The sequence below is a fragment of the Euprymna scolopes genome, chromosome 46, assembly GCF_053919585.1.
Source record: "Euprymna scolopes isolate OS-2025 chromosome 46, ASM5391958v1, whole genome shotgun sequence".
NCBI lineage: Eukaryota > Metazoa > Mollusca > Cephalopoda > Sepiida > Sepiolidae > Euprymna > Euprymna scolopes.
The window spans coordinates 42,412,904-42,701,261 of record NC_136527.1 but is presented as its reverse complement, the minus strand read 5'-3'; the positions used below and the strand labels follow the sequence as shown (position 1 = coordinate 42,701,261).

Sequence of the window (288,358 nt, the reverse complement as noted above, 5' to 3'; positions counted from 1 at the left end):
CAATTCTTTACATCATCTACCCACCTCCCTCAATTCTTTACATCATCTACCTTCCTCCCTCAATTCTCTACATCATCTACCCACCTCCCTCAATTCTTTACATCATATACCCACCTCCCTCAATTCTTTACATCATCTACCCACCTCCCTCAATTCTTTACATCATCTACCCACCTCCCTCAATTCTTTACATAATCTACCCACCTCCCTCAATTCTTTACATGATCTACCCACCTCCCTCAATTCTTTACATAATCAATCAACCTCCCTCAATTCTTTACATCATCTACCCACCTCCCTCAATTCTTTACATCATCTACCCACCTCCCTCAATTCTTTACATAATCAATCCACCTCCCTCAATTCTTTACATCATCTACCCACCTCCCTCAATTCTTTACATAATCTACCCACCTCCCTCAATTCTTTACATAATCTACCCACCTCCCTCAATTCTTTACATCATCTACCCACCTCCCTCAATTCTTTACATCATCTACCCACCTCCCTCAATTCTTTACATAATCTACCACCCTCCCTCAATTCTTTACATAATCAATCCACCTCCCTCAATTCTTTACATCATCTACCCACCTCCCTCAATTCTTTACATAATCTACCCACCTCCCTCAATTCTCTACATCATCCACCAACCCCTCAATTCTTTACATTATCCACCCACCTCCCTCAATTCTCTACATCATCCACCCACCCATCAATTCTTTACATTATCAACCCACCTCCCTGAATTCTTTACATAATCTACGCACCTCCCTCAATTCTTTACATCATCTACCCACCTCCCTCAATTCTTTACATCATCTACCCACCTCCCTCAATTCTTTACATCATCTACCCACCTCCCTCAATTCTTTACATAATCTACCACCCTCCCTCAATTCTTTACATAATCAATCCACCTCCCTCAATTCTTTACATAATCTACCCAGCTCCCTCAATTCTTTACATAATCTACCAACCTCCCTCAATTCTTTACATCATCTACCCACCTCCCTCAATTCTTTACATCATCTACCCACCTCCCTCAATTCTTTACATAATCTACCCACCTCCCTCAATTCTTTACATAATCTACCCACCTCCCTCAATTCTTTACATAATCTACCCACCTCCCTCAATTCTTCTCATCATCTACCCACCTCCCTCAATTCTTTACATAATCTACCCACCTCCCTCAATTCTTTACATAATCTACCCACCTCCCTCAATTCTTTACATAATCTACCCAGCTCCCTCAATTCTTTACATAATCTACCCAGCTCCCTCAATTCTTAACATCATCTACCCACCTCCCTCAATTCTTTACATAATCTACCCACCTCCCTCAATTCTTTACATAATCTACCCACCTCCCTCAATTCTTTACATCATCTACCCACCTCCCTCAATTCTTTAAATCATCTACCCACATCCCTCAATTCTTTACATAATCTACCCACATCCCTCAATTCTTTACATCATCTACCCATCTCCCTCAATTCTTTACATAATCAACCCACCTCCCTCAATTCTTTACATAATCTACCCACCTCCCATCAATTCTTTACATAATCTACACACCTCCCTCAATTCTTTTCATAATCTACCCACCTCCCTCAATTCCTTACATCATCTACCAACCTCCCACAATTCTTTACATAATCTACCCACCTCCCTCAATTCTTTACATAATCTACCCACCTCCCTCAATTCTTTACATAATCTACCCACCTCCCTCAATTCTTTACATAATCAATCCACCTCCCTCAATTCTTTACATAATCAACCCACCTCCCTCAATTCTTTACATAATCTACCCACCCCTCAATTCTTTACATCATCTACTCACCTGCCTCAATTCTTTACATAATCTACCCACCTCCCTCAATTCTTTACATCATCTACCCACCTCCCTCAATTCTTTACATAATCAATCCACCTCCCTCAATTCTTTACATAATCAATCCACCTCCCTCAATTCTTTACATAATCAATCCACCTCCCTCAATTCTTTACATCATCTACCCACCTCCCTCAATTCTTTACATAATCTACCCACCTCCCTCAATTCTATGCATCATCTACCCACCTCCATCAATTCTTTACATCATCCACCCACCTCCCTCAATTCTTTACATCATCTACCCACCTCCCTCAATTCTTTACATCATCTACCTACCTCCCTCAATTCTTTACGTAATCTACCCACCTCCCTCAATTCTATGCATCATCTACCCACCTACCTCAATTCTTTACATCATCTACCCACCTCCCTCAATTCTTTACATCATCTACCCACCTCCCTCAATTCTTTACATCATCTACCCACCTCCCTCAATTCTTTACATCATCTACCCACCTCCCTCAATTCTCTCCATCATCTACCCACCTCCCTCAATTCTTTACATAATCTACCCACCTCCCTCAATTCTTACATAATCTACCCACCTCCCTCAATTCTTTACATAATCTACCCACCTCCCTCAATTGTTTACATAATCTACCCACCTCCCTCAATTCTTTACATAATCTACCCACCTCCATCAATTCTTTACATCATCTACCCACCTCCCTCAATTCTTTACATCATCTACCCACCTCCCTCAATTCTTTACATAATCTACCCACCTCCCTCAATTCTTTACATCATCTACCCACCTCCCTCAATTCTTTACATAATCTACCCACCTCCCTCAATTCTTTACATCATCTACCCACCTCCCTCAATTCTTTACATAATCTACCCACCTTCCTCAATTCTTTACATAATCTACCCACCTCCCTCAATTCTTTACATAATCTACCCACCTCCATCAATTCTTTACATCATCTACCCACCTCTATCAATTCTTTACATGATCTACCCACCTCCCTCAATTCTTTACATCATCTACCCACCTCCCTCAATTCTTTACATAATCTACCCACCTCCCTCAATTCTTTACATCATCTACCCACCTCCCTCAATTCTTTACATCATCTACCCACCTCCCTCAATTCTTTACATAATCTACCCACCTCCCTCAATTCTTTACATAATCTACCCACCTCCATCAATTCTTTACATCATCTACCCACTTCCATCAATTCTTTACATCATCTACCCACCTCCCTCAATTCTTTACATAATCTACCCACCGCCCTCAATTCTTTACATAATCTACCCACCTCCCTCAATTCTTTACATAATCTACCCACCTCCCTCAATTCTTTACATCATCTACCCACCACCCTCAATTCTTCACATCATCTACCCACCTCCCTCAATTCTTTACATCATCTACCCACCTCCCTCTGGTCTTTACATCATGTACCCACCTCCCTCAATTCTTTACATCATCTACCCACCTTCCTCAATTCTTTACATCATCTACCCACCTCCCTCAATTCTTTACATCATCCGCTTACCTCCCTCTATTCTTTACATCATCTACCCACCTCCCTCAAGTCTTTACATCATCTACCCACCCCCCTCAATTCTTTACATAATCTACCCACCTCCCTGAATTCTTTACATAATCTACCCACCTCCCTCAATTCTTTACATCATCTACCCACCTTCCTCAATTCCCTACATTATCCACCCACCTCCCGCAGCCACCGTCTTTTCTATTTAAAAATAGCTGCTTCTCCATTATAACAATGGCATACTACTGACGAAAAAACAAGATAACAATACAACTCAAAATAAATGTTTGTTATGAAAAATGAAAAAGTGAGCAAAATATTAAGTCTAAAAAGTTTTAAACAAAAAACTCCAAAATATGTGATTCTCCCTTTATTTACCATTATGCGTGAACACGTTGAAAAACTTTAATGAAAGATAAAAATTATTTCAGAATTTCATATAAAATGATTTCCCATTATTCAGTCAGATTTTCGGTTGTTCAAAGCTAAAAACACAATATTTAAAATTTTGACCGCTAGTCAAAGTTTTAAATATTTATAGTCTTGATAAGAAAATAACTCTAACTAAACATGAAAGAAATTTTTTTATCATCAGATTATCAATTACAAAAATCAATCTGGAATAAAAATCAACAACAAAACGTCCGTTTATAGTGGTTGCTACTGGTTATGATGCTATTACTAATACTACTGCCTACACTCAAAATTAAAACGATTTTTCCGGATATCATGTTTATATATTGCTATTTACTCCAATAGAAAAACACATATAATTATTATTTTAACAGATTAAAACAGGAAAAGATTATTTTATTTAACAGTGGTTGTTCAAATAAAACTTTTTAAAAAATTTCCCATACTCGTCATGTTGAAATCTTTTTTTAGACAACGGATAAACGGGTGCTCAAATCTATTTCAGACACCCGAAATTATTAAAAGTGATATCTTTTCTGTATAGATTCCAAATTTCATGAAAAATTCTTCATACAAACACGGTATGAGCATTTGAAAATCTTACCAAAAACACCATCTTATGATGTTAACATTTTTATAACTTTATTTGCTTAAAACTCTTAAAATATATAATGTACGTTATTACTTATAAATTTATTTGAAAGTGTATTACTTTCCTAACAAAACGTTGGTATTTTGAGAACTTATAATTCTTTGGTTTGTAAAATATGACTGTTTTATCAGAATCCCCTTGGGATCTGTGATTATCCAAAGCATTTCATCGTTCATGTGTATTGCTACTAATAAAAATACATGTCAAAATAAGTTGGAAAGTTTAAGAAAACAATACAACAGAGAGCTAGACACAATATAGTATTCAAGAGTGATTCGACTCTCCAGAAACATGTGCATGTCAAAAATCTTGACTAATAGATTTCATGTTAATGGGGAAAATTATACAAATGTGAATCATGTCATTAACTAACAGACATAAATGTTATTTAACACAAGAGACGTCACTCTAACAGAAAACGCAACGTTTGGAAAAGTATCAAGTATTTTTTACCCACATGTTTATATATTTTAAAAATAATTATTTGTTAAATCTGTTCACAAAATAAATAAATTTGATTTTTATTTTTAATTACATTTCATGTCTTTTTCTGCGAAAATTTACAAAATATAGAAAGGGGTTGTACAATTCGTACATGTGAACTCAAAAACAAATTCAGTCACATTTTCGGTTGTTCAAAGCAAAAAACCACAATATTTTTTAAAAATTTGATCACTAGTCAAAGTTTTTAAATATTCATATGCTTGATAACAAATCATGTAAGCAAATTTTTATAATCAGATTTACAATAAAAAATGGATCTGGAATAAAAATCAACAACAAATAAACGTCTGTTTACAGTTGCCGGGTTATCACTGCTGTAGGTGTATCAGAATTTTTGTAGGAATTTTTGACACCCCTAACACGAAACTGTGAATAAAATATAAAAAAACTCGTAATTTCTCTTTTAAAAGTGGGTTGTTTATTTTCTTTATGGATTATACTTCCAAAATAAACTATTAAAGTTGCTTTAAAAGTAATATAAATATATTTTTTATTAAAAAAAACAGTAATGAATTTTACGAACTCAATATTTTTCAATTTTTAAACTTTAAAAATCTATCAAAATTTTTCTATTGATTCTATTTTTACGATATTTTCAGGGTGAATGTGAATTTTTATGCTCTTTCCAATAAACCGAATATACTATTTTAGACAAACGTTTTTCTATAAATTCACCCCCCCCATTTTCAAGTGTCTATTAAGTAAATAATTAATTTACTCACCAAAGTTTTATACATCACAAATTGAAGAGAAAAGGTCAATAAATAATATATTCAAATTTAAAACAAAAAAAGTAGTCTTTTTCTATATAAATTTATCTGTAAAGTTCGTAGTGTAAAACCTTTTTTTAAACCATGTTGTTTGTTTTTTCTTTTTTTTTTTAATGAAACTTTAATTGAAAAAAAATAAAGCATGAATTACATTTTTCGAGTAGTTATAAGCTTGGTAAGACGGAGTCGAATAATTCACGCCTCCCATTTTTAAATGTCTATTAAAAAGTAAATAATTTATTTACTCACCAAAGTTTTATACATCACAAATTGAAGATAAAAGGTCAATAAATAATATATTCAAATTTGAAAAAAATAGTGTTTTTTAGAAATTTACCTCTAAAGTCCGCAGTTTAAAACCTTTAAAAAAAACACATTTTTTTTGTTTTTTGTTTTAATGAAACCTTGGTCCTTGCCCCTTTAATTGGAAAAAAAAGTCGGGCTTGAATTACATTTTTCTACGAGTATAAGCTTGGAAAGACTATTTTTCACGAAATTTCTGACACACCTATCGCTGCTGCTGGTTATGATGCTATTACTAATACTACATTATACACTCAAAATCAAAAAGATTTTTCTGGATATCATGTTTTATAATTGCTATTTACCACAAGAGAAAACCACATACAATTATTATTTTAACAGATTAAAACAGTAAAACGATTATTTTATTTAACGGTGGTTGTTCAAATGAAATAAAAAAATTCCATACTCGCCATGTGGAAATCTGTTTTTACACAACGGAAAAAACGATTACTCAAATCATTGAAAATGTCATTTTCTTGGCTAGATTCCAAATCTCATGCAAAAATTAAAATATATAATGTACATTATTATTTATAAATGTATTTGTTTAAAACTCTTAAAATATATAATGTACATTATTATTTATGAATTTATTTGTTTAAACCTCTTAAAATATATAATGTACATTATTACTAATAAATTTATTTGCTTAAAACTCTTAAAATATATACTGCACATTATTATTTATGTATTCGTTTGAAAAAACAAAACAGTGGTATATTGACGACTTAAAATGCTTTGGTTTGTAAAATATGACTATTTTATCAGAATCCCCTTGGAATGTGTGATTATCCAAAGCATTTTATCGTTCATGTGTATTGCTATTAATCAAAATAACTACTGATAAAAATACATATCAAAATAAGGTGGAAAGTTTAAGAAAACACTCCATCCAGGGCTCTACGGACGACTTTGATTTTAGTTGACCTTTGACAACTAAATCTCTTAATTTACTAGCCAAATAGAAAATTTACTAGCCAACCCAATGTAATGCAAAAATTTACTAGCTAATGTGATGCTATTTTACTGTTATGAAAAATCAATAATATTCGGTGATTTTTTTTTAATTTTCGAATTATGAGATAGACAAAATTAAATGGGGGAAATTCAGAAATTTTATTCAGTTTAAATTTTATCAAATAACTTGAATAAATAGCTTAAATCGTTTTTATTTTTAAATATTACTGCTCTGTTGATTTACAGTGTACATATATATATATGTGTGTATATATTTATATTGTGTATATATATTGTGTATATATATATTCTGTATATATATATTGTGTGTATATATATTGTGTGTATATATATTGTGTATATATATATATTTTATATATATTGTGTGTATGTTTATATATTGTGTATGTATATATATTATGTGTACATATATATTGTGTGTATATATATATATCGTGTATATATATATATATATTGTGTATATATATTGTATATATATATTGTATATATATATTGTGTATATACATATATTGTGTATACATATTGTGTATATACATATATTGTATATATATATATATATATATATATATATATATATATTATGTATGTATTGTATGTATATATTGTGTATATATGTATTGTATATATATATATATATATATATATATTTTGTGTATATATGTATTGTGTATATATGTATTGTATATATATATATTGTGTATATATGTATTGTATATATATATATTGTATATATATATATTGTATATATATTGTATATATATATTGTATATATATTATATATAGTATATATATATTGTATATATATATTATATATATTATATATATATTGAATATATATATATATATATATTGTGTATATATATTGTGTGTATATATATTGTATATATATAGTATATATATTGTGGCTATTTATATTGTGTATATATATTGTATATATATATTGTGTGTATATATATTGTGTAAATATATATTGTGTGTATATATATATATTGTATAAAATAGTGTATATGTATTGTGTATATATAGTGTATATTTGTTGTGTATGTATATTGTATATATATATTGTGTATATATGTATTGTGTATATATATTGTGTTTATGTCTATATATATATATATATATATATTGTGTATATAGTGCATATGTGTATATATATTGTACATATATATATATTGTGCATATGCATATATATTGTTTATATATATTGTGTATATGTGTATATATATTGTATATATATTGTATATGTATTGTGTGTATATATATATATATACATATATATATATATATTGTGTATATATATATTGTGTGTATATATATATTCTGGTTATATATATATGTGTATATTTTGTATATATATATATATTGTGTATATATTGTGTATATATATTTTGCATATATATATTGTGTCTATATATATAATATATATATATTCTGTATATATATTGTGTGTATATATAAAATCCTTTCTCATTTTTCACAGTTAAAAATGAAATGTCATCAAATGATTTCAAAAGTACAAAAGTTTTCAATAAAAATCGGTAAAAAAGATTTTGCAATGACTAATTAAGTTTTTTAAGAGTTTATAATATTCTAAAAATATTTTTTGAATTAAAACTTAAAAATTACATAATATATAATAAATAAATTCTATTTCCAAAAAAAAAAACTCTCTGTTGCTGTCACCCCTCTATGGCTGTTACTCGCGGCAGACCGCATCCCCACCCCCACTGCCTTAGCTACGCTAGTGGGTCAGCGCCTCTGAACCCTCTGACTATTTATGGCCAATTTACAGCTTTTGTTAAGGTACGATCGAGTGCACACCAAGGCTAATCATGTGCCATATGCACACACGTGTATTAAAGTGACTTATCACATAGGCGTAGTAATCTTTATCAGACGATTTAAAATTAGATGGAAATGAATTTTTAAAAAATTGCATATAATTTCGAAAAGACAATTGTTTTTGTTTTTTTGTTGGTGAATAATATTTGAACATTGACTTACTGCAGTGCGCAGTAGTAACTTAAATTAAAAATAACGCTGTATTTTAGAGATAGCAAAATAATTGTTTTTATTTTTTTAATTTTCTAAAGACCTTAACCGCAAACCACCACTTTGCATGCGTAGTTCTAATGTTATTCTAATGATATTCTTTTAAAAACTTTAAAAGAAGCCAATTACTGTCAAAGTTTTGCGAAATAATACCACGTGATCAATTTGATTTTAGAGATTTTATTTCCAAAGCCTTTGTTTAAAAGAAAAGTATATTGTGATATTACTGTTGTACTGTTTAAATGATTTGACTTTGCTCGTTTTATTTTAAGAAAACATAAGTTGAAAAACATATTTCATTCACTATTAGAAGAGTTGTTGGTAAAAAAACAGTCACCAAAAAGATAAGCATATTTTTATTTTTAGTCGCCAACTGGAAAAATCACTCGTAAATGTGATTTACTCGCAGTGTAGAACCCTGCCATCAGAGAGGTAAACATAATATAGTATTCAAGAGTGATTCGATTCTACAGGAAAAAATAATGACTACTAGATTCCATGTAAATGTGGAAAATTATACAAATGTGAGTCATGTCATTCACTAACAGTAAGGTTATAAAATCATTGAAAAGCTGTAATATGTGGGGAGATTGAAAAATCAGTTATGGCAGAAAATATATGGATGGAAAAGTTAAATCATTTACCATTATAGGATAAAGTAAAAATTATAAATAGAGAAGAACAATGAAGAGTAAGCTAAGTTATATATTATTTAACACGATAAAGGAACCATTAATAATAATAATAATAATAATATATTAATATGTAATAAAAACTATCTATACATCCATATATATATATAAATATATATATATACATATATATATATATGATATGAAATAATAAATACTAATATAACATCTAGAAACAAAATAGTTCTTAAAATGCATACTAGGATTGTCTGCTAGGACCCGTAATGCTAATATATGTTGGTATGTTTAGAGTACTTGGTAAAATTTAGTTCTAGGTTACATACTTAACACGAGAAGTTTTTATCCTCAGTTAGATTGAAAATAGAATAAAAAATTACTTAGAAATTTTTACCCAGTCATCGCTACCAGAGTGTGCTAATGTCATGTACTAAATAAAACGTTCCATTCAGAATTATGTAAAGATTTTTCAGTTCAAAAGAAAGGTTCTCAAGTTCGACAAAATACACCCAAATAAGATCGGAGGTAACATAGAAGGTTGTGAAAATAACATCCAAGTGGAGAACAGTATTGTGAAGAATCAAATAATATGAATAATCAATCCTTATCTCTAAAATAAAAACGTGATTAATTTCAGTTGGAAAAATAAAAACACATTAATTTTGTATAAAATCCTGTATTGAATAAAAATATACTCATTTTATTTTTTTAATTTCATTATTAATAGATGTTTGTATATTTTTTAATAAATACCAACATAACAAATAGAATTTTACAACATGAAATGTACTTTTTCAAATTTATTTTATACTTTCAGAATTTGCAACAATGAAAAGAAATTCATTAATGGATAAGAAGCACCTTTCTGCATTGTTGATTTAAAAATCGTTTAAAATAATTATAAATTTCTTCATACAAACTTTCGTAAGTTGAAATTGATTGGCGTGCCTATCATTATACACTTCATTACATTCCTACTTTTTGTGGAATCAGATGCAAGTAAACATGAGATACAAACAAAATTCTTGTGAAGTAGGTGGTTCTTCTTTTGCACGGAAGTCAAATTTATTGCATCATATGCTAAGTCATACAGGAGAGAAATCACATTCTTGTGAAGTATGTGGGTCTTCTTTTGCATGGAAGTCACATTTGTTGCGTCATATGAAAACACATACAGGCGAGAAACCATATTCTTGTGAAGTATGTGGTTCTTCTTTTGCATGGAAGTCAAGTTTGTTTTGTCATATGAAAACACATACAGGAGAGAAGCCACATTCTTGTGAAGTATGTGGTTCTTCTTTTGCACAGAGGTCACATTTATTGAATCATATGAAAACACATATGGGAGAGAAACCACACTCTTGTGAAGTATGTGGTTCTTCTTTTACATGGCAGTCAACTTTGTTGAGTCATATGAAAACACATACGGGAGAGAAACCACATTCTTGTAAAGTATGTGGTTCTTCTTTTGCACAGAAGTCACAATTGGTGTCGCATGTGAAAACACATACAAGTGAGAAATCACATTCTTGTGAAGTATGTGGTTCTTCTTTTGCACGGAGGTCATATTTATCGAGTCATATAAAAACACATACGGGAGATAAACCACATTCTTGTGAAATATGTGGTTCTTTATTTGCATTGAAGTCACATTTGTTGAGTCATATGAAAACACATACGGGAGAGAAGCCACATTCTTGTAAAGTATGTAGTTCTTCTTTTGCATGGAAGTCAAGTTTGTTGACTCATATGAAAACACATACTGGAGAGAAACCACATTCTTGTGAAGTATGTGGTTTTTCATTTGCACAGAGGTCACATTTATCGAGTCATATGAAAACACATACGGGAGAGAAACCACATTCTTGTGAAGTATGTTGTTCTTCTTTTGCATTGAAGCCAAATTTGTTTCGTCATATGAAAACACATACGGGAGAGAAACCACATTCTTGTGAAGTATGTGGTTCTTCTTTTGCATTGAAGTCAACTTTGTTTCGTCATATGAAAACACACACGGGAGAGAAACCACATTCTTGTAAAGTATGTGGTTCTTCTTTTGCACAGAAGTCAAATTTGTTGAGTCATATGAAAACACATATGGGAGAGAAACCACATTCTGAGATTAACAACTTTGTTTATTAACAGAAAATTATTAACATAATCTAAGAAAAACGATTAAAACAGATACTCAATTAGGACGAGTTAGAACAAGGCGTGCTACACACGTGTGTTAGCTAACTTGAAATAGTGTTGCGTTTTGAATTTGGAGGTTTACACTCGGCTAATAAACCAAGAACCACAGTCTATACAAAAACATGATATTAACGGATTCATACGCAAGAAAAAATATTCTGTTTTCACGTCCCAACTAATAACTGTGGCAATTTTCCTTGTGAGTAATTAGACCAGGGCATTATGTATTGAACGCCTGTCATAACATCAATTTTATATTTTTTGCGAACATTTAGGTGTACTTCTACTGAGCTACTTCTTTCTTTTCTTGGAGGAGCGAAAACGTGAAATAAAGTTAACAAAATGTTCGAATTGATTCTTTTATTAATTTAACTTTTGATTAAATATTTTATTCTGCATTTTTTTCCCATGTATTCACGTAATTTGGCATAAATATGTTTCTTCTTTCAAGATTTTTCCAGATTCAGATTGGAAACTCTTTTCTATCCTCAAACACATGACATACTTCTTTTCCATAGCATGTGACACATTTCTCATATGTTTATCTAGGGAAACTTTTAATCACGCCACCTGCAGCATATTTCTGGTTAACGACAGGTTATCATGAGTTGTACGACTGTAACTCTCACCAAAATAATACGAATTAACAAAATTGTTACAGGCGTATGTTTTCAATATATAAGATTAAAAGTGTTTTTCTAGTTAGAAACAATCGTCGACGGTTATGAATATTTTGAGTTAATAAATTCTTGTTAGAACTAGCATTTGAAAATGACGAAAGGAATTAATCACCACTACAAAGTATACATAAGTACTATGCTAAGTTGTTTGTTTTGAAATCCTCAAATATAATTATTGCTTATACCTTGAAATAACTTCCACCGTTAAATGAGGGGGGGCTTCACATGAATGTTTTTCAGGTTAGTGTGCTCTTCCATATGTTTTTTGCTGTCTCTTCAAATCCCTCTTTCCGAATCATGTATTTCATAAACAGTGTAAAGGAGGATAAGATGAAGAACTTCATTCAAGTTTTAGACGCAGTTTTTTTTTGCACAACCGGTTGAGAGCAACTGCAGTTTATGTCTTTAATCACACAAGACTTAGAGATGATGAAAAATCCGGTCACACCCGGTCAATATGCAAGCCTCCTAGACCTTTTTCTCTCAACTTCCCCTGAGCTATGTTCATGTTCCGTTCATTCTCCTCTAGGATCCTCCGACCACTCTGTTGTATCAGTTAAGATAAAAACGAAATGTAAGAAGCCCCCAGACGTACCCCTTCACCGTACTGTATACCGATACTCTATGGCTGACTGGGATAGCTTCCGTACATTCATATCTGATTTACCTCTGCACTCCATGTTTAAAAAGGAAGTGTCCTCTATAGTATCAGATATGACCGAATGGTTAATTGTAGGCATAAACCATTTCATACCATCTAAAAAATTCCAACAAAAACCTAACAGCCAGCCATGGTTCTCCCCACAATGTGCTGCTGCTATCGCGCACAGAAATCACTTTTTCCATAGCTACCAACGTAATAGATGCACTGAGACTTAAGCTGCTTTCAGGACTGCCAGCAACCACTGTAAAAGAGTAATAAAAATGCAAGAGAGCTATATGCCCAGTCTGTTAAATCCAAGGTAGCTTATCAGCGGCTTGGTTCCCACCAATTTTGGCAAATGACAAATAGGATCCTAAACAGAAGTGTGCGTTCTACCCCAACCATTATCAATGGACCAGACGTCATCTCGTCAGCATCAGACAAGGCCAAACTATTTGCAAAGAACTTTGCAGCTAATTCTACCCTATGCGACAAAAGCCATCAACTCCCCATATTTCCTCCTATAACACAGAACACGCGAGGTAACATACAAATATCCGTGCATGAGGTCGCCAAGCTAATCAAGAATCTTGAGTCCAGTAAAGCAACTGGCACTGACGGCATCCCAATTATAGTATTAAAAAAGCTTCAACCAGAACTTGCTCCCATACTTACGAAACTATTTAAGCGCTGCCTTAAGGAGAAGTGCTTTCCGACTCCCTGGAAGACATCATCAGTTTGTCCTGTATTTAAGAATTCAGGTGATAAGTCATCTCCCTCTCAGTACAGACAAATAAGTCTCATGTGTGTTATGAGTAAGTTGCTGTTATCCATATCAAATAGAGAAATAGTCAACCACCTCAGCAGAAACAACCTTCTTAGTGACACACAATATGGTTTCTGCTCTGCAAGATCTACCGCAGATGTGCTGACAGTTATATCTCACAGGATTAGTAAATCTTTTGACAAAGGCTTCCTTTCTAGGGCAATTGCTCTTGACATATCAAAGACCTTCGACAAGGTATGGCATATGGGTCTACTTCACAAGATTTCCAGCTACGGTATAACTGGAAATGTTTTCTCAATCATTAAATCATTTCTCTCCGATAGGCTCATAAGAGTAGTGGTAGATGGACAAAAATCAGAGGCCTGCAATATAAATGCTAAAGTCCCTCAGGGGTCAATCCTTGGCCCAACTCTCTTCCTGATCTACATCAATGATCTCCCTAAACACATACTTAAATCATTCGTTGACATCTATGCTGATGACACGACCATCTACGGCAACACATCAAAGGCTGTAAATGACAAAGTTCTCTCGGATTCTCTCTCTTCTGATCTCGAGCACGTGGTTCAGTGGGGGAAGATGTGGCTGGTTACCTTTAATGCATCTAAAACAAACCTCCTATCCTTATATCATCAACGCTCTGATCCCCATCTGGCATCAATTGGGATGGATGGCTCTCGTCTGGGAAAGGCACCGTGTTTTGACAAACTTCTGGGTTTGACCTTTACTGCTCATCTGGAATGGAACACATACATCAAGTCTGTTGCCAAGGTCGCTGGAAAAATGGTGGGATCCTTCTACCGCTCCAGAAGATATCTCACTACTGATGCAATTCTCTATCTATATAAAAGCGAAGTACGTCCAAGGATAGAATACTGCTGCCATATCTGGGCAGGAGCTGCTAAAAACAGCCTATCCTGCCTTGACAGAGTACAAAATAGACTTTGTGGTTTGTGGGGGATGCCTTTTTCTCTACCCTACAACCTCTCTCCCACAGAAGAGATGTTGCGAGCCTTTCCTTGTTTTATCATTATTTCCATGGCAGGTGCTCGTCTGAACTCCAATCTCTGGCCCCCCCTCGCCAATCTTTCACGAAAAACACCCGTCTAGCCGAATCCACTGTGAAAAATTTCCCGCACTCTATATCTGTGCCTAAACCAAAACGTGGATTCAACGAACAAAGCTTCTTTCTTAGAACTGCACGCCTGTGGAACTCTGTTCCGTCTGCCTGCTTCCCTCCCGACTACAACTTGGATGTGTTCAAGTCCAACGTTAACAAATTCCTAATGAACCGCCCCCTTAAGTAAACCCTGCATCAAATCTCCACACTAACGTAATGTACTTGCAATAATCCTTATCCCTGAGTGGCTTCCGGGCCTTGATAATGGTGACCACTGTATAAAAAAACATGTATCCGTGATTATCTAAAAGAATAAAGACAATCGAAATTGAAAGACAAATTCCATTAAAATCTAATAATGAATTCATATTTTGAATCCTAGTTAATTTTTTAGTTAGAAATGTTTCTTGTCTTAATACAATTACTTCTTTCGATTTTCTAATTATTATTTTTATAATCTTATCCAATTTATATTTCGATCTGCACATATGGGTATTGCCAATTTCACACAATTACGTTATCATAGCCTGGGTTGTACTCATGTCCTGGGTTGTACTCTCTGCACTCCCTTCAACTTAACAGTAATTAAGACGATAAAATGCAAACACACCCACTCTCCAAAATAATGATGCAATACCCGGAAGTAAAGACCATACGACATTATCTAATACAAGATGAAAACGGCCATTTTAAAAAATTAGTTAATTCTATTCAAAAACTTGTTAATAGAATAAAAGATAAAAATGAAAGTTTTCGGATGGCACAATAATTGTTTGAACGCTTGACAATGTCTCCATATGTTCAAACACAAGCATGTCCAGGTATAACAAAGAAATTACTCGGTGGCAATAAAAAATAAAAACGGTTCTGTCGACAGAACGAAGATCGGATTTTTTTACAAAGGTCTACCACACCAGCAATATTAGACACAACTTCAATTTATCTAAAAAAATTCAGCTTCACAAAACATTGCCTTCTAACCTGATTCCCCGAAAAGATATAATCTGTTCCAATTACGCAAATAACCTTAGCAGTTCTTCAAAACTACTAGTGATTAAGGTTAAAGGCAATATAAAATAGCTAGCCAGCTATCTTACAGCTGCTGCTGATTTTCTCATGAGTACTCTGTTACACTGCTCCAGAAAAAGTTTTACCTATTGACGTTTAATTTGAACTCAACCTCAGATCAAAAGTCTCAAACTCAAATCCAACTGTTCTCTTCTCTCTGCACTTTCTATGCTGACACACAAAATAAAGAAGACGGCTCTTTTATAAAGAGACCCAACCACATCTCATTTGCATACCCCCCCTCTCGTCACATCACGTGATTTTCAGTCCATAAATACCAGGGGTCGGCCATTTTTATTTTCTCTTTTTTTTTCTTTCCTAACACGAGCCGCACGATGCATGAGGTAAGGTTCTGTACTTTTAACCATACGCCCCCTTGATCTCTAAGATCAATAATTAGTATCATAGTCTGCCATCCACGCTGGGCGTCTTCGTTCACGGTGCGATCGTCGAAGAGGCTCTTCTACAGATACTTCAACATCAACATCAACATCCCCTTCCTCTGATGGCAAGGAGACTCTCCGTATATCTAAAATGTGACGAGACATTCCGTCAATTGCTACCTTGTTTTTGGAGAGTACTTCAGTCACTGTACCTTTTCCCCAGCGAGTCGTGCAACGAAAATTAGATGGTTTAACCCACACCTCTTCACCAACTGCGATATCCACGCAGGCCTGTTCTTCTCTCTGTGTTACAGCCAATGGATGTCGCCATTCATAAGAAAAAATAGACTAGTGCCGCACTGAATTTTCATCTTGACCAGCGTTCGGCGTCATATTGTACCAAAAAGCTGCTTCTTGGGGCGAAATCTGGCTTCTTGATGCCACAGCTTTTATAGTAAGATGGTGCCTCTCTATAATTCCATTTCCACTTGGACGGTGTGCAGCTCTAAAATATAGCTCCACATTCCACTTCGCACATAAGTCTCTCTTTTTTTTTACACAGTGATCACCACTTATCAAGGCCCGAAATCCACTCATGGATAAGGGTTATTGCAAGTACATTACGTTAGTGTGGAGATTTGATGAAGTGTTTACTTAAGGGGGCGGTTCATTAGGAATTTGTTAACATCGGACTTGAACACATCCAAGTTGTAGTCGGGAGGGAAGCAGGCAGACGGAACAGAGTTCCACAGGCGTGCAGTTCTAAGAAAGAAGCTTTGTTCGTGGAATCCACGTTTTGGTTTAGGCACAGATATAGAGTGGGGGACATTTTTCACAGTGGATTCAGCTAGACGGGTGTTTTTCGTGAAAGATTGGCGATGGGGTACCAGAGATTGGAGTTCAGACGAGCACCTGCCATTAAAATAACGATAAAACACGGATAGGCTCGCAACGTCTCTTCTGAACGTCTCTCCTGTGGGAGAGAGGTTGCAGGGTAGAGAAAAGGGCATCCCCCACTAAGCCACGAAGTCAATTTTGTACTCTGTCCAGGCATGATAGGCTGTTTTTGGCCGCTCCTGCCAAGATATGGCAACAGTATTCCATTCTTGGACGTATTTGGCTTTTATATAGATAGAGAATTGCATCAGTAGTGAGATATCTTCTGGAGCGGTAGAAGGATCCCACCATCTTTCCAGCGACCTTGGCAACAGACTTGATGTACGTGTTCCATTTCAGATCAGGAGTAAAGGTCAAACCCAGAAGCTTGTCTAAACACGGTGCCTCACCCAGACGAGAGCCATCCATCCCAATTGATGCCAGATGGGGATCAGAGCGTTGATGATATAAGGATAGGAGGTTTGTTTTAGATGCATTAAAGGTAACCAGCCACATCTTCCCCCACTGAACCACGTGCTCGAGATCAGAAGAGAGAGAATCCGAGAGAACTTTGTCATTTACAGCCTTTGATGTGTTGCCGTAGATGGTCGTGTCATCAGCATAGATGTCAACGAATGATTTAAGTATGTGTTTAGGGAGATCATTGATGTAGATCAGGAAGAGAGTTGGGCCAAGGATTGACCCCTGAGGGACTTTAGCATTTATATTGCAGGCCTCTGATTTTTGTCCATCTACCACTACTCTTATGAGCCTATCGGAGAGAAATGATTTAATGATTGAGAAAACATTTCCAGTTATACCGTAGCTGGAAATCTTGTGAAGTAGACCCATATGCCATACCTTGTCGAAGGCCTTTGATATGTCAAGAGCAATTGCCCTAGAAAGGAAGCCTTTGTCAAAAGATTTACTAATCCTGTGAGATATAACTGTCAGCACATCTGCGGTAGATCTTGCAGAGCAGAAACCATATTGTGTGTCACTAAGAAGGTTGTTTCTGCTGAGGTGGTTGACTATTTCTCTATTTGATATGGATAACAGCAACTTACTCATAACACACATGAGACTTATTTGTCTGTACTGAGAGGGAGATGACTTATCACCTGAATTCTTAAATACAGGACAAACTGATGATGTCTTCCAGGGAGTCGGAAAGCACTTCTCCTTAAGGCAGCGCTTAAATAGTTTCGTAAGTATGGGAGCAAGTTCTGGTTGAAGCTTTTTTAATACTATAATTGGGATGCCGTCAGTGCCAGTTGCTTTACTGGACTCAAGATTCTTGATTAGCTTGGCGACCTCATGCACGGATATTTGTATGTTACCTCGCGTGTTCTGTGTTATAGGAGGAAATATGGGGAGTTGATGGCTTTTGTCGCATAGGGTAGAATTAGCTGCAAAGTTCTTTGCAAATAGTTTGGCCTTGTCTGATGCTGACGAGATGACGTCTGGTCCATTGATAATGGTTGGGGTAGAACGCACACTTCTGTTTAGGATCCTATTTGTCATTTGCCAAAATTGGTGGGAACCAAGCCGCTGATAAGCTACCTTGGATTTAACAGACTGGGCATATAGCTCTCTTGCATTTTTATTACTCTTTTACAGTGGTTGCTGGCAGTCCTGAAAGCAGCTTAAGTCTCAGTGCATCTATTACGTTGGTAGCTATGGAAAAAGTGATTTCTGTGCGCGATAGCAGCAGCACATTGTGGGGAGAACCATGGCTGGCTGTTAGGTTTTTGTTGGAATTTTTTAGATGGTATGAAATGGTCTATGCCTACAATTAACCATTCGGTCAGATCTGATACTATAGAGGACACTTCCTTTTTAAACATGGAGTGCAGACGTAAATCAGATATGAATGTACGGAAGCTATCCCAGTCAGCCATAGAGTATCGGGCACACGGGTGGGTTCGCGAACAATCTGAGTGAGGTCATAAGCAATGGCAAAATCATGGCAAAACCTCCCCTCATCATCTGTCTTATTTGAATGGGTCAACTATTCCACGTTATGGACGTTGAAGTCACCACAGATGTGGATGTTAACCGAGGGATGTGCAGACAGGATGTGGTCTATTTTCTCAGATATGCTCTTAAAGATAGTAACTCCGCTGTTGTGGGGCCTATAGAGGGCAAATATAAATGCAGTGGTGTTAGCAAGTGCAATCCTGAAGCACATATATGGTATATTAGGATCTTCTCTAGAGATATCCCTGCCACACGGGAAGCCATCCTTAATATAGGCACATATTCCATGCCCATGGCGATCTTGGGTGTCAGATTTAGCTGTTAAATTGGAGTATCCGTTAATTATGAACTCATCTTGGGAAGTGGTCGGCCCTATTCCAGTTTCACTTAGAAATAATATGTCCGGTTTCGTCTCCTGTAATTGGGTTTCAACCTCTGGAATGTTGGAACGTAGACCCCTGATGTTGGAGAAGGAGACCTGGTAGTAGGGATTTACGTTGGAAGATGGGGTTCTTGGTTTATTCGAGTTTTTTCTGGAGATATTTCATGTTGAGGTTTTGGGATTTGTGGAAACAGGTTGGCATACTTGGTTAGAGCAGTACAGAAAGGGAAAGTAAGAGAGAAAAAGACAGGAAAATTTTTTTGTAGAACACGACAAGGAAAAGCCGTAACAATTACCCATTTGTATGACATCGAGAGGCCCCCACAGAAAAGCTCTCTCTTGGCTAGGTCAACCTTGGCTTCAGGGGTCTCATTTCCTCGCCCAAACATCAATTTCCCTGCCTTATTGTTCTGTAGTCGAAATCCCAAAGCCATTCCATTTTCCAGTAACTCAGGCGGTTTTGTCGTCAGTCCATATGCTTTGATATGCTCTCTCATCCTTTCTGCAGTCACCTCTGTTTCGTACACTAGTACATCGTCAATGTAAGAGCAGGTGCCTCTCTTCACTGCATCGTCTTTGGCCAGCACTGTCTTAAGAACTGCCGTCATTATCTTTGGTGCGGTGTTCAGACCAAATCCTAATCTGGTCAGACAATAAACTTGACCTTTGTACTCTACCAATTGATATTTCCACAATTTCTCATCCACATGAAGTTGGAGGTAGGCTGACTTCAGGTCTACAATTGTAGTTGCCTGCTTCATCCTCCTCCATTTCCTTACGACTTCTTCACACACGTCGATTCCGTCTTTTGTGTGACAAGTGACAAACTTGTTCAGCTCACAGAAATCCAACACTGACCTAACTACATAAATTCCTGCAACCAGTCTATCCAGCACGATCACTCTTAGTCGCAATGGCATATTACTTACTAAAATCCCCGCATCAGCCTCTCCACAGCATTCCACCTCTGCCGTCCACCGCTTTAACGTTGCTGGTTCCATTCCAAGAGTTGGCGACGCTCGTAGTAATAAGTGTTGTTGTACATCTAGTATCAACAAGAGCTCTAGCTCTCTTTCCATGATGGTGATCACTAAATGTGGCAACAAACTCTCATACGCCTGATCAGTATAAAAGGGGTGACTACTGGCGCAATAGCACCCCTTTACTCGTTTCCCGTAAACCAAAGGCAATTCTTGCTAATATATATATATATATATATATATATTGAACGCATATGTATATATATATGTATATATACACACACACATATATATATATATATATATATATATATATATATATATATTGAACGCAATAAAAAAATATTTGCAACCGTTTTATTATGTGCCCATTTTTAATTAAAAACTTTCTGACAATAAAACTTTCTAATAAATCATAAACCTTTTTTAAATAATAAAGAAGAGATGAATTGAATAGAGCAGGGTAATGAATAGATGTGAGAGGAGGGCGGGAGAGATGTTAAAGCGAGAATAATGCAATGATGTAACCGTAATAGAGTAGGGAAGGAATAATATAGAAAGAAAGGGGAGTGGGGTTAGAGTTAGTAAGAGTAAGATGGTGAGGAAGAGAGGAAGGAAAGTGAAGAGTAGAGAGGGTGGTTGGCAAGGGAGTGAGGGAGACAAAAAAATTAATAGAAATAAGAAGATAATATATATATATATATATATATATATATATATATATATATATATATATATATATATATATATATATATATACTGAGTAAAGGTTAGCGGAAGAGAGCGGGAAGATGAAAAAGAAGAAATTAAAAAGAAAAAGTATATATATATATATATATATATATATATATATATATATATATATATATATATATATATATATCCCTCTCTCTCACTCCCTCTCACCTAATTAATATACCTTATCGAACAGGGGAAAAAAGTAGTCAAAATTTTAAAATCCCCAAAATAAAACTCTTTCATCCCCCTTCTCTCATTACTCCCTCTCTTTTCTCTTTTGTCTTTAATATCCTCTCTCCTCTTTTCCTCCCTATATCCACATATCTCCACCCAAGCCTACCTGAATCTGCTACCCCCGCACACACAATACAACCTTATATACTTTTAAATTCATAACTGAAATATTGTCATAACCTGCGTTCCCCCTCTATTATGTCCTACCCCCCCACTTTTTTCCGTATTCCTCCTAAAACAATTCTTCCTAATGCTAACCAACCATTTCTGTAAGGTCGGACGAGGCTGTTAGATCGTAAACACAGTCTAACATCCGAGGTATATGTAACCAAACAGATAAAACGGTAATAAAAAAAATAAAACACATATTTGCTCTGCAATAGTATTGAGCACACTCTTCAGGTTTTTACTAATTACCAGTTTTACCATATATATATATATATATATATATATATATATATATATATATATATATATATATATATATATAATGAGTATATGGTAAATAAACCTGAAAAAGAGCTCAATACTAATGCAGAGCAAAATATATTTTTATTGCCGTTTTTTGTCTGCTTAGTTACCCATGTTCCACTACCAATCTCGAATGAACGTTCTGAGAGTTTAATCAGTTTACTTGGCAGATTGAATATTTATTATAACGCAGTAAAGATAAAAAGTAAAAAATACAGATGTAAATCGAAACAGTAGCGGCCAACAGTAAATTATAAAAAAGAGATGGATAACAAAGTTAGCGTATTATAATATAGACACACTTTCTGAACAGTTGAAACTGACTGATTTCTGTATAATTTTGATTGTCTATACTTCGCGTTAACTGGTGGGTGTGCAGCATGGTCTCTTTTAGGGCTAATAGGGAGTTTTGTTTCAAAATAATTAAAACCTTTTAAAAATTGCTAAAAATCATACATTTTGATTTTCTAAATTTAAAAAAAATACGGCTTTATCAATTTACATGATTTTTGGATTATGACTTTGTTCCATGAAGAGTATGTACATGAAGGATTTGTTTGTATTTTTTTAAATAATAAAATAAATAAATAAAAGCATTAACTCCCTCACACACCAACCTCCACCATATCCTTTAAGTACCCAGAATAAATCAGTAGGTCTGCTCGTTTTTCCTTTTTCGATAAGACCTCAAGAAGGAAGGGTCAGACTCTTCAGACCCCAAGCTAAGCTAAGTTAAACAATTTAAGTTAAACAATTTCTATAACTTTTGAAATCTATTTTGTCTTAATACAGATAACATTTGCAGTTTGACTTACACTCGGAACATCTTAACTTTCTCTTGTTTTTTTTGTTCTTAAATCTTTCTGTCAAATATGCCTAGTATTACTCTAACCCAGTTTTTAAATGAATTCCTCAAACCTAAATTAATACATAATAATCCGACTTCAGAAGTTTCATTACTGGATTTTAATTATAAGGTGAAGCTCGAACATTCTAACCCGAGGTAGATAAAGCAAAAAAACATCCACACATTAATATGGGAGGAGAGACTATCTTCAAACATCGTCCTAGATGGGTAATGGAACAAGGGACTTATATAACTAGATATTAATACGTCCCTCTTACCTTTTTTTAAATGGAGAGTAGATAATGCATAGTGGGTGTGTTATCGGAAGCTCCAGTAACTCTCGCTTCTCTTTTTTGTCCCTCAGTCTTCATTTCCAATGAGTGATGTTTCTGACAAAGGGTGAAGAAAAGTAGTCTGAGATGTTAGAAATTTTCTGTTTCTATGTCTATCCTTGTAGCCATGTCACTATTAAGGGTGCAGGGGGTAAATGTTTCATCTGGCCTGACACTATCCGCCTGATAGTCAGGGACCCGAACCTTGGATTAACCACCAAGGAGGCTGTCCTATCAACAAATGCAAAGTACTGGGGCTGCTTTATTGCCATTTGGTGAATGGATTCTGGACCAAGCAGTAGTCTCTAGTGGAACCTCTCGATGCCATACTAGTGGGTAATTTTTACGGCTTTACCTTATCATGTGCTACAAAAAATTTCCTGTCTTTTCTCTCTTACTTTCCCTCTTTGTCCTGCTCTAACCAAGTATGCCGACCTGTTCCACAAATTCCCAAACCCTCAACATGAAATATCTAAAAAAAAAAAAAACACGAATAAACCTAGAACCCCATCCTCCAATGTAGAATCCTACTACTATGTCTCATTCTCGAACATCAGGGGTCTACGTTCCAACCTTCCAGAGGTTGAAACCCAATTACAGGAGACGAAACCGGGCATATTCTTTCTAATCGAAACTGGAATAGGGCTGACCACTTCCTTAGACGAGTTTATAATTAAAGGATACTCTAACTTAACATCTAAATCTGACCCCCAAGATCGCAATGGACATGGAATATGTGCCTACATTAAAGATGTCTTCCCGTGTGACAGGGATATCTCCATAGAAGACCCTAACTTACCTTATGTGTGCTTCCGGGTTGCACTTGCTTACACCACCGCATTTATATTTGTCCTCTCTCACCCCCCACAACAGCGGAGTTACTATCTTTAAGAGTATATCTGAGAAAATTGACCACATCCTGTCTGCTCATTCCCCGGCTAACATTCACATTTGTGGTGATTCAATGTTCATAGCGTGGAGACAGATGATTAGGGGAGGTTCTTTCATGATTTTACCATTACCTATGACCCCAGTCAGATTGTTCGCGAGCCCACCCGTGTGCCCAATACTACCGGTCAGTATGCAAGCCTTCTAGACCTTTTTCTCTCAACTTCCCCTGAGCTATGTTCATGTTCCGTTCTATCTCCTCTGGGATCCTCAAACTACTCCGTTGTATCAGTTAAGATAAAATGAAATGTAATGAGTCTTCAGACGTACCTCTCCACCGTACTGTATACCGATACTCTATGGCTGACTGGGATAGCTTCCATACATTTATATCTGATCTACCTCTCCATCCCATGTTTGAAAAGGATGTGTCCTCAATAGTATCAGACCTGACCGAATGGTTAATTGTATTTTCTCACGCTAGGTAACGTACAAATATTTTCTCATGCTAGGTAACATACAAATATTTTCTCATGCTAGGTAACATACAAATATTTTCTCATGCTATGTAACGTACAAATATTTTCTCATGCTAGGTAACGTACAAATATTTTCTCATGCTAGGTAACGTACACATATTTTCTCATGCTAGGTAACGTACAAATATTTTCTCATGTTAGGTAACGTACAAATATTTTCTCATGCTAGGTAACGTACACATATTTTCTCATGCTAGGTAACGTACAGAAATTTTCTCATGATAGGTAACGTACAAATATCTATGCGTGAAGTCGTCAAGTCAATCAAAAACCTTGATTGCAGTAAAGCAACTGGTCCTGACGGCATTCCAATTATAGTGTTAAAAAAGCTTAAACCAGAAATTGTCCCCATACTTACGAAACTGTTTAAGAGTTGCCTTAAGGAGAAGTGCTTTCCAACACCCTGGAATACCTCATCAGTATGTCCTGTATTTAGGAATTCAGGTGATAAGTCATCTATCTCTCAATACAAACCAATAAGGCTCCTGTGTGTCATGAGTAAGCTGCTGGAATCCATATTAAATAGAGAAGTAGTCAACCACCTCAGCTGAAATAAGCTTCTTAGTGACACGCAATGTTTTCCGTTCTGCTAGATCTACAGCAGATGTGCTGACAGTTATATCTCATACGATTAGTCAATCTCTCGACAAAGGCTTCCTTTCTAGGGCAATTGCTCTTGACATACCAAAGGCCTTCAATAAGGTATGGCATCAAGGCCTACTTTACAAGATTTCCAGCTACGGTATAACTGGAAATGTTTTCTCAATCATTAAATCATTTCTCTCCGATAGGCTCATAAGAGTACTGGTTGATGGGCAGAAATCAGACGCCCGAAGTATTAATGTTGAAGTGCCTCAGGGGTCCATCCTGGGCCCAATTCTCTTCCTGATCTACATCAATGATCTCCCAAAACACATACTTAAATCATTCATTGATATCTATGCTCTATCACACGACCATCCATGGAAACACATCAAAGGCCGTAAGTGTCTCTTCTCTGATCTTGAGGCTAGTTACCTTTAATGCGTCTAAAACCAAGCTTTTATTTTTACATCATGAACGCTCGGATCCCCATCTGGCATCAATTGAAATGGATAGCTCAAGCCTAGGGGAGACTCCATGTTTTCATAAGCTTTTGGGTTTGACCTTTACTCCTATCTTTGTTTTATCGTTATTTCCATGGCAAGTGCTCGTTTTAGTTCCAATCTCTGATCCCGCCTCGCCAATCTTTCATGATAAACACCCGACTAGCTGAAACCACAGTTAATAATTTTGCCCACTCTTTATCTGTGCCTAAATCAAAACGTAGATTCCATGAATAAAGATTTTTTCTTAGAATTGCACGCATGTGGAACTCTCTACCGCTTGCCTGTTTCTCTGCTGACTTAAACTTGAATGTTTTCAAGTCCAGCATAACAAATTCCTGATAAACCGCACCCTTAAGTTATGACACTTTATCAAATCTCCAATACTAACGATTACTACAATACTCCATTGATTTCTGTACACACAATAACCCTTATCGCCGAGTGGCTTCTGGGCCTTGATGAATGTAAAAAGAAAACACAATCATATACATACACACATACAAATGAAAAATATAAGCGCATACATAAGAACCCATATATATATATATATATATATATATATATATATTTTGTGTACAGAAAGTTGTTAGTTGAGACAGGTCATTGGTACCGTCGGTTTCAAGCCCGATAATAAGGCCCGTTTAAGGTATCCTTATCGAGCTCTCTTCAGCCAATATTCGTCAAGTTAAGTATAAATTTGGATTTTCCTTTTAATTGAGCACTCTGCTGGAATTCTTTTTCCAAAAAAACTAATCATATATATATATATATATATATATATATATATATATATATATATATATATATATATATATATATATAGATATAGATATATATATATAAACGTATAGAGCCACAAACACAAAAATATACTAACAAATATACATATATATAAATATATATATATACGTACATATATACACAATGGACATATGCAAATGTATATACACACATATATAACAACGTTCGCAAACACACACACACACACACATATATATATATATATATATATATATATATATATATATATATATATATGTATACTTGTTTATTGTTATATAAACATGCTCACATCCCGCTGCTACAAACATCCACTTGTTTCAATCAAACAACAGCAGCGACTTGACTATTCAAATGTTCAATAAATAATGGATTTTTATTTTAGGTAGGAACTCTTTAAAGTTGGAGTTAAAAAACCTTAAAACACTGAACTTTAATTATAAGATGTAAAGAGGGAGGGGCAATCTAAATAAAGTTAAAAAATTATAATGGAGAGAGAATGATTAAGAGGAGAAAAAAGAAATAGAGAAAGAAAATAAATAGAGAAAGAAAATAGAGAAAAAAATATAATATGGAGAAGAAAAAGAAAAAAGATATAAAGGGTTATTATAAAGAAAACAAGGGCTAGAAGAGAGAAGAAAGAATGATGAAATATAGTTAAAGAGAGAAAGAGAGAAATGAAGAATTAATAGGAAGGGAAACTTATAATATTGAGAGGATATAGAAAAAGAAAAAAGATCTGCGTGTCAACCAATTTATGAACAATTATACATTTCAGTAACGAGACACGTTATTACAAAACAAACAGAAAATACAATCTTAGCGTTTGAAGTGTACATGTCAAAAGTGACAACGAATGTAACCAACCAACATATTTATCATCTCACATACGTCCACGAGTAATATCAACGCAGTTCAAACATACGTCTACAATTAATTAAGCCCTTTATACTAAATGATATAAGTTTAAAGTTTTCGCGTTTTTATTAAATAAATATATAAATAAAAAAATAATGATAAAACGATATTGAAATTATTAATAATAATAGTAATAATAAAAACATTAGTAATATTAATAATAATAATAATAATAGTAATAATAAAAATAATAGTAATAATAATAATAATAATAATAATAATAATAAAGAATAAAATTAATATTTATTATCTTTTTAATACAACATATTTAGCCATAAGAGGGGATTGAAGAAATTAAATAGGACTAGTAATTATAAAGAATAATCTACTAATATTTATGTATATAAAAAGAATACAATATATATATATATATATATATATATATATATATATATATATATACATATATATACATATATATATATATATATATATATATATATATACATGCATATAAGTAAAGGTGTGACTCTATACTATTAAGTTGAAAGTTTAAGCTAGTTAAGTATAAATATAAAGTCATATTAAATCACAAATTAACGCATTCAAGACAGTATTACTAAAAATATAGATACAAGTACACTTATATATAAATATATAAATATATTCAGGCAAAAGAAGTAATTAAATCAACAAAATACTCAAAAGTAGCAACACACAGGTAGATAGTAACAAAATTAAAAATAATAAAATACATATGTATATACCCACTGCCAATGAGGAAGTTGAATCGTTAGCTGAACCATTTCAAGCTTCTTTTGGATTTAAGAGAGGTGCGACGTTGAATGGAGGTTGTACGGCCACTCAGTGAAGGAAATACTTCAGAGGTCCTTATGAAAGACAGGAGGTCCCCAAATGTTGAACCAACCTTCAACCCTCATGGTCAGGAAGCCACTAGTATCCCAGAACCAACCACGCCCTTCAACTCAACAGCACATTCTTCCTTTTCAGTAGAACCTTTTAAAATCAAACTGAAAGGGCCACAATTCAGTGGAAAAGATTTTGAAAAAAAATAGAAGTTTTAAGGACTTTCTCACCAAGTTTGAGAATTGTGCTATGTCAATACGATCAGTAAAGGGAAAGCGATATTTTTTAGATGTTCTCTTGAGGGTAGAGCCCTTCAACTTATTGACTATATTTCAGTCTCTGAGGACAGCTATCCCGTGGCTCTAAAATTGCTGAAGGAACAATACTTAGATCAGGAAGAGATTCAGTTGAACAGGGTTGAGTTAGGTTGCCTATCGGAAGAACAAAAGGAATGCATTCGTCCTACAATAAATTTGTTTATGAACAATAAAAACCAAACTCCCCTAGTCTCTGTAGGAAGATTCTCCAACTTCAACAAGTTAATTAATGTAACGACTTTGATTTTTAAGCTTGTCAACAAAACGTTGAAGAGGAGTGAGGAAAATCGCGTTCTGGCAAAAGTTTATTTGATAAAATTAATGCAAAGGGAATATTTTGCCCCGGAGTTAAATATTTTGTTGGCTCGTGAATAAGAGTCAACCAAAACGAAAAACGTAAACCTATTCTTGGATCATTCGTTCAAGGGGAAGGATAAGTGGATCAGAATGGCATTCATATCAAGTGCTGTTACAAGATGAGATCTTGCCCTGATGCTAGAAACGGAAGTTTTTGTCATATCGAGTGCGGAGAAAAGGGGATTTTGAACATCTGCGGGGTAGTCTGGGCGGAACTTCTGGGAAAGAAAAAAGAAGAGAAATAGAAAAAAAGGCAACACGTGGCCGGACAGAAAAAAAAATCATAGCCGCTACGGGATCTTCCATTCACAAGTGAAAGGTATTTTATTGTGTGCTTTGGTGTTTATTTGATAGTTGCCGCATCACGCGTCATCTACACAACGTTACAATCAGACAAGCCACACCTATACCCCACGTCACGGAACAACCACGTCTTAACAGACGAGCCGGCTCTAAACCCTGCTCTCGCCTCTATCGACCCTTACAACTTAACAAGACTTTATCGTGACCATTATAGATGCTGATAAAGGATCCAAACAATACCTCATCTGATTCGCATTTTCTCGCCCACAATATATAGAAGATAACACATATTTAGACACACACACACACACACACACACACACACATATAAATACACGAAATTTTTAAGTGAAAAAAAATTTCGAAATCGAATAAATTAAAATTAGTTTACTTAGCAAAACAGCAGAGTTAAATTCCAAGATTAACTTTTAAACCGTCTTTTCAATTAATAAAACATATTTTTTTTTAATACAAACAAATTACAATCATTATAAATGCTGTTTTCTTTTTATAATAGTTGTCTATTTTCCATGCATTATGTCCCTTCAACAGTTATCTCCCTTGTCCGGACATTTTTCTTATAGAATCGACACCGGCAGATTGACCGGTGTTTTATTCCCTAATTGTAGTCCACATGTCTCTGTCTATTATCTTCTGTTGTCCTTCGCCGTTTTAAGTCATATCCGGTAAGAAACATTATATATCTCCTTCTTAAAGACACTTTTAAATAATTTTAACGGTTTTTTTGTTTTGTTATTTCATCTTAACTACAAACTTTGTTTATTTCCTTTACCGGCAGATTTGCCGTTTAGTTGTACAAATAGTCTCCAACCCCGTTATTAATAAAAGGGGACACATTGGGGCGTCATCGGTTTATATCAAGAAATTTGTTTACGTATAATTTTAACCATATTGTTCAACAAATAAAAGGATTAAACGTGTTTTATGTCATAATTTAAAATTTTTATTTTATAATTTAAACTTTAAAATATTAAACAATACAAATAATAAGTTGGTTAACACAAAAAAGAAATGAAAAATGAAGTTTTAAAATGATTAAATGTGTTTTATTTCATAATTTAAAATTTTTATTGTATAATTAAAAATTTAAAACATTAAGCAATACAAATAATACGTTGGTTAACACAAAACAGAAATGAAAAATAAATTTTTATAATTATTAAATGTGTTTTATTTCATAATTTAAAATTTTTATTGTATAATTAAAAATTTAAAACATTAAACAATAAACATAATAAGCTGGTTAACACAAAAAAGAAATAAAAAATAAAGTTTTAAAATTATTAAATGTGTTTTATTTCATAATTTTAAATTTTTATTGTATAATTAAAAATTTAAAACATTAAACAATAAACATAATAAGCTGGTTAACGCAAAAAAGAAATGAAAAATTAAGTTTTAAAATGATTAAATGTGTTTTATTTTATAACTTAACATTTTTCATTTTATAATTTAAAATTTTTATTTTGTAATTTAAAATTTAAAACATTGAACAATACAAATAAGATTTTGGTTTGATTTTACATTTTATATTGTTCTTGTATGCGTTACAACAAGAATTCAATATTTAACTTCATCTTTCATTATTTCTTTTCGAGAACAAAACTAACATTTTGTTTTTATTTTTAAATTATAAAATAAAACACATTTAATAATTTTTAAACTTAATCTTGCATTATTTCTCTCTTTTTATTATTTATAACAACATGGTTAATTTTTAATTAAATTTTAATCACAGGATTACATTTTCAATAATCACGGAAATATAAACAAACTTCTGTTTACTATATATACATCCACATTTTTACTTTTAGTTGTGTTATTTCCTTACGCATACGACTACCCATTTCAGCCTTTATAACTTTTCGCTTCTTATCTTTTCTCTTTGTGTTTTCAACAAAGTTTTTTTTTGTTTTGTTTTTGTTTTTTTGTTGTTTCTTTCAGTTTCTTTTTTTTCAATATACGTTAATTAAAAGGATAAAAATATAAACAATATACGTTAATTAAAAGGATAAAAATATAAACAATATACGTTAATTAAAAGGATAAAAATATAAACAATATACGCTAATTAAAAGGATAAAAATTAAAACAAATCGAACTTACTAGGGGAGATAATAACTTCCGGTGAATGCAGGAAAAAAAACCAGTAAATAAAACGTCGTTTAGTAAATCGTTATTTGTATTTTAAACTAAGTATTTTATCGTGGTTTATTTTTATTTATTTTTTTGTCATTTGATTTAACTTAATATGAAAATGGATAATAAACTTTAAAATATCAATTATTGAATGGATTGTATTATTTCCTTTTCTTTAAAAACTCAGTTTTATTTTTATGGATACATGTCTCCATTGACACCGATATGATGACTAAAATCGCAAATTATTGTTTGCTTTTTTTTAATATAAAAATAAAACATTGTAGATATTAATAATTAAAAATACTTTTAATATTTCAGGAACATTACGATAAGCAGTATTCATTCAATATTTTCACAAAAAATATTAAAAAATATTTAATGTGATTTTAATGATAAAAATTATCACAAACTTTTGCTTAAATGGTTTAATGAACCTTTTTCTCTCAGAAAATATTCACATTCATTTCAAGTCACGTGTGACACTCTTTTCATAAAAATCAGTAATCTTAACTCCATGCTATTCTCATGAGATCCTCATTTAACTAAGCCTGCATAATGAACACTCGTTACAAGAAAACATTTATGTTGGAACGATTCGAATTAATATTCCTAACACGTAAATAAATGTCATTTTATCCTAATATAGTGATTTCGCTGACTTCAAGAAATTCCCTAACCCTAACCCTAACCCTAAAAATTGATAGATCCCGATTATGAATGCGTGAACACAGAGTCACACACATAGAAGTTAGTGACTGGTGAAAGACAAGCGCCCCGCCCCCCGCTAGGTCTAAAATAAAATGGATTTTCTTACATTTTTTGCTCCTGTAGGACTTATGCGTGATGCGTTGTCTCTTGTTTCTATTGTGCAAAGCTAGATCTGTTACTAAACTCTCACTTTTGGGGGAGAGGCTAATAAAACAATCTTTTTTTTTAATTCAATATCTTAAGACTTTATTTTTCTAATTATCATTCCATTTAACTTAATATGAAAATGGATAATACACTTTTAAATATCAATTATTGATTGGGTTGTATTATTTCCTTTTCTTTAAAAACTCCATTTTATTTTTATGGATTTATGTGTCCAGTGACACCGATATGATGACTAAAATCGCAAATTATTGTCTTTTTAAATTAAAAAAAAACTCATGAATACCTGTTTGCTTTTTTTATATAAAAATAACACATTGTAGATGTTAACAATTAAAAATACTTTTAATATTTCAGGAATAAGCAGTATTCATTAAATATTTTCACAAAATATATTTTAAAATATTTAATGTGGTTTTAATGAAAAAATTATCACGAAAATTTGTTTACATGGTTTAATGACCGTTTTTCTCTCAGAAAATATTAACATTCATTTTAACCACGTGTCGTACTCTGTTCATAAAACTCAGTAATCTTAAACTTCATGCTATTCTCATGGGATCCTCATTTAACTAAGCCTGCATAATGAACACTCGTTACAAGAAAACATTTACATTGGAACGATTTGAATTAATATTTCTAACACAATATTTCCATTTTAATACAATGATTTTGATTTATGAATTAGTGATACTCTACTATTTTGACTTCAAGAAATTCCCTAACTCTAACCCTAACCCTAAAAATTGATAGATCCCGATTATGAATGGGTGAACACAGAGTCACACACATAGAAGTTAATGACTCCACGGTCAATTTTTACAAATTGGCACCACTTTCCTGAGTTCTATAGGATCAGAATTAAAAAAAAATCGTTATACATTTTGTACATTCATCTTAGTTTATTTTTAATCAGTTCATATGCGTGTTATATTTGTACAGTGGTAACGTCACCAGCTTTGAGTGTTACAGTTTTGCTTTTGGTTTCGCTTCTAGCTGATGACACCCAAATACGTTTTTTATTGCTTTTGACATCACGACTCTATAATCATATATGGACAAATTAAAATCTCATTTTTAAGAATATTTAATAACTGGTTAAAGACAGAGCCCTACCCCCGCTAGGTCTAAAATGAAATGGATTTTCTTACATTTTTTGGCTTCTGTAGGACTTATGCGTGACGTGTTGTCTCTTGTTTTTATTGTGCAAAGCTAGATCTGTTACTAAACTCTCACTTTTGTGGGAGAGGCTAATAAAACTATCTTTTTTTTAATCCAATATCTTAAGACTTTATGTTACTAATTATCTTTAAAGCCGATGTGAAAACATTTTTCATTATAAACTTCTTTCACGTATGATTTTTTCAATATAGAGATTAACTTTAGACTTTAATCTTTAAACCCCAATCAAGACATAATTAGAAATTTAAAAAAATATATAAGACGGCTTTCTAAACTATGTTACGCTATCAGTTTCCGCCATTAGATTGCACGTGCAACGAATTAGAGAATTAATAAAGATGAAACGTGTAATCTGTTCTCTCTCATGTAAATATTAAAATGTTAAATAAAATAATACTAATTTTATCCGTGATATTCACCAAATAGATCGGCTCTATTTCGCAATAACTTTTTGTCCTCTTTAATTTTGTTTTCTGCGAACTTGTTCTTCCGTTCGTCATCTTGAATGTTAAGTTGAGCTTGTAAAGTCAATCACATTTGAAAAACCTTTCCTTTATAAAAGCAGATAAAGTTAATCGAAAGCAGATTATAAAACAAAAACGTAAGTATTACTACATGAATTTAGTATCGATTTTTGCGCATTTGCAGAATACGTTAAAAATGTAAGGGAGATAACTACATTTACTAAGCGAATAATCCTAATGAAAATGTTGATGTATTGTTGAAAAATTTTCACTGTAGACAGTTTCTTGTTTTCAATAAACTTAAACGTAAAACACAACTTCTTTATTGTCTACCAAAGACAAAATAATTTTATAAATTTTAAATGATATTAACTGCTTCACAAGTTTAAAGTTTTTCAGGTGTGCTAAAAACGAATATATACTTCAAGAGTGACGCAGAGAATGATTTTTCATGATACAAGGAAATTACTTTTTCAAAAAGTTGGGATCAGTTTTCAATATAAATTTAATGTAAAATAAGCACCCACTTTCTGGCCACAAGGTGATAATTTTTTTAATTTGTTTTCTTTGACTGTCTGAAAGCCGTTTTGGTAAATTGTTATTTATTTTCCACGTTAACAATCATCTTTAACATTACAACTTCGATAGGTTTTCGGGTATACTGAAAACGAATATCACATTTAAATTTGCTGCAAACCAGTAGGTATCTGGATATTAAAGTATGTAATTAATTGTTATCAGTGGAGGCCAATTAAGTATGCACTTGCACATACAGAACTGATCACCACTGATCACATAAGGAATTACATTGCTTAATATTTGGAAAACTACTTGTTTGTGGCATATATGCGCACTTGCAGATAAAAAAATGGTCACCACTGATGACATAAGGAATGACAGATATCTGCAAATTTTCTGTAGGCATCATCACTTATCAAGGCCCAATGACCACTCGAGCATAAGGGTTAAAGAGTGTACAGTAGTCAATTGGACAATATAGTAATGTTAGTAATGGAAATTCGGTAAATTTGTTAACTTAAGTGGAACGGCTCATCAAAAACTTGTCTACGTTGGACTTGAAGACAACCATATTGTAGTAGCTAAAAAAGCAGGCAAACGGAAGACAGTTCAACAGGCGTGTAGTTCTAAGAAAGAAGCTTCGTTCATGGAATTTAGGTTTAGGAACAGATAAAGAGTGGGGGGATTGTTGATAGTGTTTTCAGCTAGACGAGTGTTTCTTGTGAAAGTTTGGTGATGGGGTCCATAGATTGAAGCTCAGTCGAGCACTTGCCATGAAAATAACGATAAAGCAGAGACAAACTGGCAACATCTCTTCTGTGAGAAAGAGGTTGCAGGGAAAAGAAAAGGACATCTCCTTCGATGCTACGAAGTTTATTTTGAACGCTATCAAGGCAGGATAAGTTCTTTCTAGCAGCTTCTACCCAGATGTGGCACAAGTACTCCATCCTTGGAGTATCTGGCTCTTATATAGCTAGAGAATTGCATCAGCAGGTAGATATCTACCAGATCGATAGAAGGATCCCAGCGTTTTTCCAGCAGCCTTGGCAACAGATTTGATGTGTTTCATTTCAGATAAAGCCTAGAAGCTTGTCAGAACATGAGGCCTCCCTAAGACGAGAGGTATTCATTTCAATTGATGCCAGATATGGATCAGAGCGTTGATGATGTAAAGATAAAAGCTTGGTTTTAGATGCATTAAAAGTAACTAGCCACCCCTTTCCCCCATTGTACCAGGTGCTCAAGCTCAGAGGAGAGAATCGGAGAAAGCTTAGTCATGTACGGTCTTTTATGTGCTACGATAGATAGTAGTGTCATCAGCATAAATGTCTATGAATGATGTAAGGATGTGATTCGGAAGATCATTAATGTAGATCAGGAAGTGAGTTTGACCCAGGATGGACCTCTGATGGACTCCAGCATTAATGCTGTGAGCTTCTGATTTCGGCCCATCAACTACTATCCTTATGAACCTATCAGAGAGAAATGACTTAATAATTGAGAATACATTTCCAGCTATATCATAGCTGGAGATCTTGTGAAGTAAACCTTTATTCCATATATCATCAAAGGCCTTTTATATGTCAAGAGCAATTGCCCTAGAAAGGTAGCCTCCGTCAAGAAATTCGCTAATCCTCTGAGATATAACTGTAAGCACATCTGATGTAGATCTAGCAGAATGGAAACCATATTGTGTGTCACTAAGAAGGTTATTTTTGCTTAGATGTTTGATTACTTCTGTATTTAACACAGGTTCCAGCAACTTACTCATAACGCACATGTGCCTTATTGGCCTGTACTGAGAGGGGGGGGTGAAGGATCACCTGAATTCTTAAATACAGGGCATACTGATGAGGTTTTCCAGGATGTTGGGAAGCAATTATCCTTAAGATAACGTTTAAACAGTCTTGTAAGTATGGGCGCTAGTTCTGGGTTAAGTTTTTTGAGTACTATGATTGGAATACCGTCAGGGCCGGTTGCTTTACTGAAATCAAGGTTTTAGATTAGCTTGGCAACATCACGTACATATATTTGTATATCACATAGCGTGTTTTCTGATACAGAAGGAAATATTGGGGTTTGGTGGTCTTGGTCGCAAAGGGTAGAAATAGCTGCAAAGTTCTTGGCAAAGAGTTTGGCTTTGTCTGATGCTGTCGAGATTACCTCAGGTCCATTGATGATAGTTGGGATAGAGCACACGCTTCTGTTCGGGATTCTGTTTGCTATTTGCCAAAACTGGTGGGAACCAAGCAACTGCTCAGCTACTTTTGACTGGATGAACATACAACCCTCACATGTTCTTTTTTACAATGGTTGTTGGCAGTTCGAAAAGCAGCAGATTATTCTTTATTTTTGTTCTTAAATATCCTTGTGTCTTTATGGAAAGAGGAAATCAGAAAAGAAACAAAAAATACTTTTGCCTCCCCCTCCAAAAAAAGCAAAAAATAACCCTTCCCTAGGTGGCAATAAAGTGGGTGCTCAATTTACGTTTAATTTATATTTCAATGTGATCCCTCACTTTTTGCAGAAGTATTTTTTTATATGGAAAATATTTCTCTGCACCATTTTTTAAGTATATATTCGTTTACAGCACCCTAAAAAAAACTTATAAAAGTCGTCATTGTAAAACGTTTATGGGGGGGTTGGAAAGATTTAGACCAAAACAACAAACCTTACAAATAGCTTTTACTTAATTATAAAAATAATCAGGATTCTTAAACAAATTATAATATTACGATTCTGAATTTTTTAGATGAGCAATGATTCTTTGTATTATTTAGATTATTAAGACTACTGTTCTAATCTTGAGTGCAAACATTGTAAAAATAACACTGCTTGACGGGAAAAGTAAAAGATTATCTGATGCCAGCATCACTGACATTTTTCTATTTCAACTGGTATGGTCACCCTTAAATACTGCTCTACATCATCCACTTTCCTGGAGCCACATTTCCTTCTATGTTTTCCTATTATTGATCTGATTATTATTATTATTATCATTATTATTATTATAGCAACGACAATATTTTTCTCTTATCGATCTTACTACTGAAAGTTACAAAAGTCGTCATTCTAAAGGGTTTTGGGGAGGTTTGGAAAGGTTCCAGACATTGACCAAAACAACAAACCTTACAAATAGTTTTGACTGAATTAAAAAATAATCATGATTCTTAAACAAATTACAATATTACAGTTCTAGATTTTTTAAATGAGAAATGCTTTGTATTATTTAGATTCTTAAGACTACTGTTCTCATCTTGAGTGTTATTTATTGTGCAAACATTGTAAAAATAACAATTAAGATGAGAACAATAGTCTAAATAATCCAAATGATAAAACAATGTTACCGACTATGTGCATTGGTTTTTCCTTTGTTTCATTTGACGAACATCGCATAAACAGTGCAACCCCGTTTTCTTGGATAGGCTTCTTGCAAAAGCTCTGTATAACACTGCTTGACGGGAAAAGTAAAAGATTCTACATCATCTTTTGACGCCACATTTTGTTCTACGTTTTTTTTATTATTGGTCTTATTACTGACCCTACTGCCTTTTTCAATTCTGATTTCAGTCCCTGCAAAAAATGTAAAAATACCTGCTCCATTATAACAATAGCTACTGACCAAAGAACAAGATTACAATACAACTCAACTGCACATGTCAAAAAGTTGATCTTTAATCAGTGACAATACCAATTCTGATAACCTGACCCCATCGTTCAGTGCATTTCCTACCAGCTGTCAATCCTCATCTCTACAATGAATGTATGTAAAGAATTTTAGTTAAATATTTGAAAGTAGAAGAAATAATTTTGTTAACAAACGAGTATTTATTAAAACTATAGTCATTATATTTTGAATTCAATTAATAATAAATTTATATTCATAAAAATTAACATAATAACTTCAATTTAACTAAATTAACGATATTTTTTTTAATTTATTTATATTTTCAGAATTTGCAACACTGAAAAGGAATACATAAATGAAGAAGGACCTTACATCATTGGTGACTTAAATAAGTTTATAATAATATAATTTCTTCGGATAAAATTTCTAAAGTCGAAATTTGCTGGCATATCTCATCATATTGTCCATTGCATATGTTTTTTTGTGGAATTAGATGCGAACAATCATGGGAGACAAACCTCATTCTTGTGAAGTATGTGGTTATTCATTTGCACGGAAGTCACATTTGTTTAGGCATATGAAAACACATACGGGAGAGAAACCACATTCTTGTGACGTATGTGGGTTTTCTTTTGCACAGAAGTCAACTTTGTTGAGTCATATGAACACACATACGGGAAAGAAACCTCATTCTTGTGAAGTATGTGGTTCTTCTTTTGCATGGAGGTCAAGTTTCTTGATTCATATGAGAACACATACGGGAGAGAAACCACATTCTTGTGAAGTATGTTTTTCTTCTTTTGCACAGAAGTCACACTTGTTATATCATATGAAAACACATACAGGAGAGAAACCACATTCTTGTGACGTATGTGGTTCTTCTTTTGCACGGAAGTCAAATTTATTGTCTCATATGAGAACACATACAGGAGAGAAACCACATTCTTGTGAAGTATGTTGTTCTTCTTTTGCACAGAAGTCACATTTGTTGAATCATATAAAAACACATACAGGAGAGAAACCACATTCTTGTGAAGTATGCGGTTCCTCTTTTGCAGTGAAGTCAAATTAATTGTATCATATGAGAAAACATACAGGAGAGAAACCATATTCTTGTGAAGTATGTGGCTCCTCTTTTGTACAGAATTCAGCTTTGTTGAGTCATATGAAAAAACATACAGGAGAGAAACCACATTCTTGTGACGTATGTGGTTCTTCTTTTGTGTGGAAGTCAAGTTTTTTGAGTCATATGAAAACACATACGGGAGAGAAACCACATTCTTGTGAAGTATGTGGTTCTTCTTTTGCTGAGAAGTCAAATTTGTTACGTCATATCAAAACACATACGGGAGACTGACATTGTTATATGGGACAAGAGGGAGAAAGTAACACCTCGACTGGAAGAAAGTATCTTTAATTAAGCTGGACTTAACAGAGCATAGAGGGAAAATAACAAAATACCAAGGATGTGTGTAGGACATGAAAAGAAACTGGAATCTTTAGTATTTATCAATCATACTAGTCAACATGGCTAATGAAAAATAATTTCAAAAACTATCTGGCGCATATACCTGGTGAACCAAGTGCCAAAAAATACAGATACTAGAACTAAAAGGGACGTGTAGAATCTTCAAAAGATTTCCTGGTTGGAGTAATTAAACTAATGAGAAAATGTTTTGCATCCCATAGGATGCCCCATCCCCAGGAAAAACAGTGATAAGAAAATCCAAAGAAAAGAGACCAACCACATACTTGTGAGGTACGTGGATCCTTTTGACAGAAGTCATATTTATTGCATCAATATCTGATCTTATGAAATCCATACCTCATTGTATACCAGCATCACGAAGCAAGAGCCAGTAGTACAACCTCTATCACATAGTCAAACAACTATTTTGCACAAGACCGTTTTGCAAATATGAAAGAATAAAAAAACAAGGCTGCTACGGGAATCACCAAAAACGAGTCTTTAAAAATACTCCAGAAGTTTCATTACAGAAAATTGGACAAAAGAGCCAAACAATAGCATGACAAATATTTTCTGGATTTATTTACCCAGGACATTATAAACATAGAAGTTTTTATAGACTGGCTTAAAAGAGGAAAGCAGCGCTATTATCAGGAAAATTATAATGACTGTTCACGATCAAAGTTTTATTCCCAATGCTTCTAATAAGATGATCTCAGCATGACAAGTTTAGTTTGTGCAACAAAGTTAGTTTTAGCCATTTGACATTTGCTAAAGGATGGCTACTATACAATGAAATACAATGGATTGTGTAAATATATCCACATTATCTGTAAAATGTTGAATATTGAATGCTGCAGCAAGTCCTGGGAACAACAGTTGGACATATACACCATCGACTATGACTCTACGATTGCTACAGGTACATTTACTTAGAAAACGGAGCAATTGAAGCTGACATAATAAAATGAAACAAGAAGGAAGAAGAATCAAATTTAGAAGTTAATATTTGGATAAACAGTGACAAAAATATAACGAAATACCAGATCCACATCATCTGTAAAATGTTGAATATTAAATGTTGCAGCAAGTCCTGGGAACAACGGTTGGACATATAACGAAATACCAGGGTTTGATGTACGACATAGAAAAGAAACTGTAATCTTTAGAAAATCTGTAATCTATTATTATAGTGGGAACTTAAATCAGACAAAGCTATTTTAAACCCTACCTCGCAAATATACCTGGTGAACCAAGTGCAAGAGAGATTCTAACAATTCTTCAAAAATAGACAAAAATTTTAGATTATTTGTTGGTTGAGATGTATGAGATGAAGTATGGATGCGCCATCAGCCCTTAAATAAAATAATTGAATAAAAAAAACAAATTTCATTCCTGTGAAGTATGTGATTGCTTGCATAGACGTAACATTTGCTGTGTAATGTGCACTCTGTTGCCAAACTGCAAAATCCAAACTTGACACTCTGTTGTCAAACCTTCTAACTATAAAATTTAACTTGAGGAACTTAAATCAGACAAAATAATTTTTTTAATACATGGCCAATATACCTGTGAACCAAGTGCAAGTAACATTTGCCTAGAACATTTATTGTGTCATATGCAAAAATACTGAATACAAAAGAACTTTAATAGAACATACAAATATCTATGTATCTCATATAGAGTTAAAGTGTGAGCCACAGGTAGGAAGCCCTTTGATTTCGGAGTACTTCGACTTATCAGGTTAATTTGACATTTTTAAAACTTCCAATTCAAACATTTAACATTCTGTTATCAAAACTTGCAACTCTAAAACTTTACACTTTGTTTTCAAAACTTTCAAATCCACGAGACACCCTTTTGTCAAACCTATTAACTTTACAACTCGAAATTCTGTTGTCAAAACGTCCAAGTCAAAAACTCAACACATTTCAAGTTTACTTACACATTTTCTTTTTACTCGTCCTCTATTCTGTACACGTCTTTTTTTATTCGCCTTTTTCTTTTTCATAGACATAACGATATTTTGCATCATGGTCATGACCGTTACTATTAAAATCAATTGGATGTAACCATTTTAAGCGTCTTTCTATATTTTTGTTACACATTCGACCCTTTGAAGCACGTACACATGCAAGCCAAGTCAGTTTTGATTTTCCCTTCAAAGTTTTTATGAAATCAGCTTTAGACAAACATGCGAACAATTGTACTCTTTTGAGATTTTGTGAATGTCTGGAATCTGGTAGTATATTCCTTTCACAAATGATAAAATTTAGAAAAAAATTAAAAACCATATTTTGGTATTCTTTTTATATGTGTGTGTTGGTATTTTTGTTATATGTGTGTGTTGGTATTATTGTGTTAAAAATTTGTGTTACTTTCTCATGCAAAAACGATATAAAATAATGCGATACTTTGATTATGTTAATAATTTACTTTTAAATACAAAGTTTTTATTCCCGTGTAAATCTTTAAAACCACCCAAAAAACATACAGCCTTTATGCCGAGTTCACGTTTTAACTTCATGTTTTTGTTTCTTTTGAATATAATACATCTTAATAAAACATTTTAACAGTATTTTTTATTTAACACATCTAATACATAAAAAGTTTTAACAGCTCTTTTATTTTTTTAATTAATACATCTCAATAAAACGTTTTATCAAATTTTAAAAAATTATGATTTAATACATATCAATAAAACATTTGAACAGTTTTTTAGTTTTTTTTTTAATTTAGTGCACATCAATAAAACGCTTTAACAGTTTGAAAATATATTTTAAACTGTAACACATCTCAATAAAACGTTTTAACAGAGTTTTGTATTTAAAAAATTTAATACATCCCAATAAAATTATTTTATATCAAGTATTCATGTCTAAATATCTACTTAAGGTTTTAGCCTTTTATCATTGTTGTTTTCATATATATGTTTATTGTGAATAATTTTTTAAATACAAGAAATCTTCAATAAGTAATGACCTTGACCCACTTTCGTTTGTCTGATCTAATAGAAATATTGCATATGCAATGATTTATATCTATTGGTCATGTGGCAAATTACAACTCTGAACTAATTATTGTTCCTGATTTGCAATGTTTTAAATTAGTTAAGTGTGAAATGGATCCTATCAAGTGTGATGCAGTGATCTGTTCTTTTATTTGAAATCACCACAGTAAACTTATGATGAAATTACAAGAAACAATGTCACATCATATTAATCTTGTAAAACGTTGTCATTGTGAAATCCAATATGTCATGAAATCTGTAGCAGCAGCACCTAGACTTGGTTGTCTTCCATCTGTCATTGATGAGGCAACTCTCAACTATGGGTAAACTACCTTTTTTGAAGATCCATGCTTGACTTCGCCAAATCACTAAAATGTCATGATTGCAGGATCTGTTGAAACTATGTAATGGATTCCTAGGTTTCTGACAACTTTCCAGAAGCAAAAACGCATTAAGTACCATACTGTACCGAAGCAAGATTCACTCTAGATATTTTAAACCGGCTTCCACACTTAAAAAAAGCTTATTATGCTTCAATTTTCAGGAAATTAATTTTTTCAAAATAAAGAGGTGGGGACTGATCAGCAAATATTCCCCGAGAAAAATATCATTCCGATCCACAACACAAAATGTGTGAGATCAGAAGCACAGAAAAGAAAAGCGTTTTCCAAATGATATATCTTGTTTTTTTCTAATTTCCGCATATTCTACAAAAACTGTCTCCAGAGATACATAAACCGATGCACGAAATACATAACTCTGTGTTGTTCTTATCTAAAAATAATAACTCAGTGTTGTTCATATCTAAAAAAAATAACTGTGTTGTTCTTATCTAAAAAACCTCTGTGTTATTATATAAAAAAATAACTCTGTGTTATTCTCATCTAAAAAAATAACTCTGTGTTGTTATCTAAAAAAATAACTCTGTGTTGTTCTTTTCTAAAAAAATAACTGTGTTGTTCTTTTCTAAAAAAATAACTGTGTTGTTCTTTTCTAAAAAAAATAACTGTGTTGTTCTTTTCTAAAAAAATAACTGTGTTGTTCTTTTCTAAAAAAATAACTGTGTTGTTCTTTTCTAAAAAAATAACTGTGTTGTTCTTCTCTAAAAAATAACTCTGTGTTGTTATTATCTGAATAAATAACTCTGTGTTCTTATTATCCGAATAAATAACTCTGTGTTGTTCTTATCTGAATAAATAACTCTGTGTTGTTCTTATCTGAATAAATAACTCTGTGTTGTTCTTATCTGAATAAATAACTCTGTGTTGTTCTTATCTAAATAAATAACTCTGTGTTGTTCTTATATAAAAAATAACTCATTGATGAGGGGGGAGAAGATTGTTAGCTTTCAAGGGTCGGGGTTATTAACTTACAGAATACAGTAAAGTTTCATTAGAATTTAGAGTTTCAAGTATTGTTTTAGCTTGGGAGAAAGGAATAAAATCTTCCCTTCTTTCCCCTATTGGTTGTCCTCCATCTGTCATCTTAAAACGTTGATATTGTGAATTCCAATATGTCATGAAATCTGTAGCAGCAGCAGCAGCAGCTAGACTTGGTTGTCCTCCATCTGTCATTGATGAGGAAACTCTCAGCCATGTTGAGGCTACTTTTCTTTTGAAGATCCATGCTTGACTATTCGCCAAGTCACCTAAAAGGTCAGGATTAGTGCAAGGTCTGTGGTGATTAGCTGATGGATTTCTAGGTTGCTGACAACTTCCCAGAAGCAAAAACGCGTCGATTACCATACTGTACCGAAGTAATATTCACTCTACGTGTGTTAAACCACTATCCACATTTACAGGAGTTTATTATGCTTCAGCTTTCATTAAATATATGTAAACTATAAAAACCAAGAAGTTGGGCCAAATCAGCAAATATCCCTGCAAAATATCACATCGATGCACAACACACATTGTTTGAGATCAGAAGCGCAGACATCTATGAAATCATCTGCCGTGCACTTGCTCTGCATCACCTTGCATCATCCGATTTTCATTATGATTAGATTCAGCTTTATTTTAAGCATCTCGTTGACGTCCGTGTTGTCTTCATCGATTCAGGTGTAGTAAGAAAGATAGTCGGGGCTGGAGTTTGGTCAACTAAGGAGATTGACACTGTGACCTCCATTTTTTTTTTAGCAAATCTATGTGGCTACTTTTGAGGAAAAAAACAGTCCGTAAATCAAGCAAATACGCGTGTGTACATTCATATTATAAGAACAGTAGTTTGAAATAAAATTGTTTGAAAGAAGCTTTAAATCCTCGCTCGATTTGATAATTTTGCTGAGTATTAAAGTACATGCCTGTCGCACGGAAAATCAGGAGTTGAGTTTGAACCTCTCCCGCGTATAGAATTTCATCGACATTTGTTAAACTGGAAAATTTGAAGACAAGATATTTTCTATCAGAACAGATTCTTCAACAACGAATAGAAAGGCACAACGACACACAGACGAAAGCATCTCATATTTAAATAATTATACACCATTTTCAGGATGACATCAGAAATTATGAAGATCTGAAATACATAGATTGGTAGAACTAAGTAAATTGAATAACATAACTTTACTGTGTGAACTGCCCTCTACCCGGAAATTAATATGACCCAACTGTTTGAACATAGTCTTTCAGCCATAGCGGTTTAATTTATTTCGATTCGAGCGCCTTGGTGTCACAATTGAGCTTCTGCCTGCTGTTGTTTGTGGTGTTCAAAGTTGACGGGATCATAGGTTGTGACGTCACTGCTATGTGCGATCACTTCTCTGAGTCTTGTTCGTCTCACACGGTATGTGCATCATTCACTGGTGTTGGCATGGTGGCAACAGACGCGTGCTGTTTATCATTAGGTAGAATAATATGTGGTTGTTTGGTTGTTGAAGTAGCGTGGTAACCAGACGTGGGTGTGACTCCTCAAAAAGGTAATGAAAGTTGTGAGGTGTTTATCTTCGTTGTGGATTGGCACACTGTGGTAACTATTCAAGACATGGAACAACGTCTTTTTCTTTACCATGGGGTACATACCTTGCTTGGTAGAATGGTAATTGTGTGTGGTGAATCTTTCTTACCGCATTAGCGTTGAGAGATTGGAAGTCAACAGTACGACGAGGTTTTCCATTCTTTTTTGCACAGATGACCATTCTATGGCACCACATTATCAAATCACTGGTTCCATGACTTGTAGTGTTATGTCTTGATCTAGACTTGCCTTTTCATCGTCTTGCAAGTGTGGTTAGATGGGAACAGGTGTGTGGTGGGCCATGGTGTAGCATCAAGGTCAATATTTGCTTTATGGTTTGGCACTACATGAGGAGGGGTGTGATACTCTTTCTTTGCTAGTACCACTGGCCGTCCTAGCCATCCCCCTAAGCATGGCCGGGAGGTGATTGGTCTCGTGCGGAGTGATACAGAGGGAAAAGTGAATAACAATGTATTTGGTTCCTCTCAACCTCTTTTCATTCTGACAGCCATGGGGTAAGAAGCATATTTTTGTCTCTCTGTAAAACAGCGTTCTAGTTTAGTACCTTACTTTGGGGTAATTGCACCAAGTCCGAGGTTACTAGCTAAAAGTGCTCTTTTGGCAAGCACGCATATAAAGAGCACTTTTTTTAGTTGGCACAATTACCCCCGGATTTGACACAATTGCCCCAAAGTACAGGTCATAAGTTAAAGGTTTAATTTAATAATTGTCGATTCTTTAATAAAACATTGTAATATAACTGTGAAATAAAATAGTTAAGATTCCTCATGTGTCACAATTGTGTTGCATGTCGTGTTATGTCTGCCTTAAATGTCGAAACGGTGTTTCTTGAATTGAAAGGAATTCCAGCTAGAGTTCAACCAGAATGAAAACATCATCGTGAGAGAGTGAAGGAGCCAGCCACGCCCAACATCCCAGATATAGTTTTACTCTTCTCTCAGAAAAAAGGCGTGTAACCGAGAGATACTATTGACTGGTCCATTGTCACAGTATGGTACCGTTTCTAGGACATTAATATAACTCGTGGTTCGATCACGCCATTGGTTGGCCAGTAGTGTTAGAGGGGAATGTTGGTGCTCGCATGTGTTGAATGTAATCGCACTGTATAGAAAACGTAAATACTCCTCCAGTCAGAGAACAATTGCACCAAGGATGTTGTTACCTTTGTTGTTGGTGACGTGCATCCGCATAATGACAGAAATGACGTCATGCTTTCTCAGTCGCAATCGATGGATCACCTTGATATTGGCCAGGAAACTTTGACAACCAATATCATTTATGGCAGCAACAACAGCGGTTTTAAGCTGAGAAAAGAGAGTTGGGCTAAAGCCTAGTTGTTCAAAATCCTCAAGAGTGATTTTTGTGTGATTGTTATACTGGTGGATGCGAAGGAGCTTAGAGGATGGTTCTGCGCTTAGGATCAGACCGAGTCAATCTTCATCATCGATAAGTATACATTATTTTGATATTATTTCAGGATGACATCACAATGATGAAGATCTGAAATACACAGATTAGAAGAACTAAGTAAACGGAATAATTACAGTCACATAACATAACAAGTATAGCTTTGGTACATATTTCTTTAGTTTTGACGAAACATAAACACACACACACACACACACACACACACACACACACACACACACATACACACTTTGTGTAAACAAATCGAGCTCAAGTATTTCGGACAATGTCAAAACATCGTTAATTCACTACTCGCACAAAAGCCGCCAATTAGCGTAATGGTTAGAAGCCTTGACTGTCGTACAGGCGGTCCTGGCTTGAGGTAGTTGCCTGTCTAGCCATACTGATGAGCTGTGGTACAGCGAAACAGTACTTATGTTGATGACTATATATATATATATATATATATATATATATATATATATATATATATATATATATATATATATTACTAGCAGTTCCGCCCAGCTTTGCTCGGATACTGCACTGTTCATAACTTTATGTATATATTTAAAAGTGTGAATAATTACGGTAATGCCAGTTTATATAACAGACTTCCTTATCTACCATAGAGAAACGTTGCTAGAGACCGCAGATTTCATTTTTTTTTAATTTGACCACAATTTTGACTCCTTAACATTTATTGTTTTGGGCTCAAATTTAATTAAAATGTTTGACTCATGTTCAAGTAACTCACATCTAATATGTCAAGTGTTTAGACTCAAAATTGGCCGAGGAGTTTGGTAGGGTCTACAATGGTCAACTCTGTAAACTTTAATTTTTTTTTTCGCCCAAAACTGATTAAAAAGCTTGCTGCATGCCTGAATACCCTTTATGTAAAATTTCAAATTTTAAACTCCAAATTGTCTTAATAGTTTGCGAAAGACCGCAGAGGTAAAAGCATCGGAACTTTGACCCTTTAAAGCAAACTTTTCAGCAAAAACAACGATTAAAACACTTGCGCTATGTCTGAATACACTTTATCTAAAATTTCAAAAGTTTAGGTAAAATATTGACTGAGTAATTTAGTGGAGACTGCAGATGTCAATTTTTTAAAACTTGGACCCCAAGTAAAACAACTTAACATTTTTTTTGTTTTGGGCTCAAGTCAAAGTATAAGTTTGGATCCATGTCCAAGTAAACTATATCTAAAATTTCAAGTGTTTAGACCACCAATTGGCGGAAGAGTTTGGTAGAGTTTTAATGATCAAATCATTAAACTTTGACTCCTTAACAGCAAAATTTCTGGGCGACAATCGATTAACAAGATTTTCCCAAATCTCAATACCCTTTATGTCAAATCTCGAGTCTGTAGACCGAAATTTATCGAGTTATTTGGCAGGAAAGTGTACACAGACAGACAGACAGACACACACACACACACACACACACACACACACACACACACACACACACACAGATATTTTCACTTTTATAGATATAGGCACCTCCAAATTTCACCACAGAATTACCCCCATTATATGTAAAACGATGTATCTTTATTATAAATTAATATTATCAATATAAATTTTGTAACATTAAAAAAAATAAGGGCAAAATCATGAAATTTTTCCATCGTATGAAAATAATGAAATTGCGAGACGAAAATCATGTTTACATAATTGGTCCTTTAAAATAACGTTCCCACGTAGTAAGCATTTCGAACGTGAAAACATACCCGTTTTTAATCAATCTAGCAAAAATTAACAAATGGTCAGATTTTCGTGAAATTTTCGATACTTATCCATTTTAGAGAGAAATTACCTATAAAATGCAGTTTTCGTAAAATATTCATATTTTTTAGCGTCATTTCGAGTTAAAAGTTTATTTACTGCACTGATCTGGCTGGACTAAAGAAAATCATGATTTAAATGTGTATGTCTCGTCTAAATAACTAACGAGTATTCTCTGATATGGCCGACAAGACGGGTGATCAAAAAGTCAGATCGAGCGTACCGGAAACCGAAATGAGATCAAATGAGGTCTCATTTCGTTAGTCTCATTTCGTTTTCCGGTACGCGGTACGCTCGATCTGATTTTTTGATCACCCGTCTTGTCGGCCATATTAGATATTAATCGTTAGTTATTTAGACGAGACATACACATTTAAATCATGATTTTCTCTAGTCCAGATGAGTGCAGTAAATAAATTTTTAACTCGAAATGACCCCTAATGTACTAATGTATAACGTAAGACACAGAAAAGAAACATTTATAATGCGTACACAGCTTTATTTTCTCATAGAACCACCGACCGACCGCTTTCAATGGATTTTACCTTGAAAATATTATTGCACAATATTAAACATTTTGTACCCCCGCATATTTTGTTTACAGTTTTACCGAATAAAATATGGAACATCGTAGGTAACAAAATGAACATTCAGTAAAACCGTATTTCATGCTTAATATACAAATGTTTTTAATATTATTAATCATAAAACTGTGTAAATCTTAAAAACCAACAAAATTATAACAAAGATTAATTATTAATTGCAGTTTGAAGAAGATAAACAAAGGTTTTAAAAATCATTAAGTCGCTTCTGCTTTTCCATAGTTCGTATAGTTAACACAAATCTGACGCCACGGAAACATGCCGTCCAATCTTCACAATCGTTTGGCAGTCCCTAATGAGCGTGACACTTGTGACTTAAAGAAAATAGTGGCAATCGCTACAACAGAACATCGACCACTCTAATTTGTGTATTTTAGGGGTAGCGAGGTCGCTAACAACGAATCTGATAATCAAACCCGTCACAAATTTACCGTTTGCATGGTATTAACCCCTGAACTCAGGGACTATTTTCCGCCATTTTACAGTTTCTGTTTACGCTATGCACAAGCGCGCGGTAACATAAACGATGACTGTTGAATTTACCTTCATGTACCAAACTGCCTTTTCACATGGCGTACAAATCTTTTATGAGGCATTTAAAATTATATGAAAAAGAAGAAAAGCACTCCAAGTTTGGGGGAGGGTCAGAAAGACATTTTTTTTTCAGAAAAGAATTTTCAATTTTTTTTTTTTTATCATCGGCGGATGATATAAAATTTGAAGAAAAACAAACAAAATTTTTAAAAATACATTATAGTACTTTTGGGGGTGAACTTTTTTTCTTATGTCGTTTTAAATGCGGTTGGCGAAAATATAAGCACCAAACATTTTTAAGTTTTTCGTTCTTTTTTTTTTTTGGAGGGGAGGGGATTCAATTATAGAATCTGTGTTGCTTAACAGGTGCTTCTGTAGCAGTGTCACAAACCGATCTTAAGAATGCGTGAAAAAAATTAAATAATTCGACCTCTTATCTTTACAAGCTTATAACTACTTGAAAAATGTTATTCAACCCCTATTTTTTTTCAATTAAAGGAGCAAAGACCAAATTAAAAAATAACAGGTCTAATAGCAAATTATGTAATATTTGTTTTTTTTTAAATCGGTTTTCTTTTTAAAATATTTGAAGAAAATCAACGAAATTCTAATTGTTTCGAGGATAAAAAATCGATATGAATTCCAAAAAATCACTTACCTATAAAAAAACAATTCAATGTGTAAATTCATTTTTCATTATAAAGAATTTATCCACATTTATATTTTAAATTCCATTTATTTTTAAATAAAAGAAATTTTAAACGACGGAGTGTTTCTCCTTGTTTTGAACTACGGATGAACAAAAGGACGTAAAAACCACACGTTCGCGTGAAGAAATTTATGCCTCCATAGCTGAAAACTAGTGATATTTTTCTTATAAGTTTTTGCCTTTAAAATAACATCAAACAATTTTTTTTTCTTTTCTCAAAGAAAAACATGTGTTGCGGGGCCAGTCGTCCAGGGACAATCGACCCAACAACTAACAAGGGAGACACAGGCAAACGGTAAACAGCAAAAAGGCAAAGAAGAATGACAGACACGGGTTGTTTGTTTAAAGGCAAGGGTTCGCCTTTTATTTTTTTCTAAAGGAAGCAAAAAAAATAATCGTTGCATCTGGATGCTACTCGCCTGCAAGGCTGCACGTCACTGGAGGCTAAGGTTGGGAACAGGTACTCTAGACGTAGCGTGGTTCAGGGTTGCTCACTGGGTCTTGAACAATCAGCTGGACGTCATGGCGGTCTGGAACGAAAAGTGGACACTGAGAACGGAGGGGTCGGTGTTAAGGAACGTGTGACACTGAGAACGGAGGAATCAGTGTTAAGGAACGGATGACACAGAGAACAGAGGGATCAGTGTTAAGGAACGGACGACCCTGAGTACAGACAACACTGAGAACGGAGGGATCAGTGTTTAGGAACGGACAACACTGAGAACGGAGGGATCCGTGTTAAGGACGGACGACCCTGAGTATAGACAACACAGAGAACGGAGGGATCAGTGTTTAGGAACGGACAACAGGTAGGGTGCCAAGTGCGAGCAAAAAAAGGCAAGCTAGGCTGCAGGAGACACCGAAGGCTGGAAGGCTGCAGGAGTGAGCTGAAAGACATCAAGGACTGGAAAGCTGCAGGGGTGAGCGCTGGAGACTGGAAGTGAAGTTTGTTGCTGGTGGGTCTCAGGAAGCAAGCAGTAGTGAATCGCATTTGTGAAAAACTTATTAGCCCTGATAAGGACTGTTAAACTGCTGCTGGAATCCGACAGCGTGACTGGTAGCGTCAGTCGCTGTTCCCTCGGCGATTTTCCCCGATTGGGCCAGAATGAGCTGTATTCATTTTGCCGGCGTAATATTAGCGAGGTTGGTCCCCATGAAAACAAACAAACGACTCTAATTAATTCTAGAACGAAATATATGCAATCAAGAGTAGGTAGGAAGTTTGTTGATTGCATTTAAATTAATTTTGTCTAAAGGGTAAAAATTAAATCGCCTGTTTTGTTGGTGTTTTGTTGATATATATTCGTGCGTTTCACTCGTGCTTAGCCGCATGTTTCACTCGTGTTTGGCCAAGCATTTCACTCGAGATTGTTGAATGCACTCGTGTTTGGGAATGTTTCACTCGCGTTTGGCAAACGTATCACTCGTGTTTGGTGAATGCATCATTTTTCGCCGATTATACGAAAACAATTCGACAAAATTTTGATTTTGTTTCTCTCTAAGAAATATATGAGTTTTTGATTTAATATATTTTATTTCTTCTTCATGGAGTGATTTTTTTTTCTAATATCTCAGAAAACATTTAATGAAATAGAAATAATTGTCGTAATAAAACAAAACTTTCTGTGCAATATAATAAGATTATAAGGTTTCACTTAAAAAAAATGCAACGTATTTTTTTAAAAAGGTTTAGACTTTACAGGTAAATTTGCAAATAACTGTATTTTTTGTTTTAAATTAGCTTATTTTATTTATTGATCTTTTATCTTCAATTTGTGATATATAAATTTGAGATGAGAAAATCAATTATTTTCATTTTAATAGACATTTCAAAATGGGGGGGGTGAATTAAGAAAAACATGTCTAGAATATTATATTCGGTTTATTGGAAAGAGCATAAAATTTCACATTGAACCTGAAAATATCGTAAAAATTGAATCAATAGATAAATTTTGATAGATTTTAAAGAGAAAAAATAACTCGTAAAATTCAATTGATTTCATTACGTAAACAAAATGGCTGCATGCAGGCGCGCCGGCATTTTGTAAACACAGTTTTTTAAAAAATAAAAAAAATAATATTTCTACTATTTTTTAAACAACTTTAATAGTTTATTCTGGAAAAGAAACAACACTTTAAACAGAGAAATTACGAGTTTTTTTTACATATTTTATTCGCAGTTTTGTGTTAGGGTGTCAAAATTTCCCCCCAAATTCTGCTACAATTTTGCAGTTTAATTAACCGTTTTACCTCGGTAACGCGCTGACCAATTAGAATACATTTTAACATTTAACATTTTTAGGAGATTTTAATGTTTTCGATTTACATTGTGGGGGGAGGCGGGGTGGTGTTGGGTGCATGCCTATGTGTGTCAGAAACTACGTGAAAAATATTGAATAATTCGACCCCTTGTATTTCCAAGCTTATAACTACTCGAAAAATGTAATTCAAACCGTAATATTTTTTCAATCAAATGAGCAAGGACCAATGTTTAATTCACAAAAAAAAAAAAAAAAACCAACGTGATTAAAAATAAAAGGTTTTAAACTTCGGACTTTACAGGTAAATTTCTAAAATAAACCACTTCTTTTTTGTTTTAAATTTGAATATTTTATTTATTGATCTTTTATCTTCAATTTGTGATTTGGTGAGTAAATTAATTATTTACTTTTTAATAGACATTTCAAAATGGTGTAGGGCGTGAATTAAAAAAAAACGTTTGTCTAAAATATTATATTCGGTTTATTGGAAAGAGCATAAAATTTCACATTGACCCTGAAAATATCGTAAAAATAGAATCAATAGAAACATTTTGATACTTGATACTGAACTCGTAAAATTGAATTAATTTCATTACTGTTTTTTTTTTAATAAAAAAATAATATTTCTATTACTTTTTATACAACTTTAATAGTTTGTTTTGGAAGAAAATAAACTTTTAAAAGAGAAATTACGAATATCTTATATTTTATTCACAGTTTCGTGTTAGGGGTGTCAAAAATTCCTACAAAAATTCTGATACACCTAGTGCATGCCCCAACCTCACCCCGCCCCCTGCGCCTCCTCAGCCGATGTAAACAGAAAATAGTAAAATCTCCTAAAAATGTTAAATGGTATTCTAATCAGTAAATGCCGCTGCGTTACTTAGGGAAAAACGGTTTATTAAAGTGTAGAAGCACCTATTAAGCCACACAAGTTGTATAATTGAACCTCCCTCAAAAATAAAAGAAAGAAAAACATCAAAAAGTTTGTTTTTGTAAACCGCTTGTGAAAACTTTGTTTAAAATGCATTAAAAACTACCAAAAAATACTATAATGTATTTTTAAAACATTTTCTTCAAATTTTAAATTATCCGCTAATGAAAAAAAAAGTCAAAATTCAGTTCTGAAAAAATGTCCTTCTGACATTAACCCCACTCCACTTGAAATGCTTTTCTTCTTTTTCATATAATTTTAAATGTTCCACAAAAGATTATTACGCCATGTGAAAAGACAGTTTGATACGTGAAGGTACATTGAACAGTCGTGGCGCTCGCGCTTAGAGTAAACGGAAGCTGTAAAATGGTAGAAAATAGTCCCTGGGTTCAGGGGTTAATACCATGCAAACGGTAAATTTGCGACGGGTTTTATTATCAGATTCGTTCTCAGCGACCTCTATTATTCCTAAAAAAAATTAGAGTGGTCGATGTTCTGTCGTAGCGTATCCCTATATTTACAAAAATAGTTTTTGTGACATAATATAAACATTTCTATGAAAGTATAACGAAATGAAAAAAAGAATATAGATAGATTTCTGTAAGTCGTTCTGTTTATGATTGTTTATTAAAAAAAAACTTGCACCATTAAATTATAAGTGGTTTGCCATACTTATAGGTAAATGTGCACTGAACAGATACCATAACACATCAAATTAAATTAAAATTTTGATATATCTTTTAATTTAAACGCAAAAAAACAACAACAATTGAGACGCTGAAAACATACACGGTAAAACAATATGTTTTATTGTTGCATTGATTATTTATTTGTAACGCAAATTAAAAACAACATATTTTCGGGCTTATTTTTTTATGTTGGTGGTGTGGAAGAAAATGTATGAATATTTTTTTAAGAAAGGTCAAATTCTGCAAAAGTAGCCATTTGTGTGTGTTTGTTTACGCTGTTATGGGTTTATGTTCATGTACTCATGTGCAAATGGAAGTCATAAACCGGATGTGATTTACAACACCCGTTACAAAGTCATTTGAGTTTTATAATTATATAGATATATTTAGCAAGATAGACAACTATTAAAAAAAAAGATTATAATTATTGTAATTTGTTACTATTTTTAAACAAGTGTTTTTTTTTCTGTAAGACTTGGAACTTGACTAATTTTAATTGAATAAATTTCAAAGTTTATTTACAATTCCCTGAAAAAAACTTATCAAATAATTATCCCCAGAATTATCTTTTACTTTTTCCTGTTTATTTTTTAATATTTATTGACAAAAACTTGTTAATTTCCTTGAAAACAAATTCTGTACTTTCACCTAATGGTTTACGGTTTTCATAAAAAATCATTCATCTTTTCTAATAAAAAATTCTATTTACAAAATTAAATAGAACTGTTTTTTGCCTATGTTCTTAAAAAAAATGAGAACCATATAAGTTTTCTTGAAAAAAAAACGTACTTTCACCTAACAATTTGCGGTAAAAAAAATTAATCTTTTCTTGAAAAAACACAATTTTTGTTGATAAAAATTTGCAAAATATATAATAAAAGTAAATAAACAATATATATTCAGTAAATTTTCAGTATATTTTTATTTTTTCTTATTTATTTGTTTTGAAATTCGTCTGCATCTGTTTCTTTACTCGACTCAATCCGGTAACTGCCAGTTGAGCCTGAACAATAATTGACAGAAAATCCCGAGGATCCAGGTCAAATTCTGAAAAAGTACTAATAATCCAATACAGTTATTTTTTGATGAACATTTATCCCCAACTTTCTTGTTTTGACAATTTGAAATTAATAGCAAACGATGTCTAGATATTTAGAAGGCAGCCAATCCTCGTTTGCCTTTGTTAAATGTAATTAGTATTGTTAACAAGGTGAAAATTATATGCTTTCAGGAGACAAATAAATACAAAATCTTTCCCTGTTGTTTAGAAACCCTGGAAGGCAAAGTTGAATGCATTATTCGATATTTTATCACGTTCATGCAACCTGCCCATTTTAAGCTGTGGCAATACTAATGTAAAATGCATAAAATAAAATTGCCAGACTAAGCACATCATCTGCTTTCTGAAACAGAAATTAAGCTATTTTTGTTTTTAATTTATTGTGAAGGGGGAAAAACATAATATCTAAATTGTACAAATGTTGAAATTAGTGAATTTCTACAGTTAAAATAAATATTGAAAGCCATTTTTCCATTTTATTTGACGTGTAAAATAATTTTTAATTAAATCTTTTAAACTGTGTTTTTAATATTTATAAAATCTGATATTTCAGGTATCTGTGGACGACAGTGAATATTTAAAAGATCAGAGAGATAGAATAGGGACCAAGGGTATGTCATGTGTACGTTCCAGCTTGGACCAACAGATAGAACTGCCATAAAAATGTAGATTAAACCAACAAAAGAATATGAAGATATCATCACCAATAACTTCAACATCATATGTTCAGGATGATGTTTCTTTCCATTCCTACTCCTCTATTTCAACTGATTAAGAAGAAGATTATAAATAGTCAAATAGTCTTCTCAAATGACCTTATAATTTAACAAAAATTCCAAGGTATTCTCTTGAATTGGCCACATCAAAAAAGTACTACTACATTCATTAATTCACTGGGCAAATAATGTGCAAATGATTGCCATAATTTACCCCAAATATCTTCTTCAACTGTCGGGAATCCTCTGGGGTTTCATTTTGGAATGGAAGACCAAAGATTTCCCTATGAATATACAATTGCTATTTCCAGACGTAAGGTGTCCCTATATTTGTATTGTGGAAAATTGCTTGTATACGTGCTAGAGCTTATTGACCTAAAATTTAATTATATATCTATATACCTATAAAGTTGAGTCTTTTTCTCGCTCCGACATTGATATTAAAAGCCTACTTTTTCTATTGGTATTTATTTGTTTCCCCACGAAAGCAAAATGCGATACATTTTAAACCGGGCAAGATGCTTAACATTGCCTATCAGGCTCATGTGGCTATGGACTGGTTGGGCATACCCACAGAATCTTTAACCAAACTATATAGTTTGATAAATTTTATTGTTGATGTTTATGACATTTGTTGTTTTGACATTAAAAAGTAACAAGTTCCAGAATAAACGAAGTCATATTTATGAAATGATTAACAGAATTAGAAAGCAACCTATTGAGAGTCAGATTAAATTACATTAATAAATATCCAATTAATGCCTTTGCATTATCCTGTGAAAATGCTTTAGTTTCAGTGGTGAATGTGATGAACCTATAATATATTAAGACAGTACAGATAGTATCAAGACTTAAACTCAAATTATTTTATATGCTTTCAGAAGAGGAAAGCAAACAAAAAAGACTGAAAAAAATTACAGTGATCAACTTTAAAGCTGAATGGAGTTTGCGAGCTGCCAGTTAAAGTAGACATCTCTGTGATGTTTCTCACTGAGAACGCAAACGCCGAGTTTGTTTTAAGACTTTATTCAGCCGAGAGCCGATCGCAAGTATCTACATGCTGTCTCTTGTTGCACCGCCCGTTTTTTGCCGGTGTTCCCCCTGTTATCGTCCCCTGTGTACCTACGTACATTACATCTCCCCCCCCCCAAAAAAAAGAAAGGTCCATTTATCATGGAAAAAGGTCAGGGTAGACTGCGCTTGTGACCCTTTTGTGGTCGAGGATTATTCTGCCTCAGTATGTGACCATTGAAATCCCCCCTTTTTTAAGTTAAGAAAAAATAAAAGGTAATTGTTCAATCTTTAGTCAATCCGGACTAAAACGATTCGGTGGTCTTATTGTACGGCTCGATCGTCGTGGCAGGGCTAGTGGGGTATGCTCACTCACTTCTCTATCTGGCTGCTCATAATCGGGCGAATTCTCATGTGTCAATGGAGTCTGTGGATGTGTGTTATTTTCTGTTGCCATATCTGTAGGCATGTTTAGTTCCGTGAAAATGCGTTCTGGATTGTTTTCACTTGGGGATTGAGGTGCTGGCTCGGTGATACAACGGCGAGACCTGATGTGATCCTGATGACGACGAACCAACCGGCCATCCTGCAATCTGATTAGAAAGGATAAAGGAGATACTCTTTCCAGAATGTGACCAGCCAACCACATGGATCCGGAACCAAAGTTCTGTGCAAATACTGCTTGGTCTTCATCAAATGAACGCATCTGGGCAGATTTGTCATGGTGAAACTTTTGACATTCTTGGTTGTTATATACAACACTGTAGGTGGCGAGCTTCATACGATCCAGATTGGTGCCCAATATTCGCTTCATCAACAACTCTGCCGGGGTAGACCCCGTTGTTGTGTGAGGCGTTGTCCCGTATGTCAGCGGAAAACGGGATATCTTTGTTTCCAGAGTTCTTCCCGACATTTTTTTAATACCGTTTTTAACCAACCCAATTGAGCGTTCGGCTAGACCATTTGATGCCTGATGATGTGGACTGACAAATTTGTGTTTGATACCATTCCTTTTCATGAACTCTGCAAATTCTGAACTGGTGAAGCATGGACCATTATCACTGACAACAATGTGCGGGAGACCATGAGTAGCAAAACCACGCCTCAACCTTTCAATTATAGTGGCTGAAGTAGCTGCACTTGTGGTATAGACATCAATCCATTTGGAGTGTACATCCGTAATGACAAGCAGGTATTGGCCATTGTAATCGGCATAATCAACGTGAACCCGCTGCCAAGATTCAGCTGGCCATTCCCAGGGGTGTAGTGGTGCCTTAGCAGGAAGGCTTCTGGAGCACTGGTAAGGGTAACAGTTGTTCACCTTTTTTTCGATGTCAGCATCTATCCTAGGCCACCATACATAGGTCCGGGCGAGGGCCTTCATCTTGACTATGCCAGGGTAGCATTGGTGAAGCTCGTCCAACACTCACTGCCTGAGATGGTGGGGAATTACCACTCGTGAACCCCACAGCAGGCACCCCCTTTCAACACTTAGTTCGTTTTTACGAGCGTGAAATGGTAAATACGGAGCATCATGTGGGAGATTGCGCCCTCCATGTTGTGTGGCTTGAACAACCTTAGAGAGGATGGGGTCTTTTCGTGTATGAGCACAAATGTCAGTCGAGTCAACGGTGGAATTGTCCAGGTGATCCATGAGATGTATAATGCAGCCTGGTGTTGGGATATCTAACGCTTCCTGCAGGGGGAGACGACTCATTGCGTCGGCAGTGACGATGTGTGAACCAAGCCTATATTCTATCGTGTAATCGTAAGCACTCATCAACAGTGACCAACGTATTATTCTTGGTGGCAGGGTGTCCAATGTTGGATTTGTTGAGAGGCTGATAAGTGGCTTATGATCCGTAATGATACGGAATGCACGTCCAAATAAGTAGTGATGAAACTTTTGTACCCTAAAGATAATACTCAGTCCCTCCTTGTCCAACTGACTATAATTTTTCTCAGCCGGTGACATTGTTCTCGAAGCAAAAGCAACAGGTTTCTCTGAACCGTCGGCAAAGATGTGCGACAAAACAGCTCCGACACCATATTGACTGGCGTCACAGGTCAGTACCAGTTCCTTCTTCGGGTCATAGTGAACCAGGACATTTGTGGTCTGCAATGCATCTTTGGCTCGCTGAAAAGCTGTTAATTGGGGGGTGCCCCACGTCCAAGAGACACCTTTCCGCAGTAGATAATAGAGGGGGCCCAACTTATCTGCGACGTTGTGGACGTACCTAGCGTAGAACTGGAATAAGCCCAAGAAAGCCTTAAGTTCGGTCACATTGCGTGGGGCTGGTGCATCCCGAATTGCACGGATCTTTTCTGCTGTAGGGTGAAGTCCTTCGAAGTCAATCCAATGACCTAAGTAGGTTACGGAGGGTGCCATTAACTTGCACTTGTCCAGACGAAGGCGGAGACCAGCTTCCGAGAGTTTCCCCAACACTCGGTCAAGGGTGATCAAGTGTTCCGCGTCTGATGATCCTGTAATTAGTATGTCGTCCTGATAGCATACGGCATGTGGTTCATTTGCCAACAAATTGTCCATACAGCGTTGATAGATACCAGGAGCTGATTTTACTCCAAAACTGAGGCGGTTGAACCTGTAGAGACCCCGTGGTGTATTGATTGTAAGGTACTGCTTTGAGTTTTCCTCTAACGGAACCTGCAGGAACGCTGATCTCAAGTCAAGCTTGGTGAATTTCTTTCCCTGCACCAATTTTGCACGCAAATCATCAATCCTGGGGATAGAGTACTGGTCGAGATTTGAACATTTGTTTATTGTAGTTTTATAATCTCCACACAACCGTATTGTTTGGTCAGTTTTGACAACTGCTACTATAGGGGCAGCCCATTCTGAGTACTGTACTGGTTCGATAATACCCAGAGACTCTAGTCGATCCAGCTCCTTATCAACCTTTTCACGCAATGCAAAGGGCACGTGTCGAGCCTTGCAGAATATGGGCTTTGTTTTCGGGTCAACACTAAGTTTTGCTGTGAAATCCTTCAGTGCGCCCAATTCATCCTTGAAAACATCGGGGTATTTTGCAATAATGTCTTCAATTGCAGGTGTAGCATTTACTGCTTTCAGCTGATAGATGCGTTTCCAGCTGAGTTGCACTACTCGTAACCAGTTTCTACCAAGAAGTGCAGGGCCAGAACCAGGAACAATCACTAATGGCAGACGAAACTGTCGGCCATCATAGTCTACCGACACTTGACACGTACCACACGGCGTGATATTCTCTCGTGTAGGTTGCTAGTTTCTGTGACATAGGCTTAAGTACCGGCTTATCAGGTTCACACCATAGTTTTTCAAATGCATTGCAGCTGATCAATGAAAGAGCAGCTCCGGTGTCGATCTCCATCTCGACATTGCGACCATTTATGCCCACCAACACCATCAGGGGCTCGGTTTTGCTATTTGCTGGCAGGTTAAACAGCCTATGCACCGAGGCGCAGTCGCTGCCTGTATCTTCGTCTACTGGTTCTTCACTGGTGACTTTGTGGGTTTTACGATGTCCAGCTCTATCGTTGTACTTCCGGGTCAAACAGGCTGGCGAAATGTGACCGGTTTTGTGACAAAAATTACACGTTGCCTCTTAGAAACGACAGGAGTCGGGGTAATGTTTTCCGTTACATCGGAAACATGGTCTTTGTTTTTGCCTCCGTAGTGGAGTAGGCCGTTCAACCTGGTTGACTTTCGTCTGTATTGTAAAATTGGACGTTGAACAGGCTGCCATGTCACTAACATTCCTGTCTGCACTTTCCATGGCAAGAGCTATCTGTTGAGCATAAGGAAATGTTAGTTTCCTCTCGGAAAGCAGTCGTCGACGGATTCGGTCATCCATTAATCCAACAACGACCAAATCTCTCAACATCTCTTCTATCGTATTTCCAAACTCACAAAACTTTGTAATTTTTTTTTAAATGAGCAATAAAATCCGAAATTGAATGACCTGGTTGTTGGCGGCACATGTAAAAGTTGAATCGCTCAACAATTACGGACGGTGTTGGGTTGCAGTGCTCTTTTAACGAGAGCGAGAGTTCCTAATAACTTTTGTCTCTTAAGCTGTGCGGCGTAACGAGATCCTTCAGCAGAGAAAATGTTTCACCACCACAAACAGAAAGAAGGACGGCCTTTTGTTTTTCCTGGATCTTGTATTCCGTTAGCCTCGAAATAATACTCCAATCTTTCTGAGTATGTGTCCCAATCACCTGCACTCGGCGAGAATTCATCGAGTTCACCATTTTAAAATGCGTGTGTGCAGGTAGAAATATGTCGCTCTTTAATTTCTATTAAACGCGATGTTTTCGGAGAAAAAGTTTAAAAAACTTTCCCCTTTATGAGAAATGATCTCATCCTCGTCGCCATGTGATGTTTCTCACTGAGAACGCAAACGCCGAGTTTGTTTTAAGACTTTATTCAGCCAACCGCAAGTATCTACATGCTTTTCTACATCCCCCGTTTGTCGGTGTTCCCCCTGTTATCGTCCCCTGTGTACCTACGTACATTACAGGGGGTGTCGTCTAATAGAGTAGCAGGAGTTACAGGAATGTCGACTTTACTAGTCTTAGCATGATTTCTCACATATACTGGAGCCGGTTTTGTCCAAGACGATATCAAGAGGAGGATTTACGGTATATATGAGTAGCGTGTCATGAGAAGTCATATTAGTGGCAGTGCAAGGTAGCGATCTAATTGAGTGAAGAGTGTCAGATCTTCCCAATTGGACAGGTTCATGTTGCTCGAGTGTAAGGTTGTTTGGATGGTCTTCCATAAAATTCCATTGAGTTTCTTAACCTGCCCATTACCTTCAGGGTGATATCTACGAGTTTTCGAGATAGCAATACCTTTCCGGGGTAAGTAATCTCTAATTTCACCAGAAAAGAAGTCTGCAGCCCTATCAGTATGTATCATAGTAGACATACAACAACTTGAAAATAGCTGGATTAGACAGCAGATAATGGTTTTGCTTGTCATGTCTTTACGGGGAAAGGCAAAAGGAAAGCAAAAATACTCATAAATTATGATGAGTATTTCTTAATATGCGAAGAAGTTGGTAGTTTACCTTTGAAGTCAATGTTTAATCGTTGAAAAGGTAGAATAGCCTGTACGAGTTTTGCTTTGTTACAACTGGCAAATTTAGGCTTTAGATATTGGCATGATGAACAAGAGTCAGTTATATTTTTAACTTGTTCCAAGAGTATGTGAGATTCCTTGGTCTGATGAAGTGGTTGGGTCGTGTAATACCAGAATGGCATAGTCTAATATGCAAATCGCGAAGGTATTGTAGAGTGTGAGTTAGAGCAGAGATGTAAGAGAATGTGTCAGCAGTTGCATCTTCCATTCCCCGATGCTAAATTTGAACTGTATATCCTACTGTTGTTAAACATGAAACTAATGCTTTTTTGGACCGTAAAGACTTTGAAGTGTCTTCCGAGTAAAATGTGTCGCCACGTCTGCAAAGCTTCGACAATAGCAGCAGCTTCCTTTTCAACAGCATGATGTTTAATTTCGTTCGGGTTTAGCGTCCGTGAAAAGAATGCAACTGGTCGACCTTGTTGGTTTATTGTAGCAGCTATGCAGTAATTACTTGCATCTGTTTCTAATTCAAATTCCTTATCCGAGTCAACTGTTATTAGTCTAGCATTTTTAGATCAGTCTTCAATGTTTGAAAAGAGTTTAAGACAGATGGGGATAGTGGAAACTTTTTGCTGTGGTTGAATAGCAGTATTTTATCAGAGAAGTTTTGCATGAACTTACTATAATACAAGAGTATTCCGATTACTCGTTTTTGAGATGCGAGATTTAGAGGTGGTGACTTTTCGATGATTTGTTTCAGTTTTTGGTAGTCAGGTGCAATTTGATTGTTTTGGATTGTGTAATCAAGTAAAGTGATTGAGGTTTCTGAAATGACGATTTTACTTTGGTTCAGCGTGATTTTGTATGTTTTTTGCGACATCATAAAATATTTTGTATGCTTTTGCGACATCATAATATATTTTGTATGTTTTTGCGACATCATAAAATATTTTGTATGTTTTTGCGACATCATAAAATATTTGGTGATTGTAGTTCTCTTTTTGATCCTTCCTGCATATTGTGACATTGTCTACGTAGACGAAGATGTCTATCAAATTCTCCTTCTCTATAATGTTATCGATACAGGTCAAGTGTTGTGAAGATATTACACCATGCTACATCGTCAATCATTTTATTGATGTTAAGCATAGGATAGGCGTCAAGTTCTGTAAATCTATTTATGTTATCACTGTAGTCGACGACCATTCTTTTTTGTGATTTTCGTTGGAGGTCAATAGAACTTGAGCTCACCAAGGAGATATAGAGGACTCTATTATGACTTCTCGCAACATCCTGGTAGTTTCCTTTCTTATTAATTTGTTGTCAGCAATAGTGTGATGACGAGCTTTAGCTTTGGTGCATTAGGAGTTGTACGTGGAAAAAGATGAGAAAAAAGAGGAGAAGGGATCAGACCATTGCATAGATATCCTGTAGTGTTAATATAGGTAGTGTTGAGAGCTGTTATCGTGCTGTTATAGTCCATAACATCTCATTATTTGTAGTGTTAATATAGGTAGTGTCGAGAGCTGTTATCGTGCTGTTATAGTCCATAACATCTCATTATTTCATAGATCGCTGCTGACAAAGAAGTTTTGCGAGTTATTTTCAATTTCGTCATTGTTTGTGGTACGTATATAGTTTTTGAAGGTTAGTTTCCAGTGTTTGTATACTCTCTCTGAATTCAGAGTAGTGGATTCCACGGCAAATATGTCAGGTGTAGTAGTTTATTCATTTCATTGTTTTTCTTTAATTTGAAGTTGATAAAATTGTAGTGATGTGTAAAGAAGAATGAAGTAAGAGAAAACAGGAAAACGTTTGATAAAAGTTTTATTAACTTAAAATTAATACACGTGTTACGACTATAATCGAGTTTAGATGGTGGAACAGCTATTTCCGGCCAAGGGGGATAATTACAATATTTATTATAGCTAAGGAAGCAAGGGTAATTTAAAAAATAAATAAATAAATAAATCAATAATATCATTTATTTAAGAAATTACACTATTTTTTTTTAATATTATTCCTCAAATAAGTAAATTACAATTCAGAAATTGGGGTCCTTTTTTTACCAGGGTTAGAGAGTATTTTGTCAATCTTGTCTATAGGAATATGTTGGATTATCCATGTATATAATCAGAAATTAACGATAACGTTTTGTTTTTTAAGAAAAATGAAAATAAATTTCGAAATCAATTAAATTAAAAGTATTGTTTAATTATCAAATAGTAAAGTTTTTCTATGAAATATATATACACACACATCTTCTATCTATCTATCTATCTATCTATCTATCTATCTATCTATATATATATATATATATATATATATATATATATATATATATATATATATATATATATAGAGAGAGAGAGAGAGAGAGAGAGAGATGTTGTTTGTTTTTGTGTTAGCGATACGTTTTTGAATGAATTCAATTATTTACGAAAGTGCATATATATTTATAACTTTACTGTTTTGTTAAATAAGCCACTTTTTATTTAATATATATATATATATATATATATATATATATATATATAATGAAAGCGATTTCGAACTTTATTTTCACTTTTAAAATATTTGTTCCATCAGAAAATGGACGAATATTTTAAAAGTGAAAATTAGGCTCGAAATCGATTTCATTACAAATAGCTTATTTACAAAACAGTAAAGTTCCAAGATTAACTGTTAAATCGTCTTTTTAATAATTTTTTTTAAATACAAATAAATTATAGTAATTATAAAAGTGTGTGGATTTTTTTAAACATCTATTTTGTATGAATTATGTCCCTTAGTTTAGCCCCTTCAACAGTTCTCTCCCTTGACCGACATTTTTTTGTTATAGAGTTTCTCCTGACTCGACACCGGCAGTTCGACCGGTGTTTTTTCTTTAAGTGTAATTGTAGGCAGCAGCCTTTTTAGCTCCCATATGTCTTTGTCTTTTATCTTCTGTTGTCCTTCGTTATTTTAAGTCATCTCCGGTAAGAAACATTATATATCTCCTTCTTTTTAATATTTTTAACGTTTTTTATTATTTCATCTTAACTACTAACTTTGTTTATTTTCTTTACCCACAAGTCCGGCCCCCTTACTTCTAGTTGTGTTGTTCATTTCTTTACGCAAACGACTCCCCATTCAGCCTTTTATAACTTCTCGTTTTGTGTATGCGTTTTTCTCTCACTTTTTTTTTTTTTTTTACGTGTTAATTAGCATACGACTTCCTGATTCTTATCTTTTGTCTTTGTGTTCTTAACAATATTTTTGTTTGTTTGCTTTTCTTTCATTGTTTTTTTTTTACCGTATCTACTCTCAATATGAGTGCGTTAATCAAAAAGGTTAAAAATATAAACAAATCAAACTTAAAAGGGAAGATAATAACTTCCGGTGAATGCCGGAAAAATATCCAGTAAATAAAACGTCGTTTAGTAAATCGTTATTTGTATATAAAACTAAATATTTTATCGTGGTTTATTTATTTATATTTTTTATCATTTCATTTAACTTAATATGAAAATGGATAATAAACTTTACAATACCAATTATTAAATGGATTTTATTATTTCCTTTTCTTTAAAAACTCAGTTTTATTTTTATGGATACATGTGTATGTGTCCAGTGACATCGATATGATGACTAAAATCGCAAATTATTGTCTTTTTAAATGAAAAAAAAACCGCATGAATTTCTGTTTGCTTTTTTTATATAAAAAATAAAACATTGTAGATGTTGACAATTAAAAATGTTTTTAATATTTCAGGAACATTACGATAAGCAGTATTCATTAAATATTTTCAAAAAAAATAATAATATTAAAAAAATATTTAATGTGGTTTTAATGATAACAATTATCACAAAAATTTCGATTACATGGTTTAATGACTATTTTTGTCTAAAAAAAATATTCAACTTCATTTTAAGCCATGTGTGACACTCTGTTCATATAAATCAGTAAATCTTAAACTTCATGCTATTCTCACGAGATCCTCATTTAGCCAAGCAAGCGTACATAATGAACACTCGTGACAAGAAAACATTTACGTTTGAACGATTTGATTTAATATTCCTAACACGTAAATAAATGTTGTTATTTGACATTAATACATTGATTTCGAGTTCTTTTTCAAGTGTCGTTATTTTCCGAAGTTATTTCTCTATTTTTATTTTATGTTTGTGAGGATGTGCCTTGGTGGAAACCTTCTATTAATCTGTGATCTTGTTAAATTTACTTTTAACGGTTTTGCAGATACTCTACTACCTTTGATTTCAAGAGATTCCTGCACTTGCAACCTTGGTCCTAAAAATCGATAGATGCTGATTATGAATGTGTGACCAAAGAGTCACACACGTAGAAGTTAACTTTAGACTTTAATCTTTCAAAACACATTGAAGAAATAATCGGAAATACATAAAAATATGATAAGTCGGCTTTCTAAACTATGTTCACATGTTATCAGTTTCCGCCATTAAATTGCATGTGCCACGAATTAGAGAATTAATAAAGATGAAGCTCGTACTCTTTTCTTTCTCATGTAAATATTAAAATATTTAATAAAATAATATTAATTTTATCCGTGATGATATTCACCATATACCTCGGCTCTATTTTGAAATTATTTTTTTAAAATTTTCCTCTTTAATTTTATTTTCTGTGAACTTGCTCTTCCGTTCATCATCTTGAATGTAAACTTGAGTTTGTAAAGTCAATCACATTTGAAAAATCGTTTCCTTTATAAAAGCAGATAAAGTTAATCGAAAGCAGATTATAAAACAAAAACGTAAGTATTACTACATGAATTTAGTATCGATTGTTGCGCATTTTCGAATACGTTAAAATTGTAAGGGAGATAACTACTTTTACTAAACGAATAATCCTAATGAAAATGTTGATTTATCATTGAACACTTTTTGATGTCGATTGCTTTTTGTTTTTAATATTGACTTAAACATAAAAAAAAAATTTCGTCGTTTACCAAAAAAAAAAAAAAATAATAATAATTTTATAAATTTTATGTATTTTTAATTGTTTCATAAATTTAAAGTAAAAAGTTTTATCTTTTGTTTTTTTCATTTTTTTTCAGGGGATTATTTTATAGTTTTTCAGGTGTGCTAAAAACGAATATATACTTCAAAAGTGACGCAGAAAATTACTTTTCATGAGGAAATTACTTTTTCAAAAAGTGGGAATCAGTTTTTTTCGAAAATTCTCAAACAACAATAAAGTAGGCAGATCAGAGTTGGGCTGGGGACCACCTTTGCAAAATTTTGCAAGATCGCAACCCCAGCTTTGATCAGGAGTCAAGAAACACGAAGCTAGGAGACCAACCTGTGCGTCTGTACTCTTATTATCGGCAATAAATAACGTCCACTGAAAGTTTCCGTCATCTAAGCAGACCCTGTCCCAATCCTTTAAATAGTTAGTAACAGTAATTCATATGCAAACACTTCCATCAGAAGCAGTAGCAGCAGTAGATATAAGCAAGAGTCAAACGTCACCGGTTTTTAGTCCGATCATCAACCTCCTCAAGTCAGGTGAGTTTAACTTTTTTTTTCTCACATTTTCTATATAAATTTAATGTAAAATAAGTACCCACTTTCTGGCCACATGGTGATAATTTTTTTATTTATTTTGTTGACCTGCCTGAAAGCCATTTTGGTTAATTGTTGTTTACTTTTCACCTTAACTTTAATATTACAACTTCTTTAGGTTTTCGAATATCGCATTTAAATTTGCTGCAAACGAAAATGGTCACTACTGATAACATAAGGAATTACACGTATTTATATACAGATTATACTTTATTTTTTTCTTAAATATCCTTGTGTCTTTATTGAAAGAGGAAATCAGAAAAGAAAACGAAAAATATTTTTCGCCCCAAAACAAAGGAAAAAAATTGACCCATTCCCTAGGTGGTCATAAAGTGGGTGCTCATTTATGTTTAATTTATATTTAAATCTGATCCTTCACTCTTTGAAAAAGTAAATTTCTAATATCAAAACTATTTCTCTGCACCATTTTTTGAACCACTCTCCAAAAAAATTATAAAAGTCATTGTAAAGGATTGCGGGGGGAGGGGGGTTGGAAAGATCATTAAACGAAGCAACAAACCTTAAAAACATAATCATGACTCTTAAACAAATTACAATATTACGTTTTTAAAGTTTTTAGATTACGAATGATTCTTTGTATTATTTAGATTATTAACACTACTGGTCTCATCTTGAGTGTTATTTATTATGCAAACATTGAAAGAATAACACTTAAGATGAGAACATTTCGAATAAAGAACATAATAAAAATAACACTTGAATAACATTTACTTACTTGATTGTGATAGTACACTTTAACTTTAATTCGGTTTTGAAAAGTAAAGGTGACATAAAATTACATTATTTCGTATTTTGCGGGACATTAACTGTGATAGATGAAAAGATTGGAATTATTATTAATGGGGCTTTCATAAGAAATGGCCTTTTATTTGGTAAGCTAGAAAGGAAGTTAACTTCTAGGAGTAATCTGCACAGCTTACACACCAAATATTCAAAGTCACTGACATTTTGGTTTCGAATCTTACTGATCAGTTATAGAGATGAGAGTATGTAATGAAGCTCTTGTACTCGAACCATGCATTAAAAAAATCTCGCACCTGCATATAATCTGATACCATCGCAGGAACAAATTTAGAAGGAAAGACATAAAATATGATTATTTTAGGTGGATACACAAGCATTTCCTCCAGTGATTTCCAACAATGCTCTTCAGTGTGTTTAAAAATATATCACTTGCATGTTGTACATGTCTGTCAGAAATGCCCTTTTTGTATGTGTCATTTTCATCACCTGCGTTACAACTTTTTTGACCATGCAGCACATTTTGCCTCACTGCTTATGAGTCAAAATACGTTTGATTGCTGTCTTTTCTCTGCTTTTTTCTCTTCTCCTTCCCAATCAGCATGTGCACACTTGCTTTATTTGCATATGTGATAAGACGGCGGCTGCTTATATTTTCAGTAGTCAGCAAACCTACGGCTGCTGCTGATTTTCTCACAGTAGCACAAAGCACGTTATATTACAAGAACATGTGTTTTTGTATAGCTGAATTATATATGCAACATTTAAATAAAATCTGAGTATTATATCTCTAATTTCTTTCATAATTTATTTCAGCTGGTAAGACCCTCCTGGAAATTTGCTTTATCCAGGGATTTTGAAAGTTATTTAAAAACTGAGATTATTTTAGTTTTTCAATAAGTGTGATTCATTATTAATTTTTCTTGGTGTTGGATTGTATGTTTTATTGTTAATTCTTCTTGTTATTTATTACTACTGCTGTTATTCACCCTTTGCTATTGTTATGGACTTTTATTTTTCTTCTGGTTATGACTGAAGGAAGGCTTGTGTCCATGGAAGTTAAGTAAGGAATCGTTATCCCTCTCTTCTTATTTGTATGAACTTTTATTTTTCTTTCGGCTATGAGTAAAAGAACCTGTGTATCTTTCTTTTAAATCATCTGTTTGTTATGAGTAAAAGAACCTGTGTATCTAACTTTTAGATTCATAGCCATTTTTTTGTTATGAAATTTGGAAACGTTTCAAATGTTACCTATGATAATCATCTGGGAGGATGTAAACAAGTAAAATTTTCATTTTCGGCCTCATCTTGAGGTCAAAGATGATAAACTCCTAGTGATTGTCACAAGGAGGAGACATGCTTATTAGTTCTATTTGGATTTAGGGCACCTTATTTTCATTGGTCGCTAAAAGGACATCATTTCTCAGAGTTGCATGAAAAAAAGCTTATCAATAACTGATATATATGAAAGATTCCAACTGAAAAATCCCCTACAATCATAGAAACTAACAAAAATTCCTTTTCTTCTCTACCTGCATAGGTAAAAGGGCTTTGTCTATATATGAAGAACAAGAGAGAGAAAAGACGATTAAGGATATGCAATAAAAAAATTGACAAACACTGTGGGTTATTATAGTCAGTTGTAGAGTGATATGATCACTGTTAAAATGTGCCAATATTCTATGAGATATGCTATTGATATTCTTAGCTAGTATGGATTGAACCACACATGGGCAATGTTGATTGCTGGCGAAGTGTAAACTTCTTTATCTTTTGCCTTTTCCTCTGGGCTATATATGTGACCTGCTTTTTGCAAGTGGGCTCATCTTCAATAGCTGCATGTGTAAAATAGTTAATTTTTCTACCACTGACAATATCAATACTGACAAACAGACCCCATCGTTCTATGCGTTTGTTATGAGCTGTCATGTGTTGCTTTGTGTGCATATTCAACACACGACATCCCTTACTTCTCTATTTTCAAAAAAAACTATTTACATATATTTTTTTCCATTCCCTCTCCGTCTCAACGCTCTCTAGCGTCTCATCAATTCACCCTTGTTTTTGTCACAATTCAACAAAACAATTATTGCAATATAAAACAAATATAATAAGGAAACTGTCCAACAATCAGAATCAGTATAATATATATATATATATATATATATATATATATATATATATATATATATATATATATTCTTTTTATAAAAATATACATATTCTTTTGAAAAAATATACATATTCCTTTGAATATATATATATATATATTCTTTTTAAAATCAACAAAACAAAACAACCAACAACAAACATTGTACAACGTTTAAAATCAGTGTCGAATGTATTCCAGAGGTCAATTCCCCTTTCAGTATGATAGGTGCATATTATTTTTTATTTTTCATTTGTGTTTTTATTATTTTTTACATCAATATAACAATATTTTTTTCTTTCATTTTGTCTTTATGGGATGAAGTATAAATTATAGATTGGAGAAGAACGGTGAAGATCAAGCTGGCTTTAGAATCCAGTGCATAAATATAATATATATTAATAAATAGTGATAACATCTAAAAACAAATACATTCCTACTCGTATTGTCTGTTAGAATCTGTGCTGCTATGGTTAGAGTACTTGGTAAAATTCAGTTGTAAGTTACATACTCATGAACGTTGAAGTTTCATTCCTCAGTGAGATGGAAAATAGGATTTAAAATTATCTAATGACATCATTTGTTGAAAACATGAGAGTAGCATGCTCTTGTGTTGTTCGTGATGACTGGAAAACAACAAACACTTCCAAATTATACTTAAAAAACCCTACTAAATCCCAGAAAATCCTACAACGAAGTAGCCTTATCACATAACCGGATAGGAGACACCTACATAACTCATTCTATTAAATGACCCAAAGAATGTTGATAGACTTCAGATATATCCAAAAATTTAAAATAATATATACAGCATTAAACAAATAAACATCAAAATTTTGTATAGATTTGTGAGTTCAAGAGAAAGATTGCCAAGTTCCACAAAATACAGCTGAATAAGATCGGAGGTAACATAGAAACGTTGTGAAAATAACATCAAAGATCAGAACAGAATTCTGAAGAATCCAAATAAAACGATGAATGAATGTAAAAATGTTTAGTTTGAAAATAGAACCAAGTTAATTTAGGTAACATAATCAATCTTCTTCTCTAAAAATAAAGAATGTAAAAAGATTTAGTTAAATATTTGAAAATAGAACCAAATTAACAAACCAGTATTGATTTAAACTATACACATTTTGTTTTGAATTTGATTAATAATAAATTTATATTTATGAAAATTAACATAAAAAATTCAATTTCACGAAATTTTCATATTAATTTTATATTTCCAGAATTTGCGCAATGAAAACAACTTCATTAAAACATCAGAAGGAAATTTCGTCATTGGAATTTATTTTTGTGGAATTATATGCAAGCAAACATGGGAGACAAACCTCATTCTTGTGAAGTATGCGGTTATTCATTTGCATGGAAGTCGCATTTGCTTTCTCATATGAAAACACATACGGGAGAGAAACCACATTGTTGTGAAGTATGTGGTTCTTCTTTTGCACAGAAGATAACTTTGTTGAATCATATGAAAACACATACAGGAGAGAAACCACATTCTTGTGAAATATGTGGTTTTTCTTTTGCACATAAGTCAACTTTGTTGTATCATATGAAAACACATACAGGAGAGAAACCATATCTTTGTGAAGTATGCGGCTCTTCATATGCACGGAAATCAAATTTGTTTAATCATATGAAAAAACATACAGGAGACAAACAACATTCTTGTAAAATATGTAGTTATTCATTTGCACAAAAGTTACATTTATTTCGTCATATGAAAACACATACGGGAGAGAAACCACATTCATGTGAAGTATGTGGTTCTTCTTTTGTGGAGAAGTCAAGTTTGTTGAGTCATATGAAAACACATACGGGAGAGAAACCACATTATTGTGAAGTATGTGGTTCTTCTTTTGCATGGAAGTCAAATTTGTTGAGTCATATGAAAACACATACGGGAGAGAAACCACATTCTTGTGAAGTATGTGGTTCTTCCTATGCATGGAAATCAAGTTTGTTGAGTCATGTAAAAATACATACTGGAGAGAAACCACACACTTGTGACGTATGTGGTTCTTCTTTTGCATGGAAGACAAATTTATTGATTCATATGAGAAAACATACGGGAGAGAAACCATATTTTTGTGAATTATGTGGCTCCTCTTTTGCACAGAGGTCACATTTGTTGAGTCATATGAAAACACATACAGGAGGCAAGCCACATTCATGTAAAATTTGTAGTTCTTCTTTTGCACAGAAGTCAAATTTGTTAAGTCATATGAAAACACATACGGAAGCCTGACATAGTGATATGGGACTAGAAGGAGAATGTGGCAACTCTTGTTGAAATATGCATCCTTGATGATGCTGGCTCTAACAGATCAGAGAGGGAGAAAATACCAAAATACCAAGGACTTATGTACGACATGAAAAGAAACTGAAATCCTAGAAGGTATCAATCATACCAGTCATTATAGAAGCAACCAGGCTAATGAAAAAGAATTTAAAAAATTATCTGGCGAATATACCCCATGAACCAAGCGCAAAAGAAATACAAATAATAGCACTTAAAAGGACGGTTAGGATCGTAAAAACGATCTCTTGGTTGGAGTAACTAAAATCATGGGAGAATGTTTGGCATTCGGTAGAATGCCCCCTCCTCAGGAAAATCAAAAGAAAAGAGACAAACCACATTCTTTTGAAGTACCTGGTTCCTTTTGACAGAGGTCAGATTTATTTCATCATATGCTAACACATATGGAAAACAATATCTGATGATCTTCCATAATAAGATGAAGGATCTCAGCATGACAATTGTAGTTTGTACAACAGAGAAGTTAGTTTGGGCCATTTGACATTTGCTAGAGGATGGCTACTATACAATGAAATACAATGGATTGTGTAAATATATCCACATCATCTGTAAAATGTTGAATATTGAACGCTGCATCAAGTCCTGGGAACAACAGTTGGACACATCGACTGTGACTCCTACGGCTATTATTAAAGCTGACATAATAAAATGAGACAAGAAATAGAAAGAATCAACATTAGAAGTTAATTTCGCTAATATTATTTGGTTAAACAGAGTGAGAAACAATATAACGAAATACCAGGGTTTTATGAATGACAGAAAAGAAACTAATTTTTAATTCCACAAGTCGACATTTTGTTGTCAAAACTATAAAATCCAAAAGTCGACATTTTGTTGTCAAAACTATTACATCCACAAGCAGACATTCTGTTATAAAAACTATTAACTCCAAAACGTGTCATTATGTTGTCAAATCGTTCAACTTCAAAACTCAATACTTTTCAAGTTTACTTGTACATGCCTACATACGTAACACATTTCTTTTAACTCGTCCTCTATTCTGTACATGTCTTTTCTTTTAGTTCACCTGTTTCTTTAGCATAGAAATGGCGACATTCTGCATCGCTGCCATGACCGTTATCCATAAAACCTATTGGGTGTAAAGATTTTGGGCTTTCTTTCTATTTTTTGTTACACAACCGACCCTTTGAAGCATGCACATATGCTAGTTAAGTAAGTTTCGATTTTCAATACAAAGTAAATTAAGAAAAACAAAAAAAGCCATATTTTTGTAATGTATGTGGCTTTTTTCTCAGGAGAGAACATAATATGATCGTTTGATTTTCTTTAAATAAACAAATTTGTTATTCTTATGTAAATCTTTAAAATGAAAGAACACACAACTTTTATGCCGAGGTCACGTCTTAACAGTTTTTATTAAATCAGCTTTAGACAAACATGTAAACAACCATTTTAGTCCTTTTTTCTACTTCTTGTTACACAACTGACCCTTTGAAGCACGCACACATGCAAGCCAAGTAAGTTATTATTTCCCTACAAAGTAAAATAAGAAAAACTGAAAATATTTTTGTAATGTAGCTCTTCTGTTTATATGAAATCACTTTAGACAAACATGCGAACACACAAGTGTACTGTTTTGAGATTTTGTGAATGTCTGGCATCTGTTAGTATGTTCCATTTTCAAATGATTTGAAAAAATTAAAAACCATATTTTGTTATTCTTGTTATATGTGTGTGTGTTGGTATTGTTATATGTGTGTGTGTTTGTATTGTTATATGTGTGTTTTGGTATTGTGTTAAAATCTGTGCTACTTTCTCGTGCAAAAACGATAGAAAAGAATATGTTTTTTTATCATGTTAATAATTTACTTTTAAAAACAAAGTTTTTATTCTCGTGTAAATCTTTAAAGCCACCCAAAAGAACATACATCCTTTATGCTGAGTTCGTGTTTTTGTTATTTTTAAAATGTAATACATGTCAATAAAACATTTTAACAGTTTTTTATTTAATAGATCTCAATAAAACGTTTTTATAGTTTTTTAAATTTTAATACATCTCAATAAAACGTTTTAAGTTTTGGTAGTTTTTTTAATTTAATACATCTCAATAAAACGTTTTAACAGTTTTTAAATTATTTTAAAATGTAACACATCTCAATAAAACATTTTAAAAGTGTTTTATTTTTTTAAAATTTGAATAAATTTCAATAAAGTTATTTTATATCAAGTATTTGTGTCTAAATATCTACTTCAGGTTTTAGCCTTTTATCATTGTTGTTTTCATAAACTGTTTATATGTTTATTGTGCATTATTTTTTTAAATAAATAAATAAGTAATGACCTTGACTAACTTCCGTTGTCTGATCTAGTAGACATTTTGCATATGCAATGATTTATATCCCTATGGGTCATGTAGAAGTTAGTTTGAGCCATTTGACATTTGCTAGAGGATGGCTACTATACAGTTAAAAACAATGGATTGTGTGAATATATCCACATCATCTGTAAAATGTTGAATATTGAATGCTGCAGCAAGTCCTGGGAACAACAGTTGGACATATCATACACACTCGACTATGACTCTACGATTCCTACAGCTACATGCTTAGAAAATGGAGGAATTAAAGCTGCAGCAAGTCCTGGGAACAACAGTTTGACATATACACCATCGACTGTGACTCCTACGGCTATTATTAAAGCTGACATAATAAAATGAGACAAGGAGAAAGAATCAACGTTAGAACTTAATTTCCCCTTTATTCACTGCAGTATTTTTCAGAAATCGTGACTTCCTATGTTTTATGCACGACATAGAAAAAGAAATATTATTTGGTTAAACAAAGTGACAAAAATATAACGAAATACCAGGGTTTTATGTACGACATAGAAAATAAACTGTAATCTTTAGAAAATCTGTATTCCAGTAATTATAGGAGGAACTTAAATCAGACAAAAGAATTTTTAAATTACCTGGCAAATATACCTGATGAACCAAGTACAAGAGTGATTTGTATAAAAGGAACATTTGTTGTTTCACATGCAAAATATACTGAATACAAAAGAGCTTGAATAGAACATGCAAGTATCTATGTATCTTTTATAGAGTTTAAGCGTGTACTGTTTTTAAAACTTCCAATTCAAAAAGTCAACATTCTGTTATGAAAACTGTCAACTCCAAAAGTTACACTTTGTTCGCAAAATGTCCAAATCCACAAGACACCCTGTTATTAAAATTTTTAATTCCACAAGTCGACATTTTGTTGTCAAAACTATAAAATCCAAAACTTGACATTTTGTTGTCAAAACTATTAACTCCACAAGCAGACATTCTGTTATAAAAACTATTAACTCCAAAACGTGTCATTATGTTGTCAAATCGTTCAACTCCAAAACTCAATGCTTTTCAAGTTTACTTGTACATGCCTACATACGTAACACATTTCTTTTAACTCGTCCTCTATTCTGTACATGTCTTTTCTTTTAGTTCATCTGTTTCTTTTGCATAGAAATGGCGACATTCTGCATCGCTGCCATGACCGTTATCCATAAAAACTATTGGGTGTAAAGATTTTGGGCTTTCTTTCTATTTTTTGTTGCATAACCGACCCTTTGAAGCATGAACATATGCTAAGTAAGTTTCGATTTTCAATACAGAGTAAAATAAGAAAAACAAAAAAGTCATATTTTTGTAATGTATGTAGTTTTTTTTCTCAGGAGAGAACATGATATGATCGTTTGATTTTCTTTAAATAAACAAATTTGTTATTATGTAAATCTTTAAAATGAAAGAACACACAACTTTTATGCCGAGGTCACGTCTTAACAGTTTTATGAAATCAGCTTTAGACAAACATGTAAACAACCATTTTAGTCCTTTTTTCTACTTTTTGTTACACAACTGACCCTTTGAAGCACGCACACATGCAAGCCAAGTAAGTTTTTATTTCCCTACAAAGTAAAATAAGAAAAACTGAAAATATTTTTGTAATGTAGCTCTTCTGTTTATATGAAATCACTTTAGACAAACATGCGAACACACAAGTGTACTGTTTTGAGATTTTGTGAATGTCTGGCATCTGGTAATATGTTCCATTTTCAAATGATTTGAAAAAATTAAAAACCATATTTTGTTATTGTTATATGTGTGTGTGTTTGTATTGTTGTTATATGTGTGTGTTGGTATTATTGTTATATGTGTGTGTGTTTGTATTCTTGTTATATGTGTGTTTTGGTATTGTGCTGAAATCTGTGCTACTTTCTCGTGCAAAAACGAGAGAAAAGAATATGTTTTTTTATTATGTAAATAATTTACTTTTAAAAACAAAGTTTTTATTCTCGTGTAAATCTTTAAAACCACCCAATAGAACATACAGCCTTTATGCTGAGTTCGTGTTTTTGTTATTTTTAAAATGTAATACATGTCAATAAAACATTTTAACAGTTTTTTATTGAATAGATCTCAATAAAACGTTTTTACAGTTTTTTTTCGAATTTAATACATCTCAATAAAACGTTTTAAGTTTTGGTAGTTTTTTTTAATTTAATACATCTCAATAAAACGTTTTTACAATTTTTTTCAAATTTAATACATCTCAATAAAACGTTTTTACAGTTTTTTAAAATTTTAATACATCTCAATAAAACGTTTTAAGTTTTGTTAGTTTTTTTAACTTAATACATCTCAATAAAACGTTTTAACAGTTTTTAAATTATTTTAAAATGTAACACATCTCAATGAAACATTTTAAAAGTGTTTTATTTTTTTTAAATTTGAATACATTTCAATAAAGTTATTTTATATCAAGTATTTGTGTCTAAATATCTACTTCAGGTTTTAGCCTTTTATCATTGTTGTTTTCATAAACTGTTTAAATGTTTATTGTGCATGATTTTTTTAAATAAAAGGAATCTTCAATAAGTAATGACCTTGACTAACTTCCGTTGTCTGATCTAGTAGACATTTTGCATATGCAATGATTTATATCTCTATGGGTCATGTATCAAATTACAAATCTGTACTAAATTATGACCATGACCCACTTCCATCTGTCTTACCTAGTAGAAATTTTGCATATACAAAGAATCTACAATAAGTAATGACCTTGACCCACTTCCATTTGCCTGGTCAAGTGGGAATATGGCGTATACAATGATTTATATCTCTATGGAGTATGTGGCAAATTACAACTCTGAACAAATTGTTGTTCCTGATTTACAAGTGTTTGAAATAAGTTAAATGGAGCCTGTCAATTGTCATGCAGTGATCAGTTGTCTTATTTGAAATCATGCACACCACAGGAAACTTTTGATGAAATTAAAAGCAACAGTGTCACATATTATTTTTGTAAAACGTTGTCATTGTTAATTCCAACATGTCATGAAATCTGTAGCAGCAGCACCTAGACTTGGTTGCCCTCCATCTGTCATTGATGATGCAACTCTTAGCCATGTTGAGGCTACTTTTTTGAAGATCCATAAATGCTTTACATAATGCAAGAAATGTGTAACTCTGTGATGTTCTTATCTAGAAAAACAAACTAATAACTGTGGCAATTTTTGTTGTTCTACTTATATTAGAAATTAGATTGTTGCATTATCATTTACTGTTGCAGCATCAGGATATCGAGAAAAAAATCAACAATTATAAATTGATTAGCCATATACAACTTCGACATATATAGTAATTTGTGTAGCAGTTATAGTTTGTGGGCTTGTTTTATATTTACATGAACGAATTATTCTACTTAGAATTATTGATCAGTTATTATTGGATTAAATAATTTATATGGGGTGTACTGCTACTTAGTTACTTACAACTTTTCTCATGTCTAAATATTTAAATGGGCCCACCCAAGTCACCAGCGATATAACATTTGGTGTTAAATCATTTCTTAAACTCTTTTGTTTACTCAGCGAAAACATGAAATAAAATGAACAAAATGTTAGAATACAAATTTTCATTATTTTAACTAAAGTTAACAAAATTGTGTGTTTTTCAATGACTATTGTTAGATTAGTTTAGGAAGAATAATTAGTTGTGACCTTGAACGTGACCTTACACGACCTTGAACCTCTGATCGCGGGCCAGTTATGATCTTTACCCTGGGTCGTCACCCAGTGAGTCCTCGTCACTTGATCGTCTAGTTGGTCGTCCTGTTGACTGGGTGTTCGTTGACAGGAACGGGGTCACAAGTGGCAAGTAAAAAGAATTAAAATTACATGGAACAACAGCACATCAGTAAACAAACTCCGGAGGTTGGTTGATATATAATTGTTGTGGTTGCAAGGTTGAACAATAATTAGTAAGGAAATACAATGAAGACGCAAACAACAAGATCACGCAATAATAAGTGTATTAAAGAAAAGGTATATTTACAATATGTACAAATGACGGTGTCGAGTCAGAGAGTCTTGGTGGGAGGACATGTACGCTCTTCGGCGTCACTTCCGGTGGCATTTGAGTAAGACACACCAAGGCCAACCTAGGCTTGCCATTTATAGTGTTCTGTTATTCGCATATGCAAATAAGTGGTTGCCACCACAACAATAATGTATTTAGGAAATTCATAAATGATTATCTACAGACGTATGTACAATTGAAGATTAAATGAAAGCAAGCAATTAGATTTGTGAATGAGCTTCTTGTTGTTGAAATACTCGGTCGGAGTCGCGGACCATTGTAATTATCGCTAAGGTGTTCTGGTTGGTCTCTTCCTAGGTCCTCTGAATTCTATTAAGTTGCAAATTGAGCTCTCTGGCGACCAGCGAGGGGGAGAGAGAAGTTGGGTGGCTGGAGTCCTCTACCGAGACCTTTATCTCTGTCTCTCCAGAGATCTCTCTCTGTCTTCTCTCTTCTTATCTCCTATCCCTCTCTCTCTGATTAAATCGAGTTTTACAGATCTTGACGACACCTACGTTCGTCTTCGACCAATCAAATTGATTGATAACAATCCACCTGATTCCTTCTCATTGGTCAATTTGGCCTGTGGCAGGTATTATTTTTCCGACCCCAATTTCCAAAATCAAATTGACTCCTCCCCAACTTGTCTGACCCCGCCTTCTTTATAATGTTTTTTTCCATATTATCAACTGATAATCAGAGGAAATGTTATTGTTTAGCTTGTAATAGATCACCAGCTTTCATCTATTTAAAAATATCCGTTTGATATTCTTTCCCCTTTGAATTTATTTGTTTTGTAAAAACATCCGTGTGATTTTTAAAAATATTCTTTACATGTCAGAATTCCCTTTAGCGCCCAAAACAATCTGCCAAAAGACATTTTTAGATAAGTCATATTGAAAAACAATTCATGTCGAACCTTGGGCTGACGTCATGAATTCTTTTATCAGGCCCGATCTGTTTCGTGTGTGTGTGTGTGTGTTTCTCAGATCAAACACGATCCGACATTTCACCTGTCAACCAACACATTTCCAAGCCGACCGGCATTTCAAAGCTCTGATTCGGAATATTTTGTGTTTGGCTCGTTTAGTTCAAACGCGGGCGTATTTTGGTTAAAAAAAGTTTTAAGTAATCTTTCGCTTTGAAGTTTAGCAGGCGATTTCTATTTTTATCCCCCGACCATATGGTATCTCAACAACAAAATTTTGATACATAAAAATATTAACTAAAAAAATTTTTTTTTTTCTGTAACCGGTGTTCGCCCGGGATTGATTATCACATTTAACAAAAAGCGTCATATCGACCCTACTGATCTGATGTGGCCCCTCGTTGGTGTTACAAGTGACGTACATCTTTATTATAAAGGAAATAAACTAAACATTAATGAATATTACGGTCAACAATTAGCAAGAGCTAATTAATACATACACAACTTTTAATGAATAATTGAGGAAAACATGTTTATATCAATTTTCTAAGGATATAATAGTTATTTTCAAACAGTGAGCGTTTTTTATAAAAAGTCGTGTTTGGTAGAGAAAGCCAAGTAATCAAAAAACCTTAGAGATGTATAAGTCATAGTGTGATTAATATGTACATATATGTAATATATGTATGTGAATGTGCATGTATAAGTCAATATGTTCATAGTGTGAATAAAATGCACATATATGTAATATATGTATGTGAATGTGCATGTATAAGTCAATATGTTCATAGTGTGAATAAAATGCACAAATATGTAATATATGTATGTGAATGTGCATGTATAAGTCAATATGTTCATAGTGTGAAAAAAATGCACATATGTGTAATATATGTATGTGAATGTGCATGTATAAGTCAATATGTTCATAGTGTGAATAAAATGCACATATATGTAATATACGTATGTGAATGTGCATGTATAAGTCAATATGTTCATAGTGTGAATAAAATGCACAAATATGTAATATACGTATGTGAATGCGCATGTATAAGTCAATATGTTCATAGTGTGAATAAAATGCACATATGTGTAATATATGTATGTGAATGTGCATGTATAAGTGAATATGTTCATAGTGTGAATAAAATGTACATATATGTAATATACGTATGTGAATGTGCATGTATAAGTCAATATGTTCATAGTGTGAATACAATGCACAAATATGTAATATATGTATGTGAATGTGCATGTATAAGTCAATATGTTCATAGTGTGAATAAAATGCACATATGTGTAATATATGTATGTGAATGTGCATGTATAAGTGAATATGTTCATAGTGTGAATAAAATGCACATATGTGTAATTTATGTATGTGAATGTGCATGTATAAGTAAATATGTTCATAGTGTGAATAAAATGCACATATATGTAATATATGTATGTGAATGTGCATGTATAAGTCAATATGTTTATAGTGTGAATAATATGTACATATAAGTAATATAAGTATGTGAATGTGCATGTATAAGTCAATATGTTCATAGTGTGAATAAAATGCACATATATGTAATATATGTATGTGAATGTGCATGTATAAGTCAATATGTTCATAGTGTGAATAATATGTACATATATGTAATATATGTATGTGAATGTGCATGTATAAGTCAATATGTTCATAGTGTGAATAAAATGCACATATATGTAATATACGTATGTAAATGTGCATGTATAAGTCAATATGTTCATAGTTTGAATAAAATGTACATATATGTAATATATGTATGTGAATGTGCATGTATAAGTCAATATGTTCATAGTGTGAATAATATGTACATATATGTAATATATGTATGTGAATGTGCATGTATAAGTCAATATGTTCATAGTGTGAATAAAATGCACATATATGTAATATACGTATGTAAATGTGCATGTATAAGTCAATATGTTCATAGTGTGAATAATATGCACATATATGTAATATATGTATGTGAATGTGGATGTATAAGTCAATATGTTCATAGTGTGAATAATATGTACATATATGTAATATATGTATGTGAATGTGCATGTATAAGTCAATATGTTCATAGTGTGAATAAAATGTACATATATGTAATATATGTATGTGAATATGCATGTATAAGTCAGTATGTTCATAGTGTGAATAAAATGCACATATATGTAATATACGTATGTGAATGTGCATGTATAAGTCAATATGTTCATAGTGTGAATAAAATGCACATATATGTAATATACGTATGTGGATGTGCATGTATAAGTCAATATGTTCATAGTGGGAATAAAATGCACATATGTGTAATATACGTATGTGTATGTGCATGTATAAGTCAATATGTTCATAGTGTGAATACAAGGCACATATATGTAATATACGTATGTGAATGTGCATGTATAAGTCAATATGTTTATAGTGTGAATAATATGCACATATATGTAATATATGTATGTGAATGTGCATGTATAAGTCAATATGTTTATAGTGTGAATAAAATGCACATATATGTAATATATGTATGTGAATGTGCATGTATAAGTCAATATGTTCATAGTGTGAATAATATGTACATATATGTAATATATGTATGTGAATGTGCATGTATAAGTCAATATGTTTATAGTGTGCATAATATGCACATATATGTAATATATGTATGTGAATGTGCATGTATAAGTGAATATGTTCATAGTGTGAATAAAATGCACATATATGTAATATATGTATGTGAATGTGCATGTATAAGTCAATATGTTTATAGTGTGAATAATATGTACATATAAGTAATATAAGTATGTGAATGTGCATGTATAAGTCAATATGTTCATAGTTTGAATAAAATGTACATATATGTAATATATGTATGTGAATGTGCATGTATAAGTCAATATGTTCATAGTGTGAATAAAATGCACATATGTGTAATATATGTATGTGAATGCGCATGTTTAAGTCAATATGTTCATAGTGTGAATAAAATGCACATATATGTAATATATGTATGTGAATGTGCATGTATAAGTCAATATGTTTATAGTGTGAATAATATGTACATATAAGTAATATAAGTATGTGAATGTGCATGTATAAGTCAATATGTTCATAGTTTGAATAAAATGTACATATATGTAATATATGTATGTGAATGTGCATGTATAAGTCAATATGTTAATAGTTTGAATAAAATGTACATATATGTAATATATGTATGTGAATGTGCATGTATAAGTCAATATGTTCATAGTGTGAATAAAATGTACATATATGTAATATATGTATGTGAATGTGCATGTATAAGTCAATATGTTCATAGTGTGAATAAAATGCACATATATGTAATATACGTATGTAAATGTGCATGTATAAGTCAATATGTTCATAGTGTGAATAATATGTACATATATGTAATATATGTATGTGAATGTGCATGTATAAGCCAATATGTTCATAGTGTGAATAATATGCACATATATGTAATATATGTATGTGAATGTGCATGTATAAGTCAATATGTTCATAGTGTGAATAAAATGCACATATATGTAATATATGTATGTGAATGTGCATGTATAAGTCAATATGTTGATAGTGTTAATAATATGCACATATATGTAATATATGTATGTGACTGTGCATGTATAAGTCAATATGTTCATAGTGTGAATAAAATGCACATATATGTAATATATGTATGTGAATGTGCATGTATAAGTCAATGTGTTCATAGTGTGAATAAAATGTACATATATGTAATATACGTATGTGAATGTGCATGTATAAGTCAATATGTTCATAGTGTGAATAATATGCACATATGTGTAATATATGTATGTGAATGTGCATGTATAAGTCAATATGTTCATAGTGTGAATAAAATGCACATATATGTAATATATGTATGTGAATGTGCATGTATAAGTCAATATGTTCATTGTGTGAATAATATGTACATATATGTAATATATGTATGTGAATGTGGATGTATAAGTCAATATGTTCATAGTGTGAATAATATGCACATATATGTAATATATGTATGTGAATGTGCATGTATAAGTCAATATGTTCATAGTGTGAATAAAATGCACATATGTGTAATATATGTATGTGAATGTGCATGTATAAGTCAATATGTTCATAGTGTGAATAAAATGCACATATATGTAATATATGTATGTGAATGTGCATGTATAAGTCAATATGTTTATAGTGTGAATAATATGTACATATAAGTAATATAAGTATGTGAATGTGCATGTATAAGTCAATATGTTCATAGTTTGAATTAAATGTACATGTATGTAATATATGTATGTGAATGTGCATGTATAAGTCAATATGTTCATAGTGTGAATTATATGTACATATATGTAATATATGTATGTGAATGTGCATGTATAAGTCAATATGTTCATAGTGTGAATAAAATGCACATATATGTAATATACGTATGTAAATGTGCATGTATAAGTCAATATGTTCATAGTGTGAATAATATGTACATATATGTAATATATGTATGGGAATGTGCATGTATAAGTCAATATGTTCATAGTGTGAATAATATGCACATATATGTAATATATGTATGTGAATGTGCATGTATAAGTCAATATGTTCATAGTGTGAATAAAATGCACATATATGTAATATATGTATGTGAATGTGCATGTATAAGTAAATATGTTTATAGTGTGAATAATATGCACATATATGTAATATATGTATGTGAATTTGCATGTATAAGTCAATATGTTCATAGTGTGAATAAAATGCACATATATGTAATATATGTATGTGAATGTGCATGTATAAGTAAATATGTTTATAGTGTGAATAATATGCACATATATGTAATATATGTATGTGAATTTGCATGTATAAGTCAATATGTTCATAGTGTGAATAAAATGCACATATATGTAATATATGTATGTGAATGTGCATGTATAAGTCAATATGTTCATAGTGTGAATAAAATGTACATATATGTAATATATGTATGTGTATGTGCATGTATAAGTCAATATGTTCATATACATGCACATACACATACGTATATTACATATATGTGGCTTTTATTCACACTATGAACATATTGACTTATACATGCACATCCACATACGTATATTACATATATGTGCATTTTATTCACACTATGAACATATTGACTTATACATGCACATTCACATACATATATTACATATATGTACATATTATTCACACTAAGTCAATATGTTCATAGTGTGAATAATATGTACATATATGTAATATATGTATGTGAATGTGCATGTATAAGTCAATATGTTCATAGTCTGAATAATATGCACATATATGTAATATATGTATGTGAATGTGCATGTATAAGTCAATATGTTCATAGTGTGAATAAAATGCACATATATGTAATATATGTATGTGAATGTGCATGTATAAGTCAATATGTTCATAGTGTGAATAAAATGCACATATATGTAATATATGTATGTGAATGTGCATGTATAAGTCAATATGTTCATAGTGTGAATAAAATGCACATATGTGTAATATATGTATGTGAATGTGCATGTATAAGTCAATATGTTCATAGTGTGAATTAAATGCACATATATGTAATATACGTATGTGAATGTGCATGTATAAGTCAATATGTTCATAGTGTGAATAAAATGCACATATATGTAATATATGTATGTGAATGTGCATTTATAAGTCAATATGTTTATAGTGTGAATAATATGTACATATAAGTAATATAAGTATGTGAATGTGCATGTATAAGTCAATATGTTCATAGTTTGAATAAAATGTACATATATGTAATATATGTATGTGAATGTGCATGTATAAGTCAATAGGTTCATAGTGTGAATAATATGTACATATATGTAATATATGTATGTGAATGTGCATGTATAAGTCAATATGTTCATAGTGTGAATAAAATGCACATATATGTAATATACGTATGTAAATGTGCATGTATAAGTCAATATGTTCATAGTGTGAATTATATGTACATATATGTAATATATGTATGTGAATGTGCATGTATAAGTCAATATATTCATAGTGTGAATAATATGCACATATATGTAATATATGTATGTGAATGTGCATGTATAAGTCAATATGTTCATAGTGTGAATAAAATGCACATATATGTAATATATGTATGTGAATGTGCATGTATAAGTCAATATGTTCATAGTGTGAATAAAATGCACATATATTTAATATATGTATGTGAATGTGCATGTATAAGTCAATATGGTCATAGTGTGAATAAAATGCACATATATGTAATATATGTATGTGAATATGCATGTATAAGTCAATATGTTCATAGTGTGAATAAAATGCACATATATGTAATATACGTATGTTAATGTGCATGTATAAGTCAATATGTTCATAGTGTGAATAAAATGCACATATATGTAATATACGTATGTGGATGTGCATGTGTAAGTCAATATGTTCATAGTGTTAATAAAAGGCACATATATGTAATATACGTATGTGTATGTGCATGTATAAGTCAATATGTTCGTAGTGTGAATAAAATGCACATATATGTAATATACGTATGTGAATGTGCATGTATAAGTCAATATGTTCATAGTGTGAATAATATGTACATATATGTAATATACGTATGTGAATATGGATGTATAAGTCAATATGTTCATAGTGTGAAGAAAATGCACATATATGTAATATGCGTATGTGAATGTGCATGTGTGTTGGTTTAACTTGTTCTTTTTAGCTCGTGTATAGCTGTGTGTTGCAATTATTTTTGTTCCCCAGACTCGCGCTAATGTGTAAGAATATGTACATGAGATGAAGTGCAGAGAGAGGGTTGTTGTTTGGCACAAATTCTTGAGTATTTCGGTCCAACAAGCTTGAGAAATTTGCAGAAATATAATTGTCTTACCCAAGGTACTAGTTATATAGGCTTGATTAATATAACTTAATGTAACTTTTTAATGTTCAACAAAAGTTTGTAAACAGTCTTTTCATAAATGGATTGTTTTTCTCACTTGCGTTTTCGCCTTCAAGCAATTAACATTTTTGTTTTATAGTCGATTTGTATTATTGTGCCTCACTTGCCGTCATATTCTCGTGATTTTTGACCCCTGACCCTCATTGTAATTAGATTATGTTAACAAACAAAAACAACACGTGTAGTAAAGCACAATAAAGATCTGCTTATTTAAGAGGTTTTATTTCAAGAGAAATTGTTGATGGGAGGAAAGACCAATGTCTAATTAATTACTTCTTGATCAGTTTTTCTAAGTTATTTCAAACAATGGAAATTGTAGACGACCAGACATCTTGCCTGTCTTGCTTCCCGATTCAGACTGTCCGGAAACCCTCTACTATCCTAAAATGCGTAAGATACTTCTTTTCCATATCATGTGACAATTGCATTTCTTATGTGTTTATCTATGGAAAAAAACTTTAAATCACGTCACCTGCAGCACATCATCATTTTTTTGTCGACATGTTATCCTGACATGTACGACTCTAACCCTTGCTAAAACGTGTACGAATCAATAAAATTGTTTTTTAATCTATGTACACTTAGCCACACATGAGACTTAGAGATGTCGAAACATGTGTCTGTGGATATCTAACAGAATAAAGACATTTAATCGAAATGGAAAGACAAATTCCAATAAAATATAATAATGCTACAGATGAATTTCTATCTTCAATCTTTGTTAATTTTTAGTTAGAAATGTTTCTCTTAATACAATTATTTGTTTCGATTTTCTAATTATTATTATTTTTATAATCTTATTCAATTCATATTTCGATCTACATATGAGAATTGCTAATTTCACACAATTATGTTGTCAGAGCCTGGGTAGCAACCTGACAGCAATTAAGACGATAAGATCCGAAGACATCCACTCTTCAGAAAATGATGCAATACCGGAAGCAAGATAAAAACGGCCATTTTACAAAATTAATTAATTCTATTGAAGCTTCCTTTCTAGGGCAATTGCTCTTAACATATCAAACGCCTTCGACAAGGTATGGCATAAGGGCCTACTTCACAAGATTTCCAGTTACGGTATAACTGGAAATGTTTTCTCAATCATTAAATCGTTTCTCTCCGATAGGCTCATAAGAGTAGTTGTCGATGGACAAAAATCAGAGGCCTGCAGTATTAATGCTGGAGTCCCTCAAGGGTCAACCCTGGGCCCAACTCTCTTCCTGATCTACATCAATGACCTCCCTGAACAAATACTTGAATCATTCGTTGGCATTTATGCTGATGACACGACCAGCTACGGCAACACATCAAAGGCTGTAAATGACAAAGTTCTCTCTGATTCTCTCTCCTCTGATCTCGAGCGCGTGGTTCAGTGGGGGAAGTCGTGGCTGGTTACCTATAATGCATCTAAAACCAAACTCCTATCTTTACATCATCAACGCTCTGATCCCCATCTGGCATCAATTGAAATGGATGGCTCTTGTCTAGGAGAAGCCCCATGTTTTGACAAGCTTCTGGGTTTGTCCTTTACTCCTGATCTTAAATGGAACACGTACATCAAGTCTGTTGCCAAGGTCGCTGGAAAGATGGTGGGATCCTTCTACCGCTCCAGAAGATATCTCTACTGATGCAATTCTCTATCTATATAAAAGCCAAGTACGTCCAAGGATAGAATACTACTGCCACATCTGGGCAGGAGCTGCTGAAAACAGCCTATCCTGCCTTGACAGAGTACAAAATAGACTTCGTGGCTTAGTGGGGGATGTCCTTTTCTCTTCCCTGCAACCTCTCTCCCACAGAAGAGACGTTGCGAGCCTACCCTGGTTTTATCCTTATTTCCGTGGCAGGTGCTCGTCTGAAATCCAATCTCTGGTCCCCCCTCGCCAATCTTTCACGAAAAACACCCGTCTAGCTGAATCCACTGTGAAAACTTTCCCCCACTCTTTATCCGTGCCTAAATCAAAACGTGGATTTCATGAAGAAAGCTTCTTTCTTAGAACTGCACGCCTGTGGAACTCTGTTCCGTCTGCCTGCTTCCCACCTGAATAAAACTTGGATGTCTTCAAGTCCAACGTTAACAAATTCCTAATGAACCGCCCCCTTAAGTTAACACTTCATCAAATCTCCACACTAACGTATTGTACTTGCAATAACCCTTATCCCTGAGTAGCTTCCGGGCCTTGATAAGTTGTGACCACCGTGTAAAAAAAGACTTGTTCAGATAATAAAAGATAGAAATGAAAGTTTTCGGATGGTACAATAATTGTGTGAACGCTTGACAACGCCTCCATATATTTATACACGTTCAAAACACAAGCATGTAATAACTAATAATAAAAGCTATATGAAATAAAATCGACAGAACGAAGATCGGATTTTTTACACATGCCTACCATATAAAAAAATCCAGCTTCACAAGAAGTTGCCTCCTAATGTGATTTCCCCAAAAGAGATAAGCTGTTTCAATTACACACATAGCCTGGTCGGAAATCTTAGCAGTTCTTCAAAACCGGTAGCTAAAAAGGCAATATATATTCGCCTGCAAGCTATCCTATAGCTGCTGCTGATTTTCTCACACGTGCTCTGTTACACTGCTTCAGAAAAGGTTTTACCTATGTTGTATTGTGTTTCATATGGATACGAAACGTCCCAATAGCACTCTCCCTGATGAAGCGCTAGCTCTGTATGCTACTCCAATAGTGTCAGCCATGTTATTTTATATTGCTGACGTTTGACCTGATGTATCGTTCTTTTATGCTAATAAAAACCTTATTTAAAGGGTATTCAGTATTTGTTTTACGTACAACAATTTTATTAGCATAAAAGGGTAAAAAAAGTAAAAGATTTTAAAATGGATCGTGCCATGAGTCCTTCTCGATTGGACGTAAACCCTAATTCATCTAATGCAGAGCGAGAGTTTAAGCATTGGCTTGCTACGTTCATTATTTTTTTAGCGGCATTACCACAGGAAAATCTCGACAAGTTTTCGGTGCTGATAAATTTTATTTCACCGGATATTTTTGAATACGTCAGCGATTGCGGAAATTATAAAGAAGCCTGTCTCAAACTGGAGGAACTCTTTATAAAACAAAAAAAAACGAGATATATGCTGATGAATCGATTCGGGGTGCCTTTATTGCCGGAATTCAGTCCCATACCATTTGCCAGCGTTTGTTGGAAAATAAAACGCTCGACCTGGACACTATGTTCGACCAGGCTCGAGCGCTGGATAATGCAACGTATGAAATCGTCTTCACCTGCACGATACCGGGAACCAACCGCTGCAGCCCTCGGACTTGGATTTTAATCGAATTAACCTAAATGCTTGTTTGTCATCGATGTAAACGTCTGACCTCTCATCCAAAGTGGTAGATGCTTGTTTTCCTAACGTACTTTTTAACAAACGTATGTATCCCAACCAAAAACTGTCAGTTTTAAGTAACCTTTGTGTGATGTGATTCTTGGACTGGCTTTTTAAAGTAAACATGAAAGCGTTACCTTCAAGTACGGTGGGAGTTCAACTCCTATTGAGATTTGTGGACTATCTGTGGCTTCGCTGGAAACGCCTGAACTTTTTGCTAATATAAATAAGAACTGCAAACCGGTTGCCACCAACTCTAGACGTTATAGCTCAAGTGATAGCAAGTTCATTGACTCAGAGGTTAAGTGCTTTTTAAAGGAGGGGATCCTCGAAACCTCAAACTCCCCCTGGAGGGCACAAGTGGTCGTGATTAAATCCGATAATCAGAAAAAGAGAATGGTCATTGATTATTCTGAAACTGTGAATAAGCACACAAGCCTTGATGCCTACCCGCTGCCCCGGCTGGATGACGTAGTGAATAAGGTTACTCAGTATAATGTATTCAGCACAATCGACCTGAAAAATGCGTGTCACCAGATCCTTATCAATGAGAATGACAACCCCTTCACTGCTTTTGAAGCTAACTCCAGTTTGTATCAGTTCACTTGAATACCCTTTGAGAATCTGGCGAATTTATCAAATTAACAGAAAAACGGAAAATTACGTAAAATAAAGAAAAGTGTGTGTTTTCTGTGAATGAACTGAGCTCCATGGGTTATATCATTGGACCCAACGGTCAAATTAAACCCGACCCCTTATCCAACTGACGGCAAATCACTCAAGCGAGCCCTGGGTTTTTTCTCGTATTATTCAACGTGGATCCATAGGTATTCTAATAAGATTCAGCCTCTTATTAAGACCAATTTATTTCCCCTTAACCAGGAAGCTCGAAATGCATTTGACAGTCTAAGGCTAGATATTGAATCAGCTGTTAAAAAAAAACTATCGACGAGAATGCTCCCCTTGAGTTGGAGACTGATGCCCCTGATTGTGCTCTTTCTGGAGTCCTCAACCACTATGGTAGACCAGTTGTTTTTTTTTTCTCACGAACTCTACATGACTCTGAACTAAACCATCCAGCTGTTGAAAAGGAAGTGGCTGCCATTAGAAGTTAGATATTGGTGCCATTACCTCTTGGGGAAGCAAACTTATTACTGATCAGAAATCAGTAAAATTTGTTTACGGCCAAAATCACCATAGTCGAATAAAAAACGATCAATTGCTCCGTTGGAGATTGGAGCTTTCATGCTTCAATTTCGACATTATCTATTATTTGTTTTACTTACAACAGGGTGTCAAAAATTCCTCCAAATATCTGATACACCTATTGTAGCGTAAGGTAACATTGACCCCCAAAGAATTTATATCATGAAAACTAATTCTCTGTACCACTTTTGAAGTATATATTTGTTTTCAGCACCACGGAAAACATATAAAACTCATCATTGTAAAGGTATTTTTGGAGTTGGAAAGATTCTAGACATTTTTAGATTCAAGTCAGTATTAAAAACAAGATTATTCGATAATAATCCGCCGGGGAAAAAAGATTTTTAAAAAAAATACACCTCTTCTATACGTGCGCCGAGCATTTAATTTTTTTTTTTTTGCTTAAAAACTTGTGAAACTGGAAAACATTTTTTTCTTTAGTAAACGATAAAGATTGAAAACAATATCTGATAGATTAGTGACCATTCAATAATAATCCGATGTAAAAAAAAGATGAAAATAAAAAATACGTGAGCCATGCCAGCTTATGTTTTTGTTTCATGTTTAAGTCAATATTGAAAACAAAAAAACGATCGACAGCGAAAAAATTTCAACGATAAATTAACATTTTCATTAGGATTATTCGCTTAGTACATGTAGTTATCTCCCTGACATTTTAACGTATTCTGCAAATGCGCAAAAATCGATACTAAATTCACGTAGTAATACTTACGTTTTTGTTTAATAATCTGCTTTTGATCAACTTTATCTACTTTTATAAAGGAAACGATTTTCAAATGTGATTGACTTTAAAAGCTCAAGTTAACATTTAAGATGACGAACGGAAGAGCAAGTTCGAAAAACACAAAATTGAAGAGGAAAAATAAAAAAAATAAATCATTTCGAAATAGAGTCGATCTATTTGGTGAATATCACGGATAAAATGAATATTACTTTATTTATGTAGTGTTACAATCAAGATTCTGTTCTGGGGTTCGGGAAGGAGGGAGTCACTCGCCTGGCTCGCCAACAGCTCGTTTCTGCCATCTTCTTTTCTAATCGACCACACCTGGCCTCTCGCCACCAATTTCACACTGCACAATCCGAACGTCAGCAATACGAAATACTTTTCAAGAGAAGATATTCACGACTCTTTACTTTTTTGCAATCTCCAGGGATTTTCCCCAGCTTTTATATCTTCCTATCTAGAAAAAAAGGCAGAGACAGGAAATTAATAGCTTCTCCCATCATGTCCTGCCTTCCCAGGATGCCCATCGTGTATATAAATGAGCTAGCCATCCTTTCCTTCTTCTTTCCCAAAGAGCGATACAGATACGCCCGGTACGTTTTTTTTTCTAACCATATACCCCACACGCACCCCCTGATCTTCGAGATCAATAAGACACTTCATAATCCTTTATCAAAGCAGACCTCCTCCTCTCACGTTGAGGCCTCTGGGGGACAACTTCTTGGGGTTGACGGTTTCAGGCTCACTACAGACATTCTCGTCTAGTTGTAAAGAACCACAATGTGGGGCTAAGTCGAATTGGGGTGCATCGTTAGCTTCTTGGTGGATATCGACTTCTTCCTCTTCACTGCCATCACTGCGCACCAGCAGAGTTACACGACGCAGGTCTAGGATATGCCGGGGAACGCCATTCACCATCACATTGTTTTTCGACTGCATTCCCGTTAAGACCCCCTTCCCCGGTGAGTGATACATTTTGCATTGGGGGCTTTACCCACACCTCCTCACCCACTTTAATGGTAGCTTCTTCACCCTCAATTCCTACCGTTTTGTTGCACGGATGCCGCCACTTATATGCAAAGATGGCTCTATGAGGCACAGTTGTCTCATCTTATCTGGTTTTCGGTGAGATGTTGTACCAAAACACTGCATTCATGGGTGAAATTTTGATTTTTTTCCGCAGCAGCCTTGATGGTGCGATGATTCCTCTCCACTATCCCATTGCCACTCGGCCGATAGGCTGCCCTAAAAAATTGCCTTACTCCCCATTTACCACACATAACTTTAAAGGCTTCTGATCGGAAAGCGGGGCCATTGTCCATTAACAGTTCCTTAACCGGCCATCTCTCCAAAAATATTTCTTTGATGACCCCTCCGATCGTCTATGCAGCTTCTGCCCTGATCTCTCTCCAGATAGCAAACTTCTCCAGTCCACAGTCGACCATTGATACAGCTTATGGTGATAATGGGTCACATCAATGGCCAATTGCTTCCAGTCCTCTGCAATGTGTAACTCCCCTGCTTTGTGTCTGGGCGGTCCATGATCTATCGATTGGCACTCCTGACAGTTCTTCACTACCTCCTTGGCCTCCTCCTCGGTGGTTTCTAAGTAAACCTCTCTTGCCTGGAATTCTATCAAATCTGTGAGTGCTTCGAGCCTGCACTTGATCAGCATTACTGCAGCACCTCTGGCCCTAACTCTCTTATCGCCAGTCACTGCCGATATCCATGACACTACCGTTGCTGAATCGGAAGCTAGCCATCCTTTCCTTCTTCTTTCCCAAAGAGCGATGCAGATACGCCCGGTACGTCGTATATTACTTTTTTGTTTGTTTTTGTTTCTAACCATAACCTAGCCTTAAACGGTACATTTTCCCCCTTTCACATATACCCCACAGTTCCATTTCACACTTAACTAATTTCAAACACTTATAAATCAGGAACAACAATTTATTCAGAGTTGTAATTTGCATCATGGCTCATAAAGATAAAAAAATCATTGCATATGCAACATTTCTACTAAATCAGACAAACGGAAGTTGGTTCGGGACATTACTTATTAAACACTCTCGTATTTAAAAAAATCGTACAATAAACATTTTTATGAAAACAACAATGACAAAAGGCAAAACGCTTAAATAGATATTTAAACATGAATACTTGATACAAAATAGACGTTTTATGGAGATGTCGTAAATTTAAAAAGTAAAAAAAAACTGTTTGGCATAAAAGTTGTATGTTTTTCGTTTTAAAGATTTACTTGCGAATAAAGACCTTGTTTTTTTTAAAAGAAGAGTCACATACATTACAAAAATATTTCAGTTTATCTTATTTTACTTTTTAGGGAAAATCGAAACATACTTGTCACACTAGTATTTGGACCATTTTTCCAATATTCTGAAATGCAGGTTGAGAAGTATTTTAACTAGTCTTCGTGTGATTTCTGTAGCAGATTTGTTTTCTAGTTGTCATATTTGTAAGAAAGTCTTGTGCACTACCTCCTTGGCCTCCTCGTTGGTGGTTTCTAGGTAAACCTCTCTTGTCTGGAATTCTATAAAATCTGTGAGTGCTCCAAGCCTGCACTTGATCAGCATTTCTGCAGCACCTCTGGCCCCAACTCTCTTATCGCCAGTCACTGCCGATATCCATGACACTACCGTTGCTGAATCGGAAGCTAGCCATCCTTTCCTTCTTCTTTCCCAAAGAGTGATGCAGATACGCCCGGTACGTCGTATATTACTTTTTTTTGTTTGTTTTTGTTTCTAACCATAACGTAGACTTAAACGGTACATTTTCCCCCTTTCACATATACCCCACAGTTCCATTTCACACTTAACTAATTTCAAACACTTATAAATCAGGAACAACAATTTATTCAGAGTTGTAATTTGCTTCATGACTCATAGAGATAAAAAAATCATTGCATATGCAACATTTCTACTAAATCAGACAAACGGAAGTTGGTCTGGGACATTACTTATTAAACACTCTCGTATTTAAAAAAAATCGTACAATAAACATTTTTATGAAAACAACAATGACAAAAGGCAAAACGCTTAAATAGATATTTAAACATGAATACTTGATATAAAATAGACGTTTTATGGAGATGTCGTAAATTTAAAAAGTAAAAAAAAACTGTTTGGCATAAAAGTTGTATGTTTTTCGTTTTAAAGACTTACTTGAGAACAAAGACCTTGTTTCTTTTAAAGAAGAGCCACATACAAAAATATGGCTTTTCAGTTTTTCTTATTTTACTTTTTAGGGAAAATCGAAACATGCTTGTCACACTAGTATTTGGACAATTTTTCCAATATTCTGAAATGCAGGTTGAGGAGTATTTTAACTAGTCTTTTTGTGATTTCTGTAGCAGATTTGTTTTCTGATTGTCATATTTGTAAGAAAGTCTTGTGCAAAATGGTTGGCCAGTTTCCTGATAGACGTTGTTCTGCTGGTTCTTGTTTTGTGATGCTGAATACAATTTTGTATCCCATTTTGATGTATTGATTTTGGAAGATTATCAGATATGTGTTTTGTATGACTCAGCAGAATTTAATTCCATGCAAAAGAAGAACCACACACTTTGCAAGAATATGTGTTTTCATATGATGCAACAAGTTCGACTTCAATACAAAAGAGGAACCACATATTTAACAAGAATGTGGTTTCTCTCCTGTATGTGTTTTCATATGATGAAATAAAATACTTCCGTGTAAAAGAACCACATACTCAAAAATAATAGGGCGTGTTTCTCAGTAACTTTTCTTATAACTTTGTTTTTGCTGGGATGGGGCATTCTACCAGATGCCAAACATTCTGCCATTTATTTAGTTACTCCAACCGAGAGATATTTTAAAGATTCTAACCGTTCCTTGAAGTGCAATTGTTTGTATTTCTCTTGCACTTGATTAATCGCCAGATAACTTTTGAAATTCTTTTTCATAAGCCTGGTTGCTCTTATAATAACTGGAATGATGGATATTTTATTAAAATTCCTATTTTTTTCATGTCGCATATACGTTCTTATTTTTCCCTCACACTGGAATGGTTTTAACAATGGTTAAGGCCAGTATCATAAGGGACGCCCCGTATGTATTTTCATATGATTTAACAAAGTTGACTTCCATGCAAAAGAAGAACCACACACTTCACAAGAATGTGGTTTCTCTCCCGTATGTGTTTTCATATGATGCAACAAATTTGACTTCCATGCAAAAGAAGAACTACATACTTCACATGAATGCGGTTTCTCTCCTGTATGTGTATTCAGATGATTAAACAAAGTTGATTTCCGTGAAAAAGAAGAACCACAGATTTCACAAGAATGTGGTTTCTCTCCCGTATGTGTTTTCATATGACTTAACAAATTTGACTTCCGTGAAAAAGAAGAACCACATATTTCACAAGAATGTAGTTTTTCTCCCGTATGTGTTTTCATATGATTTAACAAAGTTGATTTTACCGCAAAAGCCGAACCACATTCTTCACATAAATGTGGTTTGTCACGTATATGTGTTTTCATATGATTCAACAAAGTTGACTTACATGCAAAAGAACAACTACATACTTCACAAGAATGTGGTTTGTCTCCTGTATGTGTTTTCATATGACTCATCAAGGTTGACTTCTGTGCAAAAGACGAACCACATACTTCACAAGAATGTGGTTTGTCTCCTGTGTGTGTTTTAATATGACGCAACATATTTTCTTTCCGTATAAAAGAAGAACCACATACTTCACAAGAATATGGTTTCTCTTTTGTATGTGTTTTCATATGACTCACCAAGGTTGATTTCTGTACAAAAGACGAACCACATACTTCACAAGAATGTGGTTTATCTCCTGTGTGCGTTTTAATATGACACAACAAATTTGCTTTCCGTGGAAAAGAAGAATCACATACTTCACAAGAATGTGGTTTATCTCCTGTATGTGTTTTCATATGATTAAACAAAGTTGACTTTCGTGAAAAAGAAGAACCACATACGTCACAAGAATGTGGCTTATCTCCTGTATGTGTTTTCATATGATTAAACAAAGTTGACTTCCGTGCAAAAGAAGAACCACATACTTCACAAGAATGTAGTTTGGTTCTCATATTTGCTTCCATTTAATTCCAGAAAAAGTATATGAAATGAAGTGTATGATGATAGGCACGCTAATGAATTACAACTTCAGGCAATTTTAATGAAGAAATTTATAATTATTTTAAATCTTTTTAAATCACCAATGCAGAAATGTCCTTATCCATTAATGAAATGTGTTTTTTATTCAATAATGAATTTCTCTTCATTGTTGCAAATTCTGGAAATATAAAATATATTCGAAAAATACATTTCATGTTGTAAAATAGAATTTATTATGTTTATTTTATTAAAAATCTTAAAAACATCTATTATTAATGAAATAAAAAAATGAGTATAGTTTTATTTAATACTAGGTTGTTAACAAAATTAATGTGGTTTTATTTTTAAGTATTTGCAAAAAGACAAACCCAAATCAAACTTTACTTGACATTAGAGAAAATTGCAGGCTATATTATTTAAAAAGTAGGGTTCCCTCAAAAACTGCCTGACATGACTTGGAAGCCTGGCATAAAATTCTGGGACACTGGAATACAGCTGATATTAAAAAGTTTGAACTTCTATTAATTAACCATTGTATTAAACACAAGAAATCAATGCCGTATTCCTCATTTCAAAATGGCACCACTGAAAGAGCAAGGTGTACCCTTTTCAAGATGTCTACTTATTGAATCAAAATTAGCTCATAATGTATGGATATATGCTTTAATGGCAGCAGCCTATATCAGAAATAGATTGTTCAATAAAAGATTGGGCAAAACTCCGTATGAAGCGTTTTGCAGTGTAAAACCTGAATTGAACCGAATGCATATATTTGAGTCAAATTGCTTCACATTCATAGAAAATACCAGTAAACTAAATATTAAATGCAAAAAAGTATTTTCATAGGTTACAATAAAAGCAGTCAAGCTTATTTAATCTACTTACTGAGCCAAATGCCATAAAAAGTAAGATGTGTAAAATTAAATGATACATTCAATTTAAAAAATGACGAACCAGTGGGTGAAAAACGTAAGGAAATATTACCTAGTATTTTCATCGATCACAACGAAAATATTAATAAAGTATGTTAATCGATGACAATGAAAATCTTAATAATGATGACAATTGCAGTAAAACTACTGATGTAAAGATTAACTAGATATGTTGATACCCGATAAGGAAAGACTTGTTAAAAATTGAAAAGATACAAGACTACACAATGAATACCCGATAAGGAAAGACTTGTTAAAAATTGAAAAGATACAAGACTACACAATGGATACACGATAAGGAAAGACTTGTTATAAAATTGAAAAGATACAAGACTACACAATGAATACCCGATAAGGAAAGAATTGTTAAAAATTGAAAAGATACAAGACTACACAATGGATACCCGATACGGAAAGACTTGTTAAAAATTGAAGATACAAGACTACACAATGAATACCCGATAAGAAAAGACTTGTTAAAAATTGAAAAGATACAAGACTACACAATGGATTACTGTTACACAGAAAGTAATAATGAGGTACATAATAAAGAAAATCACCAAGAATAGAAAAAATATATGAAATCCGAATTGAATGACATAATTTTATTGCCGTAAGCGGAAACTTCATTCATCTTCCATTGGGGTTTAACATGATACCGTTTTTACTCGCAAACGCCTCTGGGATCTTTTGGGAATGAATGTCAAGTTGTACAGAATGATTTTACATTACCATATTTGAATGACATTTTAATATTCTAAGATTCTATGGAAAGTCACTTAGATCACATAGATAGGATACTACTAGCCAGTTTACATGAATACAACAAGTCAGGTTTAAAGCTATGCAGTGTAAGGTTTTAGGAGTTTTTGGGGTTCAAATTAGTGAACGGGATATATAATCAGACCTGGACAAAGTCAAATTGATAGCATTTCCTCTCTAACTACTTGAAACAAGTCAGAGCTTTCATTGGTATGACGTCAGAGATTGCTGAGCAATTAGTTCACCTGACAAGGAAATATGCAAGGTTCTAATCTGATGACATATCATTTCTCTTTTGATAGCCTAAAACCGAAGCTCACAGATATGGTTATACTGGCTTATCCTGATCCTGAGAAGCACTACACACTGTACAAAAAACAAATTTACTTCTTATCTCAAAAACTTCTTGATATGCAGACGAGATGGTACTTGAAAAGAAAGGACACTGTTTGTGTGGACCTCTAGTCGAGACAATGACGATTCCTGGTAGAAATAGATGCTAGCAATTACTCGGTAGGTGCGATCAACTTGAATCGTTTGAGCCAAAAGAGTTCTCATCATATAAGAAGGGATTATCAGTATCGCACAACCGCCCCATGTTGTTGGTTTTTATTAAATTAGGGAACAAGAGACATATAATAATATTTATAGATTTAAAGATGCGGATGCCAAACAGAAAAAATTCATAGTGATTGACGAGATAGTGTATTACTTGTCCTAACCTGTCAACAAACGATTGATAAGCTAATATATACCGTCGCATCTTAAAAAAAGTGTTAGTGCAGTACCTTGACAATAATGACCGTGGAAAAGACATTTCATGCCATTAAGCGAAAATATTTCTGGTCGTGTTTATTTAAGGAGGTGAATTAATATGTAGGGGATGTATCAAATGTGCCAAACCAGAGATCTAAGGAAGTAACAACCTCAAATACAAAAGTGCAATCTGCCTCCTTTTCCTTTCACAAAACTGTCATTGGATATTTTTGGGCCATACCCAAAGACACTTTTAGGTAACCAGTACATAGTTACTTTCATCGATATGTATAGTGGTTGGCTGGGGGCTTTTGCCGTTCCTAATACTAAGGCAGAAACAGTGGTGCATCTGCTGTTGGATGAAATTCTCCTCAGATTCAAGGCACCACCCCAGCTGTTAAAATACAATGGACCGGAAAATGTTAACAAAGTGATGAAGAAAGCATTGGATGACCTTAACATACATTATGTGATGACGTCATTTTATATATTAATGCCTTGTAGAGTATACTATGGTGATGACCAACACGAGATTGTTCTAAAAGAGATGCATCGATCTTTTACTTTGGTAAAAAGGATAACATTCAAAACGTTAGGAAAAACTGATAGAGAACAAGAATAAGAAAATAAAGTCATTAGATTTTAAGATTGGAGATCTGTTTTTTATAAGAACCACCAGAAGGTGCATGTGGAACATCTGTTGGAAACGTTGATTGAGGAAAGTCCAATGAATGGGATAGTGAATGCGCCACAGAACAATCTGGAGAAGTCAACATAAATGGGAAAGACACATAGCATGACATTGAAAATTGCAAAGTGATCGTGCCACAGAACAAACTGATATCTCAATATAGAGGATCCATTTGGAAAGGCTGGACTTGGCTCGGAGTTTGGAAGTGGGGAAGAGGAACCAGTGAGAGGGAATTGTTTAGGTTGGGTAAGATCTATAATCTATTTTTAAAAATATTCTTTTCTCGGGGTTTGTTCTATGGTTTGTCCTATATGTGACACTTTGGAAGATGATTTCAGCTAACCATTTTGTCAGAGTATGCGAAGCATTAGGGATAATTTATAAGAGAAAAGATTATGAGAAAAACAAAAGAAATGAAAGTCCAATGAGTTGGATAGTGATTGAGTCACAGAACAATCTGGAGAAGTCAACATAAATGGGAAATAATTGTTTAGGTTGTGTAAGATTTATATTCTATTAAAAAATATATTACTTTCTCAGGGTTCATTCTATATGTGAAACCTTGGAAGATGATTTCGGCTAACCATTTTGACAAGACATTTAATAAAAGAAAAAAGAAACTTATTCTTGGAAAGAAAAAATTGAGTTAACAAAACAATAATGAGCTTTCCGAATATTAAGCAATGCAATTCCTTATGTTATGAATGGTGGCCACCACTGATAACATAAAGAATTACTTAGCTTAATATCCATAAAACTATTTTTATGATAAAGGTATTTTGGGAGTTGGACATATTCTAGACATTTACCTTTTTTATGTTTAAGTCAGTACTGGAAATATTTAAAATTTATAAAAATATTATTTTTATTTATTTATTTTTGTTAAACGATAAAGAAGTATATACTTCAAAGAAATAGTTTTCATGATATGAAAAATTTACTTTTTCAATAAGTGTGGAATCGCATTTATTTATTAATTAAAGATAAAATGAATACCCACTTTATGGCCACTTTCGTTTTTATTAAACCTATAAAAGTTGTCATTGAAAAGAATTTTTGGAGTTGGAAAGATTCTAGACATTGACCGTTGTTTTTCATGTTTAAGTCATTATTGAAAACAAAATCTGATAGATTAATAACCATTAGCTAATAATCCGATGAAATATCTTTTCAAATTACAAAAATAAAGCAAATAGGGAGGGGGGAGTATCGCTGGATAAAAAAAGAGATGAAAACAAGACGAAAATTGAAAAAAAAAAAAAAAACAAAAAAAAACACCATATATGTGCGCCGAGCATTTTTTTTTTTTTTTTTTTTTACCTTAAACTTTGGAAACAGTGAAAAACATTTAAATATTGTAAAATTAATCTTTTTTTTTCTTTGGTAAACGATAAAAAGTTTTTTTTATGTTTAAGTCAGTATTGAAAAAGAAAACATTGACAGCGAAAAATGTTCAACGATAAATCAACATTTTCATTAGGATTATTAACTTAGTAAATGTAGTTATCTCCTTTACATTTTTAACGTATTCTGCAAATGCGCAAAAATCGATATTAAATTCATGTAGTAATACTTACGTTTTTGTTTTATAATCTGCTTTCGATTAACTTTATCTGCTTTTATAAAGGAAACGATTTTTCAAATGTGATGTCTTTACAAGCTCAACTTAACATTCAAGATGACGAACGGAAGAGCAAGTTCGCAGAAAACAACATTGAAGAGGAAAAATAAAAATAAAATCATTTCGAAAAAGAGCCGATCTATTTGGTGAATATCACGGATAAAATTAGTATTATTTTATTTAACATTTTAATATTTACATGAAAGAGAACAGATTACAAGTTTCATTTTTATTTAATGGGGGAAGCTGATAAGTGAACAAAACAAGGAACATAGTTTTGAACACAGGCTTATCATATTTTTAAAGATTATTTCTCGTGTTTGAAACTAAATTACAAATTCATCTAAATTTAGAAGTTAAATAAATTCCTCGTAAAACACAAAAAAATCCCTTGAAAAATAAATACTAGTTTTTTGGGACTATTTCAAAGATAACAAGTAAAATTAGGTTCGTCTCAAAGTTGTATCAAAAAGCGGAACTTAATGTAAGAACGAAAACATGAAATCCTATCCGACAGAAACGAAACGGAAATCTTTTTTTTTTTAATTACTGCAAAAATTAGTTTTAATTATTTTCTTCTGTATCTTCACTTTTCACCGCAACAAAAAAAATAAAGTGGATAATTATTTTGTAATAAAATATTAGGTGCAGTCTGTGAAAAACGGAATTCATAATCCCGTGACGTCAGACTTGTGTTAACTATACGAACTATGGAAAAGCAGAAGCGACTTAATGATTTTTTAAAACCTTTGTTCATCTTCTTCAAACTGCAATTAATAATTAATCTTTGTTAGAATTGTGTTAGGTTTTAAGATTTATACGGTTTAACGATTAATAATATTATAAACATGTGTATATTAAATGTGAAATACGGTAGGTACGGGCAAAAATGAACGAATAAGATGGGGGGGGCTAGTTTTGAAAGTCGATTTATCATAACTTTTTTGTAGGCTTTGAGTGTGTTTTAAAGATTAAAGACTTTAGTTAATTTCCAAAAGGCAAAAAAAAAAAAAAAAAAAAAAAAATTGTGCGCGTGAAAAAGAGTTAGAAAAAATGTTTTCACGGCGAGCTAACCAATTCAGCTAAATTTTGTAGTTAAATTCGTGGTAAAAATCCTTTCAAAGATAAATATTAGTTTTCTGCGTCTATTTCAAAGATAAGTAGTAAAGTAAAGACCTAAGATATTGAATTAAAAAATAATTTTACAAAAATTGCTTGTACAAAAAATAGCTTAACACCAAAAGCGAACGATTTCGCTCTTCACAAAATGGCAACAAACAGGAGTTTTGTAAACACGGAATATACGGAAGCCCAAAATTCCAACCAGTCGAAAGACTGTATAAAATAACGTCATTCAATTAAAACGGGGGAACGTAGTGCCACTCCCCCCTCCCCGACGTGCATCTGTACATTCCTATACTGAACGTTTGTATCATTTTTACCATTTTTTTAAATTTAATTATTTTTCTATGTTCCTGTTTTAATTTTTTTTAATTCTTGATTAATATTATATAAAAATTATGTTTCACATTCATGCAAGCAAGGAAAATATCAAATGACGGTGTACATAACGGTTTAAAGATGCCTATGGTTTATTTTGCCCTCATTGTTTTAAATTGTACAAACGTTATATTGATAATATTAACTCATAATAAAGTTACATCGTGTTACATATAGGGGGTTAATTCTGTAGTCAATTTTTTAGGTGCCTAGTCCATTCAAAATAATTTAAAAAATTACAATTCACCGTTTTGGGGAGTTCTGTTAAAAGAAGCCAACAACAAAAAAAAGTGACAAAGCAAGATATGTTACTCTTCTACCTACCTGGATAAGGTACATCCTCACATACATAAAATAAAAATACAGAAATAAGTCCGGAAAATAACGACACTTGACAAAGAACTCAAAATCATTGTATTAAGATGAAGTAACAACATTCATTTATGTGTTAGGAATATTAATTACAATTCCAATAATTTTCACTTCCTACACTGATAATTGCATAAGCATGAAACATAATCTAATATATAACAGGCAAAATGTGTTTTTAAGCAAAAACTTTTAACAAACGCGTCAGAAGCTGACAAAATTAGTACTGTTTTAAAGCTCGGTCAGACGGACAATAAATATAAAAAACATTGGCCAAAAAACATTGATTCCTTTACCCTCAACTGGACAGTTTTCTTCAAAGAGGGGTCGCTTTTTTCATCGATATTTTAACACGTTATCGTCTACTTTTGGTTACATACCCTTCTTGCTAGGCTTGCAACTTCCGGTTGCATAATGTTTGTATCTGCTGAGATGTTAGGGTTTTTTTTGTTTACTTTTCTTTCCCTCCTTTGCGTCACAGGTTTGAACCTGACTACCTACTATCACTAACAATTTGCGGTAAAAAGAACTTCATCTTTTCTTGAAAGCAAAAAATATATTCAGTAAAATTGTATTTTTATTTTTTCCGGTTTATTTGTTTTGAAATTCGTCTGTGTTTGTTACTTTGCTCAACTCAATCTGGTGATTGCCGATTGAACCTGAACAATAATTGACAGAAAATCCCAAGGATCCAGGTTAAATTCTGCAAAAGTTTTCATAAATATTTGAAAGACTGTGAATCCTCGTTTGCTTTTGTTAAATAAAATTAGTATCGTTAACAAGGTGAAAATTTTATGCTTTCAGAAGACAAATAAATAGAAAAGTTTTCCCTGCTGTTCTAAAAAATCTGGAAGGAAAAGTTTAATACATTATTTGATATTTCATCATGTTCATGCAAGCTGGGCATTTTAAGCTGTGACAATACTAATGTAAAATGCAACAAAGAACATTGTCAGCACATAATCTGCATTTGTCCTCTGAAAGAGAAAGTGAGTTATTTTTTTAATTAATTGTGAAGGGAATAAACATAATCTCTAAATTGTACAAATGTTAAAATAAATGAATTTCTACAGTTAAAATAAATATTAAAATCCATGTTTCCATTTAATTTGACATGTAAAATGATTCCTAATTTAATCTGTTAAACAGATATTAATCTGACATTTTAGGTTCCTCTTGAAGACCGTGAATATTTAAAAGATCGGAGAGGTAAAATAGGGGCCAAGTGTAGGAGCAACCGATAGAACTGCCATAAAAAATGTAGAAACGAAGGAGAAAGATTAAACCAACAAAAGAATATGAAGATATCATCACCAATAGTTTCAACATCATATGTTCAGAATGATGTTTCTTTCCATTCCTACTCCTCTATTTCAACTGATGAAGAATATTATAAACAGTCAGATAGTCTTCCCAAATGACCTTATAACTTAACAACAATTCCAGCGTATTCTCTTGAATTAGTCAGTATTCGTATATCATCTAATCTTGGGGCAAGCCTTGCCAAATCCTTTTATCTTGGCTTTAAGGGACATGGGCCTTCTCATACCTAATATAGATCTAAAAATAACTATATGGATAAGTGCAAAATTGATAGAGCAAAAGCTAAAATAAAAAGAAATTCTATGAAAAACAAAATGAAAATGTGGAGAATGGAAGTAATAATCCGAAAAACCCAAAGGTCTTGAACACAATTTGATAATGACAAAGGGGACATCAAAGGAGAATGAATATTTGACACATAGGGTTCTTCCTGATATTAATGCAAACAGTACTGTTCTTGCAGAGCAAATGGCTGATGTTTTACACAAATTAAAAAGTGTGAGCACAATTAAGGCTGTCCTTGTTGACAATAGAAATGCGAATACTGGCTGTTAAGGTAGGCTTGTTAAACTTTTAGAAAAAAAAAATCTTCACACTACTGGTTGCTACTTACATCAAAATGAACTTCCATTCAAAACTCTATTTAACCATGTAGATGGCATCACAAAAATATCTACTATATTCAATGGTCCACTGGGTAAATAATGTGCAAATGATTGCCATAATTTACTACAAATGTCTTTTTCGGCTGTTGGGAATCATCCGGGGTTTCATTTTTGAATGAAAGATATGGATAGCCTTAGTTTTGACCAAATACTTCTCTATGAATATACAGTTGGTATTTCTATAGATAAGGTGAACCCACAGAATCTTTCAACCAAACTATATAGTTTGATAAATTTTATTGTGAAAGTTTATGCCATTTGCTGGTTTGACATTAAAACGTAACAAGTTCCACTATTAACGAATTTTATATTTATGAAATGATTGACAGAATTAGAAAACAACCTATTGAGATTCAGATTAAATTACATTAAAAATATCCAATATAATGCTTTTGCACCGTGTGAATATCTTATTTTCAATGGTGAAATGTGATGAACCTGAAGTGAGAGAAGAAGGCAAAAAATAATTTTGACCATTAGATAAGTTAATATTTATTCATAAAAAATTGATGGAATTACTTGTGCCAATGTATGTTATATGGTTATTATTATTAGTATTAGACGATACCACTTGTGCGCGTATGTTACGTGAGTTCTTATTAGTAAAGATATGAGTCTTAGTGAGAGTTCTTGTCTTATTACATATGATGTTGTATCTTAGAGAGAGAAAGAGAGATGTGTATGTAATGACATTTTATAACACAGACATATAATAACAATACAATTTACCTTTTTGTAGAAATCACAAACACAAAGATGAGCTTTATCACAAACACATGATGAATTTATTTCCTTACGACCGGTCGTGATTTCCTCATTAAGAACTCAAAGTTTCACATTTTAGTTTCTGAAGTGACGTCTCGCTTCAGACGCCCGCCTGTCTCTGAGTTTTCTCACTGACCGTCTCCCCTGACTGTCTCTCCTGACTGTCTCTCTGACTGTCTCTGTGACCAACTAACTCCCACTTCCTATATTGAGAAATCCATGCATCCCGGCCACGTGAGCAAAATTCACGTGTTTCAACATGCGCGACTTTGCACGTTTCCGACATTGATTTCCCAATAACCTATTTTTCTTGTGTTGTTTCCACAAAGGAATTTAACCTACATATCTAATTTATTTAACCCATATTTTATTATCCACATTCTTTTAACAATTGGATAGTTTATTTATTATTTATTTCATCCGAATTAACACTTTACTGGACATTCCATTTAAACCTATTGTTCTTTAAAACTTATGTCCAGGGTTCGATTTCTGCTTTCTCTTATTTTCATTTTAACTAATCTTCCTATTTTTATACTTACATGAACAGGGGACAGCCCTTTTCATGTAACATTTATTGAAACATTTTAAAGATTATATCTAATTTCAAATATATTAAGGTAGTGCGAATTGTATTTAAAATTTGAACTCCAATTATTTTTTCAGAAGAGGAAAGCCAACCAAGCAAAGACTGGACCAAATTACAGTGATTTAAAGCTGGATAAATTGAAATTATTTCTCAGTAAGTTGAGTTTGTGAACTGCCACTAACAGTAGAAATTTCTGAAAAATCATTATTAACTAATGAAAAGTTTGACTTGCCGAATTTTCTTTCACTTTCTCAAGGTGTGGAACAAGCAGTCAAGTTGGTAACAGAGGTAACTCAATCAGTGTATGGCTTTTATGCAAGGTACTAGCACATACCAGCAAAAAATTAAGCCCATCATTTTCTACATCATTGCTGGAACACATGACAGCAAATGAGGTTTACATGCTGATCCTTAAAAAGTAAAAGCTATAAGACATAGAGAGAGCGCAATATTTTTATTTTTATTCCAATTCGAAATTTAATAAAGACAGCTGTGCCACTTTGCACCTTTCGAGAACTAAAGAGATTGACAAATTGCGAAGAATTGTGAATTATCTGGCATAGTTTTTCTTTCATATTTGCGATATTTTGCCTCCAATTCGCAATTTAATAAAGACAGCTGTGCCACTTTCCACCTTTCTAAAACTTGTAAAGATGGATGCAGGTTACAATTTACTATGGAGGTTGAAGACTGTAGCTCTCTCCCATTCCTCGACGTTCGTGTTTCTAAAGTTGGTACTACGTTTGAGACCTCTGTTTATAGAAAACCTACATTTACAGGGCTCTATCTTAATTGGTTTTCTTTTGCCCCTCAGTCTAGAAAAATAAACCTCATCAGCGCTCTTACGCATCGTGCACTTATGATTTGTTCACCAAACCGTCTTGATACGGAACTTGAGGAAATTACAAATATTTTTCTTAATAATGGATATCCCATTAATATAATAAAATCTACTATTGAACGTAAAATTACTACATTTAATAGTGGTAAACATATTGGTCCATCACGTTGTCCCATTTATCTAAAATTACCATGGTTGGGTCCTGATGGCCTTCATATTGTTAAAAGGATTTCTTCTGCTACTCAACGTTGTTTTCCAGCTACTATGCTTAGAGTAGTTTACACAACTCGAACCTTTTTCTCTTCTTTTCGTAAAGATGTTTTGCCAACCATTCAAAAGAACTCTGTTGTTTATAAATTCGTTTGTCAGTGTGGAGCTGACTACGTTGGAAAAACATCCCAAAGATTAGAAATGAGAATATCCCAACATATCCCTCGGGATATTCGACTACACCAGGTTTCGAGAATATCCGGGCACTCCCAAGCTCATGAGTCTGCCATTGGCAATCACCTGTTGAGTATAAATAGGTGTGCCGATCAATATTCCGATGGGTGGTTTTCTGTTCTATACAGTGCTAGGTCGAACTATCATCTCAATATTATTGAGGCGTTGGTTATTAACAACTCTCGACCTAGCCTGTGTAGACAAAAGATTCTGAAACACCAGTTGGAGATATTCATTGATTTAAAACCACCTGAACAGTGAGATTTTTTTTTTCCCCACTGTTCTTCCAACTGTTACCAAAATTCCCTTCTTCCCTCATTCGTTTTCTTAGTTTTTAATTTATCATTCTGACGTTTCCTCTTAGAGGGTCAGACGATAAGGCCTTAAGGTAATTTTAATAATTTCACCTGCCCATTTCTTGTTTTTTTTGGTATTTAAATTAAATGATGTTTCCTCTGAAATTTCTCCTTCCATTTTGCTGTACCAAAAATTTACTTATATGTATATATATATATATATATATATATATATATATATATATGTGTGTGTGTGTGTGTGTGTGTGTGTGTGTGTGTGTGATTGTGGATGACAATTAAAGCCCCCCCTTTGGGTTAAGCACTTTGTAAATATATTTACACCCGATACATATTTAAAAGCGATTAAGCAAAGCCCACTATTAATTTGTTTGTAAACAAGCTGATGGTTCGAGCACTGTGCAACGGGAGGGTGTGGGCTTAATACACACTCTAGGAGAAATATTTACGGCACTAATTCGTAGCCGAATTGTGAGAGCTGCCGACTGTCAATGCGACGGTTTTAGGTTCAATCCACGGCTGGGGAAAGGTGTTTGTCTAGCCGCACTGATGAATTGTGATACAAGGAAATAGTACTGTATGTGGATGACAATATATATATGGATTTGCAAACACATTTTACTACGTATTACTATATGTATATACATATAATCTATTTTTTACACTTCCTATATCATGTTAAACACTTTACTATGTATGCGAAATAGTTGATCATCACTCAGATTATATGCTCTTCCTTTAAGCCATTTTTACTTTCATTATTTCATTAAAGATTTTAAGAAATATTTAGGATACTATAAATATTAAGGATGTTATGAGAGTCTTTTAATGATGTTAATCCTATGTGGAATCATATGACTTGGAAAGTAAAAGAGACAAGAGTTTAATTACTTGCTGTTGCATATTGAAGGTGCACACATGCAAATGCACTGAATGTTGGGATAAGGTTGTCAAAATGCATATCGTCAATAGTGAAAGGTAAACTATTTGATGCATGCAGCTGTCGAAGGTGAGCGCATCAGTAAAAAGCAAGTCACATATATGGCTCAGAGAAAAAAGAAAAAGATGAGACAGGCGTACACTAACCTGGCAATCAATATCACACAAGCGTGACTCCATCTACTCCCCCTTCTGGTCTACACTCTCTATCTCTTACTGGGCTCACACATATGAGAATGTTGAGAAACAGAAAATGTTTTTATATTTTTATACAAAAATGAAGGAACCTAATCGAACTGTAAATAATAATCACAATTAAGAAGAGACACACAAATAAGAAAGTAGAAAAACAGAAGGAGAGCAGAAAAAATGTGAATGTTTTTTTAATAGAGAAGGGTGTTGAAGGTTCACAAACATGAAGCACGCATGACAGTAGCAAATGCACTGAACAAGTTGTCAAAATTGATATCATCAATGGTGAAAGGTCAACTATTTTACACAAGCAACTTTCGAAGGTGACCACCCCTGCAAAAAAAGTAGGTCGCATATATAGCTTAGAGGAAAATGCAAAAGAATAGAGAAGCCTACAGTCAGTCAGAAATCAACATCGCACATGCGTGGCTCAATTCACCTCTTGGCTCTTCATCTCTAGCTGAATGCACGCACGAGGCAGTAAAGAAGCAGCAGTTTTTAAATTTTTATAAAAAAAACGAAGTGTATAAGTTTTTTTTGGCTGACGAAAAATTGACTGTAATATATCTTTAATTTAGTAGCAATGTATGAAAATGATAAGAATTTGTTGTTTCCCCCTCGTCAGGTGAATTGTTCAATTTACATTTTTATTATTGCATATCCTTAATTTTCTGTTCTTTCTCTTGTTCTTCCTTTATAGACAGAGACCTTTTACCGTTTTTCTGTTGTTAGCTTAATAAGTGAAGTTTATGGGGGGGTAAACTATAAACCAATTTGATGATTTTGCAGTTGAAATCTTTCACACATGTCAGGAAATGATCAACTTTTTCTCATGCTTTCAATCTGACAAATGATGTTTTTTGGTGACCAATGAACAAGCACCTCTACTCCTTGTAACAATCACTAGGAGTTTATCTTCTCTGAACTCAAGATGAGGAAGGCGATGAAAAATTTACTTGCTTACATCCTCCCAGATGATTATCATAGGTAACATTTGAAATGTATCTAAATTTCATAACAAACACATGGCTAGGGATCTAAAAGATAGATACACACGTTCTTTTACTCATAGTCGAAAGAAAAATAAAAGTTCATACAAATAACAAGAGGGCGATAACGCTTCCTTACTTAATTTCCATGGACACAAGGCTACCTTCAGTCATAACCGGAATAAAAATAAAAGTCCATAACAATAGCAAAGGGGGAGTAACAGCAATAGTAATAAATAAGAAGAAGAATTAACAATGAAAAATACAATTCAACACCAAGCAAAATTAATAATGAATCACACTTATTGAAAAACTAAAATATTCCCAGTTTTTTATAAACAACTTTCAAAATACCAAAATACTAGCTGAAGTAAATTATGAAAGAAACAAGAGATATAATACGGCATATATAATTCAACAAACATATGTTCTTGCATTGTACACACATAAAACAATCAGTAGGATACCAACCATAAAACTAACTGGGTTTTGCCATTTCAGCTTTTCTTTCCTTTTTTTACACGACCAACCTTTTGAAGCACAGACACATACTAGCCAAGTAAGTTACGATTTTCCCTACACAAATTCAGATCATTTAATTATGAAAACCCCATTATCACAGTTAATGTTCAATAAAATACAAAATAGTATAATTTTATGTCGTCATCACTTTTCAAAACAGAATAAAAGTTAAAGTGTACTATCACAATCCGGTAAGTAAATATGGAATTTCCATTATTGCGAGGAAAAGCAACATAAAAATGTTTTCAACAATAAATGTTCTCATCTTAAGTGTTATTTTTACAATGTTTGCACAATAAATAATAAGTGTTATTTTTACAATGTTTGCACAATAAATAATAAGTGTTATTTTTACAATGTTTGCACAATAAATAATAAGTGTTATTTTTACAATGTTTGCACAATAAATAATAAATTTTATTTTTACAATGTTTGCACAATAAATAATAAATGTTATTTTTACAATGTTTGCACAATAAATAATAAATGTTATTTTTACAATGTTTGCACAATAAATAATAAATGTTATTTTTACAATGTTTGCACAATAAATAATAAATGTTATTTTTACAATGTTTGCACAATAAATAATAAATGTTATTTTTACAATGTTTGCACAATAAATAACAAGTGTTATTTTTACAATGTTTGCACAATAAATAACACTCAAGATGAGAACAGTAGTCTTAATAATCTTTAAAAATACAAAGAATCATTCCTCATCGAAAGAAATTCAGAACCATAATATTGTAATTTGTTTAAAAATCATGATTTTTTTTTTAAATTTAATCAAAGGTATTTGTAATAAAAAAGTTTTGTTGAATGTATTTTTAAGAAAACTTAAAAATTACAACATAAGTTTCTTTAATTCTTTAAACAAAAAAACCCCAGAAAATTTGATAACTGCACTTCCAAATAAATTAACAGGAAAACTCTTTGGTATACTTATGTGTGTAAACAGTTTCTAATACCTTATATTAAATGAGAAAACATAACTAAAAAGCTAAAAGGAAAAAGGCTTTATTCGTGAAATTTGGCTGAAAAAGTCGATGTTTCCAAAATGGGAGATCGATTTACTCGAACGTTATACACAGCACAACTTTAAAACAAAAAGTTGTAAATATTGATTTCTTTTTTTTTATATTCTGGTGGAGCAGTAGGTATGTCAGAAATTTTGTGAAAAAATATTTAATAATTCCACCCCGTTTTTCCAAGTTTATAACTCCTCGAAAAATGTAAGTCAAGCCCTAATTCTTTTTCAATTAAAGGAGCAAGGACCAACGTGTTTTTTTTAAAGGTTTTAAACTTCCGACTTTACAGGTAAATTTCTAAAAAACACTACTTTTTTGTTTTAAATTTGAATATATTATTTATTGATCGTTTATCTTCAATTTGTGATATATAACACTTTGGTGAGTAAATTAATTATTTATTTTTTAATAGACATTTCAAAAGGGGAGGCGTGAATTAATTCGACACCCTGTCTTTCCAAGCTTATAACTACTCGAAAAATGTAATTCAAGCCCTAATTTTTTTTTCAATTAAAGGAGCAATGACCAAGGTTTCATCTAAAAAAGAAACAAAAGAAAAAACAAACAACGTGGTTTAAAAAAAGGTTTTAAACTTCGGACATTACAGGTAAATTTCTAAAAAATACTAATTTTTTTATTTAAATTTGAATATATTATTTATTGATCTTTTACCTTCAATTTGTGATATATAAAACTTTGGTGAGTAAATTAATTATTTATTTTTTGATAGACACTTGAAAATCGGGGGGGCGTGAATGAAAAAAAAACGTTTGCGTTTGTCTAAAATGTTATGTTCGGTTCATTGGAAAGAGCATAAAATTTCACATTGACCCTGAAAATATCGTAAAAATAGAATCAATAGAAAAATTTTGATAGATTTGTAAACCTTATAATTGAAAAAATACTGAGCTCGTAAAATCCAATTCATTTCATTACTGTTTAATTTAAAAAAATATTTCTGTTACTTTTAAAACAACTTTAATAGTTTATTTTGGAAGTATAATCCATAAAGAAAATAAACAACCCACTTTTAAAAGAGAAATTACAAGTTTTTTTTATATTTTATTCGCAGTTTCGTGTTAGGGGTGTCAAAACTTCCTACAAAAATTCTGATACACCTAGTGGAGGTGACCATTAGATAATAATCCGTTTATTAAAAAAAATAAGATGACAATAAAAAAATGCACAGGGGGAGGGGTACCACTTCAATACTTACATCGAGCATTCTTTTTTTACTTGAAACATATGAATCAGTGAAAAATTTATCAATTTTTTTTAGTAAACGATAAATAAATTGTTTTGGTCCACGTCAAGAATATTTCCAACCCCTCAAAAATCTTTACAATGACGACTTTTTAAAGTTTTCAAGTTGAAAACGAATATATATATTTAAAGTTTTCAAGTTGAAAACGAATATATATTTTTAAAGTTTTCAAGTTGAAAACGAATATATATTTTTTAAAGTTTTCAAGTTGAAAACGAATATATATTTTTAAAGTTTCCAAGGGTGTTGAAAACGAATATATATTTTTAAAGTGGCACAGAGAGATACTTTCCATGATATGAAAAATTTACTTTTTTAAAAAGTGGGGGATCACTTTTTATTATAAATTTAATGTAAAATGAGCACCCACTTTAAGGCCACTTATTCAGGCGGGCGTATTTTGGTTTTGTTTTTATTTTTGTTTTTGCAGTTATCTCCCTTACATTTTAGCTAAAAAATTGTGTTTTTTCTGATTTCATGTTCCAATAAAGACACAGGGACATTAAAGAACAAAAATCAAGGAAAATGTTATCAATTCTGTACGTAAACGCGCATACAGAATTGGTCACCACTGATAACATAAAGAATTATATATTGAAAGGAATTTGTGCTGAAGTGGACCTAACGTAAAAAAATAAATAACCCTTTTTTCTTTGGTAAACGATAAAGAAGTTGTTTTTTTTATGTTTAAATCAGTATTGAAAGCAGAAAAAAAAACAATCGACAGCGAAATATTTTCAACAATAAATCAACATTTTCATTAGGATTATTCGTTTAGTAAATGTAGTTATCTCCCTTACATTTTTAACGTATTCTGCAAATGCGCAAAACTCGATACTAAATTCATGGAGTAATACTTACGTTTTTGTTTTATAATTTGCTTTCGATTAACTTTATCTGCTTTTATAAAGGAAAAGATTTTTCAAATGTGATTGACTTTACAAGCTCAACTTAACATTCAAGATTGCGAACGGAAGAGCAAGTTCGCAGAAAACAAAATTGAAGAGGAAAAATAAAAAATAAATCATTTCGAAATAGAGCCGATCTATTTGGTGAATATCACGGATAAAATTAGTATTATTTTTTTTAACAGTTTAATATTTATATGAGAGAGAACAGATTACAAGTTTCCTCTTTATTAATTTTCTAATTTGTTGCACGTGCAATTTTGATGGCGAAAACTGATAGGCTAACATAGTTTGGAAAGCCGCCTTATCGTATTTTTTTGTTTTATAAATTTCCGATTATTTTTTTATCGTGTTTGAAATTTAAAAAATTGTTTAATTTAAAAAAATTACACGTGTAAAAATTTTTATAATGAAACATTTTTTACGCCGCCATTAGAAATTGAAAAATTCAGCTTAATTTAGAAGTTAACTTCTGGGACGCAAATTTCAAAGTAAAATAAAGTGTTAAGATATGCTACAACAGAACACCGACCACTCTAATTTGAATTTTAGTGGTATTCGAGGTCACTGACAACGAATCTGATAATCAAACCTGCCGCAAATTTACAGTTGTCATGGTATGAACCCCTAGACCTTGGGACTATTTTGTGCCAAATCACCGCCTTCGGTAATGTTTTTTTTTTTTATATGATACGTTCGCGTACGAACGGGCGTAGTGAAGTAAGTGTCTTATCACATCATGTAAGAATCTTTCAAATAAGAAAGTAAAAAAAAAATGAACCACATTTTATTTTTTTGTCTTAGTGCTTTTTTTAAATAAAAAAAATTAAGTTTTCACGAGCAAAAATATAAGCACCAAAGTCATTTTTATGTTTTTCGTTCTTTTTTTTTGGGGGGGGTATTCCATTAAGAGGTGCTTAAGGAGTATAAGAAATTTATGGAAAGTCGCCATAGCAAACATCTGTTTAAATGAACTCTACAAGCTTATAACAATATGAAAAGGTAATTTCAAACCCTAATTTCTATTTCAATAAAATGAGCAAAGACCAAATTTTAAAATCATAAAAGGTTTAATCGAAAAATGTATAATTTTTTTTCATCGGTTTTCTTTAAAAAAGATTTCATGAAAAGCAACACAATTAACTTGAATCGAATTCTAATATGTATATATAACTGCCAAAAAATCACTTACCTGTTCCAAATAACTAAGCTATGGGTGCTTCTATTCTTCCTGTATAAGAATTTATCCATATTTATATATTTTATTCCATGTATTTTTAAATGAAAGGATTTTTTAGGCAAGAGTCACAGTAAACCGTCTGTTTGACAATAGTTTATCCGCCATTAAAAAAACCCGGATGTTCTTCGATTTGTCAGTGTGTCATCTACGGAAGCATGAAGTGACAAAAATAATTGTCTCCCTTTGTATTTATGCCATCCAGCCTTATCTCCCTTTTGTATTTTTGACGTATTTCATTCAACTACAAAGTGATCTATATGTGCTACCGTATATGCAAAATACTAACATTTACTTCATAGATTTTTACCAATTACAACTAAATCACTCGACCAAATTTCCATTTTTTAAAATCTCTTAAAGAAATACGTGAATTTTTGATTTAATATATTTTAAATCTTCTTTATCGAGTGATTTTTTTAAATATCGAAAAAAAGAAAACATTGAATGAAATAAAAAAATGTCGGCCAATATTCACTGGACTATGTAAATATAAAATAAGCGTCCACTAAAAAAAAAACAACAACGTGGTTTTAGAAAAAAAAAGTTTTCAACTTTGGACTTTACAGGTAAATTTAAAAAAACAAAATGTATTTTTTTGTTTTAAATTTGAATATTTTATTTATTGCTCTTTTATCTTCAATTTGTGATATATAAAACTTTGGTGAATAAATTAATTATATAAATTTAAATAAACATTTCAAAATGGAGGGTTGAATTTAACAAAAAAAAAACATTTTTCTAAAATATTAAATTTGGTTTATTGGAAAGAGCATAAAATTTTACATTGACCCTGAAAATATCGTAAAAATTTAACCGATAGAAAAATTTTCATAGATTTTTAAAGTTAAAAAATTGAAAAATATTTAACTCGTAAAATTCAATTGATCTCATTACGTAACAAAATGGGTGTATGAAGGCGCGCCGGCATTTTGTGAACATTTTGTAAACACTGTTTTTTAAAAAATAAAAAATAATATTTCTATTATTTTTTAAACAACTTTAATAGTTTATTTTGGATGTATATTCCATAAAGAAAATAAAAAACAACTTTAAACAGAATTACGTTTTTTTTTTAAATATTTTATTCAGTTTCGTGTCAAAAATTCACCCAAAATTCTGATACACCTAGAGGTGCAGGTGCATCTGCAGTTTAAGTAATCGTTTTTCCGTAAAACAATTTCACACAAATTCTGTTTAAATTGGGTAGGAAGCGGGGGTCAGAAAGTTCATTTTATTTTATAACTAGCGGGAAGGAGGTGCCAGGATTTGCCCGTTCGTAAAATACGCTTCAATATAATATTTTAATTTGTTCAGATTTCGTATGACAAAAGTAACAATAAAAATATTAGTTATTATCTCCCTTAGTAAGTGCGATTTGTTTCTATTTTTAACCCTTTTAATTTACACACGCATATTATAGTAAAATAGACAACTATCTAAAAAAAAAACTTTTATAATTATTGTAATTTGTTTATATTTTAAAAAGTGAAAAGACGATTTAGGAGTTAATCTTGGAACTTAACTCTACTGTGTGTTAAGTAAATTTGATTTCATGAATTTACAACTTTATTTTGAATTTTCTTAAAAAAATACAAACTTATCAACAAATAATTCCGGATCCTCGGATTAAGAAACCTTGTTGTTGTTGTTGTTGTTGTTGTTGTTATTTGTAGAAAACATGTAAGTTTTTAATCATTTGGGAGGGAGGTACTTTGCCTGTTTTTTTTTTAAATTTGTTTACATTTGTTAACAAAAATAACATGTAAATTTCATTGGAGAAATATTTCTGTACTTTCACCTAACAATTTACGGTTTTCAAAGAAATCATTCATCTTTTCTTATATAAAGAAACAACAAATTCTATTTACAAAATAAAAAAAAAGTTTACTGGCAATTTTTTTAAATAACAAATCTATATGTTTTCTTTAAAAAAATTGTACTTTCATCTAACAATCTACGGTAAAACAACTTAATCTTTCCTTGAAAACAAAAACAACTTTTGTTGATAAAAAACATTGGAAAAAAAATAATAAAAGTAAATTGAAAAATAAAAAATATTCAGTAAATTTTGTTATTTTTTATTTATTTATTTTTTAATTTGTCTGTATCTGTTACTTTGCTCGGCGAAATCCGGTAATTGCCGGTTGAGCTTGAACAATAATTGACGGAAAATCCTGAGGACCCAGATCAAATTCTGCAAGAGCATGAATAATCCAATGCAGTTATATTTTGAGGAACACTTATCCCCACCTTTCTTGTTCTGATATTTTGAAATGAATAGCAAATGATTTAATAGATATTTGGAAGGCTGTCAATCCTCGTTTGCCTTTGATAAATCAAATTAGTATTGTTAACGAGGTGAAAATTTTATACTTTCAGAAGACAAATAAATATCAAATCTCTCCCTGATGTAAAAAAAAAAAATTCTGGAAGGAAAATTTGAATACATTATTTGATATCTCATCATATTCATGCAAGCTGTCCATTTTTAGCTGTGACAATATTAATGTAAAATGCAACAAAAAAAATTGCCAGACTAAGCACATCATCTACACTTGCCCTCTGAAGCAGAAAGTAAGTTATTTTCGTTTTTAATTTATTGTGAAGGGGACAAACATAATATCTAAATTGTACAAATGTTGAAATAAATGAATTTCTACAGTTAAAATAAATATTGAAAGCCATATTTCTATTTTATTTGACATGTAAAATAATTTTTAATTGAATCTGTTAAACTGTATTTTCAATATTAATAAAATCTGATATCTCAGGTTCAGAGATCATCGGGCCATGTGTACGTTCCATTGTGGACGAACAGATAGAACTGCCATAAAAAATGTAGAAACGAAGGAGAAAGATTAAACCAACAAAAGAATATGAAGATATCATCACCAATAACTTCAACATCATATGTTAAGGATGATGTTTTTTTCCATTCCTACTCTTCTATTTCAACTGATGAAGAGGATTATAAACAGATAGTCTTCCCAAATGACCTTATAACTTAACAGAAATTCCAAGGTATTCTCTTGAGTTATTTAGGCTTGTATATCGTCTAATCTTGGATCCAGCCTCGCCAATGCTTTGCTTTTGGATTTAAGGTTTCTTATACCTAATATAAATCTAAAAATATCTATTTGGATAAATGAAAAATTTATAGAGCAAAAGCTAAAATCAAAAGAAATTCAATGAAAAACAAAATGAAAATGTGGAGAATCTTTGTATTGGAGTAGATAGGAGGACAGACAAAGCCACAGTACTCTACAAGGAATCATTGGAGGAAAATGGAAGTAATACTCTGAAAAAAAAACTAAGGGACCTGAACACCACTTGACAATCAAAAAGGAGACTAAATATTTTACACACAGAGGCCTTTCTGATATTGTTGCAAATGATATTCTTGTGGAGCAAGTGACCGATGTTTTACACAAATTTAAAAGTGTGAGCACAATTAAGGATGTCCTTGTTGACAATAGAAATGCGAATACTGGCTGTGAAGGTGGACTTGTTTAACTTTAAAAAAAAAGAAATCTTCAGACTATTGTTTGCTCCTTACAACAAAATGAACTTCCATTCAAAACTCTATTTAAACATAATTTACTACAAATATTTTTTTCAACTGTTCGGGATCCTCTGAAGTTTCACTTTAGAATGAAAGATATGGATAGCCTCAGTTGTGAGCAAAGACTTCTCTATGGATATAAAGTTGGTATTTGTAGATGTAAGGTGAACCCTTGATTTGTAACGTGGAAAATTGGGCCGTTAAAACAGGCAAATTGGTTAACATTGGCCATCAGGTTCATGTGTCTTTGGACTCGTACGGCATTCCCACACAATCTTTCAACCAAACTAAAAAGTTTGATAAATTTTAGTGTTAATGTTTATGCTATTTGCTGGTTTGACATAAATTCCAATATCTACGAACTTATCTTTATGAAATTATTGACAGAATTAGAAAGCAGTCTATTGAGATTCAGAGTATTACATTAAAAAATATCCAATATAATGTTTCGTGCAAATGTTTTATTTTCGATGGTGAAATGCAATGATCCTGAATTGAGAGAAGAAAGTTAAAAATAATTTGGATCATTAGGTAAGTTAATATTTGTTCATAAAAACTTGTTGAATTAATTGTGCCAATTTATTGAAACATTTTAAAGATTCTATCTTATTTAAAATATATTAAGGCAATACATATTATATTTAAAACTTAAACTCAAATCATTTTTTAATTTTTTTCAGAAGAGAAAAACCAACAAAAAAGACTGAAAAAATTAGTGATCAACTTTAAAACTTTACAGTGGACAAATTTAATTGCTTTGTCAGTAAATGTAGTTTGTGGGCCGCCAATAACAATAGACATTTCTGACAAATAATTACAAAATTCATTATTCAATAAGGCATCGGCAGATACTAGCAGAAATTCTCTGCCGACAATTAAGACCATTTTCCTCCTGAATAGCTTCGAATCTTTCTTTACATTCTCAAGGTGTGGAATGAACAGTCGAGTTGGTAACAGAGACTTCTCAATCAGTGTATGGCTTTTAAGCAATGCACTAACGCATACTAGCAGAAGTTCTCTGCCGACAATTAAGACCATTTTTTCTCATAGAAAATCATCCTAAATCTTAGTTAAACAACAAATAAATAAATTAATTATTTCAAAAACCTTTTTTTATATATATTTATGTACGTTTTTTGTGCAAGACAAAAAATGTCAATTGTTAACTTTTTGGGAAAATTAAACATTTAAAATTTAATTAAAAATAGTAGAAAAAGTTTTACATTATTCTGTTTTCTATATGATAAAAATCAGTGTTTTATCTTTCTGGAAAAAAAAGTTACTCAGAAATAATGGATTTTAATAAATGTAATTTCGTTTTAAAAAAACAACAACAACTTGATTTTTCGGCCATTTTTGGCGGTGCCTAAGCAGAAGTTCTGTGCCGACAATTAAGACCATTTTCTTCCTGGATACCTTGGAATCTTTCTTTACATTCTCAAGATGTGGAATGAAGAGTCAAGTTGGTAACAGAGACTTCTCAATCAGTGTATGGCTTTTAAGCAATGCACTAGCGCATACTAGCAAAAGTTCTGTATCGACAATTAAGACCATTATTTTCTTCACGAATGCTTGACAACATTTGCTACTTTATATGCTTGGTTCCATATTAGCATTAGGCATTAATCTGGTTCCGGAGGTATTTCGGTGCTATATAAGAATGTGTCTGACTTGGAATGGGTTGTCAATAAAGCAGATGATCCTCTGATAATGCGAAAGGGTAAAAACCATGAACAAAAAACACTGATAGATAATGACGTAAAGCTCAGCTGTTGTAAAGATGTCGCGAATATGGAATGCAAGTGAATGCAAAACAAAAACTAATGTTCGACTAACATCTCCATCATTACTACATCATATGCAAATGAGGGTTTATGTCATGATCATGAAAAAGTAAAGACTATAAGAAATATGCCCTGACCGACACGCATAAAATGATTGCAAAGATTGGAAGCATTTGTGAATTATCTGCAAAGTTTTTATTTCACATTTCTGATGTTTGGCCTCCAATTCCCAATTTAACAAAGTTTTGCCACTTTTTTTTCACTTTTCTAATAATTTTTACCAAACTTACTTTTTTTTATCTTTTACATTTTTTAGTTAAAGTTTTTACCAATTAATTAATTTCTAAACTGAATACAATTCAATCGTCCACTTCCTCAGCTTTCACTAATAACATTCATAACATATATTGTATATATATATATATATATATTGTGGTAAATAATACATAGCTTACCTGAGTGTAGCTGCCGGAGGTGAGGATGGTCTTCCAACAATCAAGAAGAACAATAGCATTGTGGTTATTTATGCTAATAGAGTAAGGTAAATTTTTATAAAAACCTTCCTCCTTTGTGAAGAGTCTTCATTATTCTTTTTATGTTACTGTGGTTACAAGACCTGAGAAGAAGGTCGCGAAGAAGATTGTATTTTTTTCGCAACCTCACTTCAGGTTAGCTACTCTTAGTTATATGACTTTTTTTTCCAACAATATATATATATATATATATATATATATATATATATATATATATATATATAGAGAGAGAGAGAGAGAGAGAGAGAGAGAGAGAGAGAGAGAGGTGTTATTTGTTTTTGTGATACGTTTTGAATTAATTCAATTATTTACAAAAGTACATTTTTATCGAAATGCGAGTTGGGAATAATTTTCCTTTTAACCAACTTGGTACCCCCACATGGGGAGCGGTAGCTGCATCAGAATTTTTGTAGGAACTTTTGACACCCCTAACACGAAACTGCGAATAAAATATAAAAACACTCGTAATTTCATCTTTAAAAGTGGGTTGTTTATTTTCTTTATGGATAATACTTCCAAAATAAACTATTAACGTTGTATAAAAAGTAATAGAAATATTATTTTTTTTATAAAACAGTAATGATATTAATTGAATTTTATGAGTTCAGTATTTTCCAATTTTTAAACTTTAAAAATCTATCGAAATTTTCTATTCATTGTAATTTTTACGATATTTTCAGGGTCAATGTGAAATTTTATGCTCTTTCAGATAAACTGAATATAATATTAAAGACAAACGATTTTTTTAATTCACGCCCCCCCATTTTGAAATGACTATTAAAAAGTAAATAATTAATTTACTTCACAAATTGAAGAGTAAATATCAACAAATAATATATTCAAATTTAAAACAAAAAAGTTTTTTTTAGAAATTTACCTTTAAAGTCCGAAGTTTAAAACCTTTCTTTTTTAAACACGTTGTTTTTTTGTACCACTTTGCACCTTTTTAGCAATTTTTCTCATAATCTTCTTATATGTGTATATATGGGCGCTGTTATATATGTGCGTATATACATTTGAATATATCTGTTATGTATATATGTACGTGTATATATATATATATACATATATATTTGTTAGTATATTTTTATGTTTGTGGCTGTATATGTTTGTGCATATATGTATCTATGTACATGTATATATGTGCTTATATTTTTTCATATGTATGTGTAAGTTAATCTAGTATATTTAACCCTAAAATTGAATACCTTAATCTAAAGTAGTCATTTAATATTTACCTCTCAATGCACTAACCTTGACCCTCAATTTATTTTTTACAATAAAATTTACCTGGATTATTATGACTTTTAACTCTTACCCATGTAGTCCTCACACTTATATATTCCTCTCACATCTTTTCAACCCCATATAAACTCCCCAAATATTCAATTAACCATTTTATTAGGAATAGTTTTACTTAATTTTAAATTAATCATTTTACTAAATTTTTAATTAATCATTTTTATTTTTCTTATTTTATACTTTTCATACTTTATATTTTCATTCATATTTCGTCTTTATTTATTTATTTCATTATTTACTGCTTTATTTATTTACTTATTCATCTATCGATTTTTATTTATTTATTGTTGATTGATTTATTTGATTATTTTAAGCATTTACTTAATATTTATATATTTTTGTTTATTTATATCATTATAATTCTATTATTTTAGTCTTAAATTAATTTTTGTACGCCTGTCTATAATTAGAAATAGGACGTATCTTAATCTCCCTTGATAAGCCATATCTTTTAAACTACTCTTAATTTATCTCAATGCTGCCACCCCCACATACCTTCCCTCTGACATGCATTAAATTATCACACTCCCTCCTTTCTGTCCCTCTCACCCTCTCTCCCTCTCTCTCTCTCTATCTTTATATTTGAGGCTGGGAATATATTTTATTATTTAGTTTCTATATTTTATACTCATCTTGATGAACGGCCTAATCACATTAAACCCCGCCCATCTATTCAACCGCTTGCCTCTTTCTTTCTTTTTCTTTCTCCTTCGATAATTTTTCTCTCTCCCCCTCTTTCTCTTCTTCTGTCTCCGGCTTTGTAATTCAACCTTTCCTTTTCCACCTTTGTTATCTCTTTTTTCATGAATTAACAGTTGGCCGCTTGTGTTTTGATTTGAATCTGTATTTTGTACCTTTTATAAATATTCAATGTGTTGGGCATCAGTATGATATTTGCTGATCTGGCCCAACCTCTTGATTTTTATAGTTTACATATATTTTCTGAAAACTGAAACCTAATAAACTTCTGAAAATGTAAATACCGGTTTAACACACCTAGAGTGAATACTACTTTGGTAAAATATGGATATTGACGCATTTTCGCTTCTGGACGTTTTATTGAGATGTATTAAATTAAAAACAAAATAATAAACTATTAAAACATGAACTCGGCATGTATGTTAATTTGGGTGGTTTTAAAGATTTACACGAGAATAAAACTTTGTTTTAAAAGTAAATTATTCACATAATCAAAGTATCAAATTCTTTTCTATCGGTTTTGCAGGAAAAATTAACACTGATTTTAACAAAATAATACACACACATATAACAAGAATACCTAAATATGGTTTTTAACTTTTTCAAAATTTTATTACTTGTAAATGGAACATACTACCAGATGCTAGACATTCACAAAATCTCAAAACAGTACAATTGTGTGTTTGCATGTGGGTCTAAAGTTGATTTCATTTAAACAGAAGAGCTACTTTACAAAAAAAATATTTTCAGGTTTTATTTTACTTTGTAGGGAAAATCAAAACTTACTTGGCTAGCATGTGTGCGTGCTTCAAAGGGTCGGTTGTGTAACAAAAAATAGAAAGAAGGACTATAATGGTTGTTCACATGTTTGTCTAAAGCTGATTTTATAAAAACTGTTAAGACGTGATCTCGGCATAAAAGTTGTATGTTCTTTCATTTTAAAGATTTACATAAGAATAAAAAAAAATTGCTTTTTTTAAAGAATATTATTAACTAAATCAAAGGATCACATTATTTTCAAAGGGTCGGTTGTGTAACAAGAATATAAAAAGAAGCTTAAAACGGTAACATCCAATTATTTTATGGGTAACGGTCATGACAGCAATGCAGAATGTCGCCATTTCTATGCAAAAAAGAAACAGATGAATTAAAAAAGACGTGTACAGAATAGAGGACGAGTTAAAAGAAAATGTGCTACGTATGTAGGCATGTGTAAGTAAACTTGAAATGTGTTCAGTTTTGGAGTTGGTTGTTTTGACAAGAGAATGTCAAGTTGTGGAGTTAATAGTTTTGACAACAGAATGTTTAGTTGTGGAGTTAATAGTTTTGACAACAGGGTCTCTTGTGGATTGGGATGTTTTGAAAACAGGGTGTCTTGTGGATTTGGATGTTTTGAAAACAGGGTGTCTAGTAAATTTGGATATTTTGAAAACATGGTGTCTTGTGGATTTGGATGTTTTGAAAATAGGGTGTCTTGTGGATTTGGATGTTTTGAAAACAGGGTGTCTTGTGGATTTGGATGTTTTGAAAATAGGGTGTCTTGTGGATTTGGATGTTTTGAAAACAGGGTGTCTTGTGGATTTGGATGTTTTGAAAACAGGATGTCTTGTGGATTTGGATGTTTTGAAAACAGGGTGTCTTGTGGATTTGGATGTTTTGAAAACAAAGTAGAAATTTTGGGAGTTGCAAGTTTTAATAAGAAAATGGTGAATTTTTGAATTAGAAGTTTTTAAAAACGGAGTGTCGAAATAACCTGATAAGTCGAAGTACTCAGAAATCAATGGGCTCCTTACATGGGGCTCACACTTGAACTCTATAAGAGATACAAAAATATTTGTATGTTCTATTGTATTCAGTATATTTTTGCATATGACACAACAAATGTTCTTTCTATGCAAATCTCTCTTGCACTTGGTTCACCAGGTATATTTGCCAGATAGTTTTCAAAGTTATGTTTGTCTAATTTAAGTTCCTCCCATAATTACTGGGATACAGATTTTCTAAAGATTACAGTTTCTTGTCTATGTCATACATAAAACCGTAATTTTCGAAGCACATAGCTGTAAGAATCGTACAGTCATCATCAATGGTGTATATGGTGTATATAAAAACCTAGTTTTTGTTTAAATAGTTTTCTCCATTTTCTCATCATATCTATTCCAAAACATAAAATTATTATTGTCGGTGGCGACTTCAATGCACAGTTAGGCAGGAACCAACGCTGAAAATTTGCATATCATATATATATATATGAATTTATACTGTACTGTATTTTGTTACTAATTTTAATGCCATATCCCTGTGTTATATTGTATAGCTAAATGCAATTGTAGCTATTGTCACACATGATATCAAAATGTAAAACACTCGATTGTCACACATAATATTAAAATGTAAAAGGTTCCATTTTCTAAACATGTAGCTGCATGAATCGTAGAGTAATAGTCGATGGTGTATATGTCCAACTGTTGTTCCCAGGACTTGTTGCAGCATTCAATATTCAACATTTTACAGATGATGTCGATATATTTACACAATCCATTGTATTTCATTGTATAGTAGCCATACTCTAGCAAATGTCTAATGGCTCAAACTAACTTTTCTTTTGCACAAACTACACTTGTCATGCTGAGATCCTTCATCCTATTAGAAGCATTGGGAATAAAACTTTGATCGTAAGCAGTCATCATAATTTTGTCCTGATAATAGTTGCGCTATCCTCTTGTAAGACAGTCTATAAAACATTCTTTATTTAAAAAGTCCTGAGTGAATAAATGCAGAAAATATTTGTCATCCTATTGTTTGGCTCATTTGTCCAATTTTCTGTAATGACAGTTCTGGAGTATTTTTAAAGACTCATTTTAGTGATTTCTGTAGCAGATTTGTTTTCTGATTCTGCCATATTTGTAAGACGGTCTTGTGCCAAATAGTTGGCTGACAATGTGATAGAGGTTGTCCTACTGGCTCTTGCTTCATGATGCTGGTATACAATTTTTAGGTGTGGAATTTGGAAGATAATAAGATATTATTTCCAATATGTGTTAGCAATAAATCTGACTTCTGTCCAAAGGAACCACGCACTTCACAAGAATGTGGTATGTCTTTTTTGTTTTGATTTTCTTATCACTTTTTTTTTTCCTGGGGATGGGGCTTCTACCTGATGCCAAACATTCTCCCATTAGTTTAGTTACTCCAACCGAGAAATCTTTGAAAGATTCTAACACCCACTTAAACTACTATTGTTTGTATTTTTTTGCACTTTTTTCACCAGGTATATTCACCTGATAGAATTCTTTTTCATTAGCCCGGTTGCTCCTATAATGACAGGTATGATTGATACCTTCTTAAGATTTAAGTTCCTTTTCATGTAGTACATAAGTCCTTGGTATTTTGTTATTTTCTCCCTCACTTCTTAGTTAAGGCCAGCACTATTAGGGACGCTTACTTCAACTAGGGTCGCTACATTCTCCTTCTTGCTCTATATAACTATGTACGTGTTTTATATATGAGGCAACAAACTTGACTTTTGTGCAAAGGAAGAACCACATACGTCTAAAGAATGTAGTCTTTCTCTCAGATGTGTTCTCATGTTATTTAAAAAACCTGATTTCCTTGCGAAAGAAAACCCACAACATTAAAGAAAATGTGGTTTCTCTCCATATGATGCAATAAACTTGACTTGCGTGCAAAAGAGGAACCACATACTTCACAAGAATGTGGTTTCTCTCCCGTATGTGTTTTCATATGACGCAACAAATTTGACTTCTGTGCAAAAGAAGAACCACATACTTCACAAGAATGTGGTTTCTCTCCCGTATGTGTTTTCACATGATTCAACAAATTTGTCTTCCATGCAAAAGACTGACTACACACTTCACAAGAATGTGGTTTCTCTCCAGTATGTGTTTTCATATGATCCAACAAACTTGACTTCCATGCAAAAGAAGAACCACATAATTCACAAGAATGTGGTTTCTCTCCAGTATGTATTTTCATATGATTCAACAAATTTGTCTTCTGTGAAAAAGAATGACCACATACTTCACAAGAATGTGGTTTCTCTCCCGTATGTCTCTTCATATGAGTCAACAAATGTGACTTCTGTGCAAAAGAAGAATCACATACTTCACAGGAATGTGGTTTCTCTCCAGTATGTGTTGTCATATGATTCAATAAATGTGACCTCTGTACAAAAGAAGAACCACATACTTCACAAGTATGTGGTTTCTCTCCTGTATGTCTCTTCATATGAGTGAAGAAATGTGATTTCCGTGCAAAAGAAGAACCACATACCTCACAAGAATATTGTTTGTCTCCAGTATGTGTTTTGATATGATTCAACAAACTTGACTTCCATGCAAAAGAAGAACCACATACTTCACAAGAATGTAGTTTCTCTCCAGTATGTGAACTTATATGACGCAACAAATTTGACTTTTGTGCAAATGAAGAACAACATACTTCACAAGTGTGTGGTTTCTCTCCCGTATGTCTCTTTATATGAGTCAACAAATGTGACTTCTGTGCAAAAGAAGAACCACATACTTCACAAGAATATGGTTTCTCTCCAGTATGTATTTTCATATGATTTAACAAACTTGACTTCCATGAAAAAGAAGAACCACATACTTCACAAGAATATGGTTTCTCTCCAGTATGTGTTTTCATATGATTCAATAAATGTGACCTCTGTGCAAAAGAAGAACCACATACTTCACAAGAATGTGGTTTCTCTCCCGTATGTCTCCTCATATGATTCAACAAAGTTGACTTCTGTGCAAAAGAAGAATCACATACGTCACAAGAATGAAGTTTGTCTCCGGTATGTGTTGTCATATGACTCAACAAATTTGACTTCCATGCAAAAGAAGAATCACATACTTCACAAGTATATGGTTTCTCTCCAGTATGTGTTTTTATATGATTCAACAAATTTGACTTCTGTGCCCAAGAAGAACCACATATTTCACAAGAATGTGGTTTGTCTCCCGTGTGTCTCTTCATATGAACAAATAAACTTGACTTCCATGCAAAAGAAGAACCACATACTTCACAAGAATATGGTTTCTCTCCTGTATGCCTCTTCATATGACTCCACAAATTTGACTTCCGTGCAAAAGAGGAACCACATACTTCACAAGAATGTGGTTTGTCTCCCATGTTTGCTTGCATATGTATCCAGAAAAGGTGAATGCAGTAAAGTGTATGATGATACACAAGCTCATAAATTTCAAATTGTCCTGCAAATATAAAACAAATTTCGAAAAATACATTTAATGTTGTAAAATTGAATTTAGTCTGATTTTTATTTAAAATATCCAAAACATTTATTAATGATATTCAAAATAAAATGAATATTCAATAGTTTTTAATAACAAAATAAATCTGTTTCTATTTCCAAATATTTAACTTAATATTTTTTTATGTTTCTTCATTTTAGAGATTCGGATTCATTATTCATATTATTTGGATTCTTCAGAATACTGTTTCCATCTTGGGTGCTATTTTAGCAACGTTTCTATGTTATCTACGATCTGGTGTATTTTGTCCAACTTGGGAAGTTTTCTCTTGCATTTGAGAATCTGTACATAATTCTGAATGGAACCCTTTATTTAGTACATGAGATTTGCATGATCTTGTATTGTTAGCGATGACTGGGTAAAATTTCTAAGTAACTTAAAAAACTATTCTAAATCTTACTCAATCTTCAGTGGTATTTAACTTACAACTGAATTTACCAAGTACTCTAACCATAGCACCACGGGTCCTAACAGACAATCCTAGTATAAATTTTAGGAACTATTTTGTTATCACTATTTATTACTACATATTATAATTAGTTTTTTGGAAAAAGAAATCCAGCAGAGTGCTCAATCCGAAAAAAAGAGTGTATTGATATATATTTTTTATTTACTGAAAATTATTAGATGACACAAGTCATTGGTACCGTCGGTTTCAAACCCAACAATTAGGACCGTTTTAGATACTCAAGCTCTCTTCAACCAATACTCATCTATTTTATAACCAGAAGTAGAAATATATATTCATCACGAGTTCATGTTTTACTCTCGTTTTGTGAACCCCCCTCTTTTATATCTATTGGATGGTGATGATTTTATTAACTTTAAAGTTAAATTAAATTAGATTTAAAATCTAATTTCAATTTATGTTAAGTTATTTTAATATTAAAACCAAAATTAATTTTAAAATTAAATTTTATACATATATATATGTATAGACACATCTTACTAATATTTACTATACATATATATATATATATATATATATATTATTTATACTTAATGGTTTCCATATGTTAAATACTTTATCCCACTATTCTAATAAAGATAGGTTTTCTTTCTCCATCCATATATATTCTGACATGGCTCACATTTGTATAATTTTCCACATTTACATGAAATCTCTAAGTCATGATTTTTCAATAAGCAGCTTTACATGCACAACATGTTTCTGTAAAGTTGAATCACTCTTGAATAATATCTTGTGTCTAGCTCTCTGGTGGATTGTTTTCTAAAACATTCCACCTAATTTTGATATTGTTATTAGTACATATTGTTTTGCTCTGTGTTGTATGACACAGACTATTACTTTGTTTACATAACATAGATTGTGACAATTGAAGTTTACATACCGTTTACATATTAAAATATATTAAGGAATTTACCGTTTCAGAAGTGTCAGTAATAAATAACAATTTTTTTAAAGAACTTAGACAATTACCTGAACCATGTGAGAAAAAAGTTTAAGAACAGCTAATGGGTCCCTATTAATTGTAAGATAGGGATAGCAGGTCAGTCTATCCACCAAGACTTCTCTGCTGCAACACAAATGTGATACTATATCACTACTGGCTCAAGAAAAAGCAGTGAGGATGTATTCAGATTTAGGAGCGATAAGAATATTTGATGAGTATATAGCTCTGGAAGATGATGCTCATATTTCATAAATAGTTCATTTAGGAAATTATGTTAAAACAACAGCATCTGCATACATGCATGGCTTGTGTGGGTTTTACAAATGGTCAAGGATTAAAATATGAGATAGAACAAATAGTGGATTCATTAGCAATCTTAGCAGAGTATCAGTAACTAATGTAGTGGTAAAGATTGAAGGGTCTCGTAAGTTTCCATTTCTCATAATGAACAACACCAACAAAAAGTCACATTGAGAAGGGCTGCCAAATTGCTGAGTCTAATGTGGCTGGTAACATTACCAAGATTACCATGCCGAAGTTCATACGTTGTTGAAGCAAAATAGGGTTTGTTATGGAGAATGAGGACTTGGGTAGAATCGATATGGTGGAGATGTGTATACAAACTTGAATGCATAAACCCATACTGAGATGTCCGTATTGAACACTGCTAGAACAAAAAAAAAATTATACTGTGCTAGAAAACTACTAACACCTGAAAGTATCCTGTACCTCTACAAGGCCACCATTCGCCCATGTATGGAGTATTGTTGTCACATTTGGGCTGGTGCGTTTGGGCTGGTGCATCTGCTACTAGTCTCTCGCTCCCAGACAAGGTTAAAAAAAGAGTCGCAAATCTGATAGGCCCTGAACTGGCATCTAAGCTTCAGCCTCTGTCCCATCGACGAAACGTTGCATCCCTCTGCCTGTTCTACAAGTACTTTAATGGTGAATGCTATGACGAACTGCAGACACTTGTGCCCCCACGACGTAGACACCCTCGCCAAACCCGACATGCAGCTTAATCCCACCCCCACACAGTAGAGATCCTTAGATGTAAAAGATCTTTCTACTCCAGTAGTTTCTTTCCCAGAACCGCTAGACTCTTGAATTCCATTCCAAGTTCCTGCTTCCCCAACTGTACTGACCTGCAGAAGTTCAAAGTAAAGTGAACCGACATCTTGCTGCCCAAATCTCAACATAGCCACCCCATAGTTGCTGCCCCTGATAGTAGCCTCCTACACCAAAGTGGCAATGCGCCTTGTTTAGGGTGAAAACGTAATTTAAAAAAAAGATTCTGAAATCGAGGAAATGATGTAAGCAGATGTAATTGAAAGATCCAATAGTCCATTGAGTTTTCTGATAATGTTACTAGAAAGGAAGGATGTTAATAAAAGATTTTTCATAGATTTTACAACTTTAAATAAAGTTACAAAAAAGTATGTTTGAGCGTTAACTGTCATTGATGAAATATATGCATCGCTAGGATCAGCAAAATACTTTGCAAATTAGATCTAAAGTCTGGGTACTTTAATGTGATGCGGTTTGGCCTTGCAAATGATCCTGTGGTCTTCCAGGAATTAATGTCCATAGTTCTAGAGAGACAGAAAGATTATGCATTACTGTATTTGGATGATGTTTTCATATTTTAAGATTCTATGGAAAGTCACTTGGATCACATAGATCTCGCCAGTTTACATGAGAACAACCTCAGGTTGAAAGTTATACAGTGGAAGGTTTGGTAAGGAATAACATTCAGGAAGTTAGGAAAAAACTGATAGAGAACAAGAACAACTGTGGGAAACGTTGATTGAGGAAAGTCCAATGAGTTGGATAGTGATTGAGCCACAGAACAAGCTGATATCCCAATATGGAGAAGTCAACATCAATGGGACACATAGCATGACATCAAAAACTGCAAATATTTTGGACACAAATTATCTTCCATTTGCATCAATTGTGTTGTCAACCACAATAATAGGATCCATTTGGAAAGGCCAAGAGTTGGCTTGGAATTTGGAAGTGGGGAAGAAGAACCAGTGAGAGGGAATTGTTTAGGTTGGGTAAGATCTATATTCTTTTTTTAAAAAATATTATTTTCTCAGGGTTTGTTCTATACGTGACACTTTGGAAGATGATTTCGGTTAACCATTTTGTCAGAGCATGCGAAGCGTTAGGAAGAAGTTATGAAAGAAAAGATTATAAGAAAGTCAAAAGAAATTTTTTCTTGTTTATCAACTCGAGCATTGAAGTCATCGAGTGTCATCTACCGATGTTAATTTTAAATTATCAGATGCATTTAATAAAAGAAAAAAAGAAACTTATTCTTGGAAAGAAAATATTTAGTTAACAAGACAATAATAAGTTTTCTGATTAAGCAATGTAAATCATTATGTTATGAATGGTGGCCACCACTGATAACATAAAGAATTATTTAGCTTAATATCCATAAAACTACTTGTTTGTGGCAATTTTAAATGTGATATTCGTTTACAGCATCCCCGAAAACCTATGGAATTCGTCATGGTAAAGATGACTGTTAATGTTGAAAGTAAGTAACAATTTACCAAAACGGCTTTAAGGCAGCCCCTTCCCCAAATATCATCATGTGGCCAGAAAGTGGGTGCTCATTTTACATTAAATTTATATAGAAAAGTGATCCTCATTTTTGAAAAAAATAATTTCCTCATGTGATGAAAACGAATTCTCTGTACCAATTTTGAAATATTTATTCATTTTCAGCATCCTTGAAAACCTATAAAAGTCGTCATTCTAAAGAATATTTGTAATTTTGAAAGATTTTAGAAATTGACCTTTTTTATGTTTAAGTCATTAGTGAAAACAAAATGTGAAACAGTTAAAAACATATAAAATTACATTTATAAAATCATTTATTTATTTATTTATGGTAATCGATAAAGTTTAAGCCAGTTTAAAATAAAAACAATCGACAGCGAAAAATTTTCAGCAATAAATCAACATTTTCCTTAGGATTATTTGCTTTTTTTCTGATTTCATGTTTCAATAAAGACACAGGGAAATTAAAGAACAAAAATCAATAAAAATGTTATCAATTCTGTACGTGAAAACGCATACAGAATTGGCTACCAATGATAACATAAAGAATTACGTATTGACAGTTTTTTGGGGTTTGTATTACTGTACACATAGATTTGAAAAAGTTGTAAAAAAAAAACATATATAACAAATAAATACTGTTAGAAATTCGCTCATTATATGTTACCGTGACATAAGTTGACATATATTCGGTGTTTTTTAATAGTATTTTGTCTAGTTTATTATTTATAACACCTTTTCCCAAACTTACCATGTTAAAGAGAGTGTCGGGCGCCATTTTGAATTTTCCAATACATCGGTAAACACTGCATGTTTAATAAATGTTTAATAAATTTGATGAATAAACATGTTACATTGAATAAAAAAAAATGTATCCAGTTTGGTAGAAAAGTAACTTATCTTGCCTTTGATAATATTTATTTGTTATATATTTGTTTTTTTGACAACTTTTTCGAATCTATGTGTACAGTAATACAAACCCAATTTACATTTAAGTCAGTATTGAAAACAAAATCTGATAGATTCGTGATCATTCGATAATAATCCGATGAAAAAATGAAAAAAAAGATGAAAATAAAAAATACACATACGTGCGCCATGTAGTAATACTTAGGTTTTTGTTTTATAATCTGCTTTCGATTAAATTTATCTGATTTTACAAAGGAAACGATTTTTAAAATGTGATTGACTTTAAAAGCCCAAGTTAACATTCAAGATCACGAACGGAAGAGCAAGGTCGCAGAAAGCGAAATTGAAGAGGAAAAAAAAGAAATAAATCATTTCGAAATAGAGCTGGCTGATCTGATCTATTTGGTGAATATCACGGATAAAATTAGTGTTATTTTATTTAACATTTTAATATTTACATGAGAGAGAAGAGATTACAAGTTTCATCTTTATTAATTCTCTAATTCGTTGCACGTGCAATTTATAGCGAAAACTGATAGTTTTGAAAGTCGCCTTTTCGTATTTTTATTTATTTATTTATTTTTATATCGATTTCCGATTATTTCTTGATTGTGTTTAAAAGATTAATCTAAAGTTAATCTATACGAGAAAAAATTAATTAAAGAGATTAAATGTAAAAAATTTCACGTGAAAAAAAGTTATAATGAAAACTGTTTTCACGTTGGAAGAAACTGACAAATTCATCTAAATTAAGAAGTTACATAAATTCCTTGTAAAACCAAAAAATCCCTTGAAAAATAAAAACTAATTTGGCAAGATTGGAGTTTAGGTGGAAAAATAATCTCGAACCCTTCATCACATAAAAGGAACTAATTTCCCTAATCACCGGTACGTTACTATGTCAATAATATAGGTATTTCAGAAGTTGTTTTTGAAAACAACTTAAAGAAGCCCAACTTTTTACTTATTTATTTTAAAACGTTTCACGATCTTTTTTTCACGATATCTTTCTTTCTTCTTTATTTTTAAACAACATTTTTTAATTTTAACCAGAACGTTCCATGATATCTTAAGCACCTTTTTTTTTAGAACGGTAACAAAAATACATAAGTACCGAAGGTTTTATAATTAATAAATGTAAATTTGAAATAGAGAAATAATAAATTGCAAGATATTACGCGTGTTTAATATTAATTTGTATCGTTTATAACTATTCACGTAATGTAATAATAATCACGCGATTCAATGTTTAATTAAAAAATATTGTTTAAACTTAAACTTTAAAAAGTCTGATAATTTATTATTTCTATTTATGTATTGTTTATCATTAAGGTACTAGTGCATAGAGCGATCCGGACGTAAATAATAACGTTATATTTAAAAAGCCATTCTTAATATGGGGAGGGGAGAGTGTTTTGTACATATTCTATACTTTAACCTTACAATTGAATAAAAAACATATCATAAAACTTTAATTAAACTTGGAAATACGATTTAAAAAATAGCGCGGATCACTCTCTGCACTAGCACCTTCATTCAAAAAAGGTATTGATTGTGTAAAAAAACAAAAAAAAAACACGGAACATATAAGACATTTAAATATGAATAGAACTTTTCATAATTGTAACCTACGAAAACCTTTTTTATTTTAATTAAAAGCAATATAAAAAGAAGTTTTTTTTTGTTTTTTTAAAAGTTGTTTTCAAAAACAACTTTAAAAATACCAATATTGTTTATATATTATTGACATCTCCCCCCACCTTTATTAAAAAAAAATACTGCAAAAATTAGTTTTAATTATTTTCTTCTGTATCTTCACTTTTCACCGCAACAAAAAATAAAGTAGACAAATATTTTGTAATAAAAAAATATTAGGTGCATTCAAAATAATTTAAAATAATTCAACGTTTTGGGGAGTTTTGTTAAGAGAAGCCAGCAAACCAAAAAGTGACATAGCAAGATGAGTTACTCTTCTACCTACCTGGATAAGTTATGTATGTTAATGTATTTTAATGCTTTTATTCGGCACAAAAATCGCTTATGGCCGCCGTATTACATTACATGAAACATGCGGAAAAGTATCTTTTCAGTAGCGTGAAAATTTGATTTTATCCATTATAAGGCCTCGATAGTTCGAACTGAGTTGTCTCCTCATTTATTAAATTTATAATAGATCTTCGAGTACTTGTACAGTTTAATCAATTCATTAAAAATGAAAATATCGAAAAAAGTTTAAATTGTACGCATCCGTTATGGAATGAAGTTCTCAGAAAAAATTCACTTAATTTCATCAAGTAGTTTTTTGTTGTTGTTGTTTTTTGTTTTTTACATCGAAAAAACAATTTGTTATGTTACCGAGCAAACGGTTCGATTTTTAGGAATAAAAGCTCGTGTTAAATATGGGGAGGGAGTGTCGGCGTTTTAAATTGAGTTATCTCCTGTGGCGTTTCTAAAAATCCAAACAAAAATTTAAAAAATTCAAAGGTGTCTACCTTCAACGTGCTGTCATAAAAACATGTTTTTCTGCTGTAAAAAAAAAAAAAAAAAAAAAAAAAAAAAAAAACTACTCGATCAAATTAAGTGAAATTTTTTTGGAGATCCTCAGTCCAAAACGGATACGTACAATATAACCTTTGTTCGATATTTTCATTTTTTAATGTCTTAATTAAGCTTTACAAGTGCCGATGTTCGTTTTCAGCAGAGTAGAATTTAAGTATGAATAGTGTGTTTCATTGTCTGATGAGTGTCTGTTTTTTTTTTTAAATAGGTTTTGTGTTGGTCTAGGTCACAATTACCAAATACGTCCCTAAAAAAATTACCAGACCCCCCCTTACCTCCCAAAAAAGGTGGCCATAAAGTGGGTACTCATTGTACGTTAAATGATTATAGAAAAATGATCCGCCACTTTTTTAAACTATAATTTCTTCATACCTTAGAAACTATTTGTTTCCTGGAATTTAAAACGTTATTTTCATTTTCAGTGCAACCAAAAACATTAATTAAAAATTTTAAATATTTTTTTTTAGGGTGGAAGATACTGCACCTTTATCCCATTTAATTTATTTATTTATTCTCAGTGACTTATCATTCAAATGAAACTAAACAGCTTTATTTGTTTTTATTTTGGTGGACCTCCAAAACCAATAAATGGTGCTATCTTTGCTCCCCTCCAAATGAAGATACAGAAAAAATAATTGAAAAAAACGGAAGAAGTTTCTTTTCGTTTACGAAGAAACCTGTCAATATTACCTGATACAAAATACCCTTGAAAAATAAATACGAGTTTTCTGGCACTATTTCAAAGATCATTAATAAAGTAAATGGTAATATTGACAGGTTTCTTACCGGCCTCCACGACAAATCTCGTCTCTAAGTTGTATCAAAAAGCGGAACTTGATGTTGTAAACATAATACCGAGTTATGTACCCTGTAGGGGACTAGGATATATAAATACCCCAATCCCGTTACAAGAGAATAATGAAACGAATGAGGAATTGAAGGAAACAAAGGCTCAGTTAATGGATAAGATAAACGTTGTTTATTTGCTGTTAAAAGAAATGAACGTTTTAGTTACAATATGTCCGCGCGTATGTGGCCTATGTTCGTTGCAGGACTGGTGTTGTTGCAAGAAGGGAAATGTGTTTTCATCTGAAGTTCGGGTCACTATTGTTTGTTCGCGCGTGGGAAGAGAAATAATTGTTGTAGGAAAATTGAGAATAGTAGTCCAGCTTGTGTATGCATTGATCAGGAGTGACTTTTGTAGGGTATTATAATTAAACAAAGCGTACTTATCTTTTCAGACGACGGGGGGTGGTAAGTGGCGGCCAGTCGTGCTACTTCGGTGATATGTGTCAGGCTTTTAACTGGAGAGCGACGACTACATTTATCAAGCTAGCAGCGCGGCGTTTTTGCCTCCTGTGTTTTTCTTCTTTTTCTTCTTTGGTTTGTGTAAGATAGGCATTGTTAGAGTTGAAGGCGTCTCGGCTTATAACGTGAGAGCGGAGTTGGCTTCAGTTCACTGGTGCCTTATTTCTTCTTCTTCTTCTTCATCTCTTTAGGTCGGGTGGAAGAATGTCTGTGCGTTCACTGACGCAGCTAGGCGAATCTCTCCTTTTCTTTTCTTTTTCTTCTTCATTTCTTTAGGTCGGGTGGAAGACTGTCCGTGCGTTCACTGACGCAGCTAGGCGAATCTCTCCTTTTCTTTTCTTTTTCTACTTCATTTCTTTAGGTCGGGTGGAAGACTGTCCGTGCGTTCACTGACGCAGCTAGGCGAATCTATCTTCCTTTTTCTTTCTGGTCCCCTCCTTTTATAGTCGTAAACCGGCTCCCAGCGGCTGTGATAATTTGGGCCTTTATTTTCGGCGGGGAGCTCTGCCATTGGTTCATAATTCTTTTTATGGTTTCTTATTTTTCTTTTTCCAAACGGAAGCGATGCGTGGAGCCATGTGCAAACGAAGATTTTTTATTTTGTCTTTTATGCTGGAGACGTTAGCATCCGGTTGCATGTTCCCACACACATCGCCACCCGAAATAGCGGAGCTATTCCGAGAGTGCCCGAGAGGATTTTGGTGGATTGGTTGGTTGGTTGGTTGGTTGGTTGGTTCGTTGGTTGGTTGGGTTGGTTTGTTGGTTGGTTCGTTGGTTTGTTGGTTGGTTGGTTGGTTCGTTGGTTCGTTGGTGGGTTGGTTCGTTGGTTGGTTCGTTGGTGGGTTGGTTGGTTGGTTGGTTGGTTGGTTGGTTTGTTTGTTGGTTCGTTGGTGGGTTAGTTCGTTGGTTGGTTCACCATTTATGACTCGGAGGGTTTTTTTTTTTTTTTTTTTTTTTTGGAGGTTGAGGAGGTTGAGGAGGTTTTTTTTTTTTTTTTTTTTTTTTTTTTTGGATAGTTTCATTTAGAAGAGGTAAAGTGTTCCTAGAATGTTTGTAGGTGTGTATGCATGCTTCGTTCAACCTCATCCATCTCATTTAAATAAAGGGGCGGGGTCACCATTTTTGTAGGGGACTAGGATATATAAATACCCCAATCCCGTTACAAAATAATAATGAAACGAATGGGAATTGAAGGAAACAAAGACACAATTAATGGATAAGATAAACGTTGTTTATTTGCTGTTAAAAGAAATGAACGTTTTAGTTACAATATGTCCGCGCGTATGTGGCCAATGTTCGTTGCAGGACTGGTGTTGTTGCAAGAAGGGAAATGTGTTTTCATCTGAAGTTCGGGTCACTATTGTTTGTTCGCGCGTGGGAAGAGAAATAATTGTTGTAGGAAAATTGAGAATAGTAGTCCAGCTTGTGTATGCATTGATCAGGAGTGACTTTTGTAGGGTATTATAATTAAACAAAGCGTACTTATCTTTTCAGACGACGGGGGGTGGTAAGTGGCGGCCAGTCGTGCTACTTCGGTGATATGTGTCAGGCTTTTAACTGGAGAGCGACGACTACATTTATCAAGCTAGCAGCGCGGCGTTTTTGCCTCCTGTGTTTTTCTTCTTTTTCTTCTTTGGTTTGTGTAAGATAGGCATTGTTAGAGTTGAAGGCGTCTCGGCTTATAACGTGAGAGCGGAGTTGGCTTCAGTTCACTGGTGCCTTATTTCTTCTTCTTCTTCTTCATCTCTTTAGGTCGGGTGGAAGAATGTCTGTGCGTTCACTGACGCAGCTAGGCGAATCTCTCCTTTTCTTTTCTTTTTCTTCTTCATTTCTTTAGGTCGGGTGGAAGACTGTCCGTGCGTTCACTGACGCAGCTAGGCGAATCTCTCCTTTTCTTTTCTTTTTCTACTTCATTTCTTTAGGTCGGGTGGAAGACTGTCCGTGCGTTCACTGACGCAGCTAGGCGAATCTATCTTCCTTTTTCTTTCTGGTCCCCTCCTTTTATAGTCGTAAACCGGCTCCCAGCGGCTGTGATAATTTGGGCCTTTATTTTCGGCGGGGAGCTCTGCCATTGGTTCATAATTCTTTTTATGGTTTCTTATTTTTCTTTTTCCAAACGGAAGCGATGCGTGGAGCCATGTGCAAACGAAGATTTTTTATTTTGTCTTTTATGCTGGAGACGTTAGCATCCGGTTGCATGTTCCCACAACCCTTAACCCGAGCTCTCCAGGAAGGAGAGAGAAAAAGCACTGTAAAAACAACAAAATAAGAAAGAAAGGAAAATACAACGACCCAACCTAAATAAGAAACCTGAAAATACGTACGAACGATAAAGGACGTACCCTTACCACGTGGTAAACTAGGTATATCAGAATTTTTCTAGGAATTTTTGACACCCCTAACACGAAACTGCGAATAAAATATAAAAATCTCGTAATTTCTCTTTTAAAAGTGGGTTGTTTATTTTCTTTATGGATTATACTTCCAAAATACACTATTAAAGTTGTTTTAAAAGTAATAGAAATATTCTTTTTTATTTTTTAAAAAACAGTAATGAATTTTACGAACTCAATATTTTTCAATTTTTAAACTTTAAAAATCTATCAAAATTTTTCTATTGATTCTATTTTTACGATATTTTGAGGGTCAATGTGAAATTTTATGCTCTTTCCATTAAACTGAATATAATATTTTAGATAAACGTTTTTTTTAATTCACGCCCCTCCCATATTCAAGTGTCTATTAAAAAGTAAATAATTAATTTACTCACCAAAGTTTTATATATCACAAATTGAAGAGAAAAGGTCAATAAATAATATATTCAAATTTAAAACAAAAAAAGTAGTGTTTTTTTAGAAATTTACCTGTAAAGTCCAAAGTTTAAAACGTTTTTTTGTTGTTTTTTTTTTTTTTAATGAAACCTTGGTCCTTGCTCCTTTAATTGAAAAAAAAATAGACCTTGAATTACATTTTTCGAGGAGTTATAAGCTTGGAAAGATGGGGTGGAATTATTCAATATTTTTCACGAAATTTCTGACACACCTAGTGGTAAACTTTATTTGTTTCTTTCTTTGTTTTTTTTGTTTGTTTTTGTTTTTAATATCCACTTATTTAATATCCAGTCACTATACATATTCTATACACTTTGACATTCTAGTTAAACAAACAAATATGTCTAACACAAACGAAGCTTCATCAAAACACACAGAAATCAACCCACTTTCTTTCATGTTACAAATGCAATAACTTTCCGACCCCACAGAAATCCGAAATGAGCTACAAGTTGTATCCAGTTCATCTGTAAACAAAATGTTGTTCAAGTTCGGGTAAAATCCATTGAAAGCGTACACAGTTTTATTTTCTCATAGAACCACCGACCGCTTTCAATGGATTTTACCCAACTTCGTTGGTCCGGATGCCCTGAATAAGAGGAACAACTGCTAGAATATATTAAATCCGTCGCAGTGAAAACCGTCCATCCTGAGGTATACCGTCAGCAATTCTTTGTAATGAAGCATAGTGATGGGGAGACTATCCCGTTCTTTATTTCCCAGTTGAAATCACAAGCGATGCTCTGCGCTTTCAATTGTGGCAACCAGCAATGTGCAATGTCATTTTCTGAGGACATGATCAAATCTCAAATCATTGCCAGATTAAGGGACATCTCCCACCAGAGCAAAATTTTACCAGAGATTACGTCCCTGCCAACTCTGAATGATTTAAGTAGACGCCTCTTGACTCTGAAATATACCGCCAGTGCATCAAATCACTTCCGGCCAGCAGAAATCACACAAGTGGCCCAATTTAAATCTGTGGCATCAAAAAATTTCTACCACCAATTCAGACGAGACATAACGATGGCAAATGCAAAGGTTGTGGACACAAGACACACCCAAAAGGACGAAGACAATGCCCCGCTTAGGGCAAATCATGCCACAAACGTGGCAAAGAGACCCACTTCTCAACTACGTGCCACAGCACAGCATCGTCAAATGCCATAATGGGAGACTACCCAAATGACAACGAGGATGAAGATTCTTCATTCATATCGAAAATGACTGTGCAACCTGAATGACTAGAGGAAGAAGAGGGAATCCCGCATGGTGCATGGACCAACAATAAGTTCACACCAGGCCGACCAGAGCGACCTCCATTTTTCAATATTGCAATCATCAACACCTCGGACGATTCAGACATACAAATATGAAACACCAACCCGTCCGATTGCCTGCTTTGGCAGACAGGGGATCTCAGACAAGTACAGCTGGTGCAGATTTATTAAACAATCTTGGGTGCACTTCTGAACATCTGCTGCACACTAGGCACCAGTTACGTGCCGTTAATGATGACAACCTGTCCATCATGGGGGCCTTAATTGGCACAATGTCACTCGGTTAGGCAGCATGTTCGGAGCTGATATACATCAACCCAAGGGTTAAGGGGCTACATATATCACAGACGGTCCTGAAAAAACTAAAAATTATCAATGACGACTTTCCAGCAAAACGTAGTAGTCTGGTAGCCACAACGAAGATGGACTCCAAACCAACTGACCAAGTGTTAGCGCCTTGCAGATGCCCATACAGATCATCATGCCCACCACTACCAGACAAGCTGCCATTTCCCGCTATATCTGAATATAGAGGAGAGATAGAAAGCTGGATCAAATGTCACTTTGCCAGCAGTGCATTTAATATATCTACACACCGGAAATTGAAGACCATGACCGGAGAACCGCTTACTATCACATTTCCCGACAACCAAAAAACCTAAGGCTGTTCACAAACTAATCCCTGTCCCCCACCACTGGAAAGAGGCTGAGAAATCCCAACTTGATGCAGATGTAGCACTGAACATCATTGAACCAGTGCCAGCAGGGACACCAACGACATGGTGTTCGAGAATGATCACAGTGCTCCCCCCCCAAAAAAAAACGGAAGCCCACGTAGAACGGTCGACCTCCAAAATTAAAATTCAGCGATAAGACGAGAAACACACTATACACCCTCTCTATTCAGTCTTGTTAACACGATACCCCCAGGAAAAAAGAAACCTCTGGCTGTGGAAACCCGGGATGTCAACACTTTCATAACAGAATGGGGCAGATTCGACACCATTACAGAAGGTTTTCCTCGTGTGGCTCACTGTGTGGACGACTCTATCTTGTGGGATGATGATATGGCACTATCCTTTTGGCACACCATTAGATACATCATGCTATGTTCTGAAAATGGAATAGTATTTAACCCAGAAAATTTCCAATTTGCATAAGACAATGTAGAGTTTGCTGGCTTTGACATCAGCCAAACAGAGTACAAACCATCTCAGAAATTACTTGAGGGCATCAAAAACTTCCCATCACCGACAAACATTACATGAGTTAGATCTTTCTTTTGTCTGATGAACCAAGTTTCATATGTGTGTGCCAAAGCACCCATCATGTCGCCCTTCAGAAAACTAATGAAACATTACAGCAGGTTTTACTGGGAAGAGACATTGGAACAATTCTTCCAGCAATCCAAGGAAACAATTTTAGAGAGCACCCAGGATGGCGTTCGAACATTTGAAATAAATCGTCCAACATATCTGACTACAGACTGGAGTCGAGCAGAAATAGGATTTACCCTACTCCAAAAACATTGTGCATACCCATCCACAATGGACCACCGTTGTGGGCCAGAACACTGGAAAGTTGTATATGCTGGCTTCCGATTCGCTAGACCTGCTGAAATCGGTATGCACCAATTGAAGGGGAAGATTTAGTTATAAAGTTTGGATTGGAAAGCTGCAAAATGTTTGTTTTAGGCTGCCCACACCTGATATGTGCTATTGACAACAAACCCCTTGTTGTGCCTATATTCAATGATCGTAGCTTGGACGAAATAAAAAATCCCAGGATTTAAGATATCAGGGAGCAGACCCTGATGTACCAGTTCAGGGCCATATCAATACCAGGCAACGCCAACGGTGGAGCAAATACCATGTCCCATATCCCTACACCTACCACCAAAGTCGCAGCTGCTGAATCAGGCAGCATGGAAGAAGCGTTGCAAACTGGATTAGAATCCCGATACAACCAAGAAACATGTCCTATCAAGATGGCACGCATACAGCAAGAAGCCACGATGGATCCCCAATACCTGAACCTCGTGGAAACAATAGAAAAGAGATTCCCTGAACACAAGGCTCTTCTACAGCCAAATGTTAGAGAATTCTGGAATATGCGAAGCGACCTATACACGGTTCAGTCTCTAGTATTCAAGGAAGACCACATATTAATTCCAAAAAGCCTACGTCGTGAACTCATTGACCAACTTCGTGTTGGCCACAAAGGGTCAACAGTATAAGAAGCAATGCCAAGCAACGTTTTTTTTTGGTCTGGTATGTGAGCACAGTTGCAGGAAACGCAATCAGTGCAAGCGCTGTAACGAAAGTGCCCCATCAAACCATAAAGAACCCGCAATAAAACCTGTCCACCCAGACTACCCTTTCTAGTCGACAGTAACAAATATTTTAAACATGGTTGGGCGGAAATATATGATCCATGCTGACAGATATTCAGGTTGGACAGAGGTATCCTCAATGCAACAAGATGCCAGGATCTCCACAGTATGCAACATCTTACGCAGATATTTCGTGAATTATGGTGTGCTGGAGGAAATTGCTTGTGACGGTGGACCCCCATACAACTCTGATGAGTGGAGGATATTTCTCAAAACATGGGGCGTATCCCTTCGAGTCTCGTCGGCATATTATCCACAAAGCAATGGCAAAGCCGAGGCAGCTGTCAAGCACATGAAGAGGATATTAACAACAAATATTAGCCCCAATGGTTCATTGGATATGGACGAAGTGGCAAAAGTCCTGCTACTCCATCGCAGCACACCACCACCTGACATAGGTGCGTCACCATCAGAACTTCTATTCGCTCGCCCCCTGAATGGCCATTTACCAAACCTCACAAAATTTCACAGTGAATGGTTGGAACTCACCAACATGCACGAGAGGGCCATTAACCAGCGGTTACTCAACAACACAACACACACTGAAAACAGGCAACAACTCAACCCAATAAGAATCGGGAAACGTGTCAATTCAAAACCAACATGGACACAAACAACACTAGCACGATTGTTGAAACTCTCCCCCACAGACAATACCGCATATTAGTTGATGGCAGCAGGATAACCACACTCCGAAACCGCATTTACCTTCGCAAAATAAGCACAGATAGCCGCAACCTGACTTATGATGACACCCTACCAGATGACCTGCCAAACAACAGAATCAGGACGCATTCCCCACAATCACCTATAATACCAAACCCAGTCCACCCAGAGAGCCAAACAGCACCCTCAAATACAAAAAACACTAACGCCACCTTCCACACCAGGTACTCAAAAAGTGATAGATATAATACAGAACGAAAGATCTGAAGCTAGGTCTAGAACTATCCGTAACAGACGATTACCGTCTAAATTTAAGGACTTCCAGCTTGGATAAAAATAAATAATAAGTAAAAAAATGAAATAAAATAACATGTAAACATAATACCGAGTTATGTACCCTTTACCCGAGCTCTCCAGGAAGGAGAGAGAAAAGCACTGTAATGGGAGACCCAATACAGGTACACACGTACGTCGCTTATCGAGATTAACTATCGTGCCTTGTTATCTTCCCCTTATGAGTGAGGCCCTTCCCTCATAACTATACATTCTTTTTCTCTTTCAGTTCGTTACCTTGAAAAACGGATTCTTCCGCGTATATATTGCTATGAGATGGAGGGAGGGTTAAATTGTGACGGAAATAGTTAAATTCTTTGAAAGCACACAACAAATATAATTAATGTAAGTGAATCATTTTGACATTTTTAAAAATCATTCTATCTTTTAATTTATAACATTGTTTAACATTTCACAAAACAGAATTTATATGAAATGTTAAACTATTCCGATATTACCCCCCCCTCCTGAAGAGTGCTATAATGTATTTTTGTATGTTTTGTCCGTCGCTGAAAAAAATAAAAAATTAAGTGCTTTACTTTTTCATTTGATTTTAAATTGTCCGCCTAAGATTACTACGCTATATAACAAGGCAGTTTGGTATGAGAGTGCATGCACCAATGCCTATTTAACAGCCTTTGTGTATGCTACTGCGCTCGTGCATAGTGTAAACGCAAGCTGTGAAATGGCCGAAAACAGCCCCAGGATTCAGCAGTTAATACCATGCAAACAGTAAATTTCCGACAAAAACGGTTTTCATATTCGTTTAAAGCACGAAGATATATACATAAAAAATGTATTTTTCTATATGCCTTCAAGTAAAATAATACCGCGACTTCAAAGGAACATTCCTTCAGGATTGTCGAATTTCTCCATGGAAAATAATGCTGCACGTCTATCATCGGCTTAGTAAGCACTGGGACCCTGTTACAATGGTAAAGTGCTTACAGATATCCACCACAACGTCCATTGACTAGTGGTCTTTGAACAGTGAGGTCACCGATTTTTGGTTTCCGAAACAGTAAGCAATCGGTGGCTCTAATATCATTGTAGAAATAGATGATACGTAGGTTGTACATAGTAAATATAATAAAGGCCGTCCCCTATCCCAGATTTAGCTGTTTAGTGGAATGGAGAGAATTAGCAAAAAAAAAAATGTTATTCCACTTGTTGGTTCTTTCAGTGAAAAGAGGGATAGAGGGATTCTCCTCTCAATTATATTAATATACGTTCATGTTGGGTCGACTATAGTGAGTGACCGGTGGGAGATGGGGTGCATACCATTCCTTTCAAGGCCACGGGTACACTCACTAAATGGTGGACCACTACTGAAAAAAATAAAATAAAATTATGTTCTGAATAAAAAATCCCCAAATCATATGCTTTTCTTTTTCAGCTAATTTTAAATTGTCTGCAAGAGATAACTACGCTATGTGACAAGGCAGTTTTGCATTCGATTGCATGTGTAAATAGCCATGTTACAGCTTTCATTTATGCGCCCACATGAAGCATAAATGCAAGCTGTGAAATGCCTGAAAATAGTCCCGGGATTCAGGGGTTAATACCATGCAAATGGTAAATTTCCAACAGAAACGGTTTTCATATTCGTTTAAAGCACAAAGAAATCTACAAAGAAAAATATTTTTCTATACGAACGTGAGACGGGCCTTAATGTAAAATTTTACCACCATTTTTAATTGTTAACATCCACCATGTTTTATTTTTATATAAAAAAAGCAAACAAAAATGTATGTGTTGTTTTTTTAGTTCTTAAAACTTTAAATTGTAAGTCGATTTTGAAATTGGAAAAAAATAATTTAAAGAAAGTTGAAAAAATAACATGAGAAATTACCACACAAAATATTTCTAAAACTTTGTATTTTTTGGAGCAATTCACTTTTAAAAAGACCATAATTTGCGATTTTCGTCATCATATCGGTGTCACTGGACACATATATCAATAAAAATAAAACTGAGTCTTGAAAGAAAAGGAAACAATAAAATCCATTCAATAATTGATATTTTAAAGTTTATTTATTGGGTTTGTATTACTATACACATTCGAAAACTAAAATATACAACAAATAAATTTTACCAGTGGCTAAAAAAGTTACTCTGCAACTTACTTCTATGGCGAAAACTACGTGAGCAAAAGACCAGTTTAATATTTCACAAAACTTGTTTACATTGACGGGGGACAGTGGATGAATATTAATTCTTTCCTCAGGAGGACGGAACTTCTTAAACATGCAAACAAAAAATGTATACTCAAAAATGTCTGCAGACATGTGCGTAAGAAAAGCTGAAAACGAGGCAGACTCCTCCCACCAAATTGTGCGCAACTAAAATTTGAAAACTAGGCTGTTCTCAACGAACAAGGGGGAGGTTAGTCAGTTTTTTCCATCTTGAATTATTAGGATTCGTAAAACCTTATTATTTGAAATTAAATCGCGTTTAAATCATCTTTAAAACACCAACAAATACTGTAATGTAATTTTACAGCAACTGATAAAATATACAACAAATAAATGTTATTTTTTGACCGCTTTTTCGAATCTTGCACTTGATTCACCGGGTATATTACCTAGATAGTTTTTGAAATTCTTTTTCATTAGCCCAGTTTTTCCTTTAATGACTGGAATTATGAATATCTTAAGATTTCATTTTTTTCATGTCGTTAAGTGCAATTTGTCTCATCATTAGGGACGTTCCGGATGCATGTTCATATGATTCAACAAACTTTACTTCCATACAAAAGAAGAACCACATACTTCACAAGAATGTGGTTTCTCTCTTTTGATGTATTTTACTTCAGTCGAAGTTCTCAGAAATCAAGGGGCCAACAACCTGGGCCTACCACTTGAACTCTATATGAGATACATAAATATTCGAATGTTCCATTTAAGTTCTTTATCACTCACACACTGAGTTAGTCTCCAATATGGGTTTGCATATGATACAACAAATGTGACTTCCATGCAAAAGAAGAACCACATACTTCACAAGTATGTGGTTTCTCTCCAGTATGTGTTTTCATATGACTCGACATATTTGACTTCCGTGCAAAGAAAACACCACATACTCCACAAGAATATGGTTTCTCTCCTGTATGTGTTCTCATATGACTCAATAAAGTTGCCTTCAAGGCAAAAGAAATACCACATACTTCACAAGAATATGGTTTGTCTCCTGTATGTGTTTTCATGTGTCTCGACAAATTTGACTTCAAGGCAAAAGAAGAACCACATATTTCACAATTATGCGTTTTCTCTCCCGTATGTGTTTTCATATGACTCAACAAACGGGACTTCACTGCAAAAGAAACACCACATACTTCACAACAATGTGGTTTATCTCCTGTATGTTTTTTCATATGCATCAACAAAGTTGATTTCCATCCAAAAGAAGAACCACATACTTCACAAGAATGTGGTTTGTCTCCTGTATGTGTTTTCATGTGACTGGACAAGTTTGACTTGGATGCAAAAGAAGAACCACACACTTCACAATTATGTGGTTTTTCTCCCGTATGTGTTTTCATATGACACAACAAATTTGACTTCAAGGCAAAATAAGAATTGCATACTTTACAAGAATGTGGTTTCTCTCCTGTATGTGTTTTCATATGATCCAACAAATTTGACTTCCATGCAAATGAAGAACCACATACTTCACAAGAATGTGGTTTGTCTCCTGTATGTGTGTTCATATGGCTTAACAATGTTGACTTCGAGGCAAAAGAAGAACCACATACTTCACAAAAATGTGGTTTGTCTCCCGTATGTGTTTTCATATGATTCAACAAATTTGACTTCTGTGCAAAAGAAGAACCACATACTTCACAAGAATGTGGTTTTTCTCCTGTATGTGTTTTAATATGATTTACCAAACTTGACTTCCATGAAAAAGAAGAACCACATATTTCACAAGAATATGGTTTTTCTCCCGTATGTGTTTTCATATGATGCAACAACGTTGACTTCTGTGCAAAAGAAGAATCGCATATTTCGCAAGAATGTGGTTTCTCTCCCGTATGTGTTAGCATATGACGCAACAAATCTGACTTCCTTGCAAAACAAAAACCACAAATTTCACAAGAATGTTGTTTGGCTCTCATGTTAGCTTGCATTATTCTAGAAAAAAGTAAAAATGCAATGAAGTTTTTGATGATAGACACGCTAATAAATTTCAATGTTGGAAAATTTATATGAAGAAACTCACAATTATTTTAACGATTTTTAAATCAACAATGCAGAAAGGTGACTCTTATCCATTAATGAATTTCTTTTCATTGTTGCAAATTCTGAAGGTATAAAATAAATTTGAAAAAATAAATTTCATCGTGTAAAATTCAACTTATTATGTTGATTTTTATTAAAAAATATCTGAAAAATCTTTTATTAATGTAATTAAAAAAATCAGTATATTGATATTCAATACTGGTTTGTTAACAAAGTTAATGTTTTTATATTTTAGTATTTAACTTAAAATAATTACGTTTTTTATTTTAGAGATGAGGATTTATTATTCATATTTTCATTCTTCAGAATAATGTTCTCATCTTGGGTGTCATTTTCACGTTTCTATGTTACTTCCGATCTTTATTTGTCGATCTTGGTGACCTTTCTCTATTGAATGCAGAAATCTGTACAGAATTTTAGAGTGGCTTTCCAGTTGGAAGTGATGACTGGGTAAAAAGTTTTATTAAAAATTCTGTTTCCAATCTCACTGAGGATTGAAACTTCAACGTTCAAGAGTATGTAAGTTACATATGAATTTACCATTGCTTCAAATTCTGAAAATATAAAATAAATTGGGAAAATTATATTTCATGTGATTAACTTAAATGTCTCATGTTGATTTTATTAAAAATATCCAAAACATCTATTATTAATCAAATAAAAAAATGAGTAGAGTTTTATGCAATACTGATTATTTAACTTTTATTTCCAAATATTTAACTAAAAATCTTTACGTTATTCATATTATTTGGATTCTTCAGAATACTGTAAATTTCATGTTGAAAAATTCAACTTATTATGTTGATTTTTATTAAAAAATATCTGAAAAATCTGTTATTAATGTAATTAAAAAAAAATCAGTATAGTGTTATTCAATACTGGTTTGTTAACAAAGTTAATATTTTTATATTTTCGTATTTAACTTAAAATAATTACGTTTTTTATTTTAGAGATGAGGATTTATTATTCATATTATTTTCATTCTTAAGAATAATGTTCTCATCTTGGGTGTCATTTTCACGTTTCTATGTTACCTCCGATCTTACTCAGATGTATTTTCTCGAACTTTGGAAACTTTCCCTAGAACTCAGAAATCTGTGCAGAATTCTGAATGGAACCCTTTATTTAGTATTTGAGAGTAGCATGCTCTCGTATTCTTAGCAATGATTGAATAAAATTCCTAAGTAATTTTTAATTCTATTTTAAATCTCACTGATGATTGAAACTTCAATACTCAGAAGTATGTAACTTACGACTAAATTTTACCAAGTACTATAACCACAGCACCACCGGTTCTAGCAAGCAATCCTAGTATGAATATAAGGAACAATTTAGTTTCTAGATATTATCATTATTTATTACTACATATCATATATGTATTTATATATAGACATCTTTTACTACATATTACTATATGTATATTATTTACTATTAATGCTTCCTCTATCGCATTATATATTAGGTAGGCTTAGTAGTTGATCATCACCCAGATTATGTGCTGTTTCTTTAAGATATCTTACGCTTCATTGTTCTTCTCTATAATTTTACTTCATCCCATATATATTCTGCCATAACTAATTTTTACTTTACCCTATTCTCCATCCATATATTTTTTGCCATAACTGATTTTGATAAACATATTCCAGTTTTTCAATGTTTTTCTAACCTTACTGTTAGTGAATGACATGGCGCTTTTGTTCAGAGTTATAGAAAACGGACTACATTATTGTGAGAATTGAAGTTTAGATACTGGCTTCATATTGCACACAAAAACTTGAAACGTTTGTACACAAGCTGTGAAAATTTGAGGTCATTCCAAAAAAATTGTCAAAATTATTGGCCTACGAAATGGGGTCAAACGTTTTGGAACACCCTTTATTTCTTTCTTGTCCTTTTACTACAGAAAGTGAAACGTTTTGGAACATTTTTTATTTTTTTTTCTTGTCCTTTTACTACAGAAAGTGAAAATTATAGTAGTATCCCTAAACGCTATTCAGAGGGTTGATTTTAATTGCGATTAACGATTCGTTGTGCCTGTGACTCTGCTTTCTTGGATATTGCAGAAAACACATTAACTTTTGGTGAGCCTCTCTCGTGTTCAACTGTGCCATGAGGATCTTCTTTGCCCCAAATGTGAACATTATGTTTATTAACGTTGCCACTTATGAGAGTATTTTAATGATGTCACCGTGGTCTAACATGACTTGGAAAGTAAAAGAGACCAGAAGTTAATTCCTTGGTATCATGTGTTGAAGCTACACACACACAAACGAATGTGTGACAGCTGGTAGTAAATGCACTAGACGATTAAGTAAGGTTGTTAGAATTGATATCGTTACTAGAGAAAGCACAACTATTTGACGCACATGCAAGTGGTGAAGGTGAATTCACTTGCAAAAAGGATGTCATATATAAAGCCCAACGAAAAAGGAAAAAATGAGAGGCCTACAGTCAGAAGAATACAAACGTTGCTCCATCTACCAATTCACACTCTCCAGCTGTAGCTAAGCACACACGCAGTATGAGAAATAGAAAATAAAATTATTTATATTTTTATAAAAAAAACAAATCAATATCGCAGTCCACACTCTCCATCTTAACAAAAATTGATTGTAAGTTGTATTATTATCTTGTTCTTTCATCAGTAGCATTTGCTATATTTATGATGGAGTAGCAGGTATTTTCAAATAGACAAGACGGTGGCTACAGGAGGTGGATGGATGATGTAGAGAATTGAAAAAGGCAGTGTGGTCAGTAAGAAGATTGAGAAGAGTGGAATATCTTCTAAGGAAAACAATGCTGTTGGAAAATAGAAAAGACAGTGGCTACAGGAGGTGGATAGACGATGTAGAGAAGTATTTTAGGGTAACAGGAGGAGTGGATGATGAAAAATGTCAGATAGCTCTCTTAACCACATGGGGCCTGGCCAAACAGTTCATAACTAAACTCATATTAAACAATGAAAGTTTAAAATGGATAGAATTGAAAAGGTCCCCAGAATACTACTATGGAATTGTCACAAACGCTAACAAAGTTGGATTAGCAAATGTGAGACAGGGTAGGTTAGAAGAGGTACATGACTATATGAACAAGATAATTAGAATAGAATAAGGCGCTTATAGTGGGATAGAGAAGAGAAGCAGACTGGTCAGAAAACACGCACTGTGATTCTGTCGAGAGGGTCTCAAAGGAGAGTGAAGATGGTTGTGATGGGACACGAGCCACAGGAACTCCAAGTGGCTTATCAGAAAGCCCTATTACAAATGGAAGCAAGGAATATGAAAACTATCCCATATACGTTTTTCACACGAAACGGCAGATGCTAGTTGAGGCTATGAGTCCAGCTCGTTCCCTACGATATGGAGACAGATGTAAAAGAGGGAACCAAGTAGAGAGTAGGGGATTAATTAGGTGTTACTATCTTGTTGTGGTGGGCAACATACAGAGATTCTACAAGAAGCATATCCAGGGAAATCAGGGAATCTCCATTCATGCAATGAATCGAACAAGGGCACATAATCGATAACATGGGCACGTCAAACTCTGTTTCGATTAGAAGTTAGGAAAATAATTATATAACTACTACTACTGGATAGGGGAGCAGAGATATCAGTAATAAATAGTGTTTTTAAAGCACTTCGACAGGAGTCTGAACTATGTGATGAAAAATTTAAGAACAGCTAATGAGTCCCCATTAATTGTAGAAGGACTTCCTCTATTAAGAGTAGGAATAGGAAGTCAGTCTTTCTTTGTTGCAGAGAATATAAATACAAGTGTGACAAATCGGCAAAGAACCAATGTAGTAACGATTCAGTCATTTAAGAACGGGGGTTGACAACAAATTCGATATTTTTATAATGACGTTGAAAGCTTCTCATTGGTTGATTGTCCCACCCTCACTTATGAATAAGATCGTCGACCTCATTTGGGTCATATCTTCATTAATGATCAATACATTTTTACCTTTTTTTAATGATTAATGAAAAAGTTCTTTCAGTCTCAATTTATTTTGATATTTGTTTTAATAAAATTAAAATTCAAAATTCAAAACAAATTATTTCTTCTTTTTCTTTTTTTTGCAATTGGTCTTTATTCTCATTCGTCAAAGAATACATGAATATATTGCTATAATGTGTGCAAAAGAAGCCATTTTCAATCACATTGTTTTTTAAAGTATTTTTAATACATATAAATATAGATATACATAATTTTCACATATATATATACACAATTTCCTACAGATATAAAACTTACACACAAAAAATACATGTACTTTTCAAATATGCATATATTTGAAGAGTATGTGTATTAGTATATATTTGAAAAGTATGTGTATTTGTTCGCATATATATGTGACAAATATCTGTATTTTTATATGTATTAAAAAAACGAAAAACTAAAAAAACTAATGTGATTGAAAATGGATTGTTTTATACACATTATATATTGATATAGTTTTTTGGATAAAATTTGAGAATAAAGACAAATTAAAAAAAGAAAAAAAGAAGAAAAAAGCATAAATAATTAAAAAAAAATGTTTTACAATATCAAAGGAATTTGAGTGTAAAAGGTCTTTTTCATTAATCAACTAAAAAAAGGATGTTTAAATATTTTTGATTATTAATGAGAGTATGACATCAATGATGGTAGGACAATCAATTAAAGAACTAACTCGTGACAAACAAGTCCTTCGTTACAAAACAATCTATTATTAACATTGAGATCTACGTGACTACATTGATTCACTACCGCCATCTTTCTTCAACATAATGTCTCAACACCCAACAGGTTATGCACCCAGCCATTGACTTTGCTTTGACGGATGAGAATCTAAATTCGAATTGTGGCAATTGTGAAATTTCTAAGGATACAAGAAGTACACAGTTATTCAATCTCCACTATAAACTCCTAAACTGTTTTTGCAGAACTGATTCAATGCTTAAACGATAGAAGTCTGTCTCTTATTATAAGAGGTGATGATGGACGTATTAAGAGAACACTATTTATGAAAAGATGTTGGAATTTTGAGGTCGTTAGCAAAATTCGACTATAAAACCATGACAATTGTCAAAAATCGGCCATTTGAACTTTTTTATTTAATTTATTTAAACATCTTTTAAAGCGTTGTCACAAAAGTGTTGTGAGTAATATATTGTCAACCCCAAAACTCAAAATCAACAATTTATTATATTTGATATACATGTGCAATTTATTACTAATATTTTGGTATACATGTGCAATTTATTACTTATATTTTGGTATACATGTGCAATTTATTACTAATATTTTGGTATACTTGTGCAATTTATTACTTATATTTTGGTATACATGTGCAATTTATTACTAATATTTTGGTATACATGTGCAATTTATTACTTATATTTTGGTATACATGTGCAATTTATTACTTATATTTTGGTATACATGTGCAATTTATTACTTATATTTTGGTATACATGTGCAATTTATTACTTATATTTTGGTATACATGTGCAACTTATTACTTATATTTTGGTATACACGTGCAATTTATTACTTATATTTTGGTATACATGTGCAATTTATTACTTATATTTTGGTATACATGTGCAATTTATTACTTATATTTTGATATACATGTGCAATTTATTACTTATATTTTGGTATACATGTGCAATTTATTACTAATAATTTGGTATACATGTGCAATTTATTACTTATATTTTGGTATACATGTGCAATTTATTACTAATAATTTGGTATACATGTGCAATTTATTACTTATATTTTGGTATACATGTGCAATTTATTACTTATATTTTGGTATACACGTGCAATTTATTACTTATATTTTGGTATACCCGTGCAATTTATTACTTATATTTTGGTATACACGTGCAATTTATTACTAATATTTTGGTATACATGTGCAATTTATTACTAATAATTTGGTATACATGTGCAATTTATTACTTATATTTTGGTATACATGTGCAATTTATTACTAATACTTTGGTATACATGTGCAATGCCTGAATTCTTGTTCTATTAAATACTTATAGAGTGTTAAATTTTAATTGTAAGCACATTGTTTTAGACTGTACAGCGATTTATTGTTTCCATACAAAACATTTATTTGTCATTTTAAATCCCTCGGGGGAGGGGGATATAAATCTCACAGTCAATCAGAGCATTTAAATAAGCATTTTTTTTTATCCATTTCATGTATTTTTAAATTTTATTGAGCAGCAAGTTGCAATAAAATTCTAATTATCGTTAAATTTGTTGCTGGTGAGAATGGGGCAAAATATTTGACTCCCGAAATTTGTGAAAAACCTTTTGCAACAAATTTTGCTTTAAAAGTTTCACTGCCAGAATCTGTGATTCTTTTTTGAGAAAACCCAGCGAGAAGAAATTATATTCTTATCTTTTGGTTGTGCCATCATTTCATATGTATTATTTTCAGATAAAACTTTCAATTCAGATTACATAAATTTTTTCATTCTTGGAGATTTTCTGAATTAATCGCCTAATTATAAATTTTGTGCACTGTAACAGTAATCCATTGCAGCATAGTCTTGTATCTTTTCAATTCTTAAGAAATCTGGTCTCTTTCAATCCTTTATTGGGTATCGCCATGTCTGGTTAATCTTTACGTAATGTCTCAACACTTAACAGTAGTAAAAGATTTTGCATAGATTTTAGGGCTTTAAATAAAATCATGAAGAAGTATGAGTGTTACAAGTCACTGATGACATATTAGCCTCGCTTGGCTCGGCAAAATACTTGCTAAACTTAGATCTGAAGTCAGGGTACAGTTAGGTTAAATTAAGTAAGAACGATAAAGTGGAAACTTCGTTCACTTGCCACTGATGTTTATTTCACTTTTATTATTAATGTCCATAGTTCTAAAGGGACAAAAAGATTATGCATTACTGTATTTGGATGATATTTTAATATTTTAAAATACTATGGAAACTCACTTAGACAACATAGATAGGGTACTACTGCAGACACTTTGTTCATACTCTATTATTTACATTACAGGTATCGTTGGGTGGTCTTCCATTAATTAACCCAGGTGTCGTTAGGTGGTCTTCCATTAATTAACAAACCCCTTGATTGACCACTTATCCCGGTTCCTACATGGCGCTACGAAGTGAGGATACATGGACTAAATTTTTTTTCAGATACCGGTATCCCACAAGATGTCGCTGCTAAGTACATCCATTCTTTCCAGCAGAACCACATCACAACTGCGGTATTGTCTGAACTTGATAAGGATGCACTCACTGAATTAGGTGTGCACATCCTCGGTGACAAGCTAGCTATTCTTAAGCTAGCCCAATCGCTCTCATTGTACCCTGCTGAATTGTGACCACTTAACATTCCCTCAATGCTAACAGCTAAGGTCAAGCCTCCATCTGTCACCACTGAAATGACCAAGCCACAATTCCGCAAGTTCCTAGTGGATGTGGACATTTACAAAAAGATTACAGGACTTTCCAAGTTGAACATTATCCCTCCTCTATACAACTGCTGCAGTGACTCTATCCAGAATTGCATCGTAAGCACTATGCCACAGTTTCTTGAGTTACTGGAGGATGAACTCCTGGACATAATTGAGTCACTTGCCACAAAGAGGTCCAACCCGTCCATCTATCAACTCGCGTTTTGTTCCCTCCAGCAACACGAACATAAGTCCATTCAAGAATATTAGATACGCTTGTGCACTGCGGTTGTGGAATGTGCATACAATTGCTCACACTGAATTCATGATTTGTGATCCAGCATAATATCCATTTCAGAAGATCTGTATGGATTATTTTGGAATCAAAGGCAACCACTTTTTAGTGACTGTCAATAGATTCAGTGGGTGGCCCATAGTCCACCACATGGAAAATTCATCCACAGGTCAGGCTCTAATTGATGCAACAAGAGAAATTTGTTGCACATATGGAACTCCCCGAGAGATAAGTTCTGATGGTGGTCCCCAATTTATCTCTGAGGGATTTCAGTAATTTTTGTCAGCTTAGGATATAAGGCACATACTGTCCTCTGCCGGGTACCCCCAATCAAATGGATGCAGCGAAGTTGCAGTCAAGTCAATGAAACGCATCCTTCACGAGAACATTGGCCCTAACGGTACTCTTAACTCCGACAAAGTTGCCCTTGCTCTCCTGCAATTGCGAAACACCCCAATACGTGGTGTCGGTCAGCACAGATCTTACTCCACAGACAGTTGAGGGATGGAATTCCAACCAATCCAATATATAATCAACTACACCACGAATGGATCCTCACTGCTCAAAAACGTGAAGAGTTAACATCGACACTCAACACATTTCAGGAGAGGAGATACAACGTTGGCACCAAAAAACTTGAACATCTTAATGTTGGAACAAATGTGGTAATACAGGACAAGTCGACGTAGATGGAACAAAACAGGTTGAATCGTTTAATGCTTTCCATAGACAATATCGGGTTAAAATCAATGGTTCTGGTCATATAACTCTCCAGAACTGCAATTTCCTCCACCCTAGCATCCACACTTATGCTCGTCCAGGACTACTGTACCCAGATGCTCCGGTCGTACCAACAGAACCCTCGAATGAGTTCGACATCACAATCATCAATCCTCCAGTCTTACCGGAGAACATCCCAACCAATCCAGCAACAACAACTGCAGACCACAATGAAGCATAACACACCATGGGGCCATAAAGAGGTTAAGACCACACAACAACCCTGGCCTTCCATTGGCAGAGGAGATGCAGACACTTTGTTTATACCCTATTATTTACATTACAGGTATCGTTGGTGGTCTTTAATAAATTAACCCAAGTATCGTTGGGTGGTCTTCCATTAATTAACCCAGGTATAGTTGGGTGGTCTTCCATTAATTAACCCAGGTATCATTGGGTGGTCTTCCATTAATTAACCCAGGTATCATTGGGTGGTCTTCCATTAATTAACCCAGATATCATTGGGTGGTCTTCCATTAATTAACCCAGGTATCATTGGGTGGTCTTTCATTAATTAACCCAGGTATCATTGGGTGGTCTTCCATTAATTAACCCAGGTATTGTTTGGTGGTCTTCTATTAATTTACCCAGGTATCGTTGGGTGGTCTTCCATTAATTAACCTCGGTATCATTGGGTGGTCTTCCATTAATTTACCCAGGTATCGTTGGGTTGTCTTCCATTAATTAACCTAGGTATCGTTGGGTTGTCTTCCATTAATTAACCAACTCCTCGATTGACCTCTTATCCCAGTTCCTACAACTACTAGCCAGTTTACATGCGTACAACAACGTCAGGTTTAAAGTTATGCAATGTGATGTTTTAGCAGAAGTACAGTATCTGAGGTTCAAAATAAGTGAATGGGGTATATAGCCAGACCTGGACAAAGTCAAATTGATAAAATCTCAACTCCAACTATTGTGAAAAAGTCAGAGCTTTCATTTGTATGGCGTCATATTATCGATGATTTATAAAAAAAAATTTCCAAGATTTCCAAACCGTTAGTTCATCTAATGAGGAAATATACGATGTTCTAATGTCACCACATTTTGTCATTTTGCCTTTTTTATAGCCTAAAACTGAAGTTCACAGACATGGTTATACTGGTTATCCCGATCCTGAGAATGACTACAGAATGTACAAGGATGCCCCCAATCATACGATTGGGACATGTCTGTCACAACTGATCTATGATCTGAGCAAGGGTAAAAATGATTTTAAAAACAAATTTACTTCCTATCCCATAAACTTATGTGTGGAGCTCTAGTTGAGATAATGACGATCCTCAGTAGAAATAGATGATAGGAATTACTCGTGCGATAAACTTCAGTTTGCATTGTATAAGAAGGTTGGGGGCTTATTGGTATTGCACGACCATCCTAAGTTGTTGGGTTTTTATTAGGGAACAAGAGGCGGATAAAATTTTTAGATTCAAAGATGCAGATGCAGAACAAAAAGTGATGGACGAGATAGTGTATTACTTGTCTCATCCTAACAATATACTATTGATAAGGTTATATGTACAATCACATCTTAATAAAAGAGTACCATGACAATAATGGTCGTGAAAAAGTTATTTCATGCTATTAAGCGAAAATGTTTTTGGTCCATTTGTGTTTATTAAAAGAGATGAATGAATACATAGGAAATGTATTAAATATACAAAACCAGAGATCTGAGGAAGCAACAACCTAGAATGCAATCTGCCTCCTTTTCCTTTCATAAAACTGGTGTTGGGTATTTTCGGGTCCAAAGACACTTTTGGGTAACCAGTACACAGTGACTTTCATTGATATTTATAATGGTTGGGTGGAGGCTTTTGCCGTTCCTAATAAGAATACAGAAATGGTGGTGCGTCTGTTGTTGGGTGAAATTCTCTCCAGATTAAGGGCACCACCCCAGCTTTTAAAAGACAATGGATCGGAAAATGTTAACAAAGTGATGAAGAAAGCATTGTAGGACCTCAAAATACATCATGTGACCATTTTATCACCAAAGAAAGAAAAAAGTAGAAAGATTTCATAGGATAATGCATGACAGTTAAGCAAAAAAGATCAGAAACAATGAGCTGTTATGGGATATTTAAAAAAAAAATTTTTTTACACAGGAATCACTTATCAAGGCCATTCGAGGATAAGGGTTAATGAGTATAAATTAGTCAATGTGATTATAGCGTAGAAAACATCAGTAGTTGGGATTTTGTAAATTGGATTACTTAGGGGGACAGTTCATCGAGAACTTGTTTACATTGAACTTGAAGACAATCAGATTGTAGTCAGCTGGAAAGCAGGCAATCGGAAGAGAGTTCAACAGGCATGCAGTTCTAAGAAAGAAGCTTTGTTAATGGAATCTGCATTTAGGTTTAGATAAAGAGTGTGGGAAATTATTGATAATGGTTTTGGCTAGACGAGTGTTTTTTGTAAAAGTTTGGCAAGGGGTGAACAATAGATTGCAGCTCAGCTGAGCATTTGCCATGAAAATAACGATAAAGCTGAGACAGGCTTGCAAAATCTCTTGTGTGAAAAAGAGGTTGCAGGGAAGAGAAAGGGCATCCCCCACTAAGTTACGACAAAGTCTATTTTGAAGTTTGTCAAGGCAGGATAAGCTGCTTCTAGCAGCTCCTGCCCAGATGTGGCAACAGTATCCATCGTTGGCTGTTGTTAGCAACTGTCAGATTTCATATGAGCGAAATGACAAAATTCTCACCATATTACTTGCTCTAAAACAGAGACATGATCCTGTCATTAGATAATATATTAATGCCTTGTAGAGTATACTATGGTGATGAGCAACATGAGATCGCTTTAAAAGAGATTCATCGATCTTTTACTTTGATAAGGCATAACATTCAAAAAGTTAGGAAAAAACTGATAGAGAACAAGAATAAGAAAATAAAGTCAGTAGATTTTAAGATTAGAAATCTGTTTTTTTATAAGAACCACCAGAAGGTGCATGTGGAACACCTGTGGGCAACGTCGATGGAGGAAAGTCCAATGAGTTGCATAGTGATTGAGCCACAGAACAAACTGATATCTCAATATGGAGAAGTCAACATCAACAGGAAAAGCCGTTAATGGATCGTTGAGTCATGACATATAGCATGACATCGAAAATTGCAAATAATTTTGCGGGTGTCAAAGACAGTAATAGGATCCATTCAAAACGGCCTAGAGTTGGTTCGGAGTTTGGAAGTCAGGAAGAGGAATCAGTGAGAGGGAATTGTTTAGGTTGGGTAAAATCTATATTCTGTTTTTAATAAATATTCCTTTCTCGGGGTTCGTTTTATACGTGACACTTTGAAAGATGATTTCAGCTAACCATTTTGACAGAGTATGTGAAGCGTTAGGAATGAGTTATGAAAGAAAAGATTATGAGAAAAACAAAACAAATTAATTTTTTCTTGTTTATAAACTCGAGCATGGAAGTCACCAAGTGTCGTCTACCGATGTTAAGTTTAAATTATCAGATGATATTCATCATGCATTTAACAAAAGAAAAAAGAAACTTATTCTTGGAAAGAAAAAGTTGAGTTAACAAGACAATAACGTGTTTCTTTTTAAATATTAAGCAATGTAATTCCTTATGTTATGAATGGTGGCCACCACTGGATACATAAAGAATTACTTAGCTTAATATCCATACAACTACTTGTTTGCGGCAATTTTAAATGTGATATTCGTTTTCAGCATACCCGAAAACCTATCGAATTCGTCATGGTAAAGATAAGTTAAGGTTGAAAGTAAATAACAATTTACCAAAACGGCTTTCAGGCAGGCACTCCCCCAAATATTACCGTGGCCAGAAAGTGGGTGCTCATTTTACATTAAAAGTGATCCTCACTTTTTGAAAAAATACTTTCCTCATGTCATGAAAACTAATTCTCTGCACCACTTTTGAAATATGTATTCATTTTCAGCATCCTTGAAAACCTATAAAAGTCGTCATTATAAAGAATATTTGTAATTTTTAAAGATTTTAGGCATTGACCTTTTTTTATATTTAAGTCAGTAGTGAAAACAAAATCTGATTTTTTAAACTTGTGAAACAGTTAAAAACATAAAATTTATAATTTTTTTTTTCTTTTTAGCAAACTATTGTTTGTATTGAATTTTTTTAATGTTTAAGTCAATATTGAAAACAAAAACAATCGACAGCGAAAAATTTTCAACGATAAATCAACATTTTCATTAGGATTATTCGCTCTTTTTTCTGATTTCATGTTTCAATAAAGACACCGGGGAATTAAAGAACAAAAATCAATAAAAATGTTATCAATTCTGTACGTGAAAACGCATACAGAATTGGCCACCACTGATAACATAAAGAATTACGTATTGACCATTTTTTTATGTTTAAGTCAGTATTGAAAACAAAATCTGATTGATTAGTGACCATTCGATAATAATCCGATGAAAAAAAGATGAAAATAAAAAAATACACATACGTGCGCCATGTAGTAATACTTACGTTTTTGTTTTATAATCTGATTTCGATTAACTTTATCTGCTTTTATAAAGGAAACGATTTTTCAAATGTGATTGACTTTACAAGCTCAACTTAACATTCAAGATGACGAACGGAAGAGCAAGTTCGCAGAAAACAAAATTGAAGAGGAAAAAAACAAAAAAAAAAACAAATCATTTCGAAATAGAGCCAATCTATTTGGTGAATATCACGGATTAAATTAGTATTATTTTATTTAACATTTTAATATTTACATGAGAGAGAACAGATTACAAGTTTCATCTTTATTAATTCTCTAATTCGTTGCACGTGCAATTTAATGACGGAAACTGATAGTTTTAAAGCCGTATTTTCGTATCTTTATTTTTTTTTAATATAGATTTCTGATTATTTCTTGATTGTGTTTAAAAGATTAATCTAAAGTAAATCTATACGAGCAAAAAATTAATTAAAGAGATTAAATGTAAAAAAATTACACGTGAAAAAAAAAAGTTATAATGAAAATTGGGTGCACTTACTTATCCGCCCTGTTTTTTAAATCGTATTCCAAGTTTTATTAGTTTTATATGTTTTTTAATATTCAATTGTACTGCAATAATTACTTTAATTATTTTCTTTTATATCTTCAATTTTCACCGCAACAAAAAATTAAGTAGAAAAATATTTTGTAATAAAAAAAAAAAATTAGGTGCATTCAAAATAATTAAAATAACAATTCACCGTTTGGGGGAGTTTTGTTAAGAGAAACCAGCAAATAATTGACAAAGCAAAATAAGTTATGTGTTTTATAATGCTTTTATTCAGTTCGAAAAGTTACAATTTTACCTACCTGAATAAGTTATGTATTTTTATGCTTTTATTCGGTTCGATAAGTTACTCTTCTACCTACCTGGATAAGTTATGTGTTTTATAATGCTTTTATTCAGTTTGATAAGTTACTCTTCTACCTACCTGGATAAGTTATGTATTTTTATGCTTTTATTCGGTTCGATAAGTTACTCTTCTACCTACCTGGATAAGTTATGTATTTTAATGCTTTTATTCGGTTCAATAAGTTATGTCGGAATTTTATCTTGCTTCCAGATAAATTCGATGCTAAAGTAACTAACCTGAAAAAAAAAAAATTACCGCATGGGATAAAAGGGAGGGGTAAAGAATAAAATATAAAGGTCTTGCTTTGAAACGAAGAAGAGATTTTATTCACAATAAAATTAGTCGCAAATTTTTCCCTTTGTGGGCATTAAATTATGAAATGCCAAGGTAACATATAATGAAAAAAATAACACTGGTTCTTATAATGAAGATGTCGTATCCATGAACAAATACAATAATAAGATCCAAAATAGTATTTCTTAATCACACTCGCATATGAAATAAATTTGTGGAGCGTACCTACAAATTGAAAGCCAGTCAGTGCCTTTTTCCTTTTTTTCTTTTTTCGTTTAAAGTTCCTTTAGAATTTTCTCTCCTCCATTTGCATGTAAACTGTAGACACACAGATGGATTTCAGAAGTATGGCCACGTCGCATAACCAGGCTTTTCTTGCCAGGTTTTCTTCTTTGTAGGAGGTTCCAAAATTCCTTGTCACAGAAAATAAAGTCTTTTCTAAAAATAATTGCCCTCCTTCAAATTATGTGCAAAACCGTAGCCACATAGATAGTTTTCAGAAGTATGCCTCGTCGCATACCCGGGTATTCTTGCCGGGTTTTCTTTGAAGGAGGCTTGTCAAAATTCTATTTTCAGCGCCGGGCAATGAAACAAACGTCCAATCTCCATGTCGGGGGAATTTCAAAAGAGGCTGAAATTGGCGCTGGGCTCATGACATCATCACGGAGCTAGCATTTCTCTTTTCTCCAAATTAAAGGGAGTTTCGTACAAACCCAAAATATACGAAACTAAAAATCATAAAGGATACGAAATACAGAAAATCATATATAAGAACCAGATATAGTAATAAATGTAAACGGGGGGATGCACCATTATCGGCACAAAAAAATTCCAACATTCTCTCCCAACAGGAAATGGCAGTCAACCTACAGTTAGATGACACCTGTAAAATTTACAATACAATATTTTTTCTTTATATATACATATATCACACAATGTATGGTCAGAAGAACTCCAGGAAACAAATATCAGAACAAAAAAAGAGAAAGATTCAAATAGGCTTATTCTATGAAAATTCACATGAAAACCTTCATGTTTTAGGTTTGAACAGAGGAGTACTTAACCAGATTCATAAATTTAAAACTAATGATCAGATGCAGGTTTGCAACAGAACTTTGAACTGAGAATATTTCACCAGATAATTAATTATTTGCATATAAAAGAGTATAAAGGCTTGAGGAGTTCAGATAATTTATCATCTAACCTCCTCATCCCTATAAGATCTCTAGCGAACACCGCAATATATCAGCTCCCTCGTAACCACAAGAGCCCGGTGAGATCAACACTGGTGCTGCAAGAGGTACGAATCCAATCAATCCTATGCTTTGATAAGTTCTTCAACTTGGTGGAATGAAATAAAACTTCAACCCAAATTCTGCACAAATTATTCAAGGCAATTACAGTTTTAAACGTTTATATAGCCATATACATATAGCCAAACAAACAAAGTCGAGTATAAGTGTCAGAAACACCTCGGCAACTGGAGTTGTAATACTTATGGAAGACCCCTAGCAAGGAGAGATCCAATCTTTTTGTGTTCAGTACTGAAACAAACATCTCAGCATTAGAAAACTCACTTCTAAGTATGAGATTGTCCTGAGCGCCTCAGAAACAACCCAGGACAAATCGAGCTTGATTCGATAGCTCTTGCAATACTGCAGTAAGCTACGTCAAAATTTAAAAACAATGACACCTGCATGTGACTCCAAAGCAGGAAATGTTATGCTTAAAGGAGCAACTTCACAGAATGAAGGTTCTGCAAGTAATGTCTGCACAACATATCCTACATTCTCGTAGGAACTCGGAGAAGCTGAACTACACACCATGTAGTCAGCGAATTTGATAGGATTCCTCATGGGATTCTTTATCAAATTACACTCAACCTGAATCTGGACGCCCCAGTCCAACTTGAGTTCACGTAACTCTTAAAAAAACATTCTTCTTTTGGTTTTTACACGTTCACAGGTGGATATAGTGCTTTCTGTCCTATACCCTTAATGGAGAATTTCTCTCCCAGTGCTAACATTAGCACTTAAAGAAGTGCACAAAACTTGCACTTTCACACAGGATAGACTCCTGTCCTTTAACCACTGGCTATTGTCAGAACTACATGACCTGAGTAATATCTCACCGTCATGACTAAGTTCCTCAGTATTCTGACAAGGTTGTGGAAGATAACCACACATGCAAGTTTTCGAACTCACATGGTTAGAGGGCAAAACAATTCCAACATTCCATGGAAATCCCTCCATGAATTTCACAATATTCATGACCACGATTAACAAGTCGTGGACACGAGTGGTATCATTCATGATACCTGGGAATCTCACTCCCAATACATTTTTCTTTAAAATATTACTGGCAAACTGATTGCCAGAAAAATCAAACTTCAGCACTTGACTACGCAGATCCTCTGAAGTGGAACTTGCAACACTGCTTTCAGACTGAGATGCAACATTTTCCAAGCCAAACTTGCCAGCACTCAGCAAACCGTCTTCCGAGTCTGGACATTTGGGCCTAGTAGTCGGTAACTCGCCAAGCATCTCCCTAGGGGTTTCGAATATCACAGGGTTGCACAAGGAATCACAATCTACACCATCTGCCAACCTCGAGAGAATGAATCGAACCTGGGACGAGAACACTACAACATTAATAGCATCCGCTTCTACAAACGAACAGTCCACGTCCTCACGTAAAGAATGATCACCCAACAACTCAGTTATATTATCTACCGATGCTAACCATTCATCAACATCGGCTTTCATTGTCATAAAATAAGGCTTAGGTAATTCCTTCTGCAACCGCAACAAATCCAAGACGGCGATAATTTTTCCTAAATAAAACTTTCATTTCCTTACAAGGAATCCGGAAGAACGAGTGACCAACATCGGGCAGCGTTTTTTTTTTTAAATATAAACTAAATCCAAACAAATACAAAAAATAGGTGTTTAAATATTTTACACAAAAAATGCACACACAAAGGTTACAAAGGTATTTGCATAAAATTCCTTCTTTATAGCACAAGCAAAACAAGACCAATACAGTATACTGAGCCGTGAAAATATCAAGGGATACAATCCCCAGTTACAAATTAAAAGGGTCATGTTGCATATTGGTTTTTATTAAGAGAGAGTCTTAGAGAGAGATGCTTAGAAAGAGTCTTATTAGATTGTTTGTCTTGAGAGAGAGTCTTATTATATGGCTTTTTGTATCTTAGAGATGCTTAGAAAGAGTGATGTTGTAAGACTCAGAGAGAGAGAGATGTTCTTGTAAGAGACTTTGTTCGCTTTATGAAGATTCATATTTATATTAAATGTTCATTCCTTAGATGTGTAGATTGGAAGAAGAAGAAGAAGAAGAAGAAGAAGAAGCTCTTTGAGTGAGGACATAGTGTTCAGACATTGTGTAGACATGATGTAGATTCTCATTGTGGATATGAGATGTCGAGATGTGTATGAAAAGACATTTTATAACACAAATATATAGTACAATTTCACTTTACCTTTTTTTTTGTAAGAATCATAAGACAAGACGAGCTTTACAAAACACATTATGGTTTATTTCGTCACGCGACCGGCCGTGATTCCATCATCAAGAATTCAAAGTTTCACATTTTTTTTTCTTGAAGTGACGTCTCGCTCCTAGACGACTGACTCTCTCTGAGTCTTCTCACTGACTGTCTTTCTCTCTAACTAAAGTTTTTATCTATTCCTAGAACTTTCTATTTTCCGTGACGTCATGCAAATGTTAAAACATGTGCCTTCTTTCACGTGTTCTGGACATACGTGTCCAAAACTTTTCCTATTTCTCAGTAACCTATTTTTCCAATATGTTAAAAACATTATCTTATAAGCTGCATTCGTTCAATTTAAAATTTCATAACAAACTTGAGAGTTCACATTCTTTCCTTGACATATTTATCTATATTCTAAACAAATGTTTGTTTTACATTTTTAAATTCTCACACGTAATCTATTTTTAAAACTAAATTACGAGGTTCAAATTTCGCCTATGCTATTTCATTTTCATTTTAAACTAAATTCTCTATTTTTATACTTACATGAAAAGGGGACAGCCCTTATCATGTAACAGTCACTATGACTCAAAATTAAAATTAAGTGGATATAAAATGCAAATTTCTATATGGAAGTTAATTGACTTGAAAATGAATAACGTTTAACACTTTTATAGCAATATCCTCACTGAAATTAAACCTAGGAAAAAAGTGGGAAGAGAGTTTAAATATACTACGTCGGGGAGGGGTACATGCCACTTATATCACATGTGTATCTTCAAACAAATTCAAATAACCAAATGCAAATACGGGTCAAGGTAAAGAAAGGGGAACTTGTTTTTTCACAAACTCTGAATAACACAGTCTGCAAAACAAATCGGTATGAACTCGCTATTAAAAATTTTAAATATCTTCAACATATACGAAATCGTTTTCTACAATAAAATACGAAAGTAATCGCACATATGCGAATGCAACAAGTTTTAGGTAAAGTAGACTTCAACACATAATACAATATCTGTGATACTATCGTTCGGTTTCGGACATAGCATCTCTATTTACTAGGCACCCAACGAGGGTATAGTTAGATAAAAGTCGTTTCTGAAAGTGGGGAAAATCCAGCTTCCAAAAAATATCGAACAAGCCGAATAAGGACGAAAAATTAAATTACCTAAGTCTAGCAGGATCTTCTATTCGCTGACTAGGGAAGAAAATGCTATCGTTTATCCCAACATAAATCGTAATACCCGTGGAATTTCAACTAATGCAATTAAAATGTAGATTATATTTCGAAAGATAGTTACGAAAGTTACAACTTCAATTTTAAAAAGTAGTAAAAGGAAAGTATATATGTATTGCTTAATCTCTTTTTATGAGGAAAAATATGTGCAAAACTGCGTGCTAGGCGTACGTAAAATATATTAGACAGATATAAATAAAAACATTAGACGTACATAAAAATGTTAAATTTAGGAATAAACTAAATATAACATTGCAGTCCCTGTACAGACGTACTATGATAAATTCAGGAATCTTTGTTAAGCTAATGTCGAATATTCGAAACATACAAAATTACATTACACGTTTTCTAAACTAAGGACATAGTAGGCGTCGTGTCTTTTAATGGGACGTTGGGATACACGCCAAGTTACAACTAAAGTGGGAAGGGAATTTAGTAGTTGAAATATCTATACAGACCGTTTCTAAATACAGGCGTGGGTTACGGGGGGGCAACAGAAAGAGTCAACAAGTGGGCCAGTGTATTAACCCTAGCTAAGTAACGCATTGACAGAATGAGAATAAAACGGGTCTCTACATAGGAAAGATATACTTAATTTGAAAAGTAATTTGAAATAAGGGACATGAATTTACAAAATGCCTTCAAATAAAAGCAGTAAACTTACAAAATGCTTTTAAATAAGGGAAAATAAATTTGGAAAATGCCTTTAAATAACGGAAGAAATTCACAGTAGTCGAGCGAATCTAAGAGACAAATTGATAGTGTCAGGTAGCGGAGGTAGCAGAAATTTCAAGAGGTTAAATTTAATCCTAACTTGAAAGAAAAGGAATTAAAACGTATCTCGATTAGTAAAGGGTACACTTAATATTCAAAGTGTCTTAAATAAGGGACAAAAATTTGCTAAATGTGTTTAATAGGGGGAAAAATTGCAAAATGCATTAAATATAGGGACACAATTTGCCAAATGCTTTCAAATAAAAGCAGACATTTCCCAAACTACTTTTACATAAAGGGACAAACTTTTGCAAAATGCATTTACAGAAAGAGAATTAAAACATATCTCGATGAAAAAAGAATACACTATATTTTCAAAGTGTTCTGAAAAAGGGAATAAAATATTTGCAAAATGTCGGAAATTTATCTTGTTTCCAGATTAATTTGACGCGAAGGAACTAGCCTGAAAAAAAATAAGAGCATGGAATAAAAAAGGGGGTAAAGAATAAAATATAAAGGTCTTGTTTGAAACGAAAAAGAGATTTTATTCACAATAAAATTCGTTGCAAAGTTTTCCCTTTGCGGGCATTAAATTAAAAAAACGCCAAGGTAACATATAATGGAAAAATAACACTGGTTCTTATAATGAAGATGCTGTATCCCTGAACGAATACAATAATAAGATTCAAAATAGTAGTTTCTAGTCACACTCTCATATGTAATAAATTTTAGGAGCGTACTCACAAATTAAAAGCCAGTAAGGTACGTGCCTTTTTCTTTTTTATTCGTTTAAAGTCCTTTTTGAAATTTCTTTCCTTCCATTTACGTGCAAACCGTAACCACACAAAATAGAAACATTTTAAAAAATTATTCTCCTTCCAAATACGTGCAGACCATAGTCACGTAGATAGTTTTCAGAAGCATGTCTCGTTGCATATCCGGGGTATTCTTGTGGGGTTTTCTTCTTTGAAGGAGGCTCCAAAATTCCTTGTCTGCGCTGGGCAATGAACCTGCATCCACTCTCCACGCCGCTGCAACTAAAAAAGAGGCCAAAATCCGTGCTGGGCTCATCAAGGAGCTAGCATTTCCCTTTTCTTCAAATTAAAAGGAGTTTCTTACAAACCCAAAATGTATGAAACTAAGAATCATTACGGATACGAAATACAAAAAAACTCAAATACAAGAACCAGATAAAATATAATAAATGTAAACAGGGGGGGATACACTATTATTGGTACAAAAAAATCCAACAATAGAGTGATGTGGTTCTCGATTGATTAACTGTGTCGGATATATACTCGAGAGTCAAAACAATAATAAAAATTTTTTCTTTGTCACAGCCTTATTTATAAAATAAAATGGACTTCCTGACATTTTTTTTGGGGGGGGGGCTTTTGTAGAACTTATGAGCGACGCATTATCTTTTGTGTTGATTATGCAAAGCTGGATCTGTTACAAACTTCTTCTTTGATGGGTGGGGAGTAATTAAGCTTTTTTTCTAAAAACAATGTCTTTTTGTTTACAAGCAATGTTTTTTTTTGTACAAACAATGTGTTTGTTTGTTTTTTTTTTAATCCAATAAATATCTTAAGACTTTATTTAATTAATTATCTTTGAAATCGTACCAGAAAACTAATATTTATCTTTCAAGGGATTTTTTACAATAAATTTATTTAACTTCTAAATTTGAATTTGTCAGTTTCTGACGTCGCCAGGAAAACATTTTTCATTACAACTTTTTTTTCATGTATATATATATATATATATATATATATATATATATATATATATATATATATATATATATATATATATATATATATATATATATATATATTTTAACAGTGTAATTCTTTGTTATAACTAGTGGTCGTTGTTGTTAGCCCAAGCGCTCATTTTTGCGGGTTGGTTAGTCACAATTACCAAATAAACACCCCCTTAAAAAATTACTCCCCCCCCCCCAAAAAAAAGTGGCCGTAAAGAGGGTGTTTATTTATATGAAAATGGGATCCCCCTCATTTTCACACGATAATTTTTTCATGTCTGAAAAAATATTTGTTTCCTTAATTTTTAAACGTTGTTTTCGTTTTAAGCAGCCAGAAAAAACCTTAGTAGTAGTAATTTTAAATTTGAGGGTGGAACCTTTATTTTTACAGAAGACCCCCCCCAAAAAAAAAACTAATAATGTGAAAAAAATTAATTTTCCCTTAAAATCCAATGACTGCTCAGTCGAGGAAAGGAAGCAATGTGCACCTATCTTAAGTTGCAGAAGAATTGCCCCCTTCCGCGACGTGACAGTCAGTTAAAAATTGCTAGCCAGCAAAGCTTAGGTAATCAAAGAATAGCTTTCCAGCACCAGCCACAAATTCATCTGAAAAAAAAAAACTTGACCACTGGGAAGAATCTCCCTTTAAATAACGAAAAGGTTATGTGATTAACTGTCACCTGACCTGTGAAAAAAAAAAGCTTTAAAAAGGCAGTCTCTTTTTGTTAGTAAGCAAGGTAAACACCGCTCTCCCTCTCTTGAGCAATCAACCCCCCTTTTTTTCACAATAAAAATAAAATAAAAATAAAAGGAAAACAAAAACAAATTTCATTTCGATAAAAAAAAAGAGACAAAAAAAACAACAAAAAAATAAAGCTGTTTCGTTTCATTTCGATAATAAAAAACTGAGAAAATTGGGGGCGGGGGGGAGAGAAACGAAACGTTTCGATTCATATTTACATTTCCGGTTCGATGTTTTGCTATCTTAGGAGAATTCGGGATAAATTATTTCCTTGAGCCGAATTTAAGTAACCAGTCAATATCATCGATTAACTTTAAGCTTTAATCTTTAAAACACGATTAAACAATATGATAAGCTTTCAAAAATATGTTCATCTATCTGATCCCGCCATTGAATTGCACGTGCAACGAATTAGAGATTTAACACGATAAAGGAAATCTATATAAAAAAAAATGATAAACTAATGTTCACCAATATCTTCATTTTTAATTAGTGTGGTAAACTGCACAAACATCAGATTAACTTTAGGCTTAAATGTTTCAAATACAATTTTAAAAAATCAGGAATCTAAAATAAATAAATAAATAAAAATACGAAAAGGCGGCTTTAAATCAGTGGCAGCCATTAAATTGCACGTGCAACGAATTAGAGAATTAAAAAATTAAACTTGTAATCTGTTCTCTCTCATTTAAATATTAAAATGTTAAATAAAATAATACTAATTTTATCCGTGATATTCACCAAATGTATCGGCTCTATTTCGAAATGATTTTTTTTCCCCCTTCAATTTTGTTTTCTGCGAACTTGCTCTTCCGTTCGTCATCTTGAATGTTAAGTTGAGCTTGTAAAGTCAATCACATTTGAAAAATCGTTTCCTGTATAAAAGCAGATAAAGTTAATCGAAATCAGATTATAAAACAAAAACGTAAGTATTACTATATGGCGCACGCACGTATGTATATTTTTTCATCGGATTATTATCGAATGGTCACTTATTTATCAGATTTTGTTTTCAATACTGACTTAAGCATAAAAAAACGTTCAATACGTAATTCTTTATGATAACATTTTTATTGATTTCTCTGCGCCACTTTTAATGTATATATTCGTTTTCAGATTTTGTTTTCAATACTGACTTAAACATAAAAAAAACGGTCAATACGTAATTCTTTATGTTATCAGTGGTGGCCAATTCTGTATGCATTTTCACGTACAGAATTGATAAAAAATTTTCTTGATTTTTGTTTTTTTAATGTCCCTGTGTCTTTATTGAAACATGAAATCAGAAAAAACAAACAAAAACAAAAAGTGTCCGCTTTGCGCTTTACTAGGTGGCCATAAAGCGGATGCTCATTTGACATTAAATTTATAATGAAAAGTGATCCCCCACTTTTAAAACAATAATTTTGTTATATCATGAAAAATATTTCTCTGCGCCACTTTTAAAGTATATAACTCCTGAAAACCTTAAAAAACGTCGTCATTGTAAATATTTTTTGGAGGATTGGAAAGATTTTTGACGTGTACTAAAACAACTTATAATTATATTTTTTCTTTTTTTAAATTTTTTAAATTTAAATGTTTTTTTTTCACTGATTCAATATGTTTAAGGTAAAAAAAAAATGCTCGATGCGCGTATGGAAGCAATACCCTCCCACTGTGTTTTTTTTATATCATGAAAACTATTTCTCTGCGCCACTTTTAATGTATATATTCGTTTTCAGAACTCCTGGAAACCATTAAAAAGTCGTCATTGTAAAATATTTTTTGAGGATTGCAAAGATTTTAGATGTGGACCAAAACAACCTATTTATTTATATTTATTTATAAATTTTCTTTTTTCAATTTTTTAAATTTAAATGTTTTTCACTGATTCATATGTTAAAAAAAAAATGCTCGATGCACGTATAGAAGCAATACCCTCCCACTGTTTTTTTATTGTCATCTTTTTTTTTATCTTTTATTCAACGAAGTCTAATACTCAGTAATCTACCAGATTATATATAAAAAAAATTCAATATTTACTATTTTTAGGTGTACTCTGTTTCTAATACAACACTCTAGTAAATCGAACCCTTATTTTGGAAACATCGACTTTTTTAGCCAAATTTCACAAATTAAGTAATGCAGTTATTGTTTTCTCATTTTTTAAAATTAAATGTGTGTATTCTTGTTGAGTTTTCCTGTTAATTTATTTGGAAATGCAGTTATTAAATTTTCTGTTCGTTTGTTTAAAGAATGCTGATGATTAAAGAAACTTATTATTATGTATTTTTAAGTTCTCTCAAAGATACATTCAACAAACCTTACAAATAACTTTGATTAAATTAAAAAATAATCATGATTTTTAAACAAATTGAAATATTACGGTTCTGAATTTCTTTAGATGAGGAATGGTTCTTTGTCTTATTTAGATTATTAAGACTACTGTTCTCATCTTGAGTGTTATTTATTGTGCAAACATTGTAAAAATAACACTTAAGATGAGAACAATAGTCCAAATGATACGTACCAATAACATTTTTCTTTCTTTACATTTTTTACATGTTGAAAACTTGTTTTTGTTTTTCATCACAATAATGGAAATTTCATATTTACTTACCGGATTGTGATAGTACCCTTTAATGTTTTGAAAAGTGATGATGACATAAAATTAAACTATTTTGTATTTTATGAAACATTAACTGTGATAGATGAAAAGGTTGGAGTTATTATTAATGGGACTTTCATAAGTGGATGTTCTGAATTTGTGTAAGGAAAATCATAACTTACTTGGCAAGCATGTGTGTGTGCTTCAAAGTGTTAGTTGTGTAACAAAAAAAAGAAAGGTTAAAATATCAGTTGGTTTTATTGTTGACGTGTTACTATGTATGCTGTGTTTGTTGTGTAATGGACTATTGTCATCAGATCTTTAATGTCTATTGTAGATGCCCAGGTGTTGGGGTGTGACTGCATGTCAACATATATACATATATAACATAACATGACGTCATGCCTGTCTGCTACTTCTGATAGGTTTGTCATACGTCCTTGAGGAGCTCGAATCTGTTTAAAGGAACGCTTCAAGACAGGACCAAACACGATGTAGGATTTTATATCTTTGGATTGGGGATTTCTTCTATGCTTCCATTTTGAGACTTCTCCTTCACAGGAGTGACACATTTAATCCCATTTGTCTTTATCGGCGTCTCTAATCCAACTTTAGCTATGCTTGCACAAACTGGAACACAAAACATTTAATTGAAAATGACTTCAAATCTCTGTTGTCAACTCATCGCTAGATAGGTAATTATATAGACAGATAGATACAGAGATAATTAGATAAACAGATAGATCAACAGATAAATTTCTGCTTTTGCCTTGTTATTCTCTAACAGACGGCCACTTGTGCAACACAGACTCACTATTTCTATGCAAATGAAATGGGTGAATAAAAACGTGTGTGAAATAAACAGAAGAACAAGTTGGATAAAGGCGTGCTATGTGCATAGTCATGTGCAAGTCAACTTGAAAGAGTGTTGAATTTTTAAGTTGGAAGTTTTCACAATAGAGTGTCGAGTTTTGGAGTGTGATGTTTTGACAACAGTTTCAAGTTTTAAAGTTGGAAGTTTTTGACATCTGTATCGAATTCACCCGAGAAATTGTTAGTTAAAGAATAAATTGCTAATTTATATTTATCTGCTGAAAGGATTGTAGTATAGAAAGACTCATTCTAACATTGAAAAACAACTTTATTAATTTTATTCGTTAGTAAAAATGTAGAAAATAAGAAAAGGATTGTAGAATGAGTCCATGTTTCAACCAATCAAGCAATTAAATGTGATAGATGAAAAGTTTAGAGTTATTATTAATGAGGCTTTCATAAGTGGATGTTCTGAATTTGTGTAGGGAAAATTGTAATTGACTTGGCTAGCATGTGTGGGTAATTATTTTTTATTTTGTTGAACATTAAATTGTTTTTGTTTTTCCTTGCAATAATGGAAATTTCATATCTACTTACCGGATTGTGATAGTACACATTAACTTTAATTCCGTTTTGAAAAGTTAGATGACATAAAATCAAACTATTTTGTATGTTATGGAACATTAACTGTGATTATTAATGGGTTTTTCATAAGTGGATGTAATGAATTTGTGTTTTTGAGTTGGAAGTTTCTACAATAGAAAGAGTATCGAGTTTTGGAGTGTGATGTTTTGACAACAGTTTCAAGTTTTAAAGTTGGAAGTTTTTGATAGCATTGTATCGAATTTACCCGAGAAATTATTGGTTTAACCATAATTTGCTAATTTATATTTATCTGCTGAAAGGATTGTAGTATAGAAAGACTCATTCTAACATTTAAAAACAACTTTATTAATTTTATTCGTTAGTAAAAATGTAGAAAATAAGAAAAGGATTGTAGAATGATCCATGTTTCAACCAATCAAGCAATTAAATGTGATAGATGAAAAGTTTAGAGTTATTATTAATGGAACTTTCATAAGTAGATATTGTGAATTTGTGTAGGGAAAATTGTAACTGACTTGGCTAGCATGTGTGTGTACTTCAAAGAGTTGATAGTGTAATAAAAAATAAAGGAAAGAAAAGTTAAAATGGCCAAACTGTTGGTTTCATTGTTGATGGTCAATTGTGCAATGCAGACTGTCGCCATTTCCATGCCAATGAAACAGGGAAATGAGTTACTAGAAACCTCATTCAGTGTGTTGTCAGTACCAGGAAAGAAAGAGAGTTGCCATTCATTAACCCTTTTATGAATGTTTTCATTTCTGTATTTGTCATGTACTCAGCTGGCCTTGAGAAAAGGCCTTTTAATGTGTAAGCTAGAAGGGAAGTTGATTGCTAGCAGCAATCAGCACAGCTTATAAACCAAAAATTCAAAATCTCCAACTATGAGGTGTCGGTGCTGCTGCTATAGAAATGATGGTTTCCACCAAGCCTTGAGGTGCACCTTTTGGGTTATGGCTCAGTAATAGAGCAACTGACACAGTCACTGGGATCTTGGTTTCAAATCTCAGATCATTTCAAGTTTAAAATTAATTTCTTTTGTTTTTCTCATAATCTGTTTTTTACTTTTTTGAATCATGCATGAAACGAACCTGAGAAAGGAATATTCTTTTAAAAACAGAAAATACATCTTACCCAACATAAACAATTCCATCTCACTTGTTCCTCTTCCCCACTTCCAAACACTGATTCTACTTTAGGCCTTTCCGAATGGATCCAAATATCGTCTTTGACATCTACAAATGATGAAAATAGGGGATAACTTGTGTCCAAAATATATGCAATTTTCGATGTTATGCTCTGTGTCATGATTCTCCTCTTCATCGTCAGACTCCTCATCTGGTATTTCCCATTCATGTCGACTCCTCCATATTAAGATAGCAGCTTCTTCCGTGGCTGGATTGTTATCCAACTCATGTCCTCTGTCTTAATGGTCTTTCCATGCTGGGAATTTCCCATTCCTTGATTGACATTGCCCACAAATGTTATGCATACACGTTTGTCATAGAGCCCATCAACTGGTACTTAATCCAATATGAGACTGGGCTTGTTTTTCTATAACCACATAATATGGTTCCAACATACATCTAGCGTTCCCTGCCTCTGGTGGTTCTTATAATAAACCAGGTTTTCAATCTTAAAATCCATGGACTTTGTTTTCTTATCAGAGTGCTCTATCATTTTTTCGTAGCTTTCCGAATGTTATCCCTTACCAAAGTAAAAGATTGATGCATATCTTTTAGAGTGATATCGTGTTGCTCATCACCATAGTATACTCTACAAGGTATTAATATATTTTCTAATGGCAGGATCACGTCTTTGTTGTAGACCAAGTAGTATTGTGAGAATTTTGTTATTTCACTCACATGGAATCTGACAGTCGCCAACATTTGGTTTATGTATAAATGCCATGACTGTTCATTGTTCGCTAAAATGTCATGCATCATCCTATGAAATTTTTCTATTTTCTGTTACTTTAGGGAAAATAAAATGACGTGGTCACATGATGTATGTTGAGGTCCTCCCATGCCTTCTTCATCACTTTGTTAACATTTTTGGACCCATTGTCTGTTAACAACTGGTGCCCTGAATCATGGGAAAATCTCATCCAACTACAAATGCCCCACCATTTCTGCCTTCTTATTAGGATCACAAAAGCCTCTGGCCAAGCACTATACATATCGAGGAAAATCACTATGTACTAGTTACCGGAAACTGTAGGGTAGGGGGTGGAAATATTAAATGTCAGTTTTGCAAAAAGAAAACGAGGCAAACCACACTTCTGCATTTGAGGTTGTTGTTTTCTCAGGTTTCTGGTTTTGCATGAAATACATTTGCCTACGTATTCATTCACCTCCTTATATGAACACAGACAGAAATACTTTTGCTTATTGGTGTGAAACGTCTTTTCCACACCTATGTGACCATTATTGTCATCATACTACACTAACAGTCTTTTTCTATGATGCAACGATACATATAACCTAATCAATAGTTAATCGTTTGGATTCGGCAAATAATACACTATTTTGTCTATCACTATGAACTATTTTTGTTCCATTTTAGACGATTTACCATTCTTCATCCGCATCTTTAAATTTAAAAATGTCCTTATCTGCCTCTTAAATGTACACTCAAAATCATAGGAGGTTCGGGCGATACTGATGAACCCTTAACCTTTTTATATGACGCAAACTATTTTGGCTCCAAACGATTTGAGTTTATCGCACCTACCAAATAATTCCTACCATCTATTTCTACCTGGGAACGTCATTGTCTCAGCTCGAATCCACGGTGCATGACAAGAGATCCACACAAATATTTTCCTTCCATTTCAGGTACTCTATAATGCAGCTATATCCAACCAGACTAAAAAAATCCATCATCTGTATTTTCCTATTCTGTATAGGTAAGTTTAATAAATATTCTAGCGATCTGTGATAATATAATTCAATAACTTGAGTGTTATTTCTTCCGCCTGTCACACCAATAATTTCCTGGTTAAGGTTGACACTGTTGGCCAAACTTCCAACTTCCAAACTTCTGTATACGTAACACACCTTCTCTCAACTCCAAACAAGCTTCTGCTAATTCAACTTATTTCTTTGAAATCCAACTTCAAAATGAACGTCCCTCTAAAAAAATCAACCCTCTTTTATCTCCAACCAGGAGCATCTCATTTGCATATCGGGTGGTCACATTGCAGGCATATAAAGAGATAAGGCAGCCATTTTTGTTTCTTTCTTCATTAATTTCATTCCACGACCGACCCATTGAATTATGCACACATCCTACTTAAGTAAGCCACACGTTTCCCTACACTCCCCCTGATCTTATGATCACACACAGAGCAGGGGGCAGTCGTCTTTGTCGGGTACTTCTTCGAAGAATCAGGGGAAGCACTTCCTTATTGCTATCTTCCTCATTACCACCGTTATTGCCACCAGTCTGTTCCATTATCCCTTCTCGTGGTTCCCTATGTGGTGTTTCACAATCAGGGCAAGGGGGCAGTATCCGTCTTTGTCAGGTACTCCTTTGAAGAATCGGAGACATCACTTCGTCGGTTCCATCTTCCTCAGTATGTTCCATCATCCCCTCTTGTGGTGCTATAGGTGGTGTTTCACAATCACAGCAGGTGGGCAGTATTTGTCTTTATCATGTATTTCGATGAAGAACTGGTGGTATTACTTCATGTCCATCGTTCTCATCACTATTGCCACCTGCAGGTAGTGTTTCTACGCTCACCTGTAGGGGCAGTAGGTGATCAGGATCATCCCTGAACTGTATGTGATCTTCCTCATTATCCTCAGAATCAGAAGAGGTATAACAGGGGTGGATATCTTTTTCATGACGTGGTGCACCATCAATCAACATGGTTTGAGGACTTATGATTTTATCTATTTTCCCTCTGCAAAATTTTACAGTGCACTCAGCATTTGAGGGTTTTACCCAAACACGGTCTTCAACTTGATATGGTGTATTGACAATGCTAACCTCTGATGGTGTGACATCAATTCCTTTTCTACGCTGTTCATAGTGGTAAATCCCGTTAGCTGGTGCAGTTTCCGGTGTTGCATCGTCCTTTGGTGTCACATTATACCAGTACACAGCTTCTGGAATAGAACACTGTTTACTTGCCGCAATTCTTTTAATGGTGCGGTGACACCACTCCGCTATATCATTACCTTCGGGAAAATATGCACATCGGTAATGCATTCTAATCCCTCATTCCTGCGTGAATTTCTGAAATTCTTGACATCAAAACGTAGTGGCCTTATCAGTCAGAATTTCAAGCGGTGTGCCAGGTTCAAAAAAGACAGCTCTCAACTGTCGTATAATGCTAGATGCATCCTGTCGTGTCAACAGGCGCCATATCGTGTGTGTGGGGCCACAATCTGTAAAGGTAAAAAAAAGCTTGCCCTCATAATGTGTTACATCCATTCCTACTTGATTCCAGTTGTCCTCCACCTCATGCTTCCCTTTTTGCAATTGGGATGATGCCGGATCTGTTCGCTGACACTCTTCACATGAGTGTATAGCTGCCTTGATTAATGCTCTTGTAGTTAAAGGACACACTCTTCGGACAAAATATGTTGTCCTCCAAATTCCGGGATGTCCACTCTGCTGATGTCTTATACGGATCTGGTCAGGTGTTAATTGATCTGTTACGGTCATGCATGTCTGTTGTGGGGGATCAGATCCTTGCCTCATGACATCAATCTACCTCTTTGGTACTCTTGTCAAGCTATCAGCCAAATTCTGCATCGGTGAAACTCAGGTAATGTCCACCTGCAAACTGTATTCCTCAATTAGACGTTTTATTATTGCCAGTCTCCTTTGTACTAACATCTCACTTGCAGCTCTAGTCTTAACTCGAGCCTTTCCAGTCAAGGTGTCGGTCAACCAGTGGTAAACACACAATGTGTCAGTGTGGAGATGCACAACCTTAGCCTGCCATTGCAATATAAGATTAAGCCCTTTTAACGTGGCATCAAGTTCTGCCAAATTTATATACTGGGCATCATTTTTTGGACAAAGCCAGCATGGATCTTCCACAACAGCACCCAATTGTTCCAACACTACACCTGTGTAGCCAGTGAACTTGCGTCAACCCATGCATTCAGTCCTTTCCCAGATACTTGCCGCTCACCCTGAGCAGGGTCTTCCTATGTACTCTGGACAACATTTCAGCCATCATTTGCTAGAGAGAATCATCATCCATCATGTCATCCCATCCTTTGGTTACTGCAGTTACTCGTCTTTTTAACACGCCTGTTGCCGATCGGACCCACCCACAGACAGTTAGATGTCGTACTAATTTACCACAAATAGAAAACACAATGCGTCTTGTCAATAAACTGGGTAACTCTGGAATCACGCTCCCTCACTTCTATCGCAAATTATTGCCCTTCTCGTAGACCTCTAGGCCTAACATGGGCACTCAATCCTTTAGGCGCTTAGGGTCTTTGCTTATTAATCCAATCGATTCCAGTTTTGCTCAAACCACATCTGTAAGTTGAAGCAGCTTTTGCTGTGGTCTCATCCTGCATCAAAACAGTTTTGATAATAGTTGTCATTATTAAGGGTGCTACATTTAGGCCAAAACCTAAACGTGTCAAACAATATGGTTTTACCTTGATTATCACTGTCTGAAATGGCCATAATCACTCATGGACACGTATCTGCAGGTAGGATCTCTTCAAATCCAGCAGTGCTACATTACTCTCTTTCTGACACCATTCTCTTAGTTTAGCAGTGCTACATTACTCTCTTTCTGACACCACTCTCTTAGTTTAGCAGTGCACACATCTGCATTTCCAGTGAAAGCATCAACATGTTGATTCAATTCTCGATAATCCATTATGGGCCAAATCTTGTCTTTAGTAGGTTGTTCAACAGCCATGAGCGGAATTAATCCTTTGGATGGTCCCAGACGACATTCCTGTGGGTACGGTATTAACCATCCATTATCAATCCACCTCTGAAGTTCTTCTTCATATGCGGCTCTATTCTTTGTGAAAACTGCATACTCTGGAATGGTGTTGCACAGCTGATCTGGTGCCTGGCTCATAGTCCATTTCCACTTTGCAGTCCACGCCCTTTCGTTGTCGTAGGACAGACATTTTTTCTTCAATAGACATGGTTGCACAGATTTCTTTCCCTTCTCCAAGCATTACATCTCCAGTCGCTGTGATTTTGACGCCTCCTAGTGCTTGTATTGCATCAATTCCAATCAATATGTCATAGCCAAGGGGGCTTTCTTGTATCACCAGAATGTCAACTTTGGCTGTGTCAACCTTCTCAGTACAGATCGTGACTGTCCCTTCACCACACCATGCTTGGGATAAACCATTGATCGTCATAATACCGACTGGTTGCTCCTGCCACATCTGGCAGTAATGTGCACTAACTATAGACCGGGAACACCCCGTATCTCTGAGTGATGAACCCTGCACATCGTCAATTTTAATGCCAGTGACCAGTAATCCTCTGTTTATTGGTTTGCAATGGTGGCAATAATACCTTGCCCCCAGCGTCATTTCCCGAACAGTTGTGAGATATATGCCCAAACTTATTGCAGCGATAGCATTGTACTGTTCTCTGTGCTCGTGGATATACACACCTCCTATTACTCGGGCACTCCTTAGCTAAATGATTGACCTCCCCACATTTATAGCACACTGGACCTACATGCTTATTACTACCTGGGAGAGAATCTACATTGCTGCCCTGCGGTTCGACTGTTGCATGTTGAATAGTAGTTACTGCTGCAATTGGCTACTGTTCCTTACAGATGTTTCGAGCTCGGGCTAATAACTCGTCTGTTGTCAATTCATCAATTTGTGACGATGCCTGCAACAGTTTGCTGACCTCCTCAGGTAAGCCTACTAAAAAGGCACATCTTAATATCTTATCATTGACCCGCCAAATGGTACTGAGAACTTTCGTAGGTCGGTTAGGTACACATCAACCGTTTCCTCGGGGTGAAGTCGCCGGCTCGTGAACTGTTGCCATGCAACAAACGGATCTGTACAAAACGCTGTATACAGGCTATGTTTGATTGTATCCCAGTCTTGTTCATCCCCGAGTTGCTGGTAGACTGCATAGGCCCTTCCGGTTAACCTCAGAGGAATGACTGTGGCTGGTTCTTTAATTCTGCACAGTGTACAAATCTCAGCCTTTTCAACCCATTCGATGACAGACGGTCCAGTGGTAGATCCATCAAACTCAAGTATCAAGCAAAAGTCGCGATCTGTCCATTTTCTGCCTTTCGAGTCACCGCACACTGAGAGCCAAAATAGCTTATAATTCAATAACTTGAGTGTCATTTCTTCCGCCCATCACACCAATAATTTCCTGGGTAAGATTGACACTGTTATCCAAACTTCCAACTTCCAAACTTTTGTATATGTAACGCACCTTCTCTCAACTCCAACCAAACTTCTAATTAAACTTATTTCTTCGAAATCCAACTTCAAAATGAACGTCCCTCTAAAAAATCAACCCTTTTTATCTCCAACCAGGAGCATCTCATTTTCATATCGGGTGGTCACATTGCAGGCATATAAAGAGATAAGGCAGCCATTTTTATTTCTTTCTTCTTCATTAATTTCATTCCACGACCGACCCGTTGAATTATGCACACATGCTAGTTAGGTAAGTCACACGTTTCCCTACGAATAAGTATATAGATAGAACTTTGAAGTATACAAATAGTGAGTCAACTTATTAAGGGCGTAGTGTATCGTGTATGCTTCTTTTTATACAGTCGACCATCTCGTCTGCATATCAATAACTTAATGTGATAACAAGTAAATTGGTTTTTCAACCTTTTTACCTTTCCTCTGATCATAGACAATTTGCTACAGACATTCCTCAAATGCATGATTGGATGCATCTGTATACAGTCGGTTGTCCTTTTCAGGATCGACATAAGCCAGTATAACAATATCTGCAAGCTTCATTTTTAGGCATGTGTTGTCCCATTGGAACCTTGCATATTTCCGCATCAAGCAAACTAAATGTAAACTGGCTTGTACCCTATCTATGTGATCTAAGTGACTTTCCATCGTATCTGAGAAAATTAAGTAAATTACATATCTATCTATGTGATCGTATCTGAGAAAATTAAGTAAATTACATATCTATCTATGTGATCGTATCTGAGAAAATTAAGTAAATTACATATCTATCTATGTGATCGTATCTGAGAAAATTAAGTAAATTACATATCTATCTATGTGGTCGTATCTGAGAAAATTAAGTAAATTACATATCTATCTATGTGATCGTATCTGAGAAAATTAAGTAAATTACATATATATCTATGTGATCGTATCTGAGAATCTAAAATATCATCCAAATACGCTTATGCATAATCTTCCTGTCCCTGTATAACTATGGACATTAATTTCTGAAAGACCCTGGATGCATTTGCAAGTCCAAACGGCATCACGTTAAACTGAAATAAACCTGGGTGGCAGATGAACTCAGTTTTCTTATTATTGTCCTTACTTAATTTAAGTTGCCAGTATCCTAATTTTAGATCTATTTTTGAGAAATATCTTGCGGAACCTTGCAAGGCTAGTATATCGTCAATGGCCAGTAATGCTCAGGCATACTTTGTGACTTTGTTTAAAGCCCGAAAATATACGCAAAATCTTTTCTACTAACGCTAATAGAAAATTCCACGGCCTATTTAATGTCTCAATGACACCTGTCCGCATCATTTTGTCTATTCTCAAAGTCTACCAACTTTTATTGCTTTAATGGTTTTCAATATGGGCGTCTCAATATGAACACATGCCTTCCAGTATTGATACGCTTCTCCAGCATATTGGTTCTGTCCAAGAAAAATCTCTATTCTACTTCAGCAACATATCAACTTCCAAATTGAATTCTTGAGGTATTTTTATTCCCTCCAAATTTTTTCCTCTTTTGTTCATCATTCATGGTAATCTCTAAAATGTTACCAGTCACACTACACTTAGTTATTTTGCAGCTCCTTCTCAAGTATGTATGCAGATACTAGTGTTTTAATGTAATTCTCATTGCTAACTGAACTATTGATGAAATATGGGCATAATCTTCCAGAGTGATATACTCGTCAAATATTCTTATTGCTCCTACATCAAAGTATATCCAAACCCATTTTTCTTAAGTTACGGTTTAGTATAGCACTTGTGTTGAGATTCTCTGTAACAAAGAAGTCCTTGTGGATAGTCAGACTTCCTACCCCTTATCTTAATCAAACGAACCCTTCTACAATTAATGGGGGGCCATTAGCTGTTCTTAAACTAAGGTCTTCATTACATAGCTAGGTCCCTGTCTAAGTGCTTTAAAAAAATTATTACTGACAACTCTGCTCCTCTATCCACGAGAGCTCTATAATTCTTTCCCTAAATTCTTATTGAAAAGGAGTTTGATGCATTTTACCAATGATGTGCATTGATGTCCTTGTATCATTTATCAGGCATCACACGGATGAAACGCCCGTCTTTCCTTGTATATGCTTTCTGCAGAATCTCTGTATATGGCCACCTCACCACAATAACTAATATCTAATTATCTACCTGCCTCTTTACTTCTCTAGTTTTATATACTAGTCCCTTACTCTCTAATTGGTTTCCTTTTTTACGTCTGTCTCCGTATTTTTGGGGACTGGCTGGACCCATAGTGTCAACTAGAATCCACTTTCTCGTGTGACAAACCTCCATGGGATTTTCTTCATACTCCTGCCTTATGTCGAGCCAGATCTTCCATTTAACTTTTGCTGGGGCCTTCTGATAGATCTGGTGGCTCATGTCTCATCACAACTGTCCTCATCTCCCTATCACTGAGATCCTCTGTAAAGAATTCCAGTACTTTTTTTCTGAGTAGTTTTCGATAGTAATCCTCTAGGGACCTCTTCAAGTCTACTCATCTTAAACTTTCATTGTTTAACATGAGTCTGTTCATGAATTGTCCAACTTGGCTGCCTGCGGTTAGTAGAACAATGTGACATTTTTCCTCATACACTGCTCCGGTCACTCTGAAATACCACTAGACATCATCAATCCACCTCCTTTAATCACTCTCTCTTTTATATTCCAAAAGCACTGTTTTCTTAAAAAGAGATTTCCCTCTTGTTGTTCTGATCCCACTGCCTTTTTTCTTCATGAATTGTTCGATCAGGCCCCATGTGGTTAAGAGAGCTATCTGACGTTTTTCCTCATCCACTGCTACGGTTACCCTAAAATACTTCTCTCCACCCACTTTCTGTAGCCACTGTCTTTTCTATTTGAAATTATAAAAATAGCTGCTGCTTCATTATAACAACGAAACTGACGAAAGAACAAGATCATTTTTGTTAAGAAACACGAAAAAGATAATGAATTTAAAAATTTGTCATCCTATGTGCGTCCTATGCGTATTTATATATGTATATATATATATATATATATATATGCGTATTTATGTATGTGTATATATATATATTATTTTTTATATGCATATTTAAATATATATATTGATATGCTTATTTAAACATGTTAAACAATTATGTTAAATTATTGTTTTTGTTTTTTCATAAAAATAAAAAATGCTTAACTTCACAGAAAATTTCTTTATCATGTGTTTATCATTCATTCAGACTCCATTATTCTTTGTTAGAATAATTGGTCAAAAAATGGCGCCAAACGAAACGGATGTTTTGCAGTCAGTTTTTTGTTAAACTTGTATACTTTGTGTGCTATTGATTGCTGACTGGCTGCAAGCCTCTCTCGCCTTTTGCGTTTTTCTGTAGGTTGTATATGTGACCTGCTCGTTTTAGCAGGTGTGCTCACTTTCAGCAGCTGCACCCATGAAATATAATTGGCTTTTTACTACTGACGATATCAATTATGACAACCTTACTCTGTCCTTCAGTGGATTTGATACCAGCTGTCATGCCTGTTTGCATGTGTGCACATTCAACACGCGACACCAATTAAACTCTTGTCTCTTTTATTTTCCAAGTCATGTCATGCCACATGGGGTTAAGATAATAAAAAGACTCTAATAACACTCTATATATCTTTTCATATGTAACCAGTATCAAAACTTCAATTCTTACAATCTATATAATGTAAAGAAACTAAACATCTGTTTCCTAAAACACCGAGCAAAATCAATATGTACTAATAACAATATAATACTAATAACAATACATATTAAAATGAGCTGAAGAGAAAAAACTCCACCAGCAAAACACAATATGTTTCCAGATAGAAACAATAGATTTAAATAAAATAGATTTTGCGACAAAAATTGAAGAGAAGTGGCATGCCTTTTCACTAGAGTATTGCCACAGACTAAATCAAGGAAAACCCAAATAATTGCAGATTGTCAAATTGCAAGAGGGCTTTGCTACTAAATATTAACAAGTTCATTGTATTCATGTTGTATTTGTGTTGCATTAATGTTCTACAATTACATTTAAACAATTTTTAATTGCACGGAGTTTCTTTTTACCTTCCTGATTAGTAGTTATTTTTTTAAATTGACGTGAACACTAGAATATGTCAATTAAAAGTTAAATATGAAAAGGTAAAATTATAGAGGAATAAAAGGTGAATCAAATGATGCGTAGGTTATTTATACAGTTACATTAAATATAAAGTAAATTTGTGGTTTTTAAAAATTACAAGTTCGGACTTTTTTGGTGTAAGTATATATATATATATATATATATATATATATATATATATATATATATATATGTATATATATATATGATGAAAATAATGGAAATAGTATTCCGACAAAATAGAGAAATAAAATGGAAAAAAGCGTATTGTGTTTCGTCTCTATTTTGAGACTGTCGAGAAAATCTCGAAATAAAGACGAAACATTGGTGAACATAATTGTTTCTTTTTCTTTCTTTTTTAAAAACAATATGATAATAATACATATTAAAATAAGGTGGAAAGTTTAAGAAAAACCAGAGAGTAAGATACAAAATGTTTCAAGATAGTCAAATCACTTATGTAGTATGGATAGCAGGTTTTATACCATATAAGCAGAATTTGGCAGCAAAAATTGAAAGAATCTGTAATCTATAAAACGTCAGGTTAGTATTCAAGAGTGGTTCGACTTTCCAGAAACATGTATGTGTCAATCGATTTATAGAAAAATCATGACAAAGAGATTCCATATAAATATGGAAAATTATACAAATATGAGCCATGTCATTCACTAACTGTCAGGTTAAAAAACATTGGAAAGATTAAAAAAATCAGTTATGGCGGAATATATATGGCAGCAAAAATGAGCTTTAACATACCTTAAAATATCCACCCTTTAGGCAAAAAAGCGTCGGTAATTGTAATTGTTGTCGTTCCAATTTATACAACGTTACATTTAGTCAATATGCTTCGACGTTCTCTTTGTGATCTCCACCTTTCTGGTTTATCTAACAAAGTAATTGGCATTAATCCTAGGTGCACAGTTGCAAGGTGGTAGAGGTTCAGTTTTGGTATGGGCCTTATTAGAGTCAATATTCGAGGGCCTATATTTCGCTTTCAAGGTCGAATTAATTCGCCAAAGTACATTAAAATGTTGACTGAGCATTATGTCAATTAATGAAAAAGTAAAATTATAAAGGTATAAAAGGTGAATCCTATGTAAATTAGAAGTTATATTTAGCTAAAATTTGTAGTTTTTTTTTTAATTATGGGTGTAGTAAAAAATAGTGATTTGGAAACAAAGTAGTTCCTAAAATTTATACTAGGATAACCTGGAAAAAACCCTTGCCCTTTAGTTAAAGTACTTAAAAATCAGTTGTAAGTTCTTATTGAAAGTTGAAGTTTCAATTCTCAGTGGGATTGAACTAAAATTTCAAATTACATAGGATTATAACTCAGCCATCACTAACAATACGAAATGAGAACAATATTCTGAAGAATGCAAATATAAATAATCAATCCTCATCTCTAAAATGAAGAAATTTCAGTTTAATATTTGACAATATAAACAAGTTATTTTGTTAACTAACCAGTATTGCATGAAATTATACTCTTTTTTAAAATTAATATTCAATGTTGTGGATATTTTTAATAAAAGTCATAATAAATTCAATTTTACCACATGAATTATATTTTTTCAAATTTATTGTATATTTCCAGGATTTGCAACAATGAAAAGAAATCCATTAATGAATGAGAAGGACCTTTCTTCATTGGTAATTGAAAAAGTTTGAAAATAATTCTAAATTCCTTCATAGAAATTATCTAAAGTTGAAACGTATAATCTTATTATCATACACTCAATTAAATATACTTTTGTGTAATCAGATGAAATCAAACATGGGAGATAAACCACATTCTTGTGAAGTATGTGGTTCTTCTTTTGCATGGAAGTCAAATTTGTTGAATCATATGAAAACACATACAGGAGAGAAACAACATTCTTGTGAAGTATGTGGCTCTTCTTTTGCATCGAAGTCAAATTTGTTGCGTCATATACTAACACATACAGGAGAGAAACCACATTCTTGTAAAGTATGTGGTTCTTCTTTTGCACAGAAGTATACTTTATTGAATCATATGAAAACACATACGGGAGAGAAACCACATTCCTGTGAAGTATGTGGTTCTTCTTTTGCACGGAAGTCACAGGTGTTTAATCATATGAAAAAACATACGGGAGAGAAACCACATTCTTGTGAAGTATGTGGTTCTTCTTTTGCACAGAAGTATACTTTATTAAATCATATGAAAACACATACGGGAGAGAAACAACATTCTTGTGAAGTATGTGGTTCTTCTTTTGCACAGAAGTCACAGGTGTTTAGTCATATGAAAACACATACCGGAGAGAAACCACATTCTTGTGAAGTATGTGGTTCTTCTTTTGCATGGAAGTCATATATGTTGAGTCATATGAAAAAACATACGGGAGAGAAACAACATTCTTGTGAAGTATGTGGTTCTTCTTTTACATGTAAGTCGCATTTTTTGGATCATATTAAAACACATACGGGAGAGAAACCATATTCATGTGAAGTATGCTGTTCTTCTTTTTCACAAAAGTCAACTTTGTTGCGTCATATGAAAACACATACAGGAGAGAAACCACATTCTTGTGAATTATGTGCTTCTTCCTTTGCAGGGAAGTCAAATATGTTGAGTCATATGAAAAAACATACGGGAGAGAAACCACATTCTTGTGAAGTATGTGGTTCTTCTTTTGCACGGAAGTCACATTTGTTGGATCATATGAAAACACATACGGGAGAAAATCTAGACACTAAGACACGTAAAACTAGACACTAAGACACGTAAAACTAGACACTAAGACACGTAAACCTAGACACTAAGACACGTAAAACTAGACACTAAGACACGTAAAATGCTGACAATGTATAAAGTAATATACAGAAACCAGTGTCTGTCTAGAATGTATCTTCCCAGTGAAAGGAGGTATGGGGCTCTCGGAGATTGATCATCAACATCGTGCAACTATTGTGAGCACTGGACAATATCTGATGAGCTCTAAAAACCCAACTCTCAAGATGGTACACCAACATCAGGAATCAAGAGCCAGTAGAACAACATCCATCACAAAACTGGCCAAACATTTTGGGAAAGACTGTCTTACAAGTGAGACAGAAACAGAAAAGATACCTGCGACTGAAATAGCCAGAAAAAGTCGCCAGAAATACACTAAAGCTTTCCATGACAAGAAAGTTGAAGAATGGGCCAACCAACAACGGGCCAAATATTTTCTGGACGAATATAACCAAGACTATATTGATAAGGAAGGGTCTATAAGCTGGCTAAAGGATGGATCGCTCCACTATGACCAGGAGAAGTTTATAATAGCTGCCCAAGATCAAGGCTTGATGACCAATGCGTTTAAAAAAATGAGTGGTCTCAGCAAAGACAACAAATGCAGGTTCTGCCACACAGAAGTAGAGAGTGTGAGCCACCTGATTTCTAGCTGTAAGGTTCTGCTAGGGGACGGCTACTATACAATGCGACACAATGAAGTATGCAAATATCTCCACTGGACGATCTGCAATAAGTTACATATCGAATGCAGTAAGAAGTCATGGGAACATATACCCGAAAGAACAGTCGGAAACAAGTCATATACCATCCACTATGACTATGCAATCCCTACAGCCACGTACCTAGAAAACGGAGCTATAAAACCCGACATTGTAATATGGGACAAGAAGGAGAAGGAAGCAACCTTGGTGGAAGTTAGTGTCCCGAATGATGCTGGGTTAAACAGAGCTGAGAGGGAAAAGATTACCAAATAGCAGGGTCTTATGTATGACATGAAAAGAAACTGGAACCTTAAGAAGATCTCTATCATTCCAGTAATTATAGGACCAACCGGACTTATGAAAAAGAATTTTACAAACTATCTTACAAATATACCAGGTAAACCAAGTGCAAAGGAGATTCAAACAATTGCACTTAAAGGGACGGTTAGAATCTTAAAAAGATCTCTCGGTTGAAGTGTCTAAAATAGCAGGTGTATGTTTGGCATCTGGTAGGATGCCCCATCCCTGGCTTAAACAAAATGATAAGAAAAATGAAAAAATAGAGAGAAAAACCACATTCTTGTGAAGTATGTGGTTCTTCTTTTGCATTGAAATCAACTTCGTTGACTCATATGAAAAGACATATGGAGAAGAAACTAAATTCTTGTTAAGTATGGGTTCCTCTTTTTTATATACTTCAACTTTGTTCGGCCATACAGTTACATACCTAAAAAATGAGGCTATTAACCCTGACAGTAACCTTGAAGTAAGCATGTGTAGTGATGCTGGCATTAATAGATCAGAGAGGTAGAAAATAACAAAATACCAAGAACTTATTAAGTACATTATAGGACCAACATCAAAAACTAAATTAAGTATGTCGTTCTTTTGCAAAGAAATTGAACATACAGGAGACTATCTACATTTTTGTCAAGTATTTTCTTCTTTTTTCAAACAGAAGTCAGATGCATTGTGTCATATCTTAATACATTCAAGAAACCAAGATCTGATGATCTTTTAATATCCATACAATAAAACAGTATACCAGCATCATAAAACAAGATCCAGCTTGACAAAAAAACAAAACCGGCAAACCATTTTTCCCAAGACTGTCTTACAAATATGACAATCAGAAAACGTAAGCTATGGAAAATCACCCAAAATATGTGTTAAAAGTACTCCAGAACTTCCATTACAGGAAATGGGCCAAATAATAGCATGACAAGTATTATCTAGATTTATTCAGCCAGGTGTTTATAAGTAAGGAAGGCTTTATAGACTTGCTTAAATGATGATGGCTTTACTATAATCAGGGAAGAATTATAATGACTGCCCACGATGAAAGCTTGATTACCAATGCTTCTAAGAATGTGTGATATCAGTAATGACAGATGTCAGGTTCTTCTAAAGGATGGTTACTATACAAGTAAATGTGTAAATATATCAACATGATGATCTGTAAAATGTTGAATATTGAATGTATAAATATATCAACATGATGATCTGTAAAATGTTGAATATTGAATGTGTAAATATATCAACATGATGATTTGTAAAATGTTGAATATTGAATGTGTAAATATATCAACATGATGATCTATAAAATGTTGAATATTGAATGTGTATATATATCAACATGATGGTCTGTAAAATGTTGAATATTGAATGTGTAAATATATCAACATGATGATCTGTAAAATGTTGAATATTGAATGTGTAAATATATCAACATGATGATCTGCAAAATGTTGAATATTGAATGTGTAAATATATCAACATGATGATCTGTAAAATGTTAAATATTGAATGTGTAAATATATCGACATGATGATTTGTAAAATGTTGAATATTGAATGTGTAAATATATCAACATGATGATCTGTAAAATGTTGAATATTGAATGTGTAAATATATCAACATGATGATCTGCAAAATGTTGAATATTGAATGTGTAAATATATCAACATGATGATCTGTAAAATGTTAAATATTGAATGTGTAAATATATCGACATGATGATTTGTAAAATGTTGAATATTGAATGTGTAAATATATCGACATGATGATCTGTAAAATGTTAAATATTGAATGTGTAAATATATCAACATGATGATTTGTAAAATGTTGAATATTGAATGTGTAAATATATCGACATGATGATCTGTAAAATGTTAAATATTCAATGTGTAAATATATCGACATGATGATTTGTAAAATGTTGAATATTGAATGTGTAAATATATCAACATGATGATCTGTAAAATGTTGAATATTGAATGTGTAAATATATCAACATGATGATTTGTAAAATGTTGAATATTGAATGTGTAAATATATCGACATGATGATCTGTAAAATGTTAAATATTGAATGTGTAAATATATCAACATGATGATTTGTAAAATGTTGAATATTGAATGTGTAAATATATCAACATGATGATTTGTAAAATGTTGAATATTGAATGTGTAAATATATCAACATGATGATCTGTAAAATGTTAAATATTGAATGTGTAAATATATCAACATGATGATCTGTAAAATGTTGAATATTGAATGTGTAAATATATCAATATGATGATCTGTAAAATGTTGAATATTGAATGTGTAAATATATCAACATGATGATTTGTAAAATGTTGAATATTGAATGTGTAAATATATCGACATGATTATCTGTAAAATGTTAAATATTGAATGTGTAAATATATCAACATGATGATCTGTAAAATGTTGAATATTGAATTTGTAAATATATCAACATGATGATCTGTAAAATGTTGAATATTGAATGTGTAAATATATCAACATGATGATCTGTAAAATGTTGAATATTGAATGTGTAAATATATCAACATGATGATCTGTAAAATGTTGAATATTGAATGTGTAAATATATCAACATGATGATCTGTAAAATGTTAAATATTGAATGTGTAAATATATAGACATGATGATCTGTAAAATGTTGAATATTGAATGTGTAAATATATCAACATGATGATCTGTAAAATGTTGAATATTGAATGTGTAAATATATCAACATGATGATCTGTAAAATGTTTAATATTGAATGTGTAAATATATCAACATGATGATCTGTAAAATGTTAAATATTGAATTTGTAAATATATCAACATGATGATCTGTAAAATGTTGAATATTGAATGTGTAAATATATCAACATGATGATCTGTAAAATGTTGAATATTGAATGTGTAAATATATCAACATGATGATCTGTAAAATGTTAAATATTGAATGTGTAAATATATCGACATGATGATCTGTAAAATGTTGAATATTGAATGTGTAAATATATCCACATGATGATCTGTAAAATGTTGAATATTGAATGTGTAAATATATCAACATGATGATCTGTAAAATGTTAAATATTGAATGTGTAAATATATCAACATGATGATCTGTACAATGTTGAATATTGAATGTGTAAATATATCAGCATGATGATCTGTAAAATGTTGAATATTGAATGTGTAAATATATCGACATGATGATTTGTAAAATGTAGAATATTGAATGTGTAAATATATCAACATGATGATCTGTAAAATGTTGAATATTGAATGTGTAAATATATCGACATGATGATCTGTAAAATGTTTAATATTGAATGTGTAAATATATCAACATGACAATCTGTAAAATGTTGAATATTGAATGTGTAAATATATTAACATTATGATCTGTAAAATGTTTAATATTGAATGTGTAAATATATCAACATGATGATTTGTAAAATGTTTAATATTGAATGTGTAAATATATCAACATGATGATTTGTAAAATGTTGAATATCAACATGACGATCTGTAAAAGTTTGAATATTGAATGTATAAAGCTATCGACATGACGATCTGTAAAATGTTGAATGTCAGCAAAAGGAGAAAGAAGCAATAATACTGACTTAAACAAAGTGAGAGGAAAAATAACGAAATCACAGGATCTAATATACGACATAGAAATTAGACAAAAACTACCTGGCAAATATACTTGGTGAACAAAGTGCAGGGGAGATTGAAACAATTCCATAAAAAGAGACCGAGTTTTAATAAGATCGCTATTAAATGTTTGAAATAAATTGTGAATCCCTGGCCTCCAGTAGGATTCACCATCATCAGCTTAAACAAAATAAATTTATAAAAAGGAAAAACCAAGTTAGTGTGAAGTCTCTGGTTCTTTGCATTGAACTCGACACTCTTTCGTACATAGCCTTCCTATATGGCGACATTCTGCATGGCTCTCATTACCATCACCTATAAAACCAACTGGATGAAACTATTTTAGTCTTTTTCCCCTTTTTTTTACAAACAACACTTTGAAGCACGCACACATGCTAGCTAAGTAAGTTTCGATTTTTCCTACAAAGTAAAATTAAAAAAAACTGAAAATATTTTTGTAATGTAGCTCTTCTGTATTGTTTGATATTTTGTGAATGTCTGACATCTGTTTTTATTAATTTTCTATTTCTATGAAATCAGCTTATATGAGAAATTAGACCAAGGCATTCAGTATTGAACGCCTGTCATAACATCTATTTTATAGCATCTGGTTGTATGTTCCATCCAAAATGAGAATTAAAATAATAAAATTTGAAAAAGTAAAAAAACTATATTCTTGTTATATGTGTGTTGGTATTATTGTGTTAAAAATTGTGTTTCAAATCTGTGTTAAAAATTTTATTTTAAAAACAAAGTTTTTATTCTCACGTAAATCTTTAAAATCACCCGAAAGTACACACATGCTTTTATGCCGCAGTCATGTTTAAACAGATTTTCACTTTTCTTTTTAAATTTAATACATCCGAATAAAACGTCTGTTTTATATGGAGTATTCATGTCTAAATATCTACTTTAGGTTTTAGCCTTTTACTATTGTTTTCATAAAAATGTTTATTCTGCAAAATATTTGAAATACAAGAGACGTTAAATAAGTAATGACCCTGACCCACTTCCTTTGTCTGATCTAATAGTAATGTGGCATATGCAATGATTTATATCTCTATGGATCATATGGTAAATTACAACTCAAACTAATAATTCCTGATTTACAAGTGTTTGAAATAAGTTAAGTGTTAAATGGAGCCTATCAAGTGTCATGCAGTGATCAGTTGTCTTATTTGCAATCACGCACACCACAGTAAACTTTTGATGCAATTAAAAGAAACGATGTCACATCATATTCTTGCAAAACGTTGGCATTGTGATGTCCAGTATCATGAAATCTGTAGCAGCAGCAGCACCTAAATCTGGTTGCCCTGCATCTGTCATTGATGAGGCAACTGTAAGCCATGGTGAAAGCCCAGTTAATGTATTGAAAGCACTTGGACCCAACATATCAAAAATGCTTGCATTCTTCTATGACTACAATTACAGGAGCTTAGCACAGTTATGTTGACACACCGATTCCCACCACATCACCGATGTTAAGCAATGATGAACCTGGCCAGTACCAGATGGGTGACCATTTGGGAAGGCTAGTTGCTGTATGTACTCTACCGTGTCATAAAAAATGTCCAGCTTGGTATCTGGTGTTTCATTAATTCATTGGTAGAGATCCACCTTACGTCTTAGTAAATACATGCATCTAGGAGAAGGTAAATCTAATGTAGATGATCTAAGGACAGCGAATAAATGCAAAGGCGAGTCAGATGCTACTGCACTGTCGACGGTAATGGCAACCGACCCATATATTCTGGCAAGTTAAAATCATGTGATGTCTTCAGAGGAATCGGACCAACAACTGAAGCCTATGGAGAACACTCAACATGATTTTGAAAGTAAAGCGCCGGATCATTAGGTGTATCAGAAGTTTGGGGGAATTTTTGACACCTCCTAACACGAAACTGCGAATAAAATATAAATAAACTCGTACTTTCTCTTTTAAAAGTGGGTTGCTTATTTTGTTTGTGGATTATACTTCCAAAATCAACTATTAAAGTTGTATAAAAAGTAATAGAAATATTATTTTTAATTTTTTGCAAAACAGTAATGAAATTGAATTTTACTAGTTAAGCATTTTTCAATTTTAAAAATTTAAAAATCTATCAAAATATTTCTACTGATTGAATTTTTACGATATTTTCAGGGTCAATGTGAAATTTTATGCTCTCTCCAATTAACCGAATTTAATAATTAACCGAATTGAGAACACTCACCATGATTTTGGAAGGAAAGTGTTTTCCAGATAATGCAGCTTTATTTCTCAATTTCCGCACTTCTACAAAAGCTATTCAACCATTATACACTGATTAGCTATTTACAGACTCGATGTAGATAGTAAGTTGTGCAGTCGTTATATTTTGGAGGGATTTTATATTTTTGTGAACGAATCTTTCTACTTGGAATAATTGACCTGTTATTATCAGATGAAAATACTTTGTGTGAAGTGTAATTCTACTGACCTCCTTACAAACTTTTCTCGTGTCTAAATCAGTTGGCTTGGAAACATGAACAAAACCAGTCGTGTAAATGCGCCCATCCAAGTCACCAGTGATATGACAACATGAAATGTTAAATCATTTCTTAACTTTTTCTTTTGTTCAAGAAGCGAAAACATGAAATAAATTAAACAAAATGTTAAATAGATATTTTTATTCATTTAATTTTCGATTAAATAGTTTTATTCTGAATTGTTTTACCACATACACATAATTTAGCATTAAAATCTTGTTTCTTTTTTTCAATGAATATTCTTACAATAACAATTGCTAGATTAGTTGGAGAAGAATACATTGTGACGTGCATATTTATTATAAAGTTTCAAACACGTCACCTGTAGAGTGACATATTTTCGTTTTAGACTTCAGCTCCCAGAGCGTTTTGACTTTATGCAACCGAACCAGTGGAGGATATGGCGAGAGCGATTTCAACGAACTAATCTAGCAATAACAATTGCTACATTAGTTGGAGAAGAATACATTGTGACGTGCATATTTACTATAAAGTTTCAAACACGTCACATGTAGAGTGATATATTTTCGTCTGCCGACAGGATATCCTTAGATGTACGACTAATTCTTTGCCAAAATTCATACGAAATGAAAAAAATTGTTAGGGGCGTATGGTCCTAATATATAACATTAAGAGTATTTATTTCCTAGTTTATAGCAATTGTCAAAGGTTAGGAACATTTTGAGGTGACATGTTCTTGTGGGAACTAACTTGTTTTGGAAATGAGGATAGGAATTAATCACCACTAAAAAGTATACGTGTGTATTATGCTAAGTTTTTTTATTCTACAATCCTCAAATATAGCACATCCACCCATTCACAAAAAATAAATTTAATCACCCTAAGAAATTCATTAGTAATTATTCTGTGGTGGAATGTGATTCATCTTATATAGCTAATATATAGTTAAAACCTTTTGCATAGCAGAAAGTTTTACCTGCGAACAGATCCTTCTAGGACAGAAAACTTTCTAATTTGCATACATGATTTAACGGTTGCTACTAATATCTTCACAAGCCAGAAAGAAATACCAATATCAAATTAACTAATTACTTCTTAATCAGTTTTTCATCATTAGTCTTAAGGACAGGAATTGAGAGACACAAACGGCCAGACATCTTGTCTGTCTTCCTTCTTGATTCAGACTTCCTGGAAATTCTCTTCTATCCTCAAACATCAGACACTTATTTGTCATATCATGTGACACTTGCATTTCTTATGCATTTTCCTAGGGAACAAAACTTTCAATTATGTCACCTGCAGCATGGCATATTCCCATTTGCAAACAGGTTTTACTGAGATGTATGACTCTAATCCTTGCCCAAGTTCATACAAATTTACAGAATTGTTACTGGCGTACGGTCTCAATATATATGTTTATTTCCCAGTTTATAACAATTTTCGAAGGTTAGGAATATTTTGAGTTACCACGTACTTGTGAGAACTTACTTGTTTTTGGAAATGAGGGTAGGAATTAATCACCACTACAAAGTATACGTAGGTACTATGCCAAGTTGTTTTTCTGCAATACTCAAATAAGAATGCCCATCTATACACACAAAATGAAATTTAATCGCTCTAAGAAATCCATTGGTAATAATTTTGTGGTGGAATGTAATTCTGTGAGTGGGAGAAACGTGACGTCACGCATGGATAGAAGCAAGGGCAGAAATTAGAGAGAGTGGAGTGGAAGAGACGTGACAGCATGAACAGCAGGAGAAAGAGAGCAGATGACAATGAATTCCCGCCAGCCGGTGACAGTTCTGCCAAGATGTGTCATGTATAATGGAAAGCACAAGAAATAAAAATGTCAAAAAAACGTTAAAATTATTTCTTTTATTTGTTTTGCACTTCGATGGGGTCGACAGACGAGAGGAAGAACGAAATGATAACGCCTTCTATAACATTACAATTCATCGTATATAGTGTTAATATATATATTTTTAAAAATTAAAATTTCGCCCCAAAAAAGGCTCATTGCCACTTTGGTGTAGGGAGCTACTATCAGGAGCAACAGCTACTGGGGTACTATGCAGGGATTTGGGCAGCAACATGTCGGTTCACGTTACACTTGAATTTCTGCACGTCAGTACATTTGGGGAAGCAGGGATCTGGAAAGGAATTCCAAAGTCCAGCGGTTCTGGAGTAGAAAGATCTTTTACATCTAGGGATCTCTACAGTGTGGGGTGGGATTTAGCAGCCTGTCGGGTTTGTCGAGAGTGTTCACGCCGTGGGAGCACAAGTGTTTGCAATTCGTCAGAGCATTCACCATTAAAATACTTGTAGAACAGGCAGAGGGATGCAACGTTTCGTCGATGGGACAGAGGCTGAAGCTTAGATGTCAGTTCAGAGCTTATCAGATTTGCGACTCTCTTTTGAACTTTGTCAAGGAGCGAGAGACTAGTAGCAGACGCACCAGCCCAAATATGACAGCAATACTCAATACACGAGCGAATGGTGGCCTTATAGAGGTACAGGATACTTTCGGGTGTTAGTAGTTTTCTAGCACAGTAGAGAGAGCCTGCCTTCCTTGCAGCGGCCCTGGCAATGCCTTCAATGTAATTGTTCCAGCTCATGTTTCCTGTGAACGTTAGGCCACGGAGCTTGAGAGACGTACTCTCAGATAAAGAGTCGTTGGCCATTGCTATAAGTGGTAGAGCAGGTTTCTTGTAATTATTGAATGAAACTAGTTTAGTCTTGGCGGCATTGAACGTGACCATCCATTTTTGTCCCCATTCCACTACAGATTGGCGGTCATCCTCTAGTGTTTCTGCCATTTCTTTAGATATGTGTTCACTTGTTTTCCTGTCGTTCCTGTTATAGAGTGTGGTGTCATCAGCATATATACCCATCTCAGAGGCAATTTTTTGGGGGAGGTCATTTATGAATATCAGGAACAATAGAGGTCCAAGGATAGATCCTTGGGGCACAATATCCGACTTGTTAAGACAATAAAAGATTTTAAAAAAATGAAAGTTTTCAGATTGCACAATAAATGTTTGAACAGTTCTATTGACTGAATGAAGATCCGATTTTTGACACATGTCTACCACACCAGCAATATTAGACACAACTTCAATTTATATAAAAAAAATCCAACTCCACAAAAAGTTGCTCCTAATCTGATTCCTTGAAAAGAGATAATCTTTTCCAATTTCGCACATAACCTGGTCGGAAATCTTAGCAGTTCTTCAAAACCGGTAGCTATTAAGGTTAAAGGCAATATTAAGTACACGCAAAATGAATGCCGATGCTCAAAATGTATAAATATTTTGATCCGTTACTTAAAAATTCACCAAAAATCAGAGAATTAACCAATTTTAATTAAATTTTCACTATATTTAAAATAATGATAGAGGAATATAAGGAACTCATTATTTTTATTTAAATCTTAGTGCAAATGTATTATTTTGTTTAAACAAAAAATACCTTTACTAAAGTTATGGTTTTCAGTAGTAAAAAATCTATTTTTATAGAAATAAAGCATCGTAATTTGTAACAATAAAAATAAAATAAAATAATTTTTACAGTAACATTATAAAAAAAAAGCCCCTAAAGTCCGTATTAATGAATTCGATATAACTAGAGGAAAAATGAATTTCTCGAGCTACCGATTTTTAATGTTACTGTAAAAAATATTTTATTTTATTTTTATTGTTACAAATTACGTTATTATTTCAGCACGGATCACTCTCTGCATGAGTTAGGGGTGTCAAAAATCCACCCAAAATTCTGACACACCTAGTCACGCTCATACATTAATTCCATACCGAATATAACATACTTACCCAACGGGTCACGGGTAGTCTAGTCTAGTATATATATATATATATATATATATATATATATATATATATATATATATATATATATATATATATATATATATATATAAGGGGTGGAGTATATGGGGTGTCGGGCACTTAATATATTAATGAATGAGGAGATGGAGAATTGAATTATATTCAGGACAGAAATTAATATTATAATTGATGAGGTAAATTAAACTAAATGGAACAACAGATTATATGACAGTGAATAATTGTATGGTGGATGAATAGGGTTAAATGGGATTAAAAATAAATTTGAGATATAAGTTATTCTGTGAGGAGTAGGGAGAGGATAAAGCAGTAAAAGATAGGATGGGATAGGGTAGAGGAATATTGAGGTGGAGGGTTTTTTTGTTTGTTTGTAAATGTTACAGTAATTAGTTATATGGGACAAATGGTTGCACTTAGTGTAGAATTTAGCAGTATACATATGTTTATATTCATACACACACACACACACACACACACACACACATATATATATATATATATATATATATATATATATATATATATATATATATATATACTCATAAAAATACGAATATTTTTAAGTAAAATTAAAGTTCAAAATCAATTCAATTAAAAGTAGTTTACTTAACAAAACAGTAAAGTTCCAAGGTTAAATCTTAAACCGTCTTTTCAATTAAAAAACATGGTTTTTAAAATATAAATAATTACAATAATCATAAAAGTAGATTTCTTTTTTAAATTGTTATCTTGCATGTATTTTGTCGTTTAGTTTACAGTTGTTCTGGCATTAAAAGTCGTTACTTAACAAAACAGTAGAGTTAAGTTCCAAGATTAACTCCTAACTCTCTTTTCAGTTAAAAACAACAACATTTTTTTTTTAAATATAAATAAATTACAATAATTATAAAAACTTTTCTTTTTAAAATAATTGTCATGTTATTCCATGCATTATCTCCCTTTAACAGTTATCTCCCTTGGCCGGACATTTTTCTTTGAGTTTCCTCTGACTCGACACCGGCAGGTTGACCGATGTTTTGTTCCTTAATTGTAATCAGCAGCTTTTCTAGCCCCACATGTCTCTGTCTTTTATCTTCTGTTGTCCTTCGCCGTTTTATGCCATCTCCGGTAAGAAACATTATATACCTCTTTCTTAAAGACACTTTTTAATATTTTTAACGGTATTTATTTTTTTTCATCTTAACTACGAACTTTGTTTATTTTCTTTACCCACATGTCCGATCCCCTTACTTCTAGTTGTGTTGTTCATTTCATTACGGATATGACTCCTCATTTAGCCTTTTATAATTTCTCGATTCTTATCTTTTCTCTTTGTATTCTTAACAATTATTTCTTTTGTTTGTTTTTTCTTTTCTTTTTTTTTTATCGTATCGACTCTTAATATACGTGTGTTAATTCAAATGGTTAAAAATAGAAACAAATCGAACTTATTAGGGAAGATAATAACGTTTAATAAATCGTTATTTGTATTTTAAACTAAATATTTTATCGTGGTTTACTTATGTTTTGTCGTTTCATTTAACTTAATATGAAAATGGATAATAAACTTTAAAATATCAATTATTGAATGGATTTTATTATTTCCTTTTCTTTAAAAACTCAGTTTTATTTTTATGGATACATGTGTCCACTTACACCGATATGATGACTAAAATCGCATATTCTCTTATTAAATTAAAAATACCTCATGAATTTCTGTTTGCTTTTTTTAGAACTTAATATTAAAAAAAATTAAACACAATTCATTAAAAATCTATGTTGTAACGGAACATTTTGAAATAATGGAATATTAATCGTTTTAACCTTTTAAAAATTAGTTAAATTTTATGAAGTTTATTTTTCTTGTCAATTCGAAAAATTTCGAAAAAAAAAACCGCTATTTAAAAATAAAACATAATAATATTAAATTGATATCATTTTTTTTAATTCCAACTTCAAGGTAAATTTTTGTTCAATATGTGTATTTAAATTTTAAAAAATAAATATTTTTTTACTTACTCTTATGTTTTATAATAAATAGAAATTTCGATAGATTTAAATATATTTCGGGTAAATATGAAGAATTACTCCACCCTCGAAAATTCCTTTATAATTACCACTCTTATAGGTTTTCGGGATCGCTGAAAACGAAAATAATGTTTAAAATTACGGCAACCGAATAGTTTCGAAGATATGAAGAAATGTTAGTTTTAAAAAGTGGGGGGATCACTTTTCTATAATAATTTAACGTAAAATGATCACCCACTTTTTTTTTGGGGGGGGGGCTCTTTTCTACCCTCGGGAAATCCTTTAAAATCACCTGTTTCGGTGGAAGGGGGGCCGCCAAAACACCCCCGCCCCTCCACCGCCTCCCACCAAATGTAAACAAAATTTTTGTTAAATAATAAACATTTTTTTTCTGCTTGGTTAATGTTGGCACGTTATTTATGTTAAAACGGTTAATTAAACTGTATAAGCACCTGTTAAAAAACTATACAAGTCCTATAATTGAACGAAAAACAAACCGGCAGTTAGTCCCCCGCTCCAAAAACAAACAAATCATGAAGTGAATGCATTTCTTCATATCCAGGAAAGTACTTGTTTCCTGGAATTTTAAACGTTAGTGGTAATTTTAAAGGATTTTCCGAGGGTGGAAAGAAAGCCCCCCCCCCCTCAAATGTGGTCACAAAGTGGGTGATCATTTTACGGTAAATTATTAAAGAAAAGTGATCCCCTACTTTTTTAAACTAACATTTCTTCATATCGTTATTTTCATTTTCTCCGACCCCGAAAACCTATAAGAGTGGTAATTTTAAAGGAATTTTCGAGGGTGGAGTAATTCTTCATATTTACCATATTTTGTTTGAATTTCGAAAATATAAATATGGGGCATGGGGCGGACATGCACTAAAAAATATTTCCCCTCGTATATTTTACGAAAATTGCATTTTATATTTTCACAAAAATACTATTAAAGAATATTTAATGTGATTTTAGTAATAAAAATTTATTATCCCAAAAATTCTGCTTACATAATTTAATGACTATTTTCTCTGAGAAAATAATCAGATTCATTTCAAGCCACATGTGACATTCTGTTCATAAAAATCAGTTATCTTAAACTTCATGTTATTCTCACGAGATCCTCATTTAGCTAAGCCTGCATGATGAACACTCGTTACAAGAAAACATTTACGTTGGAACGATTTAAATTAATATTCCTAACATGTAAATAAATGTTGTTTCATCTTAATACAGTGAGTTTGAGTTCTTTGTCAAGTGTCGTTATTTTCTGGAGTTATTTCTATATTTTTATTTTATGTTTGTGAGGATGTGACTTGGTGGAGACCTATTAATTGGTGATCTGGTTAAATGTATCTTTAACGGTCCTACAGATACTCTACTACTTTTGACATCTAGAGATTCCTGCACCTGCAACATCGGTCTTTTTTTTTCAATTTTCACCACAAACAAGGCACAGTGCCACTTTGAAGCAGGGGGCTACTATCAGGGACTTACTTTTCAGGTGCATTATGAAGGGAGATGAGTAGAAAGATGTTTGTTCACATTACACTTGAACTTCTGCATATCAGGATAGTTGGGAAAGCAAATCCCGGAAGGGAGTTCCAAAGACCTGCAGTTCTGGGGAAGAAACTATTGGAGTAAAAGGCTTTCTTGCACCTATGGATCTCTACTGTAAAGGGATGAGACTTAGTAGCTTGTCGGGTTTGTCAGGGGTAATTACGTCGAGGAGATACAAGTGTTTGCAGTTCGTCAGAGTATTCACCATTAAAGTATTTGTAAAACAGGCAGAGGGATGCAACATCTGGTTGTTGGGACAGAGACTGAAGCCTAGATGATAGTTCAGACCTATCAGGTTGGTAACTCTCTTTTGAACCTTGTCCAGGAGCGAGAAACAGGCAGCAGATGCACCAGCCCAGATGTGACAACAATACTCCATACATGGGCGAATGGTTGCCTTATAGAGGTATAGGATACTGTCAGGCGTAAGTAGTTTTCTAGCACGATAGAGGGAGCCAAATTTCTTTGCAGCAGCCTTGGCAATGCTCTCAATGTATCTCCAGTTCATATACCCTGTAAACGTTAGGCCGAGGAGTTTAAAAGAAGTACTTTCAGGCAATGTGTTCTTGGCCATGGCTACTGGTGGTAGAGAAGATTCTTGTAGTTATTGAAGGAAACAAACTTAGTCTTAGCAGCATTGAATGTGACCATCCATTTTTGTTCCCATTCCACTACATATTGGAGGTCATCCTCTAGTGTTTCTGCCATTTCCTTGGATATGTGTTCATTTGTTTTCCCCTCATATCCATAATAGAAAGTGGTATCATCGGCAAATATACCCATCTCCGAAACAATTTTATCAGGGAGGTCATTTATGAATAACAGGAATAATAGAGGTCCAAGGATAGACCTCTAAGGTACTCCCGCATTTATGTCATATTGTTTAGAGGTACGACCGTCGAGGACAACTTGGATTTTTCTCTTACTTAAGAAGGATTTTATTACATTATGAATTCTTCCAGTGATTCCATATGATCTGATGTTCCTTAGAAGACCATCGTGCCATACCCTGTCAAAAGCTTTAGATATATCAAGGGCTACCACTCTACCCTCCCCTGTTTTTTCCAATGAATGGTATATACGTTTGGAAACTGCGGTTAAGATATCTGCTGTTGAAAGGTCTTGCCTGAATCCATATTGTTTGTCAGCCAGGGGTTAAGCAGCTGTTAGGTGACATCCAAATACGTTTTTACTTTTGATATCATGACTTTGTAATGATATATACAAAATCTGTTATTAAAATATTATATTTAAGCGTATTTAACGACCGGCCAAAGTTGGACCCTCCCCCTCTCCCCCGGTAGGTATAAAATAAAATGGATTTTCTTACATTTTGGGGATTTATATGCGATGTGTTGTTTCTCTTTTTATTTCAAATTTCGGGAAGCGGGGTGGGGGCTGATGATGCTATTTGTTAATTTAAAAACAAGGTGTCTTTTTTAATTCAATATCTTAAGACTTTACTAATTATCTTTGAAATACTCCCAGAAAACTAATATCTATCTTTCAAAGGAGGAAGTTAAATAGATTTGTCAATTTCTGAAGCCACCGTAAAAACATTTTCCACCATAAACTTTTTTTCACATGTAATTTTTTCCATATAGAGATTAACTTTAGGTTTTAATCTTTCAAACAGAATAAAAAAATAATCGGAAATCTATAAAGAATATAAGCAAGTTTTCAAAACTATGTTCCCTATAAGTTTTCGTCATTAAATTGCACTTGCTACGAATTAGAGAATTAATAAAAATTAAACTTGTAATCTGTTCTCTCTCATTTAAATATTAAAATGTTAAATAAAATAATATTAATTTTATCCGTGATATTCACCAAATAGATCGACTCTATTTCGAAATGATTTCTTTTTTATTTTTCCTCTTAAATTTTGTTTTCTGCAAACTTGCTCTTCCGTTCATCATCTTGAATGTTAACTCGAACCAATCAGATTTGAAAAATTGTTTCTGTTCACAAGTTTAAAGTAAAAAATGTCTTTTATACTTCATTCTTTTTCAATGGATTATTTTGTAGTTATTTGTTTTTTTTGGTGTGCTGAAAACAAATATCTACTTAAAAAGTGAAGAGAATTCCTTTTTATGTATGCACTTACACATACAGAATTACCCACCACTGATAATATAAGGAATTACATTGCTTAATATTTGGACAACTACGTGCTTGCTGCAAATATATGTCCGCACTTGCATATACAAAAATGTTTACCACTGATAACATAAGGAATGACACGTATCTGTATACAGATTGTATTTAATTTTTGTTATTTAATGTTCTCGTGTTTTTATTAAAAGATGAAATCTGAAGAGAAAACAAAAAATAACTTTTCGCTCAAAAAACAAAGATTAAAAAATAACACCCTCTCCCCAGGTTGCCATAAAGTTTATGCTCATTTTATGTTTCATTTATATTTAAATGTGATCCATCACTTTTTGAAAAAGTAAATTTTTCATATTAGGAAAACTATTTCTCTGTGCCACTTTTGAAGTAGATCTTCATTTTCAGCATCCTTGAAAACTTTAAAAATTGTCATTGTAAAAGTTTGGATCAGGGTGGAAAGATTCTAGACATTGACCAAAATAACAAACCTTACATGTAGCTTTGACTAAATTAAAAAAATAATCATGATTCTTAAACAAATTACAATATTACGGTTCTGAATTTTTTAGATGATGAATGAAGTGCTTATAAATGGGAAATTGTACAAATTTGGATTTAATAGACAAAGCTGACTTAAGGAAACAATGCATCATCTGGATAATGATCAACTACTAAGCATACCTGGTATTGTATTTAACACAATATGCAATATGGAAATCATTAATTATAAATAATAATGTATAAATAAGATAAGTTTCAATGGTATCAAGATTCACAGCCTCAGAAACACATTTGAAATGACTCCTCAAATCCAACAACAGTCTGCTGATCATATTTATTGAAATTGGTTTTTAGCAATAAAAGCAAGTTCAATTGGGTAAGCAGTGATGACAGGCAGTACATCAGTCGAAGGAAGGATGAAGAATTTAATTCTTGGTGAAGAGGTGGTGGAGGTTCAGTTTGGTGTGGGACGTTATTAATGCCAATGATGCAGGGCCTGTAGTTCGCTTGAAATTTCGAATTAGTTCGCCTGAGAACATTAATATGATGACTGAGCATTTCCTACCCTATTTTGGCTGGAATTTGATTTATAATCACATCTTCATGCAGGATAATGCTCCCATTAACACAATTGGAAATGTCAAGAGGTTCCTTGGAGAGAACGATATTTTGTATTTGGATTGGCCTGCACAATCTTCAGCCATCAATCCTATAAAAAATTACATCAGCAACACACACGAAATGATAAACTTTTAAATCTGGAAGAACTTTCGAGAAAAATTAAAGTAAAGTACGACTTGTTTCAGACTCATTCACGGAATGCCCAAAAGATTGCAGAATGCCAAATACCAGAAGGACTCTGCTACTAAATATTAACTAGTTCATGGTGTTTCTCTTCTATTTCTTACATTAACGTTCTAATGTTATATTTAAATGCAATTTTCATTGTGCAGAGTTTCTTTTTGCCTTGTGAATATGAAGTTAATTTTTCAAATTGGGGTGAACACTAGGATACTTCAATAAGAAGTCAAATAGGAACAGGTGAAATTCTGTAGTAATGAAAGATGAATCAAATTAGATATAAAGAGTTTAGACAGTTTTATTCAATATAGCTTTAATTTCCTGTTTTAAAACGACAAGTGAAGACTCTCTTTTTAGCGCCTCTTTGTGTAGTAATAAATATTGAAAACATCTAGGAAAAATAGTGCCTCAAATTCGTATTAGGATTTTCTTCTAGGACTCCTGGTGATATGGTTAGAGTACTTGGAAAATTTCGTTGTAATTACATACTCCTGCACATTGAAGGTTCAATCATGAAGTAGACCCTTATGCCATACCTTGTCGAAGGCCTTTGATATGTCTAGAGCAATTGCCCTAGAAAGGAAGGCTTTGTCAAGAGATTCACTAATCCTGTGGGATATAAACGTCAGCACATCTGCGGTAAATCTTTCAGAGCGGAAACCATATTGTGTGTCACTAAGAAGGTTATTCCTGCTGAGGTGGTTGACTATTTCTCTATTTAATATGGATTCCAGCAACTTACTCATAACACACAGGAGACTTATTGGTCTGTACTGAGAGGGAGATGACTTATCACCTGAATTCTTAAATACAGGGCAAACTGATGAGGTCTTCCAGGGAGTCGGAAAGCACTTCTCCTTAAGGCAGCGCTTAAATAGTTTCTTAAGTATGGGAGCAAGTTCTGGTTGAAGCTTTTTTAACACTATAATTGGGATGTCATCAGGGTCAGTTGCTTTACTGGAATCTAGGTTCTTGATTAGCTTGGCGACCTCATGCACGGATATTTGTATATTACCTAGCTTGTTCTGTGTTATAGGAGGAAATATGGGGAGTTAATGACCTTCGTCGCATAGGGTAGAATTAGCTGCAAAGTTCTTTGCAAATAGTTTGGCCTTGTCTGACGCTGACGAGATGACCTCTGGTCCATTGATAATGGTTGGGATAGAACGCACACTTCTGTTCAGATTTTTTTTTTTTTACATAGGCATCATCACATTATCAAGGCCCAGAGGCCACTCAAGGATAAGGGTTAAAGAGTGTACAGTAGAAATTGGTCAATATAGTAATCCTTAGTAATGAAAATTTGGTAAATTTGATAACTTATATGGAACGGCTCATCAAGAACTTATTAACTTTAGACTTGAACACAACCCTATTGTAGCCAGCCGGAAAGCAGGAAAACGGAAGACAATTCCACAGGCGTGCAGTTCTAAGAAAGAAGCTTTGTTCATGGAATCTACGTTTAGGTTTAGGCACAGATAAAGAGTGGGGGAAATTATTGATAGTGTTTACAGCTAGACGAGTGTTTCTTGTGAAAGTTTGGCGAGGGGGGGACCATAGATTGAAGCTCAGTTGAACACTTTCCATGAAAATAACGATACATCAGAGAAAAACTCGCAACATCTCTTCTGTGAGATAAAGGTTGCAAGGAGGAGAAAAGGACATCTCCTACGAGGCTACGAAGTCTATTTTGAACTCTATCAAGGCAGGCCAAGTCCTTTCTAGCAGCTCCTGCCCAGATGTGGCAACAGTATTCCATCCTTGGACGTACCTGGCTCTTATATAGATAGAGAATAGCATCAGCAGTGAGATATCTACCGGATCCTATTTGTTATTTGCCAAAACTGGTGGGAACCAAGCCGCTGATCAGCTACCTTGGATTTAACAGACTGGGCATATAGCTCTCTTGCATTTGGAAAAAGTGATTTCTGTGCACGATAGACGCAGCACATTCTGGGGAGAACCATGGCTGGCTGTTAGGTTTTTGTTGGAATTTTTTAGATGGTATGAATTGGTCTATGCCTACAATTAACCATTCGGTCGGATCTGATACTAGAGAGGACACTTCCTTTTTAAACATGGAGTGCAGAGGTAAATCAGATATAAATGTACGGAAGCTATCCCAGTCAGCCATAGAGTATTGGTATACAGTATGGTGGAGGGGTACGTCTGGGGACTTCTTACATTTAGTTTTTATCTTAACTGATATGACGGAGTGGTCGGAGGATCCTCAAGGAGAATGAACGGAACATGAACATAGCTCAGGGGAAGTTGAGAGAAAAAGGTCTAGGAGGCTTGCATATTGACCGGGTGTATTGGGCACACGGGTGGATTCGCGAACAATCTGAGTGAGGTCATAAGCAATGGCAAAATCATGACAAAACCTCCCCTCATCGTCTGTCTTATTTGAATGGGCCAGCCATTCCACGTTATGGACATTGAAATCACCACAGATGTGGATGTTAGCCGAGGGATGTGCAGACAGTATGTGGTCTATTTTCTCAGATAAGCTCTTAAAGATAGTAACTCCGCTGTTGTGGGGCCGATAGAGGGCAAATATAAATGCAGTGGTGTTAGCAAGTGCAACCCTGAAGCACATATAGGGTAAATTAGGATCTTCCCTAGAGATATCCCTGCCAAACGGGAAGCCATCTTTAATGTAGGCACATATTCCATGCCCATGGCGATCTTGGGGGGTCGGATTTAGCTGTTAAGTTAGAGTATCCGTTAATTATGAACTCATCTAGGGAAGTGGTCGGCCCTACTCCAGTTTCACTTAGAAATAATATGTTCGGTTTCGTCTCCTGTAATTGGGTTTCCATCTCTGGAAGGTTCGAATGTAGACCCCTGATGTTGGAGAAGGAGACCTGGTAGTAGGGGTCTACATTGGAAGATGAGGTTCTAGGTTTAATCAAGTTTTTATTCTGGAGATATTTCATGTTCAGGTTTTGGGATTTGTGGACTAGGTTGGCATACTTGGTTAGAGCAGTACAGAGAGGGAAAGTAAGAGAGAAAATGACAGGAAATTTTTTTTTTGTAGCACACGAAAAGGTAAAGTCGTAACAATTACCACATAGTATGGCATCGAGAGGCCCCGCCAGAGACTACTGCATGGTCCAGATCCACTCACCAAATGGCAATACAGCAGTCCCAGTACTTTGCGCCTACTGATAGGACAGTCTCCTTAGTGGCTAATCCAAGGTCCGGGTCCCTGACTATCAGGCGGATAATGTCAGTCCAGACAAACGTTTACTTCCAGCACCCTTACTAGTGACATGGCCACAAGGACAGACAGAGACAGAAAATTTTCCGACATTTCAGACTACTGGTCACCAAGTACTACCGACCTTTAAGCAGCTTTTTCTTCACCCTTTGTCAGAAAAATCACTCAGTGACTGAGGACTGAGGGACAAAAACGGAGAAGCGAGAGTTACTGGAGCTGCCAATAACACATCCACTGTATTATCTACTCTCCAAACACATCCACTGTACTCTCCAAATTGCTCGAGACATATCAAAGGCCTTCGACAAGGTATGGCATAAGGGTCTACTTCACAAGGTTTCCGGCTATGGTTTAACTGGAAATGTTTTCTCAATCATAAAATCATTTCTGTCCGATAGGGTCATAAGAGTAGTGGTAGATGGACAAAAATCGGAGGCCTGCAATATAAATGCTGGAGTCCCTCAGGGGTCAATCCTGGGCCCAACTCTCTTCCTGATCTACATCAATGACCTCCCTAAACACATACTTAAATCATTCGTTGACATATATGCTGATGACACGACCATCTATGGCAACCCGTCAAAGGCTGTAAATGACCAAGTTCTCTCTGATTCTCTCTGCTCTGATCTTGAGCACGTGGTTCAGTGGGGGAAGACGTGGCTGGTTACCTTTAATGCATCCAAAACAAACCTCCTATCCTTACATCATCAACGCGCTGATCCCCATCTGGCATCAATTGTGATGGATGGCTCTCGTCTGGGTGAGGCCCCGTGTTTTGACAAGCTTCTGGGTTTGACCTTTACTCCTGATCTGAAATGGAACATGTACATCAAGTCTGTTGCCAAGGTCGCTGGAAAGATGGTGGGATCCTTCTACTGCTCCAGAAGATATCTCACTACTGATGCAATTCTCTATCTATATAAAAGCCAAGTACGTCCAAGGATGGAATACTGTTGCCATATCTGGGCAGGAGCTGCTAAAAACAGCCTATCCTGCCTTGACAGAGTACAAAATAGACTTGGTGGCTTAGTGAGGGATGCCCTTTTTTCTATCCTGCAACCTCTCTCAAGCAGAAGAGACGTTGCGAGCCTATCTTTATTTTATCGTTATTTCCATGGCAGGTGCTCATCTGAACTACAATCTGGTCCCCCCTCGCCAATGTTTCATGAAAAACACCCGTCTAGCTGAATCCACTGTGAAAAATTTCCCCCACTCTATATCTGTGCCTTAATCAAAACGTGGATTCCATGAAAAAGCTTCTTTCTTAGAACTGCACGCCTGTTGAACTCTGTTCCGTCTGCCTGCTTCCCACCGGACTACAACTTTGATGTCTTCAAGTCCAACGTTAACAAATTCCTAATGAACCGCCCCTTAAGTAAACACTTCATCAAATCTCCACACTAACGTAATGTACTTGCAATAACCCTTATCCCTGAGTGGCTTCTGGGCCCTGATAAGTGCTGATCACTGTGTAAAAAAATCATCATTGAGATAGAAAACAGAATTTTGAGTTTCTAAAAACACAAGAACATGCTATTCATGTAAGAATTCTGAGTTTGAGAGAAAGGTTTCGAAGTTCGACAAAATATACCTGAATTAAATCAGAGGTAACATAGAAATGTGTAAATAACACCCAAGAATAAAAATAATATGAATAATAAATCCTCATCTAGAAAATGCAGATTTTTAATAAAATATTTGAAAAAAGAAACAACTAAATTTTGTTAACAAGTATTGCATGAAATTATACTAATCTTATTTTTAATTTCATGAATAATAAATATAAATATTTTTTTAAATTTCAGCATCAGGAATTGAATTTCACCACATGAAATGTATTGTTTATAGTTTTTTTTTATATTTCCAGAATTTACAACAATGAAAAGAAATCCAGTAATGGATAAGAATAACATTTCTTTATTGGTGATTTAAAATGATGTAAAACAAATTTCTTCATATAAATTTTGACAGTGAACATTCATAAGTCTCACTCCAGTTCATATACTTTTTTCTGGAATCAGACGTAAGAAAACATGGCAGGGAAACCGCATTTTTGTGAAGTACGTAGTTTTCCTTTTGCACAGAAGTCACATTTGTTAAATCATATGAAAACACATACAGGAGACAAACCACATTCTTGTAAAGTATGTAGTTCATCTTTTGCACGGAAGTCAACTTTGTTGAGGCATATGACAACACACATGGGAGACAAGCCACATTCTTGTGAAGTATGTTGTTCATCTTTTGCACGGAAGTCAACTTTGTTGATGCATATGACAACACACACGGGAGAGAAACCATATTCTTGTGACGTATGTGGTTCGTCTTTTGCACACAAGCCACATTTGAAAACTCATATGACAACACATACGGGAGACAAACCACATTCTTGTAAAGTATGTGGTTCTTCTTTTGCACAGAAGGCACATTTGTTAAATCATATGACAACACATTCGGGAGACAAACCACATTCTTGTGAAGTATGTAGTTCATCTTTTGCACGGAAGTCAACTTTGTTGAGGCATATGACAACACACACGGGAGACAAGCCACATTCTTGTGAAGTATGTGGTTCATCTTTTGCACGGAAGTCAACTTTGTTGATGCATATGACAACACACACGGGAGACAAACCTTATTCTTGTGAAGTATGTGGTTCGTCTTTTGCACAGAAGGCACATTTGAAGAGTCATATGACAACACATACGGGAGACAAACCACATTCTTGTAAAGTATGTGGTTCTTCTTTTGCATGGAAGTCACATTTGTTAAATCATATGACAACACACACGGGAGAAAAACCTCATTCTTGTGAAGTATGTGGTTCATCTTTTGCACGGAAATCAATTTTGTTGAGTCATATGACGACACACACGGGAGACAAACCACATTCTTGTGAAGTATGTGGTTCATCTTTTGGACGGAAGTCAACTTTGTTGCGTCATATGAAGACACATACGGGAGAAAAACCACATTCTTGTAAAGTATGTTGTTCATCTTTTGCACATAAGTCCACTTTGTTGTATCATATGACAAAACACACGGGAGACAAACCACATTCTTGTGAAGTATGTGGTTCCTCTTTTGCACAGAAGTCAATTTTGTTGAATCATATGACAACACACACGGGAGACAAACCACATTCTTGTGAAGTATGTTGTTCCTATTTTGCTCAAAAGTCAATTTTGTTGAATCATATGACAACACACACGGGAGACAAACCACATTCTTGTTAAGTATGTGGTTCATCTTTTGCTTAAAAGTCAATTTTGTTGAATCATATGACAGCACACGCGGGAGGCAAACCACATTCTTTTTAAGTATGTGGTTCATCTTTTGCATTGAAGTCAAATTTGTTCTGTCATATGAAAACACATATGGGAGATAACCCACATTCATGTAAAGTATGTGGTTCTGTTTCTGGGCACAAATCCACTTGTTGAATCATATAATAACACATACATGAGACAAAATACATTCTTGTGAACATGTGGTTCTTTTGCAAGGAAGTTTAATGTGTTGCATCATATGAAAACAAATATGGGAGACAATTATACTATGGAGACTATCATGCATGGAGTGTAGAAATATATCTACAGTGGTAGAGTCTGCCCTTGTTTACGATGCTACAATCTGGACACTCACCAAAAGATTGGAAAGAAAATTAGTCGGCACGTACACCTGTATGTTACAAACGGTATCAAATATATCTTGGCAAAATAATCGCACGAACCAGCAACTTTATGGCAACCTCCCTGTCATATCTAATACCATCAGAGAAAGAGGCCTACGATTTGCTGGTCATTGTCCGAGGAGCAAGCATAAATTGGTGAGTGATGTATTTCTATCGACTCCATGATATGGACGAGCAAGCAAAGGACGACCTAGATCCACGTACATCCAACAAATAGCACATGACGCCAACTGTGAACCTGAAGATCTGAGGCAGTTGATGGAAGACAGGAAACTCTGGAGAGGAAGTCACATTGGTCTGGCTAAGGAGCCCGTCATGATGATGAAGATGATGACAAGACGGAGAAAGTGGTAACGCTAGTTGAAGTAAGTATCCCTAATGAAATCGTAAGAAGGTATCAATCATACTAGTCATTATTGGAGAAACCGTGCTAATAAAAAAAAGAATTTCAAAAACTATTTTGCAAATAGACCAAGTGAACCAAGTGCAAGAGAAATACACAAAAATTGCACTTACAGGGATTGTTAGAATTTTAATCAGATCTCTCGATTGGAGTAACTAAACTAATGGCAGAATGTTTGGCATCCGGTGGAATGCATCATCCCCAGTAAAAACAACACATATGGGAAACAATATCTGATGATTTCCATACCTCAAAAATGTATGCCAGACCAGTATGATAGAATCAGAAAACATGTCAACTAGGACAATAACAGAATTGTTTAAAAATACACGAGAACTTCTATTTGAGAAAATGGTAAAAATGTGCCAAACAATAGAGTGACAGGTTCTAGAAGTGTAAGCCATTTTTAGTTTCAGAACAGTTTCAAATGGTTCGCTGTTACACACAAATCCTGGGAGGTAACTTCTTTGTAGTAGACAATTCCACAGAACAAAATATTCTTACCGTGTCGAGACGGAAAAGAACATGTGAAATTGCTCCAGAAAAGGTTTAATATTTATGAAGCAATTCTGGTTTCTGATTGGTTGGTAGCAGAACGTGAATTAATTTGATTCGTCAGTTCTTAGCAGCATCGTTTATAAATAGAATCGTCCGACTGTTAGGGATCATACCTCATTATACTCCAAAATATTGCAGCATCCTCCCTATTTTTTATAATGGGGAAGTCCCTTGTGTTTGTTCTGCTCAAAAATAAATATATATTTTATATTCACTTAGACATAACAAAACTTAGAAATCATTTGGATCTTAGAATTTTAGCATTTAAAAAGACGCCATTTTAATTGTGTTCAGATGTCAAAAAAGAAAAATTACAAAGAGTTTGTTTTTTTAAGCAAAAGTATTAGTTACACATTAGTGGGTTAAAGGGTTAATACAAATAAAATGTATACAGTTTAACATCTTGTCCAGGACTATATATATATATATATATATATATATATATATATATATATATATATACAGGGCAGTGAAAAAAGAATTATTCAGTCGAATTCCCCAACAAGTTTTGAGAAAAAACGTTGTAACTTTATCCTTGTTGTGGGTTTCGTAAATACATCAGCGATATTTTGTTCTGATGATATGTAATTCAAAATGATGGATTCCTTTTTTATCTCGTTTTTTATGAAATGGTATTTTATATCTATATGCTTAGATCTTTGGTTGATTATCGTGTTCTGTGCTAAGACTATACTGGCTTGATTATCACAATTAATTACTACGGGGTTTTTAATTAATTCTGGCTCTAAAATAGTCTTTAGGATATTTTTAAGGTAGAGTGCTTCCTGGGTCGTGTGTGTGATCGCGATAAATTCTGCTTCACACGTAGAGAGAGATACAATCTTGCTTTTTAGATTTCCATGAAATAATAGGCCCATTTTCTGAGAGTCTGAAACAATATCCAGATACACTCTTGCGATCTTCGTCGTTTGCCCAGTCTGAATCCGAAAAACCTTCTAATTTTAGGGAATTTCTTTATTTTCTAAATACTAACTGTTCTTTAGTTCCTTTTAAATAATGTAGGACTTGTTTAGCTCTGTTTAAATCCTTCATTGTCGGTCGTGATAATTTTTGTGACAGTTTTGTTACTGTATAGCATATGTCGGGCCTGGTTGCAGTTATTAAATATATAAGGCTACCCATAATTTCGCGATATTGTTTGTCATTTATTATTTCAGATTCTGTGTGTATATTTTTATTAATATCATTTTCGACCGGTGTAGAGTGTTTCTTGCACTCTCTTATTCCAAATAGTATTTTGTCGATGTATCTCGATTGAGTCATCGTAACAAGTCCTTTGCTTTGAGTAAATTCTATCCCCAGAAACCAGGATATTTTGCCAAGATCGGTCATTTTGAATCTTTTACTTAATTTGTTCTTAATATCAGTTAACATTATGTCACAATTTGATGCGATTAAAATATCCTCGACCCGCAAAACCAAAATCAGTAGTTCATCGTCTTTGTGTTGGGTATATAAACAGGGGTCTACAGCGCATTGTCTAAATTGTTGTTTAATAATATAATCATGAACACTGTGTTCCAACACTGAGCACTCTGTTTTAGACCATATAATGACTTGTTAAGTCGCCACACGCTATTTTTATTTTTCATTATAAATCCCTCTGGAGGGGTTATATAAATTTTGTCAGTATATTGGGGCATTCAAATAAGCATTTTTTACGTCCATTTGATGGATGTTTAGGTCATATTGTGATGCAACTTGCAGTAAAATTCTGATTGTCGTTAGGTTTGTGGTCGGTGAAAACGTAGAACAGTATTCTTTACCGTAAATCTGAGAGTACCCTTTAGCAACAAATCTAGCTTTGTACTGTTCTACGCCTGATGCTGTATTTTTTTTTGTAAAGACCCATCTGGTAGAAATAACATGTTTATCTCTTGGGAGAGGCATTACCGTATAGGTATCATTTTAGGTTAAGGCATCTATTTCTTTTTTCATGGCAATTTTCCATTCATCACAATGTTCTGAATTAATTGCTTCGTTGAAGCTTTTTGGTGCATTTTCCATTGAATAAAAATATTCGATTTGATAATCTTTTATATTGTCGACTACAAAAAAAATCGGGTCACCTTCTATTTCTTTTGGGATATCTTTCGACTTTATCATCATCATTATCATCATCATCATCATGGACACTCTCGTCTCCGTCATTTTTATTGTTTTCGTTTATTTTAATTATTTGAGGTAATATAATTTCATCTTCTTCATATGACGGGTTTTCGTCTATAAAATTATACGTGTCTGTGAATTTTACACATTGGATTCTTTTTATTTTATTTTTTTCGGGAAAAACATTTATTTGGCTGGACTGTTTTTATCGTATCCAAGAAATATTTCTCTGTCAGCTTTAATATTCAATTTACTCTTTTTCTCTATACATGCGAAGTAAGTTGAACCAAATATATGCATTCTGTTTAAATTTGTTTTTTTGCCGCAGAAAGATTCATATGGAGTTTTAGATAGTGTTTTGTTAAAGCACCTGTTGCGTATATAGGCTGCCGCGATAAGTGCATACGTCCAGAGGTTTTTAGGGAGTTTTGATTCAATGAGTAGGCATCTTGCCATTTCAAAAAGTGTCCGCCACGCACATTCAGCAGTCCTGTTTTGGTGTGGCGATCTAGGAGCTGATGTTTCATGCCTGATATGATGGTTAATTAGTAAAAATTCAAAGTCTTTATTGGTAAATTCCGTACCGTTGTCAGAGCAAATACACATGATTTCACCGTGGAGGGGCATGTCGGCTAGATTTTTCTTAGTTGCTAGCAGGGTATCAGATTTGTTCTTTAAAAAGTAAACCATTATTAAACCTGAATGGTCATCTACGAAATTAAACACATGTATATAATGTTCTCTGGCCATCGGTTCTACGGGACCGTTCAAGTCACAATGCACCATTGATAGGGTTTTTTGGCCTTTTTGTCTGGTATCTTGTTTTGATAGTTTGTCATTTTCCCTTGCGTACAGGCGTCGCAGTTGAAGTTTTTTGATGTTTGTATTTGCATTCCATTAACTACAGTTGGCAACTTTTTGATATCAGGAATAATGCAGTGTCCAAGAATTTTATGCCATGTCTGTAGATCATAGCAGGCGGTTTTTGATGGGACTACCTTATTGAAATAATATAGTCTTCCATTTTCTTTAATGTCGAATACAGTTCGATTTGGGTATACCAGTTTTGATTTATTGGGGCTAAAGTTTATATTGGCACCTTGTTTTATTGCAGCTTGTACAGAAAATATATTTTGTTAAAATTTTGGGATTAGAAGAGCGTTTTCTAGAATACATAAACACAGTTCACCTTTATTGTTCTTTAGCGAGATTTTCGCGTTGCCTCTTCAAAACGATATCATTGACTCGACTCCCGTCAGCTAGTTCTACAAAATGATTTTGTGGCTTAAAGTTGGGATCAAAATTGATAAAATCAGATTCCTTTGTAATCACATGTGCCGTGACCCCACAATCGACAAGAAAATTATTATTGTTTGTTGAAGCATCAAATGTACACGAAAATAAAAATGTATGTTCTCTAACAGAGCCTCTATATTTTTAATGTAGTCGCCATTTTGAGTCCTGTATCTACATTGGAAACTCTTGTGATTAGGTCGTCCACAATTATAGCAAATAATTTTTGTACTTTTCTTAGGAAAAAACTTGCTTTTGGCAAAGTTGCGTTTTTTATTCCTGGCATGGGTATAATTCGATTTTGGTGTTTTTATGTGTGTATTTTTAAATTTCATGATATTTGTGGATTCGTTTTTTTTCTGTGATCATTTTTTCAGTTTCTTTGTAACGTCTGAGTGCTACCTTGAATTGGCTAAAAGTCACGGGTTTTTCTTTATGTTATCACGGTGGTAAATGGCTTGAAATCACTCGGTAATCCCTTAAGGACCATGGACATTAACAGACTGTCACTTATAACTTCACCAGACACTTTTAAAGAATTTGAAGTTGTCTCAGCTCTTATAATATAATCAGTAATAGTTTCGGCTTCCATTCGTTTTAGAGAGGTCAGTTCAGTGTATAAAGAAATAATTTTGGGTTTTCCTTTCGATAAATAATGCTCTCTCAATATGTTTAATGCTTTGCAGCCGTCGTCCAGGGCTTCTCTCATTACCAGTGATAGACTTCGGTCATCTAAACACTGTATTAATTCCGCAAAGACAGTTGCGTTCTTTTCAATGATGTCGGGGTTATTTCTGTTTCCAAGTTGTGTTTGTAGCACTATGTGTAGGTTTTAGATTAGTAGATATCCTAGAAATTTAACTTGTCACAATTCGAATTTTGATTCAGATCCATCGAAATAAGGACGCACGCTGGGCCCATAACCTCTAGAAGTGTAAGCCATTTTTAGTTTCAGAACAGTTTCAGATGATTCGCTGTTTCACACAAATCCTGGGAGGTGACTTCTTTGTAGTAGACAGTTCCACAGAACAAAATATTCTTACCGTGTCAAGACGGAAAAGAACATGTAAAATTGCTCCAGAAAAGTTTAATATTTATGAAGCAATTCTGGTTTCTGATTGGTTGGTAGCAGAACGTGAATTAATTTGATTCGTCAGTTCTTAGCAGCATTGTTTATAAATAGAATCGTCCGACTGTGTGGGATCATACCCCATTAAAAACACTAAAATATTGCAACAGGCCCTCTTTCCAAAAATATTTCTTCGATGACCCCTCCTATCGCCCATGCAGCTTCTGTCCTGATCTGTCTCCCTATGGCAAACTTCTGTGGTCCACAGTCGACCATCGACAGATACAGCTTATGGCGATAATGGGTCACATCAATGGCCAATCGCTTCCAGTTCTCTGCAATGTGTAACTCTCCTGCTTCGTGTCTGGAAGGTCTGGGGTCTATCGATTGGCAATCCTGGCAGTGCTCCACTACCTCCCTGACCTCCTTCTCGGTTGTTTCCGGGTAAACCTCTTTTGCCACGAATAACGTCCGTTCTCGACCAAAGTGGTGCATTTCATGTAACTTTTTAACTTCCTCCCCTGCACAGGATACTGAGGAACCCTCCTTTCTCTCTTGCAGCCATGCCTTCTTTACCCGTGTCATCGAATCCGCCTTGTTCTTTTCTGATGGGATCAGCACTATAGATATATTCAACTGGAATTCTGCTATCAAATCTGCGAGTGATCCAAGCCTGCGCTTGATCAGCATTTCTGCAGCACCTCTGGTCCTAACTCTCTTATCGCCAGTCACTGCTGACCTGATCCATGAAACTACTGTTGCCAAATCCGATTTATTTCAATCGTTTTCAATTCCCACTTAAGGGCCAGATTGATTCCTTTCATAGCGGCCTCCAGTTCGGCTATGGTGATATGGGAATAGTCGTTTTTCTTCCTTAACCACACCGCATCTTCCACAGTTACGCCCCCCATCTCTAATACGACGCCATTTTCCAGACTGCTGGCATCACACGAAATCACCCCCGCATCTCCGCCGCTGACCTACCATTCCCCCTTTACTGGGTCTTCTTTCGTCACTCATGCGATGATTTCTTGTAGCATGTTCATGACCTTCGTCACACGGCCCTCCCAGCCATCAGTGCCCGTTTGTCGTTTAATAACGCAGCATGCTATCCTAAGCCAGTCGGCGATTGGATAGTGTCATACCAGTCTCCTTCAGTTCTCGTTTTGTCAGGTCAGTTCCGATTTCGGGTATTGCATTCCCTCGTCTAAAGATAAGGCTTCCTTTGCCATATGGGCGTAGTTTCAACCCCAACGCCACTCCTCCATCCAGGGACTCCGCCGGTTTTGCAGTCAACCCATACCTCGTGACATGGTCTCTCACTTTCTCTGCTGTCACCTCTGCTTCCTCCACGAGAATGTCGTCAATGTACGAACTAGTGGCCTTGTCCACTGTACAGTCTTTACTCAGCACCGTCTTCAGCACGGCAGTCATAATTTTTGGGGCTGAGCTTAGCCCAAAGCCTAACCTTATCTGGCAATACAACTTTGCCTTGTACCGGACCAATTGATGTTTCCATAGTTTTCATCTACATGGATCTGGAGATAAGCCGACTTCAGGTCGACAATCTTAGTGGCCTCCTCCATCCTCCTCCATTTCCTCATCACCGCTTTGCATACATCAATCCCCTTCCCAGTGTGGCAGGCTACATATCTGTTTAATTCTCTGAAACCCAGTACCGGTCTAACTTTATTCTTTGTGGGTTGAACAACCGCCAGTAATGGTAGCACTCGTTTTCCTTCCCCTGTCCACGGTTTCAGAATTCCCACCTCTCCACTTCTTCCTCGAATCCTTTTCTTATTGCTCCTCGCAGTGTTTTCTCGTAGCAGCTTACTTTGTTTCGTAGTTCCTGGGGCTCCGAGATCCATTTCCATTCCACCGTCCACCTCTCACCATCGAACCTCGCCAGGAAATCCTCATCCTCGATGCCGCAAGCCTCTGGTTTTTGTGTTCTGATATTTCTATCATCTTCCACTCCAGCCATTCCTAATAATATAATTCCCAGTGAAGACCAGAATAGGATTAAACAGCACCTGAGCTATGAATCTCCAGGCCCCATCTTAACCCAGCCCCCAATATAAGACTCAATAGCAATGGGACTGATGAACAAATAAACAATAATAAAACAAGGGAAACATTCACGTATTTAGGCGCATCATCAAACTTAATAAAGATAAGAATCTCAAACCACCTACATTCCCTTATAAATGAAAGATATCAAAACAATGATAATAATAGTATATCCTTAACTAAACTAATCAATAGCCAATAGGACAAGAAAAGTCCCTATTCAATTAAATGGAGCATACTAAATAAATCTATATATGCCCCAGGGGATAAGTTTTGCAATCTTTGTATATCCGAAGCAGTTAACATCATCACCTTAAACAAACCCATAATAAATACCAAGAATGAACTACTGTCCAGATGTAAGCACAAGAAAAAATTTAAATACAGCCATCTGAAAATAAAATAACATAACTCTCTGTATAAATGTTAAATAGGTAAAAATACACTTCAGTTCTGATTAACTCTAAACTAGAACTTTGCTAATTTTCTAAAGTTAGGTTCATAATCACCTCTTCTAATATAATAACTTTCAATTATTGTTGATGTACATGTTAAGCAGGGTCTCACTATAAGCACATTAACATACTACACTTTAATTTCGTACACGTAATTTGCACTCTGAGATCTTGTTAGAATAGTATTTCCAAAAACATGTAGCTTCCCAATTATAGAATTTATAATTTCGCCCCTATTTACTAACTAGTAAGTAAAAATTCCCCATTGCAAAGTAATCTCCAGATCCGCACATATAAACAAAAAAGAACTACACTCAATGATACGTCATCCCTCTTGGAACTAAAATAATTCAAGTATATAACCATAGTTACACAATCCCACTCTTCTCATCTTCTTAGTGTTAATCTGAAAAATTATTTATGATAAAGGTAGTTATGTTCCCTACACTTATTATAATTAATAGTAATTGACTATTGGTATAATTTCTTCATATCTAAATCTATACATTTGTATATATGAGGGTATATGTAGGTATATATGGGTGTGTATTTATGTATATATAGTGTAAGTGTGCATGTTTGTGTATATGCTGTATGGTTCCGGGTATATATATGCATGTATACGTGCATGTATGTGTACGTGTGTATATGTATGTGCATATATATGTATTCATATGTTTATGTGTAACTATGTGTGTATTTGAATACATATGTAGAAAACTTTTCCCGATTAAATATTACTAAATAGTATAATGTTATGGATACTACGAATTTTTAAACACTTTTCAGTAAGGTATTACTATTACTTTATTATTTTTGTTTTAGTTTAACATTGAACTACTACCGTATTCTACTCCGTCTTTGATTTCCTTATGGCTAGCAAATGTGTTCCAATATTCAAATTTGTTATGTGATTTTGCTACGGCATTTAATTCTGTGCCATGTAAAACGTTTATGGCAAAACTTTCTGCAATGATTATAAATTATATATATATTTTTAACTGGTTGAAATCCTTCATTTGCAGTTGAAAAGTCACCGTATAAAATGTCATCTATTATGAATCCTTTATTTTGTTTTGTTGCTTAGATTAATTCCAACGTGTATGACGTCAATCGTTCTATTAATAAGCTTAGACTTGGTTTTACAATTCGCTCATTAACATTACTATATTCTAAACCTTTATTTCAATCCTCTGTTTTAAGGAAAACTATAAATACGTATAAATTAATAATAATAGCACTTCGTAGATAGTATATATAATTTTAGTTGACAGAACAAATTAGATTTAAACTGACAAAGGAATTTAAGATGAAACTAGGATAAATCTTGAGAAAACACATTATTCCATTTGCGTCTTTGGTTCCTTCTTTTATTTTTATTCTTATCTCTATTTTCTTCTTTTATTTTTATTCTTATCTCTATTTTCTTCTTTTATTTTTATTCTTATCTCTATTTTCTTTTTTTATTTTTATTCTTATCTCTATTTTCTTTTTTTATTTTTATTCTTATCTCTATTTTCTTTTTTTATTTTTATTCTTATCTCTATTTTCTTCTTTTATTTTTATTCTTATCTCTATTTTCTTCTTTTATTTTTATTCTTATCTCTATTTTCTTCTTGTTCCCCTTTTCCTTCCCTGACCCAGTCTCTATATCCAGTACACTACCTGACCTCAATTAAGCGACCGATCAAACTTTTTTATGAGTCTTTGAACTTTATTTAAAGAGATATCTATTCTGCTATATATATATATATATATATATATATATATATATATATATATATATATATATACATATATATATATATACATATATATATGTGTATGTGTGTATATATATGTGTTCATGTATATATGGATATATATGCACATGTGTTCACCCCACTTCCTACCATTCACCACTACCTCCTCTCCCTACAACTAACACCTCGCCCCACTAATAATAATATAGACTTCTAATGATAAGGATTCCATCACATTTTGAATTATTTTCGCTGGACCCACAAACAAATTTATACAAGCATTTGCCCTATTCGGATATCTACACAGCTATGCGGATTATCCAATATATAACTTGGACCTTATTACCCAACTACTGTAAAGAACGCCTACCATGGATTTTACAAAGCAATCTGGATCTACTATTTTCATATCCTTTTCTGCAAATCCTCTTGCTACAGGACTTCTGATAAATTAATTATTTTGGCTTTGACTTTCCATGTCTCACTGACTTTTGCAAATAGGATACATACGTTTATAAATATTTGCTAATATTTTCTCTCCTCTGATGAGATGGTAGACATCGAGACCCTATAGGTTACGGAGATTAATTTTCTAATGTATTCTTTGTCTTGCTTAGAATAATAAAAAATATTTGATATGAAACTCAACCACTTCATTTCAATAATGGGTTTTTAAAATTAATTGAATCACAATTTAATTTATTTGCTCTATCTTGCATGTGTGTAGACAACAGATGTACACGCAACAAGAACGCTCCTTGTCCAGCCACTCTAATGTCTCTGGTGTTTCGCTATGAACGAATTAATCGATTTATTTTTTATTGTCAAATGAATAAATTGATTGGATATGACCTAACTACAAAATGAAAAAAAATCCAACAAAGATTTAAAAATATAACGTTAATTTTTTTTATTGTAAAACGAATAAATTGATTGGATGTGACGAAATATAAATTGAATACGATTATAAAATAATAATTTAAAACCCGAAGCAATTGTAGAGGTAAAGAAATGATCTAACACCAAATGTTATGTCGCTGGTGACTTGGATGGGCACGTTTACACGACAGATTTTCTTAATGTTTCCAAGCCAACTGATTTAGACTTAATAGTGCGTAAGTAGCTCAGTAGAAGTCCACCCCATGCAAAGTATTTTCATCTGATACTAATACATCAATTATTCTAAGTGGCTAATCAGTTTATTATTGTTGAATTTTCTCTCGATATCTGATGCTGCAACAGTAAATGATAATGCCACAGTCTAATTTCTCATATAAGTAGAACAACGAAAATTGGCACAGTTATTAGTTTGTTTTCCAGACAAGAACATTTCTTGCATCGTTTAATGCATATCAGGAGACAGTTTTTGTGGAAGATGCGGACATTCAGAAATCAAGCTGAATCAATTGTGGATCGGAGTGATATTTTGCAGGAGGATATTTGCTCATATGACCTTTTGATTTTGATAACCCTATTTAATTTTCTAAAATGTGAAGCATAATAAGATTCTGTAATTTTGGTAAAATTTGCCAGGACAATATACATACCACGGTAGACTGCTTGTGCATTTCATAATACCAGTTCAACATATCTAGAATGAATATTGCTTCGGTACAGTAAGGTAATCGACCCGTTTTGTTTCTCGAAAGTTGTCAGCAACCTAGGAATCCATCAGATAGTCTCCACAGACCCTGAAATAATAATGATCTTTTAGGCGGTTTGGCGAATAGTCAAGCATGGGTCTTCAAAAAAGGTAAACTCGCCATGGCTGACAGTTGCCTCATCAATGGCAGATGGAGGGCAACCAGATCTAGGTGTTGCTGCCACAGATTTTATGACATTAGAATTCACAATATAAACGTTTTGCATGCATGCCACTTGACAGGCTCCATTTCACACTTAACTAATTTTAAACACTTGTAAATCAGGAACAACAATTTATTCAAAGTTCTAATTTGCATCATGACACATAGAAATATAAATCATTGCATATGCAACATTTCTACTAGATCAGACAAACTGAAGTGGGTTAGGGTCATTACTTAGTGAATGTCCTTGTTTTTTTTTAATTGCACAATAAATATATATATGAAAATAACAATGACAAAAGCTAAACGCTTAAGTAGATATTTAAACATGAATACTTGATTTAAAATAGACGTTTTATTGAGATGTAGTAAATTTTAAAAGTAAAAAAAAACTGTTAAGACGTGACCTTGGCATAAAAGTTGTATATTCTTTCGTTTTAAAGATTTACTTGAGAAAAAAATCTTTTTTTTAAAGAGGAACCACATAGATTACAAAAATATGACTTTTCAGTTTTTCTTATTTTAATTTTTACGGAACATCCGAAGATACTTGGCTAGCATGTGTGCGTGCTTAAAAAGGTCGGTATATAGACTAAAATGGTTACCCAATTGGTTTTATGGGAAACGGTCACTAGAGCGACATAGACTGTGTGCGTGATTAAAAAAATGTCGTGTCGTAATTTGGATGCTTTGACAACAGAGTGTCAAGTGTAGGATTTTGATATTTCGACAACATTGTCAAGTGTAGGATTTGGACGTTTTGACAACGTGTCAAGTTTGGAAGTTTTGACAACAAAGTGTCGAATATACCTGATAAATTGTTAGTTAAACTTTTTTATATTTTAGTAAGTTGGAAGAGATCCTCATGGAACTTACACGTGTTTTTTAACGATATGAATTCATATCCGAGGGCAAATTTATAGACAGTTATTATCCCTGTTATTGCTTTGTTGCTAAAGTTGTGTGTTCTAGCCATTGTCTTAATATTTCTTAGGATTTTTCATTAGACCAGCTTTTAGATGTCATATACTTTTGTTTCAATTTCCTTTAGTCAGAGTTCTCTGAAATGAAGAGGTTCACACTTGAACTCTATATGAGATACATAGATATCATAATGTTCTGCTAAAGTTCTTTTGAATTCCGTATGTTTTTGCATATGACACAACAAACCTTTCTTTCTATTCAAAGAACCACAGAATGTGTAGACCACAAGGAATTATCTTTATATCGATCTAGTTATCTATCCATCTCGATCCATCTAACTGGCGATATAGACAAGAGATGGATATGAAGATGTTTTCATAAAAGCTGTCAAAACATTATCAAACCATATCATAGACAAGTGTCACTGGAAGCATTTTATCAACTGCCCAGAACTATGTATATATTACCACGTGAGATCACATTATAGTTGGAAGTTGGAGTTGGAGCAGTTGGTTTAACGGTTGTCTCCCCTTGGAAGAAAGATGACGTGTCTCAAAAATGGAAACTAACAGAATATATAACTTATTGAACGTCCTCTTATTCAAAAAAATTGCACAACGAACATATATATGAAAACAACAATGATAAAAGATTAAACGCTTAAGTAGATATTTAGACATGAATACTCGATATAAAATAGTTTTATTGAGATGTAGTAAATTTATAAAGTAAAAACACTTAAGATGTGACCGCGGCACAAAAGTTGTTCATTTATTTTAAAGATTTTCTTGAGAATAAAAACTTTGTTTATTTAAAGAAAATTATTAACATAATCAAAGGATCATATTATTTTGTCTTGTTAGAGAAGATACACATACATTACCAAAAATATGGCTTTTCAGTTGTTTATTTTACTTTGTAGTAATAATTGAAATATACTGTGCTAGCATGTATTGTACCTATTTACTATGCCTCCCCACGGGACAGAGTTAGACACCAGGGTCGTTTTTTAACGTGGAGAAAAGGTACAAAAATAAAAATTGTCTCAGTCGTGAAGGATTTCTCCGCCACCGAAAGAGAACAAGAAATAGAAGTGCAGCATCTGAAGAACAGATACTACACTTTGATCTTGTCCCGAGAAAAAAGACTAAAACAGTATGCTAATAAGGAACACAACTATTGTCCCCTCTCTATACAACAAATCTTGTCTTTTTTAAGCTTTTAATGGCGCATCCTAATAACACGATGAACCCAGATCGATGAGCAGTGAAGATATGTCAAAGATGTAGGACGCGCGCGCACACACACACACACACAAGAACACACACACACACAAGAACACACACACACGCACACTCTGATCACGGAACATAAAACGAGTATGTACACAACAAAATAATTTGGGGTTCAGAAAGTGAAGAACCACTATATAGACACAATATTTTGGTAACCAGTTTTGATATGTCGAGATCATTCTCCCATCTCTATACACCAAATCTTGTTTGTCTCTTTTTGAATTTAATTATTTCGTTTAAGCTGGTAATGGCGCATTACACATTTATCTCATACAGTTCAACCGAGCAATCATTTGAAGATTCTAACCGTCTCTTCTTGTGGAATAGTTTTAATCTCTCTTGCACTTGTTTCACCAGATATATTTGCCAGGTACATTTTCATTTTCTTTATCTGAAGATTTTAATGCTGGGGCAGCCAAATAAGCACCCAACATTCCCTTGCTTTTTTTTCTCCTGTGTTTTCATATGACTCTGTAAAGTTGACTTCCATGCAAAATAGAACACACTTCACAATGTGTTTTCATATGATGCAACCAATCTGACTTCGATACAAAAGAACAACCATACTTCACAAGAATGTTGTTTCTCTCCCACATGTCTTTTGACAAAAAAACATCACGCACAAAAGAACCACATACTCAACAATACTAGGGTATGTCTGTTTTAATTTTCTTAAAACTTTGGTTTTGCTGGAATAGGCAATATGCCATATTACAAACCTTGTGCGATAAATTTAATTACTCCAACCGAGAGATCTTTTAAAGATACTAACCATCCCTTCAAGTGAAATTCTTTGTATTTCTCTTGCATTTGATTCACCGGGTATATTCACCAGAGAGTTTTTGAAATTATTTTTCATTAACGCGGTTGCTCCTATAATAACTGGTATGATTGATACCTTCTAAATATTCCAGTTTCTTTTCACGTTGTAAATAATAAGTCCTTGGTATTTTATTTTTCCCCTTTCTACTCTGATAAGGCCAGCATCATTAGCGACGTCTCGTATGTATTTTCATATGATGCAACAAAATTGACTTCCATGCAAAAGTAGAACCGCATACTCCACAAGACAGTGGTTTCTCTCCCGTATGTGTTTTCATATGATGCAACAAATTTGACTTCCATGCAAAAGAAGAACCACATACTTCACAAGAATGTGGTTTCTCCCCTGTATGTGTTGGCATATGGCTCAACAAATTTGACTTTCTTGCAAAAGAAGAACCACATACTTCACAAGAATATGGTTTCTCTCCCGTATGTGTTTTCATATGACTCAACAAATTTGTCTTCCATGCAAAACAAGAACCACATACTTCACAAGAATGTGGTTTCTCCCCTGTGTGTGTTTTAATATGCTTAAACAAAGTTGACTTCAGTGCAAAAGAAGAACCACATACTTCACAAGAATGTGGTTTCTCTCCTGTATGTATTTTCATATGAGTCAACAAATTTGACTTCCGTGCATAAGAAGAACCACATACTTCACAAGAATGTGGTTTGTCTCCCGTATGTGTTGTCATATGACGCAACAAAGTTGCCTTCTGTGCAAAAGCAGAACCACACACTTCACATGAATGTGGTTTCTCTCCGGTATGTATTTTCATATGAGTCAATAAATGTGACTTCCGTGCAAAAGAAGAACCACATACTTCACAAGAATGTGGTTTCTCTCCCGTATGCATTTTAATATGACGCAACAAATTTGACTTCCGTAGAAAAGAAGAACCACATACTTCACAAGAATGTAGTTTGGCTCTCATTTTTGCTTGCATTATTCCAGAAAAAGTATATACAATGAAGTGTGTGATGATAGGCGCCCTAATTAGAATTTTAGAAAATTTATATGAAGAAATTATTTAAAACCTTTTTAAAATCACGAATGGAGAAAGTGCTTTTATCCATAAACGAATTTCTTTTCATTTTGCAAATTCTGGAAAGATAAAAAAAATTGAAAATATACATTTCATGTTGTAAAATTGTATTAAAAATATCCAAAACATCTATTATTAATGCAATTAAAAAACGAGTATAGATTTATTCAATACTGATTTGTTAACAAAAATAATGTTTTTCTATTTTTAAGTATTTTACTAAAATCAATTACATTTTTCTTTCATTTTGGAGATTAATTATAATTTGGATTATTCAGAACAATGTTCTCATCTTAGGTGTTATTTTCACAACGTTTCTATGTTATATCCAATCTTATGCAGGTTTATTTTGTCGAACTTTGGAACCTTTCTCTTGAACTCAAAAATCTGTATGTAATTCTGAATGGAACACTTTATTTAGTACATGTAGTTAGCATATTCTTGTGTTATTAGCAGACAATCCTAGTATTTTGAATTTTGGAATTATTTTATTTCAAGACGTTATCACTATTCATTACTACATATTTTATATGTATATATATATGATGTTTAGAAACTTATTACGACTTATTACTATATGTACATATATATATATTTGTTATTTATAATTAATAGTTCTTATATCGTATTAAATACTGTACTAGTATATATATATATATATATATTTGAAAAGTATGTGTATTTATTTATATATATATATATTTGACAATATGTGTATATATTTGAAAAGTATGTATTTTTGTATATAAATATTTGAAAAGTATGTATATGTGTGTTTTTTAAAAACAAACTAAAATCTAAAACTTAATGTGATCGAAAATGGCTTCTTTTTACAAACATTATACCAATATATTCATATTTTTTTACCAATGAGAATTATAAAGTGTTCAGACATTATGTTGAACAAAGATGGCAACAGTAAATCAAATCGGTGAAGAAACAATGCAGTCAATATGGTCCCGATCTCGAGTGTTAAGTAATTCTAAATAACAAAGATGGCGGTGAAGAATCGATACAGCCACGATTCAATCATTTCAAGACAGAGATTGACTGAATTTAATCCAAAATTCGACATTTTTATAATAAAGCCAGATAGCTACTGATTGGTTTATTTTTCCTAACCACATAAGTAAGATCGCCGGAATCACTGGTGTCATACCCCCATTAGACATCAAAAACATTTTAACACATTTTTTTGATGATTAATGAAAAAGTCCTTTCAGATTCAGTTTGCTTTGATAGTGTGAAAGTGTGCCAAAATATTTGACTCCAGAGCATTTTTTCATCCATTTAATGCATTTTTAACTTGTATTGAGCGGCAAATTGCAATGAAATTCGTATTATCGTTAAATTTGTCATTGGTGAGAATGGGGCAAAATACTTGACTCTCGAAATTTGTGAAAAACCTCTTGCAACAAATTTTGATTTAAAAGTTTCACTGCCAGGAGCTATGATTTTATTTTGAGAAAACCCAGCGAAAAGAACTTATATTCTTATCCTTTGGTTTTGCTACTATTTCATATGTATAATTTTCAGATAAAACTTTCAATTCGGATTTCATAGATTTTTTTTCCATTCTTGGTGATTTTCTTAATCGCCTAATTATAACTTTTTGATGCGCTTTTCAACGAGTAACAGTAATCGACTGCATAGTCTTGTATCTTTTCAATTTATAAGAAGTCGGCTCCCTTTCGATCCATTATTGGGTATCGCCATGTCTGGTTAATCTTTACTGCAGTTGTCATCATTATTAATATTTTCGTTGTGATCGATGAAAATATGTAATATGTAATATTTCCTCACGTGTTTTTCCACTGGTTCGTATTTTTTAAAATTAAATGTATCATTAAATATTACACATCTGACGTTTTATGAACTTATATTAATGAGAATTAAAATTTTTAAAGTTTTATTGCAATTTTCCGTTCAATACAATTTAAAAATACATCAAATGGATGAAACAAATGCTTATTTAAATGTTCCGATTGACTGTGAGATTTATATTTACCCCCCCCCCCAGAAGGATTTAAAATGAAATATAAAAATTTAGTATGGAAACTGAATAGATCACTGTACGGTATAAAACAAAACACTCACAATTGAAATTGAACACTCCATAATTATGTAAGAGAACAAAAATTCAGGCAGTGTTCCATAGACGTGTGCTTGTATACCAAAAATATAGGTAATAAATTGTTGATTTTGTTTTTTTGGGGTTGACGATATATTACAACACTTTTGTGACAACACTTTAAAAGATGTTAAAAAGAAATTAAAAAATTTAAAAAAAAACCGGTCTTAGACAATTGTCATGGTTCCTTGGTATAAAGTTTACCTGTTAAAATGAAACTATAACAATGAACCAATCATGGTACATTGAAAAAATCCTGCTGAAGTTTAGAATGTGAGATTGCAAACCACTTATAACTCCCATTGAAATTGATATATGAATATAGAGAAAGAACCAAATTAACAGACGATCGATTATACAGAGAAATTACTGGAAATCTTATTTATTTGATGACGGCTACTAGGCCTGATATATGTTACACTGTAACAAAGCTATCCAAAACTTATCCAAAACCGACAACTAAGAACCTAACTCATACAAAACAAGTCCTTCATTATCTAAAAGGAACCAAGGAACAATCGTAGTTATTAAGAAATACTCAACACTTGAGATCATGACTGCATTGATTCTTCACAGATTTGATTTACTACCGCCATCTTTGTTCAACACAATGTTTCAACACTTAACAGTAGTAAAAGATTTTGCATAGATTTTAGGGCTTTAAATAAAATCATGAAGAAGTATGCCTGAGTTTTACCAGTCATTGTGATATATTAGCCTCACTTGGCTCGGATAAATACTTGCTAAACTTAGTTCTGAAGTCAGTGTACAGTCAGGGTAAATTAAATAAGAACAATAAAGTGGAAACTTCGTTCACCTGCAACTGGGGTTTCTTTCACTTTAATGTGATACTGTTTGAACTTGCAAACGCCTCTAGGATCTTCCAGGAATGAATGTCAATAGTTCTACAGGGACAGAAATATTATGCATTACCATATTTGGATGATTTTTTAATATTCTAAGATACTATGGAAAGTCACTTAGATCACATAGATAGGGTACTACTAGCCAGTCTACATGAATACAACAAGTCAGGTTGAAAGCTATTCAGTGTGAGGTTTTAGAAATAAAGTATCAGGATTTCAAATAAAATAATAATAAAAAAGGCAGAACCCGTGGTGCATCTGTTGTTGGATGACATTTGTCTCAGATTTAGGCACCACCCCAGCTGTTAATAGATAATGGCCAGAAAATATTAACAAAGTCATGAAGAAGGTATTGGAGAACCTCAACATACATCATGTGACCATTTTATCACCACACAAAGAAAGAAGTGGAAAGATTTCATAGGATGATGCATGACAGTTAAGCAAAAAAGATCAGGAACAATGAGTTGTCATGGGATTTATAGATAAACCAAATGTTGGCAGCTGTCAGATTCCATGTGAGTGAAACGACAAAATTATCACCATACTACTTGCTCTACAAGAGAGACGTGATCCTGCCATTAGATAATATATTAATGCCTTGTAGAGAGTACTATGGCGATGAGCAACAGGAGATCGCTCTAAAAGAGATGCATCGATCTTTTACTTTGATAAGGGATAACATTCAGGAAGTTAGGAAAAACTGATAGAGAACAAGAATAAGAAAATAAAGTCAGTAGATTTTAAGATTGGAGATCTGTTTTTTTTTATAAGAACCACCAGAAGGCGCATGTGGAACATCTGTGGGCAACGTTGATTGAGGAAAGTCCAATGAGTTGGATAGTGATTGAGCCACAGAACAAGCTGATATCTCAATATGGAGAAGTCAACATCAACAGGAAAAGCGGTTAATGGATCGTAGAATCATGACATATAGAACGATATCGAAAATTATCTGCTGCATCATCGTTTGCAAAGACAGTAATAGGATCCATTTGAAACAGCCTAGAGTTGGTTCAGAGTTTGGAAGTAGAGAAGAGGAAGCAGTGAGAGGGAATTCTTTAGGTTAGGTAAGATCTATATTCTGTTTTTTAAAAATATATTCCTTTCTTGGGTGTTCATTTTATACGTGACACTTTGGAAGATGATTTCGGTAAACCATTTTGACAGAGTATGCGAAGCGTTAGGAATGAGTTATGAAAGAAAAGATTATGAGAAAGACAAAAAATAAATTTTTTCTTGTTTACAAACTCAAGCATTGAAGTCATCAAGTGTCATCTACCGATGTTAATTTTAAATTATCAGATTGTATACACCATGCATCGTGTGTTCCTATATTAAGATATTTAAAAAAAGAAAAAAGAAACTTATTCTTGGAAAGAAAAACATCAGTTAACAAGACAATAACGAGTTTTCAGAATATTAAGCAATGTAATTCCCTATGTTATGAATGGTTGCCACTACTGATGAGATAAAGAATTATTTAGCTTAATTTCCATATAACTATTTGTTTGTGGCAATTTTAAATGTGATATTCGTTTTCAGCATACCCTAAAACCTACAGAATTCGTCATGGTAAAGATGAATGTTAAGGTGGAAAGTAAGTAACAATTTACCAAAACGGCTTTCAGGCAGCCCCTCCCCCAAATATTACCGTGTGGCCAGAAAGTGGGTGCTTATTTTACATTAAATTTATATTGAAAAGTAATCGTAACTTTTTGAAAAAAATAATTTCCTCATGTGATAAAAACTTATTCCCTGCATATCTTTTGAAGTATTTATTCATTTTTAGCATCCTTGAAAACCTATAAAAGACGTTATTCTTAAGTAGACGTGTAAGTATCGAAAATAAAATAATAAATTAATGATAATAATTCACTGAGAAAATTGAAAAAAAGATGAAAGCAAAAGGCATTAAACTTTTTCTACTATTTTTAATTAAATTTTAAATGTTAAAATTTCCCCAAAAGTTAACAATTAACATTTTTGTCTTGCACAAAAACGTATATAAATAGTTAAAAAAAAAAAAGAAAGGTTTTTGAAAGAATTAATTTATTTATTGTCTAAATAAGATTTAGGGTGATTTTCTATGAGAATATGCAACAATATTATCACATAAGTACCTGGATTTCAAATAATTCTACTTATTCATATATGCAACCAGTTACTTCGTGTCGATTTGATACAATGTCTACATTTGTACTTGATAAAAAGCAAACTACGGAAGACCAAACAGGCCAAAAAAAACTTATTTTTCAGTGACGAAAATGTCAATGTATTATTAACGCTGAGGCTGGCCAGTACCAAATGGGTGACCATTTGTATGAGTTTGGTTTTTATTGTGTATGTGTGTGGGGGTCAGGCCCCCCCCCCAAATGGGGGGAAGGCAATTTAAACAATAAAAAAAATTATTTCAGCGCGTTTGTAGTCGAAACGCGGCAAAACGTTTTCAAACGGGATTGAAAAAATGATGATATTTTTAACACAAAAGCACAATATTCATCGATTATTTTGTATCGATTATTCAAAGCATTCCCTGTTTAATAATGTTTATTCGGCTCGCTAAAAAGAATTGTTAATTTATTTATTAAAGATTTTAAAATGCCTTTTTTCGTATATTAAAAAAGTATTTTTTTGTTTTGCTTAACTTTAATTATTTTACTTAATATATTCACTGAAAGCGGAATAATTAAACACAATCGAATTTCTGATATTCAGACGTCAAAATAAGGTATGCAAACAAGTTTTTTAAAATCTATAATCCTATCCCTTACAACAAGACAGTATGTTTTGTTCAGTTTCAGATGATTATTTTTCGCATATTTGGACCCCCTCAAAACAAGGGGGGTTGTAAGCAAAAAATATATATATATATAAATATCGTTTATGAAAAATAAGTACCCTGTTATAAAGATCATTCTTCTCTTAAAAATACCCTGAAAATGTCGTATTGATTGGATAATTAGCTGATTTTAGTAGATTTTTAAAAAGACGGTTCCTCAAAAAGTACTTACCTGCCCCCCTCAGTTTGAGCGGTGCTTATTCTAAAGAATATTTGTAATTTTGAAAGATTTTAGACATTGACTTTTTTTGTGTTTAAGTCATTAGTGAAACAAAATCTGATTTTTTTTAACTTGTGAAATCGTTAAAAACAACATTTATAAAATTATTATATTTTTTTTATTTTTAAGTCAATACTGAAAACACAAACAATCTACAGCGAAAACTTTTCCCCGATAAATCAACATTTTCATTATGATTATTCGCTTTTTTTTTTTTTTTTCTGATTTCATGTTTCAATAAAGACAAAAGGACATTAAAGAACAAAAATCAAGAAAAATGTTATCAATTTTGTACGTGAAAGGCACCGCCAAAAATGGCCGAAAAATCAAGTTGTTGTTGTTTTTTAAAACGAAATTACATTTATTAAAATCATTATTTCTGAGTAACTTTTATTCCAGAAAGATAAAACCCTGAATTTTATCATATAGAAAACAGAATAATGTAAAACCTTTTCTACTATTTTTAATTAAATTTTAAATTTTCCCAAAAAGTTAACAATTGACATTTTTTGTCTTGCACAAAAACCGTACATAAATATTTAAAAAAATGACAAAGGTTTTTGAAATAATTAATTTATTTATTTGTTGTCTAGGATGATTTTCTAAGAGAATATGCAAAAATATTATAATATAAGTACCTGGATTTCAAATAATTCCACTTATTCATATAGGCAACCAGTTATTTCGCGTCGATCTAGAGTCTAGATCGACACTGTTTACGTTTGCATTTGATAAAAAGCAAACTATGGAAGACCAAACAGGCCAAAAAACTTATTTTTCAGTGACGAAAATTTCAATGTATTATTAAGCTGAGGCTGGCCAGTACCAGATGGGTAACCATTTGTATGAGTTTGGTTTTTAATGTGTATGTGTGTGGGGGCCAGGCTCCCCAAAATGGGGGGGGGGGCAATTTAAAGCAGAATAAAAAAAAATTATTTCAGTGCGTTTGGTCCACCGTAGTCGAAAGGTGGCAAACGTTTTCAAACGGGATCGAAAAAAAATGATGCTATTTTTAACACAAAGGGCACAATATCGATTTTTTTTTGTATCGCTTCTTCAAAGCATGCCATGTTTAATAATGGTCATGCATTATTCGGCTCGCTAAAAAAAATTGTTAATTTATTCATCAAAGATTTTAAAATGGCTTTTTTCGTATAAATATTAAAAAAAAATTTTTTTTTTGTTTTGCTTAACATATTTTATTTTACTTAACATATTCACCGAATTTCACACTTCAAAACTCAAAAGCGGGATAATTAAACACAATCGAAGTTCTGATATTAAGACGTCAAAATAAGGTATGCAAACAATTTTTTTTTAATCTATAATTCTGTCCCTTACAACAACACAATATGCTGTGTTCAGTTTCAGATGATTATTTTAAGCATATTTGTTCCCACTTCAAAACAAGGGGGGGTTGTAAGCAATATATACATATATATATATATATATATATAAATATCGTTTATGAAAAATAAGTACACTGCTATAAAGTTGATACTTCTCTTTAAAATCGCTGAAAATTTCGTATTGATCGGATAATTACCTCATTTTTGGTAGATTTTTAAAAAGACGGTCCGGCAAAAAGTACTGACCTAGTGACCGACCTGCCCCCCTGGGATTATTCGCTTTTTCTTTCTTATTTCATGTTTCAATAAAGACAAAAGGATATTAAAGAACAAAAATCAAGAAAAATGTTATCAATTTTGTACGTAAAAATACATACAGAATTGGCCAACCACCACTGATAAACAATTACGTATTGACCGTTTTTTAATGTAGTCATTATTAAAAATAACAACAAAAAAATAATTAAAATAATTAAAAACAAAACAAAACAAAAAAAATAATGTAGTCAGTATTGAAAACAAAATCTGATAAATTAGTGACCATTCGATAATAATCCGATGAAAAATAAATGAAAAAAAAAAAAAAAATACACATACGTGTTCCATGTAGTAATACTTACGTTTTTGTTTTATAATCTGCTTTCGATTAACTTTATCTGGTTTTATAAAGGAAACGATTTTTCAAATGGGATTGACTTTACAACCTCAACTTAACATTCAAGATGACGAACGTAAGAGCAAGTTCGCAGAAAACAAAATTCAAGAGGAAAAATAAAAAGAAATCACTTCGAAATAGAGCCGATCTGTTGGTGAATATCACGGATAAATTATTATTTTATTTAACATTTTAATATTTACATGAGAGAGATCAGCTTACAAGTTTCATCTTTATTAATTCTCTAATTCGTTGCATGTGCAATTTAATGGCGGAAACTGATAGTGTTTAAAGCCGTATTTTCGTATTTTTATTTATTTTTTTTTTTAATATAGATTTCTGATTATTTCTTGATTGTGTTTAAAAGATTAATCTAAAGTAAAAAATAAATTATTTCTAAATAGAGCCGATCTATTTGTGAATATCACTGATAAAATTAGTTTTATTTTATTTAACATTTTAATATTTACATGAGAGAACAGATTACAAGTTTTATTTTTTTTATTAATGTGCAATTTAATGACGGAAACTGGTATTTTTTTTAAAAGCACCTTTTCGTATTTTTATTTATTTTTTATATAGATTTCCGATTATTTCTTAAAAAAGGTTGGAAGAAACCGACAAATTCATTAAATTAAGAACGTAAATAAATTCCTTGTAAAACCCAAAAGTTCCTTGAAAAATAAATACTCTGTGACTATTTCAAAGATAATTAATAAAATAAAATATTTTTCATCTCAAAGTTGTATCAAGAAGCGGAACTTGATGTAACAACGAAAACATGAAATCCTATTATACGTAAACGAAACGAAACGAAACTTGTCCAGCTTTTTTTTTATTGCAGCAAAAATTAGTTTAAATTATTTTCTTCTGTATATTCACTTTCACTACAACAAAAAAAAAGTAGAAAAATATTTTACAATAAAAAAAGAATTAGGTGAATTCAAAATAATTAAAATAGCAATTCACCGTTTTGGGGAGTTTTGTTACGAGAAGCCAACAAATAAAAAAAAATGTGACAAAGCAAGATAAATTACTCTTCTACCTACCTTGGATAAGTTATGTTTTTAATGTTTTTATTCGGTATGATAAATTACTCTTCTACCTACCTTGGATAAGCTATGTATTTTAATGCTTTTATTCGGTATGATAAGTTACTCTTCTACCTAACTGGATAAGTTTTGTATTCTAATGTATTTTAATGCTTTTGTTGTGGGGCCGGTCGTCCAAGGACAATCGACCCAACAACCAACAAGGTAGACACAGGCAAAAAGTAAACAGCAGAAAAAAGCAAAGAAGGATGACAGACACAGGTTGTTTTGTTAAAGACGAGTGTTCGCCTTTTATTTGCAAAGGAAACGAAAAATTGAATGACCTGGATGATGGTCCCCAGAAAGGTCACACGTCACTAGAGGCTAAGGTCTGTATGTCTGGAACAGGTACTCTAGATGTAGCGTGGTTCAGGGTTGCTCGCTGGGTCTGGAACGATCGGCTGGACGTCAAGGCAAGCCAGAACGGATGGTGGACACTGAGAATGGAGGGGTCAGTGTTAAGGAACGTACGACATTGAGAACGGAGGAATCAGTGTTAAGGAAGGGACGACACTGAGAACGAAGGGTCAGTGTTAAGGAGTGGACGGTCGGTAGGGGGCCAGATGCGAGCGACTTTGCAGGCTGGATGAGCGAGGTGCAGGAAAAAGCTGCAGGAGGAAGCTGGGCCCTGGGGGCACCAAGGACTGGAAAGTTGCTGGAAGTGCTGGAGCGAGCTGGGTGCGCTAGAGACTGGAGTTTCCCGGTATTTATTTGCTTCCCCACTGAGCAAATTAGGCACAAGGCCGTTTTTTAATGTGAGGAGTGATGGGGAAATGAGGACCAACTCCCCGGGGAGTAGGGGAGCTGGATAGTGACAATTCATATGAAGGGTTGGTATTTATTTGCTCCCCCACTGAGCAAATTAGGCACAAGGCCGTTTTTTAATGTGAGGAGGGAAGGGGAAATGGGGACCAACTCCCCGGGGAATAGGGGAGCTGGATAGTGACAATTGGTATGAAGGGTTGCCCCTACATTGACCAAGGTCTTGTATGTGGAGTTTCCCCCAAATATGGGTATTTATTTGCTCCCCCACCGAGCAAATTAGGCACAAGGCCTATTTTTAAAGTGAGGAGTGAATGGGAAATGGGGACCAACTCTACGGGGACTAGGGGAGCTGGATAGTGACAATTGGTATGAAGGGTTGCCCCTATATTGACCAAGGAGTATTTATTTGCTCCCCCACTGAGCAAATTAGGTACAAGGCCGATTTTTAAAGTGAGGAGTGAAGGGGAAATGGGGACCAACTCTACGGGGAGTAGGAGAGCTGGATAGTGACAATTGGTGTGAAGGGTTGCCCCTATATTGACCAAGGTCTTATATGTGGGGTTTTCCCCACATATGGTCTTTGTTTGAACTTTAGTGTCAAGTCATTTGGCCAGCGTTATGTTAGTTACGTCAGTCCCAATGAAACAAACAAACGACTCTAATTAATTGTAGAACGAAATTTATGCAATCAAAAGTAAATTGTGATTGTTGATTCCATTTAAATTAATTTCGTCTAAAGGGTAAAAAGACAATTGCCTTTTTTATTGGTGTTTTGTTGATACATGTTAATTTTTATTTTTATTTCGGACTATTAGTCTCATCTTTATTAGTTGTTGTTTGTTTGTTTTTATTGGTTCACAACGTTTCGGCCAACTTCCTCTGGACTTCGTCAGGTGGCAACCGCGACGGATAGGAACTTCGAATCTCCTAACTGCATTCTCAGCCATCACTGCCATCCGCAGTTGTCGTCGTCTCACCACATCTTTGACCAATTACCTCTGGCACGCTTTGGGTGGGATTGAAACCGCTATCTTCAGACAATGTTCATCTGGAACCGTAGAGATTCAACGTCTCTATCAACTGCGCCACGGGCCCCGAAGGGCTGTTTGTTTTTATTGGTTCACAACGTTTCGGCCAACTTCCTCTGGCCTTCATCAGGTGGCAACCGCGACGGATAGGAACTTCGAATCTCCTAACTGCATTCTCAGCCATCACTGCCATCCGCAGTTGTCGTCGTCTCACCACATCTTTGACCAATTACCTCTGGCACGCTTTGGGTGGGATTGAAACCGCTATCTTCAGACAATGTTCATCTGGAACCGTAGAGATTCAACGTCTCTATCAACTGCGCCACGGGCCCCGAAGGGCTGTTTTTATTGGTTCACAAAAAGGCCAGAGGAAGTTGGCCGAAACGTTGTGAACCAATAAAAACAAACAAACAACAACTAATAAAGATGAGACTAATAGTCCGAAATAAAAATAAAAATTAACATAAAAAATGCTCATCTCAAAATAAAAAATTCCAATTAAGGAATAATATATATATATTGTTGATATATGTTCATGCGTTTCACTCGTGCTTAGCCGAATGTTTCACTCATGTTTAGCTGAACGTTTCACTCGTTTTTAGTCAAAGGTTTTACTCATGTTTAGCAGGTAAGGGAAGGAGCGGGGGTGAAGAAAGAAAGAAGAAAAAATGGAGGCGGTGATTTTGAAACTGCGACACTTTTATTCGGTACAAAAATCGCTTATGGCCACCGTGTTACATTTCATGAAACATGCGGAAAAGTATCTTTCCAGTAGCGTGAAAATTTGATTTTATCCATTATAAGGCCTCGATAGTTCGAACTGAGTTTTCTCCTTTAATCAAGACATTAAAGAATGAAAGTATTGCAAAAAGTTTAAATTGTGAGTATCCATTCTGGAATGAAGTTCTCCGGGGGAAAAGAATTCTCTTAATTTCATCAAGTAGTTTTTTTTTGTTTTTTTTTTACAGCGACAAAACAATTTGTCATAATACAGAGTAAAAGGTTCGATTTTTAGGAAGCTAAGCTAGTATTAAAGATGGGGAGGGAGTGTCGGCACTTTAAATTTAGTCATCTCCCCATGGCGTTTCTAAAATTCAAACAAAACATTCAAAGATGTCTACCTTCAACATGCTGTCGTAAAAACGCGTTTTTTTTCCGCAGTAAAAAAACAAAAAACAAAAAAAAAAACTACTTGATCAAATCAAGTGAATTTTTTCGGAGATCTTCAGTCCAAAACGGATACGTACAATATAACCTTATTTAAATTTAAAGATGTCTATCTTCAACGTGCTGTCATAAGAACATGTTTTTTAATGTCTTGATTAAATTGTACAAGTACCGATGGTCGTTTTCAGCACACTTGAAAACCCATAGAAAACAAGTTTTTTTAAGTAGGTTTCGTGTTGGTCTATCAGGTCACAATTACCAAATACCTCCCTAAAATAAATTACCAGATCCCCTCTCCCCCAAAATGTGGCCATAAAGTGGGTGCTCCTTGTACGTTAAATGAATATAAAAAAATGACCCGCCACTTTTTCAAACTATAATTTCTTCATACCTTAGAAACTATTTGTTTCCTGGAATTCTAAACGTTATTTTCGTTTTCAGTGCAACCAAAAACATTAAATGAAAATTTTAAATGAGTTTTTTAGGGTGGAAGGTACTGCACCATTTCAATATTTATTTATTTATTCTCATTGACTTATTATTGAAATGAAACCAAACAGTTTTATTTGTTTTTTTTATTTTGGTGGACCCCCGAAACCAATAAATGGCGCTGTCTTTGCTCCCCTACAAATGAAGATACAGAAAAAATAATTTAAAAAAAAACGGAAGAAGTTTCTTTTCGTTTACGAAGAAACCTGTCATTATTACCTGATACAAAATACCCTTGAAAAATAAATACTAGTTTTCTGGGACTATTTCAAAGATAATTAGTAAAATAAAGGGTAATATTGACAGGTTTCTTACCGGCATACACAACGAAAAGTAACTCGTCTCTAAGTTGTATCAAGAAACGGAACTTCATGTAAGAACGAAAACAACGAAACGAAACTTCTTCCGTATTTTTTTTTCATTACTGCATTACTGCAATACTTATTTTTAGGTAAGGAGAAGAGTAACTTATCTTGCTTTGTCATTTTTTTTGGGGGGGGAGCTTCTCTCAACAGAACTCTCCAAAACGGTGAATTTTTATATTTTAGTTATTTTGATGTTTTTTTACAAAGGAGTCACCACGTATCAAGACCCGGAAGCCATTCGAGGATAAAGGTTAATGAGAGCACAGTGATCAAGGAGAACATGTCGTCGTAGTCATCATTATTAGTGGAAATTTTGATTACTTAAGGGAATGGCTCATCAAGAATTTGTTCATATTGGACTTGAAGACAACCTTACTGTAGTCAGTTGGAAAGCAGGAAAACGGAACAGAGTTTCTAAGAAAGAAGCTTTATTCATGGAATGTACGTCTAGGTTTAGACACAAGGCTGGAGTTTAGGCGGGAAAATAATCTCGAACCCTCTATCGCGCAAAAGGAACTAAATTCCTGTAGTCACCGTTACGTTACCATGGAAACAATGTAAACATTTTTAAAAATAATTTTAAGCAATGAATACCTTTTTTTAATGATTAAGTAATAATAATAATAATAATAATAATAATAATAATAATAATAATAATAATAATAACAACGATAATAATAATAATAATACTAATAATAATACTAATAATAATAATATAATAATAATAATAACAGTAATAATAATAATAATAATAATAATAATAATAACGATATTAATAATAATAACAGTAACAATAATAATGATATTAATAATAATAACGATAATAATAACAACAATAATAACAGTAATAATAGCAATAATAATAATAATGGCAATAATAATAATAATAATAATAATAATAATAATAATAATAATAATAATAATAAATAGAAATATTAAATTATCCGAAATTATTAAAGAAAAATGTTTTAAATATGAATAGAACTTTTTATAATTTTAAACTATGAAAACCTTTTTTAACTTTAAGTTTAAACAATTTAAATAGACCTTTTTTTAATTTTTATATTTCTTTCAAAATTATAAAAAAAAATTTATTTCTGCTGTGTGAAATTAAAATTGAAAAAAGTTTACATTGTTTAAAATTACAACATAATAAATTTATATTTATATTCATAGAATTACAACATAATATATTTATATTTATATTCATAAAATTACCTATTTGCAGAAAATTTAAATGCAATATTCGTTTTCCGAAAACCTTTACCCAAAAACCTTTAAAAGTCGTAATTTTAAAGGAAAATGCTAAGATGGAATCAATCAAATCAATTATTTTTACAAAATATCGATTTAATTAAATATGAAATGTAAATTATCAATCAAATAATTTTTTTTTAAATATTCATTTTCAGAAAAATTAATTGTAAATTAGAAATCTAATCATTTTTGTTTTAAATATTTATTTTAGGAAAAATAAATGTAAATAATCCATCAAATAATCTTATTTCAAAATATTTATTTTATGAAAAATAAATGTAAATAAATAAAAACAATCCCCACGAATGAAAAATAAATTTAAAAAATTAATCAAATAAATTTTTTCAAAATATTGATTTTATAAAAATAACTGAAAATAATTAATCAAAATTTGTTTTTAAAATATTGATTTTGTGAAATAAATGTAAATAATCAGATCAATTTTTTTCAAAATATTTTAAATAAATATAAATAATCAATTTAAAAAAAATATTGATTTTAATAAAATAAATGTAAATAATTAATCAAATCATTTTTTTAAATATTAATTTTATGAAAAATTAATGTAGATAATTAATAACATTTTTAAAAGATTAAATGTTAATAAATCTTTTTTCAAAATATTTTTATTAAAAAAAAATAAAAATAATCAATCAAATCAATTATTTTCCAAAATATCGATTTTCATTAAAAAATAAATGTAAAAAATCAGTCAAATAATTTTTCTAAAAATATTGATTTTATTAAATATAAATGTAAATAATCAAATCAATTTTTTCTCAAAATATTGATTAAAAGTAAAATAAATGTAAATATTCAATCTAATAATTTTTTTATTGCAAACATTCATTTTATGAGAAATAAGCAATCAAATCACATTTTAAAAAATATGGATTTTATAAAAAATAAATGTATATAATCAATCAATTAATTTTTTCAAACTATTCATTTTATTAAATCAATTAATCAAATCATTTTTGATAAATATTGATTTTATGAAAAATAAATTTAATTAATCAAATCAATGCTTTTCCAAATATTGATTTTATGAAAAATAAATTTAATTAATGAAATCAATGCTTTTCAAAATATTGATTTTATGAAAGAAAAATATGTAAAAAAACAATCAAATAAACAGTGATTTAAAGAGAAATAAATGTATGTAATTAATCAAATCAATTTTTTCAAAATACATTTTCTGAAAAATAAGTGTAAATAATCAATTTTTTTTTTCAAAATATCGATTCTATGAAAAATAAACGTAAAAAGCAAATCGAATGAATGATTTAAAAATAATCAATCAATTTGTTTGTCAAAATATTGATTCTATGAAAAAAAAACGTAAAAAGCAAATCAAATGAATGATTTTTAAAATTTTGTTTTCTTAAAAATAAATATAAATCCAATCAATTTTTTTCAAAATATTGATTTTTAGGAAAAATAAATGTAAATAAATAAAAACAATCCCCACGTGCGTGGTCCCGTCTTGTGCTGCATGTGAGATGACGCCACAAAAATAGGGAAGAAATGATGAATGTAAGAATGTGAAGGGCCAACGTTGCCTTCACATTTTCGCCAAGTTTCAGAAAAAACTAATGGATGGAGCAAAAGTTATGGGGTAAAAAGTGCTATTTTGTGCAATTTGGGGGCATTTGTGACCTCTTTTCACTTTCTGGGAACGCCGTATCCCATTGACAACGGACAAACGATGAAGTTTTACGCCTTAAGACATGTATATTTTAATTCAGCACCATGGAAAACTACTAGCTAGGTATGCATATCAACTTCTTGATTAACATGAAAAAAAGAACTCCCAAAAAGGTATGGTTTTTTAGCATTAAAAGCTCTAGAGGAATGCGAAGCAGAATTTTGCCAGGGTCCCCCATACTGAATTTATATTCAGAACAATAGCCTCTACATTTTGGCCAAGTTTCAGAAAAATCTAATGGATGGATCAAACGCTATGGAACAAAATTTGGCAATTTTGGAGCAGTTTTTTTACCTCTTTTGAGCCCCTGTGTAAATGGATAACGGTTCAGTTTCAGACTTTAATACATGTATATTTGAGTTTACCACGGTGAAAAAAACACTATATAGTCAGGCATATCAAGTTTTTGTCGAGAAATATAAAAAAGAGCCACAAAAGTACTTTAGTACTGAAGGTCCACAAGGACACGAACCTTTGATTTATATTAAGAGCTATCGGCTCCACATTTTCAAAAAAATCTAATGGATGGATCAAAAGTTATGGGGCCAAATGTGTCATTTTTTATTATTTAGGGGCATTTTTAACCTCTTTTAAACTCCTGGAAGCACAATGGAAATTTTTGAAAAAATTGTTTTTTACTGTGCACATCTATTTAATGAAACACAATTTGTGGCAAAATTCCAGGAAAAACTAATGGACGGTTATCTGGAAATAGTCTGGACTAACGGACGCACAGAATCGTGAAATTGCATATAATCAATGAAATCATTTTTTTTAATATTGATTTTATAAAAAATTAATGTAAATAATTATTTTTGTCAAAAATATTGATTTTATGAAAAAAATGGATGTAAATAATTATTTTTTGGAAAAATATTGATTTTATCAAAAATAAATGTAAATAATTATTTTTTTCAAAAATGTTGATTTTATGAAAAATAAATGTAAATAATTATTTTTTGAAAAATATTGATTTTATCAAAAATAAATGTAAATAATTATTTTTTTCAAAAATATTGATTTTATGAAAAAGTAAATGTAAATAATTATTTTTTTTTAAATTGATTTTTATGAAAAATAAATGTAAACAATTAATCAAATCATTATTCTCCGAAAAAAATGAATAGGTTGTTGATTCACAGTATTTGCAGAGTTGGAGTGCCGGGGAGCTCAGCAAATTTATGATTGGAAAGTCTGCAATCTACTGGATTTGAAGACTTAAAAAAACAATCTGATTGGGTTTTGTTCAGATGGAGCAAGTGTGATGCTTAGGCGGAATTCAGGAGTAGGTACTAGACTTAAAAATGATTTCGCTGGAATTGTCATCTGGCATTGTTTGAATCATCGTTTGCAACTTGTTTTGGATGACTCTGTAAATGACATAAAGCAAGTCAATCATTTCAAAATATTTATGGATAAGATCTGCAGTATTTTTCACCAGTCCAACAAAAACACAATGGAACTCTTCATTTCTGAGGGCAGAGGGCAACACATTTTGAAGATAGGTAGGATTTAGGGACAACCATGGGTCTCTTGTTGGTTAAGATCTGTACTTGCTGTGACGTGCTTAGCCTGCATTGTATATATACTTTTCCCCTAACCCTATATACTAAGGGATGGTTTCCCGCCTGTGCAACTAAACTTCTTGAGGGATCTAGCTTTAATGATATTTTGCAAGAAATGTCATTACACAGTAATACTCTCAAAGCAAGAAGCATAACTTTGTTTCGAGAAGAAAACCTCATAAAAATATTTATCAAAGCATTGGAATTGCTGAAATATAATGTAGGTAAACCTGAAAAGCGAATTGATGGGAAAGAGTTGCTTCTGATGATTTCAAAGAACATTCAGTTCACTGGCAATAGACGATTTATCTGCCTCGTCAAAAGCTACCGAAAGCAGTTGTAGATAACATGAAGAAAAAATCATTGTTGTTGAACATCTTAAAGTAACAAAGTGATGACGAAAATTTGATTGAGGAAAGCACTTGTAAAGTAGAAGAAATTCGAGTTCCCTGGATTGCAGTTGAACAACGACTTGGCAAACTCGGTCATATCTTGCATCATGAAATAAGTTTGAATAACTTCAGAGACTTTGTGGAAGATGTTCTGAGGAACTACCGTAATTACCAAAAAATTAATGCCAAAAAGTAAAAGTGTAGAAAGAGCAAAGAACATCACCAATAATAAAGCAATAACCTTGGCAGAGGCAGAAACAAGTTTAGTCTTTATAGCATTACATGTTTTTCATCCATTTAGAGTCCCATTCCAATACAAATTGAACATAGTTTTCCAAAGTCCCTTCCATTAATTTGGATATGTGTACATTCATTTTTTTCTCAAGTCTATTATAGTGAAATTACAAAACTGATGAAAATCTTCTGGAGTTTCATAAAATTCCATATGACTACACTAGATAAGATTGTATTAGGATTTATTTAATAAATATACTAATAATACTCCAGAGATCAAGATGAACATTATTATTTTTCTTACAAATAAAACAATAAGAATGAAGTAAAATAAAATATTTATTTCTATATAATATACTATTAAGTTTATATATATTTTATGCATGCATGTCTATATATTTTCATGTTTGTTTAATTTTACAAAATATTGAAAAAATAGATAAAAATTTTTTCTGGAGCAGTGTAACAGAACATGTGTGAGAAAATGAGCAGCAGCTGTAGGATCGCTGGCTTGTGAATATATTAGCAGCAGACCTTAAAGCATGTATACAAATCAACAAATATGCACGAGCTTGCATGACAAGAAAAGGAGAGAGAAAATACACTTTGTTATCAAGGCCAGAAGTGAAATGCAAGTTAGGAAAGATGGATGTGTTAAAATGAAGGTGAGAAATATTTTTCTGAATCAGCATTCCCACTATTTAGCAAATGTAGGTTTAGTGCAGAAACATTTTTTACTTTTAGGGGTCAGGAGTCAACAACCAACAAGGATATCACGGCAAGCCAGGAACAATAATTACCTCGTCTATAAAACAAAGAACTTGATCGCTTTAAGGTGAAAACGCAAGTGAGAAAAAACATGCATTTATGAAAATTACTTACATGTGCATATTATTCACATCTTTTAATAAAGAATTCTTACTGATTGAAAATAACTATTTAATCTTATAAAATTGTTGATGTAAACATGTTTTGTTATAAAATTTCGTTTTCTTCAATTTTTCATCATAAAACTCTGTTTGATTTCAATAAATGCTTACAAATTGGTGATCGTAATATGCATTAATGTTTAATTTATTTTCTTTATAATAAATATGCACATCACAATATATTCTTCTCCAACTAATCTAGCAATAGTTATTGTAAGAATATTCATAGGAAAAAAGAAACATTTTTAATGCTAAATTATGTGTACGTGGTAAAAATAAGCAATGCATAATAAAAGTATTTAATCCAAAATAAAATTAATAAAAATATCTATTCTAACATTTTGTTAAATTTATTTCACGTTTTCTCTCCTCAAACAAAATAAAAAGGTCAAGAAATAATTTAACATTTAATGTTGTCATATCACTGGTGACTTGGATGGGCGCATTTGCACGACTGGTTTTGTTGATGTTTCCAAACCAACTAGTTTATCCACGAGAAAAGTGTGTTAGAAGGTCAGTAGAATTACACCTCACACAAATTATTTTCATCTGATAATAGATATATTTATTCTAAGTAAAAAAATTCGTTCACAAAAATATAAAATCCCTCAAAATATAACGACTACACAACTTACTATCTACATCGAGGCTGTAAATAGCTAATCAGTTTATAATTGTTGAATACCTTTTGTAGAAGTGCGGAAATTGAGAAATAAAGCTGCATTATCTGGAAAACGTTTTCTTTTCAAAATCATGGTGAGTGTTCTCCATAGGCTTCAGTTGTTAGGCTGATTCCTCTGAAGACATCACATGATTTTAACTTGGCAGAATACATGGGTCGGTTGCCATTACCTTTGAAAGTGCAGTGATATCTGACTCGCTTGTTTGCACCTATACACTGTCCTTAGATCATCTACATCAGAGTTACCTTCTCCTAGATGCATGTCTTTACTAAGACGAAAGATGCATCTCTCCTAGTGAATTAATGCATCACCTGTACATTTTTTATGATCCGGCACAGTACATACAGCAACTAGCCTTCCCAAATGGTCACCCATCTGGTACTGGCCAGGCTCACCATTGCTTAACATTGATGTGGTGGAAATCAGTGTCAACATAATTGTGCTGTATAATACTAATAAGCTTCTGTAATTGTAGTCATAGAAGAATGCGAGCATGACGTTGCCAACAACAGGCTGCATCGTTATATTTTTTGGATGTGGTAAGTCCAAGTGCTCCCAATGTATCATCTGGGTTTGTACCATGGTTCACAGTTGGCTCATCAATGACAGATGTATTTTAATTCTCGTTGTGAATGGAACATACAACCAGATGCTATAAAATTGATGTTATGACAGACGTTCAATACTTAATGCCTTCGTCTAATTTCTCATATAAGCTGATTTCATAGAAATAGAAAATTAATAAAAACAGATGCCAGACATTTAGTAGACACGTGTTATATTTTTTGGATGTGGTGAGTCCAAGTGCTTCCAATGTATCAACTGAGCTTTCACCATGGTTTACAGCTGCCTCATCAATCACAGATGAAAGGCAACCAGACCTGAGTGCTGCTCCTGCTGCTGCTACAGATTTCATGACATATTGAAATTCACAATGTCAACGTTTTTACACAAATAACATGATGTGGCATCGCTTCTTTTAATTTCATCAAAAGTTCACAGTTGGCTCATCAATGACAGATGTATTTTAATTCTCATTTTGGATGGAACATACAACCAGATGCTATAAAATTGATGTTATGACAGACGTTCAATACTTAATGCCTTCGTCTAATTTCTCATATAAGCTGATTTCATAGAAATAGAAAATTAATAAAAACAGATGACAGACATTCACAAAATATAAAATACAGAAGACCTACATTACAAAAATATTTTCAGTTTTTTTTTTATTTTACTTTGTAGGAGCCGGAAGTTATGACAACAGTGTGTGGAGTTTTGATGCTGGAAGTTTTGACAACAGAGTGTCAGGTTTTTGAGTTGGAAATTTTGCCAACAGTGTCGAATTTACCTGATAAACTGTTAGTTTAAACATATACTTTAGGTAGTTTTAAAAGATCCTCACTTGATTTTATTCTGATATGATTTATGGATGGTTTTTGTCTTTTTTGTGTCATATTCTTCAGTCAAATTCTCAGAAATCAAGGGGCTCCCTACGTAGGGAGATACATGAATATTTGAATGTTTGGTGCTAATGCACTTACTGATCCACGCTATTTTTTAAATCGTATTTCCAAGTTTAATTAAAGTTTTATGATATGCTTTTTTATTCAATTGTAAGGTTAAAGTACAGAATAGGTACAACACACTCTCCCTTCCCCAGATTAAGAATGGATTTTTAAATAATAACGTTATTATTTCAGCACGGATCACTCTCTGCATGAGTACTATATTTTTTGTTAGGGGTGTCAAAAGTAAATATACTTTAGGTAGTTTTAAAAGATCCTCACTTGATTTTATTCTGATATGATTTATGGATAGTTATTTGTCTTTTTTGTGTCATATTCTTCAGTCAAATTCTCAGAAATCAAGGGATTCCCTACGTAGGGGTCCTTCTCGAACTCTATATGAGATACATGAATAATTGAATGTTTGGTACTAATGCACTTACTGATCTGCGCTATTTTTTAAATCGTTTTTCCAAGTTTAATTAAAGTTTTATTATATGCTTTTTTATTCAATTGTAAGGTTAAAGTACAGAATAGGTACAAAACACTCTCCTTTCCCATGCTAAGAATGGATTTTTAAATAATAACGTTATTATTTCAGCACAGATCAATAAGCGCATGAGTACTGAATGTTTTATTGTTCTTTTCTCTTCCATGTGTTTTGCATATGAAGCAACAATGCAAAGAACCACAGACTTCACACTAATAGTTTTTCCCTTTTATAAATTTAGCGATCTTATTAAAATTCGGTCTATTTTGTGGAATTATTTTAATCCCTCCTGCACTTGGTTCGCCAAGTATATTTGGCAGGTTGTTTTTCTCTAATTTCAATTGCTCCTATTATTACTGGAAAAGAGATTTTCCCAAGATTCTCGTTCCTTTTAAGATCCTTGTTATTTCGTTATCTTTTCCTATCACTCTGTTTAACCTATTATTTTTTCCCTTCTTTTCGCATATCATTATGTCAGGTTAAATAGCTCCCTTTAGTGGACACGATGCTGTGTGAATTGTAGAGTGATAATCAGTCCTGTATGACGTGTCCAACTTTTGTTCCCAGCACCTAATATTCAACATTTTACAAATTGCCATGTCGATATATTTACACATTCAATATTCAACATTTTACAGATACTTAGGTCGATATATTTACACATTCAATATTCAACATTTTATAAATCATCATGTCGATATATTTACACATTCAATATTCAACATTTAACAGATCGTCATGTTGATATATTTACACATTCAATATTCAACATTTAACAGATCATCATGTTTATATATTTACACATTCAATATTTAACATTTTACAAATCATCATGTCGATATATTTACACATTCAATATTCAACATTTTACAGATCATCATGTCGATATATTTACACTAACTTGTATAGTAACCATCCTCTAGAATAACCTGACATCTGTCATTTCTGATATCACACATTCTTAGAAGCATTGGTCATCAAGCTCATCATGAGCAGTCATTATAATTCTCTCCTGATGATAGTGAAGCCATCATCATTTAAGCCAGTCTATAAAGCAACCCTTACTCATGGGCAAATAAATCCAGAAAATACTTGTCATGCTATTGTTTGGCCCTATTTTCTGTGATGGAAGTTCTAGAGTACTTTTAACACATCTTTTGGGTAATTTCCATAGCCTACGTTTTCTGCTTGTCATATATGTAAGACAGTCTTGGGAAAAATGGTTTGCTGGTTTTGTGATAGAGGCTGTCAAGCTGGCTCTTGTTTTGTTATGCTGGTATACCGTTGTTGTGGTATGGATATTGGAAGATCATCAGATATTGTTTCTTGAATGTATTAAAATATGATGCAATGAATCTGACTGCTGTTCGAAAAAAAAGAATGTAGTTAGTTTCCTATCTTGACAAAAATATAGTTAGTCTCCCGTATGTTCAATTTCTGTGCAAAAGAACGACATACTTAATAAGAATGTGGTTTATCTCTTTTGTTTTCATTTTCTTATCACTTTGTTTTCACTTGAGATGTGGCATTCTACCGGATGACAAACATTGTCCAATTAGTTCAGTTACTCTGTGAGGTCTTTTTAATATTCTAACCGTCGCTTTAAGTGTTATTGCTTTATTTCTCTTGCACTTGGTTCACCTTATATATTCGCTAGTTTTTGACATTCTTTTCATTAGCCTGGTTGCTCCTATAATGACTGGTATGATTGTTACTGTCTTAAGATTCCAGTTTCTTCACATGTACTTAATAAGTTCTTGGTATTTGATTATTTTTTTACCTCTCTGATCTATTAATGCCAGCATCATTACACATGCTTACTTCAACTAGATTTACCACTTTCTCCCTCTGTCAGGATTAATAGCCTCATTTTTATTTAGGTATGTAGCTGTATGGCCGAACAAAGTTGAAGTATGTGCAAAAGAGGAACCCATACTTAACAAGAATTTAGTTTCTTCGTATGTCTTTTCATATGAGTCATCAAAGTTGATCTCACTGCAAAAGAAGAACCACATATTTCACAAGAATGTGGTCTCTCTCCCGTATGTGTTTTCATATGATTCACCAAATGTGACTTCTGTGCAAAAGAATAACCACATACTTTACAATAATGTGGTTTCTCTCCCGTATGTGTCTTCATATGACTTAACAAAGTTGACTTTTGTGCAAACGAAGAACAACATACTCCACATGAATATGGTTTGTCTCCCGTATGTGTTTTCATATGATCCAACAAATGCGACTTCCGTGCAAAAGAAGAACCACATATTTCACAACAATGTGGTTTCTCCCCCGTGTGTGTTTTCATATGAGTCAACAAAGTTGACTTCCATGCAAAAGAATAACCACATACTTCACAAGTATGTGGTTTCTCTCTCGAATGTGATTTATCTCCCGTATGTGTTTTCATATGCCTCAACAAAGTTGATTTCACTGCAAAAGAAGAACAACATAATTCACATGAATATGGTTTGTCTCCCGTATGTGTTTTAATATGATCCAACAAATGCGACTTCAATGCAAAAGAAGATCCGCATATTTCACAAGAATGTGGTGTCTCTCCCGTATGTGTTTTCATATGACTCAACATATATGATTTCGATGCAAAAGAAGAACCACATATTTCACAAGAATGTAGTTTCTCACCTGTATGTGTCTTCATATGACTCAACATATGTGATTTCCATGCAAAAGAAGAACCACATATTTCACAAGAATGTGGTTTCTCTCCCGTATGTGTTTTCATATGACTCAACATATGTGACTTCAGTGCAAAAGAAGAACCACATACTTCACATGAATGTGGTTTCTCTCCCGTATGTGTTTTCATATGATTCAACAAAGTAAACTTCTGTGCAAAAGAAGAACCACATACTTTACAAGAATGTGGTTTCTCTCCTGTATGTGTTAGCATATGACGCAACAAATTTGACTTCGATGCAAAAGAGAAACCACATACTTCACAAGAATGTGGTTTCTCTCCCGTATGTGTTTTCATATGATTCAACAAATGTGACGTCTGTGAAAATGAAGAACCACATACTTCACAAGAATGTGGTTTATTTCCCATGTTTGATTTCATCTGATTCCACAAAAAGTATATTGAATTGAGTGTATGATAATAAGATTATAAGTTTCAACCTTAGATAATTATTATGAAGGAATTTAGAATTATTTTCAAACTCTTTCAATTACCAATGAAGAAAAGTCCTATCCATAAATGGATTTCTTTTCATTGCTGCAAATTCTGGAAATATACAATAAATGTGAAAAAATATAATTCATGTGGTAAAATACAATTTATTATGTTGACTTTTATTAAAAATATCCACAACATTCAATATTAATTTAAAAAAAAAACAGTATAATTTCATGCAATACTGGTTAGTTAACAAATTGTTTCTATTGTCAAATATTAAACTAAATTTTTCTCATTTCTTCATTTTGGAGATGAGGATTGATTATTCATATTTGGATTCTTCAGAATATTGTTCTCATTTCGTATTGTTAGTGATGGCTGAGTAAAAATCCTATGTAATTTGAAATTTTATTTTCAATCTCACTGGGAATTGAAACTTCAACTTTCAATAACAACTTACAACTGAATCTTAAGTCCTTTAACTATAGGACCAGGGTTTTTGTAGGTAATCCTAGTATAAATTTTAGAAACTATTTTGTTTCCAAATGTTATCACTATTTTTTATGACAGCCATATTTTTTAAAAACTACAAATTTTAACTAAATTAAATATAACTTCTAATTCACCTATACATTGTATGATTCACCTTTTATACCTCTATGATTTTACTTTTTCATATTTAGGTTGTAATTGACATAGTGTTCACGTCAATTTAATTTTCCAGATTTAAAATTTCATCATTGTGTTGCTGTTGCTTGATGTAGTGTAGAAAATGCTCAGTGAACTTTTTAATGTACTTTGGCTAAATTATTCGACGTTAAAAGCGAAATATAGGCCCTTAACCATTAGCACTAATAACGCCCATATTAAAACTGAACCTCTATCACCTTGCAACTGTAAACCTAGGATTAATGCCAATTACTTTGTTAGATAAACCAGAAAGGTGGAGATCACAAAGAGAACGTGGAAGCATATTGACTAAATGTAACGCTGTATAACTTGGAACGACAACAATTACCATTAGTGATGCTTTTTTGCCTAAAAGGTGGATATTTTAAACTATGTTAAAGCTCATTTTTGCTGCCATATATATTCCGCCATAACTGATTTTTCAATCTCTCCAATGTGTTTTAACCTTACAGTTAGTGAATGACATGGCTCACATTTGTATAATTTTCCACATTCATATGAAATCTCTTTTTTATGATTTTCCCATAAACCGATTGACACATACATGTTTCTGGAAAGTCGAACAACTCTTGAATACTAACCTGACATTTTATAGATTACAGATTCTTTCAATTTTTGCTGCTAAGTCCTGCTTCTATGGAATAAAACCTGCTATCCATACTACAGAAGCGATTTGACTATCTTGTTATATCTTGTGTCTTGCTCTCTGGTTTTGTCTTAAACTTTCCACCTGATTTTAATATGTATTATTATCATATTGTTATTAGCACATATTGATTTTGCTAAGTGTTTTAGGAAACAGACTGTTAGTTTCTTTACATCATAAAGATTGTGAGAATTGAAGTTTTGATACTGGCTACATATTTAAAGATATATAGAGTGTTATTAGAGTCTTTTTATGATCTGAACCCCATGTGGCATGACATGACTTGGGAAATAAAAGAGACAAGCGTTTAATTGGTGTCGTGTATTGAATGTGCACACACGCAAACAGGCATGACAGCTGGTAGCAAATCCACTGAAGGATGGAGTAAGGTTGTCAGAATTGATATCGTCAATAGTAAAAAGTCAATTATATTTCACGGGTGCAGTTGTCAAAAGTGAGCGCACCTGCTAAAAGCAGGTCACATATACAACCTACAGAGAAAAGCAAAAGGCGAGAGAGGCTTGCAGCCAGCCAGCAATCAATACCACACAAAGTATACAAGTTTAACAAAAAACTGACTGCAAAACGTCCGTTTCATTTGACGCCATTTTATGACCAGTTATTCTAACAAATTAATTGTAGAAGGATTCGTTCGATTAAGATTAGGGATAGGAAGTCTGTCTATCCACAAGGACTTCTTTGTTACAGAGAATCTCAACACAAGTGTTATACTAAACCGCAACTTAAGGGTTAAGATGTACTTTGATTTAGGAGCAATAAGAATATTTGACGAGTATATCACTCTGGAAGATTTTGCCCATATTTCATCAATAGTTCAGTTAGCAATGAGAATTATATTAAAACACCAGCATCTGCATACATACTTGAGAAGGAGCTGCAAAATAACTAAGTGTAGTGTGACTGGTAACATTATCGAGATTACCATGAATGATGAACAAAAGAGAAAAAATTTGAAGGGAATAAAAATACCTCAAGAATTCAAGTTGGAAGTTGATATGTTGCTGAAGTAGAATAGAGATTCTTCTTGGACAGAACCAATACGCTGGAGAAGCATATCAATACTGGAAGGCATGAACTCATACTGAGACGCCCGTATTGAAAACCACTAAATCAATAAATGTTGGTAGACTTACAGAATAGACAAAATGATGCGGACATAATAGGCCGTGAAGTTTTCTATTAGCATTAGTAGAAAAGATTTTGTGTATATTTTTGGGCTTTAATAAAGTCACAAAGAAGTATGCCTGAGCATTACTGGCCATTGACAGTATACTAGGCTTGCACGAGTCAGCAACCTATTTCTCAAAAATAGATAAAAAATTAGGATACTGGCAGCTTAAATTAAGTCAGAGTATTAAAATTAAGTAAGGGCAATAATAAGAAAAATGATAACTGTATTTAGATTTCCAGATACGATCATACATACGAGCGAGTTTATGTAATTTATTTAATTTTCTCAGATTCGATGGAAAGTCATTTAGATCACATAGGGTACAAGCCAGTTTACATTTAGGTTAAAAGTTAAAATATGCGAGGTTCTAATGAGACAACACATGATAGTCTGCATTTGATAACCTAAAAATGCAGATATTGTTATACTGGCTTATGTTGATCCTGAAAAGGACAACCGACTGTATACAGATGCATCCAATCATGTATTTGAGGAAAGTCTGTAGCAAATTATCATATGATCAGAGGAAAGGTAAAGCGGTTGAAAAACCAATTTACTTGTTATGACATAAAGTTAGTGATATGCAGACGAGATGGTTGACTATAGAAATAGAAGCATACATGATACACTATGCCCTTTATAAGTTGACTCACTATTTGCATAGTGCAAAGTTCCTTATTTATACTAATCACAGAATATTTATTAAACTTGCCTATACAGAATAGGAAAATACAGACGTCGGCTTTTTGAGTCTGGTTTTTGAGTTTGGCTGCATATAACTGTACCATAGAGTACATGAAATAGAAGGAAAATGTTTGTGTGGATCTCTTGTCATGCACTGTGGATTCGAGCTGAGACAATCACGTTCCTCGGTAGAAATAGATGGTAGAAATTACTTGGTAGGTGCGATAAATTCAAATCGTTTGGAGCCAAAAATATTTGCACCATATAAAAAGGTTTGAGGATTCATCAATATCGCCCGAACGTCCTATGATTTTGAGTGTAGATTTAAGAGGCAGATATGGAATTTTTTTAAATTTAAAAATGCGGATGAAGAACAGTAAATCGTCTAAAATGGAACAAAAATAGTTTATAGTGATAGACGAGATAGTGTATTACTTATTAAACCCAAAAACTGATGAGGTTGCGTCAAAGAAAAACACTGAAATAATAATAATGGCGTGGAAAAGACGTGTCACACTAATATCACAAAATATAGGGAAATTTTTAGATTTAAAGATGCGAATGAAGAATGGTAAATCCTCTATAATGGAACAAAAATAATTCATAGTGAAAGACGAGATGATGTCGAAACTCAACGACAAACTATTGATAAGGTTATATGTACCGTCGCATCATAGAAAAAGACTGTCCAGTACGATGACAATAATGGTCACATGGGCGTGGAAAAGATATTTCACACCAATAAGCAAAAGTACTTCTGTCCATGTTCATATAAGGAGGTGAATAAATACGTAGGCAAATGTATTTCATGCCAAACCAGAAACCGGAGAAAGCAACAACCTCAAATGCAGAAGTGCAGTTTGCCTCGTTTCCTTTTGCAAAACTGATATTCAGGTAACTAGTACATAGTGACATTCATCGATATGTATAGTGGTTGGCCGGAGGCTTTTGTGGTCCGAAATAATAAGAAGGCAGAAAATGCTAAAGTGATGAAGAAGGCATGGGAGGACCTCAACATACATCACGTAACTACGTTATTTTATCTCCCTAACAGAAAATTGAAAGATTTCATCGGATGATGCATGACAATGAACAAATGTTGGCAGCTGTCAAATCCCATGTGAGCGAAATAACAAAATTCTCACAATACTACTTGTTCTACAACAGAGACGTGATCCTGCCATTAGATAATATATTAATGCCTTGTAAAGTATACTATGGTGATGAGCAACACGAGATCACTCTAAAAGAGGTGTATCAATCTTTTACTTTGGTAAGGCATAACATTCGGAAAGATACGAAAAATTAATAGAGGACTCTGATAAGAAAACAAAGTCCATAGATTTTAAGATTGAAGATCTGGTTTATTATAAGAACAACCAGAGGCTGGGAAAGCTAGACATATGTTGGAAACCATATTATGTGGTTATAGATAAAACAGACCCAGTCTCATATAGGATTAAGTACCAGTTGATGGGCTCCATGACAAACGTGCATGCATAACATCTGTAGGCAATGTCAATCAAGGAATGAGAAATTCTCAGCTTGGAAAGACTGTTAAGAAAGAACGCATGAGTTGGATAGCAATTCAACCACAGAAGAAGCTGCTATCTTAATATAGAGGACTCGACCAATGAGAAAGACAAGATGAGGAGTCTGACGGTGAAGAGGAGAATCATGACACAGAGCATAACATCAAAAATTGCATATATTTTGGACACGAGTTATCCCTTGTTTTCATCACTTGTAAATGTCAAAGACGATATTAGGATTTGTTTGGAAAGGCCTAAAGTAGGTTCAGTGTTTGGAAGTGGAGAAGAGGACCAAGTGAGATGGAATTGTTTAGGTTGGGTAAGATCTATTTTCTGTTTTGAAAAAAATATTCCTTTCTCAGGTTCGTTCCCTGCATGATTAAAAAAAATAAAAAACAGATTATGAGAAAGACGAAAAGAAATTCATTTTTAACTTGATACAAAAAGAAAGCAATTGGACGTGTTTGGACTCATCTGCAGTGGGAGAGAAAATATGTGCTGCATGGTCAAAAAATGGAAAGGAGGTGACAAAAAAGGGCATTTCTGAGAGACATATTCGACACCAAAGACATTGAAGTGATATTTTGAAACACAGTAAAGTGCGTTGTTGAAAATTACTGGAATATTTTTTTGGTATCCACTTATAAAATGCTGAGTCATTTTTTAATGTGCTTCTTTGTTTTTTGTTTCTGCGATGGTACCAGACAATGTGCAGGTCTGAGTTTTTGAAATGTAATAACACTGTTCGAGTGTAAGAGCCACATTAAATACTTTCATCTCTATAAATGATCAGTGAAATTCGAAACCAAGATCCCAGTGACTGTGCCAGTTGCTCTATTACTGAGCCATAACCCCAAAGCAGCATATCAAGTCTAGGTAGAAACCATTATTTCTATAGCAGCAGCACCGACACCTCACAGTTTGAGATTTTGAATTTTTGGTTTATAAGCTGTGCTGATTGCTGCTAGCAATTAACTTCTCTTCTAGCTTACCAAATAAAAGGCCATTTCTCAGGCAAGCTAAGCACATGACAACATTCATGAAATGGTTAAAAATTGGCAATCCTCTCTTCCTTTCCAGCTATTGGTACTGACAACACACTGAATGGTGTTTCTACTAACTAATTTCCCTGTTTCATTCGCATAGAAATGGCGACAGTCTGCATTGCACAATTGTCCATCAACAATAAAACCAAGTTTTGCCATTTTAGCTTTTCTTTCCTTTATTTTTTTGTTACACTACCAACTCTTCGAAGTACACACACATGCAAGTCAAGTCACAATTTTCCCTACACAAATTCAAAGGATCTACTTATAAAAACACACACACATACTAGCCAAGTCAGTTACAATTTTCCCTACACAAATTCAGAACATCCACTTATGAATGCCCCGTTAATAATAACTAACTTTTCATCTATCACATTTAATTGCTTGATTGGTTGAAACATGGGTTCATTCTACAATCCTTTTCTTATTTTCTACATTTTTACTAACGAATAAAATTAATAAACTTGTTTTTTTTATGTGAGAATGGGACTTTGTCTTTCTATACTACAATCCTTTCAGCAGATTAATATAAATTAGCAAACTATTGTAAACTAACAATTTCTCAGGTAAATTCGATACACGGCTGTCAAAAACTTTCAACTTTAAAACTTGACAAGAGATTTAAAGTCATTTTTGATGACATGTTGTGTTCCAGTTTGTGCAAGCCTAGCTGAAGTTGGATTAGAAACGCCGAGAAAGACATAAGGGATTGTATGGGTCACCCTTCCAAAGGAGAAGTCTCAAAATGGAAGCATAGAAGAAATCCCCAATCCAAAGCTATAAAATCCTACACCGTCTTGGGTTCTGTCTTGAAGTGTTCCTTTAAACAGATTCAAGCTCCTCAAGGACGTATGACAAACCTATTAGAAGTAGCAGAACCAGGTATGACGTCATGTTATATATGTATATATGATGATATGAAAGCACACACCACCACCTAGAAGAATCACATAGACATTAAAAATCTGATGACAATAGGCCGTTACACAACAAACAAAACATACATAGTAACACATCAATAATAAAACCAACTGATATTTTAACCTTTCTTTTTTTTTGTTACACAACTAACACTTTCAAGCACATGTTAGCCAAGTAAGTTATGATTTTCCCTACACAATTTCAGAACATTCATTTATGAAAGTCCCATTAATAAGAAATCCAACCTTTTCATCTATCACAGTTAATGCTCAACAAAATAGAAAATAGTTTAATTTTATGTCGTCTTCACTTTTCCAAACACAATGAAAGTTAAAGTATCGCAATCTGGTAAGTAAATATGGCATTTCCATTTTCGCTGTTGAATAGGGGACATTGATATTTGGAGAGAGATGGCGGATACCTATAACAATCATGAGGGGGAGAGATTTATACATGTTACAGTTCTCTGGATTCTTATAACAGATATTAGCAAGGAGAGAGGGTGATCAGTTCTTTTAACACAGGAGGGGACAGTCATTAGTTGTGATGGAGAGAGGGGACAGGGAGACACATTACTTGGAAGGGAGTTATACAACATTAATTATAGAGATGATTACACATTACCTTCAATTGTTGAATGATGAATAAAAGACAACAGTTACAAAAATCGATGTTCTTTATTCGAAATGTTCTCATCTTAAGTGTTATTTTTACAATGTTTGAACAATAAATAACACTCAAGATGAGAACAGTAGTCTTAATAATTCTAAATAATACAAAGAATCATTCCTCATCTAAAAAAAATCAGAATCGTAATATTGTAATTTGTTTAAAAATCATGATTATTTTTTTAATTTAGTCAAAGTTTGTTGTAAGATTTGTTGAATGTATTTTTGAAAAAACTTAAAAAAACATAAGTTTCTTTAATTATCAGAATTCTTTAAACAAACGAACAGAAAATTTGATAACTGCATTTCCAAATAAATTAACAAGAAAACTCTTTGGTATACTCATGTGTGTACACAGTTTCTAATATAGGCACCACGCAAAATGGCGGAAAAATCAAGTTGTTGTTGTTTTTTAAAACGAAATTACATCTATTAAAATCCATTATTTCTGAGTAACTTCTTTTTTCAAGAAAGATAAACCCTGAATTTTATCATATAGAAAACACAATAATGTAAAACTTTTCCTACTATTTTTAATTAAATTTTAAATGTTAAATTTTCCCAAAAAGTTAACAATTAACATTTTTGTCTTGCACAAAAAACGTACATAAATATTAAAAAAAAAAAGATTTTTGAAATAATTCATTTATTTATTTGTTGCCTAAGATTTAGGATGATTTTCTAAGAGAATATGCAAAAAATATTATGATATAAGTACCTGGATTTCAAATAATTCCACTTATTCATATAGGCAACCAGTTATTTCGGGTCGATCTAGAGTCTAGATCGACTCTGTTTACGTTTGCATTTGATAAGAAGCAAACTATGGAAGACCAAACAGGCCAAAAAAAACTTATTTTTCAGTGACGAAAATTTCAATGTATTATTAACGCTGAGGCTGGCCAGTACCAGATGGGTGACCATTTGTATGAGTTTGGTTTTTAATGTGTATGTATTTTGGGGTCAGGCTCCCCAAAATGGGGGGGATTTAAAGCAGAATTAAAAAAATTATTTCAGCGCGTTTGGTCCACCGTAGTGGAAAGGCGGCAAACGTTTTCAAACTTGATCGAAAAAAATGCTATTTTTAACACAAAGGGCACAATATTTATTGAATTTTTTTTTGTATCGATTATTCAAAGCATGCCCTGTTTAATAATGGGCATGCATTATTCGGCTCGCTAAAAAAATTGTTAATTTATTTATCAAAGATTTTAAAATGGCTTTTTTCGTATAAATATTAAAAAAAAATTTTTTTTTTCTTAACTTAAATTAATTATTTTACTTAACATATTCACCGAATTTCACACTTCAAAACTCAAAAGCGAGATAATTAAACACAATCGAAGTTCTGATATTCAGAGGTCAAAATAAGGTATGCAAACAATTTTTTTTTTAATCTATAATTCTGTCCCTTACAACAACACAATATGTTGTGTTCAGTTTCAGATGATTATTTTAAGCATATTTGTTCCCACTTCAAAACAAGGGGGGTTTTGTAAGCATATATATATATATATATATATATATATATATATATATATATATATATATATATATAAATATCTTTTATGAAAAATAAATACACTGTTATAAAGTTCATTCTTCTCTTAATAATCGCTGAAAATTTCGTATTGATCGGATAATTACCTGATTTTTGGTAGATTTTTAAAAAGACGGTCCGTCAAAAAGTACTGACCTGCCCCCCCCCCAGTTTTGGCGGTGCCTATTCTAATACATCGATCCCTCATATTGAAAGCACTAGACGAGAATACAAACATTTAATTAAAGAAAGGAGAAAACATAACTATACATCCAAAAGACTAAAAAACAACTTAATTCGTAAAATTTGACTGAACATGTCGATGTTTCCAAACTGGGGGATCGATTTACTAGAATGTTGTATGAGAAACAGAACACAGCTTAAAAAAATGGTAAATATTGATTTTTTTTAATATAATCTGACGGATTAGTGACCGTACATCGAGCATTCATTTTTTACTTGAAACATGAATCATTAAAAAATTTATCAATTTTTTTTTAGTAAACGACAAATTGTTTTAGTCCACGTAACAAATACCCCCCTCCCCCAAATCTTAACAATGACGACTTTATACTGTAATAGTGGGTCATAGAAATAGTTTTCATGATATAAAAAATGTACTTTTTCGAAAAATAGGGGATCACTTCTCATTATAAATTTAATGTAAAATGAGCACCCACTTTATGACCACCTAGTAAGGCCGACATTTTTGTTTTTTTAGCTAAGTTTTTTTCTTTGTTTTCTTCTGATTTCATGTTTCAACAAAGACATAGGGACATTAAAGTATAAAAATCAATAAAAATCTTATCAATTCTGTACGTGAAAACGCACACAGAATTGGTCACCACTGATAACATAAAGAATTACACAGTGACCGTTTTTTTTTTTAATGTTTGTCAAAAAAATAATGAAGTCAGTATTAAAAACAAAAGAATTCGATGAAAAATTTAAGAAAAAAATGAAAATAAAAAATACACATACGTGTTTAAGTCAGTATTGAAAACAAAATCTGATAGATTAGTGACCATTCGATAATAATCCGATGAAAAAAGAAGATGAAAATAAAAAAAAATACACATACGTGCGCCATGTAGTAATACTTACGTTTTTGTTTCATAATCTACCTTCGATTAACTTTATCTGCTTTTATAAAGGAAACGACTTTTCAAATGTGATTGACTTTACAAGCTCAACTTAACATTCAAGATGACGAACGGAAGAGCAAGTTCGCATAAAACAAAATTGAAGAGGAAAAATAAAAAAAAATTATTTCGAAATAGAGCCGATCTATTTGATGAATATCACGGATAAAATTAGTATTATTTTATTTAACATTTTAATATTTACATGAGAGAGAACAGATTACAAGTTTCATCTTTATTAATTCTCTAATTCGTTGCATGTGCAATTTAATGGCGGAAACTGATAGTTTTTAAAAGCCGCCTTTTCGTATTTTTATTTATTTATTTATTTATTTATAGATTCCTGATTTTTTTTTTTAAATTGTGTTCGAAATAATAAAGCCTAAAGTTAATCTGATGCTTGTGCAATTTACCAAACGGTACTCGTACAGTTTAAAATGAAAATATTGGTGAACAATTGTTTATCATATTTTTTTTATAGATTTCCTATTTTTTTTTATCGTGTTAATTCTCTAATTCGTTGTACGTGCAATTTAATGGCAGAAACTGATTGGTGAACATAGTTTTGAAAGCTTATCATATTTTTTAATCGATTTCCGATTATTTTTTTAACGTGTTTTAAAGATTAAAGCTTAAAATTAATCGATAATCTTGACTGGTTACTTACCATGGGTGTAAATTCAGCTCAAGGAAATAATTTATCCCGAATTCCAATTAAGACAGCGAAACATCGAACCGGAAATTTAAATATGAATCGAAACGTTTCGCCCCCCCCCCCCATTTTTCTCAGTTTTTTTTTTTTATTATCGAAATGAAAAATTTGTCACACGGCCGAACATGGGGGAGGGAAAAGGACGGTCTTCTCTCATTAATGCTAACTAATCTAACCTAACTAGTTCCTACTTTCACTCTATTTTCACCACAATACCACATTCATACTATACATCCATCAGCGTATACAGTCGTATACATCATTCGTCAATCACCATAAGAACATCATACCATGAACCATGGTATGGTAACCTAATTAAAACCCATAAGAACAGGGGGTTTGGGAAAATAAAGATTTTATATACAAAATAAAAATGAATATTTACAATGTTAGTAACAAAAGACCCCCCCCCCCCGTTGTTAAACACCGATTCACCAATCGACAGCGTAATGCAGGCCCGAACGCTTTATTGACCACACCTCTTACGAAAACTTCATGAGGGAACCTGCATCTCTGGCGAATCAAGCGATCTGTCACCTAATTGGGGAGGGTAATGGGGCTAAAAAAAAAATGGGGCAAACTTAAAACGGGGCCTAATGATCGCTATCACACACTAGCTAGGTTATGAACACAGAAGCCTAAAAATGGTCCTACTCTAGCCTAAACCGTTACCTACTCTGGGCTAAAAATGAGTCAGAGCTGCTGTTTGTTTCTGCTACCCAAAATTCTTGTCTAAGGCACATCCAAGAACCAGTCAAGACTTGTTTCTCTCACTCGACACACACGCGCAATTGACACCCACCTTTCAATAAAGTCTGACAAAGAGAGTCTGACTCTCTCAGCCTTGATACAAGCCTTCAAATTATCACGGAATATTCATGTAAGGCTGAGGGGAGCGAAGTCCTCAGATCCGTAGACCACTCTCATTCGTGTGTTCCAAATAACATCTCTCATCACTGCTAGCAATGTCAGTCACAATTATCTTCTAAGCCTATCCGTTATTGGTGCCCAATTGCTACAGACATTAATAGGAACCAAAGTTAATGACGATGTGTTCAGTATGTAAACCATGAGACCTGTAACAAACTCAATCAGCGGCACCACAATATATGAAGGCGTGACATAAAGTCTCGACCCCATCGCTGCAACGTTTACAAATAGGCGAATCCGCTAAGCCAGCTGAATGAATGAAGTCTCTTACCGACCCAGAGAGCATCCTGAATTACCAGCTAGGTCAAGAAGGCCTCATCATTAGTGAGGCATCATGACCCAGGCGCCTAAGGCCAGACTGAGCAGAACTGCCTCTGTGTCAAAGGGAGGCTCTCATTGATAACATCCCTTACGGATCCCCTCACTAAAACCCCATATAATGCCTTTCGGGACAACAGCAGAGAGTGTGAGAGGCTTTCCTTCACTCTTAAGAGGAACTCCAGCAGGCACCGGCACTCGTGATAGAAGGGGTATTCACCTCGGGGCAACCTGTGTGCCTCCCCCTCGGACTGGTGCATCCCTCTCAAAGCCTGGAAGGCTTTCTTGGTGTTCTCCATCCAGAGACCACCGTTTTCCCTATGTTGTGTGCACATTTGATCTAGGTAGTAGAGCTGTAGTGGATGGAGCTGAATCTCCACGTTTGGCATACCTAGACCGCCTCCAGAAGAATGTAGATAGCAGACATCACGGCAGACCATACGGGTCCTTTCAAGCCATAAAAAGTTGAAAAGAGCCCTCTGCAAATATAGCAGCGTATTTGACGGGATTGAGAGCACTGATAGACGATAAATAAATATTGGATAGATGTGGGTATTACACACCTTTACTCTCCCCTTTAATGAAAGGTTTCTACTGATCCACAGCTCAGCTGCATACCGAACCCCTTTCAGAACCTCCGACCAATTTTTCTCCAGCTGGAGGTCAGGACCAAACCAGACGCCGAGTATCTTGCAAGGCCCGTCGCACCAACTAAAGGGCCTCTGAAGGGGCATACCCCTCCAGGCACCCATGCGCAAACCCAAAGGCTTGTTGCAGTTAATTTTGGCCCCTGTTACCATTACATACAATCTGATTTCTACACCGAGGACACTAATCTCAACACTGCTCGTTACAAGACCAGTAAAGTTGTCGGCAAAGGCGGATGACTTTACTTAGGCATCTGCACCTAGCAAAGTGATTCCACGTAGGACCGAATTCACCCTTAGCCTGCGCAAAAATGGCTCGATCGCAAGCACATATAGCATGGGTGATAACGGGCACCCTTGACAAATTGAACGTGACAAACTGAAGGGTCTCGACCCCTTCCGATTCACTTCTACGATCACCGTGGGGATAGCATAGAGATGAACCCATGAGCGAAATTGTGGGCCAAAACCGGCCACCGACAAAACAGCACCCAAGTACCGATGGTCAACCATATTGAAGGCTTTGGACTGATCTAAGTTGATCAGCGCGGCCTCAGTGTCGACTTTTTCTATCATCAGGCATATCGTGTGCAAGTTATCCTGGATTGTCCTGCCCTTCATGGCACACATTTGCTCGGGGCTAATAAGACACACCAAGACAAGCTGCAGACGATTTGCGAAAGTCTTAGCCAAAATCTTTAACTCAGCGTTAAGCATCATTAAGGGCCGGAAATTACCTAACCCATCCCCACCATCTTTGCTTTTACGAACAAGTTTTATCACACCCATGGTAAAGTACTTGGGGATTGAGCCGTTCCTAAACCATGAGCTGCCCTAGAATCTAGGTTGAGTCTTTTGCTAAAGTTGGCAGCAAAGGACCTAATGGCTTCCTTAATTTTTACCCACCACTTTTTCCCAAAAATGTCCCCCATCAATTCCCGCTGTAGGGTTAGTAATAACCCGTCATAGAAGCCCTTCATATCGAACAATGACGTGTTGAGCTTCTAGTAACTGGCAAATCTATGCTTGGGTCTACCTAAGTTTACCCGTACATGAACAAGTCTGTGATCCGAGTAAACTATATTGTGGAAACTTGGACAATCCAATACTCCTACGTCGACTCGCCTAACTAAGAACCACTCAATATAGCTCGAGAGCTGTACCGGGCCGGAGCCGCCTCTAACTGTGCAAGTCCACACTAAGTCATGGGGCTTTTCATTTGGGAATTTGTCGATGAGATCAAACTTATCCACAAATTCACGAAATAAAACAGCATCCCGATCTCTGTTCGTTCCCCTAGATGTTAACCCAGATTGATCTAACTCAGGATCCATGAATAAAGTGGGTTTCCTGCACACAACAAATATCCACTTCGAGGTGCTGCTGGTTCAAACTCAAGCGCCATTTGCGCGAGTCAGTCCTTAGCCCTCGAACATTCACACTAGCAAGTTTGAGATTCATGGTGGTGCCTTATGGTTGAGAACCAGAAACGAACATCGCGGTCGTAAGCGTGCCGATGGCTCTCATGAGGGAATAAGTACCCATCGTAGTGTTGATGAGTCGATCACGAGAGATATCGCCAACATGCAATGGATAGGTTAGTTTAGCTATCCTATAAAGGGAAGGGTGTATTTTTATCGGGACGCTCCCAACACAACATTTCCGGAGGCTGCGGATATCAGAGTCTTTAAATCAATTACTAAAGGGGTTAAAGTTTTGAAAGCTTTGTTGGCTTCTTCAAACATTGCTCATAAGTCTTTTGCTTCTTCTTTTTTTCTGATTACTGTTAACACACGCTTGGCATTCGGAAAGTTGGTAGGGACGTCAACAGGAGTCCGGGCTACCTCCCTAAACTCAATTAATTTCATTAAGTCAACTCCTTTAAAGTTGGTGGAGTTATTTATTGCTGCATCATTTATCATGCAAATTTCTTTGCCATGGCGGTAGAGGGCTTTTTTGTTTTCAGGGGAGGTATTTTTCTCTGTGTCCATTGGAATGTGAGTGTCTGGTGAGGGCTTTACGGGAGAAGCAGTCAGAATATTGCGGGGCGTTGCAGAGGTTGAAAAAACAGGCGAGGCAGTTTTCATTTGATTTTTCATGGGGCTGAGCGGTATTAGTTTGGGGAGTTTTGCGGGTGCAGTGGATGAACATGGTGGAAGCGTCCATAGCCGAACCATTATAAAACGGTTAAAAAAAGTTCATAAAAAATAACTGATAAAAATGAACAGTCAAAAACATGGCAAAAGAAACTGGTAGCAGCAAAAGAATGTCGACAAAAATAACACGTGAGAAAGGAATGCAATAAAACAATAAAACAATTCAACAAAACGTCGTTGAGATGAAGAGAAGGAATTTATTTTCGAAATTTTACAGAAGTAAAAATAGAAAAATTTGGCACAAGGCCAACCATGGGTGGGTGGAGGGGAAAGGACTGTCTAATGCTAACTAATCTAACCTAACTAGTTCCTACTTTCACTCTACTTCCACCATAATACCACATTCATACTATACATCCATCAGCATATAAATCCTTCTTCAGTCACCATAAGAACACCATGCCATGATAACCTAATTAAAACCCATAAGAAAAGGGGGGTTCGGAAGAGAAATCTACCCAATGATTGCCTTACTGTAGTTATAGAAAATTGTTGTTGTAGAGCTAACATTTTCATTGGTTCGATGAGTATCTACTCTCAATATGCATATATAAAAGTAGGCACCGCCAAAAATGATCGAAAAATCAAGTTGTTGTTGTTCTTTAAAACGTAATTACATTTATTAAAATCCATTATTTCTGAGTAACTTTTTTTTCCAGAAAGATAAAACCCTGAATTTTATCATATAGAAAACAGAATAGTGTAAAACTTTTTCTATTTTTAATTAAATTTTAAATGTTAAATTTTCCCAAAAAGTTAACAATTGACATTTTTTGTCTAGCACAAAAACGTACATAAATATCTAAAAGAAAAAAGGTTTTTGAAATAATTTATTTATTTATTTATTTATTGCTTAACTAAGATTTAGGGTGATTTTCTATGAGAATATGCAAAACTATTATAACAAAAGTACCTGCATTTCAAATAATTCCACTTATGCATATAGGCAACCAGTTATTTCGCGTTGATCTAGAGTCTAGATCGACAATGTTTACGTTTGTAGTTGATAAAACGCAAACTGTGGAAGACCAAACAGGCAAAAAAAACCCTTATTTTTCAATGTATGCCAGTACCAGATGGATGACCATTTGTATGAGTTTGGGGAATTTAAAGCAGAATAAAAAAAACTTATTTCAGCGCGTTTGGTCCATTGTAGTCGAAAGGCGGCAAACGTTTTCAAACAGGATCGAAAAAATGATGCTATTTTAAACACAAAGGGCACAATATTTATCGAAGTTTTTTTTTGTATCGATTCTTCAAAGCGTGCCTTGTTTAATAGTTTTATTCACTACAGTTTGCAATTTGGAGACGGAATTGTTTTTGTTGAGATAAGTGATTTCAATTTTAATCATGCTTTTTATTTTAGATTTAAAATATTAGTAACTCCATTTTATTTCAGTATTTAAATGTGTGTATTTCTGTTTTATTAAATGCTAGCTGTTTTTCTCGTCCAATACCGGCTTCCATCTTATCTCGAAATTACTTATAACGTCACCAACTTATTTTCGGAAGAGCCCCATCCCATCCGCCTTTTCTTTTACATCGTAAGCTTCTTAAAACGTGACTAGCTTAAGTTCAGAATAAAATCACGCTTTCTTTTAACGGTTAATTTAAAAAAATGTTTTAAACGCTACTTAATTTTATTCACTACAGTTTGCAATTTGGAGACAGAATTGTTTTTGTTGAGATAAGTGATTTCAATTTTAATCATGCTTTTTATTTTAGATTTAAAATATTAGTAACTCCATTTTATTTCAGTATTTAAATTTGTGTATTTCTGTTTTATTAAATGCTAGCTGTTTTTCTCGTCCAATACCGGCTTCCACCTTATCTCGAAATTACTTATAACGTCACCAACTTACTTTCGGAAGAACCCCCCCCATCTGCCTTTTCTTTTACATCGTAAGCTTCTATAAACGTGACTAGCTTAAGTTCAGAAAAAATCACGCTTTCTTTTAATCGGTTAATTTAAAAAAATGTTTTGAACGCTACTAACTCAATTTTATTCACTACATTTTGCAATTTGGAGACGGAATTGTTTTTGTTGAGATAAGTGATTTCAATTTTAATCATGCTTTTTATTTTAGATTTAAAATATTAGTAACTCCATTTTATTTCAGTATTTAAATTTGTGTATTTCTGTTTTATTAAATGCTAGCTGTTTTTCTCGTCCAATACCGGCTTCCATCTTATCTCGAAATTACTTATAACGTCACCAACTTACTTTCGGAAGAACCCTCCCCCCCCATCCGCCTTTTCTTTTACATCGTAAGCTTCTTAAAACGTGACTAGCTTAAGTTCAGAATAAAATCACGCTTTCTTTTAACGGTTAATTTTACAAAAATGCTTTGAACGCTTCTAACTCAATTTTATTCACTACAGTTTGCAATTTGGAGACGGAATGGTTTTTGTTGAGATAAGTGATTTTCAATTTTAATCATGCTTTTTATTTTAGATTTAAAATATTAATAACTCCATTTTATTTCAGTATTTAAATTTGTGTATTTCTGTTTTCTTAAATGCTAGTCTTTTTTTTTCTCGTACATAAATATTTATTTATCTTCCGAGTTGATTGCAGAAATTGATTACGAATTGTACTCATTTTTAGTTCGTGTGAGGGGAATCTATCACCATACTTTCCCTTAATAGGTTTGTTTTTGTTTTTTTTTTAATGGAGAGTAGAAAACGCATTCTGGATGCGTTATCGGCAGCTCCTCTTTCTCTCGCTTCTTCTTATTTGTCCCTCAGTCCTCATTTTTTAATGAGTGATTTTTCTGACAAAGGGAGAAGAAAAAGCTGTTTTCTAGGTTGGCAGTATTTTGTGCGAACAGTTGGCTGAGATGGCGGAAATTTTCTGTTTCTATGTCTATCATTGTAGCCATGTCACTAGTAGGGTGCTGGAGGTAAACGTTTTGTCTGGGCTGACGTTATCCGCCTGATAGTCAGGGACCCGAACCTTGGATTAACCACTAAGGAGGCTGTCCTATCAGCAGGTGCAACGTATTGGGGCTGCTGTATTGCCATTTGGTGAATGGATTCTGGACCATGCAGTAGCTTCTGGTGGGGCCTCTCGATGCCATACTAGTGGGTAATTGTTACGGCTTTACCTTTTCATTAGCTACAAATAAAAAAAAATCTTCGTTTCGTTTTCTCTCTTAATTTCCCCTCTCTGTCCTGCTCTAAGTAAATCTGACGACCTAGTCCACTAATTTCAAAATTTCATCATGACAAGTTTCAAGAAAAATACACGATTTAACCCGGTTCTCCAACTTCCAACGTAAACCCCTACTACCATGTCTCCTTCTCCAATATCAGGGGTCTACGTTCTAACCTTCCACTGGTTGAAACCCAATTACAGGAGACTAAACCAGACCTTTTATTTTTAAGTTAAACTGGCATTGGACAGGCTATTTCCCTAGAAGAGTTCGCAATTAAAGGATACTCTAACTTAACCTCTAAATCTGACCCCCAAGATCGCCATTGGCATGGAATATGTGCCTATATTAAAGATAGCTTTCCATGTGGGAGGGACATCTCCAGCGAAGATCCTAACTTACCCTATATGTGCTTCCGGGTTGCTTTGGCTCACACTACGGCATTTTTATTTACTCTCTATCGCCCCCACAACAGCAGAGTTACTATATTTAAAAGCATATCTGAGAAAATTAACCAAGTCCTATCTGCTTATCTTTCAGCTAACATTCACGTATGTGGAGATTTCAATGTTCACAACGTCGAATGGTTGACCCACTCAAACAAGACCGATGATGAGGGGAGGTTCTGTCATTTCTCCATTGCCTATGACCTCACTCAGATTGTTCAGGAACCCACCCGTGTGCCCGACAATGACGGCCAGTATGCGAGCCTACTAGACCTTTTTCTCACAACTTGCCCTGAACTATGTTCAGTTTCTGTTCTGTCGCCTCTTGGATCTTCCGATCACTCTGTTGTATCAATTAAGATAAAAATGAAATGTAATAAGTCTCCAGACGTACCTCCATCGTACAGTATATCGATACACTAAGGCTGACTGGGATAGCTTCTGTACATTTATAACTGATCTACCTCTGCATTCCATATTTAAAAAGGATGTGTCCTCTATAGTATTAGACCTTACGGAATGGTTAATTGTAGGTATTGATCGTTTCATACCCTCGAAAAAGTTTCAGCAAAAACCTAACAGCCAGCCATGGTTCTCTCCAGAATGTGCTGCTGCCATTGCACACAGAAATCACTTTTTCCACTGTTTCCAACGTAATAGATTATGGAAACTAAAGCCGCTTTCAGGACTGCCAGCAACCATTGTAAGAAAGTAATAAAGAGCGCAAGATAGTTGTATGCTCAATCTGTTAAGTCCAAAGTAGCTGAGCAGCGGCTTGGTTCCCACCAGTTTTGGCAAATAGCAAACAGAATTCTTAACAGAAGTGTGCGCTCCATTCCAACTATCTTCAATGGACCTGAGGTAATCTCGTCAGCATCAGACAAAGCCAAACTCTTTGTCAAGAACTTTGCAGCTAATTCTACCTTTTGCGATCAATGCCGCCAACCCCCAATGTTTCCTCCTGTATCTGAAAACACACTATGTGATATACGTATATCTGTGCGTGATGTTGCCAAGCTAATCAAAAACCTTGATTCCAGTAAAGCAACTGGCCCGGACGGTATTCCAATTATAGTACTCAAAAAACTTCAACCTGAACTAGCGCCCATACTTACAAAACTATTGAAACGTTGTCTTAAGGAGAATAGTTTCTCATCTCCCTGGAAAATGTCATCTGTATGCCCTGTATTTAAGAATTCAGGTGATCGCTCATCCCCCTCTCAGTACAGGCCAATAAGTCTCCTGTGCGTCATGAGTAAGTTGTTGGAATCTGTGTTAAATACAGAAGTAATCAACCATCTCAAAAAAAATAACCTTGTTAGTGACACTCAATATGGTTTCCGTTCTGCTAGATCTACAGCAGATGTGCTTACAGTTATATCTCATAGGATTAGCAAATCTCTCGACGGAGGCAACCTTTCTAGGGCAATTGCTCTTGACATATCGAAGGCCTTTGATAGGGTATGGCATAAAGGTTTACTTCATAAGATCTCTAGCTATGGTATAGCTGAAAATGTCTTCTCAATTATTAAATCATTTCTTTCTGATAGGTTCATAAGAGTAGTAGTTGAGGGGCAAAAATCAGAAGCTCACAGTATAAATGCCGGTGTCCCTCAGGAGTCCATCCTGGGACCAACTCTTTTCCTGATCTACATTAATGATCTTCCAAATCACATCCTTACATCATTTGTAGATATTTATGCTGACGACACTACCATTTATGGTAGCACATCTAAGACAGTAAACGACCAAGTTCTCTCCAATTCTCTCTCCTCTGCTCTTGAGCATGTAGTACAATGGGGAAAGGAGTGGCTGGTTACTTTTAATGCATCCAAAACCAAGCTTCTCTCTTTACATCATCAACATTCTGATCCACATCTGGCATCAATTGAAATGAATGGCTCTCGTCTTCAGGAGGCCTCAAGTTTTGACAAGCTTCTGGGCTTGACCATTACTCCTGATCTTAAATGGAACACGTACATCAAATCTGTTGCCAAGGCCGCTGGAAAAATGGTGGGATCTTTCTATCGATCCGGTAGATATCTCACTGCTGATGCAATTCTCTATCTATATAAGAGCCAGGTACGTCCAAGGATGGAATACTGTTGCCACATCTGGGCAGGAGCTGCTAGAAAGGACTTGGCCTGCCTTGCTAGAGTTCAAAATAGACTTCGTAGCCTCGTAGGAGATGTCCTTTTCTCTTCCTTGCAACCTCTATCTCACAGAAGAGATGTTCCGAGTTTGTCTCTGATGTATCGTTATTTTCATGAAAAGTGGTCGACTGAGCTTCGATCTATGGTCCTCCCTCGCAAAACTTTCACAAGAAACATTCGTCTAGCTGTAAACACTATCAATAATTCCCCCACTCTTTATCTGTGCCTAAACCTAAACGTAGATTCCATGAACAAAGCTTTTTTATTAGAACTGCACGCCTGTGGAATTGTCTTCCGTTTTCCTGCTTTCCGGCTGACTACAATATGGTTGTGTTCAAGTCTAAAGTAAATAAGTTCTTGATGAGCCGTTCCATATAAGTTATCAAATTTAACAAATTTTCATTACTAATGATTATTATATTGTCCAATTTCTACTGTACACTCTTTAACCCTTTTCCTTGAGTGGCCTCTTGGCCTTGATAATGAGTTGATACCTATGAAAAAAAAATAAGAAAAAGTCCAATGTGAACAAGTTCTAATTGAATCATCCCCCTAAGTAATCCAAGTTTAAAAATTCCCACTATGCTAAAATAACAATGACTAATGTATACCTATTAACCCTTATCCTCGAGTGGCCTCTGGGCCTTGATAAGTGGTGACTCCGTTGTAAAAAAAAATGAAATAAAAAATAATGGTCATGCATTAGTCGGCTCGCTAAAAAAAATTGTTAATCTATTTATCAAAGATTTTAAAATGGCTTTTTTCGTATAAATATTTAAAAAAAGTTTTTTTTGCTTAACTTAACTTAATTATTTTACTTAACATATTCACCAAATTTCACACTTCAAAACTCAAAAGCGGGATAATTAAACTCACTCGAAGTTCTGATATTCAGACGTCAAAATAAGGTATGCAAACAATTTTTTTAATCTATATAATTCTGTCCATTACAACAACACAATATGTTGTGTTCAGTTTCAGATGATTATTTTAAGCATATTTGTACCCCCTCAAAACAAGGTGGGGGTTATAAGCAAATATATATATATATATATATATATATATATATATATATATATATATATATCGTTTATGAAAAATAAGTACACTGTTATAAAGTTCATTCTTCTCTTAATAATCGGTGAAAATTTCGTATTGATCGGATAATTATCTGATTTTTGGTAGATTTTTAAAAAGACGGTCCGTCAAAACGTACTTAACTAATCCCCCCCCCCAGTTTTGGCGGTGCCTATATAAAAGGATGGCAAATGTGTATTTCAGCGGCGTAAATTATTTGACAGACAAAAATTGGTGCTAATGCAGAGAGTGATCCGCACTATTTTTAAAATCGTATTTCCACGTTTAATTAAAGTTTTATATGTTCTTTTTATTCAATTGTAAGGTTAAAGTACAGAATAGTTACAAAACACCCTCTCCATGTTAAGAATAGCTTTTTAAATAATAACGTTATTATTTCAGCACGGATCACTCTCTGCATGAGTACCAAAAATTTATAAAAATTATTTATTTTTTAGGTGCTAGTGCACTTATTGATCCGCGCTATTTTCTTTTTTCTTTTTTTAAATAGTATTTTCAAGGTTAATTAAAGTTTTATTATATTTGTAATTTATTAAATTGGGTAATCTGGAAGAAAGAGAGAGCCTGTTTCCTCCGTTTGACTATAGGTGGCGTTACTGTCTGTCCACCCAGTTACGGAAGCACAAAATGTATGTAATGGCACCCTTGAAATAACAAATGTTTTTGTTATATCATAATGTTAACCATGTTTTTTTTTTTTTTTTTTTTTTGCAAACATCTAACTTTTATTTTCCGCTTTGTTACTTTTCAAACAATTACGTTTTTTTTCATTTTTGCAATGTTTTTTTTTTGTTTTTGCTGTTTTCCTTTTAAACATATTTATGGGTACAACCGTTTTTCCGCGAGTATTTTAATTTTTAAGAGTATTTATAAAAAAATCAACGTTTTTTCTTATCTTTTTATGGACCCCCCCTTTTTCCTGAATTTTGTTTGAAAAAAAAAATAAAACTTAAATATGTTTGCAAAAAAACATGTTTAAAATTAAAATATAACAAAAACATTTATTTTTATTTCAAGGGTGGCATTATATACATTTTGTGCTTCCATAACTGGGTGGACATACAGTAACGCCACCTATAGTTAAACGGAGGAAACAGGCTATCTCTCTTTCTTCCATATTACCTTAAATTGTAAGGTTAAAAACACTCTCTCCACCTCATGTTAAGAATGGCTTTCTAAATAATAACGTTATTTCCGCAGGGATAAATACGTGCTCTAGTACCATTTTTTTTTATATAAGATTCCAAGGCTGAAATAAAACCCGACAAAAAATAATTTTTTTCAACATTTTTTTATTATTTTTTCAACATGTTTTATTAATTTTTTCAGCATTTTTTTATTATTTTTTCAACATTTTATATTAATTTTTTCAACATTTTTTTATTATTTTTTCAACATTTTTTTATTATTTTTTCAACATTTTTTTATTATTTTTTCAACATTTTTTTATTATTTTTTTCAACATTTTTTTATTTTTTTTTCAACATTTTTTAATTTTTTTTTCAACATTTATTATTTTTTCAACATTTTTTTATTATTTTTTCAACATTTTTTCATTATTTTTTCAACATTTTTTCATTATTTTTTCAACATTTTTTCATTATTTTTTCAACATTTTTTAATTAGACTAAATGTAAATGAGGCCGCCAACTTATTTTGAAAATTTGGCCTTTGTAAGGCTTGCCAGATTGGCCATTTTGAGGCCGAATTTGGCCTTGTTCCGCTCTTGTATGGACCATTGGCCTTTCTAATGTTTGATATATTGGCCTTTTTACGCTCTTGCATAGACCATGGTTCCACACACGAACGAAAAAAGGCCAAATTTGGCATCAAAAAGGCCAATCTGTCAAACATTAGATAGGCCAAATTTTAAAAGCAATACAGTGGCTTCGATTTATAGTTTTTTGTCTGTCAAATAATTTACGCTGCTAAACTACACATTTGCCAAAAAGATGAAAAACATAAACAAATCGAACTTACTAGAGGATATAATAACTTCCGGTGAATGCTGGAAAAATATCCAGTAAACAAAAATTGTTTAGTAAATCTGTATTTTATGTATGTAAATATGTATTTTAAACTAAATATTTAGTCGTGGTTTATTTGGGGGAAGGCATTTCATTTAACTTAATATGAAAATGGAAATAAACTTTAAAATATCAATTATTGAATGGATTTTATTATTTCCTTTTCTTTAAAACTCATTTTATTTTTACTTTTTGTGGATACCTGTGTCCAGTGACACCGATATGATGGCTAAAATCATAAATTATTGTCTTTTTCCAATAAAAATAATGCATGAATTTCTGTTTGGTTTGTTTTACATAAAAATAAAACATTTACATTCATTTCAAGGCACGTGTGACACTCTGTTCATAAAAATCAGTAATCTTAAACAGATGTTAACAATAAAAAATATTTTTAATATTTCAGGAACATTACGATAAGCAGTATTCATTCAATATTTTCACAAAAAATAATATCAAAAATAATCGCTGTGGTTTTAATGATAAAAACTATCACAAAAATTTTGCTTACATGGTTTAATGTCTGTTTTTTTCTCTCAGAAAATATTCACATTCATTTCAAGCCATATGTGACACTCTGTTCATAAAAATCAGTAATCTTAAACTTCATGCTATTCTCACGAGATCCTCATTTAGCCAAGCCTGCATAATGGACACTCGTTACAAAAAAAAAATCACGTTTGAACGATTTTAATTAATATTCCTAACACATAAATAAATGTTATTTCATCTTAATACAATGATTTCGAGTTATTTTTCTAGTGTCGTTATTTTAATATTTTTATTTTATGTATGTGAGGATGTGCCTTGCCTTGGTGGAAACCTATTAATTGCTGATCTCGTTAAATTTACTTTTATCGGTCCTGCAGATACTCTACTACTTTTGACTTTAAGAGATTTCTGCACCTGCAATCTCGCTCCTAAAAATTGATAGATCCTAATTATGTTATCTCTCACGTAAATATTAAAATGTTAAATAAAATGATACTAATTTTATCCGTGATATTCACCAAATAGATCGGCTCTATTTCGAAATGATTTCTATTTTTGCTCTTCAATTTTGTTTTCTGCGAACTTGCTCTTCCGTTCGTCATCTTGAATGTTAAGTTGAGATTGTAAAATCAATCACATTTGAAAAATTGTTTCCTTTATAAAAGCAGATACAGTTAATCGAAAACAGATTATAAAACAAAAACGTAAGTATTACTACATGAATTTAGTATCGATTTTTTGCGCATTTGCAGAATACGTTAAAAATGTAAGGCAGATAACTACATTTACTAAGCGAATAATCCTAATGAAAATGTAGATTTCTTGTTGAAAAATTTTCACTGTGAATTGTTTTTTTTTTGTTTTTAATACTGACTTTAACAAATAAAGAGAAGCAAGAGTAATGCGAGCTGCTGATAACGCATCCACAAAGCATTCTCTACTCTTCATTAAAAAAAATATTAAGTATTGTATTTAAAAGTCCAACTGGCGTGTATTAAAGAAGCATGGTGATAGATTCACCTCTTACGAAATTATGTAGTTATTAATATTCGAAATTAAAACATAAAAACTAAAATAGCAGCCACTTATCTCGAACCGGCTTCGTCTCCAAAATGCAAACTGTTGAAAAGAATTTTAGCTTAAACAACAACAGCTCCCAAAAGACTTTTTTTTTAATTAACCGTTAAAACAAAAGCGTGATCACTTTCTCAATTTTTGATAGTGACGTATTAAGAAATTGTGATATAAAAGAACAGCGAGGGGGTCTGAAAGTCAACTAGTGCCGTTATAAGTAAATTAAACATAAAATGGAAAAAAAACAGGAATGGAGGGGGTGTGAAAACAAAAATAAAGTTCTAAATATTAACTGCTATTATTTCAACACGGTCCGTAATTCATATGCCAGGTTTTTATTTATTAAATTGTTAGGTGAAAGTACAAAAGTGTTAAAAACATACACTCCCCATATTAAGAATGGCTTTCTAAATAATAACGTTATTATTTCCGCATGCTCTGTATTTCGAATGTAATTTTTTTATTTATGAAATTGTTGGGTGAAAACATAGAATATTTAAAAGATACTTTCCCAATATCAAAAATGGCTTTCTAAATAATGTTAATACTTCAGTATGGTTCGTATTCCATATGTCAGTTTTTATTTATTAAATTGTTAGGTGAAAGTACAGCGTAGTTTAAACATATGTTCCCCATATTAACAACAGCTGTCTGAATAATGGCGTTATTATTTCAGCATGGTCCATATTATGCATGTCAGTATCTTTTATTAAATTCTTAGGTGAACGTATAGCATAGTAAAAACATATACCTCCCATATAAAGAATGGCTTCAGCACGGTCTGTAATCTTTATGAAATTAGATTGAGAAACGGATGCTTAATGTTGACTAATACTAAACAAAAATAGAGATAATACATGGAAGGAAATTGTCTTTTTTTTTCTCAGCAGTTCAGAGATCTCACCCCCCATTTGTTTTTCAAGGAGGGGATAATGTCTATCTATTCTGACTTCACTTTTTTTTTAGTTGGTGGAGAAGTTCTTCATGACTGAGAGAATTGTTTTAAATGGTTAGAAAATAAAGGATAGTAAAAAACATACCCTACCCTACACATATTAAGAATGGATTTCTAAATAAGATTATTACTTCAGCAGAGTTCGTATTCCGTATGTCTGTTTCTTATTTAATAAATTCTTAGATGAAAGTACAGAATAGTTGAAAAAATACCTTCCCTCCCCATATTAAGAATGGCTTCCTAAAAAGTCTGTATTCTGTGTTATTTTCCATCTCCTCTGCGTTATAAATGTCTTTGAAATAAAGTAAATATGAAATCTTAAAAAGGAGAAATATATGTTTGTCTTTGTACTTACAAATTCAAAACCGTGAGTAAAATTTACCTATTATTTCATTTTTTTTAATACAAACACATAAAAAAATATCTAGCATTCCAGTTTAATATTGTTTTCTGTATTATGTGCGCATGTGCATAAATGCAAATAATGTTGACTAGTGGTTAATGTACATTTAATAAGTGTACATTTTGCCGATGTCTATACACGTTATTCATGTAAACAAAGATATAACTCGCTATAAATCATCCTTCATGCATGAATATTATTTCCTAAGAATTTCAGTGTTATATGACCAGTAGTTTAAGGGTTTACCTGTTAGATATTACACACAAATGTACTGTTTTATTAATATGGATAAGTACGTCAGGTTTCACATCAGCGTTTCAAAGACAGGTGGCCATTAGGATTACATGATTGTAGTGTATAGTATATGTCATTTCAAATTGATCTTTCAGGTTAAGGTTGCCTGGACTTGCTGCTACACAGGATGTTTAATTTTTTCCCGTGTTTTCATGAGTCAATATATTTGACTTCTATGCAAAAGAACAATATACTCCTGCATGTGTTTTCATATGATTGAACATTGACTTACGTGCAAAAGAAGAACCATATATCTTACAAGAATGTTGTTTCTCTTCAATATGTGTTTTCATATGAGTCAACAAATGTGATTTCCATGTGAAATAAAAACTACTTCAAAAGAATTTGGTTTCTCTCCCATACGTGTTTAAATATGATCGAACAATGTTGACTTCTGTGCAAAAGAACCATACACTTCACAAGAATGTGGTTTGTCTCCCATATGTGTTTTAATATGAGTCAACAAATTTGACTTCTGTGCAAAAGAAGAACCACATACTACACAAAAATGTGGTTTCTCTCCCGTATGTGTTTTCATATGATCCAATAAAGTTGACTTCTGTGCAAAAGAAGAGCCACATACTTCACAAGAATGTGGTTTCTCTCCTGTATGTGTTTTCATATGACGCAACAAATTTGACTTCTGTGCAAAAGAATAACCACATACTTCACAAGAATGTAGTTTCTCTCCCGTATGTGTTTTCATATGACTCAACAAATGTGACTTCCTTGCAAAAGAAGAACCACATACTTCACAAGAATATGGTTTCTCTCCCGTATGTGTTTTCATATGACTCAACAAACCTGACTTCCATGCAAAAGAAGAACCACATATTCCACAAGAATGTGGTTTCTCTCCCGTATGTGTTTTGTTATGACGCAACAAATCTGAATTCTGTGCAAAAGAAGAACCACATACTTCACAAGAATGTGGTTTCTCTCCTGTATGTGTTTTCATATGACGCAACAAAGTTGACTTCTGTGCAAAAGAATAACCACATACTTCACAAGAATGTAGTTTCTCTCCCGTATGTGTTTTCATATGACTCAACAAACCTGACTTCCATGCAAAAGAAGAACCACATACTTTACAAGAATATGGTTTCTCTCCCATATGTGTTTTAATATGATCGGACAAATTTGACTTATGTGCAAAAGAATAACCACATATTTTACAAGAATGTGGTTTCTCTCCTGTGTGTATTTTCACATGACTCAACAAACCTGACTTCCGTGCAAAAGAAGAACCACATACTTCACAAGAATATGGTTTCTCTCCCGTATGTGTTTTGATATGATCGAACAGCGCTGACTTCTTTACAAAAGAAGAACCACATACTTCACAAGAATGTGGTTTGTCTCCCATATGTGTTTTCATATGATTAAATAAAGTTGACTTCTGTGCAAAAGAAGAGCCACATACTTCAGAAGAATATGGTTTCTCTCCTGTATGTGTTTTCATATGACGAAACACATGTGACTTCCGTGCAAAAGAAGAACCACATACTTCACAAGAATGTGGTTTCTCTCCCGTATGTGTTTTCATATGATCCAATAAAGTTGACTTCTGTGCAAAAGAAGAGCCACATACTTCACAAGAATGTGGTTTCTCTCCTGTATGTGTTTTCATATGACGAAACACATGTGACTTCCGTGCAAAAGAAGAACCACATACTTCACAAGAATGTGGTTTCTCTCCCGTATGTGTTTTCATATGTGTCAAGAAATTTGACTTCTGTGCAAAGGAAGAACGACATATTTCACAAGAATATGGTTTCTCTCCTGTATGTGTTTTAATATGATCGAACAATGTTGACTTATTTGCAAAAGAAGAATCACATACTTCACAAGGATATGGTTTCTCTCCCGTATGTATTTTCATATGATTCAACAAATGCGACTGCTGTGCAAAAGAAGACTCACATACTACACAAGAATATGGTTTATCTCCCATGTTTAATTTCATCTGATTCTGCTGTATATTGAGTTGAGTGTATGATAATAAGCTGATAAGTTTCAACTTTAGATAAATTCTGTGAAGGAAGGTAGACTTATTTTCAAACCGTTTTAAATTGTCAATGAAGAAAGGTTCTTCTCGTCCATTACTGGACTTCTTTTCTTTGTTGAAAATTCTGGAAATATACAATAAATATGAAAAAATATAATTTATGTGGTAAAAGTGAATTTATTGTTTTATTTACATTAAAAATATTCACAACTTTTATTATTAAATTAAAAATAAAATGAGTATAGTTTTATGCAATACTGGTTTGTTAACAAATTAACTCGTATCTATGGTCAAATATTAAACTAAAATTTTCATATTTTTTAATTTTACAAATAAGAGGATTGATTACTCATTATTTCATTCTTCCGAATAATGTTCTCATCTCGTAGCATTAGCGATGTCTGCATAAAATCCTATGTAATTTGAAATTTTATTTTTAATCTCACTGAGGATTGAAACTTCAATGTTCCTGAGTATTTAAATTACAACTGACTTTTACCAAGTACTCTAACCTACCACCATGGGTCCTTGCAGATAACCCTAGTATAAATTTTAGGAACTATTTTGGTTCTAAATGTTATCACTAATTTTTACTACACACACATATATATATATACACTGATACCAAAAAGTTCGCACTTGTAATTTTTTTTCAGAAACTACAAATTTTAGCTAAATTAAATATAACTTCTAATTCACCTATACATCATATGATTCAACTTTTATTCTGCTGTGATTTTACTTTTTCATATTTTTTTAATATTGTAGTGTTCGCATCAGGAAGGTAAAAAGAAAATCCATGCAGTTGAAAATTATTTAAATGCAACTGCAGAATATTGATGCAACATAAATACAACGGGAACTCAATGAACTAGTTAATATTTAGTATCGTAGCCCTCTTGCAAATGGCAGTCTGCAATTTTGGGAGCTTTCCTTGAATTAGTGGCAATACTCTGTTAAAAGGGCACGTCACTTCTCTTCAAGTCTTATCTAACGTTTTAAAATTTCATCATTGTGTTATTGTTGCTTGATGCAGTGTAGAATATGCTCTGTCAACATATTAATGTACTTTGGCGAATGAATTCGAGCGTGAAAGCGAAAATATAGGCCCTGGACCATTGGCACTAATAACTCTCACGCCAAAACTGAACCTCTATCACCTTGCAGTTGTGCACCTAGGATTAATGCCGATAATGTTACATTTACTCCATACGCTTCGACTTTTTCTTAGTGATATCCACCTCACTGGTTTATCTATTAGATAAACCAGAAAGGTGGAGACCACTAAGTTTTGGAGAAAAAAGGTGGAGTACAATTTTTTTTATAATTTTTACTTCATCCCATAAGGGTAGATGGTTTCCCTTTTCCATCCATAATTGATTTTTCAATCTTTCCAATGTGTTTCTAACCTTACTGTTAGTGAATGACATGGCTCACATTTGGATAATTTCCCTCATTTACATAAATCTTTTAGTCATCATTTTTCCATAAACTGCTTGACGCACACAACATATTGATGGAGAGTCTAACCACTCTTAAAGACTCTCCTGACGTTTTATAGATTACAGATTCTTTCAATTTTTTCTGCCAAGTCCTTCTTATATGGTATACAAACTGTTATCCATATAACATAAGGGAAGTATTCAGAAGCGATTTGACTATCTGGAAACATCTTGTATGTTGCTCTCTGGTGAAGGGGGTTTCTTAAACTTTCCACCTCATTTTAATATTTATTATTAGCACATGTTGCTTTTGCTCAGTGTTTTAGTAAACAGACTGTTAGTTTCTTTACATTTTATAGATTGTGAGAATTGAAGTTTTGATATTGGCTACATATTTAAGGATATATAGAGTGTTATTAGAGGCTTTTAATGATGTTAACGCCATGTGGCATGGCATGACTTGGAAAATAAAAGAGACAAGAGTAAAATTATTGTCGTGTGTTGAATGTGCACACATGCAAACACATGCATGGCAGCTGGTACCAAACGCACTGAAAGATGGGGTAAGGTTGTCAGAATTGATATCGTCAGTAGTTAAAAGACAATTATATTTCACAGGTGCAGCTATCGAAAGTGAGCGTACCTGCTAAAATCAGATCACATACAGCCTAGAAAGAAAGGCAAAAGGCGAGAGAGGCTTGCAGTCAGTCGGCAATCAATACCACATAAAGTATACAAGTTTAACAAAAAACTGACTGCAAAACATCCGTTTCGTTTGACGCCATTTTGGGACCAATTATTATAACAAAGAATAGAGGAGCCTGAACGAAGCATAAACACACGATAAAGAAATTTTCTGTGAAGTTCGGCAAAATGAAAAAAACGAAACAAGAAAAAAGGTGATATTTGATTTTTTATCCTTGTTTTTCTGTTCCAAAATATATATGTATATAAATTTATAAATACGCATATGATTCACATCAGATGATTAAAAAAGATATATATGATTCCAATTTTAAAGTTCATTATTTTTCTCTCTTACATGTTTCTTAACAAAAATTGATTTTGAGTTTTATTGGCATCTTGTTCTTTTCTCAGTAGCCTACTATTGTTATAATGGAGCAGCATCTATTTTCAAATTTTGTGCAGGGATTGACTTCTCTATTGAAAAATGAAGTGGGGTCAGTAACAACATGAATAAAAGGGGAATCTCCTTTTAACAAAATAGTGCTGTTGGAAAATAAAAAAGACAGTGGTTAAAGGAGGTGGATTGATGATGTCTAGCGATATTTTAGGGTGACCGGAGCAGTGGATGAGGAAAAATGTCAGATTGCTCCACTAAGTAAAGAAACAAAGTCGGACAATTCATGAACAACTCATGTTAAACAATGAAAGTTTAACATGGACAGAATTTAAGAGGTCCTTAGAGGACTACTATTGAAGACTAGTAAGAAAAGAGGTAATAATGCGATTCTTTATAGAGGGTCTCACCATACTACTTGTTCTACAACAGAGATTTGATCCTGTCATTAGATAATATATTAATGCCTTGTAGAGTATACTTTGGTGATAAGGAACAAGAGATGCATCGATGTTTTACTTCGGAAACTACGAAAACCTGATAGAGGATTCTGATAAAAAACAAAGTCTTAATAATCTAAATAATACAAAGAATCATTCCTCATCTAAAAAATTCAGAACCGTAATATTGTA

At 33.4% G+C, this 288,358-nt stretch overlaps 1 protein-coding gene and 2 long non-coding RNA genes across 4 annotated transcripts in view; 1 reads left to right on the top strand and 2 right to left on the bottom strand.

Annotated features, from left to right (window-relative positions):
* Positions 1-65,429: 65,429 nt before the first annotated feature.
* LOC145271418 (uncharacterized) lies at positions 65,430-192,412 on the top strand. 2 transcript variants are annotated; one of them, XM_080126950.1, is made up of 3 exons: positions 65,430-65,508; positions 67,606-68,056; positions 189,722-192,412. In XM_080126950.1, the coding sequence occupies exon 3, from the start codon at positions 191,020-191,022 to the stop codon at positions 191,860-191,862; it is 843 nt and encodes a 280-aa protein (XP_079983076.1). In that variant the 5' UTR covers positions 65,430-65,508; positions 67,606-68,056; positions 189,722-191,019; the 3' UTR covers positions 191,863-192,412. The 2 variants fall into 2 exon arrangements, with proteins under 2 accessions (XP_079983076.1, XP_079983077.1); XM_080126951.1 differs by lacking the exons at positions 65,430-65,508; positions 67,606-68,056 and adding an exon at positions 173,403-173,498.
* Positions 192,413-254,636: 62,224 nt separating this feature from the next.
* LOC145270444 (uncharacterized) lies at positions 254,637-266,397 on the bottom strand. Its single transcript, XR_013865360.1, has 2 exons — positions 266,298-266,397; positions 254,637-256,379 (listed from the first exon to the last, which is right to left on the bottom strand). It is a non-coding gene; the product is annotated as an uncharacterized LOC145270444 (long non-coding RNA).
* Positions 266,398-279,569: 13,172 nt separating this feature from the next.
* Positions 279,570-288,358, bottom strand: part of LOC145270337 (uncharacterized) — a 10,038-nt gene continuing 1,249 nt past the window's right edge. The window contains exon 3 of the long non-coding RNA XR_013865323.1: positions 279,570-285,327. This is a non-coding gene — a long non-coding RNA (uncharacterized LOC145270337). The remainder of the gene's footprint in view (positions 285,328-288,358) is intronic.

Excerpts from the sequence above, each read along its gene's own strand:
- LOC145271418 (XM_080126950.1), top strand. The coding sequence starts at position 191,020 with ATGGGGCTCTCGGAGATTGATCATCAACATCGTGCAACTATTGTGAGC.